The sequence below is a fragment of the Tachypleus tridentatus genome, chromosome 6, assembly GCF_004210375.1.
Source record: "Tachypleus tridentatus isolate NWPU-2018 chromosome 6, ASM421037v1, whole genome shotgun sequence".
Classification (NCBI taxonomy): domain Eukaryota; kingdom Metazoa; phylum Arthropoda; class Merostomata; order Xiphosura; family Limulidae; genus Tachypleus; species Tachypleus tridentatus.
The window spans coordinates 90,758,652-90,984,159 of NC_134830.1; the positions used below are offsets into that span (position 1 = coordinate 90,758,652).

At 33.7% G+C, this 225,508-nt stretch overlaps 4 protein-coding genes across 32 annotated transcripts; 3 read left to right on the forward strand and 1 right to left on the reverse strand.

The window, feature by feature from the left end:
* The first annotated feature begins 8,839 nt into the window (after positions 1–8,839).
* On the forward strand, positions 8,840–21,903 carry LOC143253023 (LITAF domain-containing protein-like). Of its 22 annotated transcripts, none has more exons than XM_076506079.1 (6): positions 10,039–10,164; positions 15,125–15,264; positions 16,696–16,773; positions 17,624–17,680; positions 18,500–18,653; positions 19,829–21,903. In XM_076506079.1, the coding sequence occupies exons 2-6, from the start codon at positions 15,159–15,161 to the stop codon at positions 19,935–19,937; spliced, it is 504 nt and encodes a 167-aa protein (XP_076362194.1). In that variant the 5' UTR covers positions 10,039–10,164; positions 15,125–15,158; the 3' UTR covers positions 19,938–21,903. The 22 variants fall into 22 exon arrangements, with proteins under 22 accessions (XP_076362204.1, XP_076362210.1, XP_076362203.1 ...); XM_076506074.1 differs by lacking the exon at positions 10,039–10,164 and adding an exon at positions 10,762–10,914; XM_076506082.1 differs by lacking the exon at positions 10,039–10,164 and adding an exon at positions 10,762–10,914 and having other exon boundaries at positions 17,627–17,680.
* An 11,694-nt stretch (positions 21,904–33,597) lies between these two features.
* Positions 33,598–145,859, forward strand: LOC143253025 (ankyrin repeat and BTB/POZ domain-containing protein 2-like). Of its 6 annotated transcripts, XM_076506103.1 has the most exons (18): positions 33,598–33,749; positions 37,016–37,174; positions 83,281–83,432; positions 83,968–85,177; positions 85,437–86,572; positions 122,856–123,014; positions 124,757–124,931; positions 126,582–126,734; positions 127,351–127,609; positions 132,048–132,149; positions 133,468–133,561; positions 136,974–137,245; positions 137,524–137,701; positions 139,853–140,031; positions 140,925–141,030; positions 141,730–141,917; positions 142,498–142,566; positions 143,606–145,859. In XM_076506103.1, exons 4-18 carry the CDS (start codon positions 84,021–84,023, stop codon positions 143,936–143,938), a joined length of 4,560 nt encoding a protein of 1,519 aa, XP_076362218.1. In that variant the 5' UTR covers positions 33,598–33,749; positions 37,016–37,174; positions 83,281–83,432; positions 83,968–84,020; the 3' UTR covers positions 143,939–145,859. The 6 variants fall into 6 exon arrangements, with proteins under 6 accessions (XP_076362218.1, XP_076362217.1, XP_076362219.1 ...); XM_076506102.1 differs by lacking the exon at positions 83,281–83,432; XM_076506104.1 differs by lacking the exon at positions 83,281–83,432 and having other exon boundaries at positions 33,655–33,749; positions 37,019–37,174.
* Positions 86,685–118,851, forward strand: LOC143254447 (uncharacterized). Its single transcript, XM_076509634.1, has 3 exons — positions 86,685–86,889; positions 115,995–116,895; positions 118,824–118,851. Exons 1-3 carry the CDS (start codon positions 86,685–86,687, stop codon positions 118,849–118,851), a joined length of 1,134 nt encoding a protein of 377 aa, XP_076365749.1.
* A 420-nt stretch (positions 145,860–146,279) lies between the features above and the next one.
* On the reverse strand, positions 146,280–177,962 carry rept (RuvB-like helicase 2 rept). Of its 3 annotated transcripts, none has more exons than XM_076506108.1 (11): positions 177,903–177,962; positions 173,957–174,067; positions 173,641–173,782; positions 165,207–165,336; positions 162,508–162,574; positions 154,630–154,736; positions 154,066–154,283; positions 147,892–148,225; positions 147,215–147,344; positions 146,818–146,932; positions 146,280–146,436 (listed from the first exon to the last, which is right to left on the reverse strand). In XM_076506108.1, exons 1-11 carry the CDS (start codon positions 177,945–177,947, stop codon positions 146,399–146,401), a joined length of 1,437 nt encoding a protein of 478 aa, XP_076362223.1. In that variant the 5' UTR covers positions 177,948–177,962; the 3' UTR covers positions 146,280–146,398. The 3 variants fall into 3 exon arrangements, with proteins under 3 accessions (XP_076362223.1, XP_076362224.1, XP_076362225.1); XM_076506109.1 differs by lacking the exon at positions 177,903–177,962 and adding an exon at positions 177,767–177,815; XM_076506110.1 differs by lacking the exon at positions 177,903–177,962 and adding an exon at positions 177,434–177,452.
* Positions 177,963–225,508: the final 47,546 nt, after the last annotated feature.

Sequence of the window (225,508 nt, forward strand, 5' to 3'; positions counted from 1 at the left end):
CAAGCAGTGTAAGCATTAACTACCTCTGATGAAAATCTAGAAGAAATCAAAGGATTAATTAGACAACTGTTTACTTAAAAGTAAGTGAAAAGACAACTGGTATTTTAATAGACATAAAATCACATAATGGCAGGAACTCGTGAATTTTGAAGCCTAACCAGATCAAGGAAATAGAGAGCTAGTTGAACTTATAGGATCAAGTTCAGCTAAGAATGCTACATCTATCTCAGTGTAGATAAGTTCATTATTTAAAAAAAAATGACACTGGTTCTATGGCTTAGAATTATTTGATCTTATTTGGTAACAAAAGCTCAAAAATTACCTGCACTGATGAACAAGGAGATAAATTGAAGCAGAACAGTGAGCGGGTATATATTTCCAGCAAGAGGGAAGTTGGAAGTCATCCTCATTTTGAGAAACATCTGTGTATCAAATATTATGTGGGTAGTTAACATTGAGGAAGAGCATAAACACATGTATGGGAGGATAGATTTCTTCAAAAAGTGTCACAGTTATTAAGTGGAAACTTCCTATGTACTACACAACAATTAAGTGTCAAACATTAAATATACAGTGAAAATGAAGAAGATAGTTATTTTACCATCAAGAAGTAAAATTCCTATACCAGGACTTATCAGGAATAATTTTACATCTTATGAGTAGGACATAGAAGGATCAGACACTCCAACATGTCCTGGAGAATTTCAAAAAATTCTGGATGTGAAGAATATGAATTTTATCATTAAGACCATGAACACATTGAACTGTGAAATCTAGATGGAATATATTGCAAGATGTGAAGGTGTACAAGTAGTTATTCTACATTAATATATCACAAGTAGTCATGTTAGAGAAAAATTTTAGAAAGTCGTCAAATATTTACAGAAGTATGATCAGTACTGTGGATGCCTTACAGTTGATCAATACCATAGAATAGGTAGCTTGTCCATAGAGTACTAAGACAGCTTTTTAGGTAAACTTTATAATGTATGGTGGGCAAATATAAGATTAATACTGGATATTCAGCTCTAATACAGCTCAAAATTACAAAATGAATTGAGTCTCTTAAAGAAATAGAAACGTAAAAAAACAAGGAATAATGGAACCAAATACTAGTTTTTGAAGATTATCAGTGATATATGTGAAGAAAAAGGATATGCCAGAATGTTCTCTATCGACTACTTAAAGTGAAAGAAGGACACCTACCCACTGCTCAGTAATGAATGTATTTTGGATGCTTTATCTGGAACGAAATAGTTTTAAACATTGGATCTGAAGTGTAGATAGTGACAAGTGTGAGTAGAGATAAAATAGTCTTTAGTGCAGAAAATTGGTTGTAACAGTCTGAATTGTGTAATGTACCTGCTACGTATTTCAACAACTTACAAACTTGAATGACAAATTCATGAAGAGATTATCTGTGAATGCTTATGATGGACGAAGTAAAGTACTGAATTGGCTGAGGAAATAGAACCTTTAATTGAATCCCAAAAGGTGTGTATTGCTCCGTGAACATTCCAGTTTCATGGGACTCATACTAATTGGAGAAGTAGTGTCTAAAGACTCGATGAATATTGAATGTGCTAATAATTGATCAACACCACAAAAAGTGAAGTAAGAGGATTTATTGGACTGTTCTCTTATTATTACCATTTTGTAAAATAGTTTGTAGATATAGCTTGTAATCAATATAAGCATTAGAAAAACCAAATAATATGCTGATTGTAAACAAACTAGGTAAAAAAATTGACCTACTGCAGTGTTACAATACTTAGTTACCGGAAATCTACTTGTATTAAATACAGATGCCAGTGAGAACAGTGCTATCACACATACATTACCCGTGGTGACAGTGCTATCACACATACATTACCCGTGGTGACCCGTGAAGGTGAGGAGAGAATTTTGTTGGTTGAGAATCCAACCCTAACACACCATTTTGCATTATAAGCATTAGAAAAACCAAATAATATGCTGATTGTAAACAAACTAGGTAAAAAAATTGACCTACTGCAGTGTTACAATACTTAGTTACCGGAAATCTACTTGTATTAAATACAGATGCCAGTGAGAACAGTGCTATCACACATACATTACCCGTGGTGACCCGTGAAGGTGAGGAGAGAATTTTGTTGGTTGAGAATCCAACCCTAACACACCATTTTGACCTTGAATTCCTGTAGAAGGTAGTACCTAGGGTCAACCAATTACTGTTGAATGTTCTTAACAAGTGTTATGGACATTGTATCTGATGCTGGAGTTTGGGTGTAGTGGTCACGAAACCCTGGCATTGCTGCAGTATCATTGTTTGGCACTGTAGTGCATCCCCTCTTAGGACTTCATGGTGAGTGGGGTCAGTTGGCATTGAAATGTAGCTTCTTTGTTATGGATATCGCTCTTTCTAACAAAATAAATAAAAATGAAAAAAACAACAAATCATTGGAAAACGATCATGCATGGACAATGCTGTTGTACAGTCACCATTACAGCCAGATTCTACACCTCTATTTCTAGTTTTCCATTCCTTATCTGATAAATCCTTGGGGCAGATGTCTTCATTTTTCATTCAAAAGGGATCCTGCCATCGATAGATGACTGTGTGGCAGCAGTAACTGACTGTATTGTCCAGGCAACTACACAGTGTATTCCTAAAACCTCGACACGTTTCCCACAGTATCCTCATCCTTTGTGGAATTCTGCTTGCCACTTGACAAGAAGAGCTCAAAAACGGGTTTGGGATGCCTTTCGTAGATATCCACCCTTTTAAACTACATTGCATTTCAGCAGGCCTGTGCACATGCTCGGCAGGTCAGACGTCAAAGCCAGAAGGAATATTGGATTAAATACTTCTCTAGTATTTCTTCTAGCACCAGTTCCAAAGTCATATGGGACAAAATTCGAAAGGTTAGTGGCCAGTATCCTTCTGCCCCCTTTCAATCTTGTTCTCTGATGGCCAAAAAGTGGCTGATACCCAGAGCATCGCCAGTACTCTCGTCGAAAGCTTTTCTTATGCATCTAGCGCTTTTGTTTCATCCCCCATCTTCTTAGCCATCAAAACACAAGCAGAACGATCGCCTTTTTCGTTTGGGACTGATAATCTCTATGACTATAATCATTTCCTTACACTGGTGGAACTTAAACTTGCTCTTCATCGGTCTGGCAGTACATTGGTAGGACCTGATAATGTACACCATGAAATACTGCACTATCTATCTCCTGCTTCTTTTGCTATTCTTCTGAATGTTTTTAACCAGATCTGGCAGGAGGATGTTTTCCCGATGTTTGGCACTCCCTTTTCCTAAACCTGGGAAGGATCCCAATCTTCCTTTTAGCCTTCGTCTCCAGGTGCAGTTGAATGAATTGGATCTATTCTTGGATGGCATAGTGGTATCTACAGATCAGCTCATCCCACCATGGCTAATTACTATCCCCAAATGTGACTTTGAGTCACCTGAAGAAGACAGATACTCCTGATTGGAAGTATCGTTTTCTATTTGACAAACATCTTTCAAACCATCCTTCCATTCCCATTTATACAGACGGTTTGAAATCAGATGGCTTTGTGGACTCTGCCATTGTTTGTCGTGATTCGGTTGTTGCATACAGAATCCCCTCTACAGTTTCTATGTTCAGTACCGAATTGTACGCCATTTCTCTTGCCCTGAATCACATAGAAGTTGTGCAGTACACGAACTGTACTATTTATACCGATTCACTTAGGTCTCTGTTACCCTAAAATCGCTTCACCTCAGTTCTCACCCTATTCTCGCTGATATTCAAAACCGACTGGCCTATTTGTCTTTAACATCTACTTCTATCCAGTTCTTCTGCATACCAGGCCATGTTGTTATTCACGGGAACGAGCTTACCGACACCGCAGAAGTCTGTCTACTCTGGCACTATCTCTGCTGTGCCTCTTTCATACATGGACTATGGCCCTGCATTCAAGGCTCGGCTCCGTGCCAGGTGGCAGTCGACTTGAAGTGAGCAACGTGAAAACAAGCTTTTCCAAATAAAACCCTCTATTGTACTTTAGAGGCCTTGTTTCCATATTAATTGGAAAGAGGAAGTGTCCTCACTAGACTACGAATTGGTCACACTTTTTTAACTCATCGTTTTCTTTTATCTAGGACTGATGCACCAGTGTGTAGTCTGTAACACTCATGTCACAATAAGCCACATTTTATTGTATTTTCGTCGTTATGACTCTCAACGACGGCATCATTTTAGACATGTTTAGTTCCTAGGTTTACCCCTTAACTTTTGACAGTGTCATTGGCGATGGTGACACCGTCCACCTTACAAATGTTCTTAGTTTTTAAAGGCCATTGACCTTTTTAACACTAAGTTTTTAATTCATAAATTAGACCTTTTTTATTATTCCTTTTTGAAGTGCAACTAGTTTGATATGAAATTAGAAAATGGCTGTAACATCAAATAACTCGAAAGCCAACTTCAGGCGACTAACGCTGATGCTTGAACTTATCCGTTAGTCATCCTGACGGGTTATGATAATTAAAATTATACTACAGAAAGTCTTTTACAACTTCTGTTACTTTACTTTCTAAAAATGGCCGTAACGTCACATAACTCGAAACCAGGACTAGAAAGGCCAACTTCGGGTAACTAACACTGGTGTTTGTACTTACCTGTTAGCCATTCTGGCGAGTTATGACCATTCAACTTAAATTACAGGAAGTCCTTTGAAACTAGTATTACTGTAATTTCTTTCTTAGTGCTATATAAAAATTGGATTTCATGCTGTTTAAGTTTTAATTCAAAAATTCAACTTTGTCTTGTTTTACCTTGATCCATTTTTACGAATTTTAATAATTTTACTTCACTTTTACCGGATATTTGGCGCAGATAGCCTAGTTGCTTTGCGGCGTAAAACACCAAACCCACCCACTTCAATTAGCACTTATATGGACAAAAGTTTACACTTCAGGTAGATCATACAGAATTAAAGTGACACAAATTTCTACAGTTACAAAGGCCAGATAGCAAGATGGTTTCAGAAACTTCAGGAGTATAATTGAAAATCATACATCACATTGGATGAATGTATTATTCTGAAGATCTTGTTTTATTAAAGATTGTAACCACTGTAAAAAGATGTTAGTACAAAATGATAAGATAGCGTACAAGATGAGACAGTGACATATGAAGAATTAATGTGATTTAACAATCAATTAAAAGATGCTCAAGCAAAAGGTATGAGTATTGAGCCATTTATTCAGTAAATCAAGAATGGTACAGAATAATTCTCGTTGCAGGAAATAGCTCACAAATAAAAATATATTTGTAGAAGACTTTTTATTTTAAACTGAAAATACACAAGATGGCAAACATTGCTATTACATTTGATTCTTTCATACTTGGGAGCAATGTCATTTCCACAACTTTTTAACTGCTGGACACTTAAGTGCTAAGAAGACACAAAAAAAAGTAAAATAATTCTGTTTAGTTTGGTACTGTAAATCTTTATGTAACTGGTGAAAGTCATGTGAACTACACTGTAAGTGAAATGATCCATCAAAAAATGGGAGTACCTACCACATTATTGGTGTGGAGCAAACCCTTGAGAGAGAGATTGTTGATGTGTTTATTCTACCACAGATAACATTGGGAATAAATTCAATGACATGTGATTTTTTTTTAATTTCACCAAATAACCAGAAACATGTGCTGTTCCTGGCCAGTAAGCAGAAGCTATAGAAGAAAGCTTGTCAGTTAATTTCTTTCAATATATAGCGATACACAGTGTCTAATTACATAAATGAGATCCCACATGCGGGTATAAACATTAAATTAGGTCATTCATGAGCGTTGTATGACATAACTGAATTAATTACATGAGAATAGAAATGAATTTTATCTTGATGTTCACGATTTGCAATATAAAGTTAACTATGATTACTAGCCTGAGAGGTATTATTTGAAAATACGTGTTATGTTCATAATAAACTTGATAAATAATGTTTCCGTTTTAACATTGAAATATTCGGCAGGAAGTGAATGCTCATAGAAAAATAAAAATTGTAACAAGAATCACGTTACTTTATTAGATAATTTATTACTGCAACACTATATTAGAAAAAAAACAACACAGTTTTACCTATGGTTTTTCAGTAAGAATAATGAGAGATATTTTAATTGCTTAGAATCAGAATATTTAAGTCGGTGACCTTATAACAAATAGGGAATTTGTGTACTTGCGTTCTATTTGGTGGTGATAGAATATTTTCAACCATGTAGACTAAAATATTTAGAGAAGCAAACTTTTTTGCGTGTTTTTTAAAGTTGTTTCATTATAACAGGTAGCCATGAAGACTGAAAATGCATGTTGTAAGAGTATTAATGGAATGCAAAAAGTATCACCTCTGGGTGAAATTCTGAAAAATTACACCATTGCTAATGATAAACTTGTAATTGTTGCCTCCCCCCCAAATAAAAACCCTTAAAATTATATACTTCGACAAAAAATTGTTGAGCTTCCTCTGAAAAGGATATTGCTGGTACATTCCCAAAGATTAAGGTTGTTGGTACATACCCACTGAAGCCAGCTAATTTACAAAGTTGCCCAAGGCTTAGTCATTGGTTGATGCATTTGCACATAAGTTTGCCCAACAAAAAAAGGCTGCTTAAAGTCAGAAGTACTATGACAAGACATGTATAAAAGCATGAATGTTTCAGTGTGGAGATTGGATCTGATTATAGGACGTGCCTGAAACCTATAAAATGTAGATCCAGTTGGATTTATCCGTCCTGGGAGACACAAGGGAGGCTGGACCCGCAGCGTGCTCTGTACGAGCCGTTGAATTTCAGCGTGTCAAACCAAGGGTCCGAGCGGCCCTTCCCTTTCACGGGGCAAGTGTACTCCGTCCTCGAGCCAAGGTGTGGCTCACTTCACTTTCGCTACTTTCGTCCAGTTCTCCCGTCCTTCCTCTCACTCACAAATACACCACTCCATTTTTTGAAATGTTAAAAATAAAGTAAAAATTTTCCATGGATATTTTAAAACATTTCTCATGTAAGGGGACGAAGAGGAACTACAAAGTTCCTGAACACCACAGTTGGAGAGAGAACTCTTCTGATTTCTCTCTCTCTAAACTAAACCCCTGCCACGTTAGTTTGCGTTTGCGATTTATCCGTACTCCATTCTCTACTAGATTGGTTCATTTTCTTGAAACTTACAGTGAATATTAGGTATATAAAAGTGTGTTAAAAGCATCATTAAGATGTGTCCATATATCACAACAAACTTCTCATGCACTGGCTTGGTCAGAAGTCTGAAGTTGAGACTAATGAATCAGGGAAGGACAAGAATACTGTTTCATGTCAAGTGGAGCTGAGAGCAGTCATCTAACTGTTCATGATGAATCAGATATGGAGCTGCTAGAGTTAGAAGTGAAAGACAGCTCCCGCAGTCGTTTTGGAAGCGCCAATTGACGTTCAAATCAGTGTGGGTGAGATTGGTTGGTGATTTTCATTAGTTAGAGAAGTCGCTGATTAGCATAACTACTAACTTGAAAGGAAGTGCTGTTCCTTGCTTTCTTAGCTAATGGGTAGTATTGTAAACTATAACTTATACAGTACGATGCAGGGTTACAACTAAATAATCACAGTTAAGGTGGTTTGTTGATCAGAAAATGAATGGGAACAAAGGAGTTTAGCAACTTTGGACTTTTCAGTTATCAAGCAGATCTTTAGTAAATTAAACATTTCTCAGTTTTTGGATAACAGATATTTGATTTACCTCAGAAACTAGGATGGTATTGTGACTGAAGAGGTATTATAATTCTTACTTTCTGAACTACTGAATGCATTTTTGGAAGTGAAACGTTATTCAACACTTCAAGAAAATCACTACCATGGTCGATCTAAGTGATAAGAACATTATAAACCATGCTATCCTCTAGTTTATAGATTATCACATATGTATATGAGAACCATGCTATTTATAGGAGCAGGAATAATTGGTTTCATTTGGTTTGAATTTCGTGCAAAGCTACACGAGGGCTATCTGTACTAGCCGCTCCTAATTTAGCAGTGTAAAACTAGAGGGAAGGCAGCTAGTCATTATCACTCACTGCCAACTCTTGATCTACTCTTTTGCTAACGAATGGTGGGATTAACCGCCACATTATAACGCGACCCTCAGATTACGAGGCCAGCAGTAAGAAAGTTATATTTCTTCAGAGTGCATGCTGATATACGTTCCTTTGTTTTAACTTAAAGTGTATATTTTGTATATTTCTTTTTCATTAAAATATACGTTTGGTGTTGTTTTTTTGTAACAAGGATTGTATCATGTAATATTAAAGAGCTTGAAGGTTGTATGTTCCATCATTTATCTATTGCCCGAGAGAAAATTTAAGAATTTTGTACCGTAACTACTTTTAAGCATATTAGTTACAAGATTTTACTATGTGAAAACATATTACGTTAGGCTGCCTTTTCTAAAGAGGATGGAAATTATTTGGTTAAGGGTTTATTTCTATATCTTTGTACATTTCCGATTTCTATTTCAAACAGTAATCTTTAAAAAAACGTTTTAAATTGTAAAATTGAAGTGTGAAATACATTTTGTAAGAGTTATTTATAACATTTCGTTGGTAAAGTTACAGAACTTTGTATTTTGCATATATTTGTATGTACATTAATTATTTCATTATCAAAGTACCGTCGATGATTTTCTTCTATTGTTATTATATTTATTAAACGATATTGTATTTTTTAATTTTTTTTAAATTTCGCTCAAAACTTTTTTTTTTAATTTCGCGCAAAGCTACCCGAGGGCTATCATCGCTAGTCGTCCCTAATTTAGCAGTGTAAGATAAGAGGGAAGGCGGGTAATCATCACTACCCACCGTGTAGCTTTGCGTGTAATTCAAAAACAAACAAACCGTCCTGAAATACAGTTAAAAGGTTAATTTTGGTATTTTATTTGAACAATAATTCTTTAAGTTTTGTGTTGTCCATAAGGATATAATCGTTCATAAGAATAAAGGAAATTTAGTTTACTTCTTAGCCATGTCGCAGGATTAAAGTTAATTGGTTTTAAAATTATATTTTAATTGCTGGATTTAGGAAAAGTCTGAAATAGGGGAAAAAAGAGAAAGCAGACTATATTTTTTCTATCTTTTATCAATACAGAGAAGTTTTAAATTTTGGTTTAGTACGATTACGTGCAGTTTTCACTTAAGTGAGTGCTTTTCTAAGTTTTTTTCACTTTAGTTAGCTTTGTTACTTTGTTGTTCTCTAGCACAGGGATTCCCAAACTTTTTAGATCTGCGGAGCTTCTCATCAGAAATAAAAAACATTCCGGAGCCTTAATGAAAAAAAATACACTAAAAATAGAAACAATCGGTCAAAGCACCAGATAAAGTTTACTTCAAGTTTTTAGAATATAAATGTATTCAAAATATCAATATTTAAAGAAAGTTGTTTTATTTCTACTTGCAAAATTTATATCAGTAAAAGTACAGTGTACTTACTCATTTATTAGTGGCTCGGATGGACTTGCTTTTGTTCACAAAGTAGTTCAATATTTGGAGTTATGGTTGTTACTTGTAAGCGCAAGTCATCTTCAATATTTAGCCTGTTTCTAAATTTGGTCTTTGTAGCTGTATTCAGTGAAAATGTTTATTCTGAAAGATATGTTGTTGGAAAACATATCAACATTTTCAAAGCTCTGTTACTTATTTCAGGAGTACTCCATGGCCATTTGAATCCAAAATTGTATAATTTCTTTCTGCTGAAAGTTTGTTTTTAGAGTGTAATCAGTTAAAATTTCTGTAAGTTGTTCATTCTCTTTCAAAGGCAAATCGTTGGTATTTTTGCAGAATCAGCAAAGGGATTTCGAATCAACAGTAATTTTTTCTAAATGAAGAGGGAGTACTCCCCATAGTTGTACATAAATCAGATGTGTGCTGTAAGACTGAAACTTTTGCAGTTTCACTTAAAGAAATTTCATTCATAAATTAAAAAAAAAACATTGAAATTTTATAAGCGATCAAATTCTTCTATAAGTATACATTCACCCCAAAGTTTTAGCTTACGTTAAAGCGCTTTCATTTTATACCGAGCTTTGAAGTACGTTACCCTGATACCCTGCATTGTAGCATTCACTTCATTTAGATAGGCAAATACATCCGAAAGGTAAGCCACTTTCTGTATTCAGCATTTTTCTCTTAATTTGTATGCAACTTCAAATAGCATTCATATAAAAAGAAACCTATCTCCTCATGTGTGGCAAGGATTCAAATTCGTGACCCTCAGATTAAGAGTCGCAAGTCCTTACCACCTGGTCACCTATCTCTTGGGAGAAAGGAACTGTATGACACATGAAATGAAACATAACCGTATTTAAATAATAACTAATTAAGCTATGCATTTTTCACCTTTTTATGGCTTTAATTCATTTATTTAAGTTAATTAGGTATCAGTTCACATATAAAAAGGAATTTATTCCTTTCTTTTCTCGGTGGACTAAGCAGATAGCCCGATATGGTTTTGCTATAATAAAACACATACTCACACACACTCCTTTTTCTCCAGTTCAAGAATTTAAAATACGCCTATTAATCTTTAACCTGAAATTGAGCTGAAAAAGCAATAAAGGCATCTGGCCTGGTTGTTATTGACATATATCAAACATGTTATTTAGAATGGTTTCCACTCTGTACAAAAAAAAAACAAAAACCATCAAACTTCAATAGGCTTCCTGCAGAAATTAACTGGACGTTATTAACCTTGTAACATTCAATTTCTTAGATCAAGAATTAGGTATAGTTTCGTATTTGGGAAGAGTTATTTCACTGTTTCGTGTACTCTGAGGGTGAAATCATCGTTATATAAAGCATTAAATCGTGGAAGCTATTAGCTTATCAGAAAAGAAAGATTGTTGTGGTATGTTAGTGAGAGTGATTTTGTTTAAACGTCTTAGATTTAATTGCCTTTTATATGTATGTATTTCAGTATTTTGAAATTAATTCATTAACGTAGACGAGATAAATTTCTCTTAATTTAATATTTTATTAAATTTGTGTTTATATTATTAGGTTTAATGATGACATGGTTGATGTATGACAAGTTATTGATAAAAATTTATTATGACAGTGATCTTTTAGTATTACTGTTACTAACAGTAGTATATTACTAATAGTATTAGCCAAGTTTAAGGTGAATTATAATATAACGTACGAGTGTGTCGACAGTCTGCGTTCTGCTTCCAACCTAAATAAGGCACTTTATGAGGTTACCTTAAGTTTAAAATATGCTTGTGAAAATGCCAACCTTGGCTTGAATAAGGCGTGGGTGTTTAAAGAAATGTTTATACGTTTTCGTTTGACTGTCTATAACTGTGTCACATTAATAAAGTGTGCGTTAGAGCCATTATCAGTACCATTTGTAGTTGAGATAAGCTTGTAATTTGTAGGCCTTTTCTAATTTTATCATTCACGTTATTATTTGTTAACTAATGAAAGAAAGGTCAGATCTGTGAATGATAAGTGTATTTAATGGTTAAAAATAAAATATGTAACTACAAATTATAAAATATTAAACATGTACTTTGTGAGGTTACTACATGTAAGTTATTAATCTGCATTTGGTTACTTAATGGCAATATGTTACAATATTTTAAACTTTTTTAAAAATTAAAATGAAGTACCTTTTAGTATATTATAGGGGTAATGTATGTATTCCAAAACATTTAAAAGACTAAAGAATAAGGGTTAACATGGTCTTGTAAGTCATTAGTTATATCTCTTGTTATACTGTTGTTATTTTATAGAAAGATAACTAGTTATTGGAAAAGGCTCCGAAGACAGGTACTGCTGTGAGAACTATAATATGGATGAAATGGTTGTTTTGTGGGGTTAGGTAAAGTTTGTCCTTTTTTTCAAGAGAAAACAGGAGGTGGAAAAGACCTTCCTATCATTCCTTGTACCTAGTATTGAAGTATATGTGATTTGTTTAGAACAGGGGTTCCCAACCTTTTGGCACTCGCAACTTGAAAATGTAATTGATGAAATAAAATTAATGTTATCCCAAGCTACTTCTAACAAGGCTACGCGACCCACCGGTTGGGAACCCCTGGTTTAGAAGTAAAAGCAAAGTATCAGTATCTTGATAAAATAATCTAATTTCATTGGTAGATTGGAAGCCATGATTTGAAAATAGCTGCTAATATGGTTAAAGTTATGTTGACATCTTTTAAGTTAGATTTCAGCTTAACATATACAGAAATTAATGCTTGGTAAAAAAATAAAATAAAATTCACTGTGGCATATGGGGTATGGAGAAAATTGTAATAATGTTGTTGCTGTAGTTTCTTTGAGAAGCTTAAAGCACTCAAAAGGACAGAGTGTAATAGAATGTGAAAATTTGTGAGTCTCTCATCCATTGAGGTTATTATCTTGCCACTGGTATCACTGATGAATGATTTTGTGGTCTTTGGCAGTTGTGGTATTGACTGTGCATATATTACTGAGATTTAAGTAAAAAAAACAAGTAAGGTAAAGGTATGGTTATTAGATTTCATTATGTACTTAAATTATCATTTCAAAATACTCTAAAAAGACATTTTTCTAGCAAGTTATGTATTTTCTGAAGACAAGGATGATAATTAACATCTTTAAGCATTACTTCATAAAATTTTAGTTTTTTTTTAAGTTAGCAATAATGGAAATAGTGGAGTGGACATGCTAAAAGTTCTTTTCAGAAGTCAGAGGAGTGATAAAGGTAGCATACCAATTTTAGTACTTTTACATAGGAGTCCAGAGAACTTCAGTGATGAGAGTCAGTGTTAACACAGACTTATCAATTGTATCTTACAGGTATTATTGATAAGGCTTATTGTGTTGAGCAATGGCAGACATGAGGAAATATTGGCTACATACAATTTATTCTAAATATTGTGTAAACTCATCTTGTTTGCATTTGTATACTGTAGGCTTCCTAAACTGATATTTTGTATTTGAAAACTATAAAATTTTATGTTTTGCTGAATCAGTAGGTTAAAGTTCTGGAATGAGTTGTGTATGTCTCACTAACTGTCTAAAGAAAACTAAATGTGTAACCTGTAGGATAAATATCTTTTTAATGAAATGTGGCTTCCTTTGGAAAATGTGGATCAGATAGTTTTTTGAAACCTTGTTTATATATTCAGAAAATGTTCCGTTTGGGGAGTTATGCTGCTTCACTACACTCCTATAACAAAATTGCAGCCATATTGGGATTGAATACATTGAAAACTCATCAGTTTTTGCTGCAGAACCAATACAATGGCATCGCATGATATGAAAGAACTGTTTGTTTTTTTTTTGGTTAATTAGTGACATTGAAAACAAGAAATGTTGAAGTATGTTATGAATTTTTGGAATGCAAGTTCATGTGCATCTTTGTATTCTATGTTAACAGATGAATTTGGAAATAATGATTCCTGTATTGAAGTACCATCATATATTTTTTGTACAAACAAATGGTTACATATTTACTTTTTTAGATATTTTAGATAACGGGGAAATTGTTCAGGATTGTTAAATATTTCGGCAATTTGAATAAGTAATAGAACATTTAGACTGTTATGCTTTTGATAATGAACGTTAAATTATGTTGACACACTTAGAAGAGTAGAGTACAATCAGGTTGTTGATTAAAATATCTAGGGTATAGGGACCATAACTGTGGACTTTTTAGGTACTCTGAAATATAATCTGAGGCTTTCTTTAACTTAAAATATGTTCAAATGTAGCCAGTATTTTTACCTAGTGTGCTTCTAAATTGTTCAAGAAAAACACTTATCTTTTGTATAAGAGAATATGTTTTTAAAATGTTAAATAGAAAAAGAAAAACTTATCAAATGACTTTACTCCTTTCTTTGTTGTAGTTTGTAACTTTGAATATACTGATTAACTCTGATAAATAAAAATGGAAGTGCAACAAAAATATAGATGTATTTATTATGAATGTAGAATTTAAATAAAACAGATTAAATTAATTTTAAAAATTAATTGTTCCATATATTTGCAGTAGTTCACAGCTTTGGCTGTGAGTGAAACCAAGATGTGTAACAAAATTAACATTTCTAAAAATCCATGAAATAATTTAGATTGATAATTGAACTTAAGTGCTTGCACTCAGTGATGAGAAAAGTTTTTGCTTGTCATAAATATTTTCTGTTATAACAATTCAATGATGTAATGAATTGTGTGGTGGTATTTTAACTCCTTTATTTTTTGTTGAATAATTTTATAGATGTGAGTGGTCACATTTATATCATGCTAGTTATTAGGCTGAGTGGAATTTTGTAAGGAAACATTTCTTTTTATAAAATAATTCATTAACTTGCAGTGTGTCAAGTAGCAGTTCACAATTTCATAAGGCAGTATAAAATTAGTAACCAGAATGAATGAAATGTAATGTATTCATAAAATAGTGCTGGATATTTCTTATTTAGCTACATATTATTGTGTTGAAATTGTTATTATAAACTAAAGTACATAATAACAGAAAATTTGCATATCAGTTACTGTTACCAGTTGTTGAACAACATACGTTTAGAGACGATGATTTGTTTTTAACAATGTTCACATTAAAAGTGATTTTAGTTTATGTACTTCTTCATTGCCTTGACTTTTTAATTGTTTACAAATGGCTAATACAGTATTTTATCTATCCTGCACTCTTATCTTAGTATGATCAGAATAATAGCAAAATATTGTTTTTTTATTAAATCAAATCATTATGCCTTCTATTATTTGTACAATAATGTAGAACATCTGTGTTCCTAAAATTATGATTTAATGCCAAAATCTTGTAAAAAAAAAAAAAAAAAAAAAAATTCAGACTGAAGTTAATATCACTTTATATAAATGGAATAATTTCTTTTTACTGTGGAAACTTTTCTTCCTTAATATGTATATCTAAGATAATACCAAAAACTGTTTTCAGGGCTGTTTATCATGGTTGTTAATTCAAAAGATTTTACCTAGGCTGTTCTAGACTAGGGTATTTAAAATGTCCCAATCACTTCTAAATGTGAATATAAGTTAATAGTTTTGGATAACATATATACTTTAATCAAATAAAATTTGTTTAACTTAAATTTCTTCAGAAATATTTTCTATAGATGAAAAAGTTTGAATAAAATGGATCCTCAGAAACCACCAGGTCCTTATTCAGAACCTCCTCCACCTTACACAAGTGCTCCACCCCCAAGCAGCTATAATCCTCCACCTGGAGCATATGCTGGAGGTATGGTTAATATTATGAATTGCTTTTTGATAGTAGCATCTGATACTTCATTTGTTTGTGAGCATGCATTTAAAACAATCTAGCAATATGTAACTGTACAAGTTTCTTTTGAAATGACTTTCTGCTTTTTTTTTCTTTTTTTACAAACATTTGTAATAAGAGATGTATATAAACCATTAATACAGTGGTTATATTTAGTATTCATCCATTTGTTTTGTATAATGTTCTTGTGCATAAAGACATTGTTTTTGGATGTGTACCTGACTATGTTATACTTCTATAAATCTTTATTAAACACAGGCCTTCCAAATTGTATTTAAATTTATGTATCATAAGTTGTCTTGGTTTTCAGCTATTTTGGATTCTGGTCCATGACTTTTTCTTTGTACATATCAGACAGTTAGCACATGTATGTTTATTATGAAGATTAAGTTGTGTGTAATTTTTGTTTCCTAATGAATAAGTATTAATAGTGTTAGAATGGAGTAAGTATATTTTATATACATGTAATTAGAAAATAAATTGTTTGCAATTTTATTAATAAAATATCAGGCTCTTTAACAGCGTGAGAAGCTTATAGACTGATTTTTTTAGCTACCATACGTACTATAAATAAAAAATCTGATATATGAGATTTTTAATCTGTTCTGTTTTTCCTAAGCCATTACTGAAAGCTTATGATGTATTTGCATGAAAGATTTTATTGAAAGACAGCATGAAATTTCAGTTCACTTTATATTGTTTGTTTGGGACGTATTTACTCTATCAGGTTAACAAGGCTATTGGTAAATATATTCAGATTTAGTGAGTACATGTTTGGTAATAACTTGATGGATGTCTGTGTTTAGCAAAATGATGCCACATTATTTTAGTGGTTAGTTTCTAGCTATAAATATTTCTCAGAATTAGTTGTTTTTTACAAAACTGTTTTTAAAGTTATCTTCATGAATGTCTCAAACAGTGACTAATATTTGTTTCAGTGTAAAAAATGGCTAGAAGAAAACCAAGAAACTTGCAGCAATGAACTGACTAAAGACTATTTTGAAAAGTGATTAATCTGTTTTCTTACTGTTTGTGCTTCCACTTATCAGATTTTAATCTGTTTTCAGAAACAGTTTTGATGAACTTCTCAATACTTGTGCCATGTATACAGAAAGTAAATCTTTTATTAAGCATGTTCAGCTTCTGCCATTCGTATCTTGTGTGTTCGTGTTCATTATTCATTTTGTATAGAAACTAAAGTTAATGCTATTTTTAAATAATGGTAAATAATGTATCTGAGACTGTTTACAGAAAGAGAAATTTCAATGAACAAACACAAGTATACTCAAGTATAATTAAAATGTGTGGCTGAAATATATATATTTTTTATATTGCATCATTTGCTTCTTTCTTTTTCTTTGTTTCTCATGCTGCATTTATTTGATAAAGGGGCTGGAACTGCCCCTTTTCCAACTTATTCTCATCATACTCCCCCACCTGGAGGGGTTCTTGTTTTCCCCATGACAGGTTGGTTTTGTGTGTGTGTGTTCTTGCCTGGATTATGGTTAAGTTGTGTTTCTGGATTCTCTTGTGTGGTATATGATATAATATTTATTCTTATAATAGTTATCCTAAACTTGGTCTTGAAATTAATAAGAATTATCATAAATATTGTAGCATTTCTAATGCTGCTGGGTATTATGTTTTATAGAAAGACAGGTTTGTAAATAAGTAGGGTAATGTTAGACTAAAAAGAAATTGTGTTTACTACATTCACGTATTATAGACTTCATGATGTAAAGTAGTATAGTTAAAGTGCAAAAAGTCTAAAATGCAAACAGCTTGTTCTAGCCTCAGCTAAGACATCTTGCTCTGCTGTTTTTTTTTCATATTTTGAATGTTTAGTGTCATTAGAAAAATTAAAACTCTACAACATTTTCACCAATTTTTTACCTCTACATTTTTATTACTGTAACTGATAATATAATATAATAGGGAAGTACATTTATTATTGTTTAACTAAGAAATTTCATATGGAATGAATGAAAAAAAATAGAATTTTTTTTCTAGAAATTGGAAGTAATACTATTATTTTATGGTTACTTTTAGTAACTTATTAGGCATCCTGATAAGTTCTGTTAAGCTGGATGACCTATGGTAGTTGTATAGCTTCTCTGGATTTGTAACACTTTGTAAAATGTTGTATTTAAGCTGAGGTACTGTTTAAATTTTGTTTCTAGCAGTCTCCACATGAACTGGATTCTATTGAGCATTATTAGGAAGATAACAAAATTGTGTATAGATTGTAATGACTTGTCTGTTTTATATGCACCATTTAACCAATACTTGTTTTATGTATATGCTTTTCTTATCCCAGCAGGCTACCCACCTAAATCATCTACTGTGGTTGTTGGAGCCCCTCATACTGGACCAGGTTGGATTGTTGTTTGTTTTTCCTATTGTGTATTTCAGAAACTTTTTAACCCTGAATTGCAGGTGGTATATGTATGAATATGTAAATATTTGAATTTTGTCAAATTGTAGTGTATCATATGAAACCTTATGCTTAAGTCTTATAATTGAAAGGCTTACAGTAGAAGGGTGATTTAAGATGTGAAATAGGTGTATTTGTGTAAATATAAAGGAATGTTGCTTTTAGGTAAAGAAACTTTGTAAACTGGAAAAGCAGGTTTTTAATATTTATCAAAAAACTTGTATCAGCCAAACTCGTTTAAGTAATGTGCTTGTATATTGGATATTTTAGCATTTTCAAACAAATAGTGAATAATTTAAAAAAAAATAATACTGTATACTAAATTCTCAAAAATACCTCACAATTGGCTGCAGACAGCAAATGATAGTGGAATTGAGAATATACACACATTCTTCTCTCTTTTCAGTATTATTATTGTAATACACTTGGTTTTTAAAGTAGTTTTATGATTTTATAAGTTAAATAATTTAAATTGCAACATGTAGCTTCTAGCCACCAGAAAATTACAGCTGCAAGAGATTTTGTATCAGAAACAATGATTTAAAAGTTGACTTGTTAACAAGCAGATACATCAGATGTGAATTATTTATAGAAATAAGGTGCATAAATACTGATTATTAAGTTGTCTTTTTTTTCATCAAAGGTGAATAACTTATGATTGAACTTTAGTGTGAGCTGCTCTGTTATCTTTTAAAGTTAATAATTATGCTTTTAACTTGTTTAAAAATAATTTTAATTAGAAACACTTTTGGTTATTAGGTTTGACATCAGTGACTGTGGTTAATGTGTCTCAGTGGGGTCCTTACCCCATGCAGATGACCTGTCCACGTTGTGCAGCCCAGGTTATGACTGAGACTACTGCTTCTCCTGGTCTTTTAACATGGATTTTATCTGGTTCCCTCATTTTTCTCGGGTGAGTTGACAACTGGTTGTACCTAGATGAGTACTGTTTGGTTCAGTATCTTACTTTCTAGATTTGTTGAAATACTTATATAATGTAGTTTAATACTTTTATATAATTACTATGTTGAAAATCTAAGAATTGTATATATAGTAGAAACATAAATGTTCAAGGTAATTTTTAAATAAATATTGACTAAAACTAAAACAAGGGAAGTGAAAAAGTAAGAAACAAAACTGTACAGTGATTAGTTATACATATAAGATATTTGGGATATGTCCAATGTATGATAGATCATTATTTAAAGATCAGAAAGGTATTAGCTGTTTGTACTATATATTTTAATTTAGTTTTAAAGCACAAGTTTTTTGATCAAAATAAAGTTTTTAAAATCTGTGGTATTTCAAATATTCATTATGGCCTACAAATTTAACATTATAAACCTAGTTGTTTGGAAGTAAAGACACTTGTTTTTCAATTTGATTTTACCTTAACAGTGTAATTTTCACTTAGTTAATCAGCTTCCAATTTTACAAGTCAGTGGTAAGAAAGATGCAGAGTATATGAATAATAAACATGAAGTGTGGCTGTAACAACCTTCACATTTTAACCATTAATTTGTATTTAAATATGGATCATAGCAACTAAAAAATCTAGTATACAAAGTGTATTGTGTATTATTGGCTTTAAAAATGTAAATTTCTCATGAAATCTAATGTAGGCTGTAGTTTTAATGAATATTTACTGCAATGAAGTATAATTGAGCAGGTTTTAAATAAATTAACTGTTCAAGTTAGTTTAAAAGGTATTTAGTGAAATCAGAAATATATTAACCTTTCAACCTTTTTATCAAAAATATCTGATCTCTGAAGTCTGAAAAAAACCTTCTTTAAATATGTAAACTAAGTAGTTATATTACCATATGTTTTTCGTTGTTTGTGTGTGAAAGTTTGCACTCTTTCATTTGAAACTCCTGAGAATGACATGATTTGATGTCAACTTGTAGTGTGCATGCATGTTTTGAAGTGTTGTTAATTTAGTATTTTAGTTTATATTTTCACAAGTGCCTTGAACTTTAACCTTTTAGTACCAATAAAGTATTTTTAAATAATGTAGTGTTTTTTGTTGTTTTTTTTTTTCAATGCAAATACAGCTTAGTTACTGTTAGGTGTATTATTTTCAAACAGGTGTTGGTTTGGATGCTGCTTGATTCCGTGTTGTATTCCAGAATGCCAAGATATTGAACATCGCTGCCCTAACTGTAAACATCACTTGGGGTCATACCGGCGACTCTAAACATCACCAATTTATTGTTCTGTTGCTTGCTTGAATTTGAATTAGAATCTTTTAATTACGAAAAAAAACAAAAAACATTGATAATATTAATGAAGAAAGTATCATTTAATCATAATTTATTGTAACTAAATATAGGAAAATCCTACATTTTTGTAAAAGTTGTACACATTTGAAGAATTATTGTTTTGGAGTTATGATTATTTAAAATGACATGTTTTGATATTTTAAGTTTCATAACAGAAATGTGTATATCATGGGTTTGTGTAAAATATGTATTTTGTCAATTATAAGTGATAACTTTACTTAAGTTTAACTGAGTAAATATAAAATGTATTTATCATATATCATATATTTATCAATATATATTAATTTTGCTTTATTTAAAGTATATTAATTAAAAAGGGAAAATTGTATGTTTTACAAATTTAGTCACATTCCATTTGCCTGTTTGAAAGTAATTTTGGTAATTTATTATGTGGAAAACTTTTAACAAAATTAAAGATTTCAGTTTTATGAATATGGTGTTTAAAAACTTAATTCTAGTTATTTTTGTTTCTTGTAAGAGAGAATAAAAACACTGCAGCTTTAATCCTTTAAAGAAAATAATAGCGAATATTGTGCAACAAAGGAAAGGAGTTATTATTATTAACTTACATTATGAAACTTATATATTGGTGTGAGTGCCTTTTACAAATGATGAAGAAAAATGGTATTGATTATTCTGTTGACAGTATAAGGGTTTAAATATGAACAACATTTGTTCTCTGTGCTGAAGTATTCATTATATTAAAACTTTTAAGCAGTAATGGAAATAAGTTTAAATTACTTTAAGTGTTACACAATTAGAAAAATACTGAGTAATTTTTAAACACTGATGTTTGCATGATTACACTGAAATTACTTTTATCATAAAAAGAACAGTATATTTGGAAGTTTGTGTAACTTTGACATATATATAAATGTGGCTTAAATTTTCTAATTTTCAAATATGGTTTTAAATAGATAAGTGTTAAAAACAATACTCTTTAAGCTTAGTGTAAAATAAATTTGTAGTTCTCTAGGAGTGTTAGATTAAGAAGGATTCTCACTTATAATCTTGTAAAGTTTCAATTGTAAGTAGTAATTTTTTGATTGAGAGGAATTTCTAATTGTGTAATAAAAATTGTATTTAGTCTTTACACAAATATAAATACATATACAACATCCATTTTGTCCCATATCATAATTTAAATCTATTTTTGTTGCTGGTATAACTTGCTTGCACTAAAATATATACATGAATAGTTTACTTACTGGTACAGTAAGTAATTTTCACATAACTTGATGCAACTACCATGTCACTTTGTTTTTTTTATAAGTAGCTAACTTGTGTTTCTCACTTAACAATTACACACTTTGTGACCTAAAGAGTTAATGAGCTCTTTTACAAGTTTTGTTTCATTCAAATAGCCAAGATATTTTTGTTAATAGTAGATCACATAAAATTTTTATTTTCTTTAACAGTAAACATTTTATTAACACCAAAATAAAATGATTGAAATTAACAATGTTAAAACTAGAATTATGTAAAACGTATTTGCACCAGAGCCATAAATTTGTCTTTAATCGGTTCTGATAATGAGGTCAGTGGGTTGATTAGAAAAAAACTACTTGCAAGCATTTTTTTTTTTCCTATTTTACCTTTTCATCAAATGTGTATTTCTATGATATTTCCAAAAACCATAGTTGTGTTTTTGGCTGGTGAAAGTATCTTTACTTCAGTCTCCCAGATTGAGCCCCTAGTTTACTTGGGGATTCTTGATCTGTTTTTAAACATTATGGGAAATCCCTATGTCTGAAATGAAAAGGATGCACCATAAATATGTGAATAGGTGTGATCGATCCAAGATTCCAAGTGAAGTATGACGAATATTAATATTTCTCTGGATAAAGTTTCGTTTTGATCAGTATTAAAATGATAATCTCATGTCACGTGTATTATTTCTGTGTATTTATCTAGATAAATATTATCACTGTGTACATTGCAAGAATGACATAATCAAAAACTATTGTTTTCAATTAGTTTTAACGTTACATACGTGCACATTAATGATTATAATTGTATATTTCTTTAAAAACATGTCTGCAGTCGATAAAATTCAACTAACATATACGTACTTCAAAATGGTCCAATTAGATATTTTGCGAATTTGGACCCTGATTTGCAGGAATATTAGACTGTCTTTAACACACAAAATTACAAAATTTGGTATCTCCATTAATTAGTACATATAAGAAATAAGATATTAATGTGCATGTAGTTGGTTTCAATTCCTAAATCAGGTTGTAATATTTTGTATCAAAATTTCACAAAATTCGAATGGAAGGAGGATATACTATGTAAATTATTGACATCTAAACTGATAAAGGTAGTAAATATCCAGGATAAAAACGTAAATTCGTAACTTACTGATTATATAAAACATAAAAAAAAACACACACACACACACACACAAAAAATATACATATATAACATTTAAAAGGCTGTCAGATTTTTATACGGGCCGGTTTTAAGTAGGTGTCTGTTATTTCATGGGGATACTTTTCAACAGTAAACGAACAGCATACTTCTCATGTTTTAAAATATATTAAAACAAGTCAAATATATATACAGTACAAATATTTGTTACACTGTTGATTATAAAAGTTGTATCTAGAGTTTTAAATAACTTTTTCTTTAAGATCCACACAGACTGGTTCAAATAATTTAGAATACAATTTACAAGATAAATTCTTCTGTATTATGTTACTACAGTACAATGTGTTAGAATTCCACTTTGAAAATCGCCACTAAACAATCCTTATTGTTGAACTCACAATCACGCTATATAGATTTAGCTATCGAAATACATTTACGATACCTATTTATACCCCAAATTGTTATAGAACCTTCCACGCACTACAATATGTTACAATCAATAAGAATAACTCCGAATGTTCTAGTAACATCACTTAATATAACAATCACCAACTTATAGCTGTTGAACTACCCAACGAATATTTCTTACGTTTGCGTAAATAAATCTGTGATAAACTCGCTTCTAAAATTAAATTTTATACACTTGCTATATAAACTATCTAAATCGTAACATTTGCATTAATATAAAACAATCGTGTATATCTAACAATAGCCCCCTCTTGAAGCAAAATACAATATACTTCATACAATAAACAATATTTTCAGTTCATAAAATCTACTTGTAAAGCATGTACCAATATTTCCAGTCTTTTTGATGGCTTCAAAGTAAAATTGATGCTTCTGGAGATATAACACACACACCTTATTATTGCACTGTCGAGTTTGCACCAATGGATGTATGCAAGAAGATGACGGTCCATCTGGATAATTAACTTCTTTCTATAGAAGTAATTTTGGAATTTCTGGAAGACAAATTTGATAGTCAGACTTGTTTAACTTGTCATAGAGTAGTTGTTTTCACTACATAACAGCTTTTTGTTTGTTTGTATTTTTTTTAATTTCACGCAAAGCTACACGAAGGCTATCTGCGCTAGTTGTCCCTAATTTAGCAATGTAAGACTGGAGAGAAGGCAGCTAGTTCTCTTGAGCTACTCTTTTACCAACGAATAGTGGGATTGACCGTCACATTATAACGCCCCCACGGCTGAAAGGACAAACATGTTTGGTGCGACGGGGATTCGAATCCGCGATTCTCAGATTACGAGTCGAACGCCTTAACCCAACTGGGCATGCCGGGCCGAACAGCTTTTTACTGACTTGTATTATGGGTATCACTGTCTACATGTTCTCGTAGAACTATTGTTTCAATTCCAACCTCTGAGGTGTCAGCATGAACTACGAATAATTTGTTGAAGTCCAGCATTTTCAAGATTGATAAGCTTTGTAACATGTTCTTCTAACTCTTCTTGTCCTGTCCACAGTTCTTTCAATATCTGTATTGGATCTCGTACTATTCTTTTGTACAGTAATTTGAGGGTGAAAATTCTAAACCTCATTGTGGATTTCTTAGTGAGTAAATAATATAGCTTGCGGGTACCTGTTCCAGTTCCATGGTCTCTCTAATACACCTTCAGTATACTCTTTAAGGCTATGTTGACTTTCTTAAAAAGTCCGTTACATCTGGGATTGTATGGGATGATAAAAAGATCCCTATTGTTGATGAGTCTGCCTCATTTGTAAGGTAAACTGATATTTCTGTCACACAAGACTTCTTTTGGAAATCCTATCATGCAGAACACTTCCAAGAGAGCTGCTACTCCATGTTTGGCAGTGCTACAGCTTCTAAATAACGTGTTCCATAGTTGACTACTGCCAGTACATACTGGTTGTCCTCATCATATATGGGTCTAGCGCTAGTGGTTCAGTTAAGTCTGCACTGCTATGCTGAATGGCTCTTTTGTGGCTACCTTCCCTCTAGGTTCTATCCTTTGGCAGATGTCACATGACCTGCAGAATCTGATCATATCTCTGATGACTCTTAGCCATTTGAAGTTACTGTTGATTCTATTTCCCATTGGTGTTCTCCGAAAATCGATTCGTGAGCCAGTTTCATAGCTTGTGTCTGGTATTCTGATGGTACAATGATCTGTTAATTTCTCCAGTAGAGCTGCCTTGATAGATTCAGTAAAGTGCATCCTTTTGGTCTTCTTTTATGTAAATATATTTTCCCTTTGTCTCGTGCTCAACTTTCTTTTAAGAACTGTCCCAAACTTTATGCAGTGAAGAGCCTTTCTTTTGTGCTTTCTTTAGTTCTTGTGAACCTAAATTTGGGACCTCTTGAGACTTGCACGAGCTTGATGTATTGCTTAGTTTTCTCTTTTAGAGCTCTTAGTGACTGCAGATGCCTCAGCAATCTCCTTTCTGTTTGGTTCCTTCAAACTTCTACTGTCTGGTATATTGAAAATCACCGAGTTGAAGATAAATGCCTTTGTACACATGTATTCAAGATCACCCACCTAGTATGAAGTGTCCGCCTTTATTCTTGGTATGGAAATCTTTCTCACTCTTTCTTCAGTTAGTATACACAGATGTACCTTACCTGTTATCTGATAATAGACTGGTTCTCACTGCTGCATGTAATGCCTAATAGAACATCCATTTTCTTGTCCCCAGCATAGTATTCACCTGCCGACATATTTAGCTTGTTGGCACTTCTCAATGTTCGTCACATGCTACAATCACTAGTACTGTTGACACATTTGCTAACTTAATCTGACCATAATCATACACTGTTTACTCGTTGTGATAGCATTTCCTTCTTGTGGTGAATCTGGTGAGTTGTCTCTATTATGTTTCTTCTGGCAGTAGCATCCATGGTGATTAGTTACTATTTTATTGTTTCTTGCTAGTACCATCTTTATTGGTAGTTCCATATGTTTTATGTTGAGATTTCTGTTGCTACTTGTTGGTGAAATACTTGCACTTATTTGAACTATGTTCCATTTTATAACAGGCATAGCATTTCTTCTCCCTTTCGTCTGTCTACTTCTTGCCATTTTTTATGGCATTTCTGGTTTCGACTTTGACTGGTTATTCTTGGACTTGCCAGTTATATTCCCTCTATGGGCTTCCATATACTGTTCTGTGAGATTGGTTATCTCATCGACATCTTTTGGTACTCTCTATTTTAAGAACTGGGATATGTAAGTAGAGCATTTGATCATAAATTGTTCACTTATTAGTAGATCTGCCAGTTCTTCAAAACTATCTTCACACTTAGCCATGTCAGTCCACCTTGTGAAGTACAGCCACAAACAGAAAGACAATTTTTCCAGTATCATGTCTGACTTCTTTAAACTCCCCTTGAACACTTTCCTTGGTGGGTTCATAACATTTCAACAAGGTCACTTTTAACTTGTTATAGTCTATGATATCTACTAGCATCATGCCCACATACACTTGTAGGCCTTTTCCTGAGAAGAGGCTAAAAAAAACTGCCCAGTTACTTTTGTCCCTGTTCTGACTTGGGGCTAATCTTTCATAACTCTAGAAAAGCATCCGTATCGTCTTTCTGTTCATCAAACTTAGACAACTGACCCCGTTGTTAGGTTTGGTCTTCTATATTTCTATTAGATGGGCTTGGCAATATCAGTTTTTACTCTTATTCTCTCTGTTTCCAGTCTCTCCCCTTCTTTCTCGAACTGTACTCATATCATTTCGGTTTCCAGTTTCTCCTTTCTTTAACACTCTTCCTCTCCCTTCCATTAATGCTCTTCTCTCTCTCTCTCTAGGTCCTGTTGTTTAACAAAATCCCTCGTAGATTGCCATTTTTGAGTTCAAATCGTTCGCCCCTCTCTACACACTTATCAAAGTCAGTCGACATCATTATACAATGTGGTTATGACCTTTACAATTTTTTCGACACTAATACAACTTTGTCTATACAGGCCTTTTGCGACTGTTGTTTACATCTACTTATACCTTCATTTACCACTGTAGATTCTGGCTGGCTGGCCATTGTCAGGTTTTATGTATTGGCTGAATTCTTTATAATAGGTGTCTGTGACTTGTTGCCAATACTTTTGAACAATAAACAAAGAGTACACAATGCACTTGTTTTTAAACAAAAGTACACAGATACTTGTTATACTGTTAGTCATGACAACTGTATCTAAAACTTTAAATAATTTTCTCTTTTTCGTCAAAATCCACACAGGCTTTAGAATACAATTTTACAAGACGTAGTATTCTTTTTGCTCTGTTATTACAATACAGGCTATAATAATTTCCCTTTAAAATCACCACTGTAACTGTTGGTTACGAGAGTTGTGTCCAGAGCCTTAAATAGTCATATATTTGTTTTTATCAAAGTCAACATAAATTGGCTCAGTTACTTTAGAACACAATTGATAATACAGATTATTTCTCCTCTATTCTGTTATTACAATAGAATGTTATAATTAAACTTTAGAAATCACTACTATACGCTCTATTTAGATGAATTTATAATCATGTTGTTGTTTTGAATTAAGCACAAAGCTATACAATGGGCTATCTGTGCTCTGCCCACCACGGGTATCGAAACCCGATTTTTAGCATTGTAAGTCCGCAGACATACCGCTGAGCCACTTGGGAGCAAATTTATAATCATGCAACCTAGGTCTGTCTATCGAAGTAAATTTCCAACGTATATTTATACCTCCAACAGAAATCTAAAATGAACCACGCAATAATATATATTATGACGCAATGATACTCAAACAAAACAACAAAAAAAACACATAGAAGGTTTTAGCAACATGACGCAATAATGTAACAATCATCAATCAATAACTACTGAATTTTACAACCGATAATTCGTACAGTCACATAAACAAACCTACAATACACGTGTGAGATAGCAACTTCTATTTTTTATGATTATGGTTGGGTTTATCGTTGGTTTATTAGTTCCTTTGCTCATCTATGAATTTTTAGTTTCATTAAAATGCCAACTCACATTTTACATAATCATTTGCATTTTGAATAACTACGGGGTGGCCCGTAAGTCCCTACCCATCCATATATCTTATGTATCCAGTGTATCAATGTGTGCTTTCCCTCATTCTCGCTGCATAATATTATGCACAATACGCTTTTCAAGTGTAAATGGGCTTACATCGGCCATATTTCTCTGAAAAAAAGAAACAAATTTATAATACATGCGTAATTGAATATAACATAATAACACATGGATGGGTAGGGACTTACGGGCCACCCTGTATGCGTGTATGATGAAACTGACACCAGCTTTCCTAGCAGAGACATACATAGTTGTGTACATCTAGCAAAGATCGGACGTTATACTATTCTGAACATTACAGTTTGTTTGTTTGTTTGTTTTCTCGTGTCTTCAGTCAAGTTATGTTTAAGCGATATAACGCAACCTTTTGGCTGGAGACGATATAATAAAAATCAACAGCTTTTTTCTTGTAAAGCATCTTTCAAATATTATGTTTAAAAACGAGGTGGATAAAAGTATTAAAATGTTTGAAACAGATTGTAAAAATATATAATGTACTTATACAAGCGGCAATGGATAGTGCATGGATTCTCATTAGATAGCGCTAAATTTCACATTTTTTTTTCTTCTGTCTTACCCTAAATACAATATTAAAAATTAAATACGAGCATGGGATCAATCGAATATTCATACTAATATAAATATGAAAAAGAAAGCATAAAATGCTCATCGGTGAACATTAATATGTTTTTGTGTATTCTTAAAAATATTTTAAAAACTCATACTTTAAAACAAAACACAAGTACTTTGAAAATTTATAACTGTTAAAATAAAACTTAAAATATATAAAAGAAGGATTAAATATATAATGTTGTTTGTCTTAGTTGTTAAATATCATTTTAAAAAATGCTAATACCTTAAAAACTAAAAGTTATGATAATATAGTTTTCCCTCGTAGAAGCTTCGAAACCTTATGAAAATTGAATCAAGCCTGATCTACAGGTTAGTATAATGGAATATTGTTATAGTGTTTATCTCGCTACCTCAAAGAAAAAAACACAATATCTCTTTGGGGTTATATTTGCATTATATGAGTGACAATAAAATCTCACAATTTGATCAAATAAGGGCCTGGCATGGCCAAGTGTTCGATTACGTTCGACTCGTAATCCGAGGGTCGCGGGTTCGAATCCCAGTCGCACCAAACAGTGGGGGCGGTATAATGTTTCAGTCAATCCCACTATTCGTTGGTAAAAGAGTAGCCCAAAAGGTGGCGGTGGGTGGTAATGACTAGCTGCCTTCCCTCTAATCTTACTCTGCTAAATTAGGGACAGCTAACGCAGATAGTCCTCGAGTAGCTTTGCGCGAAATTCAAAACGCAAACTTGATCAAATAAGAGTGAGTGGTGGTTGCTAAACTGCCTTCTCTCGAGTCTTATCACTTCAAAATTAAAGCAAATTACCCTCGAGTACACTTGAATCAACAAATTCGTGCAAGAAGTAAGACTCACCATAACAATACTCGTTTTCCTAAATACAAAGGTGAAGGTGTGTGAGCGCATGCATATATATATATATGCTAAATTATATATATATTCTCAATATTATGAGACAAACAAAAATAGCGGGTCAGAACATCTAGTGAAATTACAAAAAGTAATATCAGTTATACTAGTGACAAAGCATGAGTTTATTCTCAAATTGAAATGAAAACACTAGTAGCACAGTCCTAATATAGTGGTTGCAATTTAATAACTGCCTTGCAAAGTTTTCTGACATAGATAACTTGTAAGATAATAATATAAAATGACCAACTATAAATAAACTTATTTCGATCATGACACAAAAGAAGGAAATATGATAATTTTACAGACCATGTGATATCTCAAGAATCTAATATTTCTGCATATCGTATATACTCTACATGACTTCAAGAAATTCAATTGCTATAAAACCAATAAGTAACAGTCTTAAACTGGTGGCTGACTCAGTGATAAAACTCCGGACTTTTGATGTTGTAAACCAAACACGTATTTCTCGCACCATAACTTATAAATGCATTATACGGGTGGCAATCAATTCCTCTGGTTAATAATCATTATGTATATACATGCTTAGAAAATTATAGAACACAAAATTCATTTACAGAAATAACAACAAACTGATTGCATGCTCCAAACAAGGTTACGTCGTTATCCATGTCATTCAAGTCATTTTTATATGGTTATTTGCTTAATACCAGCCGAAAATAACTGGAAAAGGAAATGCATAGATGGATGATGAATGATTGATAAATCTTGGACAAAAATTATTTTTTTATTTAAGAAACTTCTTACGCACAACATTTGTGAATACGCGAGTTCCAATGTATGTTTTCTGATATTCATGATTATCAATGAAAATCTTCAAGAGTTCTTGATTTCGAGTTATGCTGAAAACTATGAAAAATTGTCCATGAATACGCCAAGATTAGGTAAATGGGTGTCAAAACTAAATTGTGCCATAAGTTTAACTTCATAGTCCAAGGAAATCCATTTTTTGATATTGTAAAACGTTTTGTGGCATAACTCGATGATTTAACAAATATACCTTTTCAAATTACGGAAAAAGGTGAAATTTTGTACATATTAGTCCAGTGTGTTTTTCTTATAGCAAAGCCACATCGGGCTATCTGCTCAGCCCACCGAGGGGAATCGAACCCCTGATTTTAGTGTTGTAAATCCGGAGACATTCCGCTCTTCTAGCGGGGGACACATATTAGTCCAAATATATGTTTAATTTTTGATCAATCGTAGAATGTATGTATTGTGTGTGAAAAATCACATCAGGCTATTTGCTATGTCCACTGAGGGAAAATCGCATCCCTGATATTTTAGCTTTGTAAATCTACGGAGAAGTAGGGAAAAACGCCCGCTAAGCCATGCAAATTCAAATTGCTAAAATATTTCTGTTACGTCAAGCGTATTTCATATGTCTCGTTTCTAAGGCAGTCTGCTAACATCTTCTGTAAAGTAAATTAGTCAGTTTTAAGGAATGTAGTATATCAAATTGACTTGTCAGATCTTTATATCATCTCGGAGAGCATCAGTCAATGAGTGAACGTCTAAAGACCATTTAATTATTTTGAAAATATGATTGGACAAACCTTATTTCTCTCAGGTAAAAACAATGGTTATCAACGTTTTGAAACACACTGAAAAATAGATATATTTCACATTAACGATGTTTAAAATTAACGAATTGTGTTTATCATGGTAAAGTCTATATTTAGCTGATATTTCATATTATTGTTGTTTCTAATGCTCTAAGCATGAACTAAAAGCTAAAATACAATATTGATCTGATGTTTTCCATACTGTGTCAGTGGTCATTTTATTGACTTACAACGCTAAATCCGGGATTTAATATACTACATTCCTTAAAACGACTAATTTACTTTACAGAAGATGTTAGCAGACTGCTTTAGAAACGAGACATATGTAATACGCTTGACGTAACAGAAATATTTTCCTCAGTTAGAATATGCATTTTTGTAGAATTACATTTACAGATCTTAAAAAGTCTTTTCTTCAGTTTTAATTGTTTAGTTATATTCCTATAATCTCTCAGTATTGTTGAAATTGAGATTAAATATCCAAAATTGAGATTATATATCCAAAAATGTTACAAAAATACACAGGCTTTCATAGGGAGTCCTAACTTTTTCACATGACTGTAGCCTTCGAGTAGCTTTGCGTGAAATTAAAAAAAAACAAAAAACTACTAAATATCTGACAAAGGAAAATACACATTCTAAAAAGTCCCACAAGCTGTTTTTATTTATTACAAATTATTTTGGACGAGTCTCCGATTTAGTACATTACGTATGTTAATGTATTACTATTTCGAATAACTGGAAATATGAATTCAGAGGGTAATTAAATGTCGATTTGTATTAAATTTATGACACTTGTCAACAAGATTAATACACACAATTTTATCTCTTAGCACAAATATATATTAAAATAAAAAAAGACAACAAAAAACAATACAATTTATAATAATGATTACTAGTAGTCATTACAAATAATGGTTTATATACAAGAGGTTACAAACTTACAGACAATAATGAGTCTTATATCTAGTCTAGAAACTAATATTTTATCGACGAGCAAATTAATTCTGATTTGATATTGTCACACCTCGCTTAATCTAGCTAACTTGATTAACCTCACACAGCTGACTTTTACCGATGATGATATTTAATGTCCTCATAGAAATTCTAACGTCCGAAGTTATTCACTGAAGTTGGACGGTTTGCAATGTTAAAAACCTATAAACCTTCTTAGTCCAATTTTGCAACTATCAGATTAATAATCGTTAATCACAATTATAGCTTACTAGGCCTATAGCACACCGACTATAGATATCCAGTAATGATAATACTGTTTGTCTCTCGACGTGTCGGTCTTTATATACCTATCACGCGAGATCCTAGAACATTCAACAATGATCGAGCGTTGTTGTGAAATTAGTATTGTTGGTTCTTACACTCGTGAATTTCCTACAAATTTCGAGAACAGGCGGGACTTGCGCAGTACACAGCTAACAATACATCATAGGTAAAAAACAAACAAATTACACTAAAATAAATGTACAATAGTAAATTTGTTATACTGTGAATAAATCGTTAAAAAAAATAAAGCTGTAAATTATTGTTGACAGATTTTAATTATGCTGTTGGAATTTTTGGACAATATACACCAGAATATCCGAAGACTATGAGGCATTTTTGGAAATTTTCTGGTAGTTTTAGTTGTTGATTATTCGACTAGAAAAAAGGTAACAAACACTTTATACCACTACCTTTTTCGTATACCATGGAATGTACTATTAAAGGTTTTTCATAAGGCTCATTTCATTGCCACCTTTTAATGATAATAATCTGCTGAGTCCACCGAGGGGAATATTTAAAGAGGAGCAAGTATTATATATTTCTTGTTTGTACAGTAAGCAACGTTGTGTGATTAATAATCTATGATTCATGGTTGCGTTTACAAAGACTCCTAGTGGCACAACGTTATGTCTGCGGACTTACAAGGCTAAAAACCGGGTTTCGAAACCCAGGATGGGCAGAACACAGACAGCCCATTGTGTAGCTTTGTGCTTCATTCGAAACATCAACAACAACGTTTACAAAAGAAAGTTATTTTGTTTTTACTTTGTGCAAATATATATATTCACAAAATCATTGCGATAAAATTTATTTGAGGTAGTTTTCTTTTTGTTAGGCCCGGCATGGCCAAGCGTGTTGAAGCGTGCGACTCGTAATCCGAGGGTCGCGGGTTCGCATCCCCGTCGCGCCAAACATGCTCGCCATTTCAGCCGTGGGGGCGTTATAATGTTACGGTCAATCCCACTATTCGTTGGTAAAAGAGTAGCCCAAGAGTTGGCGGTGGGTGGTGATGACTAGCTGCCTTCCCTCTAGTCTTACACTGCTAAATTAGGGACGGCTAGCACAGATAGCACTCGATTAGCTTTGTGCGAAATTCAAAAACAAACAAACAAATTCTTTTTGTTAGATGACAAATACAGGCCTGTTTCAATGTATTTTAATTTAAGAAAATTATAAAATCACCACTACTTTTAATTTGAATCATTCTGAATATCCATAATTGTACAATGAAAACAAAACAAATGTCCAATTTATATGCAAAAACGGCTCGTTTGGGCTGAGAAAACACTTTACATAGAAGGTCGAAACGTTGTTCGCTCTTCTATGTAAAGTGTTTTCTCAGCCCAAACGAGCCGTTTTTGCATATAAATTTCTCAACAAGTGGGTTTCTCGTCATCACTGAAAACAAATGTCCAGTAGGCTAAGAATAGAACTGTTTCGTACTTTTCTTTCATCAGTTTATGTATACCAGAAAATTAACAAGAGAAACTGGAGGTTGGTAAACGAATGGGTTATGTTTATTGTATACCAAAATCTTTCAGCCTGAAATTTTAAACGTTCGATCGACACTCTATGCACTTGTCCCTTTAGGCATGTTTTGTAAAAGGCGGGACTACGTCTTCTTGACTGGCAAACAGACACGCCTATGGAAAGATTCGAATGCACCCTCAGGTATGGAAGAGTCTATTAAAACTATCTGGGGAGATTCGTAGGTTAAGCCTTGTTCTACTCAAGGTTATTGCTTCCCTCTTCCATGTGATCACGTGACGTAGGAAGCGTAACCTTGAACACAGACACTTTGGAGACCACTATTCATATCTCGGATAGCAACAGGTTTGATGTCATTCAATCGTCTGCCCTGTGGCGTTGAGCGATATTTCGTGGGATATGTGAATGTCAGAGGAAGTATCGAATAGAGGTGAGCGACTGATATTAAGATCTTTCCCGTTAAAATTCTTGGGGTTATTTGACAAGCCTTGTTTTGAGAAAGTAAATTTTATGCGGAAGATAATGATTTAAAATTTAGTTGTTTTTTTTTTTACGTATTTATATATTTTGAAATAATCGTATAAAATTTCATTCTAGTGCTCTGGTGATCTTCAAAGTTAAGTGTAATGGATCCTATATAGGCTTTATACTTATATTCTTTTTTAAATTAAAATTTAAAACATTCATAGAGTGTAAACACCTGAATTAAGGATACGAGGCCGCCAGTCAGTTTTAATGCACTATTTTCAAAATATATTAATAAAATAGTCCAACACTTTAACTCTAAGAACTGAAACGAGCTGTGTAAATATTAATATCGTCTTATTTCTTTTACATAATATTACTGTTTAATAAGGATACCAGATCATCTGATATCCTGCGTTCAACAAAACCTAAAGTTCTGTAGAATATGTTGCATACTTTTAGTTTTAACATTCGATTAAGTAATAATAATAATAAAAAAAAACTTCATCTACCAATAAACAAATACTCGCTGTATGAGTGAATTAAAAAACAAACTCCTTTTGTAATTCACACGTCTTTACCGGTCGTATGTAGCAAAATTTTTATTCATATTTAAGTTAAATTCTGTTAGTCTCCGTTCATGTGTGCCATCTGATAATACCAGCTATACCTAGTGAAAGGGGCCTGGCATGGCCAAGCGCGTAAGGCGTGCGACTCGTAATCTGAGGGTCGCGGGTTCGCGTCGCGCTAAACATGCTCGCCCTCCCAGCCGTGGGGGCGTATAATGTGACGGTCAATCCCGCTATTCGTTGGTAAAAGAGTAGCCCAAGAGTTGGCGGTGGGTGGTGATGACTAGCTGCCTTCCCTCTAGTCTTACACTGCTAAATTAGGGACGGCTAGCACAGATAGCCCTCGAGTAGCTTTGTGCGAAATTCCAAAACAAAAAACCTAGTGAAAGGTTGTGAATAAAATATTTTGATATTTTTATGTATAAGCGATAAAAGCTTATGTCAAAACGTATTTTTAATATTCTAATAACACTTTAGGTCACATAATACGTAATCATTTCAGTCTGTCAAGGTGAGCAACATGATGCAGCTGTTTGTTGCTTCAAACCTGTATGAAAAAGACTTGGTTTCTCGAAATAGAAGAGATCATAAAAGTCAAAATGCATTTATCTGAATAGAATAGTTCTGTTACTAACACTTTTAATGACGGGGATGAGAAATATTGTAAGTGTAGTGAGTGTCGGTATCATAAGCCTAAAATAAAGACACATTGTGGAATTTCCTAATCTAGAACCAAGTGCATAAAACTTATCATGAAAGTAAAAACATCGATTAAACTTAAATCGTTTTTGATTTAAGTTATTTTCAGTTATATCACCAACGTTTTTTTGTTTTCAATATAAATAACAAGCCCTTCAATCAACAAAGACTAAATTAAGAAATCAACAAATATCTTTCCAGTTTAGTTGTCTGTATATTTCATTTTATACGTTCAGTGCACAGAATATCAACAATATCAGGTTTATACGTAGGAACGTAAGAATTGCGAAAAAGCACTTGCTTTTCTATATATTTGGAAGTTGTTGGTCTAATTGCCTTTTACCGATAAATACTCTGTGAATACGCCACGAATTCATTTCATATATGATCTTAGTGTTGAATAGCTCACACTGACATTTGACTGTCTCAACTGAATTTTCTGCCTCTGTTTTGGGCACACTTGATTTCGCAAAATGTATTTATTTCATTTAACTATGAAATGTGATGTTAGTATACTATGAAGTAGTAGTACTTGCCCTGTCATTTATGCTTTATCCTAGGGCAATTTGTCAAAAAAAGTAAAATGTATTTTTTTTAGAAACAAGGACTCGTTGTATTTATTGCAGTTATGTTTTTATTTTATTTATGTTTACAAAATAACCATGCATTTACTAATTAATAAGGTACAATAAAGCAAGATATGCTATATAAAGAACAGTTTAAAATACGATGACGTTCCACTGACGTTATCCCAGTATCATCATCAGGATAAAGTCAGTGGAACGATAGCTTGAACATTACATTGGGTATTTAGTGCCTTATTTATTATAAATATATATTATGTGCTTATCGAATTTCACACATACATGCAGTAATCAACTTCAAATATTTCTCCATTCTACTTTGAACAAGCTTTCCAACCTTTTTGAAGGTATTTATAAACCACATAACAAGCTCTTAAAACTTAAATTAATATTTATCGATTTCAAAATTAATATTTACTATAAAAAAAACGTTAACTTACAGAAACAATTAATATACAGGGTCAATGGAAAAATGGCGTTAGACCTAATCAAGTACATTGTAAAACTGACACTATTAAACATGAAAAACTACACTGAAACTGTCACTTTCTCTACAGTATTTAAATTCAAATTGAATTAAATACTTAGGAAGACAGGTGTCAAATTTCTCAGTATATTGAACATTTGAAAGTGCAATTTCAATATAGTTTCTTTAATATTAGGTTGAGGAATAATTCGTGAGCGTTTTTAAATAATTTCATTCAAACATTACATGCAAGACTATACAATACTTCAATGCATGAACACATTACACCCAAAACATTTATTATGATACTTTATTTCATGTAATACCTAGGTATATAGCATGCATTGTTTTAAACGAAATTGCAAGAAATTAAATGCGAAAAGCAGATGGTGTCGAAAATGCTCGATTTTGTCCACTTGACATTCCATTTAATGAGCTGAAAATGAAAGCAAAAATTAAAGACATATGAAAATCAAACACACCATCTATTAGAGCAAAAAATTGTCTACCAAATAACATGAAATATTTTGCGAAAGCGTTTCATTTATGAATATATTTTTTTAACTTGAAAAAACGCTCACGAATTATTCCTCAACCCAATATTTAATAAAGTCAGTTTTAAAATGAATGTTGATTTTAAGTACAATTTTGTGTTTGCTAGTTTGTTTTCTAAACTTAATCTTTGAAAACAAAAACCTCTCACTTTGTGAAACATGATGATAATGTTTAGGGAGACGTTGATTTTCTAGCCTTCTCTGCAACATAAGCCTACATACCCAATAGAAACAAAAGTATCACAATATACTTATCCACAACATTTTTTCTTCTGCTTAGTTCAGATTAGAGCTGTGCTTGTTTTTCAACGATTTTTGAGAAATAAAATGTGGTTTTATTTATTATTATTTCATTATAGTAGATTTATCGAAACTGTGAGCCAACGATGGATATCAGTTTTCTAAACTTGTGCTGACAGGTCAGGCAGAAAAGAGAATACGAGTAGAGAGCCTAGGAAACAAGTCTGAATCTATAATAAATCAGGTGACGCGTCATGTGGGAAATACAAAGTTTTGAGGTAAGAGTTGGTAATATTTTAAATAACTTTTTGCGATACACAATTGCCTTAATGAATAAATATGCTAAGCATTATGAAGTTTCTTAACTTTAATATTGTATCACCTCTGGCATTCAGTCTTTAGACGTATTGCATGCTCAACGATATCTGTTCGTGAACTTTACTTTTCATGTTATGGCAATGGATTGCGATCTCTTTCGAAACGCTAAATAACTTTGTTTTTAGCTCACTTGTTTCACATTTCTGTTAGAAATTCAAACCGGACTTGTCAAGAGCGTGAAGTATGAATATTAAATTCGAAGTTGAATTTAGTTGAATATAAATAGGTCTTGAAATTTATATGGATACTAAAATATGAATAACTAACAAAGCCTGTGCTAATAACTGTTTTACTTTTAAGTAAAAACAAACAACAACAACAAAAAAAACATGTCGAAAACGGTAACAAAAGAACACACATTTAATACTTTTCAGTGATTTATTATATTACCTTGGTCAATTGGCAGAACAGCTGAAAGGTATCGCATTTTGATTCATAAGGCCTGTTGCATAAACCTCCTGGTATTGCTAACACGGATTGTACAAATTACTTTTAGTTCTTCTGCTTAGTCTTATGTTCTCAGATGACACGTTCAAAAAACTTAATTGTTATAACTTACAAATAGAAGTGAGCGTGACGAATGTTGTTTTTTTTTCTATTGTGTTATAATGAGCTTTGAAAAATATATGTGTAAAAACGGCTGGTATGGATTGAGAAAACTTTTATGTAGAGGAGCGAACAACGTTTTGACCTTCTCGGTCATCGTCAGGTTCATTAAGAAAGAAAGAGGCAACTGACCACATGTTTGAAGGGGGTTGTGTAATTGAGTGTAGGAATGTAGAGGGCGTGCTTAGATGTTTGGTTTATATTTATTAATATTGGTATAAAGGGGTTCCTTTGTATTGGTTTATTTTGGGCTTGATTTGTTATATAAGTAAGGCTTCTTTAATTTTGCCTTTGTTTCTTTATTTAGTATTTGAGTGTTTTCTATGGTTATGTTGTGTTTATTTGATTTGCAGTGTTCGAAAACGTGTGAAGGTGACATTTTGGGTTCTGTGAATCTGGTTTCAATTTTTTTTTACTTGTTTTTCCAATATAGAGGTCGTGACAGTTATCACATTGTATTTTATAAATAATGTTGGTGTTGTGTTAATGTAGTTTTTACATAGTATAGACTTTAGTTTTGTGCCTGGATATGGCGCTAGAATTATGAATGCTTAGATGCTTACACGTTGTGAAAAACGGAACCTTTATCTGTGTTTGTGCAAAAGGTTAAACAACAGTTATTTTATTGTTGAATTTCGTGCGAAGCTACTTGAGGGTTATCCACGATAGCTATCCGAAGTGATACGCTGAAGAGAATTGTTTGTTTGTTTTGAATTTCGCGCAAAGTTACTCGAGGGGTATCTGCGCTAACCGTCCCTAATTTTAGCAGTACAAAACTAGAAGGAAGGCAGCTACTCATCACCACCCACCGCCAACTCTTGGGCTACTCTCTTACCAACGAATAGTGGGATTGACCGTAACATTATAACTGAATATAACATTATAACGACTGAAAGGGAGAGCATGTTTGGGGCACGTGGGATTCAAACATCCCACTCGAATTACGAGTCGAACGCCTTAACACGCTGGGCCATGCCGGGCCTACCATTTGAAGAGAAAGCAGCTACTTAATTTCATATACTACTAACTTGTAGGTTTTAATCATATAGTGGGATTTGACCGTCACTCTTGCAACGCATTGATGGCTCAAAAATGCGCGTGATTTATTATTATTTTGTAGTAACGAGGCGCGAACTTCGAAAATTGACTGGTACAGTGTGTCAAGTTAAGTATCCGGCTGCGCTCGACACAGTATTATTTTAATGCAGTTTCTTTTCTCTTCTTTTTCTAAGAGCAGCATTTATTTGATCTCGCTGCAAGCCACGAAAGTGTTATTGTAGTGTGTAACTGCAAAATAAATTTTCGTTTGCAAAAGAGTGGATGGTGTAATATATAATGATACTTTTTAAATATTTTTAATATTTGTTCACAAAAGGGTCTTTACATTACATGACATAAATGCCTAAAAGCTTCCTGTAGTGGAAAACAAGTACAATATAAGTATTATCAGACTGTGTTAAGTTGGTCATTTCAGTGAATTAGTAAGTTAGTCAATTATTGTTTCAAATAGTGTTTTAGTTTAATGTTAGTTAGTTAGTTAATTAGACAGTGAAAGTTAGTGCATCTGTCAGAGTGATTGTTACTGACCGATTAACGAGGAAATTCTGCAAATTAATTTGTGAGTTAGAAGTACATCTGAATCGAAGTATCTTTTGCAACTTTTTAGTGAAGTTAGATGTACAACTTAACTAAGCCTCTAGCAATTATAAATTTAAGAAATAAAAACTAATTTCATTGTTATGCGTATTAGAAAAAGCACTATTTTTATCAAATAATCCAAAATATTCTGCCCAGTGATAGAACAATTTACAACTGTGGTGTCAGAAGCGGGATTATTTTGGTGGAAATAAAATAGAAATTTGATTAAATTTGGAATTCAAGATGATAGATAACCTAATCACGAAATTAGCGCGAAAATTTGTTGCAGATGTTGAAAAAGTGAAATGAAGATCAAGAAAAAGAGAAAGAAGACCAAGAAGGTATCTAGAGAAAAATAAAAAAAATAATAATAGTTAACAGACGAGATTGTAGAGATGAATTAAAGGACAGACTCAGTTTTAAGGAAGAATTTGGAAAAAATAAATAAATATGACTGTGGAAGACAAGAACAACAAGGTACTTTAGATGCCTAGATATATTATAACAATAAGGTTAAAGAAGTCCAGAAAGACATGAACAAAGTACAAAGGCTGTAATGACAAAATTAAAGAAGTACTGAAATAAATCCAAATTAATTGGTAAAATCAAAGACCAAACCAGTCGCACCTCGTTTTGCATCTGTCTAAGAATTTCAATGCAAAAGACCAAATATAAAATAAGAGAAACTACTTTATCTACACCTTTTATTCTTATGAATGTGTTGTCTGTGAACGATGGACCTTTTTGGACTACTCCAGCTATGTCACTAACAAACCTGTGCAATATTTGGAAATGTTTTCCTAATTATTTTACCCGTGTGCTCAATGTGTATTATTGGATTTGTTAGCGTGTGATAAATTCATAAATGCTTTAACAGACCAGGATATAACAATTAGATTGAAACAAAGTATATCGTTTTAAAGCTTAAATCCTGCATTAAAGCTGCAGATAAACAACCAAAGAGACCATTAAGAAGTTAGGGAATCTTTAGATCAAGCAGTAGTGAAATATCTCATTTTGATGGTGGTATAGAAGAACTGAAATAATTAGTTAGATAAGTAGTAACACAGAATGGTGGAATAAATATGAAAATATAATAGGACTTCTTGAAAGGACATATTACTAGGAATTGCAGACAGAAGTCTATAGGAAATAACATCTGTAAAGGACATCAGTAAAAGAGAACTGTTATAAATATGGAAACTGGTCATTAAATCCAAGACTGTAAGGCAGTGGTTTCCAACCTTTTTTATGCCCTGCACCCCTAAAAACATTTAATATGTTCTCCTACCCCTCACAGTAAATATTTATTTAAGAATAAAGGTGAAGGTGGCCAAAACAAATTTTATCTCGCACCCCTTGGAACTCTATCTCGTACCCCTTGGGGGTGTGAGCACCCCTGGTTGGGAACCACTGCTGTAAGGAATCAAAAACTGTCAATAAACTAAGGATACATTAACCTAAAGATGTGTTCCAAAGGCCTAGCAGAGCAAAGGTCCAACAAAGAACTAACCAGACATCAGAAAACAGGATTTATGGGGCAAAGATCAGCTGAAATTTTTCCATTTGATCTAAACGAGATAAATTCGTTATTAAAAGAGGAAAATGAGAATATGGGTTGTGCTAGAGTTTTTTTTGACTCATTATGATAAGGAAAAGTGTGGAATTAGTTCCAGTGATGAAAAAAATTTGACTGGAGTTTACTATAACTGTTTTTTTTATACAAATTACTTAAAATTAAATAAGATTGGTTGGGCATATAATTGTGAGCGTGAGCTCAACAAACTGAAGGAAAAATTAACCAGTAATTCTTTATTAGCATGCCCAGCTCTTGAATATCACTCATTTTAGATCCAGATATTAATGATTTTGCAGTAGGAATAGTGCTATCACAAGTATCTCATGGAAAAGAACAAGTGATTGCTTGCTATAGCAAAACAACACTGTAGGGAATGGTTATTGTACCACACAGAAAGCTAAAATGTGTTCTTCATGTCTTAAGTAATTATGTTATTACCTGTAGGAAAAACATTTTATATTCTTAACAGATTATACGTCATTGAAGTAGGTGATGAATTTTTGCAACTGAAAAGCTAGTAATTAATATGACTCCAGATATTTGTGGAACACAACCTTAACATTATGTATCATGCTGGATGGAACTGTTGAAATGCTGATACACTATCCTTGAAACCACTTGTTGTTAGTGAATTCTGAACACTGTGAGAAAAAGGAAACACGAGATAGTAAGAACTACTGAGTTAAAGTACAAGAGAGTAGAGTCCAGTATAGTACATTTAGCAGGGATGATCAAGAACTAACATGTTAAACAGTCAACTCAAAGATCCTCATGAAAAAGATACAATGGTGGAACCAGTTATTGAGTAAATTGGAAATGGTGCAGAGAAATTCCACTGACAAACAGTTGCTCGATACAGTCAGTAGGATTCAATGTATTTCTAGAGGGGTCATTATTTTGGAAATGGGAAGATACCAGTGAGCATAATCAACAACTGCAGTTGGTACTTCTACAGTCACTTTATCCTTAGGCATTCTGTCATTTCCACAATCTTCCAACAGATGCACACTTAGGTGTTAACAAGACTGAAGAAACTAAGAGAACTTTATTGAGGTGGTTGCTCTAAAGGGATCTGTGGAGGATTGGTGTAAATTGTGTGAACTATATCTGTGAGCAAAAACATCCATGAAAGAACCAAATAGGCAGCTAAATAAGTATTCTGTTGGAGCCCCACTTGAGAAATTTGTTATTAATGTGCTTGGTCCTCTGCCAGATAGTAAATGTGGGAATAACTACATGTTGGTAGTGTTGTACTCTTTCACCAAATGATCAGAGGCATTTGATGTTCCTAACTTCAAAGCAGAACTTGTAGCAGGGAAACACATCAGTGAATTTGCTACCAGGCTTAGAAAGCTTATGGAGATTCACTCGGATCGGGGATGAAACTCGCAATTACTTTATGTTGTGAGAATCTTTTAGATCCTTGGAATTGGAAAGTCCAGAACAGGAATGCATCCTTCATCCTCAGAGTATGACTCAATTAAATGTTTATGTGGATGAGTATCAGAAAATGTGAACTATTGAATGGGTAGTATAAAAAGCTACATTAAAACACCATCATCATTGATGTTTGGGATAGAATTCAGTTCCATTGGACTTCATGTAGTCACATTTTGCAGTCCTGTGCAGAATGTGCAGAAAACCTATGAAATACCATCCATGTTATTTGTGACTTTACAGTCCTCATCGTGAGAAAGGCTGAATTCCAAAGTTAAGTAGGCCTTGTGCTGAAAATAATCATTGATGTGGATTATAGATTCCAGAAGGACAGGTAGCCCAAACCAAAAGGAGATATATCAGAGAGAGAATTTCCAGGAGAAAGTCAACGTGTTGAAGAGTCCAAAGTTTCTCTCAAGACCTCTTTTAGAGGAGTAACCTATGGAAAAACTCTCACCTCACTGGCAGTAAAGACAAAAGGTTATCCTATCTCTATATCATGGACTTTGGAAGAGAACGTGACCAAAATAGACTTGGTGATTAGACAGTTTAGTTTAAAAACATATCAGATTTTGTATAAAAATGTAAATAATAACTTTTTGTAACTATGGAATTTTAAGTTTAGTGTATTATTTAATTGTATATTAGTATTATTAAAAGGAATTCACAGTATAGAAAGGGGCAGTGTCAAAATATATATTTTTAATTATTTTAAATTGCATGTTTGTTCAATAGCTTGAGTTTACATCACATGGTGTAATTTGCATAGAAGCTTATTGTAATAAGTAGAAAACGAATTTAATGTAAATGTTGCAAGATTAAGTAAGTTCATTGAGTTGATAAGGTAATTAGTAAAGTATTAATTCAATGGTTGATTCAGTTTAGTATCAGTTAGTTAGAGTTGGTGTGTGCGTTATTCAGTTACAAAGTTAGTTTGATTGTTATCGACTGATTAATGAGGAAATTCTACAGTTATGTTGATTGTTGTATTAGGCGTATACTAATATCAAAGTTTGTGTTGTAACGTTGTTTGTGAAGTTAGGCCTACAAGTGAACGTTATCTTTATTAAACGTAAATTTAAGGACTAAACTAAGTCGTTATCGTTACTCATACTGGACCTGGCATTATTTTTTACCAAATATTCCAAAAGAATCTACCCAACGATAGGACACGTTAGAATAATACTACTGAATAATAACTCTGATACTAATGCTGCTGACTGTCGTAACAAAGTCTGACACTTGAATTACTTATAGTGAAGTGAATCTCCTGATTGAGTTAAAATGAACTTTTTGTTATTCACCCTTCATTATGTGTGGTTTTGGTACTTGCTTTAATAAAATCAGTTTTCGTTGCACTTCGTATGCAGCATTCATAATTTAGGCAACTTATTTTTGAAATTACTTCACTTTATTGAATTTCCAGCAATAATTACAAATGAATTGAGTTTCTAATATTGGATAATTTATACTGAATATTCCCTAAAAATATTATTTAGTTTTCTTTTTGAAATGCCTTTATTCGTATAACTTTCGGTCATGATAGCGATCCAAATAAATGTCAGGATAAAGATTTTATTTCAGATCAAAAATCATTTCTATAAATCAGTAGGAGTAAGTGTAAAACTCAACCAATTTATAAATAAAAGTAAACCTGACGTTTCTGCCAGTTTTAGGATTTTCAAGGCTACATGTTCGTTGAGTGTAGCCTTTGCTGTATTTCTTCTGTTTTAGTATTTTTTCCTTCAACACTTAAAAGCACGTAAAAGGTACATTCGAGTGTTATCTTGTAACTTGGCAACACGGATATATAAGCGGAAATTACAAAAAAATTCCAATTCAAATACATGAATTTCGTCATATATTATTGTCTTTTATTTTTCCGTGAAATGTGTGTGTGTATGTGTTTTTCTTATAGCAAAGCCACATCGGGCTATCTGCTGAGCCCACCGAGGGGAATCGAACCCCTGGTTTTAGCGTTGTAAGTCCGTCGACTTAGCGCTGTACTAGCGAGGGGCTTGCGTGAAATGCAAATCTTGCTGAATAAATGATATTACTTAAAAAAGGGAATAGTAAAAGATAAATAAATAAATAAAAATCTTGAAAATGTTTGTGCATTCTGCTCGGGGTCTCAAATCACAAACAAGGCCGGATAATTTCTTGGAACCCCTTGAAACAAAAGTAAATTTGACTGACGTCACACTTTGGCTCCAATGCAGACATTCTCAGGGCTCAACACTCGCGTGTAAGTTTGGCCGTTACTCAGCGTCAAAAAATGCCTGCTTGCCTTTCTTTGAATGCTAAACAAGTTTACTGGGTTTTCGCGATTGCTAAGTTAAAATATCTTATCACAGTAAAGGCGTGATGGGAAAACATGAAAAGAAATTTATGGTTACAATTGGAAATCCCTGTAGAGTTCTACAATAGAAAAAAATCACAATAATTTTTATTTTGAAATTTGTTTATAGATTTAGGATGCCGCAATGTTAAGAATAATTTGCATTCGTTTAGTTAAGTATATGAAATATCTCGAACAAGTTTGTGAGAATTTAGTTTTAATATTTTAACGTTTCTTGAGCAGAAGGCTTGGAAGTCATTGTTTTAACTTCAGATTTTTCATATTGCAATTAGCGTAAGAATTAGAAATAAATATTTCAATAAAAATGTATGAAATATAAAGTATTACGAAAAAATATATCTGACTTTTTATATAAATCGTTTTTGTAAATGTTTTTTGTGCCTAATCAGTTCTCACTCCTAGGGAAATGTCATTCCTCCTTAAGCTGATGCTATCTGTAAACACGATTTTCACATATTTATCTTAGTTATGTCCCAGTGATATGTTTGGACTTGGACCGTTAGAAGCCAGGTTTCGATACATGTGACGGGCAGAGCACATGTAGCTCTTTGTGTAACTTTGTGCTTAATAACAAACAATGTCTTAATTAACATTATTATTTTCGTAATGCTATTAAAGTGAAAACGTGGATAAGTATTTCTAAGGCATGAGAACCTTGTTGGCCTATTAGACTTGAGAGGGGAAAGATGCCAGAGAATGTGTATCATAATGTGTAATGGGATTAACATTAGAATTGTTATGTATATATTTTATTTGACGATATATAAAGTAGTAGAATGTTAAACATTTGAAGTTGCTTTTTCTTGCAAGCTATGGAAAAAATCTGGAAAGAGAGAAGGGAATGGTATTATCGCTATTAGATTTATCTTGGTTAATTTTTGCTTTCATTTCCAGTTATTCTACTAAAAGATTAGCATTTACAAAAGTATATATGTGTAAGCATGCGCGATTTTGACAATATGTCAGGAAGGCGACAGAGGAAATCAAAACCGGATCACTGAAAAGAACTACATAATTCTTTGTATCGATAGCCATTGAATAACATTTTTCACCCTTCAGGGTATGTCAGCGCGGATTTCTGTATACTAACTAAACATCAAGTATAAACCAGCTACCTGGAAATAGGTAGTTTGCGTACGTGCGTACTGTGTGTTGCCTGAAGACTGCATTTGTAATCTGAGAAAAGGTGAATAGACGGTTAACATGAATATATTTACACCTACTCAAGAATTAGCCTTATTGTCACTGATTATCGAGAGTGTGTGTGTTGTTGTTTTTTTCTGTTTAATTCCGTACTTATCGGCAGCAAAGATTATAGTAGCATGAATAAACGTTTCTATACAGAAATCTTTAATTTATGATTTCAAGACAGGAAACCGTTCTATAACAAAAAAGCGAATGATTGTGAAAGAAATCAGTGGGAAAACTCGTTTGGTTGGTACTGTTTCTTTGAAAGAGGTTTTTCTGACTGGTGAGAAGAAGCAAAACTATGTCGGTATGCTGTATATTCACAGAATATTTCGCAACCGAGATGAAGATTAATTTTCAGTTATTCTAGTGGTTTTGGTGTAAAATCAATTATTTCACGCGCTAAGTTGTGTTTATTCTAACTTAGTTTTTTGCATTTCGATACTTTTCCGAAAATAGTAAATAACCAACATTTATCTCTGATTTTCATATTCTGAAACAATTTAACTGTGTGGGTTGCTTGGCTTGCAGTTGAAAAGTTATTTCATTAAATGACTTCTTCCAAAGTAAAGGGTACGTTAAAAACAAGGACTTACAGTTCAGTACGGAACCCAGTATATTCTTCACATGAATAGCTTTTGGCTTTCTGTTTAAAACAAAATTTCGTCTCAACAACCTGGAGAGGATAACTGTAAATCTGTTTAACATTTAGTCTTAAATTTAGTGTGAAATTGTGTATCTGAATAAAAAGTAGACTGATAATAAAAAGCTGTATCAATACAACATAGTCCAGTCTTCTAAACCTGCGTAGCTGCAACTTTGCATCTGTATAGGATGAGAATAACAGCCCAACAGGTGGATATTTATTTTTTGCGTAATGTGTCTCTCAACATTTTATTAAATGTTAGTTGAGGATTTTTACAGATACAACTTGCTGTATAGATTATATAAATAAAGTCGTATTGAAAGTGCACATTGTGAAATACCTCGTATTTATCGTCTTAACTAAAAGTAGACAGGTACTTAAGATATTACGTACGTACTTGATGTATAAATAAAATTACCAATATAAATATCACGCACTATTAAGCCCACAGTGTGCAAAGATTCGCGTTTGTGTTACTTGTCCTTAATTGTGTGAAACTTAAAAAAAAAAGAATATGTAAAAACATCATATACACTGCTGGGCAAAATCTTAAGGCCAATGAACATAAAAAATGTGCATTTTGCGTTGTTAGACTCAACCACGTATTTGAGTAGAGCTTCGAAAGATGAAAATAAAAAAAGGGAAAATAAAATTAAAAACCATTTTTAGCATTTAATAGGGAAAATGTGAACACTATGAAATTAGTCTAAATACTAGCTGGTCAAAAGTTTAAGACCATACCAAAAAGAAGTCCTAAACATGGTAGGAAATGCCCAACAAAAGGTCTCGGTAGTGAGTTGCACGGCCGTCATTGGAAATAACTGCAAACATTCGCTTTGGCATGGTCGATATAATGTTATTCAAGGTGGTGAGGATGGCTTTACGAAGATCATGCACTGTTTGGAATTGACGTCCATCCACCCCCAAACATTGTCAATGGGGTTAAATTCGGGCGAACACGCTGGATGGTTCAAAAGAATCACGTTATTCGCCATGAAAAAGTCCTGCGGGCGTTGTGGATCGTAGCGTTGTCCTGCTGAAAGATCCAGTCATTTCCACACAAGTCAGTATCTTCAGTCAATAAGGACGCTTTCGCCAACATGCCAATGTAGCCAGTTGCTGTTTGACGCCCCTGTATAACCTGAAGCTCCATTGTTCCATGGAAGGAGAAAGCACCCCTGATCATGATGGAACCTCCTCCACTGTGTCATGTAGAAAATGTCTCCGATGGGATATTTTTATCGTGCCCGTAACGTTGAAAGCCATCTGGACCATCCAGGTTAGATTTTTTTTCATCAGAGAACAAAACCTTTCACTTTTCTACGTCCCATGTTTGGTGCTTCTCAGCAAAGTTTAACCGAGCTGTTTCGTGGTGTGGAAGAAGGCGTGGCCTTTGAAGACGTTTAGGGTTTTTAAAGCCTTTCTCTCGTAGATGCCGTCTTATTGTTCTTGAGCTGCATTCTGCGTCCGTAAGGGCTTTAATCTGGTTCGACGATCGGCTGGTATCTTGCTGGACAACCCCTCGAATCCTCCTGCTCAACGCCGGCGAAATTTTCTTGGGTCGACCACTTGAAATTCTCGTTCCGTATCCCTCAGGGTCTTTTAAGAAATTTGCAACGGTAGTTTTACTACACTCAATCTCACCAGCGATGGTACGTCGAGAGAGACCTTTTTGCAGCTCCACAATTCTGCTACGTTCAAATTCTATCAACTCTTTAGCCTTTGCAATGTTTTTACCCAATGTAACACAGGAGATGTCAGTAGGAGATGTTGACAACGCTAATGCTTGAACACAAATGACTAAATTTCGTTACGTGTTTACCGATTAACACTTTGTTTCAGTATGGTTTTAAATTTTTGACCAGCTAGTATTTAGGCCAATTTCACAGTGTTCACATTTTCTCTATTAAATGCTAAAAAAGTTTTTTATTTTCCCTTTTCTTATTCTCATCTTTCGAAGCTCTACTCAAATAAGTGGTTGAGTCTAACAACGCAAAATGCATATTTTTTCTTTATGTTAATTGGTCTTAAAATTTTGGGCAGCGGTGTATATCAGAGTCACTATTTTAGAATTGTGGAGAAATGCGATGAGGTTATTTCTTATTGTTTAGTACACCTGTTACTCATTTTCCTGAATTTGACACCAGATGTAGGGTTTAGACGATACCTGTCATATTCTTAAGTGAATTTATATATACTATAATCTGAATTTTTAACTACTTGTGCGAAAATTGCATTTTACGTATAGTACTGTGCGAGTGTTAAGACAAATTTTAGGACTCTAAGAGGATGCGCGTGCTGATTGGCTGCCTCTGGGGAGAAAGGTAATGCCATCAAAGATACGACGCTATTTTTCCCATTTGTACAACCAGAGGGCGTCACAGTGTCTCGACAGGAGCGCGTTGGTAGGACGCCATGACGGATGACTATGTAATAGTACCACAAAGAAGAGAAAGTGTTTCTTAGCAGCCGTGACTTATACAATACATGTCTCATGAAGTCTATATTTAATCACTAATTGATTGATTAAATCATCGGGCCTGGCATGGCCCAGCGCATATGGCGTGCGACTCGTAATCCGAGGGTTCGCGCCCGCGTCGCGCCAAACATGCTCGCCCTCCCAGTCGTGGGGGCGTTATAATGTGACGATCAATCCCACTATTTGTTGGTAAAAGAGTAACCCAAGAGTTGACGGTGGGTGGTGATGACTAGCTGCCTTCCCTCTAGTCTTACACTGCAAAATTAGGGACGGCTAGCACAGATAGCCCTCGAGTAGCTTTGTGCGAAACAAACAAACAAACAAATTAAATCATCATAAAAAAGGACACTTAATAATATTACAATTATAATTAATTCGTCCCTTTTAAGTCGATACAGTAATTCAAACTTATTGGTTAATGATTTTCAGCACTAATTCGTTGTTACACTTACCTTTAATTCATCCCAAAAGGGACAATAAGTATGTTCTTCACCTGAGTGGCACGCCAATAGAGGGCGATACATGTGTGTCGATAGGGGGGAAGGGAAGGTCATCCTCTAGACATGTAGCGCTATTTGGTGGCACAAATGTGAACTATGAACACTTCATCTTTGAAATCACGTCCCTCTTCCCTTCCTCCTACAACTCTCTGTTACGTGTTTGTTACAGCAGTTTGAACCTTACAATAAAAAGAAAATCTTGGGCAAAATATCAAAATTTTATTAATCTTTATATTTAGTACAGCAGAAACTCAGTGGTAGTGATTGAGTTTAGTAAACAATTAATATTTTGGTGTCCCCCTTTTTGCCTTAATAACTGTAGAAGTCTGTTAGTCATTACTGCAACATATCAACGTGCCCTTTGGGATTTTACTCCAAATGTTTCTAATACATTCCCATGAAATTGATTTGGAAGTAACTTCTGAGTTGAAAAGTTTTTGATCTATCAAATCCCAGATCTACTCATCTTGGGTGAGATCGGGGCTCTGAGAAGGCCACTGTATGATTTAAATGAGTCCAGCAGCTTCTTTCTTAGCTAAGGGTTTTTTGCATAGGTTGAATGAGTATTTGGGATCATTATCTTCTTGATAGTAGAGTCCTTTACCAATAATATTCAAATCACTGGGTATACCATGACAGAGCATTATCTGATGGCACTTGCACTGGTCCATTATTTCATCTATTTTGCAATTATCTTCTGTTGCCTCAGGAGAAAAACACCTCCAAGCCTCATGCTTACATTTTGAACCAGATATTTCAAACTTGGATTCATTTGTTCATAATACCCTTTTACGGTCATCAGTAGTCCAGTTTTGTACTTTTTACCAACTTTCAGTCATTTGGAGATCGAAATGAAGGTTTTCTTTTAACTGCTACACAACCAAATGTTCCATTCTCGTTGAGTCTTCTTGATACTGTAGATCTGGACACTTTTCTGTTACTTAGTACATATTGTTTATCTCATGCTTGAAATCAGTGTCAGTCTTCCTTCTGTCCTGAAGGCTACATAAACGAAGATACTTAACATCAGTATCATTGAGTTTAGGTGTTCTGTCCCTTTCTTTCTTATTTTCAAATTTAACAATATCGGTCTCACGATCTAGGGTGTACTTGACAGTGTTTGGGTTGCATTTCAAGTCTGCGGGATTTGTCGAAGAGTTTAACCAGCATCACGTAAAGCTTTTATGTGATCTCTCTACTGACAATTCTTTTGGGACGAAGCATGGCAACAAATATATAAGTAATGTCCGAAAATTTAGTACAGAAAGTGCATCATAATTTCTGTCTTTGTAGAAGGCGTTAATGAATAAAATATGTAGTAGGAAGTGTATAAAAATGTTCAGACAAATAAAAGAAACTAACCCAACTACATTTTTTCAGATCGTTAATAAAATAAACCCTTATGAAGAAAAATGTGTCTGAGGAGCACATTAGGCATATAATGCTTTATGCGTTTAAAAAAAATCTCGAAGGTGATTTCAGGAGTTCATATCAGGTGACTACAGCTTAAGTGATGCGCCATGGTCAGGGCGTCCTGTTGAGTTTAATGATGACTTGCTGGTAGCTGCACTTGATGAAGATTGTGCTGTAACAGTTGAAGAACTGGCACAGAAGCTTAATTCAACCCATTCAACAGTTCACTGTCATCTGCAACAGCTTGGAAAGGTGTCAAACTTGGAAAATGTGTCCCCCATAATTTGACAGAAACCAACTTTAGAGCAAGAGCGGACATTTGCACGTTTCTGCACTCTCGTGAACGTAACTCACCTTTTTGGACAGGTTAGTGACTGGAGATGAAAAATGGATATATTATACAAATGTTAAGCACTGCAGACAATGATTTAACGCAGGTAAACTAGTTAAAGCATAGCCCAAAATGGACTTCCACCCTAGAAAAATCTTGTTAAGTGTTTGGTGGGATATTGTTGGTATGATCCACTTCGAGCTTCTGCCACTCGATGTAGCGATTACATCAGACTTCTATTGTCAACAATTAGAGCGCTTGAATGTTGCACTGAAAGAAAAGAGGCCTGCTTTGGTTAGTCGTAAAGGTGTTGGGTTACACCAAGATAATGTACGACCTCATACGGCAAGAATCACATCTGTAAAGATTGAAGAGCTAGATTGGGAGAAACTTTTACATTCTCCTTATTCTCCAGACCTTTCCCCATCTGATTATCATCTGTTCCGAATTTGCAGAACTATCTTGATGGAAAAGAGCTTGGAATACATGAAGATGTCAAAGCTACCCTCTCTACATTTTTTTCCCTTCAAACCCCAATAAATTTACAGAAGTGGCATTCAGAAGCTTGTGAATTGTTGGCAGGAAGTAATTAATAATAGTGGAACGTACATTATTGATTAAATAACATTTAAAAACATTTGAAATATTTTCTGTTTTTCTGAACCTAAAATCGGACATTACTTAAGGGATGACTTTATATAGTGTTACATACTGTTTTTATCAAGGTTTATTTGTGGAGTGCTATTAAATTGATTTCTTATAGTCTATGCTAGTACCATATACTATTCCTAGGTAGCTTCTTTCTATATAGTTAAGACGCTGCATATTTGTGTCGGGATTTTGTTTGCAACTAATAGTGGATGATCTAGGGTTAATGAAAATGCTTGTCGAAACAACTAGGTTTAGGAGGCAAACTGAAACTTTTATTGCTTTTTATTTTTACAGTAATGTCCAGATTTCATCACATCTTTGCTGCACTTTGTGTTGTGTGTATGAAAGAATTTTGACATTCAGATTTCTTTCTTTATGTTCTTTTGATTTAAATGATAAAATGCACATAAATGTTCAGTATAATTTATGCTAATGTATGCGTTTGAAAGGAGTCTGGAACATTTTATGACATGGAAGTTTTTGCTATGAAAAACACTTTCGTTATGGGATCCAAGTCATTGTCGCATCGTTACGAAAGGTTTTGTTACTAGATTCAGCACTATCACGCGTATATTATATTTGCAAATGTTCAAGGTTAAAGGTGTTTTGAATTCAAATCAAAATGTTTAATTGCATGGTGTGTCTGAAATACTGTTATACACTTATTCTCAGGAAATTCACGAGGACAATAAACAGTATAGTGTCAAAAATACAATCCACACTGCAATGACCCCAAAAATGTTTGTACAATTTACGATCTGTTGTACTTTATTATACTCACCAATGAATTTCATATTTTAAAAAAGTATGTGCCAGAAAATTAGTGCTCGTAGCAAAAGCTGTAATGTGACAAAAATGATACAACAAGAATGCATTCATCACAAGTTGTCCTGGTAGGAATGTGGCGATAACAAAATGTTTGGATCCATTGAAAGGAAGGTTCAGACAAAGTGTAGTGAATGTATTAACGAAACATGGCGATTTACTTCATCTATAGATCAAACAGAGAATAATTGCATGACGAGTATGGTTACTTATATTTATGCTCCTAGTGGCACAGTAGTATGTCTGCGGACTCGCACCGCTAGAAACCAGGTTTCAATACGTGATGGTCAGAGCACAGATAGTCCATTGGGTAACTTTGCGCTTAACTGCAAAAACATCAAAACAAAAATATATTCATATTTTTTGCGTAAAATTTAGTTTTAATTTTCAGTGCGTTTGCGGAGAAATTGCTAACAAGTGTGATGTTGTTATTAATCCTACTTCTTATTACTTGAATTCTATAGTATCAAAGTTCGTATACATTTCCAGATTTTCGGTTGTCTGTAGAAGCTCAGTACTGACCGCTTTGAACTTGTGTCTTAGAAGTTTTGCATATTTTTAGATGCCTCCAATTTAGAGTAAGTGTTCACATTAGCCTCTACTGATAAAAAAAAAAAGGCCCCTATGTGAGAATATGGTGGAGTCGTTAACCCGTAACTTGCATCTGATTAGTTCAACTAAGAACGATGGCATTTTATTTATCTTTACTATGTTTAGTTCAGATACATGTTGGTGTTTTTACAGTATGGTTCAGTGTAACCTGATGTTTGTAATTGTGTAGATATGTCCAATGTCAGTTTGTTCCGGCAAATTAATTGTAGAGTTTATATGCAACCACTTCGTAGAAACATGCTGGTCACATAACACTATATCTAAATCTATGACAAAATTGTTTTTTGTTTAGAGCATAATTCTAACTGAAATGAGTTTTGTTTTCTACCTCCACGCAACATGAACATCCACTGTATCCAGCTACTTTATGGTCTCGAGTCTTTGCCTTCCCCAGTAATTCACCTTTCACTAAAATATTTTTGAATTTCTCGTTATTGTAGATATAACTTATGCGCACTAACTCTAAACAAAAACGGGGTACGCGAGTGTGTTTTTTTTTTATAGCAAAGCCACATCAGGCTATCTGCTGTGTCCTCCGATGGGAATGGAACCTCTGATCTTAGCGTTGTAAATTTGAAGATCTGCCAGTCTCATTGAGGGGACAAATACGACAGAGTAGGTGAGAAAGAACACTTCGGTGCTATAATCGCGATTTGATTGTATGGTTGAGTGAGTACTCATTTGCCTCCTACCTTTACTGTCATTTTCATTTTCTTTTTTATTCTGTTTTACAGTAAGAGCGACTCTCAACTTGAATACATCCATGTTAGCTGTAGAATAGCGTTTTCAGAAGGAGGCTGGTTGTCTTCTGAATCTAACAAAGTTTACTCGATATTGTCTTATTGGCCAAGAGGGACCAGGATAACCTCTGTTATTTGTTAACCTTGTTGGACTCGATGATAATGGCTACACAAGGAAACTACTGATGAGTCAACAGAACCAAGTGATTATGACCCTGAGCTTTTGATGGCACAACTATGGTGCGGTGTCAACTTAACTGATCCTTTCCTTTAGAAGGAGGAAGGACAACTTGAATTGAATGTTGGTGCGCCTACTACTGCTATATTTTTTTATTATAAAATATTTGTGGACAGATATCACCATACCATGCCCATCATAGCTTTCGCTAATGGCAAGTATTTTTCAATACCAGACCACCTCGGGATGGCTGGGATACAACAAACATACCATGTTGTGTTTCAGTCTGTGTGATAAATTCTGGTATTAAGCGAAAACACGTCGTCAGTGATGAACATGGTGTGTCTGAAATACTGTTATACACTTCTTCTCAGGAAAATCACCAGGTCAATAAACAGTGTAGTGTCAAAAATACAATAGAAACTGCAATCTGATCTTTGTTATATTTATACTGGTAGAAATCGGGCTTCGATATTCGTGGTGGGCAGAGCACAGATAGCTCTTTGTGAACGTTGTGCTTAATAAATAACTCTATTATATGCTGATAATGTAGGTAAGCAACTAGTAAAGTTGTAGTATTCTAATTAGTGAATAAAGGGCACAAAAGTAGTTAGAATCCACAAATAATTAGAAGAAACAATATTTTGACAGCAAGAATGGATTTAAAAGTGTGTGTTTATTTGTATGTGAAAAAAAAGAAACGAAACAAGAGGTACAACAAATACACAACTGTTGTACACAGATCAAATGAAAATAATTATAATTGTAAAGGAAAATTGAAGTTAAGATGAATAAAAAATGAGCTTACAGTTGAAGGAAGTAATGTAAGTTGAAGAAAACTGATATTATGATCAGTTGTATACTAAACACAAGATGATATTCCTGGTTCTGACTTATCACTAAGAATAAGCAAAGAGCTATCCATAAGAGCTGTTGTACTCAGCAGTCAAGATATCTTCCTATCTACAATTGTACAAAAAAAAAGTACTTGGAAAGGTGTAGATTGTCTTATTATATACAGACCTAGAGGTTTAATAACCTAAACGACAGCTAGAATTGGTACCTACCGTAAAGGCTACAACCATAATGTTTCTTTTCACACGTCGGTAACCGACTTTTTAGTTTCCTTGACTCGAATAAATTAAAAGAAAATTAAGACTTTTGTTCATATTCAATTTTAATAAATCTGGAAGGTAGAATCATGATGGAAATATACTACGAAAGGAACTCTGAGCACTAGCTTGTGAAGTTGCTAGTCATGATAACACTATGATTGATGTAAGGGGTGAACATGAAATTTCTTCCTCAGAAGTACAACCATGGCTGATAGTTGTATGTGACATACACACAAGATAGGCACGATGTTGAATAGCAGCCTAACTAATGATTGTTTTCAATTTCCAATGGCACCATAATTATTTTGACATGCATTAGTTGTTTGTTTTTTAATGTAATAAACGTGGTTACTGACAAGTTTGCACTAACTAATGGCTGACTCCTTTTCTTACTTTTTATGTGCTTCCTAACATTATTATTATTATAACCAGAGGGATAAAAACTGCCATTACGCAAATGTGTATCCTGAAATAATATTATCAAATCAAAAACACTTTAGGTGAGAAAAAAGGTGCGGTCAAAAAAGGATTGAGCTTGCGATATATGTAAGCTAAGCCGCGTTTTTTGTTGAATTTGATGCAAAATGGTGGATAAAATAAAATACGTGATCAAACTAGCTAGTGAATGAATATTTACTGTAAATTCTTATCAATGGTATAAGAGTAACTACCAGTTTGGCCACCAATTCGTATTTCTTTCCTTTAAGTCACACACTGAATCTTTTTTTTGACTGCTAAATCATGGACGGCTAGCGCAGATAGCCCTCGTGTAGCTTTGCGTGAAATTCAAACCAAACACACAATGTTTCCTACTGGTTGTTTGGCCACACGACACACTGAGGTGTGTCTTGATATACATTAAACCTGTATGAAGATCTGAACCTTGACAGATTACCAAACTCCACATTTCCTTCCATCTTATGGTATAGAAAGCTATGATTTTAGATGTCAATACAGAACAGCCTGTAATGCTTGCTTTACACCAGAATACTGAATTCATCCAACCAGTTTAGTCTTTCAAAGGTAAATAATATTCAGCAACTACAATGGTGACCCTGAATTTCTGTGCATTAAGATATGTTGTTTATTAGTCGTGAGACATGTAATGAACTTGTGCTCACTTATGTGATTGGGCCACAAAGTCTTATACGAAGAGAGAAGTACATTTCACAGATGAGTATTCAGTCTACCACCAATTGGCTGAATCCTCGCAAAACTGTTTGTCATGCGCTGTTTGTGCCACGATGCTAAATCCTATTTGTCGAATTACCTAACCACGGAGCTTTAAAAATCACAATCAGAAAAACTCCAGATGGACCTTTTGACTTTATAGAATCATACACTAGCATGATATTAACAATTTCAAACTGTTAAATAGATAAAAGTCCGAGCCCTGATCATTTGTAAAGAGGCACTTTTGTGATAATAGGATTAAGGAAAGCTATTCATGGATACAGTAGAACGCTAACTCACTTGGAGAATCTTAACTAAAGCTCACTAGAACATGTGATTTACGTAGAATAGCTCTGATTTCAAGTACAAATTTTTAACGCAGTTTAATCTCTTGACCAAACTGAGATCTAATTACGACCGCGGCTATTGATGATTCCCTTTTGTATTTTTTTCATATTATAATTTTTAGTTGTTGCTATTTTCTAGGTTCAGTTAATCACATTAGCTATTAAACTAATTGATATTAACCAGTGAGTTACTCAGGGTTATCCGAAGGACAAAATTGTGATATTTGTAACATCAACCCTATCATTTATGTCTTTTAAATTAACTAAAAAATTATTGATGTTTGTAGATTTTAGGTGTTTGTAAAAATTAACAATTGACCGTTTCAAATAAAGTACTTAAAAATCTTAGTATATTCATGGTTGTTGCTAGTTTTAGACTGATTCCATAGGCCTGCGATAGTTTTATTGTTGCGATGTGACAGTCTTATCAATCGTTCTAGAACTCATGTGAAACACACCTTTAGTATATAAACGGTTAACATGCAGCATGACGTGTCACTTCTGGATAGTATTTATGCGTGTGTGTATTTTTACATTAGTTTTTATTTTCAGTACTGTGGCAACAAAAGGTTATGTGAATGACCCAAACATGTTCTGTTATATTTATGCTAAATTTGCTGTATAGAAATAAAGGCAAAACATTAAGAATTTGTTAAAAACACGTATTTTAGAATAAAACTTTGAGACCAAAGAAATCATGAGTTCCGTACAAAATTTGTCTATTTTTTGTTGAAGGAATGAGACAGTGGACTAAAGATAAGAAAAAGTCTTTGCGTTTTGGAATTCCATTGGTTTGGTGTGAGCCTAAAAACCAAGGAGATGACTGCTATTTTTTGTTCATGTTATGTGTAAGGCTACAAAAATCGAAATAAAAAGGGAATTTCTTATCAGAACCTTCAATCTGCCATATGACTTGTTGCTCATGCACCTGATGTATCTGTACTTACTCCATTGAAGACTTTTGATACAGTTTCATCTAATTCTGAATCTGATGTCAATAGAATTGATGATAGGGAATGTTTTCAATCTGAATCGTTTGGTAAACCATAACTTTACATGTAAGGTGAATTTAATTATTTGGTGAGAGATTTGGGCCTTCCAAAGGATTCTTCAGATATTTTGGGGCCCAGACTTCAGATTAAAAAAAACCTATATTCTCCAGGAACATTATTTTACTGATAAAGAAATCTTGAGTTTATACCATGCTACACCTAAGAAAGTTCACTGGTTTATTGCTGAATTAATACCAATGCTAGGAATTGCAGTCTATGAAAGAAGTGAGTGTCGATTGTTCATTATGTCCTCGAAAAGAAGTGTAAAAGGTGTTCTTCTTTACAATGATAATATATACACACCTGTTTCTGGTTCTTATTCGGTTCTCTTGAAGGAATCGTACGAAAATATTTAACTTCTTTATTAATAAGGTTAAGTAAAACAAACATGGTTGGCTACTTTGTGGAGATTTAGAAGTCCTTTGTACGTTGTTGGGCAAACAATCTGGTTATACAAAGTTTTAATGTTTTTGTGTGAATAGGACAGAAGTGCATGAAATCATCACTGGATAAAGAAGCCACGCAAAATCAGTCTGATACCAGGATTGAAAAACATTTAACGTGAAAGTTTGGTTAATAAAATCTTATTACACCCACTTTACATCAAACTGGGCTTGATGAAGCAGTTTGTAAAAACTTTAAGACAAAGATCGCGACTGCTTCAAGTATCAAGGTGGGCAATTACCAGCTTCTTCAGAAGCGAAACTTAAAGAAGGGATTTTTGTTGGGCCTCAGATTAGGAAATGTGGATGAATAGTTCAAAAGGACAGTGAGGATGTTGAAAAATAAGCTTGGTTTCCTCTAAAGGTGTTATTGATTGATTTTTAGAAAACAACAAAGACCTAAATAACTAAAACATTGTTGATAACATGCTCGATAAATTCGAAGAGTTTGGTTGTAATATGAGTTTGAAAGTTCATTTCCTCTACTCGCATGTTGACTATCTCCCTTAAAATATCCTTGCAGTTAGCAAAGAATAAGGGAGAAAGGTATTATCAACATTTCAGGGAAGATGGAATATCAGAATGATGGCTAATTACTGCTGGTCATTGAAATAAGACCTTCCAGATGCAATACATAAAAAAAAGACCATAACGCATAGTTTTGAGACCAAAATTCGTAGATTTCATAAAAAAATCAGGATAACTGAGAATGTATATTCGTTTAACATCAGTGTTCTTCAATTTTCTTCATTTTATATTTTTGTTAACAAACACAACAGTAAAAATGTTCATTGTTGTGAACGAAATAATAATTTAAGCTGACTAAGAGTTGTTTTTTTCTTCCCGATTTGGAAAACAAACAACAAAAAAAAACCCTATATGTGATAGAAAAAATGACTATTTTCGAAATCTGCATATCTGAGTTATGGAAAATCCTTTATTAAAACCAAACAACTTTTTTAATGTGTTTAAATTCGTAGGCTTCTGTTATTTATGCCTATTAGTACGTTGTGGTTTAGTGATTAAGAGTTAATATTTTCTAATCTTTGACCCTACATTCATGTTAACCTTTATTATATACCAGATCCAGCTGTGTCTTGGATTGTGAAAATTGTGGCTCGGTTGTTTTACATTAAAGGGTGAAGAATAATAATTGAAATTAATAAGGAAAAATGACAAACGTTACATTGAGATGGCGATTTTCTGTCGCTATGTACTTAGCAAAATTAAATGCCATAGAAATGAACGGAAGAAAATTTGTATTACCATCGCCCCTTCCCCCCAAATCTTCACTTTCGAAAGGGTATGAGCTAGTCCTACAGATACTACAGATACCTTTTCGGGATCCACGTGCTTAGTGACTTGGAATTGTAACAACATTTCAATTTTTTTTTTTTCTGGATGCGAGTTTACTAAAACGTCATCACCTATACCAAGTAGATAAAACCTTAAAGTATAGTTCGTGTGAATTATTGTTTTAAAAAGTTGTTATTTAGAGGGAGCAATTGTTACTTCAGTGATTTAGTTGGTTGTAGACACTTTGGATTTATTTTATTTTCTTAGATATAAAATGTTAGCTATTCAAGTAATTAGTTTGTTTTTTTCTATAGTACCTCGTGTGGGGGCAGTCCTACTACTCGGTAGCACTGAACTTCCAGGCGTCGCGCCGAGGTGACCCGTAGTCCTTTACTATCCTCTTTCCCATGCTTGTTACTATGACAACTGAAGATGTATGATCTAGTAGGGCTTCCACTTTTTATGGCAGTACGCCATGCCACCTGCAGGGGGCGTTAGCTGAAGTTAATGAAGGTAGCATCCTTTATTACTGCCAGGCTACCAGCAGACAAGTAGTTCTCTCTCACATACAAGACTTGCTATCTAACTTTATCTATGTCTTTCACTATTGCCTCAGGAGAAACAATACTTGTAGAATTTACAAGTCTGGGTTGAATAAAACCACAGGGGTTTTCGCTGTACTTTAGATTCAGTACCTGTAATACGGTTTTTTAATTTCGGATGAGCTTGAACTTTTTGTTTTATGTATACTGTACAGTGTCCATTCTGAGGGTGAATTTTAAAATGGCTTTTTATGGGATTAGAATCTTAAACTCAATTAAATTCTTTACCGATGTACATATGATTGAATTTTAAGTGAAATGGCGATTGTATTTCTAACATTGGTGTAGATATTTATCATATAGAGAATTATTACACTTTCAAAGAGTATCATAAAGCACAAACACCTTACTCCAAAAATGTTGTATATTTAAAAGAACAGAGATTTTTTATTTCCACCTGTCTTGCATACAAGGCATAGTTATAATTAAATTATCCATTTTATTTTTCATTAAATATTATTGACTATAATAATTGTTTTAACTGCTATTATGTATATGAAAATATTTTACATTGTTAGCTTCGTGTGTGTGTGCTTCAGAACTAACCTAAACTAGCCAAACGTACAAAGTAATGAGTGATATTACGAATAAAATGTTAGCGATGAAGGTGTTCTACTGACCGGTTAATGCAATTTAATAATCATTGGAGGTTTAAATTTTCATGTGTTTATTTATAACATTAAATATTTCTAGCTTTCTACTATACAGTCTGTTCCTTATTAATGTATGCGTTATTTTTAGGTTAATTTAGCTTTTATTTATTTAGATTTTTATCAAGATTCTTAGTTATAAAATTCACATGAAAGTCTTTTCATATACGGAATTCTACTTGCAGGACAGTCTGCGTTGTTCAAACTGGATCTTTTCCGTTACATATCGGAACTTTGATGGGTGTGTGTGTTTTGTGTTTTTCTTATAGCAAAGCCACAAAGGGCTATCAGCTCAGCCCACCGAGGGTAATCGAACCCCTGATTTTAGCGTTGTAAATCCGGAGACATACCCCTGTACAAGCGGGGGGCACTTTGATGGGAACTATATAGAACATAAACAGCCATCTAAGGCTAATTTGATATAACAGAATATTTGGTTCTCTAAATAATAACAGCTCTTTAATTTGAAATTTCGTTTAGAATATAACGTATTATATAAGTTACTCCAGCTATATTCCAAAATATTTTAGATTTAAATTAGATCAAAGACGTGTTTGACTTCTGTCTAATGTTGTACTTTGTTCTCTTTAGTCATTGGTGAGATTTGTAAAATACACCCGCGATATAGTCATGAATAATTAGGATCAACTTGGAGTGTTTCAGTGCAAGTATTTTCAGTTGGGTAACAATCCGTTGAAAGGTCGTTCCCAATACGTATGTGGTAGAAATAACGTATGTTTTCATTAACAGCACTAGCATGACTAAACAGGTGCTCTTCTTTTTTGCCACATTTTAATAACTTATAAAATCCTATTAAAGTAATTATACAAAACATGTTGTATGACGTTAAAAGAACCTTTTCATTCCTGAATGTTTGTACTACGACGTTCCTCTCATCCGCATGAGTAACCGTAATATAACTAACGACGTAACATCAGTGATACTTTCTACATGCATATGGCTATGACGCTGCGCGGCGTAACAGTTGTATTTAAATAAACTTGTGTTAACGCCATGGAAGAAATTCGAAAATTAACTAGGAAAGAAGTGGTAACTGCTGTACTACTAACTGCTAAGGAGAGGGCTGTTTTGTGGAATAATAATTAATTACTTTTATCTGAAGGTACTTATGGCACTTAGTTTGCTTAGTATACTGAAACGATAATAAAAACTTTATATTAAAATACAGACTATTCACTGATGTCGCCCTAATATCGCCGTATTCAAGAACAATCACAACTGTCGTCCACCTATTGATGAAACAGCTGAGAAAAACTTCTAACGAAGGCAGATACTAAAATCGCAAAACCATATTTCCAACGTGGACCAAGCCGTGTAATTTGTTTCTTTGGGGGCTTCTTATTATCAAAAGTACAAGCTAAGTTCAAAACTTTGCAGGATCTTTCTCGAAGATTACACAGATATGTAACTGCGACATAGCGGCTTAGAAAACCTCTCTGAATTTTTGTGTTTCAGTTATACATTTTTAGTTCATAACTGCGTCATATATTGACTGATTTGAGATCTAATTGCAGTTTTGGATTTCGGAGGTCAAATCATTTCGACTCATGTGTTTGACCATGCCGGAGTTCTCATAGATTAATTTGCTCTAATCTTACCTAAAATAAGTTCAAATTAGGGGTAGGCTGGTAGAGATCCTGATGACTAGTAAAACTGAATCGGGTATACTCGCGCCCCACTCTTGGTATTTATTTCTATCGCAGTTTAATCCCGCCTAAAAGAATTTCAGGTGCCGCTGCTATTGAAGATTCCCTTTTGTTTTTATTAGTGTACACACACACAAATAAATATATATGTTTCGAAGGACTTAATAGAGTAATTCCAGAAGAGTTGTTTATATTATGATATTCTTATTAGTATCAAAGCATTCAGAAACTTTGGTGAAATTGCTTTCGTTGTGTGGTGCTTCAGTTAACATGAAAAACCAGTCTTGTGGTGCTGGAAGTTTGGAATAGATCGTCTCCACTATTCGTAAGGCGTGCCGTTGAAACATTCTCAAGTTATCTTCTTCTGTGAAAACCTCGGGTTATTCATTTTCTGTGAAAGCAGCCTTGCGTGTTGCTGTCTCGACAAATCATGTCAAGAAGGAGAATTTACGATACCACCGGCCGAGGATCCAAAGGGTAGGATACCCATATTTTAGGGGTTAATTGCTATGTAATGTAGGGGCTAATTAGGGAGCGGGAGTTCAGGTTAGAGTTAAAAAACAACAACAACATACCTTGCAGGTTTATATATATATATATAACATACACGCATACATATATTTGTATTTTTTGTATAATGACAAGAAATATTCACACTGAATAAACCAAATATATGAAAAATGAGATATACTCTGAAAATAAGGTTCCCTAGTATTGGAGCTAACTGAATATAAACCAAATATATGAAAAATGAGATATGCTCTGAAAATAGTAGGTTCCAAATAGAAAAATGAGATATGCTCTGAAAATAAGGTTCCCTAGTATTGGAGCTAACTGAATATAAACCGAGATATTTGAGAGCTGAAAATGTAAACCAGTCTTTGAAAATGTTTTTATGATTAAACCTTTTGTTTTAGTAACATTAATGATAACAGAAATAAGAATGTGTTTTTTAACGAAATAAAATGATAAAATCATTAGGAGTAGATTACAAAAAACGAGATGAAATAATACAAAATTTAATGAACTGATTTTGAAGAATAGTACTTTCTTCTAAACAACTTCTGTCTCACTCTATAGTGATTTGTAAGAACGTGTTTCTGGTTAAGGTGCCACATATACTCGGTTTATTGTATTGTTTTAGAACTGTTGAATCCTGTAGTCCTGACATGAAGTTTGTCAGTTGATTAAAATACTTTGCAAACAGTACAATTCTATATAAATATTTGGAAGTGATCTCACGAGTGTGTACGCGCGCACAAATATATATTACGATTAAGCAAGTTACCTCTTCTTAGATATATTTATATATGCACGACTTTAGTGTGTAAGTTTTGGCCACCTAATGTTGAAAGGGCAAAAGCATTGTGTAAACCTAAGAAACGGAAAAATAATTACAGTTCTTGAAGTTGTATTTTTAAAATACAAAGCTCTTTTTTTCCATAGTAATTTTTAATTTGTCAAATTGATATAGTAGTATTTTGGACCAATCTGAAAAATTAATCAACATCTCATTTTTATAACTTTGGAAGCTAACGTCTTTGGTGGTTTTTATTTTATTTTTAAATATTCATAAAGCTACACAATAGGCTATTTGTGCTTTGCCCATCACACGGGTATCGAAATCTTATTTCTAGCGTTATACATCTGCGGCTATATCGCTATGCCACTGAGTGGCGCCTTTTGATGGTAAATTCGAGTACTTAATATGATTGAAGAAGCTTCAACAATGAAAATGCTGAAAAAATTAAAACTGTTTTGTTGTTGTCAGTGATTTTTAAACCAAATATGCTCACAATATATTTTATTCTTTCATCCGTCTGGATCAAGGTTATTTGTTTTTTAAAAGTGTTGTAAAGGCATAAAAGCTAAGGACAGGTCGATTAACATTGGCCCGGCATAACCATGTGGTTAATGCACTCGTCTCGTAATCTGAGGGTCGCGGGTTTGACTCCCAGTCACACTAAACATGTTCGCCCTTTTAGCTGTGGGGTGTAATAGTCAATCACACTATGCGTTAGTAAAAGAGTAGCTCAAGAGTTAGGGGTGGGTGGTGATGACTAGTAGTCTTACACTGCTAAATTAGGGACGGCTAGCGCGGATAGCCCTCTTGTAGCTTTGCACGAAAATACAAAACAAATCATTAAGTTCAAATATAATATTAAAACTTTTATTATAAACAAAAATACTGCAAACAAATATAAATTGTTGCTTTACAAATTTACAGTAGACTTTTCTGACAGCCACTTATATTTCCAAATGTTCACCAAAAATGTATATTCACAGTAATCTAGAACATTCTGTAAAGAAACTCGTTTCAGTTTAGTGAAATTACATTTTGCTGTTAGTAAATAAAACAGTGCTACAACTAAAATTTTCACTAAATATATTGTAAGAAATAAAATCTAATACAACATGAATATTAAAACAGCTTCTAGAATAGCTGAAAGAAAGTTGTTAGCTAAATTTCGTTCATCCAACTATTTTAACTTTCATTTCGTATTCGAAGTATTTATACAGAATTCTAAGGTTTTCTCTAACTACGATAGGAACTAGTGAAACACGGTTCTCGAACAGTGAAAAAAAGCTTCAATAAATTATATTGGATACTGACCTTAAATCTTTATCGAAGAGCAAGATTTTCACCGTAAACTTCAATCGTGAACTTTTTCTAAATCACTTATAGATTTTCCTAATTGTAAATCATTTCCATAAAATAATTGGTTATTGGAGGACCTTAAAGAAGGAAAAAGTAAAACCAGTGACGTATTAGTGTGTTTTTATCAAATCAGGTTTAATTAATGACGATTGAACGAATGGAAAATCTATACAAATAAAGTATCATTCACCTGTCGTTTCTTTCTCCTTTCCCTCCCATTTTCATACTCCGTTTTTTATCGTTCTTCACAGATGATAAGGTTTGAAGAATTGCAAGTTCGTCATGTCAGTTCTTCGAACCTTATCATCTGTGAAGAACGATAAAAAACGGAGTACGTCAAGAGGGTCAGTTCTAGTCTCCAGAGCTGCTATCAGCTGAATATTCGGCAAACCATCAATTTCAAAAGAAACCTTACATTCTTCAAAACCTAATGATGTCCTTTAGGTACGAGGAATACTGTTGCAACTATATAAAAAAAAAACCAACAACAAATAATAATGACCAGTTATTATGTGTTTAGTTTTTATAAAACTATGACAAATGGTTTAAGTACTACGTTTAATGACTACGTTTAAGTACAATTTCGCGTTTGTGGGAAGTGTGAGCCTCAGATGTTAGTTTTAAGTGAAGTGGTATGTTTCCGTACACAAGTTTCCTTAGTGAAACATCTTGTTCTATTTGAATCTATGTGACATTGAAATATTTGTAAAAGAGCTTAATCTGAAAGAAACAAAATGATCTGAGAATTTAAAGTAATACTGAAGTTTAAACAGGAACGAGGTTTCGAAATAAATAAAAGTAGAAAGTGTGGTACGGGATAACCAAGTTTCTTTGGTTATTGAATTTGCCTCAAATTACTCGATAGCTATCTGCGCTAGATGTTCCTAATTTAGAAGTGATAGACTAAAAGGAAGACAGAGCCAACAACACCCATTATCAACTCTTGGGCTACTCGTTACTAATGAAAATTATAATTGACCTTTACATTATAACGCTTCCTACGATTGAAACGGTGTTTGGTGACCAAATTGAAACCCGTAACCTGGAGATTACGAATCGAACTCCCTAATCACCTGGCCATGCTAAGATTTTAATGTTCGATACATGAAGCTGATTGATATACTTAATTTTTAATAAAGGTCTTTAGTTTTAGTATGCATACATAGAGATGGAAAAGTATATAGAAAATACGTAATAAACCACATGTTTTGAAGAATTTGTTTGCTTGCAATTAAGAACAAAGCTACACAATGTACTCTGCCACTACGAATATCGAAACCCGGTTTCAGACGCACTGCTGTGCCACTGGAGAACTATTTCGAAGAAAGCGGTTCAATACACACACAAACACATGCATAATATATTGTAATTTACTCTTCGAAAGTAAATCGATAAAAAATTAAATTAAATGGAATTGATTTTTAGTATCATTTCAAGTAATTACAATAATATAATAATTCCGTTTAATTTTAACAGTTTGATGACTCGGTGTTTCTCCTACTACTACTTATTTTTTTCTAACTCTGTAAACAGTTCTTTGAAAGCCATCGTATGTTTAAATTAAAGTTCCATCTATGAAACACCCACAGAACTTGAACAGTTGAATAAACAAGTCTGTTGTGATTATAAAACCTGAAATCGACGACTTTCTGAGGGCTTTTAGCCTTCCTGGTACCCCTTTGGTAGGGGCTGCGCCATAAAAATAAGGAGCTCCACCGAACCACCTCGAGTCTTCGTTTGTTTTGTTTGTTTTTTGAATTTCGCACAAAGCTACTCGAGGGCTATCTGTGCTAGCCGTCCCTAATTTAGCAGTGTAAGACTAGAGGGAAGGCAGCTAGTCATCACCACCCACCGCCAACTCTTGGGCTACTCTTTTACTAACGAATAGTGGGATTGATCGTAACATTATAACGCCCCCACGGCTGAAAGGGCGGCTGAAAGGGCGAGCATGTTTGGTGGGATCGGAATTCGAACCCGCAACCCTCAGATTACGAGTCGAACGCCTTAACCCATCTGGCCATGCGGGACCCCTCGAGTCTTCTCTGCCAAGTTTGTGCATTGAAATTTTAGGAGTATTTATCTAGCTTTGTCTGTGTTTAAAATGAGTTTGTATATTAAAGTGACCTCTTTAGGAGAGGAATTATTTGTTATATTGAAAAGTTTACATTTGTCCATTAAAATGCATTAAATCTGTTGACTTAAAACATGTAATTTAGATTGCGTTTGTAACACGAATATAATTTTATCGAAAAGTTACACTTCATTTAATATGAAATTATTTCGTAATACTTACATTGATTTATAAGATATTTAACGAAAGTTTCTTAACAATATGTGACACTGTCTTTTAGTTTTTAAAAGAATAAGCACGAAACATCTATATGTATTTTATAGTTAAATCAAATGCTAATTGGTGCAATTTCGTGAAACTTCAAGTTTTATTTGCTATTGTTATTAGTCTGTCTAATACTATAAACATTTTAGAGATGAACATTAATATTTCTAGTGACACCACTTTAGTAATTATAAAACTTTTAATATTTTAACAATAGTAACGTGATTTTATGTTAACTATTCATTTGTATGAGAATTGCTAGTGGTTATGAGGATAAATAATCAACAAAATCAGTTCATATCAGAAACGATAATCTGAATTTTATATGGATCTCCGTATTAATTAACGTTACATAAACTAGCATACGCTAACCGATGCGGTGTTCAGAGGCTTCAATGTTGAGGCTCTTCCATTACTTCCGGTTACTTTGATAGCTAAGTAGTAGTCCGTAACTGAGAAGAAAAGTTAGAACTCAAGTACCTGAACATGTATGCGATGTTTGGTCCATCTAAGGGGATCAAAAATACAAAACATTGTGCCAGATCCTGGTTCAGCGACTCTGAAAACAGAGTCTTAGACTCGTATCGTATCTGGGTGATATTTCAGGTCCGTTTTAACCTCCTTGGTAGGGGATATACACCATCTAGATAAAGATATTACTAATCCTCTTTGATTTCGACTGTCGAATTTTGCCGTGCTAACTCCAAAACTATGCAAGGGGTTAGCTGGACAAAGGTACAGAAATACATACAATACTAGATATGGCATCCATGAAATTCCAAAGGTGGTCAGGAGTACAAAATCTGATGTACGGTTTGAGTTCAGCCACACTGAAAATTTACTCTCAGATTACTATAATAACTGGACGACTTTCCAAGGGTGTTTTATTCTTCCTGGTACACCTTTGGTAGAGGTTACGCCATAAAGATAAGGAGCCCGCCGAATCATCCCGAGTTTTCTCTACCAAGTTTGTGCCTGCTAACTGCAAAATTTTGGGTGGAGTTGGGTGAGTGTACAGTATATGTATACACATATATTTAATATGTTACAAGCTTAATTAATATGGTTTTCTTAATGCTGCGTGCCCGAGGCCAAAGTGAACTTGGATTTTGAAAGCATTGTACACACATCTGATTTGGAATGTAGCGAGGATTTATTTTATCTTAACGCCTATCTTTTAAGAAATAATGTTTAATGACTATTGACCTACTGCACGATAAACTAATTGATTAATCCTGCAGAGCACCAAATTTGTTTCCTACACTTCAAGTATCCATCAGTTATTTTTTAAAGTGCTATCCGCACACCCTTGCAAAAGAACAGACAAATACTGTGATAATTATCATTACTAAATTCACTGGTCAGGCTGCAAAAATAACTTAACATTTTGTTTGCTGAGCTTGACGATGTGTGCATAGCTGAGTTCTCAGGCTAGAGCCGATGTACCAATACATTTAGAACTAGCTAAGTTCTCAGGTCTGGACCGCTGTAGCAATGCATTTAGAAAGAATGTCTTCAAAGCAGAGAACGCCAAGTGCAAATAAACAGTACAGTGTTTACAAGTAGCTGCTGTCTCCATGTAAATAGTATATAGATAACACCTCTGTTGTTTATGCTATTAACTAGTATATGGCGTAACATCTAGTTTAAAAAGTAGGATTATATATTTTTAGTGTATTTTGCTTACTTTTGAAAGGAATTCCTTTTAGTAGGAATTATTTGGTGTTTACAGTTACCATAAAAATAGTTACTGAAAGAAATAATTAAAAAAACAAATTACTTAAGTGATTTGTTCCAACTTCTCTGTGTTAAAACGCTATATAAATATTGGTAAAACGTTCTCGAAGAACAATAATTACGTCGGTAAATGACTTCTGTAAACAACATGCTAGTGTTTAATACGGAATACAAAAAAAATGAAGATACCCGTTACTGTACAAATAAGTTTGTATTGTATAAAACTTGTTTTATAACCTGACGAAGACTGCACTTTGCATGGAGCATCCTGTCTGCTTAGGTACGCGTACAAATATTTAATAGAATTACGATATATTTTGGCGAATTTAAATATTTTAGGGAAATTAAAATTTTGAAACGGGTCATCACTTCTTTAAAGGTTTGACTCGATGTTTCTCCTACTATTACTTAATTTTTTTCTAACTCTGTAAACAGTTCTTTGAAAGCCATCGTATGTTTAAATTAAAGTTCCATCTACGAAACACCCACATAACTTGAACAGTTAAATATATAAGTTTGTTATGATTATAAAACTTGAAATTAAACAATTTACCCTAACTCTCGTGATTATTTCAGAAACCCTTGCTATTAAAATAAATATGTAATAGGTCGATATAAAGAAAGGAGTGGTGGAGAGCGTAAGTCTAAACTATTTTTGCAATCGAACCGTATGACGGTTTGTTGTTGAATTTTTCCTGAACTGCATTCTGTCCAAATGTGCTTTTCTTTGTACTGGCGACGACTTGATTCGCTGAGATATAGCATTTTTAAAATTCATCATCTTCCAAGTTCTGGCTAGGTGGTTAGCACGTTCGATTCGTAATCTGACAGTTGCGGGTTCGAATCTTCGTTACACCAAAACATGCTCGCCCTATCAGTCATGGGGGCGTTATAATGTTACGGTCAATCCCATTATTCGTTTGTCAAATAGTACCCCAAGAGTTGGCGGTGAGTGACGATGATTCGCCTTCCCTCTAGTTTAATATTGGTTAAATTAGGGACAGCTAGCGTAAATAGTCCTCTTGTGGCTTTGCGCGAAATTTAAACAAACAAACAAACTTCCAAGTTCTCTTGTTTTAAAATTTATCTTTAACAGTAATGTCATCCCCCAGTGGCTCGGCGATAGGTCATTGAGCTTATAACGCAAAAAATCAGGTTTCGATAACCGCAGTGGGTAAAGCACAGAGAGCCCATTGTATATCTATGACAACGTAAATTACCTATAATGGGACAATTTTCGTCACTTTGAAAATTTCTTAATAGGTTTATTTTTTGTATTTAACTGTGATTAAACATCATCTGTAAAGTAACCTATTAAAACTTGACGTGAACACTTATGTCAGAAATCCACCAAAGAAGACCACTACTTTAATCAACGCTCGTGTGATTAGCCTGTTGGACTGTGAGTCAGAAGGCTCGGGGTTCGCGTTGTTTTTCCATGAACTGATTCTGATTACAGGAAGCAGGCAGTGAATACTGTTCTGTTTCCTAGTTATATATCTCTAGACCAGTGGCTTCCAGTTTGTTTGTTGTCGTCAGACCGTATAATAACCGTGTAATTTCACAAAACAAACTAAACGTGCAAAGATCACTGAGTTATTAATATTTTACCATAGACTTGCCTTTTTACGTTTTAACGCAATATTTGTGTCTGTTTTCGTTTTTCATGTTGTGCTTGATATTTTTAAACTTTAACCTCTTTTCTGGTTCCGTATTCATCCTGCTGTCTTCTGTATTCACCGTGGGGAGTTGAGCCTCTGAGTTGTAGGTCTGTAGACTTAACATCAAAGGACTCTGTAATTTGACTACAGGTACATAATAGCAAGCTGCATAAGAAGAGAAAAACAAGCAAACTTGCTTCGTCTACAATTTCTTCGTAATGCCCAGTTCTGTGAATCTAAAACTATTTCTTTTAAACTAAGATCTTAATGTTTCGTCGTAAAAAATCTCTAACGCAATTTTTTACACCTTTCCAGTTAATTTATACATATTTTTCACACTTATATAGCAGAATTCTTAGTCTCAAACGATATGTTTATTCTGGGGTCTACAAATGCTTCTTTGTAGTTATGAAAATTTTCCTCTCTAAAATGTAAGAGAAGTTAGTTTTTAAACAAAAAATCGTTACAAATGATCTGAAAAAATTCACATATGAGTAACAAAAACAGTGTGGTATATAGTTTTTAGCTGTAAACAAAATAATGCATGTTGAGAAAAATTAATATGTTGATCTCAACGAAATAATCGAGTGTTTTAACTAAACAAAGCGGTTAAACTTTCAAGTAAAACAATTTGTATTCTTGAGATAGAAACAACGTAAGTACGTATAAATGAACTAGGATACACCAGAGGGATTGAAATGTCACGTTTAAAATATTTTTGTGAGATGTATGAACCCCACCAGTCCTGCATACATATATTTTTGTAAGCTATGTTTCAGTATTTGAACTTAGATGTTGACGTTATGATTTAGAAATTTTGTGTAGAAGTGAAGAAAGTGTACGATATGCATCCGAGAATCAATGAAGCAGTTAATGAGCGAGTAATCATTTCAGTGCCAGTGAAACATTAAGAGTTATTGCGCCCGTAATTCTGTAGGAGTTAAGAGTGCGGGGCGGTATGGACTTTTGCAAATAATTGTTGTTGTTTTGAATTAAGCACAAAGCTACACAATGGGCTATCTGGGGTCTGCCCACCACGGGTATCGAAACCCGGTTTTCAGCGTTGTAAATCCGCAAATATACCGCTGAGCCACTGGGGGGCCTTTTGCAAATATGTTATTAAAATAAATTTTCTATACAAAAGGGGGGGGGGTGGCAGATTAATTTTTATCTGTAACCGGTGGCGTAGGGGCGAGGTAAGCTCACTAGTACGTTAATCGTTATAGATAAGACGATAGTTCTTCATAAAACCTATAACACGGCAGGATCGTAATTTTCCTCAAAAAAGGTTTCATAAACCAAAAGACCGTGGATTTTTGATAAAGGTGAAATATAACATATATGAATGGATATTATAATATTGGAATTATATTAATATAATAATCTATAATTAGAATTAATAAAACTGTAATGTTATGATATTTTAGTTTTAGGAGAAACTTAATACAATAATATGTAGTGAGTTTTGGAAGAAGAGTAATATTATAACGTAGTAATTTCCAGGAGAAGCATAACACTACAATGTGTAGTGGGTCTTAGCGATGCTATAACGTCTCCTGAAGAAAATTGTAAGTTAGTGAGTGATCAAGCTATGAGCTAGAGTGATTTAGATGATAATACATATGAAAACTTTACTTGGTTACCATTAAGTTATTTTGTTCATTTTAAGACAACCAAACTTGCTTTACCGAGAGACGAGGGGAGGATAAATGTCTAAAGAACCACATCATCTCTGTGTTTAAATACCGTGTAAGAAGTATTTACACATTTAATAAACTAAAGTTATTTTCCATGTTGCGTGTTGATTGAAAAAAAAAAAGTTGAAATTAGGCTCATAAGTTGTCTTTCCATCTTTCAACGGCCGCTTTTCCTTTTCAACTACTAATTGTTATTGGAGCACTAAACAAACCAAAACTCTCCCTTTTACTCTAGGATTCTCTCAAAATGACAAATTAATAGCTGGAAGTTCTTTTGACATTTTTACGACCTAAGTACAACTTTGGTACTTGTCGTCTCAGGAGCCTCGTCAGTGATTCTTACAGAAAAAAATTCGACCGTTGAATATGTTGTTTATTATTAGTCTTATTTTATTTTAGTACATTGATGGCAGTACCTAAATATTAAAAATTACTCTTATCTCATGCAAACTGAAAGTTGTTTAAAAGTTCAAAATATCTTTCGAAAGTTGACTGGTAAATTTTGGTCACTGGTTTAATGAACACACAATCTTCGAAGCTTAAAAAATCCGAAGAGTGTAACTGTTGGCTACCTGTATCAGAAGATAATCGGTGAAAAAAACTTCCCATTTTTGTCACGTAATTTGTTTTACTGCATTAAGTGTACTGTGTTTCAGGGCAGATCAGTTGATCGTTTCAGATCTTAGCAGATGTATGTAAATCAACTTATATGCAATTTTGATAACAGAAGTAGTATATTGATCTCGACTGTGGTTTTAGTAATCACATTAGTCTTTCTGAGATTAAGAATAACTCAGATTATTCTTTTCTTTGCCTGTAGCCATTCTCATCTAATCGCAGGGAGATTTGGGACTGTTGGAAAGAGTTCGTTATAATGGGAGCCTTTGCAGTACTTAGATGGTAATTACTACGCATGCTGCCATCTTGCCCAACTGCCCTGCTGAGATTGCTACCTTTAGGATGTCCTTAATTACCCCGTTCAGTATATTTTTTCTTTCTTTCGGCCTGGGCCTGTTTGTATTTTCCCAGCGGCCTCAGGAGATCAGACTTAAAGCCGAGTAATGGGGTAGCATCTTTTTACTTTACTATCGTCATCATGGAGTAGATATGGCTCAGGCGATTTTGTATTGTTAAGTAATCTGGTTATGTTATTAACATAATGTGGTCGATATAAAGTTACAGTTTAAATTGGGGGTTTCATGTTTTTTGATTTGTACACCTAAGGTTGTCGACACCGTGTTGATGAACTGAAGTGAAAGCCTAGGAAATTGTTTACCCTACAGAACGTTCTTTACCGAAATAGCGAATACCGTGACAAGTGTTTAGTTTTCTGAAGCTTTACTAGTTACGCAAATGGAGTGGTTACCATCAGAAGGCCACTCCTGATTGTGTTAAATCGCAAACAGGAAAATGTGTTTATGTTTAAAAGCTTTGTAGATTCAATCGTTCATTTTAAACTATACAAGATGTGATATGTTTACGTTCTGCGAACTGCTATAGGAATTCGTTACTGTGATTTTTAACAAACACTGTGTAGTTTCATATTACCTATTAAACCAGAGATAAAGGTTGGCATACACTGTGTAACCTGTTAAAACCAGACACTAGGGCTGGTATACACTGTGTGAACTAAGGTTGGTATACATGGTGCGAAGCTCTATTTAACCTCTTCAAACCAGGCATTACGGTTGACATGCACTGTGTGTAGTTATACAACCTGCTAAAATAAGTCGCTAAGGTTGCCAGATTGTATTTAGCTTTACGTATTCTGTTTAAACCTATTATCGAGGTTAACAGACACTGTGTAGAGTCTTTTGTAACTTGCTAAAACCAGTCACTGATATATGCAAAGTAAATATTAGTCTAATGAGTGTTATGGATAATAACTGGGTATGTGTACAGAAATTAAGTACCATTTTACTTGGAGATAAGTGTTGTTTGTAACAACTGTGTGAATTCCTATATTCAGAAACTGTCAGTTATTGTAGGTCATGGAGACTATGGTGATGTTAGTAATCAATAAATTATTCGGTGTAGTGTTCAGGTACTGACGGGTATGGTAATATATTGAACAAAAGTGCAAATATTATGAAATGCTCTATTTTGCTTCAAACAAATAATAGGAGAAACCTGATTTTGTTCAATACAAAAACTTAGCGCAAGTTGTAATAAATTGAGACTAAATAGATCCGCAGACTGAAAACTACGAGTTACGGTCAGGACCAAGCGAGAAACAGGTGGGTGAATGTTAATACCTGCTACTGTTACCTTTAGGTTGTTATATGCATTATTAGCGTCTGGTTTTTGGTTGGCTTGTAGGTATAACTGTTTGATCTTTACACGATAACTGGGTTTTGGTTGGTCTGTAGGTATAAGTTTTTCATCTTTACAGGATAATTTATGCTTTTTGATCTTGCTTCTCGGTTTTAAACAGAGAGAGAGAATGGATGTCGAAGGAAATTCCCGCAAAAACAGTGCCTCAGAAATCGTATGCTTGACTTGATCAGGACTGTCATCAACCAGTGTTGTTTATATTCACAAGATTGGCTACAATACACTGTTTGTATACATTACTGCTGGCTGTCTAGGGCTCCGTTGTTATTGGTAAAACAAGACTCAGTTGTCAAGGCCACACAAAAATTATGATAAAATAACGAATGAGAACACATTTGTAGAATTAGTGATGTCGAGAAAACCCACTTGTAGAGAAATATATATGCAAAAACGGCTCGTCTGGGTTGAGAAAATATTTTACATAGAAGAGTGAACAACGTTTCGACCTTCTTCGGTCATCGTCAGGTACACAAAGAAAGAGGTAACTGACCGGAAGCTGACCACATGTTTGAAAGAGGTTGTGTAACTGAGTGTCGGAATGTAGACGGCGGTGTTAGATGTTTGAATATATAATTTTATTTATTTTATTATATTAATATAGGTATAAAGGCGTTACTTTATATTGGTTTATTTTCGGTTTAAGTTGTTGTATAAGTAAGGCTTCTTTAATTTTGTGTTTGTTTATGTTTGTTTCTTTATTTAGTATTTGAGTGTTTTCTATGTTGTGTTTATTTGACTTGCAGTGTTCGAAAACGTGTGAAGGTGACTTTTTATGTTCTTTGAATCTGGTTTCCATTTTTCTACTTGTTTCTCCAATATAGAAGTCGTGGCAGTTATCACATTGTATTTTATAAATAATGTTGGTGTGATGTTTGTCAGTGTAGTTTTTACATAGTATAGACCTTAGTTTTGTGCCTGGTTTTTGAATAAATTTGGTATTAACTGGAATGTCATATTTTGTTACTAGTTTTTGCCAAATTCCTGCTGATGTCAGGAATATAGGGTATACAGCAGTATATGGTTTCGTGATTTTTTTTTTACCCAAAATAAACCAATATAGAGGAACGCCTTTATACCTATATTAATATAATAAAATAAATAAAATTATATATTCAAACATCTAACACCGCCCTCTACATTCCGCATCTCAGTTACACAACCCCTTTCAAACATGTGGTCGGCTTCCGGTCAGTTACCTCTTTCTTTGTGAACCTGACGATGACCGAAGAAGGTCGAAACGTTGTTCGCTCTTCTATGTAAAATATTTTCTCAACCCAAACACGCCGATTTTGCATATACATTTGTAGAATGACTGTTTAATGCTTTCTCCGCTGTGAGCACAAATACGTTCCTGTTTAAAGGAATAGCATGCGTGTTTTGGACTTTTGTAACAACATAAAGAAAGGGTGTTCCCCTCTACATTTATCAAAGTGTGTCAATTTCAAGTTTCAGGTAACTAATTAAATGTTAAAACACGTGTATATTTTTGTTTCCTATTGTTCGTCTAAAAATAAACTCGAATGAATTAAACGTATGGAGGACTATCATCGCCTGATAGTAACCTTCATTGGTCAAAGTAAAGTAACATTGGGCAGAGTTTTGTGCTCCGTAATCAGCCTGTTTTTGAATATTCTCTGCTAGTGTGATTCCAGTTCCTTTCCCTTCACGTTTGTCCTTCGCTGGTACAGTGGTAAGTCTACAGATTTACAACGGTAAAATCAGGGGTTCGATTCCCCTCGGTGGACACAGCAGATAGCATGATGTAGCTTTGCTGTAAGAAACACACACACCCTTCACATTTAATAAATATCAGATTCGCTGGTACAGGTTCATTATTTTGAACGAGCAGAAAATCGCCCACAAATTAATAATCTAGATGTGGAGTATTCCTTACACTTGAAAACAGCTCGTTTCCAACATCAAATACATACGGTTGCAAGACGTTTCTTGTAGTTTTTAAGTCAAAACTGTGTTAACGGTGTTTCAAAATGAGAAACTTCAGATTTATGGTGTTAAAAAGTTGAACATCCTGAGTAATAATATGGTAATATGGTAATATTATTGTACAGTTGCATCAAGCAATATTTGTTATCACTTTTGCGAAAAACCGAACGTCTGGACATTTATATACAGGATGTCTTTATGAAAATACTCTCTGGGTGCATTATAAGGGTGAAAGTAGAATGATTGGAATCTCGTTGTTTCATCTGGCAAGAGCCAAAAATTGGAGATGAGTGGTGTGGACTAGCGGCCTTCTTTCAAATCACCACCAGAACTTATAATGAAAAACTGGGCTTCGATACCTTTTATGGGCAGAGCACAAATAGACCCATGGTGTTGCATTGTACTTAAGAACAAAACAAACAAGCCCTCTAGTCTGCCGCTTCAAAATTAGGCGAAATCCAACAGACAAAAAAAAAAAAACAAACTTGTCGTACATTTTATTATGACATCTTAGGCAATTATAAAGTCTTGTTTTTGCATAAAATTCTGTAACATAGAGCAATGGTACATAAAAAATATATAAACGTCTGTAACTTATGGTACATAAAATGTGCATATGTTTTTTGTTAAACGTTTTGTCGGTTGTGTTCAGACATGAAAGTGAAATATTGTTAGATGAAAATGAGTGACATTTAAGAAGCGGTATTATGGAACTTTATTTTAATTATAGAGTCAAAGCTTGTTACAAGCTTAAGGTTAAACGTGTGTTGAATATTTTTTCAAAGTTCGGGATCACTGCTAAGATCTAATTACTTTCCACAAAAAGGGCAGGTGATTGATTTCACTTATTAGAAAGGCTCTTGAAGTAAAATTGTGAATTCTCTTACCAATGTTTTTAAAACCGTTTTTTATGTGTTAGTATATAATTTCCCCTTTAAAATGTACTGATTTGTTTTATCGGAGTAATTAAATACATACAGTATTAAGTTGTGATGGCACTTTAAACTTTTGTTTTACGTTCATTTTATGAAGAGAGGTGTTTTGCTGTTTATTGTTGTAGGATATTTTTGAAACCTTTATTTCTTCACCAGTTTCGTAACTCTGGCGTCAAACGTTTGCTTAATATATGAACTGCCAAAAGATTAGTTGTCCTAAACAGTTTAATAGCGCCATCTGATGTTAATTTTATAATAAAATATGATACATTGAATTTTATTTTGTTGTATCACCAAATGAATCGCATACTTTATTGTATACAGGTGAAATATTTTTAATTGGCAAGCTTCAGGTTCATCTCTTTATGTCCTTTACAAAAACTTTGTGTCTTACTTATAATATCACATTTATTAGATGCTTTCCTTGGTTCTATAATTCTAAAATACACCAACAGGTGAAAATGCTGTGTAAATTTAGTTAGTGTTTTTGGTGTTATTTTAAGGATGCTAAAAGTTTAATTTTTCCACAAACTTTTGTAATTTGTTTTGTTATATTTGTAGTACTACGTGTTTTTACGATATTATTTTTCACATAAAGCAATGGTGGGATAGAAAAACTTTATAGGTTTTAAAAATTAATTTGTTGGTAGTATTTTATGATGTACGCTCAGTTTGGTTAAGTATTTATTAAATGTGGACATGTATTAACAGAGATATGATTTGGACTGTTAGATGTCATTTTCTTTAGATTTGAAAAAAATTCCGAAATCAGTACTGTCATTCACAATAGATTCATACATAAATCGGCATAAAATATTTTTGTTATTGTTTTTTTTTAATTTTGCGCAAAGCTACACGAGGGCTATCTGCGTTAGTCGTCCCTAATTTAGCAGTATAAGACTAGAAAGAAGGCAGTTAGTAATCACCACCCACAGCTAACTCTTGGGCTACTTTTTTAAAATAACGAATAGTGGGATTGACTGTGACATTATAATGCCCCCACGGCCGAAAGAGCGAGCATGTTGGGTGTGACGGGGATATGAACCCGCGACCCTCGGATTACGAGACGAGTGTTTTAACCACATGGCCATGCCGGGCCCGGCATAAAATGATTGGATTTATGTAGTTTGTAGACAACAGATTGTTGTTCTGCCACCTCGGCCGGCCTTGAGGGTTGACAGGCCTCAATGGACCTCCCGTCGGGTGGCCCTGTGGGCCTACTTGCAGTGAGTGTCAGGGCTGCGAAGGTCTAAACACAAGAATGTGGGGCCTGAGGGAAAGAATGTGCGGCGGGTAATCCGCGACCAATGCCGTCCTAAACTACGAGGAGGCTGGTTCCTTTGCTACTCTGAGCTCAGTAGCACGAGAGGATTCGCGTTAGAATGTTGTTGCTTGTGCATTATCATCATCGCCAACATATATAAGTTGCAAAAAATATATATAAGAGAAATAAGAAGTAAAAGAAACCGGAAAGAAATCTATCGGCCTGTAGAAAACTGGATTATCTAAAGGAACATGTGTAATCCCTTCTGAAGGTAAGGAAGATATGCCGATTTGTATGAATGTTTACTTTTGGAAACAAGATAAGACATTTCGTAAGACTAGCCGCGGCCACCGTCAAGTGAGTTCTGGTAAAACAAGATCTACTAGTTTATTTCTACCATGATAACTTGTAAGTCTCAAAAAAGCAGACCCACCAGAAAAGCTTTTCTCGCACAGCGCTTGCGCAAAGAGTCTACAACTTGAGGTCAGTGTAAATAGCTAATAAACCTAGCAGAGGTTACCATGGTTGATAACACCACCTACGTTTGTTATTTGTTGTGCAAGTATGCACGCCATGCAGTTGGTTCATCCATATGCTCGGAATGTCACACCTGGTATTTGTCATATGTACTTGGAAAAGTTCGTGTATGTAGTAACGTTGTTAAGTTGTTAAGGGAGAATTTAACACCTTTCGTAAATGTGACTTTGAATATGGAATGTGTATATCTTCATTTTATTCTAGGTTTACTCCTTTCGTAAAATACTAGACCACATTAAACTATCAATCACACACCTAGATACTGCTTGACTTCGTATTCCTGGGACTTGTTATAATTGAAATTATATTAGTTAATGTAATGAACTGACCTAACACAGCTGTTACCAGTGATAAATAGCCCAGTTTTACCAGTTTCTCATTGGTTGTAACTCATTCACAAATTCTGGCTCGAAAAATTCCCACCATTAATTGGATTACTTCCTAAGACTTGTTAGTCTTCAAGTATTGCTTTTAATAGACAACGAGTTTTAAATTAAACGCGTTCCCTCTCCCGGTGACTCACGGTACACTTGAGGACTTACAATGATGAATTCCCGGGGGTTCGATTCCTGCAGCAAACACATTACGGTACAGATAACTCCTGTGCAGCTGTGCGATTACCGAGAAACAAGCATTACATGTAACAACTTAAGAGTTTTCTTAACATGTGTGTAGAGTCTTTATAAATTGTGATTTACTTTGTATTCGCAGACGAGCTTGTGAAAGGGGAATAAGTGAACTTTACCTACTACCTAGCGTCATGGAGTTGTAGAGTAGACAACGAGATAGTTGAATTCTGTCTGCGTTTTTGAGTAAACTATATAGATTTTACAATTAGTGTTGTTGTTTTTTTCTGAATCTTATAAGTCATTGTTTGAACATAACGCAAACAATCGAATATAATCCGCAGACGATAATGAAACTGATGTTATATTTTCCTTTAAGTGAAATAAACTATGATTTTGATTTTGCATTGTAATATCTTATTTGGAAGTTCGGAAGGTAAATAGGAGCAGCTTTCTCATTAATTAGATATCATTAGCTTAAAGTACATAACTTTTGATGTGACAAAACATGTGAGAGCAGACTATGTTGTGTTCATTGTGAAGTTTCGAGTCACAAAACTTGTCTTCTGTATTGTGCGCATTACGAATATCTAAACCTGGATTTTAGCATTAAAAGCTTTCAACCTTACCGTTGAATAATGTTTGGATGTGATTTTTGGTTTTGAATTACGCTTGTTAAGATTTTTGTGAATTCTGATTGTTTTTATTAAATATATATTTATTACATTGCGAAATATGCTATGTTATTTTTGATAATAATTTCATTTATATAAGATGTAGAAAGTTGACCACAAATAAACACTCACTTAAAGTGTAGACAACTGCAGGGCGGGAGTTATGTTTTTAAGTTTTTTTTCTCCACAGTCTCAGTATGGGAGCTCGTGTGTGAGAGCGATACATAATAATGGCACAGCGGCATGTCTGCGGTTTCAACGCTAAAAACCGGGTTTCGATACCCGTGATGGACAAAGCACAAACAGCCTTTTAGTTTTGTGCTTAGTTCTAAACAAACAAACAAAGCCTAATCTAATTTTTGATTCGCTACTTGCGCTGCAACTGACAAGTTTCGTCCATTTCACAGCTCATCGGTGCTGCTTAGTAGAGCGAAACAAATAAGTTGTTTGTTGTTGAATTTCGCGCAAAGCTACATAAGGGCTATCTGTGCTAGCCGTCCTAATTTAGCAGCGTAAGACTAGAGGGAAAGCATCACCACCACCGCCAACTCTTTTACCAACGAATAGTGGAATCGATTATAACATAATAACAGACGTACGGCTGAAAGGACGAGCACGTTTAGTGTGACGGGGATTCTACTCCGCGACTCTAAGATTACGAGTCAATCACCCTAACCACCATGCAATGCAGGGCCATATCAAATAAATAAAGTAGGTCTTATGTAATTGGAATAAAGGCTTTAATATATAAATTAAGATAACTTATTCAGGAAAGAATTTTTTGGGGGCGAACAACACAATAACGTTGCTTCAGACGTGGTAGCCACATGACTATAAAACGTTCAGGGTCGTAGCCAGAACTTTCTTTTGAGGAGTGGGTCGTTTATGAAGTCAGTAACACATTCAATTTGCAAGCCCAAGTAATCTGTGAGTTAGTAGAAGTCCAGTGCCTGTGCCCCCTCCCCGCCAACGCCCACGAACTTTCTGGACTTGCTTGCTGATTTAGGATCCAAATAAAAATAATCATTAATCCAAAATTCTTTTGTCTCTTTGGGAAGCCTGTGCCAGATTCTTTATTAATTATCAACTGTTGAGTGTGTGTTGTTTAAAAAATATGCTCTTCTGATCAATTAATTTAGACGACTTGCCATTTGTAAGAAAATCTTGCCATGATCTAATTTAGGCATTTGAAATGAAGCAACTTGTAACACGTGATTCTTAAACGATCTTTAACCTTGTTATTATTATTTTTATAATTATTTGGGTCGTATAAATACGCGACATCGCTCTCAAAACGTATTTAATATCTCACCGGTAGCTCATAACGCTAAAATTGGAGGCTCGATTCCAGCAGATAATCTGTTTTCCAGCTTTTCGCTAAGTAACAAAACAGTTTATTCAAATGTAAGGATAAGATAAATAATTTTGCTCAATGTTATCATGCTAATAAATATTAATGCGATTTTTGTTTTTTTGTCTATTGTAAATAACCAGTAGTTTGTATCAATCGAGTTAAAAGCTTGGAAGATTATAATAACTCGTTTACTTAAAGTAGAAAATTAACACTAATGATTTTGTAAAAGTTTAGGTTCTCAGTGTTAATTTTTTCCTAGGAAATGGATATATACGTGTACAATGTTGTGTATATATTTGTATACAATGTTCTAATAAAATGGAAACTATATGTATAAAATATTGTGTGTTTATATATATATACACACATACATACATGTATACAGTGTTCTAATAGAATTATGTCCCGGATTTACAAAGCTAAAATCAGGGGTTTGATTCCCCTCGGTGGGCTGAGCAGATAGCCCTTTGTGGCTTTGCTATACGAAAAACACACACACAGTTCTAATAGAAAGGGAAGTCGGAGTTGTATTAGTGGAAGTTAGGAATTTATTATGTTTTTTGAGTGCGATATTCACGGGTGTTTAATACTGGAGAACCTTAAAGTTTTATAAAGGGTCATTATTACTCAGAAGTAGATGCCGTTGACCTCCCACCGGTTAAATAAAGAAAAAAAATTAAAGCACTAACTGGCTAGCTTAAAGAACAACAACATTTTAGTTAATAACAGTTAATAAAAAATAAGTCCTTGTAGGTTTTTTATTAGTGAATTATTCTTTTTAGACGTGTTGCTATCAGTTGTAGGAAAGCCGACGGGGCCTAACATGCCAGAAAGATAAATAGCACTATGGCCTGTAGGCTATGAAAGTTGAAAGGAACGCCAATAACATGTGCTCGACCTAGCGGTGAAGAGATTCGTTAGCAGGCCGAACCAGGTATGTTGCTATCGGCACAAAACTTTTCTTCAACAGCGTACGCTGACCCAATACGACTTTTGCTATTACCTGGAGCTCGCTAAATAAAGGGGTAGTAGAAACTAGTACGTCGCCTTAGTGCTTAACATTCCGGTACAGTGTTTCTACCCCAGTTATAATATTTTTTTTTTTTTTGTGGGACTCTTCAGTCTTACTACATGTTACGAATAGTAATTGTTTGTCATTACATTCCTTGCTTTATTTACCATGAGGTCCTGTTTCAAGTGTAGTTTATCACCATAGAAAGGTTCGTAAGTATTCGGTTTATAAAGATCGCAATAATATACTAACTAAAGCAAGTTGCGACATTATCAACTAGATGATTTGTTATTTTATATGAGAAAGAGTTGACCATTCTCGTTTTTTTTTCATGTTTGTGTGTTTTGCTTTGTATAGGAAATAAAGACAGTTAAAATATGATTAAAGTACTTTTAACAAGTTAAAATTACAATAAAATTCTAGTGTATAATGTTTTTTTTTATTTGTGATAATACAGGGGTGTTGTATTGATCATTGGCCAGAGCCAGCCGATGCTTGGTCATCGGTGTGATGATGTCATCTGTGCCTCCTGTGCCTGAATTCCGGGATGCTGACCAGTACTGGCAGCCTCTCTTAAGTAACGGTGTCGAGATTATTCGGCCTAAACCACGTCGCTTGGGAGACATGAATCAACAGAATAGCGCCATCTGCAGGAGCTCTAGTCGTGAAGGGTTATTCGCAGGAACGCCATTAAAATCGTTTAATCGAGAGTTGGTTGGAGGATCTGCTCCCATATTGACTAAATTTAACAAGGACACAAGTATACCAACTTCTGAAAGTGGTAGAAGTACCAGTAAGGAGCCTATCGCCAGTTCAAGCGTTCCGTTGTCCCAGACCAAGACCTCTGTTTCAGGAAACCATTCAAGTGTTAATACTCCTACGCATCGCTCTCCTGCTGGTAGGGAGAAAATATCACCTGTTCCTTCATGTTCTAGAGATACTCCAACTGCTGTATCCCAACCACCGAGGGTATCGACAAAGGATATGACTGGAACTCACAGTTCTTCTAATTTTTCCTCTTTGGGAATTAATGGTAGAACCAACACGGAAATGCTTCCTCATACAACAAGTTCCCCAGGCCTGGTCATCCAAAGCTCGCGAATTTCTCCTGCTACGAAAGGTGTAGCTACGGAACCTCAGAGTACTAAAATCTCTCCTTCTGCTAAGTTAGTTTCCTCGGATCCACAAACTTCAAGGTCTTCACCTGGTTCTAAATCGCTTAATGTTGAATCTCAAAGTCCTAAATTATCAGGTTTAACAAAACATTTAGCGACCGAGTTACTGGGTTCTAGAATAAACATGAATGTAAAGAATCTAGCAAACGAAGGTGTAGTTTCGCAATTATTATATGAAAAACCGAATGAAACGAGACCTCTGTCAGCTCATTGTTTATGGGAAAGTCACCGAATCGAAGAAGAAGATGAAGGTATTCATCCTGATGGACATATGTCACCTTACATAGATTCAGCTTCAAACACAGACTGTGGATCTCTTAGTAAAAGCTCTTCAGATGGAGACCCCGTGATTTATCGACGACGACCACCCACGAGACTAAAGTCCCGGCGACGGAATATTTTAAGCTTTCCAAATATGCTTAGTGTGGACGAATCTAAGGTTTTGCAAAGGCGCCAGGAATTTTATGGAGGTTCATCTAGTGATGAAAATAGGTAAGAAGTTAGTTGAGTGTAATATGAATACTGGGGAAGGGGGGAGTTAAATTAATTTTTCCATATATTTATAATAACATAATAAACAGGAAAATTATTTCAGAAACTCACAGGCAAATTATTACGTATTTGAACTAAATACGCAGTTTTACACTTGTATTTGTTCTTACTATATCATGCTTTGCTTAACCTTTAATTTCTGTTTGCTAATAGTAACCAGAACTTTAAGTTCGTTTCATATTTGGATATATGTTTTCAGGTCATCTGGACATGCTAGTATGAGCGATGGTCAATCGTCTCATGTAAGTTCATCACCCACTGAAGAGTCCATGATGAGAAATCACGTTGATATAGGGAAGCATGACCACCACGGAAGTGATGATTGCCAAGCAGATCATCTACACAAAAGTGACAATAAAACTTTGACAAGACGAGAAACCTCACTGAAGGCAGTTCCAGAGGACGAAAAGCTGATTACTCATGGTTCTCACAATTCGGGACTAAATAAACCATCTGGCCGACGTTCTACAGCATCTCGAAGAAGCCACCGAGTTGCTATTGCTAGAGAGGACTTGACACTTCATTTAGAAGGGGCGTCTGGATTAGAAGACATACGTAATGCTATCGAACAGCTTTCAGTCCGCACACACGGATCTCGTACAAGCTATTCCACATCTACTTATTCTTCTATGAGTGGAAGTGAATCGGAACCAGTTCGAAGACTTATACGTCACTCCAGTCTTGAGACTATTAATACAAACATTACAAGTGCTGATGAATTTGTGTGGCTTGACAGTCACAGTCGTTTGGTAGAGCTGCAACAGCTTCCCTGGTCTAATCACGATGTTCTTAGAGTAATTCAAAATGGACGCTTGAAAGAGTACTTAAGTCATATTTCTATGGAAACCGTGCCAAGATTAGCCTATCTCTTACAGCGACCTTTAGTGCGTGTGGCACGTGAAGCCCAGAGATTCTCTCGAAGTTTGGGAATGTGTAGCAAACAAGAAATTAGTGGCGCCCTAAAAGTAGTTCTCAGTCCTGCCTTGGCAGACAGTTGTATCAAGGCTTGTCACCGGAGCGCTGCTATCTACACAGTTTGTGGGGACCACTTACGTCTTAGTAAAAGTGCACGCGCGGGTTTACAGTTTTCTGTGGGGAAATTTCATCGATGGATGTGTGATGTGCGAGTAGGAACTTTCATCCACGAGTATTCCGCAATTTACCTCACTGCTGCTATGGAAAACTTGTTAGAAGAAATCCTTATTAAGTGTTTGCCGCCAGAGAGTGACAAGACTTTGACAGCATCATTGTTGGAAGCTTCTATTGCAGGCAATAGCGAATTATGGGGATTATTGCAAAACTTCTCGCATCTTAACGCTGGAAGAACAGCAACAGGTAAGTGAAATTATTCTTAATGCCAAGCAAATACAGTACAACTACGTGCTTGGATACGTATTGTGTGTTATTATGAAACTAACTGCTTATTTTACCTATCTGCATAGTAATGATGGAGACAGTATTAGTATATTGCTATTCGCCAGTGGATATTTTTTGCTTCAACTTCCTTAGACCCAATAAATTAGTGTCCCAAGGCAAAGAGTTTCCCTCTGCCTCTGCACATGTTCATTTCAATGGAATATTCTACGCTCAGTCTCTGGCCCACGAAAAGATCTGTGTATGTCGCCCAGTGTCTGGCCCACGAGAAGATCTGTGTATGTCGCCCAGTGTCTGGCCCACGAGAAGCTCTGTGTATCTCTTCATACATCTTTGCTAGTCGCTTGAACACCCGAGTATCAGATCTTGAAATTTTTTGTCATGACATTCTGAAAATTGTTTACATAAAGCATATTAAAGATTGAAATAAAAAAATCATTGTCGCATGACAGGCGAGCTAGTATTTGTGGGTAATATGCCATTTTTAAAATTAAAACTAATTATTTAGTAAAACTAAATTATAGTACGTTAAATGCACTTATACCGATGAAATTATCATCCTCTTATTTTGCTTTTGGTAAAAATGTATGAAAATAATTGCGTCGTTTTTCCCTTTCATTATAATGTTCCGAGCTTTTATTTGGTTGTTGCAAAGCGCAAAGCTACACTATGAGCTATGTTTTGCCCATTACAGGTATCGAAATCTGATTATTGTCATTATACTCGTAGCTGATTCACCAGGATCTTTTACTTGTTATTCATTTGTGGGCATTTTACGCTGTTTTCCAATAACGTAATGTAACTAGTCGCTTTATAGCCTTATCATTATGCTACTTGGAAAATCCTGATCAGTATAGAACTTTATACATGTTATATACGTAACCAAAGAAAATTACTTGCATTTGTAATTGCTATGTATTTTCTTTTAAGTTGAATTTTATTTAGTGCTCCAAAAAGTGTGGTATCATACGTTCAACGAATTTGCAAAACCGTCGTTTTGAAATTAACTGAGGCGAGATGAATTCAAGTATTCAATTGAGATAGCTCAGAAAATGTTTACTATGTATTTAAAGGAAACAAGCATATTAAGTTTTCGACTTATATATTTATACTTCAATATACGTGTTACGTTCCGTGTGTTTCACGGGTTTCCCTCGAAACACTGTATATTATAAAATAACACAGTACATTGACTAACTTGAGGTCGTAACTCTCATAATCGTAAGACAGCGGAAGAATATTAGGCCTGCAGTTACTAGACAAATGGTGAGAATTGCGAATCACCGTTTTCTTATTCTCAGTTCTTGACCTGCGTGATTTATCAAGCATACGTTTATTGTACTTGAAAGACTAGATTTAATTCGTTTATTTATAAAAAGAAATCGAAAACCAAGCTTCTGAAAAATGTATGGAATTATTTATGAGCCTCGTTTTTATCATGGTTTGTAACGACGAATCAGTGAATCAAACCTGATAATAAATCGGAGAAAACTTTAGTGTAGTGGCCAGTATAGTGTGTCAATAGCTCAAAGCCAATCAACATGACGAAACTTTATTTTCTCCCGTGTTGCGTGACAGTGTGAACAAACAAGTAATAGGGTTAATATTTTACAGGCACTTTAGTTTGTGGATTTTATGAAAAATTGTGTGCTATGAACGATAAAAACCCATTAAAGCAAATTCTATCAAAATATACACTTACAAGTATTTCTCGAAGAGTTTTTTTTTTTTATTACTGTAATAAAACATCAATCAAAACATGATAACTTGTGAGACTAACATTAGAGAGTATGATAATATACTTTAAACGAATAGCACTCAATCATTAAGACACGATAGTGTGTTGTGCAGCCGAAACAACCCAGGAACAAACAGGAATGATAGTTTAGCGATTTTTCACTTTCTATAGCTCAAACATATCACATATTTTCTGTGGCTGTGCTTTACTAGACCCTTACCTCACATATCAAATTTCAAAGTAATCCATTAAAAATACAATGGAGTATAAACAGTTTTAATATAAACAGTTTTAATTGACGTTCTTTGTTGTTTTTTACTTCTCACTTGAAAGTACAGACACTTTATTTGAGAGAAAATCATGCTTTTATGGATATTTCTCCAAATCTGGTACACTGGTACGTTTTTGTAACCTATAATTAGTTGTCAAATTTGGTCTACATATGATTCATATGTGCAAAAGTATTAAAAATCACTCAAACTGACCAAATTTTTGCGCATGTCTACGCAAAACGTCAGGTGAGCTACCTATCTAAAATTTTTACTACAACTTCGCCTAAGAATAAAAGTGAAAGGTTTTTTTTTTGCTTTTATAATTCGGATTACAGACGGCTGATTTACAGCAGCAACACTATAGGATGAAAGAGCGTGCAGGTGCATATGTATTGTTCAAGCCAAGCAAACTATATTAACAGTTTCTAGCAAAAGTTTTCAACAGAATCATACGGGTGCACGTTCATTATTCATTACTAATTTTTAAGCACAGATTTGCTAGATTTTATGAATTATCCTAATTATGGAACGTTTAGCGTTACATGGTATTAGCTTTTAAGCAATTAGTATAAATAATGACGCTTGATACAACTGTACCGTCTACATACGAGTGATGATAAGAAACTGTTAATCTAGATTCCATGGCATTACTATAAAGGAAGTTAATAACACCGTATTAGGAAAAATTACCACCACATATTTTTAGAAATCTGATTAGTTCTGTAAAGTGCAGATGTTTCAAATAATATGGTTGCGATCCTAACGCTGATGTTGATTGCTATCGAGTGAAGTTTCTTACGCGTTGTGGTTTGTTTGTTTATTTTGTACTAAAAGTCGTGATAACTAATCAAAACACCTTAGGTGTGATGAAAATAATTTTACATAGTATTTTTTGGTTCAGCTTGGAGTATAAAAGTGGTAAAATAAAATACGCAACCTAGCTAACTAATGAATGAATATTTACTGTAAAATGTGTATTAGTGTTATAAGTATAGCTACCAATTTGGTTGATAATTTTGATTTTGTTCCTTTAAGTCGCACGCTCAACCTTTTTTTTTTTTTTGGCCGCGCGTTTTTTTTCATACCTAAGGCGTTTTTGTCCAGATTAATTAAACGTCACATATTCATTGATTTGTCTTACACTTTCACCAGTGAAACTTTTTATTATCTCCTTATTGTGGAAATGCTTTTGTTTTTTAGTTTGGACTAAATATTTTACCACTTCATTAAGACAGTGGAATAAGAGAAAATAATTTTTATTTACAAATTACAAAACCCCTTTTGTTATTTAGTTGCTTAGTTTTTACCAAATTTATAACTCGTATTGTTTTACGAATGTTTTTGGCTTTCCCGTAGAAAATGACGTAAAAGTACGTGTTTCTGATATATCACAAGCACTAGACGAATTTTCTTCATATTTTTCATTATACAAGCAGACATGAATACTGTTATAAATAAAGGATTTACAAAAATCAACTTCAAATGATGTTAGAAAGTAGTTAACTGTATACTGGTTTCTGATATTGAAAGTGTACAGACCACAAACACATGGTTTAATATTGTTTGAGAGCGTTTTATTTTACTTTTCATGTTCTCCAAGTCTTTGTTCTGCAGTAACTAGGATTACTGAGTGACTTCACTTATTTCTTACTATTAAATTACATACTAACTGTAAACTGTTTAGGTGATTATAATATATTCTTCATGTTTTATTCTAGGTAGCTCGGCGGTAGTATTATAAGTTTCGAAGTACTTCAATATCACTGTGTCATATGTTTAAAACGCGTGGAACCGAAACCTGCCTCCATCCTAGATTCTTCTTGGAAGCTCTTTCCCTGTTATAACCGCCAATCATACATGCATGAGTGTAATGTGTTGGTAGCGCGAGTAGACAATCTTGCTTAAATTACACGTTTGCTGTACTCAAGTGATTGGCACGAGTTTCGGACGACTTGAAACTGCTTGTGTTTTTGTTTCGTTCGACTAATGATGGGGTTACTAAAGGCATCTCCGTTTCTATTTGGTGAAATCATCAAAAGTATGAATAAAGCACATGAGCTAAAAGCGCTTGGAGATGGTCTTGATTTTCAACGTAAATCAACTATTTCCTATATGTATGAGAGAGTAAATAGGGATTTGTTTTTACTCTTCAGTTCGTGTGTGTATAAAGTAAAAGTTAAAGTAAGCATACTTTTTTATTAAAACGTGATAAGCATGAGCTATGGAATTTGTTTAATTTTTAGAAATTATAGGTTTTCTTTGAGTAGTAAACATTTTACTGATATTATGCATAGAATTCGATCGTATCATTGAAGGAGTGTCTGGCTGACTGTACACTGTGGATAAGGATTTAAATTACTCAATAAGATTTCCAAATTTACCCGAAAGCAGGAGAACGCATGTCAGTAAAAAAAACACAAAATTATTTTGATCAGTCAAAGTTAGAAATTAGGTCAGTGAATTTCACTGAAGAACAAGTAATCAATCACGAGTTGTGATAAATGAAATTATTTCTTCCAACAACAGATACATTTGTGGTTCAACTGTAGAAAAAATAACAAACTTTCTAACCAGAATGTCGGTAAGTATTTTAAGTAGTTTTAGTACTTTTAGGTGTTTTATAAAAATAAATTGTATTTTTTTTCTCTCGATTAAGATAAAAAAAAGAAAGAAACTTTTAGAGGTAATAGATATTTGATATGTACAGTGGACTCAACACACACGCACGCACTTACTCACGTACTTACTTACCATACATCTAACGCCTGTAGCTGTAATAATCCAGCCGGACCCGTATTGATACTGGGCTGAAATCCTCGTTGGCTATGGTTACGTGTGATGTGGCGAAACTGATATATTATCATTACGTATTCTTTGTTTTTGTCCACAAATTCTTAAAATTCATGTACATTTTGGCCTGGTGCCTAGTGTGGCCTAATGTACTGTGAGTTTACAAGGTTTTAAACTTCGTTCCTCGTTGCTTCGAAAATGAATTCCACACCTTGAAGTCGTGAATGTTACGATGAAAATTGAATAATTGGTCATACAAGAGTAGACTAAGAGTTGACGGTGAGGGCTGTTGATAGCTGTGACGTAGTTGGAATAGCTATTAACTTCTTTAGAATATACATTAAAACCTGTTTAAGCCGGAAACTACATAAGGCGCAAACCTGTACAACCCGGAAATATCAAAATTTTGCAGCATTATTTTAACATTTCTCTATATGGCGGAACCTACGTAACGTGAACGGAAAACTATCTTTCACCTACCTCGTCTATCAGCAAGTAGGATTAGAACCTGAGTAAGGCGGAAAAAGGCACTCGACTCGTAATCTAAGGGTCGCGGATTCAAATCCTCTTCGCACCAAACATGTTCACATTTCTAGCCGTGGGGGCGTTATAATGTAACAGTCAATCCCACCATTCATTGGTAAAAGAGTAGCCCAAGAGTTGGCGGTGGGTATTGATGACTAGTTGCGTTCCTTCTACTCCTAAATTGCTAAATTGGGAACGGCTAGCGCAGATAGCCCTCGAGTAGCTTTGCGCGAAATTAAAAAAAAAAAAAAAATTTTGCGCGAAATTTAAAACAAACCAATCAACAAGTAGGATTAAAACCTGAGTAAGGCATAAAAGTGATTTTGATTAAATATTAATTTCTTTTCTTATTTAATTAATAATTTCTTTAAATATAAATAAATTCTTTTCTAATTAATAATTTGTTTAAACTTTCAAATGTTCATTTAGTCTTTCAACCTCCATGTAAACATCAGTTCTACAGCCACTAAATAATGGAATTATACAGTGTATAAAATAGAAATACAGAAAACTGGTACTTCAGCATATTATTTCAAACATGGACAACTGTAAGAGAGCATCTGAAATTACCATGAAAACTGACGTATGAGATGCAATTGCATTTTTGAGTCATTCAATCAAATGTGTAAAAGATGAATGCATAATTAAGTGCTTTCGAAACTGTGGATTTATTCTTGATAAATGGCAGAGATTGTGGAGAAGTTGTTGTTTATGACGATTCTAGTGAAATCCAAACTCTGATTGAGAAGATTGATGCAGATGATTCTGTGAACGCGGAAAGTTTTGTGAACGTTGACGAGAATATTTTGACAGAAACTGATGAAATTGATTTAAAATCTATAATAGAATTGCAAGATGGTAACAGTGTGAGAGATTCAGAAGATGAACAAAATGGAAAAGATAGTGAAGAAATAGATATTCCTACTTCATCGTAAGTATTAAGTTATATTAACGCTATCAAATTGTATGCAAAAATGAACTTAATGAAAAGGCCACAGAACTCTTTTATATGCATGAGAAAGCCCATTAAAAAAACAAAACAATTGAATTTGGACACTTCAAATAAATTTGATTAAGATTTTGTGTACTTGTGTATATTTTGAATGTCTGTTTTTGTTCTTATTTTAATAAATATGGCATTAACAGTATAATAACTTTATTCACAAACGTTTTACTTCCCTTGAGTCAAGCAAGTATAACGTTCTGCTCAAAACGTATATATAATTAAGGAAATGCATGTTCACTGTCTGAGCCGGAAATTTTACTCGGTTCCGTGCGATTCCACCTTAGACAGGTATTATTGTATTTTGATTCAATTGTATGTGAGTAATTTTTCTAAACTTTCGTTATGATATTTTCGTTAAATTGATGTTGAAACATTGAAAACTAGCGCTAATATATATATATATATTACTTACATTAGGTAGTGGCTGAAAGCTATTATTGTTTTTGCCTTGTTTTCATTCCGTCTAGGTGTTGGAACAAGTACATATATGAATTGCCATGAGTTGAGATTTCTTTTTCTTAGATAATTAGAATAATCCATGACGTACGTAACTTGGGTTACGGCATACCACGCTTGAACTTTTCTGATTAGAAAGTGCGGAATGTCTCTTTTTTTTTTATTAAACATATGTGGACGTGTGAAGAAAACCTCCCTCTTGACTTCAGTGACCAGTCAAAATCTTTAGTAATATAGAAAGTTTTAATGCTAGAAAAAGTATTGAAACAAGTCAAAACTACAAAAACTAAGTTTTTAAAATTAAAAAGAGAAACAACTTTATCTCTTACTAACATAATTACAGTGATTTTCAAAGTAGGGATTATTTTTTAATTTTAAGTTACGATAGATGGTTTTAACTAAGTGAAGACAGTTTTAGATTATATGTATTTCTGTATGCAAACAGTAACTCGTGTTTTGTTACTTATCGAAACATAGAGTTTCATACAAAGAATTAAAATTGCGCTACGTATTTTAAAGTTATTTTATTTCCTTCAGTTTTAGTATAGTGTTTATTGACGAGTACTAAATATGTTATAATAATAATAAAGTATTTTCACGTAGGATGTACTACTGTAAGTTAAGCACAATATAAGATAAACTTAATTAGTTGCTTCAGCCGACTAGTTTCGGTTACACATTTATCCTCTTCTTAGGCACTGATAACACAGGTCTGCGATGTTTTTATTGTATTGAAATGTTTACATGTTCTACGTCACTTCTTGTATGCTGAATACGAAAATGATATCCATTTTTTTCCACGTACAGATTTTTCACAAAATGTCATCACTTAATACCTACAAACAATAAAAACCACTAATTACACGTTGTTTTCAGGCTAAAAGACGTAGGTTTCAGTTTTTCAGTTTGTTTTTATTTTTATTACCAAACATAATAATAACAGACATTCATTATGTTAAACAAAATAATAATTTGATCTAAGTAAGAGTTGTTTTTTTCCGACTTGTAAAAAAAATCGTTATGTGATATAAAAAATGAATATTACTTTCGAAATCAGCGTAGCTGAATTATGGAAAATTCATTATTAAAACCAAAACCAGTTTTATGAACATTAAATTCGCAGGCCTGTGTAATGGTAACTGTAATGCCTGATTACGGTAACTGTTACAAGCTTGTGACAGTAGCTGTCGTTTAAGCCTGGTGACGGTAACTTTGTCACCGAAACTAGTCGGCTGAAACAACTAATAGAGTTTATCTTCCAATGTGCCCAAAAATGTCTGTTTTTCACTCTTAATATGGTATATCAATATTATACATTGTGGTGTTGGCGTTTAGGTCTGTACTGCTGATTGTTATTCACATAACACACCAAGAAATATGTAATCTTTATTTTCATTTGTTATATTGCATCAGCTTGCTTTATTACTGTACCCTCTGTCAACATGGTGTTTGTATTTTAGTGCTACGTTTGCCAACCATTATTAGGTAGGAGATTTAAAAAAGTACAGAGGTATTTCATCTTGTCGGCCAGTTTTGTGTTGTTTACTTCAACTGTGGTAACCTTAAGTAGCTTAAATAACATTAAGAATAAAAACAGAAACTGATGAGTTTTTTATTGCCATTGAAAAATAACGGTACATTTACTATCCACCAAGAGGTTTTATTTTACTCGTGATATTCAATTTTTGTCTTTACTGCAGAAAAAACCGTCAGAGGGAGATTTGTTTTTGTTTATTTTTTGAATATCGCGCAAAGCTACACGAGGGCTATCTGCGCTAGCCGTCCTAATTTAGCAGTGTAAGCTAGTCATCACCACCCACTGCTAACTCTTGGGCTACTCTTTTATCAATGAATAGTGGGATTGACTGTAACATTATAACGCTACCACGGCTGAAAGGGCGAGCACATTTGATGCGACGGGGATTCGAACTCGCGACCCTCGGATTATGAGTCGAGTGCCTAACCACCTAGCCATGCCGGGCCAGAGGGAGATTAGTAGGTGTGATAAGTGTTTAATGTAAGTGCAACCAGTTGTAATGAACTAACAGTTTGAACATTCATTTCATGATGTGGTTATAAATATAAAAAAGTTGCGACTGAACAGACGGAAGCACTGGCGGATGCTTAGCCGTTTCTGTAACAATGTTTATAATCATATAATGTGTGAACGATCACCTATTTGTGTCAGGTCTAGCGATAAATCGTTAATATTGTTAAAATAATTAATTGTCTTCAGATTTCGTGTCATGACGTGTATCTTTTAACACCGGTTTATACACGAATTAGTGAATGCGCGACCACATGTTTGTATATGGAAAAGTTACTAACGATATATGCTGCTGTCCCTAATTTTGAACTCCCGACTAAGAGGGAAAGCAGTTCACCACTAACGCTGACATTCCTACACTTGGAATAATTTACCAACGAATAGTGGGATTGATCGTAAATTACAACGTGAACTTATGCTACTCAACGAATATTAATTAATTTGTGGAACAAAATTTAAAGAAATAAAACGCTTTAGTTATCATTAAGTGAATTGAGCTTTGTTTTTACTTTCAATCGAATAGATGCTCAGTGGTAAGTCCGAAAAATTATAACGCCAGAAAAGGGTTTCAGTACCTGTGGTGAAGACAGCACATATAGGTCATTGTGTAACTTTGCACTTAACAATAAACAAACAAAGACCTAGCGATATAGATAGTTACAACCAATGCATCATTCTATTAATTTTCAAATAAATATGAATATTAATAAAAATAAGCTGCAGGATAATAAAACAGTTAAATGTGTGTTTTAGTGCCAGCTTTGAATTTCCTTTGCCTGGTTCCCAAAATAATAATGGTGCAAGAATTTTTGATATAGTGGACTGCAGGTTCTCGGTTTGTAAGAATACCGATCATTCTAAATACAGCGAAACTAACTATAGCTGTTAGGAACAAGATTAGATGAAAAACAAAATTTCATTACTTCACTCTGTTGTGAAGATTGTCATTATTATTATGTGACATAGAACTTTCTCAGTCCCTAATGGCTGTTTTTGGTATATTGGTTGTTTTTGCTACAGATATATTAGAGTAATTTTTTTTGTGCGTTAGAGAACTCTGATCAAGTAGATGTTAGTTGAGATACTTTTAGCACAGGACAGAGCAAACCATTGGTAATTATTTTGGTACTCACTGGGTACCGAAATGTATTTTTTAAGGCGGTACCAGTACAGGCACTTATTTTGAGCTGTTGTGTTGCTTTTTTACGTTCACATGTAGATGTTTTCTTTTTTATAAGCTGGTCCATTTCATATCTACGTTTTTGATAATTTCATCCTTGCACCAAATTACTGCCATTTTTGGTTCTATTATTTTTTTATTTTTCCACACGTACAAAAACGTTCGGCAGTACTTTTATTTGAAATATCTATTGTATACAGGCTAGAAAACATTTAAAATTCTTCAAATGCCAGAAAATGTTGATTGCAACGTATTTAGCTAGAAAACAAAAGTATTCGAAATAAAGTTTTTGAACCAAAGATTAAATGAAATATCAATAATTCTTGTCTAAACGTATATGTAATTGCATCAGAAAATTGGTAGTTTCATTTACTAACGTGAATTGTATATAAGTCATTTCATAGATTATTAAACTTCCAATCAAAAATAAGAACTGTGTATGAAGACCAAACTAACAGTTTTTATATTTAACGAGATCTATTCTGCATGAAAACTGACTAGACGTACTTATTGCTTCGAATTAGGGCGTTTCCCGATGGTTGGCATATCGGACTGTGGGTTTGCGGATCCTGGGTTCGCGTCTCGTTGCCGAGTGCATTACAAGGGGTATGACCAAATCGTATTATTTGGTCAGATGAGAGCAGTTCGAGAATTTGTATGAATGCTGTTGACTAGCTGCATTTCCTTTAGTCTGTCACTTCACACTCAGGGACGGCTAGTGCAGACCTTCCTTGAATGGGTAGCTTTTCGTGAATATATGAAAAACAAATATTAAATTATCATGCCGATACAGTCGTTGAATGTTTTCAGCCGTAATTACTCATGATTTCGAACTGTTTTGCTGAGCCTGCCATCCAGTTGACTAGTCACGAATTCAATGTCCTATTGCAATGTTTCAATAAATTGTGTGGTAAACATTAGAAGTAAAAGAATCCCAAATAAGTATTTTATCAACAATTACTTTACAGAATTTATTTCTTAAATTAAGATTTCATTTATGATTTATATAACGTTTACGTAAGAGATATTATGAAACAAATAACTTTACTGCTGTATTTAGGGTCCACACTTTTTGTACTGCGTTAAACTACTCAACCTGGATAAGTGATTAGGATGTTTGTTTGTTAGCCGTCTCTAATTTAGCAGTGTAAGACTAGAGGGAAGACAGCTAGTCGTCACCACCCACTGTCAACTCTTGGGCTACTCTTTTACCAACGAATAATGGGATTGAACGTAACATTATAACACCTCGACGGCTGAAAGGGCAAGCATGTTTGGTGTGACGGGGATTCGAACCCGCGTTCTTCAGATTACGAATTGAGTGCTCTAACTACCTGGCCACGCCAGGCTTGACCACGTTATAGCTGTAAATATTTGTCAACTGAATTCACGATTTAGTATTCTATATAACATTATGGTTTTAACTGTTTTATTTTTTGTTTCTTTGATAATATCTTTCAAAATGTGTTACTAAATGTTAAAACACAGTGTAGTTAAAAGAAGAAAACATGTAGGAGAACAAAACAATACAGATTATTTAGTTGAATTAGTATAGCTGTATTATAATAAAGCAAAGTCTACACTCTTTATTATTATTTGTCAGGTTGAATTAGTATAGCTGTATTATAATAAAGCAAAGTCTACACTCTTTATTATTATTTGTCAGGTTGAATTAGTATAGCTGTATTATAATAAAGCAAAGTCTACACTCTTTATTATTATTTGTCAGGTTGAATTAGTATAGCTGTATTATAATAAAGCAAAGTCTACACTCTTTATTATTATTTGTCAGGTTGAATTAGTATAGCTGTATTATAATAAAGCAAGGTCTACACTCTTTATTATTATTTGTCAAGTTGAATTAGTATAGCTGTATTATAATAAAGCAAAGTCTACAATCTTTATTATTATTTGTCAGGTTGAATTAGTATAGCTGTATTATAATAAAGCAAAGTCTTTTGTTTAACCGAAAAATAATCATACTCGGACGTTAGTTTATTTACGAATAAGTTGAAATAGATCTAATTTGTACTAAACGTTGTAGCCATTAGTAATGATCCCGAAAGATTCCCATGTTGTTTCTTATAAATCATTTGTGTGTTACATGGTTTCCCTGAGTTATTATTTAGTACATGCTTTTCAATATTTTCGAAACGGCACTTAACTGTCTGTATTTGTAAACAGTAAAATATAACAAAAAGGATAGTTGACCAATGCATTAATTATTATATCTCCCCATTTAGGACAGCTTTACCCCTTATTACATTTTTCCCGTCAAACACTTGACTAACAGACCTTCGTCATTTGGAAGATTTATATGCTTGGCAATTCTGATGTGGCGTACAGTGCTTGTCGCACCCGAAACAAGTACTATTGTTGGTTAATAACGTGTTTCTCACGAGATTACGTTATCTCTCGTAGTATCAACTCTACCCTCCCCTTTTTCCATATTTTGCTTTCCCCACTTCTCAATCGTAGCGATCGTTATGAAGGCGGAAGGGATAGACGAGCGAGCAAGTCAAGGAAGAATGCAAATCTTTTCAAATATATATGTACGAGTTAAGTATCCGTCATACGACGAGAAATTATCATTTTTCTTCTCAAAGTTATGTGTATATACATGTTTCATGTAACATCATATATGTATTTGACTCTCCTGTTTCTGATATTTCTCGAAAACTATGATTTTCATGTATATTTGATCATCTACTTATAAGTATTGTTTGATTAGCATTTTGGTTTTGTATATTTAAAGTTATGTTTAAATGTTCTTGATGAATCCTTATATATATGCAAGAAACATATTTTCAAAGACATATTCCTACTTGGTCAGCTGTTTCACCCTGTATATTATTAATTGTGATGGTAAAGACTGATTTTTATCATGAATTTTGGGATTCCTTCATTAAATTGTTTTCCGTTTTAGTTTTAATAGTCCATTGAGATGAAGAAGCGCACTTTATAGGCATTTTAAAAATTGAAATGTGCTGCGAGTAAAACATGCAAGCTATTATAGAGCTGAAGTCGAGGGTTCTGATTGGACAAAATTTGGTTATGTTGATTCAGCGTGTCTCCTCGACAATCAAACATACGTAATGGTGAAATTTTAACCAGTGATATTGATTTTCGTGCATCAGTAAAATATAACTTGGGGTGCGCGTAAATCCATTTTGATTTTATCACTCGTAAGATCTCTGCCAACCTACCCGTAGAAAGAGTCGTTGTTTCGTCCAAGTTGCATGATTATCGATACCGCAACGGCCGAGATATTGGCGTTACAGGTGGACAGCTTTTCGTTTTTATACAGTATATTTAGGATAACTGCAAGTAATATTACGAAGGTTTTCGGTGTTATAATTTTCCACCTTTTGTTATTTTTATACATGCACTGCTAGTACAGCGGTAAGTCTTCGGATTTACAACGCTAAAATCAAGGGTTCGATTACCCTCGGTGGACACAGCTGATAGCCCCGATATAGTTTTGCTATAAGAAAACATACACATTTGTCTATGTAGACTAGTGCTGCGTGATATTTAGGATGAAAAAACGATAGTTTTTGATTTTGTAAAGTATGAGTGATATGTAATACCCAATTTCATTTTCTGTTTAATGTATGAGTGAAATGATTTAAGATATATTTTTAAGCTATTATATTGTGATTATTTTAGTTTTGCGTACACGTATTTATGTATTTGTGCTCTTTTTTTTCCTTTCATATATAAATAATTCAAAAAAGCGCATAACATAGAAACATTTTACACACAATATCAAAATAATAATCTCCATTATGAAAAATCGAAACAAAACCTATGCGCAGTAGTCCGAGATGAAGAATTTTGTATGTCAAGAATAATCTAGATTAGTTCCAGATTGATTAAGTTTATCTGTATTTATTCAACAGTTCATAAAGTCGCACAAGTACAGATTGAATTTAGCTGAAGCATCAACAACATTTTAACTGTCTGTTGCGAGATACACATTAAAGGTTATCACTTTATATCTTGGTGATCAGTCGACCAAAAGATGAACTTTCCATTTTAGCCTGGTGGTTAGGGCATTCGATTTGCAGTCTGCGAGTCGAATCCCGCTTAGGAGAACAATACACAGGCAACAAATTTATAATGACCAATTAACGAGTGCGTAGTTTACAAAAATAAGGTGACAAACCATGTGACACGTTAGAAATGTCAACAAACTGAAAAGGAAGTCACTTTAAACCAGAAAAGACCTTTACAGTGAACGTCAACATCAACTGTAGACATAAAATATTGATTATTGTGTAACGTGTTTCAACTGCCACGAACATAACATCAGTTAAGTCCAGAAAGAAACCGTGAGAGGGAGTGGAAATTAATCGCAAATTAGTGCTTCTCGGGAACCTTGTGTCTGAACTGGTATCTTACTTAACCTTATGATGGTAAACATCTGTTTAAACTGGTATCTTACTTAACCTTATGATGGTAAACGTCTGTTTAAACTGGTATCTTACTTAACCTTATGATTGTAAACGTCTGTTTAAACTGGTATCTTACTTAATCTTATGATGGTAAACGTCTGTTTAAACTAGTATCTTAACCTTATGATGGTAAACGTCTGTTTAAACTGGTATCCTACTTAACCTTATGAGGGTAAACGTCTGTTTAAACTGGTATCCTACTTAACATTGTGATGGCTAATCCATCTCTGATATGGTAATTTGCCCTTGTAAATTAAAAACAAGGAAATGTTTCGTATAAACTGATATTTCATGATTGTAAGTTGGTAACTCGCAAACTATGCGTCTGATTCATCTTATTTTTAACTTTGTAAATCGACCCTTGCCCTATAAACTTGGCGAACAAAGGCAACACATTTTGTACAATATGTGAACATTTTATACAAAGCTGCAAAACGATATTTCACAGACAGGCATAGTCTAATGCTTTTATAAACTTCTAAAGCGTATTTGGCAAAAGTAAAATTTAGATGAATAAACATGTTTTCTGCAATATATGTTTACAAAAGGCATTGCTAAATGAAACCGAGACATGTTTACACTTTGTTTTATTATATTTCATACGGGTTTTTTTTTATATATGCTCGTGATAAATGCAGAGCACGTTTAATTAATTAATTACTTCTTTTAGCATTCTTTAAACACATTGGTCTCCACATTGCATATTTGTCGTTGGTGTTTACTTGTAAAATACTTATCTTTCTCAGAATCGACTGGGTAGAGCCCACGTACCTGATAAATTATAGCCAAGGGGAGTAATGCTTTTAAGGATGTGTAGACTGTTAGAGCTGTAGAGGTGAATTTGTTAACCGAAATAAAAAGTTTAATGGAGTCGTGTTGTCCAGATTTGAAGACTAAAGATAAACTTGTTTAGACTAGTGTAAAGAAGAGAAAGTTGCAGACATGCTATGAAACATGTTTAGATATATTTGTGATAAAAAGGGTGAATTTTAAATCTTTTTTTTGTAAAGGTTTAAACTCAAAATTTTACATTTCAGACCTACTCATCACGAAATGTATTTAATGTGGTTTTTCGTGTTTCTTCCTATAAATTTCTATTATTTGTAGGAGTGTTTGATTTAACTTTGAATCTTTGTCACGCTTTTAGCAAAAAAGTAAATTCGCTTTCGAAAAACTATAACCGTTGCTGTGTTCGACAGTGTTTTTCTCACCACTTATTTTTAATATGTCGAAAATTCATCAACTACAATATACACAATAAAAGTAAACAAGTGTTGTGCGTGTGCTAGCTTTAAACTGTTGTCATCCGATTAACGACAAATATTTTTATCGGAAAGTTATTAATCTTTAAACAACCGATTATGAAAGAATAACATAGTACCCGAAATGCCCAGTGTGTAATACACACACATATAATGTCTATTGCATGCCCATGTAACGAATACACAGGGTGTGAATGGATCTTCACCAAAATTGGTTTGTAGGTCCATGCAGGAGTGCGTATAAAGTCTCAATTTTGCATTCTGCGTTTTGCGGATTTAATGGGCGTTTTTTGTTTTTTTCTTTACAACTATTTCTCTTCCGTTCAGGGAATCTTCACCAAATTTGGGATGAAGGTTTGCTGGGTCTATAAGGGCATACGTGCATATTATTAGTTTTGCATTTTGCGCTTTTTATGGGTATTTTGGCGTGTTTTACAACTACTTCTCTTCCCATTGATGGATCGTCACCATATTTGGTATGAAGAATTTTTTGTATCCATGCGGATGTACATGCAAGGTTGCGGTCTCACATTTTCTGTTTTGCAGTTTTTATAATTATATATATGAGATTGTTTGTTTGTTTAGAATTAAGCATAAAGCTACACAATGTGCTCTACACACCACGGGTATCGAAACCCTGGTTTTAACGGTGTGAGTCCGCAGACATAACCGTTGTGCCACTGGAGGGCTACATATATGAGGGAAGCAACTCTTAAGATAACCTTTCATTAATGATGAATTTACATAACTTCTGTCTTGGAGACGGGTATTCCAGCTAGTAATTACTATTCTAACGCGTGAAAGAGTATTCTGCCATCTTGTTTTTTGTTGTTTTTTTTTATTAACGTGAGTTGTTCACGTACTTGACATCTGTCTCTGTGTATGCTTAGAAAAAGACAGCTAGATTTGTATATGTGTGTACGTGTTTGTGAAACACAAATATAATTTTGTAGCGAAAAATTAAAAAGGAAGAGAGGAAAAAACTCTGAATTTACTGATGATTCTTAGGTGAACTATATACCAAACTGAATATGAATAAAATAATATCCTTTATTTTGCTGTGTTTGTATCACCTGTTGGGCCAAAACAGAATTTCGGCTTTCGTTTTTGCTTTTGAATGGACATGTTAATAGCGAGGTTCAAACTGACCGGTTGATTACCAGTTATTAAGACGCCTATACTTGATGTAATGTTTTTGTTTTCTTGATTCTCTCTATACACTGACATGAGTTGCTTTATAAATTTTCGTGTTTTTTTTTATATAGGTGTTCTAGAATTTTTGTTTTTGTTATTTCGTGAGACTCGTTGAGCGGGTCAGTAACATCACACTCAGGAAAAAGAATGAAGAATAATGGTTGGAATGTGAAGTCGTTATATCTGTAAGTCTATTCGTACAAGCGTATATTTGCTGTCAGTTTGACGTCCACTACCTTCGTTCCTGTTTTCGAGAAGGAATGTGTGGAGCACGCCTCCTGGAGGGATGCAGTGGGGCTTGTATCCCATTCTCTACCCACTTTTGCTTGGTAGTCAAGAGATCCCTAGATGGCCAGGTTCGACTCGCTGACAACGTGTAACGTGCCGCAATACTTGAAAGTGCACGAATAATGTATAAACTCTTAGCACTAGGGGTATTGACCGTTGCTCTCGTCTTGTTCTGGCTGTTGGCAGGACGGGTGCGTGTATACGTGGAGTTCGAAATTCTTTTGGTATGCAAAGCTACCTCTGAGCTGGGAAGCATATCATTTTTGTTGTTGCGAGTACCTCAGTTTAATTTTGTAATCTGACTTTGTCGATTAATTTATTTTTTCGCCTATGGATGTGTTAAAAACACACACACAATCTTGTGAATCTTATGTTTTATAAACACGATTTGTTATGAAACTAGAAGCTGTGTAGAATATTACTGATATTGTGTGATTAGATAGTTGTAATCTTTGCAGGAAGAATGAAACTGTGTTGTTTACGCGCATCCTTCAAATTTGAATATTAGGAACGCGTGACCAGTTTCACGGTTGTTAATACAAATAGTGTTCCGAATTGAAGGTTTAGATCCTTTCCATGTACCATTTATTTTTTCTTGGTAAGTTTTCATTGAAGTGAACTTTCGTCTATCTACAGAACTAGTGCTTTAATTGAAACCTATAAAATACGTTCCAGAACAGCGCTGTGAATGAAACCAGTTTGAGACATTTAAAAAACAACGATATAATTGAAAACTACGAATACATTACACAACCAATGCTATAATAGAAACTTAAAATACGTCTCAGAACCAGCGATGTAATTAAAATCTATAAAATACACCTCCAAAAGAGTTATAATTGAAGCCTATAAAATACACCCTGAAACCAAATATAACCGAAACCTATAAATACATCCCAGAACAGTGCTGTATTTCACCTATAAAATACCCCCATATTTATAATTGTAAAAGAAGCTTATGTTTGTTTGTGAATTTCGCGCAAAGCTACATGAGGGCTATCTGCGCTAGCCGTCCCTAATTTTAGCAGTACAAGACTAGAGGGAAGGCAGCTAGTCATCACCACCCACCGCCAACTCTTGGGCTACTTTTACCAACAAATAGTGGGATTGACTGGTATATTATAACGCCCCCCATGGCTGAAAGGACGGGTATGTTTGGTGTGACCGGGAATTTGAACCTGGGACCTTCAAATTACAAGTCAAGCACTCTAACCATCTGGCCATGCCAGGCCAGAAGCTTATGAGGAACTAGCAAAACAAAACAAAAAATACTTGAGTTTCCAATATACAAAAGTAACTTTTTTACCACTAATGTTTCAGAAACATGTACATGGAAGAAACGAAGCTTCCTTTTGTCACATTCAGAGAAAATCTGAAAATTTTCTAAAGTCTACAGAATTAAGTTATAATTTCTCAACTATATAATTAGTACTTGTTTTGTGTGTGTTTTGTTTTCGCACATATTGAGAAATATCTTGAGTATTAGTTAACATCAGCAAATTCCTTAGGGACTACAAGTGGGAGAGATTTCATATCCAAGCGCCTATCTACTACGTACGTGGTCTTCCTAGTGGTGCTAAGGGTACATGTTAGATCTGGTGACAATCGGTTCCATGATTCGCAAATTCTAAATGGATACATGTACTTTTGTAAAATTATGGTTTAAAATGTAAATTTATTGCGCTCACAAGAAAAAAAAAGAATTTCACGTATCTTTTCTTCGTAGATATTGATATCTTTATAATCAGTTAGTTTTGACGACTTAACAAATAACGATTATCTCAGAAAAGAATCCTAAAATTTTATCTTGATGCCAAGGAAATATTTCCATTGCTTAATTAGAAGATGTATGCGGAGGTCAAAACTCACACCATTAATGAAACATGAACTGTTTTTGCATCTGAAAAGCTATTAATATATTTATATTAAAAACCGTTCACGTAACGGACACCAACTCCCAAGCAAATCTTTTATATGAGTGTTTTAGTGAATAATTCAGCTAATGTATGTATAAAAAAATGAATTGTTTGTGATTAGAAATGTATTAATTTATTTTTCTCTCTTCATCACCCACCAGTAATAGGTATATATAATTATAGCTGGTTCTGATGATGAACCACCAGAAGTAATAGACCAGTTTGTGTTATCCAAGTGGACAAAACTGACCTGTAGGAAGGATAGTTTCCATTTTGAAGTAATTGCATAATAATTGAAAATTATATCTACGTGTTAAGTTACTAATTATTTTGAAAAACAACAACACACAAAACTGTTTGTTAAATAGGAAGTTTAACAAAAGTGGCAACGTATTGTGTTCGTAGGTGAGAAGTTATCGTGAAGAGCTATGGCCGAATTCTTCGTTTATGTATACTTTGTGTGTGTATTGTGGTTTGACTACAGGTATTACCGGTTTACGTGAGTGGAGGATGATTTGTGAAATTGACTTTCCGACATTAGGAAAGGAGACGACTTGCTTATTTCGCCCTTTGTCATCTATTTAAGTCATTCTCAGAAAATGTCCTGTAGGAATTTTAACGAATTAACAGCATGAATATTTTTCATAATGGTTGAAAACTGTTACTGCGTCTTTCATAGAACCCAGATACATTGACTGTATTGTGCACTTCAAGAGTTAATGAAAATTGTTGGGCTGTTAAGAATTTTTTTTTTGAGAAATAAGTATGAGTAATGGTTATTCCCATTTTCAAAGGTCGTGGAAGGATGAATACAAGCTCAGCTTCAATCTATATATTACAGCAGGGTGACTATGAAGACTGGCATTGACTCGATCCGGAATCGAAACACCATTATAATAATTAATAAATAGGGTAGAAATAATAATTACCTTTTATTAATTCATTGGTAATAGAACAAAATTAACAAGTGTCGCTTGGATGTCATCAAGAATAAAATCTCCTGCCAACCGTGTAAGAAACTTTCGTTAGCGTAATTTTCTAACATTATATAAAGTAAATCACTATAAATATACAAATAATGGAAATAAGCATAATTCATTCCAATATAAATTAGTAATACAGCCATCTTATCAAAATTATGTCAGCGTAAAATAATATTTAGAGAGGACGTTTCATGTTAAATACTATCGCATCACGTATATGAATTAATGACATAATCACTCGCACCTTGGTGAAGAAATTTTAACTTCCGCTCGATAAGCGGCTTTTGTAAAGTTGTCGTTATTGACAGCAAGAAATGAAACTTGATGATGCGATGAAATGTCCCAGAACTAAATTACTGTCAATTCACATAAACTTGTGATGTTCACAGCTTTGATAGGAAAATGCACTATTAGAATTGTATATAATGCCACTTCCAGGTAAGATGACGTCACGTCCTCTTGTAGGTAATCTTTTATTAGAGTATCTATGAACATAAAATGTATGTACGAGTAGAATTAAGTTTCCATCCTATGGTCACAAATCTCCATCAAGTAAGTATTTTCGCATCCACTTGTGTTTAGATATTCCAGTAATCATCTAACTTAACAGTTCATTCTACCTCACTCGTGTTAATTCTGCTCTCCACTGGCATAGCGGTGTCTGCGGCCTCACACCGCTTATGAACCGGGTTTCGATACCTGTGATGGGCAGAACACAGACAGCCCACTGCGTAGTTTTGTGCTTAATTCCAAACAGACAAGCATGCTAATTCTGTCTTGTTACACACATTACACACGCAATATAGTTCAATATAGTTTTAATATGATATTACACGATAGTTTTTCACGTGTTGAGTGGAAGTGTGGTAATAGTTTTTTGTAGGCAGCAGAAATTTGTGAATACAGGTTAGTAGAAAAATGGTGTTTCATAACCGAAGCGAGAGGCAGTGAATCATGTTTTTCCCGCTTCAAGAAACTGTCATGTAGATCTGGATTTAAGTGTAAAAAAGCATTGAAATTTAAAATTAATCATGGTCTAGACCTGTTTACCTTTGGTACGTATCAGGTCGAATAGACTGTCGCTCTTGTAAAACTACTCCTCGTGTAGTGACTTTGTAATATCTCTGCCTTTTGTGATTCAGTTGATGTTCCAAATGTCGCAAAGCAACTTATTTAGTTTTGTTTTGTTTTTGTTTTTTTGGAATTTCGCACAAAGCTACTCGAGGGCTATCTGTGCTAGCCGTCCCTAATTTAGAAGTGTAAGACTAGAGAGAAAGGCAGCTAGTCATCACCACCCACCGCCAACTCTTGGGCTACTCTTTTACCAACGAATAGTGGGATTGACCGTCACATTATACACCCCTACGGCTGGGAGAGCGAACACGTTTAGCGCGACGCGGGCGCGAACCCGCGACCCTCGGATTAAGAGTCGCACGCCTTACATGCTTGGCCATGCCGGGCCTATTTAGTTTTGAATCGGAGCTCTCACCTGGGCTGATTCTGAACAGATTTCAATTTCTGTTCGTCACATCATGTGTTATGGCATGCTGTATCTTTATGTACCTTTTGCATTTTAAAATAAAATATCATTTGTTAAATTAGTTCAAAATATGCAAAGTATTACAATAGGGCATGGTGTTCGTGTTTTAAATATTATCAATAAATGAAATCCGAAACTGCTAAAAAAAAAAAAGCTCGCATTTATACTTCCACCAGTCTGTTCGACTAGGACAGTACAGTGATATCAAGAGCGTTACATTCACATCACTGTTTGGCAAGGATAATAAACGGACATCAAGTGTTTTCTGGGTTGCCAGAAACCCATGTGCCCGAGGTAATAATGAGTAATTCACTGCTCCACTTGATGGTTTTCGTTATTATTAAAGCATCATTCTAGCCATACATTCATGCGTTTGGTAAGCATTCAAAATGATAGTAAAAATCAATTTCCAATCTTTAGAAATAGCAGTTTAATTCAATATGTTCATTGAGATCAACATTTAATTTGAATCTTTAATCTCTACCTCTACTTTGCTGGTAGATCTTACTTTGGAGCTTTGCAAGTCAAGTGTAAAAATTTCAGTTAAGACATGAATATGAATTTATTTTAAAGTAGTATTTCCTTGAAAATAAATGAGTACTTACTTTTCCTTGTGTATGCTTTTTTTTTCATACAGACAGGCTCGCCGATAAAAATTTGAGGCTCTCAGTATCATGAAACACGACAGTGGTCAATAATCGGAATCGCTCAGGAATTTCACAAAAATTCTAATAGAGCATAGGGCAAAAACTATTTATAAAAGCAGACTTGTTTCTGAAACAGTATTCAAGACCTCCTATCTCAATGGTTAAGGCTGCTAAAATATTGATAATAGTAAAAAAAATTGATTAGACAAAATCCAAAACCAATCTATTTTTTCTCGATATTATTATTATTACTATCATTATTTTTGTTTCACAAGCCTACAGAAAAAACAACAACAAATGACTATTGGAAACATACTAAAACAATTCCTGCACAAGTAATAGTATTGTTTTTATGTTGATTCTTTAAAAAGAAGGAGATATTTTATCAATTTTGTTTTTCACTGCTGTTGGCCAAGTTTGTTTTTGAAGCCATTCAAATACCGAATCATACAGTGAAAACAGTTACGTGTACTGTGCCAAAATGTATACACAGCTACCAAACAAATTCCTGTGAAGGTTGTATAGCTACTTTTAAGTTCATTCTTGAAAGTCGAGATTTCCACCCTATAAGCATTTTTACATTTTTTCTGTGCTACCTACATAAGCTCTTCAAAGCCATTTAAGCATCATTATACTAATTGGATACACTTTCTTTTATTAGAATAGATAATGTGTATATTTATAGCATTATTATTATTGTAGTTTTACAAGCCCTACAGAAATTAACGGCGACGAATATTTTAGTGAAACCTGATCAACCGTAATGAATTCGGTATTGAGTATGTCATACGGTAGTTTTACAATTAACATAAGCGTTTTCGTTTATTTGCCCTGAATAATTTAAGTTCTTCGCTTTCCGCCGTTGAAAAAATCCGATGGTTTACTGATGCGCATTAATTGGAAAATAACTTGTACAACTTATGGTGCATTAACTGGAAACTGCCATATTGAAGATTCGTAATTTCTCGAGTTCGCAATTGTACTTTGTCTCTCCGTAGTTCTCTGCGACGATATCAATGAATTTTCTAACAGCAGAGGATTACCGTAGAGATTTCTCTACTTTTGTGAATGGTGATTTATTCTACTGATTTTATTACTTCGCTGAAATTGTGTGTATTTTAGTATTATTTATTATCATATATATTTTTGTTTCTCAAGCATAGACCAAAATCAGCTAGGTATTTTTCACCAACGTAGGCAAATATGTGAAACGCTGTGAATGTCCACGTTTGATTATTTTTCATTCAGAATACATTTACTTGGCTATAAGTACATAATATGTGCGATGTTGTGAGCGGCCTTCTTAGTACTCGACGTTGGATAAACGCGTTTACATGAAACCTAACGCACAAAACTACCTGACTCAGTGTGTGTGTGTTTTTGTTGTTTTTTTTCTTATAGCAAAGCCACATCGGGCTATCTGCTGAGTCCACCGAGGGGAAACTCAGTTAGTAATGAAAAAAAAAAAAAAAGGAATGCAGCAGTAAACGGATAAAAAATAACACGTAAAATTCAACTGAATGTACATATGTAGTTCAAAATTTTATCTTCATAAATGGACATAAGTTTGAAACTAGATAATTTTTATTAAACTTGTTACTGTACTTATTTTTACGCTAACTGTTTCCCTTTTAAAGTTATAATTTTTAATTATATTATATCTTTTTATTGTAAAGCTCCACGGTGCTCTACTTACTATGTTCCCCGCTGCTTTCGTAAATTAAATTTAATATTTCTACCCTCTCTCTTCGAGCTTAGGCCTGGTATAGCTAGACGGTTAGGGCGCTCGACTCTTAATCCGAGAGTTGCGGGTTCGAATCCCCATCACACTAAACATGCTTACCCTGTTAGCCGTGGGGGCGGTATAATGTGACGGTCAATCACATTATTCATCGGTAAAAGTGTAGTCCAAGAGTTGGCGGTGGGTGGTGATGACTAGCTGATTTCCCTCTAGTCTTACACTGCTAAATTAGAGGTGGCTAGCGTAGATAGCCCGCGTGTAGCTTTGCGCGAAATTCATAAAAAACAAACAAATCCTCCACCTGTCAGCACTGTATACTCTATTTTTGTGTAATTACCTTAATTTGTTGTGGGGATTTGAATCTGCAGAATGTTGACTAGAAACTTCTCTCTACCTACGTTGTTCCATAGCCGTGAAGTTACTTGAAAGGCGTAGGTAGATGTCGGAGATAGTCTGTGGTAACTTTTAAAATGTGTTAACACAAACGAAATGTCTCATGATGAAAAAATGTTTCTCATATCAGATCCGACTACCTCTGACTTTTACCAGTATAAAAAAGTAAAATTATAAACAAGCCAAGGGCGCAAGGCTGAGAAAGGCATTTTCTGTTACAGGCATTATGAGATGCGTTTTGAACGTTAGTGTCCGTGACGTAGATATCAAGTACTAGAAAATAGAGGCCGTTGAATAATTTCGTGATCGTTTAATTAAGTAGTTTTATGTTCCATGGTGGATCAGCGGTAAGTCTATGGACTTACAACGCTAAAATATGGGGTTCTATTTCCCAATCGGACAGAGTACAGATAGCCCATTGTGTGTGTGTTTGTGTGATTTTCTTATAGCAAAGCCACGTTGGGCTATCTGTTGAGTCCATCGAGGGGAATCAGATCCCTGATTTTAGCGTTGTAAATCCGTAGACTTCCTGCTGTACCGGCGAGGGACAGCCCATTGTGTAGCTTTTCACTAAGAGAAGAATGGCAATAGGCTGGCGCCCGTGGCTTTTTAGAAAAGAAAAAAAGAAATTCAGTATAAAGTCACGTGAGCAAACTAAGTTGTTGCAGCAACAGACTGAAGTGACTGCTATCTGCTGGACCAAGCTGCAGGCGTTGTGAATGCTATCATTACACAACTTCTAGCTGTCAAGAGCAGTACTTCCTGCATTCTTAGTACCACGTGTTACGCGTGCCTGAACTGAAATACACCGAAATCTTTGTCTCTTGGTGAGAATGACGCCTATACGGCGATGCGTGACACTGCTATATACTTGCGAGATAATAGCTGTACAGAGAAGAATATATGTATCTCCAGAATGTTAGGAACGTCACCCAGTCGACGACCGTAAGGAACTGATGGGTTTAACATATACAGGAAGTGGGATTTGAATGCGTGTTGATCTGTTACGTTTATTAGTTAAGACGAGGCAACATTTTAATATATTTAAGTAAACACTGTATGTGACAGTATAAGTAGAACACAAGCGTCTATAGCTCGTCGAAAATGACGGGGCGAGTACCACCACCAATGTACTAATTTCACATATTGTAGCTAGTTGGAATAAATATATTTTAAGAAATCAAACTTGACCAACAGAAAAATGTAGTCAAGACAGTAAATTATTTTGTGAGACAATCAAAATTAAGACCATTATGAAACGGATTTGTGGCGTATTCATAGAATAATTATTGTTGGGTTAACAACTTCAAATAAGAAGAACCAGTGCATTTTGGTAACACTACATTTTAACAATGGTGTTATGTCATATTGTTTAGCAACAAAAGTATAACCTGATATTGTTGTTAGTCTATGTACTGAAAGTATAAAATGAAATGTGTAGACAACAAAACTACAAAACATTTGTTGATTTTTTACTTTTGTCTACGTTGATTAAAAATATTTTTTAAATTAAAAACGTGGTGATGTAACAGTAAACATATTAATTCTGAAACGATCCAAGTTTCAAAGTGAATAGATACTTTTTACTTTCATGGTTTCATGTTAATCCCACACTACGTTTTTCCTTTAGGGTTATTATCTCAAAAACTCACTGCACTCGTAATGTTTCACGGCCCACTTGCATCCCCTTCACATTATAAAATCGTAATAAGCGGACAGTAATGGAACTGTTCTATATGTATAAATGATTTTTGGCCTTTATGACTCTTCCTGTTTTGAGAAATAAGTCGTTACCTGACACGCATTGGTTTTATATAGGTTAGAAACTTAGAATTCATTTTAAGTATGCAAAAGCTAGATTTCTGAAGTCTGCTTGTAATAGAAAAGCGACAGCACCCCTTTCTTGCCTGTTCGTGATTTTTTAAAGAAACTTTTATTTACGTGTTTGGAAGCATAATAACATATCACAAGTGGGGCATTAAGGACTTGTTGAAAAACCTAAAGAAGTTGTTAAATATCGAGTATTTTAATATCTGAATATGAATAACGAAATTAGAAAACATCACTTGCAACATAGACTATTAACTTCCTGTGCAGTAATGCGAAAAATATTACGACAAAATATATTCTCGAATGTTTGTTAGCAAGAATACTTGTAGTATATGTATATTAGTGACTTTTCTGTCTAGCATGGGTCGCTTTTTTCTTTCTTTTTTCAAGAAAAACCAAAAATGTTTCAATGTGAAGCCGCGTAAACTAATTAAGATGTTGCAGCAACGAAACGAAGCGATTACTATCTGCTAGACCAAACTGCAGGCGTTGTAAAAGAGAGGACATTAGTATTGTATGATGCATTTGCCACTGCAGTATACTCCCCTTTTCCTTAAATCCTGTAGCAGAGATGCCAACCATTACGATTTCAGCGTAATCATTACGATTTTGGTGTATACATTTCAACTATATGCTCATACAGACAAATATTACGACTTGTTGCAACTCCCAAATTATTATATATTATTAGGCCTATACAATAAAGTGATAAATTGTTTCCCCAGGGCTTGAAAGGGGTGAAAAGAAAGTTTCTAGTGAGATACAAATAAATTTTGATAATAAATAAAAGACATAGTCCAAATGGCTACTTGCGATAATCATGTTTGTGCTTGAAATAATAAAAATATTTGTATCTCCGACGTCTACCAATAGTTTGGGTCCGGTGCTTCTCCATACTGGGTACGTGGGGGAATCCATAGTTACGTCAACAGTGCTTGTCAGCCAATCAGCGCTCGCGTAGATGGGTATTTCTCGTTTTTAAAACGGCATAGAAACACCAATGTGATCGTCCACAAGATGAGAAAAAAAAAGAGACCTCGTTCACTAAAACTGTGAATCAAAAATTTAGGAAAGAGTATAGTGCAAAATATCTGGTCATTGCATCAAAAGTCAGTGACACTCATGCGTTTTGTACAGTTTGTCACATCCATTTTTCTGTGGCGCATGGCGGGATAAACGATTGTTCCAGACAACAAAATCGGCATCTCACCAACAAAAGGCTGAGGCGAAGACAAAAACGATGCAGATAACGACATTTATGAGTAAGAATTTAGAGTATGAAACCATAAATGTAGAAGTGATGTTCACGCAATTCGTCATTGCTCATAATTTACACCTAGCTGTAGCCGATGCAGGACATCTATTCAGAAAAATGTTCCCAGACTCTGATATAGCGAAAAAATATGGCTGTGCTAGAACCAAAACTACAGCCATTGTACAAATGTTGTGTTGTGAAGATGACAAAATGATTTCAATCATACTTACTAATAGTGTTTACAGTTTAGACACAGATGGATCCACAGACATGGATGACTCAAAACTGTGTCCAGTGGTTGTACGATATCTTGACCCTTTGCTTGGAAAAATTGTTTGTTCTCTTTTGACAATGGTGGAATGAAAAGAAGCTTCAATGGGAGAGAATATTTTCAAGCTTTTGGATCACAAACTGACAAAGAGGAAAATTTCATGGGACAACTGTCTTAGTTTTTCTTTAGAGAATGCCTCAGTTATGTCTGGTATAGGTAAAGGTGTGATGGGACACATCTCAAGAGGACAGCCTAGCATTTACTTCATGGGCTGTGCCTGTAACCTCATGAATATTGCTGCCCAGAAAGCTTCCAGAGAACTGTCCTGCCCAGTTTCTGATATATTGATAGATATCTACTATTTTCTGGACAAAAGTAATAGCAGAAAACAACATTTCAAAGAGTTTCAAAGATTGTATGACAAAGAAACAAGAAAAATTATACAACTTGTTAACACAAGATGGCTATTACTTTGGGTGTGCCTTAACAGAATATTGGACATGTGGAAGCCATTGAAGAAGTATTTTCACTGTGAAAAGGAAACACTAGATATAATAGGATCTAAATCTGTGCAGCTCAGTCAGGCAGCAAGACTTTAACAGTCAGGATATCCTCTCAACCACACAGGGACACAAGACAACAGTCTCCAAAAGCAGACAAAGAAACATTTGATATAACTCAATATATGTTTAGGCAGTCTGACCTTGAACTAAAGAAGAGACAATCAATGAAAAAAGAGAAGAAAACGAAAGCTAGCAAGGAAGTAACCAAGAAAAGTTATGCGCAGAGCAAGTTAGATAAATTAACAGTTTTCTTGGACAACAAAATGAACTTGTTATTTTATCTTTTTCTTCAGTCTACAATTCCTCTATTTGAGCAAGCCAATTTGATATTGCAAATAGAAGAACCTTGCATACACATTATGCATAGAACTCTGATTACACAAGTTAAAAATATACTTATCAGATACATCAAGCCAGAATATCTTGAAGGCAACATCACTGTCTACAATAATAACGCTCAGTCATTTGAAATAGTTGGCATCTCTGCTGTAGGCGAACGACGCAGCTTGGCATTCACTTTACATATATACAAAATAACCACACATTTTCAAGCCTTAAACAAAACATATTAACATGAAATAAAATACATTGCATATTTTAAAAAAGGATCCCAGAATATAAGGTACGACGTGGGATTATAAAATGTATTCTAGGTTTTGGATATGTCTGCTAAAGTAAGACCCACATTACGGTGGGGACACTCTGTCTGTCAGTCTTTTTTTCGAGTCCCACTTCCGCAGTCACCTCCAAAACCTATTATACATTTTATAATCCCACGTTGTAGTTTATACTCTAGAATCCTTTTTAAAAATATACAGCGTATTTTATTTCATGTTATTGTGTTTTGTTTATGGCTTGAACATTTGTGGTTATAATTAATCAGAGGTTGGGATTTGCTGTTTTTAACGCAGCCATTCCTCGTGATTTGTTTATTCATTTAGCTTCATTTGGATGTAATTATTTAATTTCATTAATATATATGTGTGTGCACATACACTTTGCTGTCAGTATAGAAGTTGCGTTCTGGAGACATTTTGGTGGAAACCTCTTCACCACAGTATATCAAACTCCTCTTGAAATCAAAAGCCATTGGGGATATTCCCTTTGAGGTTACTCCCTGTGCGACTTTGAATTCTTCCAGAGGAGTTATAGTTGAAAGGGATTTAAAGAACATTCTTGAATCAGAAATCTTTGCTGGTTTATCCAGCCAAGGTGTTACTATGGTACACCAAATCTTCACTCGTAAAGACGGAATTAAGGACTCTACCAATGTTCTGATGTTAATGTTTACATCACCTCGTCTTCCTACAGCAGTCAAAGCAGGTTATCTGAACTGCAAGGTACGGCCTTACATTCCTAACCCTCTCAGATGTTTCCAGTGTCAGCGGTTTGGTCACCCAAAAACATCATATCGTGGTTCTTTGGTATGTACTCCTTGTGGTGGTAATATCCACGATGATTACAAGAGCAACCTGGAACTGCACTGTGTTAACTGTCGTGGCTCACACCCCTCTTACTCTCTTTCTTGTCTTAAACTGGTAGAAGAGAAAGAAGTAAAACACTTAAAGACTATTAATGATATTATTTACTCTGTCTTGGACATATGCTACTGCACTCCTTTCCACTACCACAGTGGGAATGCAGACACATCTTTCCGTGCCTCAACAGAATTGTTTGCAAAACACCTTAAGAACCTTCTGCCCTCCATAAATAAAAAAGTTGACGCATCTATGTCAACTCCCATCTCTGTCCATACCACTCCTTCCAGTGACTGCCCACTTTCACCTCCTTCAGGTTCAAATGTTTCCTCGGGTCCATCCTTTTCTGCAGCCCCGAAAAGTAAATTGACCATTCATGCACGTCCTCAGTCATTGGAATCTTTGTCCATAGACAGAACTTACCTACCCGACCCAGGGCTGGACACACGGAGGTTGATAGATTTTCGTTCAATAAAGAAAAAAAAACGTGGTCGCAAACAGAACTTGATCCTGCCATCGTGTGTAAGCCATCGATAGATGACTGTGTTGCAGCAATAACTGTTTGTATTGTCCAGGCAGCTATTCAGTGTATTCCTAAAACCTCGACACGTTTCTCACAGTATTCTCGTCCTTGGTGGAATCCTGGTTGCCACATGGCAATAAAAGCTCAAAAACGGGTTTGAGATACTTTCCGTAGATATCCCACACTTTTAAACTGCATTGCATTTCGACATTGCACATGCTTGGCAAGTCAGACGTCAAAGCCAGAAGGAATATTGGATTAAATACACCTTTAGGATTTCTTCTACCACCAGTTCCAAAGTCATATGGGACAAAATTCGAAAGGTTAGTGGCCAGTATCTTTCTACCTTTATTCAATCTTGTTCTCTGATGGCGAGGAAGTTGCTAATACCCAGAGCATCGCCAATACTCTCGGCGAAAGCTTTTATCATGCATTTAGCACTTCTGCTTTATATCCGTCTTCTTAGCCATCAAAACACAGGCAGAACGATCGCCACTTTCGTTTCGGGCTGATTGTCTCTATGACTATAATCACCCCCTTACACTGTTGGAACTTAAACTTACTCTTCATTGGTCTCACATTACATCGGTGTGACCTGATGATGTACACTATGAAATGCTGCACCATCTTTCTCCTGCTTCTCTGGCTATTCTTCTGATTGTTTTTAACCGGATTTGGCAGGATAATGTTTTTCTCAATGCTTGGCACTCCTTTTTCCTAAACCTGGGAAGGATCCCAAGATTCCTTTGAACAACCGTCCAATTGCTTTGACGAGCTGTTTTTTTTAAGATCTTAGAGAGGATGGTTAATGCTCGTTTTGTTTGGTTCCTCGAATCAAACAACCTCCTCTTGCCCGTTCAATGTGGATTCTAAGGACAAAACTCCACCACGGACCACCTGATTCGACTTGAAACATCAATCAGGAAAACCTTTCTCAAACTACAACATCTTATTTCTATATTTTTCACCTTTAGAAAGCTTATGATACAACGTAGAGGTATGGTATCTTGCGAGACCTCCACTCGTATGGGTTGCGTTTTAATTTACCGATTTTTATTTAAAAATTTTAATGAATCGGCGATTCAAGGCCCATTCTTTCCCACAGGATCTTGTACTCCCTCAGGGCTGTGTCTTGAGTGTCACACTTTTCTTTATAAAGATTAATGGCATAAGTGGACAACGACTTCCAATAATTGCAAACGGTCACTTTGTTGACGACTTCCACATCTTGTGGCAATCGTGAAATATGAAGTATGTTGAGTGGCAGCTACAGACTGCCCTCAATCATTTATTAACGTGGACCACAGTAAATGATTTCAACCTTTCTCTCTAAAACTGTTTGCATGCACTTTTGCCGTCAAAGGGGAATTCACCCTGATTCTGAATTCCGTATTGGTGAAGCTGTGCTTCCCGTGGTGTCTGAGGCAAAGTTCTTGGGGCTTATATTTGACTGTAAGCTGACCTTTATTCCATACAGCAAGCAACTACGTGTCCTCTCTTTTACCTCTTGGAGAGCAGATCGATATTCCATGCAAAAAATCTATCGTGCGCTTACTTGATCACAACTAGACTGTGGGTCTCTGGTCTATGGCTGTACCAGGACTTCAGCCTTGAAAATGTTGGACCTTTTTCACCATCAGGGGCTTCGGCTCTTACAGGGTCCTTTCACACTTTTCCTGTCCAGAGTTTGTACACGGAGTCCCTTGAACCCCCTCCACATCTTTGTCGTTTGCAACTGTTTTTAACGTATGCTTCAAAACTTCGATCTTTACCACAGCATCCCACATGGGGCTGTGTTTTCCTTCCTCAGGGGGCCACACTTTTTATTAATAGACGGTCTGTCACTGTTCCTTTTAGCTTTCGTCTCCAGGTGCAGTTGGATTAATTGGGTCTATCCATGGATGACATAGCAGTATCCACAGATCAGCTCATCCCACCATGGCTAATTACTATCCCCAAATGTGATTTTGAGTCACCTGAAGAAGACAGATACTCCTGATTAGAAGTATCGTTTTCCATTTGCCAAACATCTTTCAAACCATTCTTCCATTCCCATTTATACAGATGGTTGGAAATCAGATGGCTCTGTGGGTTCTGCCATTGTCTGCCGTGATTCGGTTGTTGCACACAGAACCCCCTCTACAGTTTCTATGTTCAATACCGAATTGTACGCCATTTCTCTTGCCCTGAATCACATAGAAGCTGTGCAGTACACGAACTGTACTATTTATACGGATTCACTTAGATCTCCGTTACTCTGGAATCGCTTCACCTCAGTTCTCACCCTATTCTCGCTGATGTTCAAAACCGACTGGCCTATTTGTCTTTAACATCTACTTCTATCCAGTTCTTCTGCATACCAGGCCATGTTGGTATTCACGGGAACGAGCTTACCGACACCGCAGAAGTCTGTCTACTCTGGCACTATCTCTGCTGTGCCTGTTTCATACATGGACTATGGCCCTGCATTCAAGGCTTGGCTCCGTGCCAGGTGACAGTCGACTTGAAGTGAGCAACGTGAAAACAAGCTTTTCCAAATAAAACCCTCTATTGTACTTTAGAGGCCTTGTTTCCATATTAATTGGAAAGATTAAGTGTCCTCACTAGACTACGAATTGGTCACACTTTTTTAACTCATCGTTTTCTTTTATCTAGGACTGATGCACCAGTGTGTAGTCTGTAACACTCATGTCACAATAAGCCACATTTTATTGTATTTCCGTCGTTATGACTCTCAACGACGGCATCATTTTAGACATGTTTAGTTCCTAGGTTTACCCCTTAACTTTTGACAGTGTCATTGGCGATGGTGACACCGTCCACCTTACAAATGTTCTTAGTTTTTAAAGGCCATTGACCTTTTTAACACTAAGTTTTTAATTCATAAATTAGACCTTTTTTATTATTCCTTTTTGAAGTGCAACTAGTTTGATATGAAATTAGAAAATGGCTGTAACATCAAATAACTCGAAAGCCAACTTCAGGCGACTAACGCTGATGCTTGAACTTATCCGTTAGTTATCCTGACGGGTTATGATAATTAAAATTATACTACAGAAAGTCTTTTACAACTTCTGTTACTTTACTTTCTAAAAATGGCCATAACGTCACATAACTCGAAACCAGGACTAGAAAGGCCAACTTCGGTTAACTAACACTGGTGTTTATACTTACCTGTTAGCCATTCTGGCGAGTTATGATCATTCAACTTGTGTTACAGAATATCCTTTGAAACTAGTATTACTGTAATTTCTCTCTTACTGCTGTACATTAGACATAAAAATATGAATTAAAACTTAAACAGCATGAAATCCAAAATTCAACTTTGTCTTGTTTTACCTTGATTTCTTTTTATAAATGTTAATACTTTTACTTTATTTTTAACTTTTTACCGGATATTTGGCGCAGATAGCCTAGTTGCTTTGCGTAATAAAACGCCAAACCCACCCAACCACCCACTCTTTTTCATACAGAAGGACTTAAAGCCCTCCCTTAAAGGATCAGTAAAGAATTTAGGAAAGTTGGACCTGTTAGGTGGCAAAAGGATAAGGAACCACTTTTTAAGTCAAAACCTTTGAATTCCTCAAGAGGATTTACTATAAAGAAAATCTTTTTAACATTCTTGAATATAAATCTTTTCCTGAACTACTCCGTTATGGAGTGTCAGGTGTTATCCAGATAAATGAATAATTGAGCTGACTGGAATTAAAATAAAGTACAAACAGCATTTCGAGTTACTGTAAGCTGCTGTTTATTTAAAAAAAATCAAATTTCTTTTTAGTTATCGAAGATAATGTAGGTGCAGAAGCATTTCAAACTGCCTCGAACAAATGATAATAGCAGACCGCTTTAAATAATTTACATTTTTTCACATAAAGAAAACCGGCTAGCGGTTGTTCTTGTCAGTGGTATAGATTGCACCCTGTTACCAAGTGTACACAGATTCTTGTGATAACCAAAACCAATTTATTAAGATTTATCTTTGTCAATAAAATTAAAATAAAATGTACAATAGCACATCCTATCTCGCCCAGATTTCGGGAAGTGGATAGATGCTTCACCCCCGAAGTGTTTCGTTCCCTTACGTGATTTTAACAGAGCTATGGATTTCTTGTCTGCACCTTCGTTACAAATTCTGCATTGAAGACGTTAGTCTCTGTCCATCATCAGAGGTTATGACTCTATTCAAGGGTTTCCAAGATTTCTCCATTTCAGAGTTCGTACGCAAAGATCTATAAAATTCATATTCAATATTAGCAACTCTTTCATGACTTTCTGCTTTTTATGACTTCAGTTTTCATATTCTAAAAGAGTTGAGCAAAATAGGCCTCGTATTATCCAGCATTGTAGAACCCATTGATTGGCCTTTGACCCTTCTACAGCTTATTACTGTTTTCTGGTGTAATGATTTGTTGAGTCTTGTGAAAAAAATTTGATACTTAAAGAAAGTACCGACTTCTTTTCAACGAACATCTTTAGCGTAATTCTTCTATACTGGGTTTTGCAGACGGCTCAAAATAATGTGACTGAAATTCTGTTGTTGCTCACAGGATATTCTCTAGAGATTCTATATTCACTGCAGCGTTGTATGCAGTCTCAACCGATCTAGTTTGTATAAGTTGGGTAGTACACTAACTGAGCCGTCTATATTGATTCACTTTGCTCGTTGTATCTTTAGGAATGAGCTTGTTGACACTGTAGCCAAATTTGCCCACATTGGTAATTGGTTTGTTTTAAATTTCGCGCATAGCTATACGAGGGCTATCTGCGTTAGCAGACCCTAAGTTAGCAGTGTAAGACTAGAGGGAAGGCAGCTAGTCATCACCATCCACCGCCAACTCGTGGACTACTTTTACCAACGAATTGTGGGATTGACTGTACATTATAACGCCCCCACGGCTGAAAGGGCGAGCATGTTTGATACGACCGAGATTCGAACCCGCGACCATCGGATTACGAGTCGAGTGCCTTAACCACCTGGCCATGCCAGGCCTCACACTGGTAATACTGAACTTTTTGCCTAAACCAAATGCGGAGGTTTGCATGTCATCTGAGCAAGGTTTCTTGTCACTTGGAGTGAAAAGTGGACGTGCTTTTTCAGATGAAAGTTACCATTAATTATTAACCATCTAGTTTGTGCAGTAGTGAAAGGACATAAGGGTCTATACTGGCCAATGTCCTTTGACTCACTATTTTCTTCTGTCAGAAGGTGACACACCAAAGTGCGAGCAATGTTACATTCAAGCCATCATTTATTACACTGTACTTTAGACACAGTTTAAGTCTTGATATTCCTCTGTCATTAAGCAGTGCTACTGAAAACGGCAGAACTAACCAGCTGAATAGTTTTATTTTATCCAGGCCATAGGTGTTTTTTAACTGTATTCAATATACATATTTGTTTTTTAATATACGCTTAACATTTCCTTTTCATTAATTTCACGTGATTATTTTTTAAATCGTAAAATCGTGAAACAATAACAGTTAACCAATTAGCAAAAAGCTTTGTAAATTTAGAAATGCAAATTAAATTCCATTTAATAATTTACCAAAGCAGCGGGCTTCAAAGTGTCAAACAGGTTTCAAACGAAGACTACTGTTGTAATTTATTGGTTCGTGTTAGAAAGTTTAACGCAGATTTTTTAAGTTATACTGCGTGCAACAGATAGGTTATTTTTTGGTAAACGTCATGTCATTACTGAGATTTTCACAATAAATACTTCAGATGATTATCAAGTTACAAGACCATTTGTTAATATGTTTTCGATAACCAAAATATTTACATTTCTTTGAGAAATAATTGAAATCAGACGATAATAACTAGTTTTCTTTAGCCTAACGTGAACGGTCTGTTACTGTTCTTTTATAAAGGCGTTATGTATTTCTTAGGAGCTCTCTCACTCCCAAGATGGCCAGGGCAGTTTGAAAACGGTAGTAGGTCCAACAGTTCATCTCAACTTCATCAACCCGAAGAGCAGCCCAGGCCCTCCTCAAAATCAACAGAACACAGTCTTCTGACGACGTGTGTTGGAAGTATTTCTGAACTAGGTACAGTGAAGCACGTTAATTCATAATGGACTAGGGCTACCGCTATTAAAAATAATGAAACAAAAAGTAAAACCACAATCACAAATTTATAAAATTTAATTTTTATTTTGGTCTACAGATAAGTGTATAGCTTACCAAAGTAGAGAATAAATTTTATAAATATGTGATTGTGGTTTTAATATGATTATTTTACTTTTGATAGCAAGATCTTTGCTTCATTTTAAAATTGATAATTTTTAATACTGTTATTTGTTTACCTTTTATAGGAGGATTCTTACTTTATTTTAAAATTATTAATTTTATAACCCTTGTTTGTTTACTTTTTATTTTATACCTGTATGAACTGTATATTTTACCTTTACAAACTATCGCGTGTCTTTCCATTGATATGTAGCACAGTCAATTGGTTTGAAATGGCTTGAAAAGATATATATGTATTTCGATGTTGTATATTTATGTGTATGTTTATGATTTTTTTTTATCGGAATATCAAAAGATCAGTGTGAAAATCTCGTAGCGATAGTCCGAGCTGTTTAGTCGCTTGCTCCACTGACCCGATCAAGTAGGTAGGTAGTGGACCAGAAGGTTGCTGTTTCAAAAATGTTTGAGTTATTATACCGGAAATGTTAGCGACATTTTTAGGGTATTATTAGGATATATGTACATAATATATTGTAACCAGTACTTTGCATGGTTAGTTTTTCGCTTAGTGATTCAATAGGATGGTTTTTCAGCACGTGAATTATTGGGAATTCTTGTTAGTCCCTACTATTAAGGACTATCGTAATTAAAATTACCTTTTAAAATGTGTGAATCAAACTCCTAACTCGTAAGTTATCTACCAGAGAGGACTTAACAGGCATAGGAAGAGCTATATGAATTTCTATGGCCTGTTGTGTTATTTTTGTTATTAATCATTTGCTTTTTTGTTCACTTAAACATAATAATACGTTTTACTTTTAAGTGTAGTAGAGCAGATGATCAAATGTGTCGTTTGTCAATCCAAAACAATGTACAACACTTGATCATTCAGAATGAAAGTTGTATTTTCAGTTTGAAGCTAACTTAGTTTTAGAAGTTTTTAACACTAAACATCATCAGTAAAGCATTGTGATTCGGCCTGATAAAGTCTAGCAGAAATGAATCGGAAAGTTGCAATGTACCATGGGTACGTAGTGGAAACTTGCATAATCTCAACATATCTCATAATTTATAGGAAGACATTTTGGTTCACTACTGGAGAACAAACTAGATATTTTGAAATAACGTTTCAATGATTTATGTAACTAGGTATCATTTGCTGGTCAACATAAGTGCCGAAATATTTTATTAACTTGCTTCATCTTACGCAGTGCGTTACTTAAATTTGTCTTCTTGTCTTAATTGGAATACCGAACATTATCGGAGCTCCACAGGATTAAAAAATGTTTTGCACTATAAAAAACATACAGCCATGTTGCCAAGACGTCCCTGAATTATTTGTAATTTTGTTATTACATTACTAAGAAAGGTGTGTTTGTTTGTTTAGAATTAAGCATAAAACTATACAATGGGCTGTCTGTGCTCTGCCCACTACGGGTTTCTTATAGTATAAATACAGAGCCATACCACTATGCCATTGGAGGGGGGGGCATTAAGAAAATGAAATAATGCCTGAAAACACCGAAGTATTTAGTGGTTACGTGTATGTATTATGTGTACGGAATTTGTTCTCGCAACTGTATGTGTATTTTTATTTGTAGGAGACCTCTTGGGTCGTGTTGTGCAGTACCAAGCCAGGATGGCAGGAGTTACAAGTAGCAAGCAGAGCGTAGCCTGGGGACCAGGAGCACTCCATAATCTTTATTACTACATGCGCTGTTCTCAGTTGGAACATTCTTGTTCCAAAACTGCCGTCCAGGAACTAGTCTATGAAAGGTGTGAATACGAATATGAAAAAGTAAACTTTTTGTGTTAATTGTTTCCGTAGTGGTTTTTGTGTTACATATGACTCCTATCTAGTTTGATATCTACCGTAATTCAATGTTTTTGGTACCACCTGATGGTTTGTAAGCTAAACATTTACTTAAAGCAATTTATTAAATTTCTTTACTTTCTGGTATTGAGTTAACATGGTTATTTACTGAACAGTGTTCACAACTCGCAAAAACGCTTCTATCAGATTTAAGTATTGTTTTAAACTGGTTATTTATTTAACACTATCCACCTCTCCGAACAATCTTTTTCGTCTCCTTTTCACTAGTTTCAGATATTGATTTAGTCTGGTTATTTATTCAAAAGTATCACAACCCCCCTCCTAAAAAGAAAAAGTCAGTGTATTTTATTTGTAATTTAGGTTCACACATTATCCTACAAATTTGCTGTACGAAACAAAAGTTTACTGATTATATTTTCTTAATAATGACTAGCTCAGAGCTCTAGAAGTCTAATTCAATAAGATTAATTATTTTATGTTATCTTTATTCATTATAGCCTAGGAGAGATATATAAAAATTTGCTGTTAAATTAATACCGTTATTTCAACAGTTTTTTAAATACAGGATTTACAGAATGATGTAAAATAATTGTTATTGCAGACACCGATGTCTGCAAGTCCACTTTTCTCAGGCCTACTAGTAGTTAGGTCTTTATAAAATACAGATTATATTGGATAGAGAGAAAATAGCACTATACTTTGTGTGCTTCTTTGTTTTAGTTTAATTAGGACTAAACTTTACCGTACTTAATAGTATGAATAACATTATCAATTTATTTATTCATTATAAAAGAATGTAAGTAGATGTTTTCAATTTTTTGTTTGCATTGTATGAAAAATGATTGTGAGTGATGGAGAAGCTTCCATTTTATTATTTTAAATGGGAATGCTAAAACAATGAGGAACAATGTTAGTTTGTAGCTAAGTACAATGGGTTATATGCATTACGTTTACCACAGATAGCGAAACCCAGTTTTTAGCGTTATAAGTAATGTTCTCTCTAAACTTCGTGATCACAAAATAACCAATCAAGTGCTGCGCGTTTTATTATTACAGTTGCGCACATCCTTAGTAAATGGTGAGGCTTCCACGGATTCAAGGATTTAATTTTCTTGTTGTTAAACCGAAAGCCCAAATAACCAACTGGTAGCATTGCAAAGTGGTCTAATGAACCAATGGGACTGATGGTCTAAAAATACCCCCTTCCTCCCAAAAAAAAGAAAAAAAAAAGGCAGCTCAATCTTCACATTGCCTGGTTATTGGTGCACGTGAAAAAATTAGAGGGAACATTGGTTATAGGTCTACAGATTTACAGCCGTGTCGCCACTGGGAGGTAAAAGAGTACATTACAGAACATAAAGTAGGCTTAGTTTGCATTAGATTTCAATATTTAAACATATGCACACTCATTACTGCGATACCAACTTTATTCAGCTCGTTAAAACGTGAGCTACTGTATGTAGTTACAGCATTCATTCAGAGAATATAAGGAGAATAACAATAACTATTCAAGTAATTTTAACATTAATAGATGCACATACTTCAAACCAGCACAAGTTTAAATATTCAAAACGTAATTTTCCATTTTGTAGACCATACCTTGTGCTACCTCCTTTGATTGAATGGGTCAAAGTGGCAACAGCACATGCCGAATATCGTCGTAGTCAGGTTGTGGATAGCGACGATGTTGTACAGGCTGCTCGGCTTCTCTTACCAGGTGTTGACTGTCCCATCAGGCACTTTGGGTAGGTGTTGTACACTGGCATGAGTGCATTAACCGTTTAGTGTTTTGAGTAAATGTTCCTATATCTTATATCATGGTTTTTGATTGAGTTAGTTCATTTATATTGCATTTATAATGTGTACTATATTTAATAAGAATATATTGTGTGTGTTCTATAATATTACGTATTTCCAGTTCGTGTAACTTATCAGCTAAAGTTGAATACGTGCGTGTGTTTGTGTATAGATCCAAACGAAAAATCAGTAATTATTATGCAGACTGTCCAACTTCTGGACAGTCCCTATCTACTATCTAGCGAAACCACAGCCAAGAGAACGGGCTTGGAGAAATCAGTGGGGAACATTATCTTAATAGAAGCCATAGGAATATCAAATATTTGGTATCCCCATAAAATTACTTTCATGTTTTATTGCATACTATAGATTATTATTTCTTTATGAATATTTGTTGTTTATGTATTAATCTAGGGCAAATCTACAGAAAGGGGGTATTTACTCTCTGTCCACCGCGAGGAATCGAAACCTGGATTTTAGCGCCGTTAACTCAACAGATTTACCGCTGGCTCACCAGGGGATTCATGAGTATTAAAACTAACGTTTATATTATATTATTCATAGGAGCTATGACGAAAAGCTCTACGCCAGGAGGCAAATGGACGAGTCAGAGTGTGCACGTCTCTTGAGAATAGACTTAGCTTTCCGTATGCTCACCAGTGGTCGGACCGATCTGATGCCTCATGCCTTGCAGTTGCTGCCGCCTACCAGGATCAATACGATAAATGAACAAGGCCTAACCCCTTTAATGTTGGCCTGCATTCGTGGTGACGAAGCTATGGTCCAGATTCTTCTGGATGCAGGAGCAGATGTTGACATTGAGGTAGTTTTGTGTTATCGTACTTTAAAGTAGATTCTTTCATTGAGGTAGTTTTGTGTTATCGTGCTTTAAAGTAGATGCTGACATTGAGGTCGTTTTGTGTTATCGTGCTTTAAAGTAGATGCTGACATTGAGGTCGTTTTGTGTTATCGTGCTTTAAAGTAGATGCTGACATTGAGGTCGTTTTGTGTTATTGTGCTTTAAAGTAGATGTTGACAATAAAGTAATTTGTGTGTTACTGTGTGTTGTTAAAACAGTTTAACTGTATTGCTGTAGAAATGTAACCATGAACTGCATGGTGATATAAATGATGTAGGCATTAAAATGTTTTCACAGTAAAGATTAATCGGGCTCAAATGGTAAGCTATTAACACTGCAGACAAAAAGGTTCAGAGGTTGAAATGCAAAGTGTAAGTTTGACCCAAAAAGAGGTAAGTGAGACTTGGCCACAAAGGTTTCAAAATAACCAAAAACACCTTTATAAATTCATAACATACGTAGCTCGTGAAGTATTTAAACGCTGGTAAGTGGTAAGCACATTCCTTATGTTTTTAAAGTTGGCTGTTCACGTTGACTGTTGGACGACACTAAATACCACAGTGATTCTGATCAAAAGTTAACGTTGTTTAGAATTTTATGACAATCTTAAGCTTCATTAGAGCTTTTCAGAATGTCACGTCACTTACGTCATCGGGTAAGTACCGTTAATTGAATCAGAGAAACCAGGCTATCCGACTTCTCTTTTTCTGTAAGTACTCACGTAGATTAACTGAGGAATTAGCTACCAGCTTACCTAGGTGTGAAAATTTACAAGGCCTAGGTCAAGTTTCGTATTGCATGTGATCAAGGCCGGATTCAGGGTTTTATCGGACCTAGGCTTTTCAACTTATAGAGGCTTACTCGAGACAGAACCTATACGTGCAATACATTTATAGTCATAGCTTGAGGGCCTCTACTAAGTGTGAGGCCCTGAGCTTCAGCCCGTGCCGTAATCCGGGGTTACATGTGACACATCAAAATGCAGAGGAGTTTAAGGTTGGTCACATTCTCTTTGCCTTGGTAGTGCTTATTATGTAAGGATGAGTCGGCAATGTTATAATGATGCATGTTATAAATCTTTTATAACAATCCAAGGGACTTTTCTTCTTTCTTTTTTTATAAACATATGATATATGTTTTTGAGGTTTCAAAATGCATAAAAGCCTTCAGTTTAGTCAAAAACGTTACCAAAGTAGAGAATCTGCGATCAGTGTAACGGCTAAATGGTCTACTGATTATTCTGATTCTGACGTCAGAAGGGTCAGCTCACGAATGTTTGAAGTTGTTGCGGTGACTTAATACATCAAAATGATACATTTTTTTCTTTTTTTACTTGGGAGTGCAACAACAATATATCGTTTCACTAATTTCAAGTACACGATGTCCATCAAGACATCTCATCACGACAGGCTAAACTGCTGCCTTCTTAGTGACTGCCATTCATTATAAAATATTCGTTGGTATTGTTTTAAAAAATGAAGAAGGGGATCAAGTAAAAAAAAAAGAACACGGATTATGTAGGGCTGGCAGTGGCGAAAAAGTATTGCAACAAGGTAGTGTTGAACTCATAAAACCACACAAAAATTATTGGAAAGTAGCCACTAAGTCAATATTACAAGGGGAATTAGCCAGTGTAAGACTATAGCATTGTTCAGTTTAAATGTTTTACTTAAACCTAAATTCATGCAGATGAAAGGAATTCAACACTTAAAAGTTTATCTTTTTTTCTTTTTTTGGAGGAGGTTGGATTTGGCGACTTATGTAGAGTTATTTATATGGTTTTGTGTATTCATCTCAATTGTGTTTCTGTACTTATTATACTCATCTTTATGTTTAAAACATTTTCTATTATTATTTGTGGTATTTCTCTTTGATTTAACACTGTGGTGGATTTCAGGTACATCTGATGTTACACAGTAAGTTAAAAGTTCTTTTTCAATACAGAAGGCTGTGTACTGTATAAATGGACAGCAAAGGAAAAACAAGAAAACATAAGTAAAGCAAATATTTATTCACAGGCTGTTGGGCTAGGAAATACTAGGAAGAATGATGAAATATCAAACTTTCAAGTGATAAAAGTAATAATAATATACTCTACAAAAAAAGAAACGCAAAAGGGATATTTTTGTTATTTTAAAGAGAAATATATGTAATAACGTTACAAGCTCAGAGTATGTGATGTTACACGTGTTAAGGCACTGATTGTCAGACCAAAATGACAATAAAAGTTGTGCACTTTGAAAACGGAGGAAAACATCGGATTTTTCGCCAAAACGCATGCGTGTCCAATAAATTTGTTTGAGAGATCTGCATGTTCTGCAAGTGCAACATGTGCAAAATCCCTATAAAAGTGACGGGTTCTCGGTGTCCATAGCTCAGTGTTAAGCCACCGACATGCAATACAGTTACGCCAAGACTTACTGAAGCACAACGCAACACTGCCATTGGTCGCTTGGAAGCAGGCGAATCTCGATCAGATGTTACCAGAGCTGTGAATGTCCACCCAAGCACCATCACAAGGCTATGGAATCGTCACCAACAACATGGATCAACTCGTGACTGTCCACGATCTGGCAGACCTCGTGTGACCACGCTCGCACAAGATCCAACATCCGGTTACATCACCTTCGGGATAGGACCACCACTGCGACGTCTTCTGCCTCGACCATACCAGGGCTGCGTAGGATTTCCGATCAGATCGTACGCAATCGTCTACGAGATTCTTAGGCCCCATGTGCAACCCATCATGGTGAACGTCAACGACGTTTTTCAACATGACAACGCCCGTTCTCACACAGCCCGACTCACCACTGTCTTCTTGAGACACCACAACATCAACGTTCTTCCTTGACCCTCCAGATCACTAGATTTAAACCACATCGAACATCTTTGGGACGAGTTGGACCGACGTCTGCGACGGCGTAAACCTCAACCGCATACTCTACCTCAGCTTGCAGCAGCTTTGCAGGATGAGTGGACAGCCATTCCACAGGATGTGTTCGTCATCTCTCATCGCTTCCATGGGCAGGAGATACCAAGCAGTTATTGATGCTCACGGGGGCTATACTCGTTATTGACGTTGAGTGACGTTAAACTTCACCTAGTGAGCGTGGACTTCGCCTTTGCAGACTTTGGATGTTCAGCAGTGAATGTGCAAAGTTTCACACATGTCATACAGAAGTACCCGGAATAAACTTGTTAACAATTTGTCTCATATTTTGCCTTTTGCGTTTCTTTTTTTGAAGAGTATATTTAATACCAAACCTTTTGTAAATACAGTCTTTAAATTTAAAGCATTGTTATGTCTTCATTGAGAGACATACTGTTCTTCTATAGTTTCTTCTTTCAAATACATTTCATTCAATCTCCATTCCTTCATTTCTCGGCAAGTTGACTTGAAAGTAGGTAGTGTTTTACACTGGCCCAAATACACCTGGATGCTTTTTAGTGTGTTGATTTAGGTTTTTTAAGTATATTATGGGGTGAAAGGTTAAACACCCCTAAAATGTATATAGTGGGCTCCTATGTGATCATATTTATAGCAATTACAATTAAAATTAGCACAGATATACATTTTCTTGTGCACATCAAACTGACATACGAAAACAAAAGTTGGATTTGTCCATTCTGAGTTCTTTTAGAAGTGTCAAAGTTTACTTTCATGGTCAATTACTCAACCATATTTTGGCCGTTTTACGTGAGATATGGTAGAAAGATACTTTTCTACAGGTCCCATAAATATACGTTAAAAAAGAAAATATGGGATATATAGATAATCTAGTAACGTTACCTGAAATACAGGACAGTATGAATAGATGTAACCATGAAAGTGGTTGTTTTGTAGTGGTGTGATGTTAAAAAAAAAGCAGAATGTTAAGGTAGTTTTTGTTCTGTGTGAACGTGTGATGCAAGATTTTCACTTTCAAATCAGTGACTGCTTTTAAAATCTTTTAATTTTAAAATAGCATAATGTTTTGGTTTTTTTCATTTAGAACCAATGTATGAGTTGTTTCATATATATTGTATGAATAAAATCATCAAACAAAACTGTATTTGTATGCCAGAGTATTCATAAGTTTTAGCTAATATTTTCTTGTTTTTATGGAAGACTTGATATAATGAGGGAAATAAACAGTAGAAGTTAACAAAACTAATTAAGATTTCACTTTTGTTGTGAGTAATGAAAGAAAATTAGTTACGACCTATTTTTTGACAGGGTTGTTTATTTAAGTGTATTTTAGATTTTGTAAGTTTGCTTTCAATTTGAAGTATTAGCATTTTAACTTGGGAAGAAAAAGCTGCATTTTGAAGAGCTTCTGAAGATTTCTTTTTCTCATGTATTTCAAATTCAAAAAATAAAACAATGAGTAGAATAATAAAATTTATTTTTTATTTTCTATAGACACCTCTGTGTAATGGGCATTATCAAAACTTAAACCCTGAAACTCAGCATTGGACAGCACTCACCTATTCTACAACTCATGGCCATCTTTCCATCACTAAAGTAAGATAACGTTAAAAATGGGTTATTTTTTAATATATTATAGTTTTAATTGAATCAGAGAAATAGTACTACTCAAGATTGTACATGGCTAATTTGTAGGCCTGAAGAGTTAAGAGCATAAAACAACAATACACCTAATCAGTTCAAATGAATTTGATTAATTTCTTTATCTACAAGTACTATTTGTTTGCTAATGGATAGTAGTGTTAGCAATAATATGTTCCATAAATAAGTGCAATAGCTATGTACAGTAGGTTATTCTACTTTGCTATTTCTATGGTCAAGAAAGTACTAGTGCTACTTTTAACAGGAAAGCTAAGTCTCATAAGGGATATAATTATATTTTTATATATATCTATAATAATAATGAAAGGGCATGTCTATGTGTGACTGCCATAGAAAGCTCCAATAAGAAAGAATCTTGGAACCTGAAATTTTGCACCCATACTAAGTAGACTGAGTGTGTGTACCTGGGTATTATTACTTATCTTATCCATGTGTATTCATGAAAGTACCTCCCAAAGTATACTTTGTAGTTTATCATTGTTACATTACATCATCTAATATATAGAAAAGCCAGTGTGTTTTGGTAACAGTGTTTTCAAACAATGAGTTTTATCCTGTGCTACTTAGCAACATAAGTATAACCTAATATTTTTGTTAGTCTGTATACTAAAAGTATAAAAAGCTGGAAAAATATTTGTTAATTTCATAATTTAGAGCTTCTGTTGATTAAAGATATTAGTGATATAACAGGAAATACTTTAATTCAGAAACAATTTAAGTTTAAAATTGCATTAATATTCTTACTTTCATGATAAATTTTGTGCACTCTCTAAAATATATCAACTTAATAAACAGGAATGTAAATGTTGAACTGACTTTGTTAATTTGTGGCCTCTGTATATAAACTGCTTTTTGATGTTATAGCTGTATTTGTTTGTCTACTTACAATTAGTTCAGTATGTTGTTATATAAAATACAAAAAGAACAAACAAGTCTAACGACATTGGTATTTAATATTTGTATATTTGCTATAAAAAAACTGTAAAACCTGTTTTTATACTACCATAGAGTTATCAGTGTATTATTATTAAATGTTTCCAAGTGTCCATTATTATTCTCAACACTTGTTGTCAAATTTGTTTTTTTTTTGTTGTGGTTTGACTTTCTTAGCTTCTATATAGGTTCATACAATTGTGTTGATACTCATACCTCAGTTGCACTTTTACAGACTTTTTCATTCAGTTTCTATGTTTTTTTTTATGAACATGACTTAAGTAGCTGTTACTGTTTCTTAAAATGTATATTTTTATAGCTTCTGCTGGAAAAAGGGGCAAGTGTTGAGGGTGGAGCTAGACTGAGTGAGGATAAGATTACCCAGACACCATTACAGTTAGCTGCAGCTTCAGGTTAGTGTAAAAATGTTAATCTTTGCTACCATTTAAGGCTAATTTAAAGTCATTTGTCAATGTTGTGCAAGTTGCTGCATCATGAGTTTAAAAAATCCATCTATACATTTTTACAGTTTTTTTGAAACTTTAAGATTTTAATAAGTTGATCTTTGCAGAAAATGGCCTTACTTAAACTTTTTTATAGTAGATTTTAGGTTCTTTTCACAGATTGTGTAACTTTGACATCCTTACAGTAATTACTTTTACAACCATGGCTCATCCACTGTATCAGCATTTGAGAGAGAGGGAGAGAGAGAGAAAAAAGCCAAATGAAACAGTAATGTATAGTTTGAAACTGGTCAGGTTATGGGTTTGTGAATCAAAGAAAGATGTGTCTATTGGGAAACATCAAGGGTATTAAGTATGTTGAGATAGATGACACTGAGGTAAACACAATGAATATTGGCAACAGGATGTGAAGGGAAAGAAAATGTCTGGGCTGTTCAATACATTTAAAATCATGGAGCATATAAATTAGCTGAGATGAACACTGATCATAGCAATAGATGGTTCAGAGAGGAATGATATGACTGCATGAGCAGAAGTGAAATGTAGATATGGAAATCTAGTATTTGTATAATGAGTGGCCAAAACTGGACAGTCCAGTTCATTCAGATCAGATTGTACAGTATATGAGGATGCATTTGCCTGGTTGACCAGTAACAGTGAATACTATGATAGGAACATCCTCATAATCGATTTCCTAAACCTCTTCACAAGTTTGGAACTAGCTTTTATTCAAATAACATGGGTATAACTTTTGACAGACATGAAAGTGTATTTTATAATGACTTGTATTCCAGGCTACAGCAGCCTATCATTCACTGAGAAAGTAGAATACCTAGCTGGTAATGCATAGCTTTTCAGCAATCTCATATCTCTGAATAATGCCATCAGTAAAAGTTGCACATTTACAGAAGGAACTGGAAAAGATGAAATAGAGGAAAGAGGATGGAAGTGCAGTTGGTGTAAAAATATGTGGAAAGGACAGATGATATTTAAAACAAATTGAATTGGGCATTATTATTAGATGAATGTTCAGGAGATTACTGGATTTTAGCAAAGCCTCTGTCACAGTAGTTTCAAAACTCTCAAGCATATATTAGTAGTAGAAGTAGAAGTATTTAAGTTATTGACAATGAGTACTGATGTTGAAAAAACAAAACAAAGAAATATGTGTATTAAGGTAAAAATAAAAAATTATATTGAGTAACAATAATACAGTAAAAATTAAGAGAGGTTGCTGCCAGTTAGTTGCCACCTTGTAGCTTATAGTTTAGAAATAGGGAAACTGCCAATTTAATTTTACACTTACAAATGTGATGTGTTAGAACTCTGTAACTGAAGGGAACAAGAGTCTGTGCTAAGCTTTTATAGCATGTTTATGTGGGCTCCTATATTTAGATCAAAGCAACTTTGAATTAATTTGAATCAGTATTAAATTCAAGGTGACTTTTAGACATTACATGGTAAATTATAGCAAACCTTTAGATTTAAATAAAATAATTTGGATGTCTAAGTCATTTGGTATATATACTCTTCAAAACAAGAAACGAAAAAGGGATATTTTTGTTATTTTAAAGAGAAATATATGTAATAACGTTACAAGATGTTGCATGTGTTAAGGTACTGATTGTCAGACCAAAATGACAATAAAAGTTGTGCACTTTGAAAACGGAGGAAAACATTGGATTTTTCGCGAAAACGCATGTGTGTCCAATAAATTTGTTTGAGAGATCTGCATGTTCTGCAAGTGCAACATGTGCAAAATCCCTATAAAAGTGATGGGTTCTTGGTTTCCATAGCTCAGTGTTAAGCCACCGACATGCAATACAGTTACGCCAAGACTAACTGAAGCACAACGCAACAACGCCATTGGTCGCTTGGAAGCAGGCGAATCTCGATCAGATGATGCCAGAGCTGTAAATGTCCACCCAAGCACCATCACAAGGCTATGGAATCGTCACCAACAACATGGGTCAACTCGTGACCGTCCACGATCTGGCAGACCTCGTGTGACCACGCCCACACAAGATCGCAAGATCGCAACATCCACCACTGCGACGTTACTGTCAACCATACCAGGGCTAGGACCACCACTCTACGAGATGCGACCTCGATGTCTCAGACTGCCTCAGCAACCGTACCAGGGCTGCGTGGGGGCACATCGATCAGACGTGTTTGGTTCAGCGATGAATCACGTTTATGCTTCGTACGCAGGATGGAAGGACCCGTGTTTACCGTCGCCGATGTGCAACCCATCAAACTGGTGAATGTTGACAGATATGGTGGTGGCACGTTTTGAGCTGCCAACATGCCAGAACAGACCTTTTGCACATTCAAGGAATCTTATGGCTCACAGTCGACGCCCCCATGACCCATCACCACGACGTCTTCTTGAGACACCACAACATCAACGTTCTTCCTGGCCCTCCAGATCACCAGATTTAAACCCCATCGAACATCTTTGGGACGAGTTGGACCGACGTCTGCGACGGTGACAATCTCAACCGCAGACTCTACCTCAGCTTGCAGCAGCTTTGCAGGCTGAGTGGACAGCCATTCCACAGGATGTGATTCGTCATCTCATCGCTTCCATGGACAGGAGATGCCAAGCAGTTATTGATGCTCATGGGGGTCATACTCGTTATTGACGTTGAGTGACGTTAAACTTCAACTAGTGAGCGTGGACTTTGCCTTTGCAGACTTTGGATGTTCAGCAGTGAATGTGCAAAGTTTCACATATGTCATACAGAAGTACCTGGAATAAACTTGTTAACAATTTGTCTCATATTTTGCCTTTTGCATTTTTTTTTTTTTGAAGAGTATATTTTGTTGTATGAAGTCTGGTGGTTAAGCGTTAATCTTTCTTGAGATATTGTCTTGAAAAATCTTTAGATTGGTCTTAGTACCAACAACAAATGTGAAATGTAAACAAGCATTTCTGTAACAAACAGAAGAAAAAAGTATGCTGAATGGTATTTTGACTGAACATGAAATGATAAGCAGACTGTTGGAGTTTGCAAGTAGCTGTCCCTTGTGTATATTCAGTGTGGTATAGGATGAAAGTAAATTCTACTGTAATCTTATAAGGGCTTTGGAATTAAAGCGAGAATGCGATTTTAACTTTTGTATACTGTCTTTTTCTAAATTTTAGAGATAACATTTTAATATTAGGAATAAAAAAGATGTACCTGAAAAGAAATTATAATATTTTAAGTAAACAAAAAGTATAAAAATTAACAATGTACACTGTATTTAGTAACTTTTTTTTTTCTCAAGGTAAAGTTCATAGCTTGAAGTTGTCTAATAGTAGATGACTTTCCTAACAATTTTTGTTTAAAATCTGTTTACTATAATTACTTGTCAGGAAATTTGGAGCTGGCAAGTGTGTTACTATCCTATGGAGCTCATCCTTTTCTTTCAACGATGTTGCGAGACTCGCTGAGCTATGGTGGTGCTGCTCAGCGGGGTTGCTACAGTGCCATAGCTGTAGCAGCTGCCCATGGGCAGAGAACGATACTTCATAAGCTCCTGTCTCACCCTATATCTAGTAGTAGCAAAGAAATGCTATCTCTTGAAGAAATTTTAGCTGAAGGAGCCAACCAACTAACCAATGAAAGAAGACCAGCAAGACTTCAGGTAAATGTTGCTGTATTTTATGAACTGTTCTGTTTTATTAATATAGCATGAAAGTTAGACAGTGATATTACCAGATTTCCCTAATATGCATATACACTATTCTTTAGACTGTAAACATAGTCAGAAATAATGTATGTATAAAGTATATTGTCTGAGTCATTCGATTAACAAAATTTTCATTGGATAAAAAAATAAATGATTGGAGAATAATGAACAGGTTTGAAATACATGTGTTTATCAGCCATGTTTGAAATGACACAGCTTATTGTTGCCAGTAGATTATGCCAGTATCTGTGGATGATTTGAACCGTTCAACTACTGGGAGTAACATCAGTGGTTCAGAAAATGCTGAGATCATCAGACTGACAAAATCTCAGCTGAAAGCTCTACAAGAAGCTATGTATCAGAGCTCAGAGAACAGTCACTTGGAAAGTACATTAGATCTCAGGAGCATAGGTGAATATTGATTCATTGGAGGTGTGACACCTGTAGAAAGAAATTTTAAAGCTACTGCAGTCAATTGGTTCTAATAAAAACATGAATCATAAGATTGAGGATCAATTGTCTAGTTTGATTAAAATATAGGCATGTGGTGAAGTTTTTAGTACCATAACTTGACTTTTTGTGACTATTTGTTACTTATGTTATACAGTTTTATCAGTAAATGTTGAATAATAAATATGAGAACTAAATACTATTAAAAATTAAAAAAATATCCTGAAAAAGTTTTAACTTCTTGGTCATCAAAAAGAAAGAATGTTGTGTACATGATCAGAAAAATTTTTTTGGTAAAAGCCTTAAAAAATTATACTGCTCAAAAAAATTAAAGGAACAAGTACAGTTTTCATTATATTTTTGTCATAACTAAATTTATGTGTGAAAAACATATCCATTCATCTACAAGTGTATTTTTTAAGCTTGTGAGTGAAGTTTGAAGCAACTCAAACAAAACTCACCTCACTCAAGGAGAATACAACTCAAGGTACCCTTATATAAAGCTGTTAGGTGAAACTATGCATTCCTCATTAATTCTTGAAACAAACACCCACATGGATCTTATGCAGCTTGTTTTGTCAGCATGTACCTTCATCTTGTGTACCCAAGTTGTCATGTGCCATGTAACTGAGAACGAGGTGGCCAGTGCAGTCCAGATGCTGGAAGATGGCCAGACCCAAAGGAGGGTGGCACAGCATGTTGGTGTGTCACCAAGCATCATCAATCGACTTTGGCGATGTTACCAGGAGATGAATTATTATGACAGGAGACCAGGTCAAGGCTATCATCGCTGCACAATAGCCAGGGAGGACTGCTACATCATAACTACTGCTCTGCAGGACAGGTTAGGTGCAGCACGGTCACTACGAAATGACCTTCAGCATTCCACTGGAACCCATGTGTCGACCCAAACAGTTTGCAGTCATCTGCACGAAGGAAGCCTTAAGGCCAGACGGCCTGCAAAAGGCCTTATTTTGACAGTGCAACCAGGTTGGAGTTTGCTCATCAGCATCTGGACTGGGAACTTTGTCAATGGGCCACCATGCTCTGGACAGATGAGAGCAGGTTCACTGTGTCTTGTGATGATGGACATGTGAGAGTATGGAGACGCTGAGGAGAGTGATTTTTTGCCTCTAACATTGTGCAACTTCACGCTTATGGAAGAGGTTCTATAATGGTTTGGGCAGGCATATGCTTGGGTGGTCGCACGGACTTACTCGTACTCGACAGGGATGCTCTGAACTCATGACAATGTAGAGACGAAATTCTGGAACCCATTTTGAGGGCTTTTGCTGGTTCTGTTAGTGATGGGTTCACTCTCGTGCAGGTTAAAGTGCAAGCCCACGTCACTAGACTGTGTATGGACTTCCTTGATGAAAAAGGAATAGAGACTTTTGAATTGCCCGCCAGACCTCCAGATTTAAATTCAATTGAACATTGTTGGGATATGTTGTTGAGGCGTGTTAGTGAATGCCAGCATCCTTCTCAGAATATACAGGAACTCCGACAAGCCCTGGTAGACAAGTGGGCTGCCATACCCCAAGATAACTTCGATAGACTGATTCAAAGTGTGCCAAACTGCTGTCAGGAGTGTGTCACAGCCCGTGGTGGTCACACTAGATATTGAATGTTTCAAACATTTCTTGAATAAACGCCTGTAAACTGTTTAAAGTAGTGTTTCATATGGGATATCAGTTTTGGTGATACTGGTCATTTTTTAAAGATTTTATTTCTCCATATTTTACCATTCATTACACATTAAAAAGTGGATACAGATGGAATTGAAATGAGGCAAATTAGCTAAAAAAATAAAAGTATTATCACATTTGGAACAGTGAGATAAATTGCATAAGAAAATGTACTTGTCCCTTTAATTTTTTTGAGTAGTATATTTTCTTTTTTGGAAACCTGTAATAGAAATAAAATAGAGTTAAGTAATAATTTGGCCTTAAAATAAGCTGTTTTGCTTTCTATCTTGTAAATTATCAAATTACTGTTTTTGTTTAGTTTTTATTTCAGTGTTGTGAAAGTTATGTTTATGAGTTATACTTTGTATTTTTCAGATTTTATTTTATAAAATAGAGGTAATTAACATCTGTATATTTATTATAGGTGTGCCCTGGACTCTCCATTGCTGGATGCAGACCTTGGCTACTGCCTATGAGTGTCACCTGGGGAATATCATTGACCAAATTCTTCAAGACTTTGTACAAGTCTGGCCCGAGGACTGCAGCTCTCAGTTTGTGGACGAGTGTTTGCCTTTGCTCTTTACAATATTCAGACACAGCAAGGTTTGAATTATTTTTTTAAGATAACAATATGAAACATCCTTTAGTTAAACAACAAAAAAATATCAGTTGGTGAAACAATTGAAATAATCAAACACACTGCCAGGACATAACTCTGAGGTATATAACAAGTTACATAGGGATGAATTTGTTATACTAAAATAATTTTGAACATACAAAGCAACAGGTTGCATGACAGTACAAAGTTGCAGTAGAATGGAATGTATCAACACTACATTTTCATATTGTTTCAGTTTCCATAGGTAGTGTGATGCCACCAAAATTGATTGCATTTGAGAAGGATATATAACAGCTCTTTCTGACACAAAAACATTCATGCACTTGGATGATAAAGATGTATTCAGACCTGAGACTGTATATCCTTTCTATTTAATGTAAATTAAAAGGATATGAATGAATGTAGGGCATTAGGACCATCGAGAAAGAGACTTGCCAGAAATTATAACCTCAACCATAGTAAGGAAAATGCAGTGTCTCGTACCAGGTGAAATTAACAAACATAAAGGTCAGTGACAAAAGCCATCCAAGCATGTAGTATAATACAGAAAGGCTGCCATATGGGAAAGTGTTTCTTTGACATATCTGTTCAACTGTTACACACATCAAACTACTGGAGATTGAAATTGCTATTCATACTATTCAGTGTGAGACATAATGATCAAGTTACATGATGCACCACCTCTGTGATTAGACCATTAAAATGGGTAACAGGAAACCATTGTCTTTGTTTAAAAGTTGTCAGATAGAGCTTGACTTGATGTAGCAACATGTGAGGATCCCAAAATCATTTTAATATAACATACTCAACCCTCTTTTTAACAAGTTTGTGGAATAGATGCTTTTGGTATAGCATTTTATTTTTTTTTTACTTACAGAATGAAGGTACTAGCCTTCTCTTAGCTGATATTTTCTCCAGTTGTTATGGAAAGGAGTTCATAAAAGAAATTCATAATGTGTCTCTTGTTGGAGGAGCAAGAATTGGTAAGCATTATTTAATAAAACAATGTTGGAAAGGAAGTTGAATTTGGAAAAAAAAATAATATGAATCATTCTTCTCGATGTTTTTTAAGGTCTGTATGTTAGTATTTTACAAGTAAATGTTGTATTGTTTTTAGAAGAATTTCGTATTTGTTAAAATAACTAATAGCATAGTGTTTTCCAACTGGTGTGCTTATGCAATTTTGGAAAAGCCTCAAATGAGAAAAATGTATAAATGAAACGTCATTTATTTTAATTAGGTTTGTAGATAGAATCAAATTGTATTCGGTCTTGTTGCTCTTTCAGTGTAGAAACATGAGGCAGTAGCCCATGCTACCCTGTAATGACTTTGTTGTTCACATGGTAGTAGGAGCTGTAGGTCCAGGGAGGGGTTAGTATACTTTAGGCTGGAAAGAGTTGGGAAACATTAATTATAGTTCAATAACATTTATTGATTTGTGTTGAGTATACATGACTGCTTGTTTATGACAACTAGTGGTGAAAATGATTGGTACTTTAAACTTTCCAGCATCTAAGCAAAGAATTCAAGAAGGTTTTTAAGGTTTATAATTAGTAGCGTTTCAAAAACAAAGTTATTGATTGAATATATGCAATCCCCTATAGAAGGTCTGTAAAATTAGAATGAATTAAGCTTGTCAAAAAAATTAAAACAATCTACTTTTTATTATTGTTTTATAATAGATCCAAAATATGTGAACAATCCTGAAATGTCTGATGTCCAGTTCAAAGTTGAAGGACGTGTCTTCTATGCTCACAAGATCATTTTAGTAAATGCTTCTCCTCGATTTAAAGCCATGCTATCAGCCAAATCCAGTGATGGCATGCCTCCTGTTGTCCAGATCAATGACATTCGGTATGATATCTTTCAGGTAAGATGGTTTACACTATATGCTGTTGTCAAACTGTCTAGAGCCATTACAAAAAATTAATTACTATTAGCTTTTAGTATATTATATTGATAGCAAACACTTCACATATATATATAAAACCTTAAGATATAAGTTTTTTTATGTTGCTGTGTACAAATAAAAATTAGCCTAAAGTATTGGAAAATGTTTTTAAACAAATGAATGGCATTTCATAATTATTATTACACTGCGAGTCTCTCCCAAGTACCTTATTACTAATTTCTATGAAGTTACTTACTACTTGCCCAAACACAAATATTTAAATTTCTGTGAAATCACCATCTTTTGAATTTTTCTCTCATTCATTATTGTCTAACTTAGCACAAATTCCAACTTGCCTGCAACAAAACTGGATCACAAGTGGATGACATAAATTGTAAGTTAACTTTAATGTAAACTGACTGAAAATCAGAATATGTAAGAATGGGAAGAAATCACACAACTAATAATAATAAATTATTGGATATTTTTTTCTCCAATGTACTTTTATAACTTGTAATACTGATTGAACATTTCCAAATTTGTTTTAATCTTCTTGCAGTTAGTTATGCAGTATCTATATAAAGGAGGTTGTGAGGACTTTGATGCTGATCAACATGATATACTCGAGGTAGGTGCTGATTAATGTTCTTTATGGAATTAAATTAAAAAAAAAGTTAGTTAACTCCTAAATTACATTATGAATTTTTGAAGTCAATTGTATAGAAATTGATGAATGTTTTATCCCAGTATCGGTAAACAATAATTTTGGTATTTAAACTCACACAATACAACTATCATGCTCATCAGTTTACTGCTTGCAGAGAATGAGCTTGACAATGAATTCTTCCTCCCTTTGTGTCAAGAATTTGGTGAAAGTGTGTTGCTACTTGCAAATAATTTAACTGTAGAAGACCTGTTTTTATTACTAATCTGGTCAATGTACTCTGGAAGATTGTCATGTTTACCAAAGTGTTAGATGTAAGTTCAAGATTTAAAGCAAAGATCAAACCCTAAACTTGTGTATTTTTGTGTGATACTAGTCTAATAGATTCTTTCTTGTTCAAAGTTGCCATAAAAAAAATTCTCCATAATTAACTTGTGATTTGAAGATTAATTAAATAAAAGCTTTTGCCATAACAGTATATCAGAAGAAAAGAATTTTTGCATGTAGTTTGTCTCATTTATACAAATATACATACATATTTAATAGGATATTAACTAAATTATCCACTCAAACACACTTAGTAACTGTGAGTTAAAATTCAAACTTTTCTTGAAAATATGACAGGGTGATTTTAAAATTGCTTCATATACGACAGAATTCATTTATAAAGGTATGTAACAAGTAACCCAGTGTTGTATATCTATTTACATAGTTCTAAAATTATATTAAAGTTTGTCATTATGAAGTATCTGATTTATTCTTATGGTTGTGAAAGAACTAGTTTTAGCTTCAATTCTAACTGAAAGCATTGAATAAGCAGTCATTCAACATAGAAGTATGGTATCTTGCAAGACCTCTTGTATGGGTTGCATTTCAATTTACCAGTCAAATTAAAAGCAGAATCATGAAGCTGTATTTAATACATAAATTAAGCTTGTAAAGCAGTTTGTGAGAAAAAGTTCAATGATTAAGGAAAATACTAGTTTTCTTCCTCTTTTTCCAGTTGATGGCAGCAGCAAACTTCTTTCAGCTTGATGGTTTATTACGCTTCTGTGAAGCCCGATGTTCTAAATATGTAGATCTTGATAATGTGGTGTCAATGTACATTCATGCTAAAGTTTACAGTGCAGTGCAACTACTAGAGTACTGTCAGGGGTTCCTTCTACAGAACATGGTGGCTTTACTAACTTATGATGACAGTGTTCGTAAGTTAATATTTGGAAAAAAGCTCCACAATCATGATGTTCTCAGTGGGCTTCTTCTTAGATTACAAGACAGAATAAAAGAGCGTTCTCAGGGCAACAAACAAAATGGTGGAAGTAAAGCCCACATTTAAATTCCTACATGAACAGTGGCTCAAAATGTGTTTAGTTTGTGAATATTGTAAAGTAATAGAAAGGCTTGATCCAGTATCATCTGGTAAAACAAACATATTTTGCCAATCAAGTCTAAAAGCAAGGATAAGCAAGTTGATATTATTTTTGTTATGCTTCAAGATGCAACAATTTGTGAGATGAAAGTGCTAACTAAGTTTTATCCATCCACGAAAAGGCCAAGAAATACTTGATACCTTCCTTTATACACACCATTATGGTCCAAAATACTGATTCTTTTGAAGAAAACCACAGATTATGAATGAAATTTTGTGACTACCTCAAGAAGTCCCACCGTAGACACTATTTTGGTACTTTTCATCAGTTTTAGTTTTATTTTTTGTATTATTATTCCCTACCACTGTTTATTGTACATGAGAAAAATACTTATGTTACCTGTAGAATATTGTTTTATAGTATGGGATTTGTTGATACAAGTTAATAGAAAAGTTTGCAAATGTAATTTCTCTTATTATGGTTGAGGTATGTTCGTTATGTAGGTTTACAATTCATGCCTGTTTGGTAGAGCTTTTGCTGAAAGCATTTAGGAAAGTAACAACTAATCATAGCAATATTTGTGGAGCATAGGTATATAAAATTTACCTATAACATGGGAAAATATAATTTAAAATTTTGTACAAATTGCAATGTAGTTCTCTTGTAATAATGAACAAGTTTTATATAAAAGTGTACTAGATAATAGGCTAAAAATTAATTAAGGTATGTTTTCAAATCAAAGATTTTGTACATAAGGTATTAAGTATATTGGGAATATAACTGTATAAGGTTTAACCATAAATGAGCTCTTTACATTTCAACCAATTCTAAAACCTTGATTTAAATACAACTTCACTGGTGAAACATTTCTTGAATATTTTTTACTGTACTGATAACATCCCTGATCACTTTTGGGGATATACCTGTTGTTCAAATCACTCATGAGATGCACAAGCTTAAAGCTACATTATTGTGTGATGGTGTTTGTAGTAAATGGTTTAATTCTAAACTTTACATTTTTACTGTAGGTGGTACTTACAAAAAGGTTAAACCATTCTGTGTTAACATTTATACTATAAACGACATTTTGTTAACTCTGATACAAGACATTAAGGTTTATATATTGGAACTTTTTTTTAAAAAACTTAAACATTAGCTTGTAAATTCTTATGTGATAAAGTTCTGAAACACTCAGCTGAGATTTTTCTGAGTTACTAGAGTCAGCAACTGAAGAATGATAACAAAATAGTATATTTATTGGCTATTAAAGATAAAAATCAATTTGCGTAGTTTCATTCTCCAATTGTGTGATAACATGCAAACAATTCTATACTCATTTCCAAAAGTCCAAAACTGATGTAAAGAAACAACTGCACCTATAACTCTTACATTACATGGCCCATTTTTGAGGATAATGGTTAATATAAACATTTTAAAGCTTACATAAGTATAAGTAAAAACTTGCACATTTAAATAACTCATTCAGTAATCTTCCAAAATGAAATTGCCTGTAACTTTCCAAATTCTAATAATTGAAATATTGTTCTAAAATGTCGGTTTATAGTATACTCTCAAAAGATAAAATATTTTATATCCTATTCACATAAAAATGCTAAAAATGAAAGTAAAATACTTTTTTTTTTTTTTTGTACCTACAAAATGATAATGTTTGTGATAGAAGCTTTTGGCAGGTAAACTTACTTTATTTCTGCATATTACATAATTGCTTTCATAGCCATTTGTAATAATACAAGATTATTTCAATATGACAGAGTTGAAGAGTGGGGGGAGGTATTCCTGTTACTGGTCACTTTACTTGTATTAACTAGTATAAAACATATTTTACCTTGTATTATGCATTAACATGAATAAAAGGTGTTTGGAATACATGAGCTTACTCACAATATCAATTTTTTTGTGTTAAAATTCCAGGTCCCCTTATTAAAACATTACATATTTCATCAATGAAATATACTATAAATATTCTACTTTAAGGTTAAAGTATGAAAATAATGCAATGTGTTATATAGGTGTTAGTGTGTACAAATTAAACAAACTTAGTTAAGTATCTTTATGTAAATGCACACTACAGCAGACTTAATTCTATTCTAGATGAATGTATGTATTCAGGTTGGTCAGAACCATTGAAATAATCACATTGCAATTAAATATAATTATTTTATGACCAAAGACCAAAATATCTTCCCACTCACACAACACATGTCCATTATACTTTCTTTAGAAAAGTATATATAAACCAAATTTTCATTTTTAATCCCCATCTAAAATAAAAAGGCTGTAAACAAATCCATTTAAACGAAAAAGTTTTATTTCAAACAAAGTGAACAATTTCAGTAGTTTTAAATATGTGAGACAGGTTTATATAAATGAAGTGTGGTTGTGTTCAAAACAAAATGATTGCTGATTCAGCTTGTTTCCATGGTTTCTGAACCTGGTTCTGCATCTAAGTGAGGATATATTAACATAAGTTTTATTTGCAAGAAGTATATAAATTAAAATGTTATGACAATTTAACACGTATTAATGTACTAAATATGCCTTACAGTGTCATAATGCTCAAATTTAATTCACTGAAAAATATAATAGCAACTTTTAAAGTGAATTCTTTTGTTAATAACTACAGTTATTTGACCCTACTATAGGTCAAAACACTATTTCCTCACTGACTATTTCACCTTTCTTTAACACAATGGAACAGTACTGAAATAGATAAGAAACACTAACCCTTATCATACCAATGTTTAATGTAAAAAAATAACTAAAAACAATTTCAAAAGTATATATACAGAAATTATACTGTTTACTACACAAATTGAAAACTCACCCATTTCATTAAATAAAAATTCTTGTTGGTATTCCTTAAGAAACTGAGTGGATCTACATTCATCCAGGAAAAGAGAATAGACCCGTTTCACATCATTTATTGATACTTCAGTGCCCTAAAATGAAAAAAATTATAAAAACCAAAAAATTATCTCACCTTCCAGTTTGAAACACAAAGGAATTAAGTACGAAACAAATTTGTGAATATACAAATTAGTTTCTATTTAGATTGCTAAGTAATATCAATCAGAAACAGAGTTCTTTCAACTTTAAAAAAGAATCTTACTTTATGGATGACTACACAAATTTACTTATATAGAAACTCGTTTAAAAAGAAATATCACTATGTTTCCTGTTGATAAAAGATTATCCACATCTGTATACTTTGTTTAACATACCTTTCGTTTTCTACAGACCAAATTCGCAGTTGTAATCAATTGGATGGCATAACGTAAACTTGTTTCCATACCAATGCGTGTTAACACTATCAGTGCATCATCACTCATCTCCACATCCTCCTCTTCACATCTACTCATGATGCAAAAAAAATGTTTAATGTATGAAACAAGTATTAAATGTTCACACAATTAGGCACTAGGGTTGCTAACTTGCTATATCATATTTTAACACTGACTACAAGCTCTATGTTAATAATTAAGAACTGAGTAATCAAAAATTGTTATTACTTCAGCCATGTTGTTAGATTCTTAATAACTTCATCATAAGTGAAATGCTTCCAAGGGAATAAATCTGGATGGTTTGTTTTTAGGTATTTTCCCACATCCTATTATGGTTACTTATCCTTTAACTTTAAACATGTTTAAAGGGAACAGTCTGTATAAACCTGATATTTAAATATCTACATTGGATATAACAGGTACAAAACAACTACAAAAACCCATAATTAACTCCTGCTGTGCTGGTGATTTCTTTGTAAAGGTCCATGTTCTTTTTCTCTCTTTTTTTTTTTTAAAAAAAGAGTTGTTCAACATAATGTTTATAAGTATTATAACATATTTAAGGATTCCCTATTTTACAGATATATCAATAGTTTTCAAACAAATCAGTAATTTACCTAATCTTAAGAATTTGTTTGATTTCCTTCTCTTCATATGGAGTAGTTGATATGATGACAAGACGGTCCAACATGTCAATAGGAATTCCATGGGGACTCTGGTAGTTTGTCCCACGGATTCTTGTGATACCTCGGTTGGTAGCCATGATGAGGACAGGAGCAAGATCGTTTTCCATGGCACGATTAAGAAAAGAAAAGCTTTCAATGTCTAACATGTGAACTTCATCAATAAAAAGAACCCCTGGCACAATTTCTGCTTTACCTTCTTCTCTCCATTCAGCAACCTTGGCATTGATCTGTTCTCTGACTTCTCCTTTAATTTCTCCAGTATCTCCTGCATAACACATTTAAAAACAAGACTGATACAGTTAGACCATAAAAAATTCAGTGATCCCTGAAACTGATCATGCATACAAAGGATTAACAAATCATACACACACACACAATCATGGAGGTGTTAATATGTTCATTTATTTCTTGTGATGATTAGAAAACTTGTGTTGAAACACTGTTGTCTTGACATGCTTCTGATGAAGATGCAAATCCAATCACTACATAAAATGTCTTAATTATCTATCAAAGGTTTCAAAAACATTAATTTTGAATAGGAAAAGTATATACAGTAAAACCTGTCTACAGCAGAATCACACAGAAACAAGAAAAATATCCAGCTTAAGCAGGTTTTCTGGCTTAGACAGTGAACATGCATTTCCTTAATTATATATACGTTTTGAGCAGAACGTTATACTTGCTTGACTCAAGGGAAGTAAAATGTTTGTGAATAAAGTTATTATACTGTTAATGCCATATTTATTAGAATAAGAACAAAAAACAGACATTCAAAATATACACAAAATCTTAAAAATTTATTTGAAGAAAGTATCCAATTTCAACTGTTTTGTTTTTTTAATGGGCTTTCTCATGCAGTTAAAAGAGAATGCCAGTTCTGTGGCCTTTTCATGAAGTTCATTTTTGCATACAATTTGATAGCGTTAACATAACTTAATACTTACAATGAAGTAGGAATATCTATTTCCTCACTATCTTTTCCATTTTGTTCATCCTCTGAATCTCTCACACTGTTACCATCTTGCAATTCTATTATAGATTTTAAATCAATTTCATCAGTTTCTATCAAAATATTCTCGTCAACGTTCACAAAATTTTCCGCATTCACAGAATCATCTGCATCAATCTTCTCAATCAGAGTTTGGATTTCACTAGAATCATCATAACAAACAACTTCTCCACAATCTCTGCCATTATCAAGAATAAATCCACAGTTTCAAAAGCACTTAATTATGCATTCATCTTTTACACATTTGATTAAATGACTCAAAAATGCAATTGCATCTCATACGTCAGTTTTCATGGTAATTTTAGATGCTCTCTTACAGTTGTCCATGTTTGCAATATGTTGAAGTACCAATTTTTCTGCATTTCAATTTTATACACTGTATAATTCCATTATCTAGTGACTGTAGAACTGATGTTGTACATGGAGGTAGAAAGACTAAACAAACATTTGAGAGTTGAACTTTTGGGTGACAAGTTGCATTACCTAAGAAAAGTAGAATATTCCTATTTTCTTGTTCCATTCTTTTGTTATAATTTGTTCAAAAATTCTTTGAATATAGCACTTGTCATTCATGCTTTATTATTCGCTTTCCATTCTACAGGAAGTTGATTCTTCCTTACGTTTTTTGAAACACCACAGATTTTACTTTTACCTATTACCCATGGTTTCTCTAATTTTTCCATCAGCAAATGTGACCAAAAGTACAGTCAATCATTCTTTCAAATAGTGACCCTTGGAATAATAACAGCAGAAAAAAAGAACAGAATATATTTAACCAATACTTACTGTAACAAAATGTCAGAATTTTTTAATATTTAAAAAAATTATTTATTAAATTAGAAATTAATATTTAATCAAAAACATTTTTCCACCTTACTCAGGTTCTAATCTTACTTGTTGATAGATGAGGTAGGTGAAAGATAGTTTTCCATCTGCTTTATACAAGTTCTGCCATAGAGAGGGCCTTTTATAACAGAAATCTTAAGATAATGCTGCAAAATTTGGATATATTTGGCTTAGACAGGTTTTTACTGTATATATAAAAGCCTGGCATATTCAAAAAGGATAATAAAAATATATACTGTATTGGATATTGTTTTACTTAAAACAACTAATGTAATACCAAACTATGTCAAGTAAGCATTTTATATTCAACAACAAGGTGTCACAATGCACTTCTATTACATGTATGATGCTCCTAATGTTCACATCATTAATATGATTGTTAGACCTATAAACTGTCTCACATTCTCTTTATTCAGTTCATTACTAAAGGCTTGGTGTAATAATTACTGAAATATTGTTTAAACACTCAAAATGAACAATCATTACCATTACAAGTATTTGAAACTATAATTCTAAAATATCAGACTTGACTCAGATTGAAAGTTACTTGGATTTGTACAAAACAAAATCATTTTACATCTGCCTGACATTAGGACTGGAGCACAGGAAGCAGTGTTACTGCAAGTCATTTGCCCTCAGTCGAAGCTGTGGCCTCTCATAAATTTAACTAATTTCAGACATTTAAAATTAGATAAAACATAAATGTCTGTAGTCATATAAGTATTTTCAGGTATATGTTCATTTCAGATCAGATAATTAAGTTAAATTACATCAATAAAATAAAACTAAAATTGTGGTCACTGAAATACATGCTGGTTGCTCTGCTTTCTGTATGGGAAATGTGGCTTAGTGGTTTTACACTTTGGACTTGTAGTCAGAAAATTGCAAGCTTGTATCATAATGTTGTATTAATGACAAGTGATTTAAGTCCACTTGTTCCAGTCTACCTAACTGTATGATTGATACCTAGTTATCAGCTGAAGGTTGACTTGCAGTGAATGCACACTGTCCAAGGGAAGCAGGTCAAAATTCTCATCCATTTGTACCATATGGAACTGGAGTTTGAAAACACTGACAGTACATCCTTTGTAATAACACAGTAGGAATTTAACTTTTTTAACTGCTTTCTGCATCATACCAGTGACTGTGAGGTATTCTTTTCTTTAACTTTGCCACTTGAAGTATAATTTCCAAACTGTCCATTTCCACATATTTTACATTTAACTAACTGGAAGATATGGATTACACTTTATTGATTTACCTTAATATTTAACACACTCATAAAATATCCATGATAAAATGAATATTCACAATCAGATATAACATATTCATTGTTATTACAACATTGAAAACTTGGTAAAATTACAGTCACATATAACTGGTCTACAACCTATCCATATTTTACAAGTCATTCTTAGTACCCTGGTCCTTTTATTTGCAAGCATGTATGACATAAGAACAAATGAAACATCTGAAAAGATTCACAGTTTTTCTGGTGTATGACATATGTCCTTGACTGGTTTAACATTTAGATGTTTTGTATACTTCTGTCATTTCTTACTGCTTGTACTCAAGTAATAAACTTTGGAAGAATACATATTATGTTTGGTTTGAAAAACAAGACAGTGGATGTAACAGTTCTGAAATAAAATCTAATAACTGATTGGTATAAATTTAATGTTAAGACCATTAACAGTTCAGTGAACTCACAAAATAATTAAACTTTACCAGAGTTCTCTTATTTTGCCATATCAATTAAAAACATGTTTGTCACAACACTACTTTTGTGGACGTTAGCATTTTTTTTACAATTCTGTTTCTAACAAAGCGTTTAATCATTATCTCAAGTGGTTTTATACTTGTTTTTCATCAGTTTTGCTCATGTTTATTTATCCCCACTATTGAGAAATAAACACTGAAAAAACATTTTATTTTCAGAGAAATAATTAGAAGTCTGTCTCAAAAGTTGGAAGAAAAAGTTTCCACTTGAATGAAATTCCCATTTTTAAGTCTTAAAAACTTAGTATGCAGTTAGTTACGATTTTTAAAAATACTTTACCTTTGTAAGCATAATCAAACCACAAGTTTTCATAAAAATATATTATCTATGTGACAGAAGTGATTTGTTCTGTTTTTCTCTATTTAACAGGATTTATACACTTGTATTCTGATAAATATCCACACTTCTCACACACTTTTCTAGATACGATGGAATCAAGCAGCAATTATAATTTAAAAACACTTAACATTTTATTCACCGGGAATATTAAATTATTACCTTTAACATATAATTATACTTTTCTTAAAGTATGTCATTATACTGTTATAAATATTAAAAAGATTATGACATTGAACATGTTACTTCTGTGACTTATTTAACACATTTAAAATAAATACTTAATTCACAAGACTTACAGACTTGAATTTTAAAAATTATTTTCTAGGATTTTAAACTTGTTCAAACCCTGATTTAAATATCAATTACCTTTATATATAAATACAAACTAAAGGGTTCATACAGCAGATGCTAATAACACAACAAAATTTGAAATTCATAAATACCTATCTTCTTAATTTTACCACGAACTATTTTACACTAACATTTTTAAAAGCCAATACTACCCAATTTATGTTATACAAAATAGGCTTTAGATCTGTGTTAGTATAACTTAGCAAGTTTCGTAATACATTGTTATAGGTTATGTTTCTAATAATTGGACGTTTTTTGTTGTTTGCTAGTTTTGGCATTATGTAGTGATAACATGTAATACATAGAAGTTTCTATTGTGCCCACATTTTGGCATTCTTGAATTTTTCTGAGATTTGGGAAGAAACAATTATTCAGTGATGTCGAGAAAACCCACTTGTAGAGAAATATATATGCAAAAACGGCTCGTTTGGGTTGAGAAAATATTTTACATAGAAGAGCGAACAACGTTTCGACCTTCTTCGGTCATCGTCAGGTTCACAAACCTGATGACCTAAAAAGTTCGAAACATTGTTTGCTCTTCTATGTAGAATATTTTCTCAACCCAAACGAGCTGTTTTTGCATATATAGAAACAATTATTGTGACATAAAAACATGAGGATCATTTAGTTCATGATTCCATTATTGTGTTATTGATTGATTACCAAGTTTGAGAGGGTATTAGTCAGTTGTTATGGATACAAAAGAATACTTAGCAAGTGACTGTCATTTTATTTGTCAGTTAAGCACATCCTCCAATGTAGCCTGTAAAATGTATAGGTTAAGTTTAAAAAAAACAACAACTGAACTTTCAATTAATAACAAAAAAAAACTTTCAAAAGATAGAAACCTTTACAAAAAATACAAATTGTAAGTTAGCACATTCTGAAGTAATAAAAAAAAATTTAGGGACCACACTTACAGGTGAAGCAAAAAGCATATTCCACCAAATAAAAATATAAAGATATATACAGTTATGGAAGATCTGAGTATTTAATGCACAGATCATCTTTAATTTTGATAGATACTTTTTTTATGTTCAATACTTGCTCAAATTAATAAGACTGGCTTATCTAATATCTTGTCACAGAAGCATTTTCTGCAAGGAAAGGAATATCAAAGACAGGTAGTCTGTTGTCAAGTTTTCTAAACTTCCCATTAGATTCTTTTGTTCATCACTGAAGGAGCTCCATCTAACCAATTTCTCATGAAAACAAAAATTACTATTCAAACCATTTTTTTTAGTTCTACAGAGACACGTATGTTTTTTCATACTTAAATTCAAAGCAGTGCTTCATCGTTAATTTTCCATACCATAATAAGACATCATAAAATTGTGAATATTGAGCCTATAGTAGTAAAATCATTAATTCAGAAGTATGGTATGGAAAAAAAGGACATAGATTATTATATTGTCAAGGGATGATAGTTTCTTAACAAACTTAATCCTATGTTTTGGGACGAATAGAAAAAAAAAAGGTAGCAGCAAGTGAGTCATTTACAAGCAAGACTCCACTGAGCTGTGTAGAAATAAAAGTAAAACATTATTTAAAAATTTTGCAATGCTACAATACATAAATTCTAGAACATGTTTGGAATAACATTATATGCAATTTTTAAAATTCTTGTGTCATCTCTTACCTTTCTCATTTGCTGGTTCTTGTTATTATCCCACAAGTGTTTCATGAGCATATACAGAAAATTTATGGAGTGCTTTACTTATTGTATAAGATGTTTGTAAGCTATAAATACCATGCATTCTTGACTACTTCTACTACTTACCAGAGAATAAAGCTAAAAATCCTTGTGTTCGACTATTGATAACATCAATTTCATGAAGAGTAACAGTGTGAACAACTTCCTTTCTTTTCTGTAGTTCACCTTCTGGACACTGCACAAACTTTGTTTGTGGACCCATGGCATCATAGTCACGAGCCCTTGTGAATGATCGACCAAGTTTGGTGATCTTTCCAGTAGCTTTATCAATAGTGATGATGTCACTAAAAGGAAAACATGTTTGTAAGACTGAAAGGAAAATACTTTTTATCAAATTAAAGACATGAATGAGATACAGGATAACCACATTTTAACCTTTTACCAACAATAAAACATTTCAGTTAATACTTCTTTCAAATTAAAAATTCTTTCAAATCAACACAGTTCTTACTAAAGTATTTTCAAACTATTTTACTGAAATTAAATATCCATTATCTTATCAAACAAAAAATATGAGCTGTTAATTTATTTTGCAAGTCATATTTTTTGGCTTTCTTTTATTAATTAATAAAGAATCCCATATGGCTATATGGAATTGGTACATATTTTACATAAAACATTGTCACTAACCCAGCTTGAACCTTTTCCTTAGTGAGAGATTCAATCATTTTTTGACCTAAGTCATATATGGTTTCCATTTCTGTTGTCTTTAATGTCAACTTCCCCACTTTGGCTCCCTAGCAAATCACATATAACACATGTTGAATAAAACAAACACACAGGATGCCACTTTCTACATCATACACTATACTGTGAAAGAAGTTAACACAAATCTTGTATATCATAATACTACAGCTGTAAGATTAGTGGAATTCAACTGTTGATTAACCACTGGGAAAATAAATGACATGTATTAACAGATTATTCTTGTGAGACTTGCATAGTTAGATTAATCAAAAATAATTATATATAATAATTATAACTCCTAATTTCAATTAGTTGTTTACTTCTGCAAGCTGTGAAACTAATTTATTAAGCTGAACAACCTTGAATTAATTTAAAATAATAATATGAAATGATAGTGGTAATATTTCAATTACCAGGATAGTTGGAATAAATGAAATCAGTAATACTCCAAACAGCTAATTTAGATTATTTGATTAATGTCATGAAAGCATTTAGTGTAATCAATGTTTATATTTACCAATTACAGTGACTGACTTAATTATCCAACTTTATGAGGCATATTGCAATATGTGACAAGTTAAAACCTTACACATACCAATTATAGCAAATTATACTGCAAAAATAAGTTAACATTTGTAGCAGTTGGAAAACTGCTATATTTTATTCTTTTACAACTGGGGAAACACCATATTTTTTAGTGAAACAGGAGGAGAAAAATCATAAACTAATATTAACTGTAAAACACAGTGACCATTTCAGAACTTATAATTATGTACCCATATTTCTATGCCCCTTACCACATTAAGTGTGGGTCATATCAAAAGGGAGTGACAATAAAGATTCAGTATGACCTGGGGGTTAGTTCCCCTTGAAAATGTATAAAGGAAATGGCCATTGACAAAGAAAAGTGGCCCCCCTTGAAAATGTTGCTGATTTGTTATATCTTTTACAACTGGTTATTTTACATATTTAAACATTAAACTTATTATAGTTTATATGATAAATTAAACTATAACATTAACTCAAGAACTTTATTTCTGTCTAACAACTAGAAGTGTCACATTAGATAATATTAATTTTCACTGACCACCCAGAGTATGTGATTCTAAATATTTCAGAAGTGTGTGTGAGAACCACATAAAGATACATACAAACCACAAAAATCGTCAATTAATATGAAATTTGCTAATGCTGTAAATTTGACAGTCTTCACTTTTAAAATTGAAATATCTTTGCATTTATGAGAGATATGATGTTGTATATATATGACCTTTCCTAAATCTATGCATTAACTCTCACACTACAAGGTCAGTCAATTTGACTGACCTTGTAACCATTTGATACTCATTATAGTATAAAACTATAACTTTTAGTAAATTATGTGTATCTTCATATAATTTGGTAGAATTTTAGTAAACATAAGTATTTTGTACACAGAAAATCAGATTTTTTAATGAAGTATTTTTCTAAAGATTTGTCCATGATTGTACAGACTTTCTTTTTACTAGTTTGAGTGCAAAATGATTTATTTTCACATTAAGATTAAAAATACTTTTCTTTATCTCAAAAATCTCAAACTTCATTTGCATAGCCTCTAAATCCTCCTAAATAAATTTCAAATGTTTCTTTCACAAACCTTTACATTTTATCCATTATTTTTTTATTCTAACTTTATAGAAGGTTGGTCAATTTAACTGATCCTGTAACTACTAATAAAAATTAATATACATCACCTTTTTTCTTTTTATGGAATGTTGCTGTACAAATTTTAACATGTAACTACATTTGTTTATGCAAAATACCTTTCAACTTACAAGAGTATACACCTATTTATACTTACATTTTATTGTTTTAATGCCCTTTGAACCAGGCATAACCCCTATACACAATATCAAGTTGTAAATCACTTGGAAAATGTCCAGATCACATTATGTCATTAAAATTACATTATTTATTTTATATAATCTAACCTAAAAAGTTTTTAATTTTATTGATTTCAGTTTCTTTCATAATAATAAATAAAGAACACATGAAAAACAAGAAATAATATACTTAGACAGGTCTTCTTTCCTCTTTCTGCCATTCACTGTCAATGACAATTAACTATTTTTTATACTAATGGTAGTATTGCAAAAAATAATTTATTTAATTAAATAATGCACTAAAAACACAGAAAATAACATGCAAAGAGCAGACACTGTCCTACAAGTACAATTTTTCTGGCTATCAAACTATTCAATAAGAGCTGTTAAAAATTCATCTATGTTGATTGATGTGCTTCCCATGGGAATAAAGTTTAAACTGAAAGTGAAATTGGTAATTTTCTGTAAATAAAACAATGTAATATAATATATTATTTGATAGATTAAAAACCTTAGTTTCCTATTGGTTATAAATAATACAGCACTGAACATCAGAGAGAACTACTGGCAATTTCTGAAAGACAAAATGTGATGTGACATGGCAAGAGGAGTCTAATTAAAACTTGTATATAATTAACGTATGGACTGTTAGCTACATTTTTATGCTACGTTTATTGATATACCATGAAGAGAAAGTATTCTATGTAAATTTTGAATGTTTGTCACAAAACCTTTTGATGTACACAGACAAAATGTCCATGGAGAGGGAGTTTAATGCCCTAATGGTGTTTCAAAGCCAAAATCAGAAAATTAAAAAAATTTACCTAGAGCTTTGACACCCATCAATTTGACTGCTGTTTACTACAACTGCTTTCATTTATAACAAAAAAAATTAATGTTTGTATTGCAAGTAGCCCGTAGTTTCAGTACAGATGCCTATTGTCATTTCTACCTCCTTATGAGCTCCCACATTTTTCATTATTTGATTATATTTTGGCCACTGAACTCTCAAAGAATAGAAATCTGTCTGTTGGCTGATATGAATGAATTTTAGCATAGTCTACCAATAATCCTAGCAATTCCTGTGAGGTGGTGTTTGCTAGTTTGTTAATTTAAGCATATCACAGCATTGTATACTTATAATTCTATCATTTTCATGAGTAGTAATTTCCTGTTTGTCGATTTCAATATGTATCATAACAGAGAAACTAACAAACCCAAAAATGCAAATATAGCTTAAAAAAGATAAATGTCCACTCAACATGTACCAATAGGGGGATTATGAACAATTACAAAAGCAATGAATACTAAATGAAGAAAGTGCCACTGCCAACAAAACAGTAGAAGTCATACCAGAAGCAGCAGTCCTGGACAATCCTTTGTAGTGCAATCCAATTTATCTGTGTCAAGTTCTGCAGCAACTGCTCCAGCTGAGTTAGCCACTCAGTACCATTCACAACAACTCAAGCTACATTACCAGCAGATTGGGAAGGGTGGAACAATATGTGAAATCATGAACCCTAGTATTTCGGCTGTAGGAGGACGGGTTGCACAAAATGTTTTGACAGAAACTCCAGGTCCCACACAGTACACAAAATGCAATACTGATAACTTTCTCAGTGCTTTTCCCTTATTGTTTGATATACAAATAGTACCTTACATCCAATGATGTAATGATCCATAGAAGCATAGGATGCAAAATAATCAATCCTGAAGGAATTACAAGTGTTTATTATACATATATATTTTTGTGTTTGTTTTTTGTCTTTTTTCTTATAGCAAAGCCACATCAGGTTATCTGCTGAGCCCACAGAGGAGATATTTTTGTGAGGTCTAAAGTAGCAATAAAATTTACCTGTAGACCTTTTGATCTCTACAATATGGAGTTTTTTGTTTTTTTTCTAAACCAAGACAACTCCAAGGAATTGATTTTGGGAAATACAGAAACTTTTACATTTTGACATGAAAGCAATAAGCGCTCACCTTATAACAAACTTGCCCTGATATTGCAAATTTGGAATGGCTTTGTTAAAAACCAAGCATTTCAGTCTGAATTTAATTTGGCCAGGTAGCCAAATGCAGTAAAAAGAGAACTTCAGATAAATGTGACATATGGTAAATGTACAGTAAAAGTTCCAGCATTTCACCTGCATGAATTGTGCCACTTAGACTAAATTATAATGAGAGTCACAAAATTTTCTTCACAGTCTCTTTATGAAATATACTGTTTATAATAATTTACCTACCAGTTGTATTTAATGTTTTATATGTACATACAGCTTTTTATATCGGCTTATTAATTTTTATATGTTTATTTGATTAAAGTATTTAAATTAGTAAAGTATATTTTTGCACAACTGTTCATTTTAATATGGTGTTTCAACTGTAATGACTTTTGATATTCCAAAATAAAAAAAAATTCTGAGTTGTATACAATAATTTATCTTTCATTTTATTACTGGCACTGTAATATGTAGCAGTTAAAATGGCAACAGTATAACAGTTCCAGCCTTGAGTGAAACCCTAGAGGCTCTGGTGTTAACCCAATAAAGATGTCCCAATTGTCTCTGAGGAAGAAAAGTCCACCTTTTGAAAGTGCTCAGGTTATATGGTTTTTATCAAGATGTCTGATAAAATATTTGATAAATAAATGGTTTATTTTGGATTGTTTGAAGTTCATGCAAAGCTAGATGAGAGCTATCTGTGCTAGCCTTCTGTAATTTAGCAGTAAAAGACTGGAGGGAAAGCAACTAGTCATTACTACCCATCACAAACTCGTTTATCAATGAATAATGGGACTGATCGTGCACGAGGGTATTAGATACTGTCGTTGGTGAAAATCTTATGTGTGCTCCTAGTTGTCAAGAGAAGTGTAACAGTGTATCAAACACAGAATTAATTTGCTCTCTGTAAATGTCAATAATAGATTCAGTTCCAGAGCAGATAAAGACTCAGCATTGCTTATAAGTTTGTAAGTGGAGTGAGGCAAGCTACAAATTAGACAGCTAGCCAGCTTAAGTGAAGAGTAACAATATCAACTTGTCATGTACTTGGAGCATTGATAAAATATTCAGTTCCAGACCAAATAGAAAAAGGAATATTCTTTGTGAGTTTGTAAAACTTTTGCATGTAAACTATTATTTGTAATAACTATTATTATAAATTGCATTGTTGTGTGCATATCAAAATATATTTGTGTTAAGAAATAAAACTGTATGTATCAATCTTGTTGGTAAATACTATAATGTTTATACATATTGACATTCAATTAAGTATGAATTCAAAATTTTTATCTATTTGAAATCGTAATACATAACATATGTAACATAATAAATCTGAGACTTGTCCAAGATAAATTATAACACTTAACATAATAAATTGAGGGCATGTGTCTAAGATCTGAATCAGAAACTAAATTCGTCCTAAATTAAAATTCAAACCTTGATTCATTTCATATTTATTAGTGCCAATAAAATTTGATCTTATCTGATTATGAAGGTTTTTTTGAAACACCCTCCCTTGAACAACTGGAAAAATATAACAACAGTGAATTGCTCAAAACTGTCATAATCTTAGAATTACAGGTTAAAAAATCAATGAGAAAAATTAACTAAAAAAAGTGTATAGCTAAAATACTAGTTGATGATGAATTGTTGTCAGAGAAATAATTAAGGGAATGCTGTAATGTCTCCACTAGCCAGTCAGAGTTAAGTGGTAAAGATAAGTTAGAAATCCTGATAAGACTCAAACAAACAGAGTTCAAACAAGCCCACATCAAAGCTGAGAAAGAGCAAGCCCACACTGAAGCAGAAAGAGAAAGTAAACATCTTGAGGCAAAAACAGCCCCTATCAAAGCAGAGAAAGAAATCAGACTGAAAGAAATGGAAGTTAGATTTAACTCTGATCAACCAAAACAAAATTACAACTTTGCACTCAATTGATATATTAAAGTACCACCATTTAGAGAGAGTTGCCCAAAAAATGGTCATTATTATTGCAGTGTGTTTTAACTGGTATAGCACAGGAAGTTTATGCTGCTCTGTCTCTAGAAGATTGTATGGATTTTAATAAGGTTAAAGCAGCTACCCTAAATGCATACACATCAGTAATTGCATGCAAGATAGCTAAACTTATATGGAATTTCCCACAGAGAAGAGGTTTATTTTGATTGATGGTGTAATTCTGTGTATATTGGACAAACTAAAACAATTATGTCTAATTGAAGAATTTAAATACTGTACAAGTGACTTACTTGGATGAAAAAAAAGTTGAAACACTAGAGGAAGTAGCTGCTCTTTCTGATGATTACACTTTAAAACATAAAACCACTAAAAAATCAAACTTCTCTAGTTCGAAATCTTCTGACAGTCTGTATAAAACTTTATCAAAATCATCAAGGCCTGTCTGTCATTTTTGTAAAAAAACCTGGCCATGTTGTGTCCAATTGTTGGAATTTGAAAAAGAAAAAAATGGCAGAAACCAGTGAGTTCATGTCCACATATGGATGTAGTTTTACATTACCCAATGTTATTGATTTAGCTACTTATAAAAAAACAACAACAAAAAACTGATGTATTAAGGGAGGAATTTCTGTCTTTTGTGTTTGTTGGTTCTATATCTTTAACAAATGACATTGCTAATCCCATACACATACAAGATACTGGAGAGACTCAGTCATTGCTGTTAGAAGATATACCACTTTTAGGTTCACATTCTGCTACTGGTGAGTCTGTTGTTGCTCAGGGTACTGAGGATGGCTTTGTTAATAATCCTCTTAACATTTATTTAGCATCAGACCTAGTTTCAGCACCAGTTGTGGATGAAGCAAAACCTACTCTGCCAGTTAAGGGTGTATTATTTATTATTATTGCTGGGAAAAGATTTGGTTGGGGAAGAAAAATCAAAAGTTCAAATGGTCTAAAATATGTCATCTGGTTTTGAAAAGGTTAATGTATTGATGGTATCTGAGTTTGGCAAGCTTTTCACATTAGCTTTTGATGCCAGCAATTGTGGTGATGGTGTCATTCTATTACAATCAGACAACAGAGGTATTAATGACAGAGGCAGTTCTTCACCTTTATTTTAGAAAGAGTTTGATTTTCACTTATACACTAGTTTTATTTCTTTTATTCAACCTTCAAAAAATTCCAACATTTTCTCTGCATATTAGATCATCAAATCTTTAGCTGTTTCAGAATTCATGTAATTGTGTGCTAGATTCATTCTTACAATTACCACAGGGTCTGTGAAACCAACTTTGTGAAAATGTCAGATAAACAATAATAAACTGTTTTACAAGTTAACATGCAAATGTTATATGCACTTATCACATATTCTGCTATCTTCATCTACTGAAAAGGGCAAACCAAAAATTGTGGTAACAAAGTCACAAAAATTAAAGATCTCATTAAAAATCTCATAACAGGAAGTGTAATTCTTGCATTTTGTTATCAACATACAGTTAATCATCTAAAACAAAAATCAATGAGTGTTATGGAAATAATAAGAAATTATTCACTGCATAAAAATAATGCCACATTATTAATGTAGCTATCAAAATATTTCAGAGAACAGCAAAATGCACTAGGTCTAGGCTATATGTTTGTAGATTTGAATTTGAAACTCATGTTATTAGGCTTATGTTTTGTAGTAAATACTAGAGCTTCTGAGAGAAAGTAAAGAGTTTATAACAATATATGAATCATACCGTATATTAATTTTATTTTAATTTAATGTTGCTATTTTTAAATATTTTTATGCATTACTGGTTGACAGGTAGATTCTGCACACATTAAGCCACATAATAACACACAGACTTACCTTGTATGTTTAATGATACATAACTAATGAGGAATTGGCCAACTTTTTCATTCTGAAAGCCAAGTCATTTTTAAAAACAGAAAACTCTCACTTTGATTCTTGTGTTACCATCCAATGATAACTAAATAGAATAACTTACAGTGCCAGTAGCAGGTCGATCAATTTGGATCTCCACAACCTCTCCTTCAATGATTTCAGTTTCTTCCCTGACAATAAAGAAAGATTCCCATTATAAATGCATGTATATTCATCCTCATTTCTCCAGGAATATCCATAAGGATTAAAACAGAAGGGTGAAAATCAAAATCACTGATGTATAATTCACATATCACATAAACCTTTACTAGAAGATCTAATTACTGTTCTGTGAAGTGACATTTAAGTAGAGTATGAACTGTAGTTACAGCTCCTTCTGATAAACACACAAATATTACATGTTACTTAGGTAGAACTAATGTAGTTATTAAAATAGCAAAACCAATTTAACTTATTTTTCACTACAGAGTTAAGTTCAAAAGTTGTAAAGAGAACCAATTTAAAATCCAGTATGCTACAACACCACAATAGGTTCTACGTTTTCAAACATATTTTCTATCATAAACTTGTGTTCCACAGAGACACCACCAACCAAGGAGAGGTTTAAAAAAATAAACACCTTAACTCTATCGCCCTGGGTTTCCTTTACCACACACAACAGAAAATTTTAGTGTCTTACATTGAAAATTTTATTAACCTAATTTTTGTTTATGTTAGATCAATTATATACCAAAAAATATCAACTAATAATCCATATTTTAATAATATATACAATCCTATTTCTACAAGCAAATATTTAAAAAATCTTCAATTTCCCCTAGTATGACGTGACATCTTTTCTCTATTTTTCCACCACTCCTTGAAATAGTTAGAAATTAAATGTAAATCACTCACTATATGATCCTTATTGCTTAGACAAACCATAATTTTTAGTCTTCAATTCTGTATTTGATAACAGAGCTATCAACAGAAATTCAGACCCTTCTTGCCACACCCACCTCTTACATCTTTTTTCAGGACATTAATTTAATTATATTTTATAATATAACTGACAGAAACTCAAGGTTTTCATGTGTCAAATGACATATTGCATAATGTTGTGTTCTGAAAAGATAACAGTCAATTTTACTCAGAATACAAGCAATGTTCCAGTGAGAAACTTAATGATTAGCTTGGATGAAACTGTAATGCCTCTTGTTGGATAGCTAGAAAGCCAAAAAAAATTGTGAGATTAGGGGAAATTGTCTATATTTTGCATGTTATTTGTCTATGTTCTTAGTGCATTATTTAATGAAATAAAAATTTAGTGCATTACTACTATTAGTATAAAAATAGGTTTAAATGCCTTGTAAATTTCAAAGATAACCTCATATCTCTCTTTTCTCAATACCAAATAAGAGATCTTAACCTATCCCCATTAGATAATCATTCCATTCCTCTGAACCCTTTCTTAAAAAACAAAAAAATACAGACAGTGAAGATTAACTGGTATTAAATATAGATAATTATTTCTTTTGACTTGTAATATATATAAAGAAATATACCCTAAAGTTATACCATGCATCACTATTCCAAGATCTATTTCTTCATCCCCACTGTGTTAAATATGGCATTTCAATTATTATCATGTGAGTGTATTCTCTTGCACTTAATATAATTAGAGGTCATTTGCTAAGTACCTGTTCCAATAACTAATTTATCCAAGTTATTCTGTAGTACCTAAACATCCTTAATACAGCTAGAAATACCTGAGAGTTTAATGCAATCCACAAACTTTACAAATTACGACCCAAGCACTGACCCCTGAGGCACTCCAATACTGGTTGTACTTCATCAACAAATATTTTTTTGTATCTCTCAAACAATCATCCCACATTAACAATGTCTTTTTTAGTACATATTTTGTAAAAAACCTTACAATAAGATTTTGGAAAATCTATGTACACCAAGTCCATATCCTTCCCATCATTCAGATAAGTAACATCTTCCAAAAAGTTAACAGATTAGTAGGGGAAGATTTCCATCAAGTGAATCTATTACCCTATCAGTAATTAAAACACTTGACAATATATAACAAGACTGTCAAAACTTCAGAAAAATTGGCCTCATTGGAATCACTAGATGCATTGCATCATATGACTGATAAACATAAGCACAGATGAATTACATTTTCCATAACAAAGTAGTAAAATCAAATGTATTACATTATGGTGCTAATAAAAGATTAATATTGTATCTAGTATGTCAAACTATCAGTAAAAAAGCTAAGATGAAGTGTATTTTGTTTGTCTGTTTGCTTAGAAAATTAAGCACAAAGCTACATAATAGGTAATCTGTGCTTTGACCACCCCACAGGTATCGAAACCCAGTTTTTATTGGTGTGAGTCTGCAGACATACCACTGTGCCACTGGGGGCCAAATGAGGTATATCACAGTACAATATCTAAAATAAACTAAGACCAAAAGTATTAAGATCAGACCTTACACTGTACAATCAATAACAATATTAAGATCAGATCTAACACTGTAAGGTCAAAAACAAGACTAGAAACTGAAGTATTCCATAAACTAAGTTAACAAGTGTTTCTGTGATGTAGTATTCCCAGTAGCATTAGATGAATAGCAAATAGGACTATTTTATATACATAACACTGTATACGTCATATATATCTACAGAGTTTGATTGCCATGAAGCACCCCTTTATGACAACTCATGTTTAATCCATGGTAACAGGCATCTACAGATATACATTAAGTTTGTTAAATATTCATTAATTAAAATGAGTGAGAAATATAACTTACTTGATTCTAACACCAATTGACTTCCTGAAAGACTGCATCAAAGCTTCTGTCTTTGACATTTCTAACGAAAATATTTCACTCCCAGAAATGACTGTAAATGGGGTATCTGGGCCTAAGGCTTGAGCCATTCCTGTAAAATAGATAAATAGGTGCTTTTGTTTTTCACATATAGTCTATTCAGTTATGAAAAAAGCAATACAGGGAACCTAGTGAAAGTTATAATTTTCCTATACTGAAAATAGATTTCTAATAGGTACTTTCTCTCACATAAATAGCTATTTTCGTTCAATGCTACCTTTTATTTCCAAAAAGTGAAGGGAACTGACCAATTCCAGTGCATCTCTCATCCATCAACCCTCCACCAATAAGATTACAATATACTCTCATGATGCATAGACTCCCTCTATTCAATTATATGAAGTGCTAACATTATAGGGGGAAGGGCTGAAAGAGCAAGAGAAAATATGTACTAGTTGGAAATACACTTTCAGTATAGAAAAACTATAAATTCCAATATGGTTCATTACCTCCTCTCACATAAATAGCTAGATTCCCACACCAAATAGTTGGAAGGACCCATGTGAGAGAATGCAAGAACTATCCTTCAAAAACATTTGAAGGACACTCCCTAAGAAGAGACAGGTTATAAGGTATAATGTGGAGGGAATGCACTACTTCTGAACCAGGTATGTTCTTAACCCATCGTAGAAAGATATCACACACATGGGTGAACAACAAAAGAGCACATCCAAGTGGGAGTAAACTAAGGTCAGATAGTAATTTGAACCATATAACATTTATGCAACTCTATCTCAGAAAATATAAAAGTGGGTAAAATTAAATGGACATACCCCTAGGTGTAGAGTGGTCAGAGCATGATGGACTGTAAACAGCAAATCAATTAGATCCAAATCCCATGCTGCTGGGAACTGACATCCATGTGGGGCTAGGATGAGGATCATACTGTCAATCAACCAATTAAAAACCAAAAACCTAATCACCAGGTACTAAATCCATATGAAGTTAGGAAACAGAATTATACTGGTGGCAAGTTGACTATGATCTAAAACCCATGAATCAACACCCATAGAAGGGGATGAGTAAAAAAGAGGATCATACCATCTTCACCTTAATTTGATGAGGCTAGAGGGAATCAAGAACTTCCAGACACATGAATATGGCAAATGTTAATATAAGAAACTGATAGATTTAGACAGGACCCAAACATTTGGTATTGAAAAGATGTCTACATAACATAAACCATCTTCTTCAAAAGTGAATTTACTGGAACTGCTCCAAGCACAGCAACATCCTCACAATAATAAGTATCAGGGGATAGTGGATAGGAAAGAACTGCAATGATCTGTAAGTACCTCACCATGATCCACAAATGAATGGAGTAACAAGAGTATAACAGAGGAAGTAATATAAACATCTGTAATACATGTGTGAGGACTTATGTTAATTTGTTCAATTATATATACAAACCCAACCACTATCTTCCACATCCAAGTAGAAGAAAAATGAGGAATCCAAATAAAATGGGTAACTGCAAGTTTGATTGCTTTCTCACATTTATATGTTTCAAAATGGAGGATATCACATCATCTACACTAATATAACACCACCACCCTAATTTCAAATGAATGCTGTAATATTATTTCTATATTTTACTTGTATTGTGTATTTCATTAATTTATTCAGAAGTAAACTTCTATGGTCCACAATCCCAGCAGTTTGGAAATGGAAAGTGTTAAAGACTCTAAAGGGTGGGGGATATATTAAGAAATTTCCATGGAGGAAGGACAAACAAAACAAGCTAGAAGAGAAGCTAAGCCTTTAGGAGAAGCTGGATCTCTTTACCAATGACATGAAGAAATCCAGGCAGGAAGAAGAAGGATAGAAAAGGCTGGGTGAAACACTGGTGACTGAGGCTAGAAGAAGGGACAAAGGCAAAGGAAGTTGGAGCTGGAGAAGCCACTAAAACCACAGATGAGATGGCCAGGAGGAAGCTATTAAAAGGACTGAACACATAGTGTCAAATGACGATCAAAATAATTTGAAGAAGGAGGACAGGAGGAGACGTGTCGGTTCAATTGTTGCTGAAAACATTGACATACAGAGCAGCACAATGAGAAATAGGAGACTAAAACTAAGACAGTTTATGTGTAAGGGATGTAGCTAAAGCTTTTATATTATGATTACCCCACTGAAGTTAAAGACACTGGAGAACAAAAGGATCAAGAGAACACTCTGTCAGATTTTGTTACGACGAGAATCTGATTCATGAAAAGAGTGAAAGCATCTGAAACATGACACACAATGATATGAATACTAAGCATGTTGACCCAAAAAGAAGACTCAATGTACGAATACAGACGGACAAAGAATGGGTATTGCTTAGATGAATGAAATAAGAAACCACTGGAGAAAATTTGGAATGAATCATTTAGAGAGAATTTCTTGCCAGATGGAGAAAATGACTCAAACATAAATTAGAGTGTGTGTTTTCTTAAAGCAAAGCCACGTCAGGCTATCTGCTGAGCCCACCGAGGGGACTCGAACCCCTGATTTTAGCATTGTAAATCTGGAGACATATCGCTGTACTGGCAGGGGTGCACAAATTAGAGCGAGAAGCTCCAGGACATTTATGTTTTACCTCAAAATTTCTTCCTGCACACAAAATCTAAGGCTGAGTCTACAGTTTTATAGAGTTGTTCTTCCTGAATTTAACCATCTAACAATGGTATATTATACAAACAATGAATTTTGTTAAATGATAAATTTCTAACATTTTCAAATATTTCAAAAACTAGTATTCAAATATACAATATATAATATTAATGAACAATTGAATCCACAATCATCTCATTTTTAGTCAATTCATACTCGCATTGTTTCACCTAAAGCTAACCAATTCATTTTGAAAGACTTATAGATGATAATTTGATTGGCTCTACATATTTATGGTTTCTTTATGGGAAAGCTAAAACACATTTTAATTTTACAGACACACCTTACACATTGAAACTGATATAAGATATATTAGGTAGATTCAGCACTGAATATATATATATTAAATGCAAAATAATAATATACTTTTGTGTGGTCCAAATATGATTCACACTTTTACACACTTAAATAATACTAAAAAAAATAAATTATTTGATAGTGATGTGTTTTCTACAAAACATATAAATAGATTAATTGCATAACTTAAAGATTTATTATCAAGAATATTAGTGTGTGTGCATACATAAATACCTAAAAAGAAATAAATGGTAAATAAATCTGGAACAAGGTCATATCATGACCCAGAAAAATCTCAACAATAGTGAATCCACATGTGTAAAGAGAGAGCAAACAAAGACTGTAAATGAGTCAATGTTGAGGCAACAAGAAATCACAGGAAAGAGGGGAAATAGATAAAACATCACGTGACCAAGAAAATGTCAAAAAGTGCTATATTAAGCCTAGTTGATTCTGCAGGAAAGGTAGCAAAAAAACCCAGCAAAATCTAGTATAAAAAGGCTATCAAATCTTCATCTGCTCATACAAGTGGGGCACATTCAGAAAACAAAAATAGGTTGACTCCTAAAACAATCAATAACAAGGCAGAAAAGAGCAGAGAAATCCAACAATGGATCTCCCCCACCTGCAGCCTTTGAAATAGTACAAGAGGTATGACACCCAAAGTAGGAACATGAACTTCAGAATTCATTGTAGAAAGACATAAATCAAACAAAAGTGTTTGACGTAAAGAAAAATAATGAAGAAATCTTATTTCAGAATTTTACTTATTAAAACCAAGAAAGTGATTCCTACGAAAAGCAGCAGAAGAAAAACATCTGAACCCAAGTACTGCCTAACAAAAAGTGATAGTTTGACAGAATTGAATAGGAATCACATGCACCATGAGAATATGCTGTAGTATACTGGTGGGGTTTGATGCATGATGACATGCATGAGAGATGCATTGTAATTACTCAACTCTAAAGGAGGGGAGAGAAAAGGCTTGTGGCATGCATTCTTGTTTTTTTTTTCTTTTTTTGCACATTTAGGGCAGAATTGAATGAGAATAACTATTTATGCACCATATCAGACCTTTTACTTGTAGAGAAGATATAAAATTAAATATTTGCTGATTAGATTGTTGATGTTACAGGGGCATGTGATTTATATTGGCTAACAACAATTTTGTTTGTCTGTTTTGAATTTTGTGCAAGGCTACACAAGGGCTAACTGCACTAGCCGTTCCTAATTTAGCAGTGTAAGACTAGACGGAAGGTAGCTAGTCATCACCACCCACTGCCAACTCTTGGGCTACTCTTTTACCAATGAATAGTGAGATTGACCATCACATTATAATGTCCCTACGGCTAAAAGGGTGAGAACGTTTGGCATGATGAGGATTCAAACTTGCGACCCTTGAATTATGAGTCGAGCACCTTAACCACCTGGCCATGCCGAGCCAGCTAATAACTATATCAAGAAGTTTTACCATTATACTTTGCTCATTGTACAAATAGTTTTTCTCCTATTGCTTGATCTATTGATAGGAAACCACTACAAATACCTTTACAGGGAGCCACACAAGTTCCTTAATATTTCATCTACAAATATCTAGTGCACACACACACACACACACACATATATATAAAATTAGAGTGCATTCCTCTAAAATTAAACTTAAACTACAAAAACAAATACACAAGATTTTAAAATTAGTGCAACATCACATTACATTGCTTTTATATTAGTAACAGTTTGATTTTTAGCTTTAAGAAGAGTCTACAACATGATAAAAAGCACACACATGTACTAACTCTCAATTCAATCATTTTGATCTTGCAATAATCAGGTGACCAACATTTTAGTGTAGTAAGTATATTTTTATGAAATTTGGTAAGAATTTAAGGAGACAAGTCTTTTGTACACAGAAAATCAGATCTTTACTGAAAATTTGTCAATGTGACTCAGACTCTTGGCTAGTCTCAATGCAAGTTGATATTCATGTCAAGATTAAGAATACTATTTTTCAACTTACAGATTTCAAGTTTTAGTTGCATAACCTCTACAATCTCCTAAAATAATGTTAAGTTTTTCTTTACTAAAATTTTGTATTTTACCTGTTATTTTGTTTTAAGTATATAAACTATTCACTTCTTAATTTAGTTTTTCAATATTGTATTTGAAAGGTACACTGCTGGTGAAAGTGTTAGGACACAGTCAAAAATTAGACTTTAGGTTACTTTCAAAAACAATGGAAGGTAAATCAAAGGTAACACATCAAAATGTTATTAATTTTCATATTTAGTACAACAGAAACACAGTGGAAATGACTAAGTGCAGCAAACTGTTAATATTTGTGGGTCCCCCTTTTTGCTCTAATAACTGCAGACACTCTTTCAGGCATTGTTGCAACATATTTAATCAAGTGTTCTTTGAGATTTTACTTAAAATGTCTTTATTACACTCCCACAGTGTTTCTTTGGAAGTGACTTCTGATTTTTCAAATTTTTGATCTATTATATTCCAGATCTGCTCAAATCGGTTGAGACAAGGGCTCTATGACAGCCATTACACATCATTTGAATGACTCCAGCAACTTTTTTCTTAGCTAATTTCTACCTAAGTTGGATGAATGTTTGGAGTCATATTATCTTGACAGTATATTTCTTTACCAATAATACACAAACCATTTGGTGTACCATGACGGATAAGTATGTGATGATACTTGTACTGGTCTATTATTCCATCTATTTTATAAACATGTTACCCCAGCAGAAAAACACCCCCAAACCATCATACTACATCACCTATGTTTCATGACTGGTGCTATGCACTGAGGTAGGTATCCTTCTCCTTTCTTCCACTACAACGTATGCTTTAAACTAAATATTTCAAACTTGAACTCATCCATCCATAACACCCTTTTCCAATGATCAAGAGACAAGTTTTTGTACTTTGTAGCAAATTTCAGCTCTTGAAATTTTTGAAAGATCAAAGTAAAGGCTATGTAACTACTAAATGACTAAATATTCCATTATTGTTGAGTCTTCCTTTGGGAACGTTTCTGCATTTGGTACATATATGTGTATGTCATACATGAAATCAGTGGCAGACTTCCTTCTGTTCTAAAGGCTGCATACAAAGAAACTTAACATCAGTATCACTGAGTTTAGATGTTCTGTCTGTTCATTTCTTATTTTCAAATTTACCTGTCTTCTCTTGCTAGGTTCTTTCTATATAGTTGAGAAACTGCATGGAATACCATGACAGTTATTTCAGACCCTAAATTTGATTAACATGTTCACTGAAGCAGAACCCTTATGACGTCCTTGGAACAAGTTTACAGGAATTCTAAAGAATAATAAGTATTATCACCTTGACTTATTCAGTTGTCAAAAGGGATCAATGAAGCATTAAAAAAGTGTTGAAGTTTACTATCTGTAATGACATGGAAGAATTAGCCCCATAAAATGGAAAGAATGGCAAAATATTCTCTAATCCTAACACTTTTTGCACAGTACTGTTATAAATTAACAACCAGTCTGCAAGTCAGGGAGACATATTTGGTGGATTGATGTCCTTATAAAGCTTTCTAGTATTATCTTTGTACATTCCAAACATAGATTAAGTTCCTTAAAATATCAGGAAATTCAATTTCCCACCAGCACGGCTAAATTCGCACTAGTTTCCAAGCCTTAGGTAAGAATAATTAATTAGTTCAATGTAAATGATTGATGACCCTGACAGCTAATCAATTATCAATACATGGATTCTATATAATATCAGTCAATTTGACTAACCTTGTACCACCATAAAAATAAATAAATAAATAAATTTAAATTACCCTGTTTTTCTTTTTGGAATAGCTGTAGAAAGTAAAAGAAAATTACAATTATTTATTCTAAACAACTTGGGGTTGTAAAACTTTACATCTGTTTTTACTGCTCTTTGATTCATGTCTAACTATTTATCCCTACAATACAAACTGTAAAGTATATAGTGAACATTTAGCTCAAGTTACAGTACTGAATTATGTACTACATGAGCTTCTCCCAAGCATATCTCGTGATCACACCCAATAAGTTTCAAATTTTTACATCTAAGTTGATTTTATAGCAATGAATAAAAAGAAAAAATTGAATAGGCCCTTGTTTGTTACTGTTAACAATGTGACAAAATTTAAGCCTAGTTCCTTGCAACAATATTATTAGTAACTAAAATAACTGTTATTTATTTGAAAAAGATACTTAATAAAATGAAATAATAACAAGCACAAAGTAAACAATATTCTATACCTATTATAACTTAACTGGCTTTCTAACTATGGCATAAGTACTTTAAAGTAATTCCTTTAGCTGCTCAATCTAAACCAGGAAATAACTTTTAACACCTACATGAAATAACTAAAAATCTCTACTGAGAACAAAGTATTTAAAACTGCCTCTTTATATCTGTTATAAATGATGTAATAGCAAACATCATAGAGAATTACTGGCAATTTCTGAAAAAAAAGAATGTGATAGAAAGGCATGGCAAGTGGGTTTGACTTCATGGTTTAAACTGCCCTTAAACACAGAAGACTATAAATACAATCTATACAATAGAAATGAATAAATACATAGAGACAGTATAGATGCAAAACATGGTATACACCACTTCCAAAGTCACTAAATTGGTTGTGTTCACTGTTCAGTAAATGCAAAATTCTAAAAGCTATATTTCTACATTTCTGTGTGTGTTTTGCAGGACAGAGAAATAATTTTAAGAACAATTGGTTTCTCCAGCATTTGGTTCTTGGACAAGATTTTTTATTCAAACTTTCACACCATGGTGTTATATTATTAAATATATGATAAACACATACTTCCAATCACATATTAAATTTATAGTGAATCAGATGATCATAAAATGTCCATCAAAGTATTACTTCATCCTATTTTGCAGGTACAAAACTAGTTGCACATGCATTACATGTAACAGATTTTTCATCATCTCACTTACTGGTGCTTTCTGCTAACATTTTTAAACACTGTAATATTTCCCTAAGTATTACATAATGAGAGCTATGGTATTTGTTATACTGACAGCCATTATGTGGTGCCACTGTATGTCACAGGTGGTCAGAGTAATAACAGCAAGCAGAATCTAAACACCAGTTTTAACGTGAGTATAAGTTACTGTCTCACACCACCATGCATTTCATTTCCTTTATTAAAGGGCCTGCAATGGCTACTCACTTATGCAGCTTTCTACATCCCCAAAAACAACAAAAATAATGAAGCAACAAGTTTAATACTATACAATAAAGAAGTGATAACATGTATGAAGTGCATTTTCAATATGTTTGACCAAAAAAAAAATCCATCTTCAATCATATCTCAGGTGCCAGATAAAAGCTACTATTGCTCCTATCCACATTTACCCATTGCTATAGCTGTTTTTCCTGTTCCTGGTTGTCCAGCTATCAGTACAGCTCTTCCAGCAATCTTGCCTTCTTTGATCATTTCTAAGATAACTCCAGCAGCTCTCCTTGCAGTTTGCTGACCAACCATTCCTTGTGATACCTACATTTTAATAAAGATATTAGAAGCCATAGTTGTGAAAATTATATTAAACAAACTTCTCTAATACCTGTGGAAGTTTGATATCAAACTGAGCACAACTTTAATTTCACATTTTTTAGAAAATAGTGTTGATATAAACACAAACAGTAAAAATCATGTTCTCCCTCATCTTACTTGGCGTGGTTCCAAGGCATCATCAAGTCCCAGACCACGGATGTGTGAATGAGCACCAATTCGTTCTATTCGAGTGATTTCTCTAACTTCTTGAACCTTTGCTGCTGCTGCCTGAAAAATCAAGACATTTAATTTTTAACAGTTTCAAATTTCTTTTAGCACTACAGTAACATGTTACTAGTTCACAAAAAAAGTGTTTATTTTTATGTAGTAATTAACCAGTATATTAAAAAAATTAACAATTTCCTAACTTCTAAGTTTTATTTCTTCTTATATACCAGTAAGGTACAGATTGTTTTTATCTGCCCATTAAACAATAATTGAGTTCAGTGCATTTTCCAACATAAAGTATTGTATCCTTAATTTAATTTTTTGATATTGTACTTTGAAAGGTCTACAAAGTAACATCTAGTCTGCAAGTAAGGGAGACATGTTTTATGGGTTGATTCCCAAACAAAACATCAGGACTGGGTTCCATCTTCTTTCTGATAACAATGGAATTGTCAAAATGAACAATAGGGATCAGGAATGGAGTGAACTGATACAGAAACCAATGAACTGCCAAATGTTCCAGAATGTGAATATGGATAATAGCTTTCTTGGCTGACCACCAACCCCAAATCTCTTGAGAATCAAGAAAAGCCCCCAAACTCACCAAAGAAGAATCTGTTACCAGATGAGAATAGGGATGAGATGGAGGAAGGGGAATTCCCACCATGGTCAAGTCTCTGTCGAGTCACCAAGCAAGATCTGTCCTTGTCCCAGGTGGAAGAATGATGTGATGGTCCATGAGATCATGGGAGAAGTTTTATTCTCAGGACACATCCAATGAAAGGAATGCATGTGTACCTAACTAAAGGGAATGAGAGTTTCTAAGGTAACCCACATTCCCAAAAGAAACAGAACCTCTCAAGCAGAAAAAGGAGGAGAAGGTAGAGCCTTTGTAATTGTTAGCTCCATGTACCAGATCAATAGTGGAAAAGGCTGGAACTCTCAAGATGAGAAGTAAATGAATAAGATACTCTACTGGACTTCTTCAACTTAATGAGAAACCCCATCTGAACAGTTTCTAGAAGAAGTAAGCAGATGTTAGTGACCAACTGAGCTTGGAAAGAGGTGAGCAGTAGACATGTGATGGTGTGTCCAGAGATCCAGTGAGTAAACATGACGTACAATAAGGTTTACCATTCAACAAAACACATACAGAACTGAAGAAAGACAGAACCCTCATGAATGAAATGAAAAGAATATGTTATTGAGGAAATTAAAATACAAAAATAGACATTCATCACATCAAATTTGGTCATCCAAGGTCACAAATAAAAAAAAACAAACAGTGATGTAGGCCTCCATGGTGAAATGAGGTATATCTAGACAAGTATACAACCATGACAGATCTATGATAAGTCTCCAATCTTCAATATGTTTAGAGACAATTTGATACTTCCTTTACGTAGGAGGTCTCAAAAACACTTGGCACAATAACTGAACAAAGTACAATTCTAAGGAAGAGGAAAGGAGATCTAGGAAGTGAATAAAGGGGAGTATAACTGAAGTCAGAAAGCTTCTGACAGAACTCACCAACTTGTTGTGAACTGTACCCAAACAGACACATCAATTAAGCATACTTAGATAAAGTACTCATTAATAATAAACCTTAGAAATATATTGTCTGCAAAAAATAATACAAATAACAAACCTGTGAAACTAAAGAAGTCAACCAAAACATAAAACAATAAGTAACACAAAGTACAAAACTGCTAAAGGAACTTAAAAGATAAAAGGCCTTTAAATATTGAACAATTAAATCTACCCAAAGGATCTAAAAAAAAAAGTCTGTAAAAGAAGTATAAAAATTTAAATCACTGAATACTGAGCAGAGAAGACATGAAACACCTAAGTTATTGAGTGCAGAAATTAGGTCCATCCACACAAATTCACTAAACATAGGTATCCTTATAGGGAATGAGGAATACATGCTGAAAAACCCCCAATCTCCTGGAAAAAAAAACAATACTAAACCCAGCAGATTACAAGAAGCTGTGATAACAACTGTAAAGTGCTGTAGAAAGAAATTTCTACACAGTAGTTGTATCCTTCTTCATAAAAAATTACAATGTATAAGGAAGACATTGTTGGCCTTATGAAAGACACAAACTAAGCCTATGCTTCCGAAGCAGACACTGTCAACCCTGTGACCTACAGTTAAGTGTCAGAACCACTGTCCACAACTGTGAGAATTTCATCCCCATATTAAGTCTTGAATTCATATGAACAAATAAGAAATTGAAAACAAATACTTCTAAGACAAATGAATATTAAGATTGCTTTGGGTGGAGTTAGTACTTATTTTGTAATTACTAATGACTTTAACCATGTTTGATGGAGATTTTGGTTTCTAACCTGAAATACTTGATAATAGCATAAAAACAGATTTTCAGTTTTAACTTTTGAGCAAAATATCCCATCTTTATAGACCAGAAATAAAAATATTTATCTAGTAATAAGCATAGGTAGTTAAATATAATATTATATTACTTCTAATGACTCAAATGCATTGTTTCACTGTTATCCTCACTGTTACTGATATTTTTGTTCTACTATATCATTCAACTTTAACATTTCTTAACAGCCATAAACCTATCTAACAAAATCACAAGCATAAACCAAATCATATAGCAAGCCATTTCACAAGCTAATAATTCAAACATGAAAAAAAATCTGGCCTAATAACTGGACCTGGGCTTCCACAACTTTTAATTACTCTAATAATTAGGATTTCATCTCTTTCTTAATCAATCTTAATATTCACAGAAAATATAAAAACAGGCTATGTATTTAGTTACTTCTAACTTTCAGCTTACCATTAAGTCTACGTGCAAGTTACAGTGTAAAATTAATTAATACATGTAACTAAAAAACACTGTCCTGAGAAATCTGAACCTAGTTAAGCCCATTAAAAGGTGAATACATTTATAATTAATAAACAGTATCTGAGTGATAAGCTGGATAACCTAACAATCAGTTATAAATCAATAACTCCAAGACGTTTCATCTATTAAGAGGACCTACATCACATTTTGAATACTGTACTATGTACACATTTAAAATTAGACATCTGTAAGTTTGTAAATATTACATAATTGGAAAACCTAATTAAATGTACTATGAATATCATAATTTTTTATATTCTTTCTTTATCTATTCAGATCTTGTTATAATACAATGATCAACAATTTAACTGTAAAAAAATACTACTGGAATTAATAATAGATTCCAAAACTTATAAACATTTATACTTGTAATCTTAAGTTCGCTATTAATAAGCAATGCCATTATATTACATTTGGTTGTGCACAAGCCATAAAGTTACACTGATGACCTTAAACAACTATTACACAGCAATGAGGATAGAAAAGCTGATAATAAATAAATCAAGAAAAGAATTAAAAGATTTCAACTGAGGTTAAAATATACCATTTTGGGCGAAAAATATTAAGTCAAGCTATGCACACCATTTCAAGCAACATATTAGATAAATCTGGAATTTCAAAATTCAATTCTACACTAAGCCTAAGGCCATGTGTTATGTTACCAAGTGCAGGCTTACGACATAAATACAAACGTTAATAGTGTTAATGCCCCAAAGATTTACAATTCTTTATTTGTTTACTTAAAAAAATTACAGAATGACACCATAATTGTGGCTCTAATTATAATATGCGAGTGTTTACCATACCAGTATTATAATTACAAAATGCTACAACGTACAACAAATATTACTAACTAAAACGCGAAAATATTACATACCGCCGCCATTGTTAACCTAAGCATGCAAAGCGCCGTCTATAAATACTATTACTACTACTACTACTAATATATATATATATATATATATACTGTAAAACAGAATTTTTTCTTTCGCAATTTGAAGTAACACACATACCAAATTGCCACATTTTAGTATAGATTGTATAGATTTGTGCTTCATAAGAGAAACTAATAAATTTTACACATGACTCTGGTTACTGTTCAGCTTTGAATTATATCGGTAGAAAAGAGCAGCATTTATTAGGGTTACATGAGTTGCCTAATGATGGTTTGAAATTATGATTTAAGACACAACATTGTATATACCTTCATGAAAATAAGCGTAAACAAAAAAAGATAATTACAAATTTTAATTTGCGTATTTCACACTTAAAGTAGTTAAAATGACAAAATAAGAAATAATGATTTATAAAATATTGCACAAGGAGTTTATTTCAACTTAACAAATACAGTTTAAAAAGTCCATTACTGGCCCGACATGGCCAAATAGTTAGGCGCTCGAGTTGCAATCTGAAGGTCGAGGGCTCGAATCTCTGTCACACCAAACATGCTTGCCCTTACAACCTGGGAGCGTTATAATATCAATCCCATTATTCTTTGATAAAAGAGAAGCACAAGAGTTGGAGGTGGGTGGTGATGACTAGTTGCCTTCCCTCTAGCCTTACATTGCTAAATTAGAGAGAGATGTTTAACTTTGCGCGAAATTAAATAATAAACAAAACAAAGCCAATTACTTGTAAAGATTTGGATACTTGTGTAGGGAAAGGCAAGATTTGTTAAAGTCGTAAGAAGACAAATCAGGATGAAGAGTTAAAACGATGAAAAGAGTGAAATAAAAGGTACATTAAAACATAGCAGTGATTCATCACGGTCATACCTATACTCACCAAAACTATACCAATATTTTTTCATAAATGAGTTCAAACAACAAAGCATAGACGAATTTAAATTAAAAACGTGTGTCACATTGTCTGTCAAAACAACGTATACGTTTATAATTAAAACAGAGATGCAATACTGGTGAAACATAATCCTGGAGTAGGAGTTAAAAGATTGTACTTATTGTGTCTCATATAGTCACTTATTAAGACATTCTAATCAGATGTAAGTAAACCACATAAATCAGAACTTGGACCCCCCAAAATAAACCCTACATAAACAGACTAACAATTTATAAGTTAATGAAACCAATTCTACATAAATTAATTGACTGAAAGTACTCAGTATTATAGATTCATATATATGAAACACGTAAAGTATATACTAATTACAATACGATAAATTATCCATCGTAAACTCTCTACAGACAAATTATTTTCATTTCTAAAAAAAATTAAAGACTAAAATAAAGTAATCTCTGTTTCTTCTAATGGTGTATTTAGGAAAAGCAAAAGATGGGGTATCTAGACTCTGAAAACCACTGTCAACACCAGTGAATAAACTTTCATCTACCTAAATTTAACTAGGGAAAACAACATCAAGCTCTATATCTGTACTTACGTCCCTATTCTTTCAAGCAGTTTAGTAAATATTTCTATAAAGGCTCTAAATGGATTCTTTTTTACAAACAAAATACACAACACCTACAGGGATACCCAAGTTCGTTTTAAATGGAAATAAAAACAGCTTAATTAGTTCTATTTGGTTTACAGTTTGCTGATAAATGTATGAATTCAGATTAGACATATCCCCAAAGTATTATTTATTACAAAACCATTTTGTTATTATGTCGTGTCGACTTTATATTCATATTCTATGATGGCTGTTATCCTCGCTGGTACAGCGGTAAGTCTATGGAATTACAACGCTAAAATCAGCGGTTCGATTCTCCTCGGTGAGCTCAGCAGATAACCCGATGTGGTTTTTCTATAAGAAAACACAACACATCATGGCTGTTAAACATAAATCATGATTTTTCTACACATAGAAGTTGGCGGTGAGTGGTGATAACTAGCTGCTTTCCCTCTAGTCTTACACTGCTAAATTATATTTATTATGCTATTGTATATTATGTGACTACCTTTCCACACAAACCATTCAGTTTGTAAAATAACAATATTAAAATATAATAATAAATTTGATTTATGAAATTTTATATATAACTATTAGCAAAAAATTGGAATTTTATTAGGCTAGATTGTGTATTAGATCCTATTTGCCGCCAAAAATAGATAAATAAAAAAATTGTCGTGGTTGTATAATAAAAATCATGGCCATTCCAACGGAGTAGCTCAAGTTGGGTTTCGTATTGTAACGTCATTGTTACTCTCTGACATGTGTTTCTTACGAAATTTCAGGAGTGTTAATCAAAATAAAATAAACATTTAGATATACTATGTTTATCGATTGTTTGTTATTAAGTACAAAGCTGAATAACGGGTTATATGTGCTGTATAGATAACTCGATTTTTAACGTCACAATCCTTTACACTACTGCTTGTCTTGGACAAAGTAGATGGTTTCTGAATTTTAAGTACTTGCTATAGAGCTATAAAGAGAGTGAGAGAGCTCTGGTCACGTGACCGTGTCACAACATGGGGAAGTCGCCGCCATTGTCAAAACTGGAATATATGTCCGAATATCAGTAATGGATAATTGTCAATTTCACAAACAATGCCCGAAAATTGTGCTTGTTTTAATTGCACAAATAAGCGTAAAAAGGCCTCAGGAATCTCCTTCCATAAGGAAGTATTCACATTAATGAACTTTTCTTTCAAAATAAAGGCTTCGAAGCTCGAGCAATTGCAAACTGTCGTCTGTCAAGGCCCAAAGGGCCAAACTGTATTGTGATGTACTGATTTCAATTAGATTTACTAGGCTATACACCGTAGGCTTAATTAAAATAATGACATTAGAATTGAGTTTGATATGGTACTGATTTAGACTGAGATATTAAATATACCATTATTTAGGTATGAATAAGCGATCAAACAGCCAAATCATGAATGACAATGGCCGCTGGTAAAAATTAGGAGCAGACTAAACACGTTTTAGGTCCCAGTACTATTTTTTCTTGTCCGATTTTAAAATTTGAAAACAAGATTTTAGATAGATATAGCGAAGAGATGTCGGAAATTGTATCCTCAAAATCAGTTACAGTACAATATCATTTTCAGGTTACTTTATGATGAAGCAGTTCGTCAACCATTGTCAGTCGTGAAGGGTTTCAGCCATCCAGGCATCACAGGGTGTGCAGTGAACACTTTCTGGCAAAATATTATATTAGAGGTATAAAACCACTTGGACAATACTGTCAATACTTATTAATATTTTTGAAAGGAAACTCATATTTTTATTTTGGAAAAATACAATCAATGAGTTTATAACATACGTAAAATACATAATAACGATTGTCTATGTTTATTACTGTTTATAGGACATGTATCTTTAATTTCGGGTCTGTTTAAAAAAAGGAGATAACAACAACCTACCAGTGGCCTTCTTTGTGAAAACCTGCTGCAATAACAAAACTTAAAAAAATATTGTTTTCATTTATTTCCAGGAGTACATGGAAATGTAAAAGATGATATGTTGAAGCATGAACTGAAACCTATAGCAGTGCCTACTATCTTTCCATGTCATTCTCGACATGAGTAAGTTGTACAATCACAATGTAGACTATCTCCAAGAAAACGAGCTTCTGAAATCAAGGAAACATGTCCAGTACCTGCCGAGATGAAGTAAAAGACATCAGATGTCGAGCATTCATATTGTTCAACTGTCCTAGTTCATATCCTTTGAAATTCACATGTGCTAGTGTGTTGTTGACATTGTTTCCGTTTTGGCAGCCATTTTGAAACCTCCATTACGTCACAGTCCATGATTGGTCAATGTACGAGAGTGATCTCTGTTTGTAACTCTATGGTACTTGTTACCACTTTACGGTCTGGCTGTTGATCAAAAATATTTCTTTTCTGAATATTAAATAACCAGCATAATTTTAAAGGCAATGTAAACGTAAGGCAACTAAATGTATTTATTCAAAATCTTGTATGGAAACAAACTAAGGGTTGGGTAAAAGTAAGAGGTAGCTTCTAAAATGTCTTCAGATAAACGAAATGCCTCTTTCATGTCTAAAGTTTTCCACTGAATCGAGAGAATTGTGTTGGAGGTAGCTGGAGGTAGCTTTTAAAAAGGCATTTTGTTTGTTTGAAGACGTTTAAGAAGATACCACCAATCATCTACAAATATTCGGGAGCCTAGAACTCGACCCAGAGGACAGTTTTTGAAGTAAGTTGACGGAAAATACTTGCGCCACTACGCGGATAGTCTGTAGGTATACGATAAAGAAAGTTTGTTTATCTGAAGATATTTTAAAAGTTACCTCCGGTTACCTCCAATTTTTACCAATTTCTCGAAATAAGAACTAACAGCATCTCCCAAAGGTACAGTGGTATCTACGGACTTATACTACTATGTGTAGAGTCTATTACTAATTATGCGTTCTTAAATTTTGCTTATGCAGCTGGTCAGGCTGAGTGGTCGGTAGCTAATAGGTTTATTGGCTGACTTTCCTGCCCCCCGCTAGTACAGCGGTATGTCTACGGATTTACAACGCTAAAATCAGGGGTTCGATTCCCCTCGGTGGGCTCAGCAGATGGCCTATGTGGCTTTGCTATAAAAAAAACACACTCTTTGGCCTGGCATGGCCAAGCGCGTAAGGCGTGCGACTCGTAATCTAGTAATAGCTACTCGAGGGCTATCTGTACTAGCCGTCCCTAATTTAGCAGTGTAAGACTAGAGGGAAGGCAGCTAGTCATCACCACCCACCGCCAACTTTGGGCTACTCTTTTACCAACGAATAGTGGGATTGACCGTCACATTATACGCCCCCACGGCTGGGAGGGCGAGCATGTTTAGCGCGACGCGGGCGCGAACCCTCGACCCTCGGATTACGAGTCGCACGCCTTACGCGCTTGGCCATGCCAGGCCTTACTTGAAACATCGACGTCAATTGTAGGCCTACATTATCACACTACCAATCTGTACGTCACCACCACCAGCAGCCCTCTTTCCAGCAAACAAATTACAACATCAAAATGTAGTTTACAGCAGCATGTTCAGTTCAAAGCATAGAATACCTAAATAAATACTAAAAACAAAGAAAAAAGTGAATCCTAAATATACAAAATAAAGTGTATACTAATCGCATCATTTAGTTGGATAGATAAATGAATAAATGTTTTGGAGATGGAGACAAAAATTATGTTAATTTGTACTGCTATACATTTTCAAAGGAGAACTTTGTAATATTTTATTATCGATACAAAAAATAAAGTTGACTATAGTAGATATATAAATATATTTATTAAAAAATTATTGGCGTGTTAAGTTCTTTATGTCTCTTGTTTTATGTATAAATTTATAACATTGTCTATTCTATATAAAGGTTATTTAGTGTTTTATACTTGTGTACGCATTAATTTTCAATACTATTGCTGCATAACATATTTTTAACTACAAATACAAACAACATATGTACATACGCATAGTATAAATATAATTTAATACCATGTAGTAACCAGAATTTTGTCTAGTGACACTAATTTTACTTTGGATAGAGACGTACAGATGGCGTTTTACGATTAATTCCAAGGCGCTCGTGTTTTTAGTTTTTTTTTATGGCAAAGCTGTATTGGGCTATCTGCTGTGTCCACAGAGGAAAATCGAACCCCAATTTTAGCCTTGTTAATCCTAAGACTTATTGATATCTCACGGGGAGACATTTGTTCTGTCCACCGCTTGTATCGAAATTCAATTTTTAGTGTTGTATGCTCAATGACTTATTGCTTGAACTAATGGGTGGAAATTGCAAGACAAGTAAAGGCTTCTGAGAATAGCTGAGGACGAAATTAGTTTGTATAAACATTGCTTTTAAACTATTTCCTTATGACAAATTTTATATAGTCACAGGATGGGGTAAGCATTTATAGAAGTATTAGAGATCTGTTTATTACTCGAATTACTCATCTTTTTGTTTCATCACTAAATACTAGGGCTGACATGGCCAGGTGGTTAGGAAGCTCGACTCGTAATCTGAGGGTCGCGGGTTCGGATACTTGTTACACCAAACTTGCTTACTCTTTCAGCCGTGGGAGCGTTAGAACGTTTTAGTCAATCCCACTATTGACTGGTAAAAGAGTAACGCAAGATAAAGCGGTGTTGAGTGGTGATGACTTTCCTGTAGTCTTACACTGCTAAATTAGGGACGGCTAGCACAGATATTTGTTTTGTAGCTTTGCGTGAATTTATTAAGCGCAGAGTAGTGTAAATTTGATTTACTTTTAGTTATTCAGTGAAACACTAGATAATCTGAGCAGACTAGTGTGTTTGATTTGTTTTGAATTTCGCGCAAAGCTACATGAGGGCTATCTGCGCTAGCCGTCCTAATTTAGCAGTTTAAGACTAGAGGAAAAGCAGCTAGTCATCACCACCCACCGCCAACTATTGGACTACTCTTTTACCAACGAATAGTGGAATTGACCGTAACACTGCTGAAAGGACGAGCATGTTTGGTGTGACGGGGATTCGAACCCGCGACCTTCGGATTACGAGTCGAGCGTCTTAACCACCTAGCCATGCTGGGCTTTTTATTATAGTAAAACGTGGAATAGAATGCGACATTTCCCTATAATATATACGTAAACCATTTGTTCTAACGTAATGTCCAAACTTCAGTTTTACTGCGTCTCTCTCTCTCTCTTTGCTAAATTTTTTATACTTTTATTATTAACGGCATCAAAGTGTGATGATAAATTTATGATTTTTTTCTTTTATGAAGTATCTTTTTATATTTAGGAATAAATACAATAATAATTCATAATTCTATTTTCTTTCAATTTCCTTTTTTTGTTTTAATATTTTTTCACTTTAAAAAGAAAAACAACGACGAAATATATTGAGCCACGTACAATAGATTTCATTTAACCCTCTTTTGTCAGAAAACGTAACTATTTTAATCGAATTCCTTACACTGCAAAATTCTGATCTCCTGAGAATATGGTACAGTTAGTAGACGATAACCAACGAGATTAAATACTCATGGGAGAATGTAGGAAAGAGTTCTTGGCTTCGCACCCCACCCACCCAGTGTTATCCTCCTTTTGATAGATGTCTTTCCTGGTGGCTATATTCGCCACACCCAACTAGCAATGGTGTACATGGCGATATAACATGGCACGAAGATCCCCGATAAGACCAATTGTAACCACACGTCAACTCCTATCAGAGCGTTCATTCGTTACTTTGTCTCTTGTATCGAATTTGTCTCTCGCTTGCTAGGCACCAGGCCAGGCCAAGGTTTGCTGGATGAAAAAAGAAAGAAAAAAGAGAGAGAAAGATATTTACAAGTACTTGCAAGTTGTTTTGTTTTCTTAATTGTAAATATTTCAAAATCTATGATCGGATGAGCTTGCACTTTTCCATTCAGTACAACACAATATGTGTGTATACTTGTTTGCCGTAAATCACATTTCGGCAAATTTCAGCATATTGATTTAAGAACAAAAGAGAAAACAGGATATATATATATATATATATATACATAAATTTGTGTTTCCAACTCATCTTAGATTACATTTTCCATGTACCGTAACTAATATGGTTTCCAGTTCACAGAATACTGAGTAACTTAGAAAATGAAGGATGGAATATACGATAAACATATCTAGGATTTGAGGCTTTTAAATTTAAATATATATATATCCACGCTAAAGTTAATTTAGTTTGCGGACTTAAAGAATATTCTAGTACACGGAAATTCAAACATAACATAAAGTAAAACCATATTTCACCATCCTTAATTACTGCCATGCATATTTTAATACCATTTTAGTTTCACATCTCAGCTTATAACGCTCGTTTATAATTTCACTTTATACTCTGTGGAAAACGTACGTAAACGACAATACAAATCCAAATTAGTGCCAATATATTATACTATAAAATTAAAAGTCTTATGTAAGAAAAAAAATGATTATGGTGTTCTGTAGTTTTGGAAAAATTCATCGTACTTTATGAAATAAAGTGTTCTTTAAGAAGAAAAATGATTAAATACAACATTTTATTTTCATAATAAAACATGCACTGTTAAAGTTAGTATCTAAAGTCTTGCAAACATATTAAATATTAACGGCGTGGCATGCCCAGGTGGATTAAGGCGTTTGACTCGTAATCTGAGAGTTGCGGGTTCGAATCCACGTCGCACCAAACATGTTTGTCCTTTTAGCCGTGGGGGCATTATAATGTGACGGTCAATCCCACTATTCGTTGATAAAAGAGTAGCCGAAGAGTTGGCGGTGGGTGGTGATGACTAGCTACCTTCCCTCTAGTCTTACACTGCTAAATTAGGGACGGCTAACGCAAATAGCCATCGAGTAGCTATGCGCGAAATTCAAAAAACAAACAAACAATTAAATATTATATTTTAATATCAATAACGTGTACTGTTCTTCTCAGTGTGTCGTTTTTTGCAAGAAAAACACTTTTACACGATGTTGAACTTTTGTACGATACATTCCTCTATTAGAGTTACCACAAAGAATTGAGTAGACTACATAAATCATTATTTCTGATATAAAGCCACGGTGTAACAGCATGAATCAGGACCACACTTGGACATTAATAAATATAGTTAAAATTGCTGCTTGTAACTGTACTTACTTATTTACGATCATACACAGGTGTTTCTTTTATTCCATGGAAAATTGATCGCAAACTTTTCCTACACTTGCAACAGGTCGTAACCTCAGCCGTGATAAGCCAAGTGTGCCATCTTGTAATAGATGATAACTTACGAACATAGAGGTCAGTTGAAAAAGTAACCCACGCGTCTAAAGAAACAATACATAATATACCCAAGAAGTAGCTTTGTTTGAAAATGCTACACGAGTCACGTGTACCCATTTTGTTTCCACGACACGTGTGTCAGCTACCATGAGCAACTGAAGAATGAAGCCAATATTCATGCTATTCCGTACACAGACATACCAGTTAAGCTGCTGGATTCCGTGTTTTGTGCTTTTGATAAATTTCGCACAAAGCTACTAGAAGGCTATCTGATCTCGTCCATAATTTAGAAGTAATAGATCAGAGGAGAGGCAGCTAGTCAACACTCCCCTATCTATGCTAACACTTGGGTTACTTTAACCAATTAATGTGATTGACATCACATTATGAAGCCTCTAAGGCTGAAAGGACGAAAATATTCTGTGAAGGAATTCGATCCCGCGATTCGCAGATTGCTGGTCGACGGCCGAACCACCTGGCTATGCAGGGGTCCCAGTCGGCTATGTTTTCAGGAAACATTTTGTGTTTCAAAGTAATGTGCATAAAATTTGCGAAGGCTATAAATACCTTGAATTTGTCCTAATAATGTATATTTACTATCTTGTCTTAATAATGTATATTTACTATATTGTCTTAATAACGTATATTTACTATCTTGTCTTTATAATCTGTATTTACTATCCTGTCTTAGTAATGTATATTTACTATCTTGTCTTTATAATCTGTATTTACTATCCTGTCTTAGTAATGTATATTTACTATCTTGTCTTTATAATGTATATTTACTACATTGTCTTAATAATTTATATTTATTATCTTATCTTTATAATGTATATTTACTATCTCGTCTTAATGTATATTTACTATCTCGTCTTAATGTATATTTACTATCTTGTCTTTATAATGTATATTTACTATATTGCCTTAATAACGTATATTTACTATCTTATATTTATAATGTATATTTACTACCTTGTCTTAATAATTTATATTTACTATCTTGTCTTAATAATTTATATTTACTATTTTGTCTTTATAATGTATATTTACTATCTTGTCTTAATGTATATTTACTATCTTGTCTTAATGTATATTTACTATCTTGTCTTAATGTATATTTACTATCTTGTCTTTATAATGTATATTTACTATCCTGTATTAATATTGTATATTTACTATCTTGTCTTAATGATGTATATTTACTATCTTGTCTTAATAATGTATATTTACTATCTTGTCTTAATAATGTATATTTACTATCTTGTCTTAATAATTTATATTTACTATTTTGTCTTTATAATGTATATTTACTATTCTGTCACCAGGTACTGGTGATTATTTTTACTATTCAAACTTGTACTGTTTAAATTTCGCGCAAAGCTATTCGAGGGCTATCTGTGCTAGCCGTCCCTAATTTAGCAGTGTAAGACTAGAGGGAAGGTAACTAGTTATCACCACCCATCGCCGACTCTTGGGCTATTCTTTTACCAACGAATAGTTGGATTGACCGTCACATTATAACGCCCCACGGCTGAAAGGGCGAGCATGTTTGGTGCGACCGAGATTCAAACCCGCGACCCTAGAATTACGAGTCGAACGCCTTAACACACTAGGTCATGCCGGGCCAACTTGTACTGATCCATCAATACGATACTATACGAGTTTCAAGGAACTTAGGTAATTTGAGGTAATTGTTAGATATCATACGAATAAACGTGCTGTTTAATATTATTCAAAACTATATGACTACATTAACATTTTTACCGTGTTATTCTCTTGAAAAACATTTACACTAGATATGTCACTCAATACTTAATAAACGGTATATGAGCATCAGAGCTTGGATTCATCTAAAATGTTCACAAATGGTAGTTGTAATGTTTGAATCTGTGCAGTTTCGAAGTTCACTCGTAAATTACAGTCGAGTTTTGACTGGATTTTATAATACCCATCAAACTATATTGAAAAATTATAAAACTATAACTATTTTGTTAAACTTACCCCTTTGATTGCCCCCCAGTGGCACAGCGATATGTCTTCGGACATCTACCGTGATGCATGTTGTAGGTATACCACAGATAGCTCTTGCGCACGTTTGTGCTTAACTACAGACAATATTTCTTTAATTAATCATAATTCAAGAACCACAAATGAGTTGTTTTTCACAATAAAAATGTTTAATACTATAAAGGCACACATGGTGTACAATCCTCGTATTACAATGTTTTTAAAATTTGAAGTAACTAACCAAAATTATACAACAAACAGTTCATCACAATAAAAACTTAAGTCTAGGTGTCTCAACCTTTTTCCTATATCTACATGTTTTCGAGGTTTGACTAATTTCGAAAATCACAGTTTGCTACTGTTATCACAAAAGTGAATGACCTTCAGCTGGACTTTGACTATTGATCTGTGTTCACCAAATGTTTACCATTTGGTACACGTAGACACTCAATTTTAGTAATAAAAATCAGGTGAAAAATTTCGAGTTAAAATGGCACAGAATTAAGGGACAACAAGGGACTTTTTGGCCCATCTTGGCTATTCTATTCACTAAATTAAGCTAAACGTTAAAAACTTAAGTGACAACCCTTACAATTCAAATACTTATCGAGTTTTTTTTTTTAAATCATTAAATTAACAGAATATACCAAATCTGAAAACAACACGTTCCAAAGGTCAACAATCTTGCTAGAAAAATAAAGCCGTTTTAGATGAAAATGACTCCTACCTTACCAATATTTACATTTATGTCTCCTAGTCTTACCATACTCACCATTAAATAGGCAAAATTACGATGCATTAACACTATCAGTTCTCGTAACAATCCTAAACGTCTTAACCAGATCCCCCTCTCACTCTTCTTTGTTTCAAGAGAAAACAAATTCAGAAATATTAATGTGTCCTCATATCCTTTCTATCCCAGGTATCACTATAGTAGCTCTCTCCTGAGCTATTTCTAATAATTCGATATTTTTTCTAAGGTAAGGAGCCCAAGACTAAATATAGTACTGTAACTGTCCTAACCATTGACCTACATAATACAATTGTAGCGTCTTCAGACTTGTGTTCAATAATTTTCTATATACCAAAAAAATCATATTTGTCTTTCCATTGCTTCGATGGATTAAGAGACTGGTGAACCAGAACACCATGATCCCCCTATAATATTGTTAGGGTTATTCCCATCAAAGTTATACCCATAATTCAAACTGTGATATCCCATGTGCATCACCTTGCATTTACTATAAATAAAAGTCATTTATTCGCCTAACTCAACTCATCAAATAATCTAAATATTTTATAAAGCAGTAGCATTCTCCTTAGCCAGACTAATCTGTTGACATCAGGGGCGTAGATTTTTTACACCCGATGGGGGGGGGGATGATTTTTGCAACCACTTATGTGAACTCTTTAATTTGCAAATTGGTAATCTCTGATTACTTGAACCTGAAAGCTGTAAACATGCAGTCATAGAGTAATCTTGTTGCCACAATAGTTCAAGGTTTCCATGTAGGTTTGTTTTGTTTGTTTGTTTGTTTTGGAATTTCGCACAAAGCTACTCGAGGGCTATCTGTGCTAGCCGTCCCTAATTTAGCAGTGTAAGACTAGAGGGAAGGCAGCTAGTCATCACCACCCACGGCTACTCTTTTACGAACGAATAGTGGGATTGACCGTCACATTATAACGCCCGCACGGCTGGGAGGGCGAGCATGTTTGGCGCGACTCGGACGCGAACCCGCGACCCTCAGATTACGAAGCGCACGCCTTAACGCGCTAGGCCATGCCGGGCCCCCTGTAGGTTTGTATAAGTGAGGTGTTGTGAACAGTTTTCAAAATGTTAATAGAATAAAGACAAATGTGTCACAATTTAACTGCCACATGAATTTATTCCTGCACACTGCACAGTATAAAAGATGGCCATTATATTTGACAAGGTTACTAATAACTTTTATTGCATGAATTACATTTTCAAATATTAATAAAATTAGTAATTACCCTTGATAAGTTTATATCTACTGAAAAACTGTTCATGTTGTTTGATAAAAATAATTAAAATGTCTTTGCAAACTCTTGAAAATTACACATCAATACAATGTAAAACATAATTATTCATACTTTTCACTGAAGTAAGATTCATTTAGTCCTCTTATCTACATGTTCCCAAACGTAGACCTCCTTTGTGATGATCCGTTTATCAATTCTTTCATAAGCTCTTCTATATCTATCTTGTCAACCTTTGTGTGTGTGACAAACTGCCACATGATTGAGGCGGCACTGAGACATAGTTGACCTTTACCACGTCTTCAACGGCTTAATGCAGAAAAGCTGCGTTCACATTCACAGCTAGATACTGGACATACAAGCAAAATGTTCATGAGAAGAAACACTTCACTAAACATCTGCTGTCTTATTTCATGCATTTTACAGTAAGCATCCTTCGCACCTTTCAGAGATGCTGCTTTTGTTGTTCCTTTGAACATGGGCAACTGAAACTCGAGCCGTTGTGCAGAAATTTCTGGATAGAAGTTTACAACCGAGTTGTCAATCTTGCAAGATGTGATCATGTTCCCAAGTGCCAGATATTGCCTCAAGTCATTGTTGTCTGCATTGAATCTAGTGGTCAGATGTTCTATGACTGTATCCACAAATTCAAAATATTGGCTTCTGTAGTAATCTCTAACTGTTGCAGAATGGTGTGCTGAGCCATCACTTATGATCCTTCTGGAGGGTCTGCGAATGCGTGGTAGTTCAATAGGCACTAGATCTAGGGAAGCTACCTTTTTCTCAGCTTCATCAAATACCTTGTTGTAATTTTCCTCTGTGCGCAATACCCGCAATTGCTCAACTGTCATTGCAGATGCTTCAATCATGCCAGATACTGTCGCTGATTTTGCTTGAATGCACGGTTTAGTTCCTCTAATGCAGCTAATGGACGCTGAGCCATCAAAAATCCTAAAACTATCTTTCCTTTGTCAAATCTGTCCAGCAGATCTCGTGCTTTCACTGCTACATCTGATTTTTCATTTGCTAATTCAGGCAAAGAATCAACAATGTCACTGTAGTGATCATTAGTACATGTAATTGAAGATAGGCGGCACAACCAGCGTGTTGGATACAGTGGGCGGATGTATTTAACTGGACCATTGTGGCTGTCTGACAATACAAAGTTTTCAAAGATTATCTTGTATTTACCTGACCTCTGAAGCAAGACACCAAGTTCATGTACCCACTGGATAGAATCTCGAACACATTCACAACTTCAACTGCAAAAAACAAAACTGATTTTGCCTGGCATCCACTGTACGCACCACTCATGTTAGCGGCTTCATCATAAATTTGTGCTCTTAATCCTGACAGTGGTAAATTGAGTCCAGTCAGTACATCAAGTATAGTCGAGGATATTGTTTCACCACTTGTATTGAAAACACTGTACAAACCAAAAAATATCTCATGGACGTCAAGGTTCTCATCTACGTGTCGTACACATATTGCTTCCTGTTCGGCATCTGTAACATCTTGAGTGCCATCAACCATTAATGCAAAGATTTCACTTTGCTGTACTTCGTGTGCTATGTTCCTCAGTATTTGATAGCTGAACATGTCCATTATTTCGTTCTGAGTCCTAGAAGAGTAGCTTCATTAACTGCAGGAAGTTCCCCTACGTATCAGTATGTCCAAGTAATGCTAAACCTTGACGCAGTAAGAAACGTAAACTTCTGAATATTTTGGCTAGACTTCTTTTGCATTCTTTCTGCTGCTTTTTTTCCATCATGTAGCTGGACAGTCACTGGAGTTACATCAAATGAACCTTCTGGAGGTATAGCAAATCTGTGCTGAGAGGAGGATTGGTGTTCGTTGAATTTCTGTTTTGCCTTTTTCCAGTTGCAAAAACCGGTGGATATGAAAGTATACTCCACTGGCCTCTCCAATTTCCCTGTAAAAAGGCCTCTATTTTCTATCTTGGCACAATGAAAGTATATGACTTTTTTGAGTCTGATTGTCGAAGTGCAGCCATGAGAACTCATCAAACCACTTGCCCTGGAAGCTGATATTTTGAGATTTTGCTTTCTGTTGTGGTATTAGCTGTGCGTCTGGATGATATGGCTTTCCACACTGTATCTGTGGAGTGTCAGATTTTTTCATTACTGCACAAACTTGTTTCACAACTACCTGGTGGTTCATGATGTGCAATAGTTGCACAGCATTTTCAAACTCGTCCTCTAATGAACATGATATTTCCTCTGTATGGCAAGTTTCTATTCCTTTGCTTGAGGTTGTTGGATTATCTGCATCTGCATTGCCACTTGTAGTACTAGTAACTGGCTTGCAGAACTGTCTAATATCGGAAAGTTTCAAACGCTTGCTTGTAATAATTGGAATCTGTTTTCCAGATGACTCAACAGGCTAAAATACAGTCTTTATTGAAAACCTCTAACGTAAAACGAACGAAGATAGAACAGAATGGAAGTAGAACTGAACTGTACAATGTATTTAAGTCGAACGCGCGAACCTCACAGTGACTACCGAGCCGACTGACCGCCTGGGCATCGCTGGGACAATTATGTGTGCTAGTTACAACACAAGTAATTACAAATATCTTGAAAAATACTTAAACAATCAAAAATATATTATATTCCTGTTAAAGATTATCAAAAGCCAAACACGTTGTAATATAATGTCTATAAGCACGTCTATTAAATAAAAACACCTAAACAAAAACTAGCAATACAATTCGAGTAGAGGCTTCAGGCCGTTGAAATCGCTCCTTTTGTGTTCTAATTATACAAGAAAATACAATATTTTTACTATCTATGATAAGAGAATATATTGTTCTTTTACCATAAAGCACCAGCACTTTATTAGAGAGCGGTGATAATCTGAAATTTCATGGATTAATGAGGGCCACAAACACAGGTCTAATGAGCCCTGTTGTAAAATCGACTTTTATACTAAAGGGAGCGGAGGAGGGTGGTGTAGGGCGCTTCCGGATCCGAGCGGGCAAGGGCGCGTCTGGATCCAAGCGGCCCGAACCTGTTGTTAACTATACACTAAACGTACACTATGGTCATCGACTACGGCAGCTAAGGAGAGTAAGGCGTTCGACAATAAAACTGCCTAGACATGCATAAGAGCAAATGGCGTAGGAAAACCGCACAATATACACATAAGATTGATGCAGCTACAAGCTACAAATGGCCTGCCAGATCTAGATCACAGGAGTTTACGCTTGGGAGTGATATTTTCGAATTTCATGCTTTGTTCAATCTGTTGTGATGAAAATTTTACTTAATATTACACTACGTACAAGACGTAGGTAGATTCTGTGATAGTGCTTGTAAGCCTTGCATGTATACTTAGGCTTACCGACTGATACTTACGAACTATCGCTTACTTAATTTCGGCTGCTGAAAAAGCCTACATCTAGGCCTAATTATGTAATTCGATAGGTAAGAACAAGAGAATCACAAAAACAAACACACAATTTGTAGGCCTGTGATGCAATAAAACAATTCAACAGACCAAACTGTAGGGGGGATGATTGTATGCACCATACCCCCACCTAAAATGAAGGGGGATGTTTTCCCCATTCCCCACAGGATCTACGCCCCTGGTTGACATTATGGTTCCTCATCTGAGTTAAACGAACAAAGATCTTAATTCTGAGCTCTAAAGTATCTCATTCACGACATTAATCCAGCTTGACTGAACTCCGCTTATTACCCTCTATTTTCTTCCATTTAGCCAGTTTTTTGTCCAATGACACATACGTAGATAACTTTTTAACAAGTCCTTTATGTGGCAACTTATCAAATACTTTCAGAAAGTCCAGATATATCAAATACATATCTGTACCCTCATCTAGGTAAATATTAATCTCTTCACAGAATATCAAAAGATTATTAAGGCAAGGGTTTCTCATATTGAAACCATGTTTACTATCCAATAACATTTTAAATTTTTTAAATGATCTTTGCAAAGTCTTTTTCATCAAACTTTCAAAAAACTTTTTCTATTAGTGATCTATGAATAATTGAGCTATAATTACTGGTACAATTGTTATCACCTTCCTTGAAAACAGGAGTAACATTAACTAACTTCCTAGCTTCTGGTATCTGGCCATTGTTTATGGATTGACAAAAACAGTGGCCAGGGGTTCGCATGTCCAATCTTTATCTTCTTTTAAAACCTTTGGAAAAATTGTATCTGACTTAGAAGTTGTATCATTCTTTAAACTTCCCAATTTTTTCTGTAATAGGCTCAGTATGAATGTGATCATCTAGCCTTGTTTCCATCTAGAAGTTATTCAGGATGAAGAATATTGTTTAAATCTTCATCGGTAGCAACTGAAGAAAAACTAGAACTCTGTAATCCAGTCACCTCATGATCATCAGATATTAGTTTTTTCTGTACTATCTCTCAAAGATCTCACTCCCATATTAACATTTTGCTTACCCTTAATGTATTTGAAGGAATCCTTACTATTAACTTTACACTTTCAGTCAAACCTTTTCTTTATACCCTGATATTGTCCTCGTATACTTTTTTCATATACTGTTCACAAAAGAGGCAAAACTCAACAAACGAAGGCAGGGGTAAAAGTTTTCAGACATTGCATACACTTGTTCGTTGTTTTCTACTTCTGGTCATACCAACTGTTTATTTGGTTATAGACTAAATGCAAGTTATTCATTCCTTCAGTCATCCTCCTGTCTGTCTATGTGTCTCGAAACTAAACGACTTAAATTATTTTAGTGAGTCAACTGCGAGATTTTGGTTTCTCAAACAAGTGTGAAGCTGATTAATTAGTGGGATTAAACACATGTAACAAGTTAGTTAAATACAGAGGTAAAAGCTTCTGATTCCTACAATGCTTCAACAACTTCTAATACGAGGTAAGAAAAATATTTCATATTATGTTCACTATCTGAGTTCGGTACACAAGATTCTGTATTCTTTTCAATGTTTACAGTTCTGAACTACCCTAAAGGCAGATGAAACTTCTCGTACAGTTATCGTGCCTTAAGGCAAAACATTTATTTATAATAATTCTTGTTATGTTTTGCTTGTACTTCATTTGTAATTCATGATAACTTGGTACATTAAACATGTACATCTAACTAAATTAAACATACAGGGAAATGAAATATTTTAACATAAATATTGTCTTTTGGTTATTAAATTATTCTGAATACCAGAACATATATGTTCCCCATAAAAAATAATACCGTTACATGCTTGAAAGGCCATTAATCTCAAAGTCTGAATTTTGTTCTCATAGAAAACCCATAGAATATTTGTGTATGTTTATAAACGTATATTAATATACTTTTTGTTTTACTTTCTTACTTTGAAATAACCTTTCAGTCTCACTATAAAATTGTATTCGTACTTCGACTGTAGTTTTTTTTTTCTCTCACATTAGTAGAATCATTTGTATGTTAAGTACAAAACTACACAATGTCTGCTTTGGTTATTGTGAATATCGAAACTCGATATTTAGCGTTATAAACCCTCAGACTACCGCTGAGACAGCAGAGACCACAAGAATAGAAACAAATACTGAAGAATATAAGCATGATTATTTGCTAGACTTGTGACAACTAATGGGATATCTCACTGTAGCTTTTCAGTCAGTCGAAAATAGTATACTGACACAAATGCGACTTTTGTTTGTTTGATATTCTTGTTAACGTATCGTGTATTACTTTAAATCGATAATTTTACCAATATTAAAGCCAATAAGTTATATATTCGCATGTAACGTTTGACAATATTTCAGGTTTTGTACTTTCCTTCTCTACAACTAGTAAACGTGCCTCAAAAAAGTGCCTGTTTATACGTAAAATTATAAAGTATAAACTTAAGAAAATAAATGCAGTTAAAACAATAAAAAAAGATAAAACGTATTTCATTATTAGCCGAAGATGTTAGTATTGTTTGTAGTTAAGCACAAAGCTACCCAATAGACTATCTGTGCTACCACCAGTATAAATCTGTAGACATGCCGCTGTACCACTAGGAGACATTAGTATAATACAAAACATGTTCCAGTTGGATGAAATTATTTTATTAGCTCAACCCAAAACTGATAATATCAGAAATATACGTGAATCATTAGAGGAAATTAAGCTTAAGAAAAATAATAATGTACTAAACAATCACCTTTTTAATGTAAACAAATAGCATGAAATTCTGTAAAAAGACATTTAAATTTACATTTGTGAAGATGAAACGTTGAAGCGACGAAACATTTATAGTGTATTTGAGACTGTAAATTAGTTTAAAATAAAGATGATTTTTATTACGTAAACCAAAACAGGTTGTAGTATAAACCGTACTTAAGATAACTCTACACATGACCTCATAATAGTTTTATCATAAATATAAGGAATGTGTGTTGTTATTAAAATTATCTGTTATAGTGTGGAGGTTTACATCATATACAGTTATTCTCATGTATATAGTTTTACTAGTCTTTTTTTGTGGAAGTTAGTTATTAGCAGTTCACTGTTGGGAAGGTCTGAATATTTTCTACATTAATCATTCAAGTACACAATGCGTTTGTGTTAAATATACATTGTTCTCAACTTGAACTATTTTAAAAACTGTCATTACAAGAAACAAACACATTTTAACGGTCAAATACAGCTTTAAGATACCAGGCAAATAAACTAATTAAGTAAAACATTTAATATGTTGGATTTTAACGACTTAGCATCTATACATGAAACATGTAAATCAGGAAATCATTTTTCGAGGCTTCAGCATCTATGTTAATCAGAAGGTCCAACATGAAAATGATTTTGTTGTGTTTGTTGTTAAATACAAAGCTATATAATGAGCTACACCTGTTATACCTACCAGGAGTATCGAAACCCGGCTTTAAGCGTAACAGGCCGTTAGACGTACACATGAGCCATTGGGGGATCTAAAAATGCGTTTCATCGTTAAACATAATTTACGCTAGTTAAGTAACTGAAGGTATGTTTTCTGTACACAGTAGGAAAGAAACTGCATTAATTACAACTAATGAAAATATAAGGATGATGTAGGGATGGCAAAAAAGTACAGAAACAAAGTACCTTGATTCTATATTTTGATGCATTTAACACTACCTTGATTCTATATTTTTATGTATTTAACACTACCTTGATTCTATATTTTTAGTGTGTTTAACACTACCTTGATTCTATATTTTTGTGTGTTTAACACTACCTTGATTCTATATTTTTGGTATTTAACACTACCTTGATTCTATATTTTTGTGTGTTCAACACTACCTTGATTCTATATTTTTGTGTGTTCAACACTACCTTGTTTCAACACTACCTTGAATCCTTTGATTCTTTTTTTCCTTGTTTTTTTTTTCGTTTATTCTTCTCCCACGTTTTTAAAACACTAACAAAGAATATTTATAATGAATAGCAGTCGCTTTGAAAGTAGTAGTTTTAACCTGGCGTGATGAGTTGTCTTGATGGACATCATGTGTTAAACTTAGTGAAACGCCGTGTTGCTTCTACACTCCCGAAGTTAAAATGTATCATTTTGGTACGTAAATCATCACAACAACTTCAAACATTGGTGAGCTAACCCTTCTGACGTCAGAATCAGAAAACATAGCTCGGTGAGCTAACCCTTCTGACGTCAGAATCAGAAAACATAGCTCTTATACTACTCACCGATTCTATACTTTAACGATGTTTTTGACTAATTTGAAGGTCTTAATAGATTTTTAAAACCTTGAAAATGTAAGTGATGTGTTCATAAAAGTTTCTTAGATTGTTATAAGAAAGATCTGACACTATACTGAGCAATACGTAATACTCGTCGGCCATTCTTTGCGGCCCATCCCTACATGCAAATAACACCGTATTGTAAAGTGTAGGTAAGAAAGAAGTGACAATTTTCTATAAAAATAAAACGAGTTTAGGAAAAACTTTTGCAAGCAACAGAGTCACCGAACATAAAAAGGATTTTAAAATATTTATGTACGCGCTTCATGCCTTTTGATATAAATATTATCAGTAATGTTTTTTTTCTCTTTCTGTAAAAAGCCCACTTAGTAAGAACTGCACCAGTAGACAGTTGTCTGGAGCTGACCCATAACCACCAATGAAACAATGGCTTGTCTCTGCATTGTATAGCAGCAAAATGCCGCCTCTCCAGCATAACCTAGACAACGTGGCGCCCGAAAAAGTTAAATAGAGGAAGAGAGAAAGAGAGGATACGCTGTCTGCCCTGCTTCCTCACTGACGGCCTCATCTGTCATATTGAAAAAACCACAGAAGCTTAATCACTAGCTCTACAGAAATCACTAGCTCTACAGAAATCACTAGCTCTACAGAAATCACTAGCTCTACAGAAATCACTAGCTCTACAGAAATCACTAGCTCTACAGAAATCACTAGCTCTACAGAAATCACTAGCTCTACAGAAATCACTAGCTCTACAGAAATCACTAGCTCTACAGAACTGATCATTCTCGTTATTCAATGTTTTTACATTTAAAATATTTTTTATTAGTTGTATGATTCGTACAATTGATAAAATAATTTTTACGACTGTAAATGAAAACGTATGAAAACGAAAATCTAACGGATAAAAATCTATAAAAATCATTTGTCTTTGTATTTCGAAGAAATTAAATTATGTCTGCATGAGAAGAAACTCATTGCCAACCAGTCTGTTACAGGGATCACATGTATAAAACTTCGAAATTCTGATGTTTGAAATACTACATGAAGAAAGAGAGAGATTAATTAAACTGAAACAAGCGTTATAGTGAATCTAAAACACTGCAATGAATAATGAACCAAGGTAATTATCTACCATAGTAGACAAGGCATACTATACACTGTTAAATAAATGAAGGCAGAATAATATTTGTTACCGCCACTAGTTTTCCTTTATGTATTAGTGTTTTTGTAGTTTTCTGTTTATGTAAGACAAATATGCTTAGTTCATTGAAATCATATGTAATAAAAATAGTTATAGGTAAAACAAGAGAGAGAGCAGATGCAAAACAATGTGGGGCCCAGTGGTTAGATTGCGAGACTATAGCACTGCAACTGGTTCTGTGGTTCGATTCTCGTTGAGGCAGTGGGTGTACGTGTTATAAGAACGATGGTTAAATAGTACTGACAAGAGTAGTCCCAAGAGTTGGCGGTAAGTATTGTTGACTAGCTACCTCCTCCAATTTTTCACTTTTAAATTAAGAATGGCTAGTACAGTTAACTCTCGTGTAGTTTTGTGCAGAATGCAACAAACAACCAAATAAGCAATGCGTTGTTATTTCCTCCCAGTGGTACACTAGTATATCTGCGAACTTATACTGCTGAAAACCGGGTTTTGATTCCCGTTGTGGGCAAAGCAGAGATAGCCCTTTGTGTAGTATTGTGCTTAATATCAAATAACAACAATAACTAGCTTTGTTATTGCGTTGTTAATATTACGGGTTGTATAGTTTGGTATCATGAAAACTGAGGATAAAGACAAATCTTAAACACATGAGATAATCTCCTCTTTCTGGTACGGACTGACAAAGTTCCCCAGTTAAAAAAGTTATCTATATGGTGATGCTAGTTACAAGGAGCAAACTTTATATAACAAACCCTGTCAAAAATTCATACAAGATTTAACACTTTATTACATTTACGAACACAGTTTAAATGACACACTGTATTTTGGATGTAACTGACATGTTCTCCATCATATAACGTAAAAGTCTTAAAACGATATGCCATAAGCAGTTCATTTAGTTCTTATATGACTGTGTAGTCATATATAATGCACAAACTGTTAAATGACAATTCGAAGTTAAAGCATTTTACCCGAGATGAAAAAAAATATCATTGTTATAAAATAATCTCAGCTTCCCTTGACTTATGTAAAATATTGTTCAACATTTGTCCTCCAGTTTACACTCATAGATGAGCATTTGGTAAAGGCGATTTATATCTTTGTTTTTCGGAGAGAGTACTATTGCGTACAAGAACAATTTTACTTATGCAAATTAAAGGTCCTTTTAGCGTGTTTGACTACTCTAACCCTGTTTTGATTCTATTTGAATATTTTGATTTTTAGTTGTATTATACATAAATATATCAATATCAACAAAAATGGAACCTACTATCGAAAATATATAAAAGAAAAAACACTAAAAGTTTTGAATGCTTGAATTAGTTTTCAATAGAGAAACTTCGTTATGTAAAACGTGTCGAAATATATCTTTTCCGTTTATGACAGACTGAAATACGGGGCTTCAAGGTTAAGAAATCTATGTGAGCATAATGAGGCAAAATGATAAAGCTATGTGAGTATGATGTAAAAGGTAACTTCGGACTAATTAAAACGCTTTCATGAATATAACTGCTTTGAACTTGTTAATGTTCTATTATATTAAAATTATTTTGGATTCTCGCCACGTCGCTCCGTTTAGTCCCGCTTTCTCTGACGACCAAACAACTTAACAATAGCCTTGCAGCGTAACGTTCATTGCAAAAGAGTCCGTCTAAAAGCTTTCATGTCTGAAGCACATTTCTTCATTATTTGCTTTCCATAAACCATCTAATGTAAGAATGATTGTTTTCTAGCGTTTGTTTCAACACTCCGATCGCACAAAAATTCATAGGTGATTGATCTATCTGCTTTTGTGTGGAATAACATGAATATTCATTTCATTCTCTAGATGCTTGAGATAGTTGACGGTTTTGGTGTCACTCTTCCAGATGGTGATACGTCTTGAGTACATTATGTACTGTTATAGGAGGTACGTGAATATCTTTTGCCACTAATCTTTGTGTCATAATTTGTTATAAGACGCGACATTTTACTTATCTTTGCTGAGAAATGACTTGCTTCGCGTTTGGTTTTGGATGGCCCTGGTGTCTCGTGTTCACCAGCGTTTCTATGCTTTACAGTGCCATTAATCTTCGATATGAATGTTTCTTTATGATCGAAGTGTATGAAAATTTTGCATCGTAAGTTCTGTTACATACCATTTGAAAAAACGATCAACTATCGATGGTATCAAACTTCCTATGTAACGACAAAATATATGAGATGTAGTTCTGATATACTCCGTTCTAACATGTAGTTCTGATATACTCCGTTCTAACAGGATTTTATATCGGTTGTTGTTGCTAGGTGAGTTACTGATTTGCTTACTTAAAACTGTTTTAGTATAACCTACTCACCATCTGTCATAAAGGTTATTCTGAATGACCGATGTAACATTTCACCTGTTTTAGCCTTTCTGTGCTCTCCAGTGGTACACCAGCGTGTTTATCGACGTGCACCGCTAGAAACTGGGTTTCGATACCCGTGGTGGGCAGCGCACAGATAACCCATTGTGTAGCTTTGTGCTCAATTTTAAACGAGCAATCAATCAATTCTGATAGCTATTGTTTGGTTCTATTGTTCAAAATTTGTTTATGATTACATATGATATAGAAAAAAGATCTAAGAATTTATTTTGTTTATGTCAAAAATATAAAACAGATTTTATAATTATTACCCTTAAACATGAGACTAAATGGCTGTTTGTAGTAAAACAAGGGAGAACGGGTTATCTGTGCTTTGCTCATCTCGAGTATCGAAACTTAGTTTCTAGCAGTCTATGTCTGGAGACGTGCCACTGAGGTGGTGGAGATAACTGATAAATTAAAATAAAGTTTTCTTTTCCGAGCTTAAATGAAAGTCTTGTAAGATAAATGAGAATGTATAAAGTTTTATTATGTGTAACTTATAGGTGAAAATCGTTGAGGATTGTTTGTTTCTTTGCTTTTTAAATTTCGCGCAAAGCTACACGAGGGCTATCTGCGTTACCCGTTCCTAATTTAGCAGTGTAAGACTAAAGGGAAGGCAGCTACTCTTCACCACCCACCGCCAACTATTGGGTTACCATATCCACGAATGGTACATTATAACGCTCCCACGGCCGAAAGGGTAAGCATGTTTGGTGTTATGAGGATTAAAACCTGCGACCTTGAGAATGGGGGTCGAGCGCCTTAACCATCCGGCCATACGAGGCCATCATTGCGGAACTCTATATAAACTGCAGAGGACTGAACTTAATTAATTGCTTTGTGTAATAATGAACATCGTGTATAGTAATCTAATGTGTAAGTCACTGTCCCCAATTCGTGTAAGAACGAAAGGTTTGTATTGTAATTTAGGGCGTTACATTGATGTTAATTCTTTCACCTAAGAATGAACGCCGTGTACAGTAATCCAATGTGTTACAAGTTTGGATTAAAATATTGTTTATATATAATGTTTTGGAAAGTATATGTAAATTATTTTAAATAAATTTTCGTCGGTGAACAATTTGAGCATATATTTTTTTTTGTAGAAAGATTGTTGATTTGAACGTCTAGACTTTATTTTCGTCCAAGAACGTGGATTACAATTTTATCTTTTCTTCAACCAGCATTAGATAGTTGGTGAAACTTTCAAAAAAGTTATACATAAAAACCTGAAATAGGTAAGAATGGTTTATATCTTAGTACAAAACACAGCTGTGAGTCGCTAGTCTGACTCTTAAAAAAGTTAATTGGATAATTATAACTTGTAAGCTGGAAATTAAGTAGTGATCAACTAATTTCCTTTACTACGAAAACACATTGATTTGAGAAAAACGACAAAACGTAAAACAGCATTTTGTGACAATGAGTTGTGGACTTTCATTGTCTTCACTACAGTTCAGTGTAAGTTTTGATGTTAACGGTGATTAAGCGTTGTTGACCTGTAGTTTTTCGAAACAATACAGTGTAATATCGTTTCTAGCATAGTTTCCATAGTGTGTTCGTGTAAGCATAGTCACGTTGAAAGTCAATGACGTAGTTACATGTCGAACTAAAACATAAAAAGGACAGGGTAGTTGAAAACTTGATTAATATAAGCTCAGAATCGTCCTTGCATGTTTTAGGTTCAGTCCTTAAGCAACCAAGTTATTAGCGCTATTGTTTCACTTGTGCGAGCAAACGTCAGGCTGTTAGAAACAAATGACTTAAACAACATTATGTTAATTTATAAAAGCAAGTAAAACATTAAACGTTTACTTAATGCTATCAGTGTTAACGACAAAATTTCGTGCTCGTACATTACCAGCTTTTTAAACGTTGTAAGAGCTAAGAAGCTAACAAGCTGAAGGTTAACAAAGTTTAACACTGTGCAAATGTCACTTCTTTAACTGAAACAAAACTTGCAAAGTTCTGTAATGTCAATTTATAATAAATATATTTCGTAGGAAATCATTGCTGTGAATTGTAGTGTGCTTGTGTGTATACGTGCCCACATTTTAATAGACCAGTTGCTGAAAAGCAGTCGAGAAATAGAAAGTGTGAAATAAATATTGTAATGTGATAATTCAGGTGTCCATGTATTTGAAATTCCATAATTAAAGACTTTACCTATCGCTAGCTAGTATGGTAGGTGCATTTGTTTATTCATTACCTATTTATTTTATCCGAGTTGGTTATGGTTCAGTAGTTTCCGTGCTCGGACTGAGAATCCGAGGATTTGACGTTCGCAGTACGTTGCCGTAAAAAGAAACTTCACATTTTGAGACAGTGGGTACACTGTCAGAGTGACGATCAAACCCCACTACTGGGCTAAACAAAAGCAGTACAAGTGGATGTGGCATAAGATTGACGGCCAAATTCAAGCGTTCTGTCGAAAATAGTAGCTTCAATGGGTGTGCTATAAGAGTGAAACTAAATCCTAATACTCGTTCAGACAAGAGTATCACAACAGGTAGGTAGGTGTTGTTTACTAGCTGCTTTCCCACTTGTCAGTCAATTCAAAATCAGGGATGGGTATTTTTGTTCAACAGCATTGGTTGACCAGGGAACTGTTAGTTTTTGTTTTTGTGAGCATGTAGAGCATAATGGTTGTCATCAGATTAAACGTCAACAAATTTTGATATAATATCAGTTTATAGTTTACACAGGTTCAAATAACTGTTGATTGAACAGAAGTTCGGGATTGTTTGAGCTGCTTTCTTACGTATTGGAATTTGGTGTTTCGTGAAAATCTTCAGTAGTTTAGAGCTAAAGTAATAGTAATATATTTGGTGGAAGAAATTTCAGTAGCTCTTCGTTGTATCTCTATCAAATATAATATAGTACTAGCACAGTCAGTACGTATTATACAGTACTCATTTAATAAATACGAGAAACTAAAATGAAATTATACATGTTCATATACATTGAACAAACTAAGCCCATCAATAAAAAAAATGAATTAAAAACGCTGCATAAATCAAAAGGATCCCCAGGGTAGAGGCTGTAATGTGGGGTATAAAATGTGCTCTAGTTTTTGTAAGTGACTGCGGAAGTAGGACTTACATTGTGGTGGGGATACGTTATCTATCAGTCTTAAAATGTCTTTTAATTCATGTAGAGTTTTGAATTTAATTTTGTTTGACTTATTTTGTTCATTAAATGTCGTTTATCACGTGTTTGGATTTGCTGTTTTTAACACAGTCCTTCGAGCTGATTTCTTCCCCTCTCAGTAGCACAGCGGAATGTCTGCGGACTCACACCACTAGAACCGTGTATTGATACTCGTGGTGTAGCTTTGCACTTAATAAAAAAAAAAACGATCCTTTTTTAATTGTTTAAAATTGTTTGGAAACAAATTATCTTCATGCGTATAGATTGTATATAAACATGTAAAATATGATCAAAACTCAAGAGCTTAGAATTTCATTGGCCTTTAAAAATTTTGTTTACGTATTTGTTTATTGTGTATCATGAAGCTATGCAATAAGCTACCTGTGTTCTGCTCACCGCAGTTATTGAAACCTGATTTGTAAACCACCAGGGGACTTTTTAAAAATAAAAATAATTCTTATAAAAATTATAATTACTTTACAATCATTATTTTGATACACTTCTAATTATTCTAAGAACTTGGAGAAAACATTTTCTTTTTTTTTTAGTATTGCCCATACCTTATAACAAAAAACCAAAACAGTCAAATAAATTTAAAGCAATCGGACAAGAGCTATGGTAAAGATCAGGTCTATTCTTGTGTCCAAGATTCAATCTACAATATATCATTGAACGCGCTCCACAGTCTCAGCTTGGAAGGCTTTGTACCTGTGACAATGAATCTACCTTCCGTTAGGTGTATCCAAATAGGGTTCTAAATCAAGGATAGCTATATGTTTAATAAGGCAGATAGCTATTGGTCTCATAAGGTATCGTACAAACTACATAAAACAACTCTTTTAAACAGAGAAAAAGCGACGTCTTTTGAATTGTTCCTCTGGGTAAATTCTATCTTCAAAAGGTAATATTAATCAATTCAATTTTATCTTATACTTAAGACAAATTATAATTAAAACCAGCTTTCCAAACTGAAAGAAACTTTTTGATTGACCAAAGTGATTGTTAAAAGATATGTTTGTTTCAAATAAACATTGATTTTATATTTTTATGAACAGTATATATTTATAAAATGTCTTCCAAAATGTTTTATTACAACAATATCCGAACCACACATTAATGTTTTTAGAAGTGAAACAAAAATGATCATTAAGATACTTCAAACTATACTTGAAACCTCTAATTCTAAACTTCTAATTTTAGTGATAAAACATTAACCTAAATAAGAAAACTAGTTATACAAATAATTATCCATGACGTTAAGAAATTAGTACATTTTGATTAAGAGATGAAAATGAAATGAAGTTTCACATTAGTAATCATAATAACATTGGAGCACCTGTACTTGGTATGTAGCTTTTATAACTAACGTGAGATAATATTTTGTGGGAATGAGTTGAGTCACATTTAAAACAAAGTTTAAAATATTATCATCAAAATAAATATTGAAATATTTATAAGAATAGATTTCTCGGCTCCGTGCTGACTGGAACTATGTTCTCCATCGTTGATCGTGTTATTTGTATGGTTATGATTGCACACTTTTGTCCGATAACGAAGTTTTCTTTGTGATAAACCTGTACGAAAATGAGCAAAAATCAGTATTTCAGCACTTACACTTCTCAAAGAACCTCCACATATTTAAACAGACAGTTAGGCATAAAATATTATTGGAAATGCATTAGAAAAATTGGAAGCGCCTGGCCAAATGAAGTTGTTATTTCAATTTCTTGAGCTATTTCTGAAAAGTAGTTGGTAAGTTATTGGCTTGTTTATGTTTTTCACCCTTAAATTATTTTACTAGTGTTTAACGATATTACGGAATTTAAGCAGGTTTATAGCAATGAATTTTTGGACCAGAGGGATCTCTTTCGCAACCAATAACTTTCACTTTACGGATGAGGCATTGCCAGTTGACTTAGAACGTGATTTAGGATTTCTCTGCTTTTCTAAACGCCCTGCTGAAAGAGGTTTTATCGTTTCCAAAGAGAGCAATAAAAGCTCTTGATGTCGAAATGTTGTGTCCTTCAGCTCGTTAACAATCTTGCTAAACGAACATTCTTCATCAGAAACTCGCTGTGAACCAAATACATTAGTGATGAGCATGTTTCCTATAGCGCCAGGACTCAGAACTCGGTGATAATTCACTGCATTAGCTTATGTATATAATTTTTACAAACTGTTATCAATTTTCCACACGTTAAATGCTAATTTAAAGAGAGTAGCACCAACAGTGTTTTAAATAACATTAAGATAATCCACTTTATGTAAATTTTAGTTACAAAGTCAGTTAGATTATACATTTTTGTAGTTCATTAACAAATGTACTTAATTTATTAATAATGAAGTTGTTTTCTGCTATAATAGACCCGCTTTTAACATCCCTGTAAGATGTTCGCATAATTCACTAACTTCATTTCAAATTTGTATTTGTGAAGAACATGAAAGTGGCTCGTGTATGGTGTAACTATCAATATATTATTTAATGTCAAAGTACTTAAGATTTCTTAGTAATTAATACCCAATCAGTTATACAATGTTAACCCTAAGCTCAGATTTATGCTCAGTTGTTGTGGAACTATGCTTTTTTAAGTTTATTTTTGCAACGTGTTATTTTTGATATTTTCCTGTCTATGTATGCCACTAAAAATTGTTTAGTTTGTTTGATATTTTAGGTACACAAAACGCTACACGACGGTCTATCTGTGTTGGTAATCGTAGGTATTAAAACCAGACTTTTAGCGTTTTAAACCCTCAGACATACTGCTGAGCCAACAAGGGCTACAATGGTATGGAAGAGCTCATCAGAACAATATTTACGCTACGTTTGGAAACTTTAATATTCACCCAGAGGAAATATCTTGTGTTTTTTTATATAGCACAGTCATATTACAGAGAATAAGCTGTGATAAGTCCGTTGCCTTTGAAATTGAAAATCATTTTTCATTAGTGACTTTTATATATTTTATACGGCTGAACTTGTAAAAGTTTATTTTCTGTTAATGTTGAGGTTTATAAGTCAGATAAAATGAGGACCTATGAAAGCTGTCAAGATAATCAATGCCATAGGTAATCAGGTAAATCGGGTTAGAGTGAATTACATAAGTGACTTCATTATTTGAAAGTTTGACAAAAAATAATACATAAGAAAAATGTTCCCCCCACCAAGCAATGATAACTTTGCACATTACGGATGTATACTACATTTGATTAGGTTAGTTTGATTACTGAAATGGTTTAGTTTTCTGTTTACCAACTTGACCTGCGTTTTCCTACTCAGATTGGATATTTATTTCGTTTTCTTGATTAAAAAATTCCGATATGAACAATGTAGTATAATAATAATATTTTATTTAGTGTTAGGTATTATGATATCATCTCGAACATCATAAATCAGGATAAAAGTCTTTCCCACCATGAGCGCCACCTATAAACTTTTGATTTAAGTGTTTGAATGAGCACGTTGGAGCGTGCTGATAAGGATTATTCGTAACTTATATACCTAAGAGGACAAAATGTTTTTTTTTTTTTACTTTTTTTACAATGAGATTGCATCACAGGTGCAAACTGTATTTTATCACTCAATATTTTAGATTCATTGAAAATGGTTGGGATATTACAATATTTGACATTCAAACTATTCGCGCAATAAATGTACATTTTATCACCATCTTAAAAAAAACAACAACTTTCTTTTCAAATTTGGAAACTTTGATTTGTTTTCTGTTTTCAAGAAACTCCATCAGAAGGAGTTGCAGGTTTTTTACAACATCTACATCTTTAGAGGTAGGCTCTACTTTATAGCTCAAAATATAGGCGAATGATTATTAAAGAAAAGGAAGTCGTAAAAATATAAAGTTGTTTAAATTAAATTGTCAAAACTGAATCATATCATTGATAAAGTATTTTCATTAATCAATGAAATGACAGAAACAAAGGACTTGATTTTATGGGTTTATTTATCAACACGTACATTCTGTAAAACATTATATTAACTTCAAGTTTAACCCAAGAATAAAGAGTAACTACAAAACGAATTCTCATGTGTTGAAACAAAAATCCATCGAAAGTGTCTTCTTTTTATGTAATGAATAGTAATAATCATTGACCAAGATATTTTTTAAGACAAAGGCAACACAGAAGCATTTAGCGTAATATGTTTAAAATTATTACTAGAATTTGAGATAACGAGAGAATTAGTTGGTTTGTAACACAGCAAAGTAAACACTTCCTAGCTCCCAGTGGCTCAGCGGTATGTCTGCGGACTTACAACACTAAAAACCGGGTTTCGATACCCGGGATAGCAGAGCACAGATAGCCCATTGTGTAGCCTTGTGCTTAATTCAAAACTATTTATTATTGTTTTGATTTCATTGCTTTAATTACAACTTTTCAATAAGCCTCCGAAAAGATTCAGGTGCTCAAGAAAAAATTAAAAATTAATTTGAATATTATCGTTAATGCTATTAAAATAACTTCTATTTTATAGTTATTAATGATAGCAAAAAATTAAACAACAGAGGAACAGACACTTTTCTAACAGTTTACGAGAAAAACGAGTTAAGATGACATACATTTGGTGATTTATAAAGATATTTATAAGTACGGTTTTTAATCTGAACTTGACCTTATTTTGACAACTGCAAATACATTTATACGATTAAAAAAGGATTTTCTTAATAAATGATAATGAGTACTTTGTAATCCGATGGAAGTATTTGTAATCTTAACGACAGAGTTAAATATTATATAAGTTGTTAAAATACGTGCTTAGCGTAATAGACATAAATCTAATAATTTCTGTTACCACAAAAATGAACTTGAATGTTTTAACGCGTTCTATAATGACACTAAAATAGATGAAACCATTAAATTCTACGTTAAATATCCTGATTTAATTGAGACTGTTTCTAGTCGGCATTACAACTGTACGATTGTTCTTTATGTTCGTTTGGAGAAGTGACAGATGAAACATCACGTTTTCTCATTTTCGATCTCTGTAGATAAAAATAAAACAACAAAGATGTATGATTTTTTAAGTCAAGATGGATAGATACAGCGATCGATTTTGGTGGTTTCAGATGTTACTCTTATTTGTTCACTGCCCGAAGAATTTTACAAGTAATACACATAGAACATATGTGATCTATAGTACGGAAATAAACGTATTTTGAAAAGACTCAGTGCATGTAAAAATTATTGGGAAATGAAATGACAAGAATGCCTTATATACAAAAATTTTAAAATGCGTATTTAACAAATTCTAGACGACTAGACCAAAACAAAACTATACGTTACCCAAGGTAATAATTGTAATCCAATATACTGTGTCTATTATAGGGTTAAAGAAAATCTTTCGGAACTGTACAAAAGCTTTGAAAATTAAAGTAATAAGTGGGACAAATAAGATATTATTATATTTTTTGTTATTATCTAAAATGAAAAGAAACTTCTGAGCGAAATTCGCCCTCTTTCCTTTCCTTTCAAATTAATAGGGCTGTTGTATTATGTTTATCAACACAATTATACATGTATATATATATATATATATATATATATAATACAAATACACATATACATATATATACAGAGAGAGAGAGAAGCATAAATGATGGGCAGACACAGTTTTCAGAAACACACAAAATGTATGAATCTTACACTATTAAGTGGTACGCTAATTATTAACATTTTAGTATTTATTTACATTGCAATTTTTCTTTTAAACATCATTTATTTTTAACATCGTCTTTGATTTCATATGGTTTAGAAAACAAACTTAAAATATAAAACATAAAAATTGTAGGATTTGTATAACGTAATAGACAGATGAAGTATTCCTATATATTCCATAGAACAAGAGCGTCACATAGCTCTTAAGGTTTGTAAGTGATAGCTTAGTTACTTCTTACTATTACGCTCCCCCATAGAGCTGTAATGGAGACTTTAATGGAAACTAGGAAAGCAAATCGACGCCAGCTGATAAAAGAACATTAAATAATGATTTTTTAAAAATAAATTTACCACTTGATACTGTATTAATCTGATATAGATAAGAAAGAAACCTGAGTTTTAGTTTTGCAGTAACAGCAAATCTATTGTATTTTGTAGACGTTTTGTAATGTCAGCAAAAACTATTTTTACATCTCTATATACGGAAACCTTTATAACATTGTTTTTGTCACTTAGTTATTTGTATTCACAAATGTATATTGCTGCTAGATCTTCTGGGAATTGCGTGACATCTGAGAGCAAAAAATTATCTGCCAATAGAGATGCGAGAACGATTGACGTAACAAACGTGCCGAGTGCATGCTCGTTTATCACATATCACGCAAAGTGCACATTTGGCATAAAGCCAAAACTCATTCAAATATGACATATATCGCTTTTTACGAGCAAATTATAGAAGTGACATCTAGGTTTTAGTATTCAGAGTTTAAAATACACCCTTAGGCAACAACTGATTTTACTTATGTAAAGTATATTTCATTTCTAGTAATTATTACATTTTCAATCTGTAAAACACAGTTTTAAATTTTCAAGTACTTTTTTTTACTAAAAGAGAGTTTTCTGAATATTCTTGTAGAAGTTCGGAAAAGCGTAAAAGGAATACCGAAAGTTTATGTTATCTTCACCGCTTCTCAAACTTACAATTTTTAGGAGATTAATAACACTTTTCAGTAATGTTTTAATATTAAACCCTACACCTTTCATACAATATTCTGAATATAATTAATAATCAACCAGGATTAAGATATATTTTTTTCATTAATAAACCTTATGTTTTTTTTAATCGAAATTAAACCTAAGAACTGGCGGAATAAGAACTTCTTATTATGAAAATGCTTTAATTGTATAAACTGTTAGGTTTTTAAATGTCTCATTTTTATTTCTTTAATGTCTATGTCTTTGAGTGTATGTGTTTTCTTATAGCAAAGCTACATCGAGCTATCTGCTGAGTCTACCAAGGGGAATCGAGCTCCTGATTTTAGCATTGTAAGTACCTAGACTTACCGCTGTACTAGCAGGGGCCTATATCTTCAAAGAACGATGTGCAGTTAATTTTTTCTGTAATTTATTTTTTATTATGAAAAGGAACAAAACTACTGTCCAATGACAGCTCAGCTGTAAGTCTGAAGGCTTATAACGCTAAACATTTGGTTTTGATACATGCAGTTAGTAGAGCACAGGTAGCTAGCTCATTGTGTAGTTTTGTGCTTAACAGCAAACAAACAATAAATAATTATTTGATAAAGTTAATTATATAAAAAGCGCAGATATTCCATACGAAATTGCATTGATAGTAAAGAGTAGGCATATATAGCACATTAATTTACCTCTCGATAACCTTTGAACTATATAGTTCAATATTTCACTAGATAATTATATCACCAAATATTACCTTAAACCTTATTGGCTTTATGTGTTTGTACTGTCTAATATTTAATTCCATTAGCTCTTTATTTACTCTTACTAATTAGTTGCTTTCTTGTATTGTTCATGTAATGTTTACGAAATTACCTTCTGTTTTTTGTACTAACCAAGTTCTTGTAATATTTATTCCCATTAACTCTTTGTTCTTTATACTATCTATGTCCTACCAAGATTCACCGTGCTGAAAAATGAACTAGCTAGCATATTTAAGGTGGTGCAAAAACTGAAAATTAAAAATGCTCTGCGAAATCGAAAAGCATGAATTAAAACCAATTTTGAGCAATTTTAATTATCTGTAAAGGAGTTTCTTAAGCCTAAAGTTTTGCCATTTGGTTTCAATAACAAAGATGGATAGTTAACAAACAGATAGATTGGTGAAAAAGTGTATAAACATAGTAAAACGACTGAACCAGTTTAGCTACAACGATGTCAAACTAATGATTTTCACATCTGTGACCTGATAATGTGTATTCAGTCGTTGGAATTATTAGGCGGTGCCTGGAAGGAGTACAGAGGTAAATTAATTAAACTTGATAACACGTCGTTATTTTTATTAAATATAGTAATTATAACCGGTAAAGCGAGAGCAACAATTTGCTTATCTCGGTCCTAGAAATTTTATTTTGTTTAGTTCAATTAAAACATGGAAGCCTAACCTAACCATAAGTAGCTAGGACAGTGCTCCTGATTAATGAATGGATCCGTAAACAGTAAGTGTAACATATCACCATGTGTGCACTGTCTGTAAAGACCCCAGATGACCAATAGTGTCAGTACATGTGTGTGTGTGTTCGTTTAGTCATATCATTGATCACTGTTCGCCACTATGTTTATATTAATATCACGTGATTAGCATGTATCACTCTGTGTGTACAGAAAGATTAGTTAAACATTAGTGATTATTATTACATGTGTTGAAATCAAGTGATATCTATGTATTACTGTGTGTGGTGTGATATCAGTTTATAATTATATACATTTATGTGTATAGTGATATCATGTGAACTAATTACCAGTGTGTATATAGTGGTATCATGTGTTTATCATCTATAACTATGTCTTGAATAAGGTCAAGTGAACACTGTGTATCACTACAGTTACTGTGTGTGATGATATATTATTATAATGGACAATATTTTGTGTATCTAAATCAATTTTCTACTACATATCAAAGTGCATTAAGCGATATCAACTGAATACTGTATGAATAGTGACATCAGTATTAATTATCGAATATGTGTTTATGTTTAGGTAACTTTCAGCTAATTGCGGATGATACAACTCTAAGGCAACAACTACGCATAAAGCCATACCAATTTTCATGGAACTTGAGATTTTCACGACAATAGGTTTACTGGAGAGATGTGACATTTTAAGATAGTTTGACTACAAACAAACACACAAATAAAAGGTGGTAAATTTTAAAATATTATCATTTGTAAGAACTAACTTCTTTTACGACTTCCAAATGCATGGTGATGTGGTGGTTATACATGCATGGTGATGTGGTGGTTATACATGTTAATCATAAATGATGATGTGTCACAGTTTTTGAAAATGCATTATGATGTAGTGGTTAACGTTTTTGAAAAGAATGGTGATTGGTATACAGGTTTTGAAAATGTGCATGCTGATATGGCGATTAAAGGCTTTAAAAATACTTGGCGATGTGGCGGTTAGAGTGTTTTAAAAATACTTGATGATGTGGTGGTTATTGATTTTCCCCAGGAAAGTTTATTCTTGATTTTTTAAAGAATATGAAGAAAAAACTAAATTATTGGTCGTTGGCAAGTTGTGCAAACAAAGAAAATGTGTCTGATCGTCAGCGTCATGTGTAGATTTAAACCTTATACAGTAAAGCTCCTCTAAACAGGGTTAACAGTTTTATTAATGTTCTATTAGGCATAATGTATCTGTTTCATGTTCAGTACACTTGTACAACATTAGGGAAGCGATCTTCTTACACCTCCCACTCGGGCAGCAGCATCGAGATATTCTCACAAAGTTGAAGCGATAAAGGAATATGTTATGACCAAGATGCATTTTCAGTGTACCTAAATTATTGTTTAGAAATTAAACTGTTATCATTTTTTTACTATAGGCTCTTCTGATACATCCTTTCCTCAGTAGTTATATATATACATTTTGAAATGAAAACGTCACAATGAAAACTCATATAACTTTACTAGTTTTAATATGGAAAACAGTTAACTTTTTGAAATTTAAAGGATTTTTTCTATTTTTGCATTCTTAAAAACATTTATTATTATATTGGTCCAAACGACGAGCATGATGTTTAAGAAAAATAGTGGAAAATCTCCTCTGTTACATTTCCTGGTTGTCATCGAATCGTCTACTGTCTTTTCCGCACGGCATGGCTGTCATGCCTCGTAGTCAGTCACCGCGGTGTAACGACTTCATCTCATCGCGCTCAGCAAACCGCGCCTGCGTATAAGTCTACGCCTAGTTGAGTTTTTCTGCTTAGCATGGAAGGGAAGCGGTGAGGCAGAACCCACTTTACCATTTTATGTTGACACAGTAAACTCAGATTCACGAACCAAGGTCAAAACTTACAATGAAATGAATGTTTCTTTACAAATATTCGACAAGAAGACCCGTTGTGAAATATTGATCTGTACTTCATAGCTTATAATTTCAGAAGATTTTTATAACTATTGAAAGCTTTACCAAAAAACAGTAAAAACGAAATAATAATTTATCAGCAACACTGTTTTTTACTTGTAACTGTGTGAATAACCACATTTGTATTTCTTATTTGTATTGTTTCGAAACACTGTATTTCATAGGAAGTTTCAATGTCCAATGCCATAAGTTAAGAACGAAAAAATAAAATCATGAAATGCAAACAGAACAGTAAACAGTTTATAGTTTCGGCGATCAATTGCAAAAATAATGCACTGAGAAAACAAATTCCAGAAAACAAAAACTGTATGAAATAATAAAACATCAATAAAACTTTTCACTATTCTATTATTGAGGGAAAAATGTGAAATTTTAACCTGTAATTTATTCGTCCAACTTTTGTTTTTAGTAACATTTATGAATAAGGTCTGGATAAACCTTAAGGTACTCCGGAGGGTGATGAAAAATTAGTTCTTTCAATTCTAGAAGTATAGCAGTATACTTAATTTTATACATTATATAAGTATTTAATTACGTTTTTCCTATTCCAGTCTCTTTTGACTGTGAGAATTATAATTAATAAAAGTTTGAAGTTTTACTTAATATGCATATATTTTTATTACGCTAATTATTTAATTATTAACGCGTATGTTGTTCTTACAACTTCGGTTCCTGAATACTTTGTCAAAATTAAGTTTTGTCAAAACTAATTTAGCAGTTTACAAGTACATTCAACGTTATAGATAGTAGACGATCAGCGAAGAAAGCTAAAGATAAAACTTTGCAAATGAAACAAACATTTCGTGTTTTGGTTTCGGTTTTAATTATATATGAAATTGAAATAAGCTCCGGTTTCTTACAGCAAAGTCCTAATTTACCCTATATCTAGTCCTTGTCATGGAGTTTAGAATGAGTCACTTTAATTTAGCGGTTTGTAAACACTGTTCAGATCCTGGTGGTGATCAACCGTGACAACACGTGACAACATAATAAACCTAGTAAACGTGGGGTGTTGGTGAAAAAGCTTCCGAACAAGCTCTAAGGATTTTTACGAGATGCAATATATACATTGAATTATGTATTGGTCCCTTCATTTCAAGGAAAAACTAGAAAAATAAACTTGTAGATACAACAGTATAATGTATAAGATAAATATAAGTAATGTTAATAACATCTAACTGATGTTGTTGTGCGACGAACTCGAGCTTAAAACATTTACAATTTATTACATTTCTAAACAATGAAAGTTTCTTTCATTTTAAAGCTATTCTCTGCACTTAAGAAAAGCTTGTCCAGTATGAACTTTAAGTATCGTAATGTACGGAGTTTAACTGACTTCAATGATATTCGTGCTGCAGTGGATTGAATTTACTCTTTTCCGTGATAACTTAAATGGCTATTATTATGAAGTACTACCCAAAATCAAGACTTTCACTGTAACAGGTCTTTACGAAATATAGCAGGGTCAAACTTAGACCAAAGGTTTCGAGGAGATTTTCACAGACCTTGACTTTCAAGACAAGGTTTAAGTCAAGTAAAAGCTACTGGAGCTGTACTGCGTTACATGAAAGATAAATGATCACATGAGATGTGATTAAAGTTGTTTCACCATCTTTCTCATGAAAACAGCCGTTGATTTTGAGGTGTGGCTGAAAGGTGGAGGTTATCCATCATCTTGAAATTCTTGTTTATTATCCTGTTAACAGCAACAGAAAACACTTACAGATACATAACAATGGCTTTTTGTATCAAAATGTTTTCTTTCACTTATATAGGCTTCACTTTGCGAATGAAGGCGTTGTCCTGAATTAGTTCGGGTGTGGTTTCGGTGCCTAAACAATCTGTTGTACGAGTGTTTCCACTTTCATGGAGAACATAGATGTTGTGTTCTTTATCTCTGCACCCTTCAACACTTATTTTACGAACATTCTTCCGTGGAAAGAAGTGTCATATACTTATCAAAACAGAAGTATTTCTTTAGCTACAAAGGTCGACATCTATCGTAAATTACATGTATAAATATTGATGATAAATATGTTGTCCATGTCGACCTACAATGGGTATTTAGTATTATTCCGTTATATAAACACATGCAAATTGTTCTTATAATGTCTGATTTGCCCTTAGAGTTTTATATAACCTTTCCATATTAACATCAGGGTGAAAAAAGTCCACTAAACTTACTATTATTAAACAAATAGACAAAGTAAATGTTCAGGCAGCGAATATGTGGCATAGGTAATCTCGTGAGTTACTTCTCGACTTATTTTTAAAACAAACCACTTGTAAACTGTTATCCATAGAATATAGAAGTTAAATAGTAAAGAAACTGATATATGTTTAAAGTCTTTTCTGATCGACAGACGTTGCGTCTTAACAAAATGCAGTTAGACCTAAAATCCTAATCGCAGGAAAGCTCGAAAACTTAGGAATCGTTTGCTTTAGTAACTAATATTTTTAATTAATGAAGAACACCTACTGTCCTTTTACTTACTGGTATACAATAATATATATATATATACATATAGTAGTAGCATTTCATTACACTAATAGTATTTAATTGAAACCTAAACACATTCTAAATAGAAGGCAATTTCTTTTCAATAACTCTGATATCTTATTAGTATCTACGTATTATTAAATAAAGAAAGCTTACTTTACACATTTATACGAGAATGGTGTTATATGAAATTTCATTTTTTCATAAAATTACGAGGTGTGTTCACTACACTCACATGTTTATATTCCAGTCTGGTATAGTTTATGAGCTGTTGTATCTTTGACCCCCTTTTATCTGCAAAAAAGGCCCAGCATGACCAGGTGGTTAAGGCACTCGGCTCATAATCCGAGGGTCGCGGGCTCGAATCCCCATCACACCAAACATGCTCGCCATTTCAGCCGTAGGGGTATCATAATGTTACGATCAATCTCACTATTCGTTTGTAAAAGAGTAGCTCAAGAGTTGGCGGTGGGTGGTGGTGACTAACTGCCTTCCCTCTAGTCTTATACTGCTAACTTAGGGATGGTTAGAGCAGATAGCCCTCGTGTAGCTTTGTTTGAAATTCAAACAAACCAAATCAAACCAATTATCTGCAAAATTAAACGTTTTTCTCAAATTTGTAACTCTTATTATAGTTATTTACAAAAAATTTATCGCACTTTCATGATATTCCATGTAATGGTATAATAGAAAACAGAACGCCCCCCCCCAATGGAACAGTAAGTTTCATAACTCATAAAGCTAAAATAAGAGTTTTGATACATATGGTGGGCACACTACAGATACCCCTTTGTGTTCTACAACAAACATTAACTGAACACCTCAAGCATACAAGTTAAAAACTTTCAAAATATGTTTATAACAAAGTATAGTGGCCAAAAAGGAAGCGTATTTGTACTACATAGTTTAAATAATAAAATTTATTTATAAGTTAATCAAAATAGAAATTGAGATTGAGATTGCCAAGAGCAATTTAAGCTACAGGAACAAAGAGAGAACGGGGAAAGTTTCTTTTTTTTTAAGCAAAATTTATTGTTGTTGCTACATTGCGTGTGTGTATAAACTTTACGTGAACGAAAACAGGCTTTAGTATAATGAGAACTATGGCGTGTTAGGGCGAACTATGAAAGCAAGACGGTGACCTGGTGTGTACACATGGACTTCAATTTACATGATTAAACTCGCCGCTTTTATCGACCAAAGAACATTAGTCGACGCTCCAGTCGCTTAGGGACTCGTTTGAAATCGATATTGCTTCGTTTTGACGACTTAGACTCGTTTAGTTGCCCTGGGAACGTCAGCAAACGGAGTTACTAAAGCCAACACTCGTTTTCACACGTAAAGACTATGGCTTATTTTGGATTATCATTTAAGACACCACAGAATATGAGAAGGTACAGGTGGTGTGCTGTAATGGAAACAGGTTATATCCAACAGGTTGTTTCTATACGGTGTGTAACACCTGCTGCACTGATCGACAATCACGATATGTATTTAAAGGATTTATGGATTTTCACAGCTAATTTCACAATAGAGCTTTTCATGCTGTTTTTGTTTAATTTATTGATCTAAAATAAAAGGTACAAAAATATTACATATATCTTGTAGTGCATGAATACAACACGAATTTAAAAAGAAGCGTGTTCAAAATAACCCAAACTTCAGTGTTTTTGTGATGTTGAATCTTTATTCATTTCAGTTGCATTTCAGGTGTTGATAAAGGTAACCTTCAGCCAAGTTGACCTTTCTTTTTGTTCTAATACCAGCTTGAAGTTTTATATACGTTATTATTATACCGCCACTTTTTTTTACATAAAATAAACTTACATACACGTGTGCTCATCCTCAATCCATGTAACGAGACATTGTATAAATTGTTAACCACGTTATTTATACAGTTCCACGCAAATCATGGATGACTGTTTCAATTAGTTGTAGTTAAGAGCGACATCAACACTAACCAAGACTTGCGCGAGCAGCAATGACTTTGAAACAAATTCACAAATGAAAATACATCAAATGTGAACAACCATTAGGTCGTATTTTCCAAAACTCCAATAGGATATAAGGACTTTCACAAAGTCACGTGTCACAAGTGGAAAACTGAAACTGGAGTAGAGCCTTGAACAAACAAAAACACGTTCTATTTGTTAGTTTGAGATCGCATTGAGAAAATTAAAATTAAAACTTATTTGTATAAATGAAAGATATGAATACAGTTAGAAATTTAAAAAATAAATAAATAACTAAGTACTTGAAGTAGGCTGAAAGAAAGAAAAAAGAAAACATTGGAAACTTTAAATTTTTGAACAATTTGTGGAAGAGTAAGAATCAATAAAAACGCTAAAATTGAGAACAAGAATGAATTTTTTAACCCTACTCAAAAACAAAACAACAACAATAACAAATCTTGCCTGTAGGTATCTTATCGTGTTTTAAAGTCCGAAATCTTTTTCTTAAATCATATTGTTAGCAAATGAATGACAGTACAGATGAAGACATATTCCTTCGAAAACTAACATGAAAGAGTAACAGCACATAACTCACGTTTTAAACGCAGAAAGGTTTCAGTAGTTTCGATCGATGGCTTTAGGCGTTTAAACCGTAACTTTTAAAGCATTATACTAAATATATAAATAGTGTTTCACATAGGCTTTTGTTTCTCGCCGTCCAGCCCAACTGATAAGTTCTATAATGAAAGAAAAGCCTCTTTAGGTAGCGTCTTATGGGAGACAAAAGACAGATTTGAAACGTTATTTTTATAAACTTCTGATTTTGAGCCACAATGGAGAAATTAAGATAAATGTAGAAAAACGTTTACAATTTAATTGAATTTTATTACAATGTAAAGGTTTAATATAAGTTGTACTTACATAAAGGGGATGTAATTTTAAGAAAATATATCTAATTTTTTACCAGTAGGATCAAAATAACGATGTAATTTACTCAGAAAAAGCAAATCAATGGATTAGAATTAGCCACAAATTTAAAAAACAAAAAATCAGATGTCTAGGCATCCATTAAATATGATGTCTTCGTTTATTTGTTGGAAGTTAAGCACAAAGCTGCACAATGAGCTATCTGTACTCTACCCATCATGGGTGTCAAAATCCTGTTTATAAGTTCGCAGACATGCCTTGTGCCATTTTGAGATAGGGTGCGATTTTCTAGAGAAAACCTCAGACCATAAAGTAATATACATTAACAACTGCGTTTTGAAAGAACAAATACTTTATAAAAGTAATTTACTTTTTGTCAAATAACAGAAACTGATGTTGTAGAAATAAAAACTCAAATGATTTCATAAGATAATTTCTTTAAAACTAATTTTTTTTCATAATTAAAATGAAATACTTTTATAGGGCAAATCAAGCTTTATGGCTTCTAGTAGAAAAATCAAGAATTCGAATACTTCGTAAAAAATAAATCAATAGATAAAGTTTTCTCATCGTACCGTTTTATGTGAAAGACAACCTGTATTCTCGTTATTGTACATTGTCATGTTTTAAGAAGTTCTAAGAACTAATAATTTAATGAAATTTCTTTAATGACTCAAGAATTGTGTGATAAATTGTTTTTTTTTCATGATATTTAACATTAGTTACAATAAGAAAGTACAAAAGTGTAAAACTAGTTTTATAGTAAGTACTAGTCGTATAGGAAGTACAACACTAATTATAAGAACGTACGAAATTAAAGAATGGGTTAAAATTCGCAAAGCATATTACATTTTTATATATAGACAAAACATATGGTGATTGTTTAACCTATTCTTTAATTTTGATATCTTTGTCGCCTATGTGGCTAACTTTGTATTTTATAAGGAAGTATGAAGCTAGTTACAATAAGTAGTAGAAAGCTCATGAGTTTATTTATTAGTATAAAATGAAATATTTAAAATATCTACTTAAGCAGTTTATAATATTGTTGCTAGTTACTTTGATATTTTGCTTAAAGCCCATAAAAGTACAGATTTAGGATTGAAAATGACTGCCTAAATAACATGTTCTAAATATATATAGAGCATCTATCTTTAATACTCTTTTGTTAAGAATTCAAACAGAATAAAAGACTATTTTATGAAAGTTTCCTTGATAGATTTTGTACTTGTGATTTATATAGTCGATTTCATAGAATATTAGTCATTTACATATTGTTAATATGTACAACTAGGGGCGTTGGTTTTGGTACTTTCATGTGTTAGTTGAGGAGCAGTTTCTGTGATGTGGAAACACTACCAAACATTCTAGTGTTTTACTTCTACGAAACTGTGTCCTTTCAGTCTACACGAAAATGTACACATCTTTCTACCAACTTCCAAGCTTGAGATACCTAAGCTGGTATTTAATAAGCACGAATGTAAAAGAACAAATGTGTTTAAGATATGAAGAATTGAACTCATCAATCAAGTTCGTTTATAAGGTTGACATATCCTCAATATTATATTTTGCATCTAAAATTTAGTTGAATCAAGTAAGATATGAGTAATACCCGTGCGTATGTGATACAACTAATTTACTTATTAAGGCTAATCATTGGCTAATAACTGATATTACAAATATAAAAGAATGCAGTACAAGGCAAAGACTGCTGTGATAAATAAAATGTCAGCAGAGACAATAGATATATTTATGTAGTTTACAAAAGTAACTCTGCGAACCGTATCGTCTTTGGAGCAGGCAATAAACCTAGCTTAGGTAATTTTGTTTGGAAGCGATAACCAGGGTTTTAGTGTCAGAAAATGTTTAGATTTAAGCAAGAAAATGCAAATTGAAAATAACATTGTGGAAAGAAGTAGAAAAAAAAACATAGTTTAAGAAATCAGAACAGGACACTTCATGGCCAAGAATTTAAACCACGTCTAAGAAAAACAATAAGGTTGCGAGAATTAAGAAATACTGTTGAAGATATAAAAATACCACTAAAACAACTTTGGAAACTGTCTTATATACGTTGGTTAATTATGGAGAGCTCACCCTCTTAACCTTCTGGAAAGGCATAAAGGATAAATTAAATAAGATCTTAGCTAGTTGTTAGCTGAACATAAGACACGTAGTAAACATTAGGAATGAGCTGTCCATAATACTAAACCTATTCGAAGTTTCATCAAATTTCAGAATAATCAAAAATTAACATATTGTTAAAAACAACAACAATAATTTCTCTTCTACACGAAGCGTTTGATTGAGATAGATATCTACATGTAATTTATACTCTTTGGAAAGCTTTAAAAACGAAGCGTTTGATTGAGATAGATATCTACATGTAATTTATACTCTTTGGAAAGCTTTAAAATCTTAGATCTTTCTTCTGCCATTCCGAACAGAGACAATACCATTGGGAAATCCATAGATTGAGTTGATGATGTGCTAATGAATGGACTACATTTTCTGCCGTTTTAGTACAGGCCTTACCACCGATGATGCCCTACCGAATGGGCCATTTTGTTCTGGTGTTATGGATAGACCACACCACTGGGATATTCACAGGATCAGTTGACAATGTGTCAATGAATGAACTAGAAATAATGATTCTTAGTAAAAGTATGAAATACCAAGCTCATAATTCTAGAATCATAATATATAAAGGCGGAAATTTGATTTCTCTAAGATACATATGTGTAAAACTTATGAGAATAGTTCCTCTTTTTTGTGAAGTAAGATGAAAAACGCATTTACAACAATCTGCAGAAAAGATAGATATATACATAAATGTACGCACGAAGGGAGTCGTGAAGTAATTACAGTGACGTCATATTTACTATTATATTAATAAATATTTCGAATAATCATAAAACATAGAGTGGAAAGTAATGAGATGAAGCGAACTAAGATAGAATATGAGTTAAGCAGCCTGTGTAAGGTAGATAAAATAAACATTCTGCCTGTTTAAATCATTTTAACAGGCGATTATTCCATTTTCGTATGATAATAATAAACTGATATGTAAAACCAGTTAACTAGGGCGCAAGTTTGATTTTTTTATGTTAAATTACTGAGTGTAAGATTTGGAACATATTATGATTTGAATAATTTACTGATATTTTACTTTACTTACTAGTTCAATATTAGCTTTCTGTTTTAAGTTTACGCATCTCAACGTTTAGAAGTTAACATCGTTATAGAGAGAGAAAGAGAGATTTGAAAAAAAATCAGTTGTACAATAACACTAAAACTTAGTTCAGTAAATGTCATTTGCGTGTGTTTCATCATAGCTTAACATTTCTGGGAACGGGGGTCTTAATTGTGTTGGTTTTACTGAAAAAATTCGAGTGCATGAAAAATAAGTTGATAAATTTCCGGAAAACGATTAAGTACATGGAATTATTGTTCTTGCAACTTGAAGCAGTTGTAAACAACTCTTTAAATGAAGCATAAATTCGGTGGTAGTTATTTAAGAGAAAGCTTTTATTATTCATTTGTCATAAATATATGTGTATATCTTTTTACGACTATATTTATAACCGTATTTCCAAAGGATTGTGATAACTTATTTCACAAACACTTGTATCTTTTTAAAGGCTCTTGTTAAGGGATTAATAGCTTTGGAAATAGAATGTTTTGATATCACACACAACTAAATACTCATTAAGCAATACAAATCACAGTAGCAAAATATGTAGTGCAAAGTTTTAGCTTTCTGCTTTGTTTATCGAAAAAGAAACGTTTTACAGATCTTTAAGAGCTGCTTAATATATGTTTGCGAAAAATATGTAAGTTTACAAAATATATAACTTTCAATTGGTAAATTAGAGATGGCTTTTGCGGGAAATTAAAAAACAAACAAACTATTATAATCGACAGGTATTTAAGATATGAATGCAGTGACATGACCTTTCTCCAACATTGGAAACACTTCTCCAATTAGCAATTACTCTTTACCAAAAGCCGTGACAAAGGAACCTGCGGTTAACAACTGGCAATTTTAAAGCACTTAAAAACTGCTATTGCTTGAAGAAAAGGATTTACTGGTGTAAACTTCAGACGTTTTATCGTAAGAAGCAACAATTCTTGAATCATTACTGCTCAACTTTGAGTTCTATCGGCTAAGAACAACTTGCATTACCAAATCAGCTTCAGTAGAGTATGCTTTAAACATCAAGACACACCCTAATTAGTAAAGAACAATCCATCCAACAGACACTATATTTAAAGGACAGTCCATTTTTATAGACTGTCCTTTGAAGGACAGGTCATTGAACAGACATTACGTTTGGAGGACAATCTATTAAACATGGATTACCTTCTAAAGAATTATTTCAATAAATGACATGCCGCAACACCAATATAACTTGTTTTAGAATTAACATAAGTTTTGTATTTCAGTGGGGCATGAGATGGATTAATGGTTAAGGTATTCAACACACAAACTGTGGGTCTCGGGATCGAAACCTATTACCGAACATTCTCACACTTTCAATCGTGGGGGTGTTATAAGTCGATGGTCAATCCTACTTTTTGTTAATAAAAGAGTAGCCCAGTTGTTGGCAGAAAATAGTGCTCAGTAGCTGCTTTCCTGTAATAATCATTTTTAAATTTGAAATGGTTAGAACAGATGGCGTTCTAGTAGCTTGACACGAAATTCAAACAAACAAAAAACTATGCATTAGGTTGTAGTATATTTTTCATGAGATAGATACATAAACAGCAATTTTAATCATCAACTTTAGTGTTTCCTGTAATAATACAAACAGAAATATAAAAGAAGCCTAACACTGTCTGTCACCATAGAAACGCAAAAAATAGACAGACAGCGGTACACCGCGGTAACTCATGACTTTGTCGATTTGTTTGCTTAGTACAGGTATTATGCGAAGATCACGCGAGCTAAGTGTTACACGTTATCAACTGGTAGATTTCTTGAAGAACCAAAATGGCCGGATACTAAAGATTTTGCTTACAATAGTGTATTACAGTTTAAATCTGAAACCTGTACAAGCTAACGACAAAACGTCTT

Excerpts from the sequence above, each read along its gene's own strand:
- LOC143253023 (XM_076506079.1), top strand. The coding sequence starts at position 15,159 with ATGGATCCTCAGAAACCACCAGGTCCTTATTCAGAACCTCCTCCACCT. Across the intron at positions 17,681-18,499 it reads AGCCCCTCATACTGGACCAG|GTTTGACATCAGTGACTGTG; the intron begins GTTGGATTGTTG and ends TTTGGTTATTAG. Across the intron at positions 18,654-19,828 it reads GGTTCCCTCATTTTTCTCGG|GTGTTGGTTTGGATGCTGCT; the intron begins GTGAGTTGACAA and ends ATTTTCAAACAG.
- LOC143253025 (XM_076506103.1), top strand. The coding sequence starts at position 84,021 with ATGATGTCATCTGTGCCTCCTGTGCCTGAATTCCGGGATGCTGACCAG. Across the intron at positions 86,573-122,855 it reads CGCTGGAAGAACAGCAACAG|GAGCTCTCTCACTCCCAAGA; the intron begins GTAAGTGAAATT and ends TGTATTTCTTAG. Across the intron at positions 126,735-127,350 it reads TGTCCCATCAGGCACTTTGG|GAGCTATGACGAAAAGCTCT; the intron begins GTAGGTGTTGTA and ends TATTATTCATAG.
- LOC143254447 (XM_076509634.1), top strand. The coding sequence starts at position 86,685 with ATGGAGACAGTATTAGTATATTGCTATTCGCCAGTGGATATTTTTTGC. Across the intron at positions 86,890-115,994 it reads TGGCCCACGAGAAGATCTGT|ACATTTTGGTGGAAACCTCT; the intron begins GTATGTCGCCCA and ends TGCGTTCTGGAG. Across the intron at positions 116,896-118,823 it reads CCAGGGCTGGACACACGGAG|CTTTCGTCTCCAGGTGCAGT; the intron begins GTTGATAGATTT and ends TGTTCCTTTTAG.
- rept (XM_076506108.1), bottom strand. The coding sequence starts at position 177,947 with ATGAAGCACAAATCTATACAATCTATACTAAAATGTGGCAATTTG. Across the intron at positions 174,068-177,902 it reads TACTAAAATGTGGCAATTTG|GCAGCAGCAGCAAAGGTTCA; the intron begins GTATGTGTGTTA and ends TTGATTTTTCAG. Across the intron at positions 146,933-147,214 it reads TGGTCTGTAGAAAACGAAAG|GGCACTGAAGTATCAATAAA; the intron begins GTATGTTAAACA and ends TTTTCATTTTAG.